The following is a 265,855-nucleotide window of genomic DNA, read 5'->3' as shown; positions in this document are numbered from 1 at the left end:
TGTCCACGTGGTATGTGGATGGCCCCTCAATTAAAATTGGAGATATTATTGACAAAACTACGTAAGGGACCGTTCAATAATTACGTAAGCAAATAGGGTAGGAGGGGGGTTGTGCAATTTTCTAACAAGGGAGGGAGGGGGGTGAATGATTATCTTATGCAAGAAAAACATTGTTAATGCAGCTGTTTAATTAACCATGTTTCATTGAAAGTGTGTACGGTAAAATTCATAAAAAGAAAATTACCTAAGGGACGATTAACTCGAATTAAAGACAGAAGAGGAAACGAAGTATTGTGCTTGCTTCAGGAAGATAAAACTAAAATAAAAATCTTTATATGCATTAAGATTTTACTAGGGGGGAGGGGGGTATCAAAAAATCTTACGATGTCTGGGGGGTTTGAAAAAGTGAAAAAATATGCTTACGTAATTATGAACGACCTAAAACACGCAAAAACATGAATATTCATGCCTAATTTGCCTGTAACCCAAAATCTAAAGCGATGACATATTGGTTTTCATACATTAAAATGTTCATAGATATTCAGTGAAGACTTTTGAGGGAAAAAACTTGTAGTCTGATGACTGAAAATAGAGATATTATCTACAAAACTACGAAGAATATGCAAAATCATAACCTGTTAGGCCGTTACAAATTTTATTTTCATTTTATGTCAACCCCCCCCCCCCCCCCCCCTTCAAAAATCTTGAATATTGGAAGGGGAAGAAAAAAAGCTCAAACCGTTTTGTTCATTTCGTTGGTTTTCCGACAGCATGAATGCTTAATTTAGCAACAAACAAGTCAGGTGACAGCGAGAGAGTGTCGTCGAAAGGCAAGCAAAATAAATAATAATAATAAAGTGTTTTTTTTCAACATTTATTTGAGTGCAAGTTACACACGTCATAACTTGCACACAAACTTTGATCAAAGATATTTCTTTTTCTCGTCTCGGTGTTATTTATTTTTTTTGCCACCCCCCTTTGCTAACTTTGATAACCTTGGACATAAAAAGAATTCGAAATTTGTATCAGCCTTATCATTAATTTGTAGCTAGATCAAAATGTAGAAACCAGAAATGATCCCCGTGAGCCATTTTTAATTGCAAGGTGGTGACTTCCGGTTTCTTGAAAATAGACTAGAATAGTATTTGACTGGTTTCTACAAAGGAGCCTAAACGTTCAAATACCACTCAATATGAGTATCAACAGATCTGGGATGATTTTCAGAATTGGAAACCTCAGGGGCCATTTCGAAATTCAATTTGCGACTTGCGGTTTCTAGACAACAACCAAAAAATGACCAACTATCGTCCAGGCCAGAAATCATGTTGTATTTTTAGACGGTAGTTTCAGATTTCTAAAAAAAACACCCTAAGATGGCCAATATACCAATCACTATGAGTGTATGTAACGTAATATTTCTTAAGTGGTGATAAAGAGGTAATTGAAATGTAAAAAACTCAACATCCCGAGCAACGCCGGTAACGTTGAACTAATTACATGTTATTTTTACAGCCATAACGGTTAGTTTGATCGGTTTAATGTTTTCGAAAAAGTCATAGATTACCGCAACTCTGAAATCTCAGTGAAAAACGTATTAAATGGGAAATGAAACCGAACATTAGCTGTACCGAATAAGCCTTTTGTGCTGAAAAAAAAACAGTTTTTGCGCTAAAGAGCCGTTTAATAAAGAATCGCGTCTCGGTTAAAAAAATTTCTCTGAATATTTTTCAGTTTTTCCTGATATTCCTGATCGGAAGATGAATTCCCCGATTTTCCAGGTTTTAAAATATCGGAAATATCTCTCATGGGAGATAATAACCTGGCGTGAGCTTTCTCACACGAAAGGACATTACGCACAATAACTACACAACGGATATCATTGGATTGTTTTTTTTTTACTGTGTGTCTCTCAAGCATATATCAAATGAGGGGAGCATCTAGGTAGGAAAGTAGATTACGTTGTTTGCTTTGCAACTCGAAAAGGAAAACGAAATAAATCCAGCCGCTCACCACGCGTGTTTGCTTTTCGAATGCTCAATATTATCTCAGCAGTGCGTACTGCGGTGTACTTCTGTGTATTCTGTGGTGTAAGCTATGGTGTAAGCAGCAAATTTATTATTTTTTTGCCAGCGACAGAAACACAGCACAAAGCAAAACAAAGAAGTTTGATGTAAACAATTGCTACACGCAGCGCTCATGCTAGACAAGAACTGAGAGGTAAATGTTCACTTCGCTCTTTCCTCATATTTAGGAGAATAACAAGCCTGCTTTCAATTTTACCGAAGACCGAATACCAATCAAAAAATTCCTGGTTCAATCTGGTTTGAATTTATTTTCGAAAAGTTTTACCTTTTCTTGTCGCACTTTTCTATGATAAGATAACCATCAATGTTAAGCTAAGCTTTTGTAGTATTTGTGAAAAAATAAATATAAGTTTTCGCCAGATCAAAAATGGTCAAATAAAATGGTTACCGGTTTTTTTGTGGAATGGCACTTTTTCCAACATAACGATTCTAAACATACAGCATTGAAAACTCGAAGATAGTCATGAAACGAAAATATAAAACTATTGGATTGGCCAGCACAGTCTCCAGATTCAAATCATAAAATAATCTATGATCATGAAAACTGGGGGCAAACATACCACACAGATTGAATATAGTTTTACGAAACAAAGGACAGGAAAATATTGAAAGTGAATTTTGCAACATCGAAGATCGCTTTTCTAATGAAACGGTAGAGAAATGAAGTTCGGTTGATATGTTTTGTTAACAGGATTATTGCTTCCTTGTTGGGAGTATTTCAGGGACTGATAGAGGACCACATTCGATGAAAAATACTCTCTTACGCATATGCTTTATCGTCAATCTACTCGGAACGTTGAATAACGATTAAATTTCCAAGATATTTTTCCAAAGAGGCTCCAACTTTAAGTGCATACCACCTAGAGAATTCTATTGGTTTCATTTGAAAACTGAGAAAAATTTCCACTAAAGACAGTCTTTTACATGTTTGAATAGAGGCAAAAAAGAACATTTTGGAAGCAAAAATGTTTAAAGATAGTACTGTTTTTTACGTATTGTGATGTTTTCTCACAAAAAGTCTTATGTTGATGCCGGCTCTCCACCAAACATTATAATTATAATTTTTCAAAAACTCAAACAGTTAGAGAGCCTATGTCAAAGAACGAACTGTTTGTAACGGTAAATTTGGGCTAATAAAATAACAATGTTAATCACGTTTTTTTGTGAGAAAACATCAAAAAACGCTGAAAATAGTACCGTGGAATTGGGTGAAATTGATCACCTGAAAATTCGTGATAAAAAATACTAATCAAAAGATACTGATCTTACAACACTAGGCAATATTTACATGTTCACATATTCACATACCTGTCAAAGTTAACCCTTGCATACACGGTACAATTTTACATATTCGAAAAATTCTTCTAACTCAGTCAAAACTCAATCAAATTTGATCAAACAAGTTTTCAAATAACAAAAATAAAGTACTGAATTTACTTAAAGTAATCTCAATTCAGGGTTATTTACGTTAAATTTAGAGAAGTGAGTGATGTTTGATAAAAATTAAAAAAATATAATTTTCAACAATGATTATTCCATACCATTAAAGTAGTACTGATGAATTCGCAGGAAACCACAAAAATTTTAATTTCAGAGCTAGAATGACTGAATTGAAATCGATATAACGATGATCAAATGAGAGCAAATTTAGCAAACTGCAGTTCGTGAACCAAAAAGAATAAATTTTAACAAGAAATATCGTTGTTTTCGTTTCCAAACTAGGGTAGGTGAGCCAGTTATGGCAAGTGCACCAGTTATGGTTATATCGCATAAGCGCAATGGTACCAGTCTTGGCAATACACCATTTAAACTCCATAGGCCATAACTGGTTCATGCCATAACTGGTACATTTTTTAGGTATTGCCATAACTGGTGCTTCTCCCCTAGCTGTGATCGATATTTTTAGTTCAAAAATCATCATTTATCATGAACATAAAAAAACACGTTTCCAATAAAATGTATGGATTTCATGGGTGATCAATTTCACCCCCATTTTTTGTTTTAAATATACCAGAACTTGTTATTTCGGGAAAAATGTACCTGAAGCTAGTTAATTGGAAATTATTATAAAAATTAATCAATCTAACCCCGTTCTATGGTACTACTTTTGAAAATTTTGCTCCCAGAATGATATTTTTTACATTCATTTCAGGGGCGACTCGTGGCTTCTGAACCTGCCTGTTCAACTACAAATTCTGAAAACCGCAGTTTGAGGAAGTAATCAAAATCATGTCCGTATGATCACGCAAGTCATTCTATTTGTTTTTATTTGAAGGCGAAACTGAAAACCAATAAAATACAAATATAAATCTGCATTTGAAATATATTTTTTCCTGGCATCCCCTTGTGCAATGCACAGGTTGCACCTATGGACGAGTCGCCCCTGTTCATTTAAACAATTTAAAGCTGTATCATTACTTTATGGATAAAACCAATATAATTTGTCTAGTTGGTATACAATTAAAGTTAGAGCCACTTGATTGCAGTATCCAACAATCTTAAAAGTTGAATAACTGCGAGTAGAATAACTTTAGGGCATATGCGTATAGTTTTCTTCATCAAATGTGGCTCTCGATCAGCCTCTGAAATACTCCCAACAAGAGACCAATTCCCCTGTATATTTTTTAGCAGTGATAAGGTCTTTTTTACGTCGTTTTTTCACGCGGGTTGCTTTTCTCCATCACTTAAAAACGGTACCTACAAGATATCGGCCTCATTTCAGTCACGTTTTCCGTTTCAGGCCAAGAGTAATCATATTCCGTTTTCGAAAAAAATCACAATTTTTTATGTGAATACTCAAAACTCAAAATAATGCATTTTGGCCACTAGATTGACCACTATATTAAAACGAGGTTAAAGCATTTTGAGACGATTTGTTTCGTTATATTTTCAACTCAAGTCTTTTTTTTCGCGGTCCGATACAAATTTGGAACGCATCTCTCGGGTAAAAAATCCCTTAGCATATTCATTTTGATCGGAACAGGAAAATTCCAGGTACACCCTCGTTCCCCTTTTTAAGGCTGTAGGGTGTAGAAGAACCCACCGACTACATATTTTTAATGGCACAAGACCCAGAAATAGGTAATGCGTTACTTATGAAAACACTATCTTGTGTTTTCATCACCATAACAAGCATGCGGATATATTTTCACAGGTGACGCATTACCTATTTCCGAGTGATATGCCTTTTAAAATTCGAAGTCGACCACGTGATGACTCGAAATCGGCCATATGGAGCTTCAGCACACTTCCACCTTAAATAGAGTGTCTGCAAATCGTTATGACGTCACATAACAGCATCGTTATTTGTTATTTTTCAAGGGACGCAATTCCCAATAGATTCCAACGGGTTTCATATGAAGAAAGATTCACAACCCGGCCGTCTAAGGAAATCTACACAATGCAGCTTTTCAATCCTGTCAATCCGAGTAGTTTGATATGGCACCCACACTATATCTGACGATTCCACAAAGGATCATACTAATGCAAAGTACAACAATGTACATCAGTGAAATCTTTTGATACTTTCATCAGAAATCCCAGTTAACGGCAATATTAGTTCGATGTAACCCAAAAGTAAATTTTTCGTCAAACAGTATACCAAGGTCATTAATTTCGTTGATACGAGCTAGAGGTGTACAGCCAAATGTCTAGATAATATTCATAGCATTGCTACCACGATGAACCGAAATAACGGCCCATTTATTCATGCTATATTTAGCAATTCAGGCAGACAGTCGGATAATTCTTCAGTAACCTTCCTTCAGTAAAATCTTCAAATCATCAGTATAGTACAGCTTACAACGGGCTGCGACTTTCTTAAGGTGTTATATACCTTTTTGTTAGAAAAAAAAAGAGCAAAGTTTGGAATTTTTTGAGCTTGTAGCACCTTATTTATTGTATCTAAGTAGTAACTGTCTCAAAATTTTGTTACTCAATAACAAAAAAACACATTTGTTCATAAGAAATACCAATTATTTGCGGAGTAATGGCAGCTTCCCCGAAAAGCTGTTTTTTTTTTTTTTGCAGAGGTTTGCGGTGTTTACGATTGGGACCCAGTAGATTAACTAAAATAAAAAAAAACTCATATATTTTCATTGATTTAGAAGTGTGCCGGGTATTTGAACGATCATTTTCATAAGTATTTTGTTTTCAGTTCAAACGGGAACGTGTTTCCCAAAAAACATGTATTGAGCGCTAAAAATTGCATTAATTTTTTTTTCGAAAAAGTTAAACCTGTGTATCAAAAAACGATCGTTCAACGGCCAGGGAATTCAATAACAAACATTTAAAAAAAAGGAGGAAGAATATCGGTTCAGTAGTTTAACCGCAATCCTAAACACGGCAGTCATTTTTTGGGAAACACCATTCCGAGATAAAAGCGTACAAAGTTACAAGTTAAGCTAATGCGGCCGTGTCGAGGCGCGCTTCAAATCGCGTTAACTTTCTCCCTATTGCTCAGATCTTTATGAAGATTTGTGAAAATGTTCTCAAGAAAATATACTTGAAGATAATGGAATAAAAATTTTTCGATTTTTTTAAACCTAAAAATAGATATAACCCCTAAAATATAATACAAAGAGAAGTGATCCAAGGTTACTCCCTTAGAGAGCACCGGGTGTGTTTGTAAGCCGTCGGGATGTGTAGGATCCAAGTTTTACGCTTGGACTTCTGTCACAAAGGTATCATTGCAGCCATTGAAGCAGGCTTTCGGAGCCACCCTTTCTCGGAAGTTCGCCGTGTTGCATGCATTGGTCAATTTTGTCGAACGCAACTTTCAAGACCGTATATACAGTTTCAACCTGTTTTCCATTTTCAATATGAGAGACACAATCTAAATGCTGCTTTTTGTATAAAACAGCAAGTAATTACTATTATCCCTGCATGGGCTTATCACTGTGATCAGGAACATTAATCTTTTGTGATATCACCCGGGTGTTTGCTGTATTCCGCACTTCTAATATTAGCATTAGCACTATTGAGAGTAAGTGACATGATTATTATTATTCGTGCTTGTGTATATACTTTTACACCCTTCCTTTTTACGCTTACTACTCCGCCTCGCTCGCGGCGCTCCCAGATGGTATCGAGGTACGATGCTGGCCTAACAAGCCAGTCGTCGTAGATTCGAGTCTCGGCTCGGGAGAGACTGTTGGTGTCAGTAGGATCGTAGCGCTAGTCCCGCAATAGTCCTGTACACTAAATAGTCGGCTGCGAAGTCTGTGTATAAATAAACAGAAGGTTAAGTTCCGAATCGGAATGTAGCACCAAGGCTTTGCTTTTTACTCCGCCTCGCTACCTCCGGCCAATGTTATCGCCAATTTCAACTCTCTGGTGAGTTTTAACTAAGTGTTCCTCTGACCAGTTTTATTGTAAAAGAAACTTATTTTTATCAAGAGGTATTTGTCGACGTTTTGTAGAATTCAACGTAAAAGGTTAGTGGGGAGCCTGACAAGTTCGTTGACATTGAATGACCTGGATTCTACTAAGATTCGAACCGACGACTACCCGCTCACCAGAGCGGACTCTGTAGCCATGCGGTCACGAAACCACCCAAGATGGTTAAAGATTTGAAGATTTCGATAGCTAGACGATCTCTTCTTCTACATACAAATTTACATTCTTGATTCGGACGCTAGAAGTTGCTAACCCAAGTTGTATTTCAGAGAGAAGGAAATCATTCACAAATAAGTTTCAATAAATCATTTATATGAAAGATTGTCATGATTGCTTCTAAACGGCATAAATATACTGTTTAAACGAAACAAGTGTGCATTGAGTTCATAAATCAATAATGAATATCATAAATTTATTTATTTCAGACTAATCGTTTTAGTGGAAAAAGCAACTGTATAATAAAAAGCGACTTCTTCCAGAAGACAAACTGCGAGCGTGACAACTATTATGAGTAGCAGGGAAGATGATTGCTGAGGCCGCGAAAACAGCCGTACATCACGCACAGCTGGTTAATTTTCCATCAGCAACAATAACAGCAACAGTAGCAGCGAACTGTGGGCCGTCCGGTGATGAGCGGGGCCACACCGTTCGAGTCGTAACGCCAACCGGCTTCACCGGTTTGCTCCACTACGCTCTGTATGGTCATTATTAATTATTACACTTTAATAGGTCCAGTCGCGTTAAAACTTAGAGCCAGTTAGTCAGCCAATCGCATACGTTATTTTTTACATACGCACACATACGCACAAGCCACCAAAGAAAACCGAGCCGTAGTTCATGTTTCATGGCTTACAATCGTTACCGTACAGGTGGTTCTAGGGCATGTGCCGTACCGTGTCGAAAGCTGTCAGTTCCGTTGAGGTTCGGGTATGCAGGGTGCCATGCCAACACGACTGGCGATGACGCGAATTGACGATGGCGACTTGCGAAAATAAATCGACAAAGCAAGTTTGCAGACAGCGAACCGTTGGGTCGCTTGGAATCCCTTTAAATTCTACTCCAGATGCAATAACATAGCATAACATTTCTCCTGGACTTCTTCTTTTATAACATTTTACTGAAAACTAGTATAAGCCTATTGCTGACCCTAAAATTCATGCTACTTAAGCTATTTAAACAAATAAAAACATTTGTTTTAGAGATAAAGTAAAGTATTCATTTTATATTAGAAAAAGAAATTTATTTTACATTTATTGTTGGACAGTTTTTGACAAATATGCAAGTTTATATGAGGAAGCACCTTCCGAATATAAAGATACGAGTGCGAGATTGTTAACAAGTCCTTTTTTCATGTCCAAACCTACATTTGTTCACCTCGAAATTAAATTGAGAAAATACACTAATGAGTAGACTCGTTTCAAACGCGTCTTTTGTAACGACTGACAGCATGAAATGAATAGTGAACAATTTTTACCAAAATCAGAAGTGATAAACTCATCATTTCGTATCGATTCAACTATAATTTTTGTCCAATCTGACACCTTTGCGCAATGTGTTCCAGTGTCGATGTGCGCAAATGTCATACACGTATGATAAACTTTGGTACCTAAATGAAGACTCATCGACAGTGTGCGGCAACGACTAAAAATGCGTACCCAGTGTGATATCTGCCGGTTACATAATTTACTTCCCCAAGCATTCGCCCCGTAATAACAATTGACCGATTCCATTCGTTTATCGGCTTACGGCTGTCACGTCGAAACGATTTATTTCATTCGGTCGTCGTAGGAATAGAAAGCATGGGGTATTGTTGGAAAAGCTGGTATAGTGTGACAGGTTCCGATTCGTTTTATTTCAAGACAACTTTTATTCTTTAAAAATTAATATCAAACCCGTTCGTTAACGAAACTGAATCCCTACTAAATTAAAAATTAATCATAAAACACTTTATTGGCTTTAGCTTAATGTTAACGAATGGCTAGAAATTATAATTGAAGAGAAAAATGATAGGCTGCTCCTCAAACCCAGCACAACGCCAAAGGGAAGTAAAAGAAAACTCTCAATCAGCTGTTTCTCCAACACGAGTTCGTTATGAATTCACGTTTCGCGCTGTGTTGCCGCATTCGACCGGCTGAGTGGAGCACACAGACGGAATCGGGCCAGCGTTGGGGCAGTCCTGAACCCAGCCGGCGGTTCCAAAACCACGCCGATGTCGGCGAACGTAACAATACGGAAAACAAGTATTGCGGAGTGCACGAATGAGGTTCAAGCAGGTCGGCCGTAAAAGGTGGTAAGATAGTAGTACATAACGCAAGTGACGAGGAGTTCAATGACGCTCGATGCAAGACTGGGCTGGCAAGTTGGTCGATACCACTATAGGTACCGGAGCACGCGCGTACACCTTTTCGTTCGTGCCTCTCGCCACGCTATCGAAAAGCTAGGCAGAGCTGTCTAAGTATGAAGAACCCAACAGCGGAAAGCCACCTCCGCCTGGGTCTGGACCGGTCCGAATGACTTTTCAACTTTTCCACTTTGCCTGTTTCCTCCAAACCTACTTTTATCTCGTTTTTTCTGTGCACAATTTTCTTATGCCGATTTTCCGATTACTTTTCGCTGGTAATTGCCGTATAGGAGAAAAAAAAACGCAGTCTGTAATGAAACTGTGTGGAGAAAAATCCCAGTCAAATTGTAGGTATATGTGTAAAGACATAGAAAGCGTCTGACGAGTAGCCAAATAGTAAAACATGAATTGTGCCGGAAGAGTTGTGTGGTAGCAGAGGAGGAGCCGGCAGAAGAAGCTATTAAAAAACTGGAATCGTACGATACAGATTTGCCACACTGAGCAGCAGACAACGCTGAAGCCAGAGGAAGTGGTACCGAAGAAGAGAGCTATCATCACTATAGACCTAAAAGTCAGAATTGGCATGACGAAGCGGAGCAAAATCATTTTTATACCAACTACGACGCTCGAATATAGTAGTGGGTGAGTGTGTGCTGTGTTGAGGATTTTAAAAGTTTTCGTTATTGAAATGCGCGTCCTCCAAGGTCTAATCCACTATCGGTAGCACAGAGAGAGAGAGAGAGAGAGAGAGAGAGAGAGAGAGATAGACACCCTCTAAGGTAGTATCGTTTGAATTTGATGAATCATAGCAGAAAGCTTCCGGTTTCGGTAATGCGGACGCCGAAAATGTTCCAGATGCGTACCCACCCCCCCCATTTTCATACCGAACATGTAAAGCGTACATTTGATATAACTGAAATATAATCGTAAATCCATCGTAAACTATGTTTATTATTACATTCAATATAATTGTCTATTGTATAACAACAAACTGTACCGGCGTATCTTCATTCATTGTTACAACAATCCCTTCGCAATGTGAATTCTAAAATGACAAATTAATTCAGTTTTACACAAAGAAAATCAAAATAGATCTGGTACAGTAAATGTATGAGACATTCAGACCCAGAAATTTACGTAATAAAGTTTCGAGAAAATCATAACGTTTGTATAAGACGAAAACTCTCTTTTCAGGACCAAGGCATGGTTAGGTCATTCGTTAGTGTCTGACCAACAGTCCAAATCTGTTAAAATAAATCTCAATTTTCATTACTATATGTGGGAACTGAAAGTTTGTTTGTAAATTAACAGTTTCCTTTCAGACAAAGATTGAGAGAATCAAACTAGTGAGAATTCACAAGCAAATTGTTTTTTAAAGTTTGGTAGTCAACAACATATGAGCAAAAAGTAACATGGAGCAGAAATGTGGTGGTCTAACAATTACATTATTTTAATACCAGATTTGTTTGTCAAATTTTCATTTGAACAATTCTGCTGGATAGATAGATCCTAGTTTTATTCCAATTATGGCTAATACAAACTGCTGTAACTGACAACATTCAACATTAATAGACAATGCTGTTGATGTACTTCAATCTTCAACTTCTTAAATTAACTGGTGTAATAATGAAAAGGTTATTTTTTCTTATGTCGAGTTATTTGGGAGTCAGTGCAGATTGAAAAAACATTTCATTACTTTTCACATGTTAAACTAAAATAAATAACTATATCCAAAAATTATATCAACAGTAACAGTAAGCTCTCGACTTTCTTTGAAATTTTCCTGAAAACACAAATCGATTCCCTCAACCAGCGACCATCGTTCGTCGGCTCTTCCTTCGACACCGGGGCTACCGCAGCCCCTCCTCTCGTTTCACTCTCATTCAGTATGGTTTTGCTGGAAGCATTTTGCCGTTTGCACGACAAACGGGTTTTCGCCACAGAGATTCGTGCATGGCTTCTCACTCTCATTCAATTTTTACCTCACAGCCCATGGTGCATGGACTACGCATGCTTCGGCAAATGTCTTTGTTTTCACCAGGAACAGGAAAATATCGAACCTTGCTAGTGAAAAAATGTTCACAATGAAAATTAAGTGGAAACTTTGCGATGTGCTGGAATTCTGCAATCATCGCCCGATTATATCACCGAGCCGATTTGATTTGACTGAACCGGCACAAATGACCAACTAAGAACTATTGAAAAAGGTTTGTCAGGATCGATGGAACGACTCACCGGTAAAAAGGAAAGTGCAGGTCATCCATACAAAGAGAGAGGACAGTAACACTTCCGCAAGGGAGAGCTTTCACTTTTCTTCCTTCAGGAACAGGATATATTACTTTAGTACCCACCATGATAGAGCTAAACTATATAGGACAGAAACAGGAAATTTCATCCTCCCCTCTGGTTTTCATTTGATACACGCTTAAGCCTATGCATAAAGCATATCTTTTTTTACGATGGAAGGTATAAAAAATCACAATCTTGAAAAGGGGCCTTGAAAATTTCACTCATATTCATGCTGCAGAAGTCCACATTATTGAAACTTAATTCTTGTCTTGTCACTTCGCCATATAAACGCTTCCGTTTTCCATCGTTTAATAAGACTAATCTGATAGAAAAATTGCACTACATCAAAATTTCCTTCTAGTAGAAAAAAATCTTCACATCTACTTTGTGTAGAACCAATCGCGAACCGTCCGCTATGGAGGAAAGACTCGAGACTATGCTAAACTCAACTGCGTTTTGTGACACGAGAAGGAACTGTCAAGTGAGTTGAAACGAATGTGTGGTGAAGTGTTGAATGAATGAATTAATAGTCATTATGTGTATGTGAGTTCACTATCGACTATCCCACAGTTGATTGGTGTATAGTCACTTAGACAAAGTCTGGCACATGCTAGAATATTTTGATAATCGTCTGCAACTGATAGAATGATGATACAACGAATATAAACCTGAAAATCATTATACACGCTGCTTTAAAAAGTAATATATCTGACAAAACAATTGTAACTGCATTCTAGTTGAAATCTGCACATGAACTTTATCAGAAAAACAAACTACATGGATATCCTGTCTTCAAAGAAAAATTGAAGTTATTTTAATTTGCATGTCGTATTGCTAAAATATTATAAGTTGTTATAGCTCAACGTTTTTTCTCAGATAAGAGCAAAGTAATTTCAAAAATGACCTAATAGTTTCACGGTTTTTCTATCCGCTAGACTATGTTCCATTAACTATTCCAGGCTGACTTCACAAATCATATTTGAGAAATGATGCCAAAAACAATTTTCTTCAACATTAAATCCTAACCAATCGTTATAATTCGAATTCACTAGCTAGTATTTATACTTCTGAAAGTCACTATGATTATTTTGATTGAATTATAAAAAAAAAACATTAATTCTATCGAGTTACTTATCTTGTATTATAATACAGTATGCAGAAACATATTCCAAGAGGACTCACCATAATGAATCGGAGTTCGATTGGCTACACTGTTCTCTCACATTTGCGTTTACTTTTGACATTTGCCAATCACGGATGATCTCAAGCTCACTTCATTCATGCGCATTGATAGTGTTAGTGCAAGGCTTCCGCGAAAACAAGAACGAAGTGCAAAAAAGAAAAACTTTCAGCTAAACACTGTCTGCTACGGCAAATGAATCGTATAAGCAAACGAACCACCATTCACTCGACCATTTTTGCCATACGAAATTTGCAGGAAGCTTGCTCTTTAAATCCGAAATAGTCCCGGCCTCCAAATTATAACTGTCACGAATTCCTCACAACTCATTCAAACGTTCAAAAACTGTCTAGAGATGACCATATCCTGTCTTAACCGTGAATAACCCGCAACTTCACAAGCAAACTTTTTCGAACTTAGGCGAAAGCCGCTACTCCTAGGGACGTTGCGATACCACCGATACTAATACAGAATCGATCCTTCTACTTCCGAAACTCGGATATTTGGTATCGATGTTTTACCAGCGATACTTCATCTATATCGATACACACCTCTCAGTATCGAAAAGACTCAAAACAACCCTGTAAAGAAGAACGAACGAAGCTGAAAACTTGCTGTTTGCGTGCCATTTTGATGCATCGTATGCATACATGCCATCTCATTGGCAATGCCAATTTAACAGAAATTTCTGTAGATTAACCTACGGGAACGATCCTTTTCTACGGTCATGCTGATCCGAAAGTATTCAGTAAATTTATAGACCATTTTACGAACTTGCTTTTACGTGCTTTTACGTTGCTTTTACGTGCGTTATATCAGCGGTTCCGAGCTTTCTGTCCAAATTTCATTCATAGATTGAGTTCAGAAACGTCTCTTAAAATGGTCTATATAAATGGTTTAATTGAATTAAAATTTTATCTTGAGGAACAAATAATAAAAAAGAATTATGACTTATATTTTGAATGAACTGGTATCGCACAACGATACATTTAGGTATCGATACGTTAGCCTCGATACTATCGGAATATCAGTACTTGCTCTCGATACAGGTATCGATCCTAAGTATCGATGTTTAATGGTATCGCAACGTCCCTAGCTACTCCTACCACAGCAGTGAACCGGATGACAAAAGAGAGAAACGCAATGTCGGATTAGGTTCATTATGATTTTATTTATGCTGATATCACTGGTTTCAGCTGAGCAAAACAAAGTATTGAAATGAGAGGTACCATATTCTTTTGAACACGGGCTTGGCAAACAGATAAAAATCATTTTTACCTCGAAAATCACATAAGGCGACATTTATAAATTACGTAACACAAAAAAAACAATTTTTAGACCCCCACCTCCCATATGTAACAAAACGAAACGTAAACACCTACCCCCCATAAAATTCACGTAACGCTGTAGAAGAATTTGGTTAATAAAAATGCTCGTTTTTGGAAAGTCTCTCCAGAGGTTTTTCGTTAAGTAACGCTGATCTTACCTCCCCCTCTCCCCTATGTAACAAACAGTAACGCACAAGGATACCCCCCCCCCCTTATGAGCGTTACGTAAATTATGCATGCCGCCCAAAAACATTTATTACTCATTTGCAACAAGCACAATAGTACAAACTGTGTTTCAGAAAAACATCAATTCTTTAGGTTTAAAATTTGAAACATTTTCAGCAAAATAACAGTTAAATAGTGCGTATTGTGAATTGTTTACGACGCTCTAAACATTCGAAACCCATATCCCCAATTTAAAAAAATATGTGGAAAAAAAAATGGTTGATATTCAATGATTGATTTGTCAATTTTTCGTTTCATCGCCGTCGGCATTCTTGAGGTTCTGCAATGGTCAATTAAATGTTTGGAAGAAATTTAGCTCTCGAATGTGTGCTGCACATTAGCACTACGCGACTAGTGATAGATAAGAAAATACTGCGAAAGAAATTTTAGCGTTTCATTACGATAACGACAGCAAGCGTCACGTTTCGCTTTACCAAATAAACCGTGAGTATCCTTTGGTTGGATTTTCAGAAGATTTTATTTCGTGACCGTCAACGATGCGTGTTAATTATTTCATCGGAGTATGACAGCTCGTTCCGAGAATGAAATTCTATAGTGTGTCTGAAAGGGTGCTACGTTCATTGGAAGTGAAAAATGAAAAAGATTGGCTGTAATTTTCACAGAATTCCAGTAGCGAAAATGATTTTTATCAACTCTGGCTTTGAGTCAAAATTTCACTTTTTTGGCTTATCTGATTTTCATGAAATTCCAAGTATTTTTTATTGGGATAACACTAGATCTCGACAATTCACCCAGGGCATTTGGCATCATAAACAATTTGATATCGAAAAATTCATGCTTTTCTTTTTTCGGTTGCTTAAAGATAACCTTTAATCCTAAAAATATAATCCTGTTTTGGCGTTAAATTGATGCATTGATCATTGGAAATGCAAGTTTTTGTTTAAAATTTAATAATGATAATGATTTAATAATAATGGTAAACACATCAATGCATAACAAATATCAGAATTCAGTTTTTTTTAAAACGAGAAGGGATTCGCACTATCTGAAAAAGAGGAGGGCAATGTCAGCAAAGGCGAGGAGTCAAATTGACGCAGACTATCATTCTAAGGTTAAACTTTGACCGGTTTGAGGCACAACTTCTGACAGTCCGATTGCAAACGTTAATTTAATTATTTAGAGCTTTACCCATTTACCCTAGCCTTTACCAGACACTTGCAATCAGTGCTGCAAATTTTCGTCTGCAAACGAAAGTGACAAAATGCATTTTCACTGTCTGAAGTTGAAAGGACCTTCAGCGTCAGCGGTGTCAATTTTCAGTGAAAGCTCGGTCATTGAAAGAAATGAGATGTCCGATTTGGTATCGAAATTATTTGATTTCAGCCATTGCATGAAGTCGATTAACTATATAAGCATCTACATTCTCAACCGCTTGAACATCGCTAAAGCAACACAGCGTGTGCGAAATCACAGAAATGCTGCTATCACTATCAACTGATTGGAACTGAAAGTTTTTTCATTCTCAGGCCGCTCGTTGAATTCAAAGATCGGAATTTCAACTGTAAATCATTTCATGACAGTGAAGTTTGCAGCACTGCTTGCAATACATAAGATTTCGTACGTGCACCCGGAATCCAATCTGTTGCTAGGTTCATTTTATAAAACAAATTACTACTTAAACATATCCTAATGGTATCCCAGAGAGAAACAATTCTGTCGTTGTTTTTCCTACGTAAAACAAGGTGCTCAGCATCAGCACTTTACTCCAACAAAAAGGATGCCGGGTAAATACACTGCAATGCAAACCGTGTTGAGAGTGAATGACTAGAGCACCAAATCACTGTTGTTCTAATCTTGTTTCGCTACATGATATCCATTGGTTTAGGTTACTGTTCCTCAATCTGCCTCTCTCTCGAAACCCTCAATAAAATGAAATCCTGCCTTCGCCACTGAAGTTTAATGTAGTAATAAAGTTATATTAAGCATAACTTACATTTGAAGATATACTGTGTATTTCATGAAGATTGATTGCAAATGAAATATGAAAAACTTGTATTATGAAAAAAAAACGACTTCGAATAGTTTCTACCTAACCATACAGTGTTGCGTAGGAAGTCCTGGGACACGTTCAACGTGGTTTGCCAAGAATGCCGGCAGATATTAGACGAGAAGAACATAGCGCAAGCCACAATGCTGCGTAAAACCTCTCGTCAGAATGTGGAGCGAAATACAGGGTGCGCCATAATCATTAAAGCAATAAACAGAGAACCGTTAACTACGTTTTTGGAAAGTAAAAGGAAACTTTTGAAATAAAAAAAATGAGTAAAAACATTAAAAAAACAACAACAAGTCATTCAATGTGTCCTCCTTTAGCTCAAGATGACAGCTCGGAGACGCTTATAGCGAATTTCTTTATTCCACCAGCTCACCTCGTTTTGACCTGGAAGCGCACTAACTGCTGTCAAAACCCTTCTTTATTCGCTCGATTTTGACCCAGTTTTGACCTGCCGTGCTGCCCGAAGCGCACTGTAAAATTTGTCAGCTTCAACCCACCACCGCACGTGCTAAGTTCTTAAACAATTATCTGGCATCTCTTTCTTACTTGCGTCTTGAATGGCGATGACGATTTATTATTCCTCGACAGTTTTGCCCGCACACAGTGGAATAAAGACATTCGCTATTAGACTCGACGGTGGACCGAACGTCATTTGGAGGAATTTCTTCCAAACTTTGTGCAAAGACTTCTTCAACGCGTCCAAACTTGTGTGTTTTCGTGAACAGGCCTTCGCTTCTAACATCCCCCAAATCGAGAAGTCCATCACGTTGAGATCTGGCGAGTTTGGAGGCCACTCATCCTTGGTAATGACAGAGAGAAAGATAGACCTTCACCAGTCTTAAACGAACTTCTTTGTGTGAGCCGGGGCACCGTCTGGCAATAATGTCCAGTTTTGATAGTTATTCGTTTTCTTGGCCTAACCCATCACATTCGTCTTCAAAATCTCATCCAGGTGGTAATTACCATCGATTTTTACACCTTTCACGACGAAAACCAACACAGGAGCTGGGTAAGACGAGCGAAAGATCGTATTTTCTACTGAATCAGCATCTCCTGATAATCGAGCGAGCACCCATTCATTTTGCGGGTTGTAGGCTTGCTTAACGACAAAGAGTTTCTCGTAGGTGAAGAGCGTCGTCAAGTGCAGGAAGATCCTTGCATCGCATGAACCTTGTTGTTGCTTGCGCGTCGGGAAGAGCCTGTTTTTTTCTGATATTGTATGGAAACAGTTGTTGGTAATTGTTTTTACTCACAAAAATATTTTTATTTCAAAAGTTTTCTCTTACTTGCCAAAAAAATGGTCCTCTGTTTCTTGTTGCAATAACTATGGCGCACCCTGTAGATTGAGGCAGCGAGTCAAACTCTTCAAGGAAAAAGTGTCGTCAGGAAGAGGATAAATGCGAAGACCTCGAGCAGTTGCACCGCATACACCAAACACGAAAATTCTACCAAAAACTCAACGCATGCCAAAGAGGCTTTGTCCCACGAGCCGAAATTTGTAGGGATAAGGAGGGAGGCATTTTGATGGATGAAAGCGAGGTGATCAGAAGATGGAAGCAGCTTTACGATGATCACCTGAATAGCGTACAAGCTGGAGACCAAAACAGGAACGGAAAAGACGTGGTCGGTGCAACGAACGACGAAGATGTGCTACCCCCAATCATAAACGAAGTTAAGGATCCGGCAGCTTAAGAGCAATAAAATCGGCCAGCTCGCTGCATCAGCTTGTCGGTGAGATTTAGGAGACATAACAGCTACCGGAGGAGTGGATAGAAGGGCGATAAACTAGATTTCGAGAACTATAAAGCGATCACAGTCCTGAATGGCGCCTGCAAAGTGTTTTCCCAGGTCATCTTCCAACGCCCGTCATCGAAAGCCAGCGGATTTGTAGAAAGTTACCAGGCCGGTTTCATGGAAGGACGGTCTACGACTGACCAAATCTTTACACTGCGGCAGATCCTCCATGAGTTCGAGGTAGTCGACGAATTTGTGTACTTCAGTTCTCTGGCAACTGAGAACAACGAACCAACCGGGAGATTAGAAGGCGTATTATCAGAGAAAGTCTTTTCTACTACGAGTTTCATAAAAAAACGACGAGCTTGAGCTTTGACGACCGCACATTTCGTAGTTGCTCCTCCGTGATGGATTTCAGCTAGTGAAGCTGCACAAAGAATCACATAGAGATGGCTATTCGGGATTAATTTTGCATCTTCGATGTACAACAATTCAGTAGCTTCCGTTTCGTAAAGGTCGACTACGGCGCCGGCCACAGCCTTACAACCTCGTTGGGGAAGGAAAGAAGGAAGCGTTACAACCGTTGTTGCCAGAAACCGAGTTTATTTCTGCATTTCTAACGACTATAACGGGAAAGGAAGGTATTTTTTATAACCGTGGCTATTGACGGATTTTTATACTTTAACCGTTCCCTCTACACGCCTATTTTTATAGACTGCTACTGCTCTTTTTCACCGCTTCGTTTAATTATTGGCAATTATAACTGCCTGGAGAGGTATTCATTCAGCTCTGTTCGATTTTTTTCTGGAATTTAGCGTGATAACGGTCAAGCAGGAGGATGGGATTAAGAGATCACAAATGGGCTCCATAAAAAACTACGGTTGCAAAACAGGAATCTCCACACCAAGTGTATTCTGTACGAAACGCTAATAAGACTGGTCGTTCTCTACGGGCATGAGACGTGGACAAAGCTCGTGTTTACGAGCGTTCGGAGTTTTTGAACGTCGGGTGCTAAGAACCATCTCTGGCGGTGTGCAGGAGTACGGAGTCTTGTGCACCTCTTCGGCGAACCCAGTATTCAGAAAGTGGCTAAAGCTGAAAGGATACGCTGATCAGCTACTCTGTAAAATTGGTGTTCGCTTCAAATCCGATAGGAACAATGAGACGAGGGCCGCAAAGAGCAGGATGGTTGGAACAGGTGGATGTGCAGAACACCGGATGCCCGCTGTATCTGAGGCAGGCAGCAATGGACCGAGTAAATTGGCGGAACTACGTTTTGCATGCCATGTCTCAGAGCCTACGACCATTCGTAAGTTAGTAAGTACCGAAAACTATTTGATCCCAACACTTTTCAAATTGCTCGTCAAATGACACATTCTCTGCGAAGCTACACCAACAAACCAATTTTTGAAATGAAGAAAGTGTAGAAAACTAATTGCAAAGTTCAAGTAAAATAAACAAAAAACAAGCATTTTTGGTTACATATTTTTGAAATGGTTACAAATGATCAGGAGTATGTATTTACAATACAGTTTTTATGTTATATGACTGTGAAATAAGTGCTTTATTCGATGCCTAAAGGGTTTTGAAGTGAAATTTCAAATATGTTGATCTTAGGCCAATATGACAACAGGGGTAATTTAGCGTTGTAACGTCACGAAAAAAGTGCAGTTTTTTACTTCATGGGAACTCCTTACATTTAATCAAAGTAATATTTTGTTTTTTTCTTTATACTCAAAAATACCTTTAATTTGATACCAAAAGATCGCATCTAGGTTGAATACAACTTGAGTTACAACCGGGTTTAGTTTGCGTTGTAACGTCACGAATTTTTTTTCTCTCCTTATATAATATTCGTCTATGTTTAAAAACATACTTGATGCGTATAAATTAATTCACGTTACATCTGTCATATAACAAAGAATAAATTTTGTAAAATGGATTAATGTTTTTAATTATTAAACTGTGGGTCATCCATGAGTAACGTTACATTCTAAAAAATTCTAATATTATTCTATTATATTATATTACAATACATTGCGTGAGGGGGAATTGAAAATTGTCAACTTTCGCGTTACGTAACATGCGAATGTTCCCTAAGAGAAAAACTATTGACGCAAGGTAACCGTATTAATTAAATGAATAGGTATTTCGTCCGCATCGCTCAAGCCAATCTTCCGAATGTGATGGTTATCGCAATTACGGGACGTGACATCACCACATTTAACGATGAGAAGAACATTTTTGAACGACCAACACTATATCGTGGAATAAGCCAGCTATTTATTTTTGGGGCAAGTCTAGATGAAAAAATCTTCAGCGGCAAAAATGCACTCGAGTTTTAAAAAATCAAGGAAATATTACGGGAGCGAAAAAAGATAACAAGCGGCATTTTTGTGTTATTATTATTATTTTTGAAAGGTTTCTTGTATTTATTGGAATTAAGGACACATTTGTAAACTTAAGGACACATTTGTAAACTTTAATATAAATACTGAATAAACTGCTAACGTACTCTAACATTGTGAAAAATCTACAATAAAAATAAATTTAATATGTTTTACACAAAATGTCATATAAGACACTTTTGAGAATATTTATGATGCATAGGTCACTTATGAAAAGAATTGATTTGACCATAACTCACTCCTTCACTAAAAATCTCCAAGTTTAAGTTTGGTTCTTCATTACCAAACATTAAACGACAAAGTAAATTTGTTACGTAATTTATGAATAACCCCACAAAACAAGTGCATAAAGTTGAAGTAGAAATATATAAAATCAGATATTGAACTATTTCTTATGAAAACGTCTAAGAAATATGTGATAAATAATGGATATCGACTGATTCATATTTTCGTGACGTTACAACGAAGTGAGAATACCCCTTGCTGAAAAATGAGCGTTGTAACGTCACGAAATATAAAAGCTTCTCAAATATAGATGTTACCAGTTAAAGGCACTCTAAACATGGCAAAATGTTCGATTATTATTTGTTATCAAATCGTGGAAGAAGAAATTGTTATAAAATTCCAAACAGAGCAGAATTTTTAACTTTTGTAAGAAAAGTCCCGACACCTCAATTTCTCGCGCGTTGTAACGTCACGCTACGTTTTTACTCCCCAAGGTAATATAAACAAAGTAAACAAATATCTCATGCATCATTCTTATAGGAAATTTTATCTACTTTCCGAATCTGAAATAATATCAAAAGGTTTCATAAAAAAATAGTTAGAATTTAAATGATGCCAACAGAATAGTCAAAACGTTGTAACGTCACGGTAGAATGCGTCAAATAAAGAACGGAATGAATTTTTTCATCTCTCCTCTGATCGGGCCTAAGGCAAAATTACTTAACAAACTGTTAAAAAGCTGTTTACAATATTTAAGCAGCATTTTTCGAGTACGAACGAGATACACACGTAACGCTACGCAGGTACACTGCATTCATAAAGTACTCAAACAGAAGTATTTTTAAGAGGATGGGACCGTTCGAATAGTTTGTATCCAACCAAAATTTTAACAAGATTTTTTCGTCAGTGTTACATAAATGTATGAGGTTATATACTAAAGACTGCAAATTCCAATGATGTGATAAATTATGGGGTGCGATAACTAATTGCTTTAACTGTATATTGAAATAATAATCACTAAATGAATTCATGTTTGCATATTTGTAAAAAAAATACTAACCGGGGTTCAAATACTGAAGGCAGTTTTAGGACGCCCAGCTCAATTTCAGCTAAATCTGTACAATAAATAAGTAAAATTACCTATTTTCTATGAGAGAGTTTATTTTATTAATCGTTTTTTAAACGCTTAAAGCTTTGTGAACATCGAAACAACTGAATAGGTGTCGCCTGGTTTGTATTACCACAATTATGTTTTTTAATCTATTCTACAACAAATAGCAGTGTAGCTTATCTGCTCAAAGCTGTACACTTTATTTCAGCCTAAACAAACATAACGGATTAGCTACAGACAATTTTGTAATTAACAGTAAACCTTTTTCTTCCATTCTGATCTATAACATTCATATAAGCTTATGTATACACTTTTTGTAGTTCTATCGCATGATTTTAGTGAGAAAATTTGGGATCATAACAACAACTGTATGAGTTATTTAAGGACAGCCGCAATTGGAACTGTCCGAAAAACTATCTATCAAAGTGTTCAAGAAGTAGGATAACAAAAAACAACAACGGATTTCAAATTTCGATTCTTAAATTTTACGGGTACAGTAAATGGTTGACTCTTGGTTCAAGTCCAGTCATTAAACTTTTTTTTTCTTATGCAAGAACAACATCATTACAAATTCTACTCTCTCGAAGGGATGTACCAAATATATACTACAACGGGAAACATGTATTATATATGATTCACACGAACATTTATAGCTCTATCACTGGAGTTTGTTGGTTCCGGAGCCTGCAGTAGAAAAGATATATTATCAACCGATTGGTTGAATTCAGTGTCTCAACTATCGTTAATGATATTATTTTACGTTTGATTTGCATCATCCTGCTGTTTGTGGGCCTTTGAAGGTTTGTTATAATTTCATGTTCTCATTTAGCTTATTTTCTATTACGATTCATCGACATCTTCATTCACACATCTTGGAAATATCATTTGCTTATAGAATAATGATTTGAAAATCAATTCAACAAGAGGTTGGTTTAATTAGTTTTCAAAGATTTTAGGAATAGATTTTCAGTTTGGATTTGTCTTGTATTGAATTTTCTAAAATAGGTGATTCGTTAAATTTAGTAGTAATTTATAATAAACGTTATATACAGTCAGTTTCATATTTTGGAAATTGTACACATTTTGTTTTGTGTCATAGCGTTGGCTTCATAAGTTGGAAGTTCAAGAGTTAGATATATTTGATTTCTTATAGGTTAAATGTGAGGAAAAAGCTTAACATTTTTAGGACATCAAGAAAAAAATTAGATCTTAGTAGTGTTATTGTTCCTACTGATTTCTATTTTTGTACCTAAAAAGCTGTGCAGCTGTAACCAATTTTAATTTATTTGTTCGGTATTTCTCTTTCTCAACATTTGCGAATACAAGAATAATGGAAAGACTCATAGCAATCTGATAGTCATTTTTATTCTATCTTTTCTACACATAACAATTATTCACGACACATTGTAACACCTTGTGCGAAAAGGAAGAGGAAAATTCTTGTTTTTTTTAACATCAATAACAATAATATCACTTTGGTATTTGCTGCGTAAAAATAACTAAACATATTGCTAGAAGCAGAAACTTTAATAGAAGATTTCCGTCAAAATAAATTTTGAATTCAGGAGTTGATTCTTTACCAAAGTTTTTTTTAAGGTAATAACTATTAATAATAAACAAGATGTATATTTTACCCCATAAAAGCAATCTCTTAGTGCATACTTCCCTTCTTGTGTATCATTTTGATATTTTACTTTACTATAGACCATTGTACGAACTGACCAGAGACATGGTATTTGCTGATGTTGATGTTGTTTTTACGTGCGTTATTTCAGCGGTTCCGTGCTTTCTGTCATACTTTCAATATTTTTTTTTACAATTTACGCATTGGGATGCTGTGGCAATTTCCTTTATAATATTCACTTATAAAACACGTTTCCACGTTAGCGAAAACAAGAGATAAATATAATAATGGCTGAAACTCAGCGCAGTAAAAAATGATAGAAATTGGAAAAAAAAAATGAGAAAAGAGCAGTTTGGTCTGACGGGAAACCTCTATTCGCTACTCATCTGCGGTATTATAGAATTTTTATATAGCGGCTTTCAGAAGTCCTTGCAAAAGCTGTATTGTGAAACTATCAAGTTCGAAGCAAAAAAATGTGCCAAAATTAGCGCAAGCAGTAATATCTAATATGCTTCACTGGCAAACAATATGGCTTATTATAGAGCCAGATTTTGAACATTCCACAAAAACTATAGGGGTTTCGCCTCTAATATCGTCATCGGGGTGGGTTAGGGAGCTCATAGAGAACTAATCTTTTGCAGGAAGATGCGCTGCAATATGAAGAACCATATTTCTTGCATGAATAAACGCTTTAGGACATCATTTACCCTTGCTGACGATAATAAAGCCGATACCCTATATAATTTTGTGACGCACTCGTAAACGCACAAATCTTTGCAAAGTAGACACAAACGAGAGTATCAATCCATATAGGTACATAAAATATAAACCATTATTTACTGTTTGTGCTCTCCTACCTATTCTATTACTTTCAAAGAGTAATTCATATGTAGTTTCAAATAACCAATTTTGGTGCGAATGAGAATCAATACTTTTCAATTTTAAACCTTCTGTAACAGGCGCATCAGGTCGAATAACAATTCTGTCGTAGCAGTATTACGCTCAGCAACTTGTCAAGAAGCATTTTGCGCTAGTTTCATGAAAATGACACTTGTCTATCACATTTTTTAATCGACAGTTGAAGAGCCAGCGTACAATGAGCTCTACGAGGGCTTGTCACTCTCTTACCCACACAGTCACTAAAAGTATGATGAAACGTTCTGATATCGTAGATTAGCAGATAAAGAGTCTCCTTCACCATATATCCTTGAGGCTGCACAGATCGCATAACAAACAAGGTGACAGTAGATATTCTTTTCTAGTAATTTGAAGCTGGAAATGCAAGAAGTTACTGATAGCTGATATAGCTTTCACTGAATATCACGCGTGCTCCAATTCGAATCCATTAAGTAACTTCCTAGAAGATGGTATCGAAAACTGCAATCGAGCGCCGGATGCTTTCGTCGTTGGTACAGCATTCGATGAACTCGTCTAGGGTTATTTTTCCGTCGCAGTTGCGGTCCATTTTCTACAAGTAGAAAAATCAGTAAACAATTAATTATTTATAATTACATTATACATAGTTTTTAGAGCAAAAAATCAATGTGAAGGGATATTTAAATTTCTAAAATATTTTTTTTGGCAATCAGGTTAATTCTTCACAATTAAAGAGCAGTGAATCAATGAATTTGCTTGTAGCGCTTTACACTACACTCTTCGTAGTTCAGAAACACCTCAATATGTTGGTTCCAGAAATAGTCACCAGTCTCATTAGTCATGTTCCCCTTCCTGTCGCTTTACATGACAGGTAGCGCTACCAACGGAAGAGCAGCTAGGCGCAGCTACTCTTGAAGACGGCTGGAGGAGCATTCGACCCGCCGTAGGTAGCACTGCTGTAGCGCTACTAGGTACAAAGGCTCCGAATCATAGAGATGACTGGTTTGACGGCGAATGCAAACAGTTAGTCGAGGAGGAGAATGCAGCACGGACGAGATTGCTGCAACATCATACGAAAGCGAACGTGTAACGATACCAATGTACACGGACAAGCCAAAACTCAGTCCTCCGAGAGAAAAAGCAGCAACAAGAAGATCTAGATTGCGTAGCGATGGAAGAGCTGTACCAAGCTAGCGACACTCTGAAGGTCTACGAGAAGCTTAGCTCCAATAAAGTCCATGTGCCGCAAGCCGATATGTTCAGGAGCTTGGACGGCAACCTCCTTACGGACGAGTGGGAGGTAATCAAAAGGTGTAAGCAGCACTTCGATGAGCATCTTAACGGCGGTGCAGTATAGCGCGAAGGCGGTATGGTAATTGATCGTGGTGCACGAACAGAAGATAACAGGATTCCAGTCTGCGATCTCCCGAAGAGGAGAAGGAGATTGGTCGTTTGAAAACAAAATATAACTGCTGGAGTGGACCAACTTCCCAGCGAGCTGTTGAAATACGGTAAAGAAAGACTGACTAGAACCGTGCACTGGGTCATTGCCAAGATGTGAAAGAAGAACGAGTACCGGAGAAGTGAATGGAAGGAATTGTGTGCCCCATCTACAAAAAGGGGGACAAGCTGGAGTGCTGCAATTACCGGGCAATCACTTTACTGAATGACGTTTAAAGATACTTCGGCAGGTTATGCAAAAAAAAATGCCGCGAATACAACGCGCCCACAGACCAGCTTTTCATCGATTTCAAATCGGCATACGACCTATGGCAAATTATGTACGACTACGGATTTCCGGACAAATCTATCACGGTTGATCAAAGCGACGATGGCTCGAGTGATGTATGTAGTTCGAGTAGCAATTGTTTCAATTGTTCATTGTATGAAAATCATCTTAATGATATAATGTAAATGCGAATACACTGACGGAAGGTTTTGGAAGAAACATTGAAATCGAACAAGTGGTACACGTCTTGGAATCGTCTGCTCAAACTTATCATCGGGTCGTTGTCGCCATATGCAGTGTTTCTAGAAGGTTGTCGTAACCATTGTCTAGACCTTAGAATGCGTTGAGGTGCGTAGATTTGTAGTTGACCAAGTAATGCGGGACTGTTAATCTCGGATTGAAAAATTTTGCTCCAAAAACTGCTTGGTTGACATTCCAACGATCGGTTAATGTTTCAACGATCGATTAATCAATGCGCAACGGTCTCTATAGGGAGGCAAGTCATGCGGGTGCGTCCAGATAAGATTACGTAACGCATGTCGAACAAAGTTATGCTGAACTGATTCAATGCTAGAAATCCACAACTCTTTATATGGCGACCATACACTCGACGCGAATTCGAAAATAAATCTGACTTCAGAACAGTACATAGCGCATAGGGACAATAGATAGGGGAAATCAGCTGCAACTTTCGAAACATAGCCCAGTTGGCGGTTGGGCTTCTCTACGATGGATTAGTAGTGTGTTGATCTGACAGAACACCTGGATCCCTAACTTGGTCAACAGGATTCAGAACAATTCCGTCGATGGAATAGCTGAACAAAATAGGATTCTTTAAACCCCGATATAAGATAACACAGCATTTTGTTATACTAATCACACGGTGGTTCAGTAGGCATCATTTGGTGAAGCTGTCGAGCGTATCTTGTAGGAGGTAACAGTCGTCTAGCTTTCGTATCACGAGGTAAACGCACAAATCATCCGCCTAGATCAGCACACACCCGGTTGGTATCCGTGTATATGACGTCAATTTGGGCCCCACTGTCCATATTACTGATACAAAAGGAAGTAAACTCACAAAGCTTAGACGCAACAGAACGCTTGAAAGAATCCATGTTGAGATGGCGTGATATAGCATTTGCAGGCCCCGAGAATTGCCTTATTAAGAATGATCTCAAACCATTTCAATCCCGCAGACAGCGAAGTTATTCCACGATAGTTATTGTTATCCGTTTTGTCTCCTTTTTTGTATACTGGCGTCATACACGAGCTTTTCCAGATTGTAGGGAATGCCCGACTTTGCAGTGAGAGATTGAAAGTTGCTCGCAAGAGCTCTACAAAAATATCAGCGCACTTTTTAGCACACATGATGGGTCCTCAGCTGGTCTGACTCGGGAAAGACTGTTAGTATCAGTAGGATCGTAGCGCTAGCCCCGCAATTGTCCTGTACACTTAATGGTTGGCTGCGAAGTCTGTGTATAGTAAACAGAAGGTCAAGTTCCGAATCGGAATGGAGCACCAAGGCTTTGCTTTGACGGGATACCGTCTGGCCCAGCAATAGATGAAAACTTCAACTTCGCGAGAGCCGTAACTAACATCTCCGCACTGATATAATATCTATGTCGAGGGCGTCTACGGGAACATAGCGAGTAGCGTAGCTAGTATCACGATCAAGGAGGGCTGTGGCTGAGTTAAATACATTTCTGAAATGGCACTTCTCATAAACTGTAGATGAGGTTAAACCGCCCATTTTCATACACGAAGTAAACCATAGTCCTCTCGCTTCGAGTTCACATACGTCCGTGACGTTTCAATCTCGCGTCAGACCAAGGTGGTTTTTGGAAGGTCTAAGCAAAGAGACCACCTCAGAAAAATAGCTATGCAATATGGTAGTAAAAGCACTAACAGCATCACCAATATTCACGCTTGTGTATAGGTCTGACCAATTCATTTGGCAAGTAATCTATTGATGGTATCAAAATCAGTTTTACGAAAATCCAATTTGGATGTGACGACGTCGTCGTATTGAGCAGCAGGGGGATGCTCAATGAATAACAAGAGAGCCGGACAATTGCAATCTAGTCTGGTTCGGGAGCCTCTTCCGCGACAGAATCGGAGGTGAAAATAAAGTCAAGAATTCGGTTCCTGGAGTTGCGAGCTGCATTACGTTGACATAAAGTGTACCTGGGCTCACTGGTAACTGCCAACAACAATACCAGCAGATAAATTTATCCGTGCAGTATGGCAGGAAATCGCGCATGCTATGGTCTCTGGAGGACGCACTGATCGAGTAGAATTCTTCACCGCAATAAGTTGTCCATCTACAAGACGCTGATCAGACCGGCAGTCCTGTACGGCCATGAGACATGGTAGGTGTTTCGTACCATCTTCCGTGGACTACAGATGGAGAACAGAACGTGGAGAAGGCGAATGAACCACGAACTGAAAGACCTGCTTGGGGAGTCATCAATCGTCCCCACCGCCAAGATTGACAGTTTGCGAAGGGCTGGGCTGTCGTAAGGATGTCAGACGATAGCCCGGTGGAGATGGTTCTTGAAATCAATCCGTCGGAGACGAGACGAAGGGGTGCACAGTGTGCAAAGTGGATCGATCAGGTGGTAGACGACCTTCGAACCCTACATAGACTGCAGAGCTGGCGAACTGCAGTCATGGACCGAGTGATATAGAGGCGAGACTTACGTATACCAAAGACCACACCACGATTTGGGACTGTTTGGTAAGGTAAGTTACCACATTGTTCTCTAAAATCTCCAACCGGTTAACCGACCTGGTCATTAACCTTTCAAGCCCGGCACGAATTGTTCCTTGATGTCCACGGTTCATCAAAAATGTTTAGAATTTATGTGGGCGATTGTCCACGGAGGGGGGAGAAGGTCAAAATCGTTTAAAATCTATCCACGTGGAATGCGGATGGCCCCTTACTCGTCAGATTTATCCCTGCCAAATTGATTGAAATTAAAGCCCTCAATGAATCTTGCAGGGGTGGGCAAAAAGGCTCATGGCTCACAATGATTTACGTGCGAAGTTGCCTGAACGGGATGTTTCTGAAAACTTCGGTGTTAGTCGATCAGTTCCGATACCCAAGAATCATGGTTAATTTTCGTCAACCGTTTGTTCATTTACTCTTTTCTATAAACCGGTTCGTATTCCTAGACACTTGTCAAAAATTTTATTTTAATTTTATTTTTACAGTTCAATCTCCTGCAATAATGAAACCTTCGTGTTCACGTAGAGATTATGTCCTAGATTACTTCAGTTGTCGCGTGATATTGTAGAGCAGAAGTCCCCCTTTTGCTCGGTGGAACGCTTTTTCTAACCAGAATATTTCGTGCAGCACCTGCATTTTTCAAACGATGAGTAAATTGATTCAAAGATGCAGGTTGGTTAGCAAATTTTGATAAGTGTAATTCGAGGCCCCGCTGCTACTTGTCAGCTCTAGCGAAAACGTCCCTATCTCACTTGCTCTGAGTACTGACTAGGATACGAGTAACCATACAAAAGAATTAACCCCGGATGGGAATCCTGGTCGTATATTAGCTAAGAAAGGTTTCCGTAATCGGCTGTTCTTCCATAATGGATTGCGAGGTTGAATGTCGAAAAAGTAAGAGTTATCGACTGAAACAGGAGAGAAATTGCGATAGGTGGACAAGCTGTGGATCCACCAGGATTACAAAGCCACAATACAGCTGAAAAGATCGGCAACCGAAACAAAGTTTTTAAAGTTGGTTTTTAATTTTATCAAAAACCTCGCGGAGCATCAAGTGATGATGAAGTGATGAATGATCTTTCCCGTAGAAGTCCCGAAGTGCCGGCTACATAACCAGGTTTGTAAATGGTCACGGCAGAACAACTGCGAAACATTGCGATAACGTCTTCATTTTCTTCTGACGCCACCAAGGCTCGCTGTCTAAATACATTCTTTAATAAACATGTCAAACCAGTATTCGCCACCACGACGTTTTTTTCCATAAACATATTTTGACATTTTTTCTAGCAATGAGAATAACGCACGTTGTGTGCAGAGATTTCGGAAATTGCTTATATCATTGGTCTCGTAATAATATTTCACAACATAAAAAGAAAGAGGTAGAGAGACATAGGCCAACATAACATCGCCAAGCGAATGACAATGTGCATCTCTTCGATGCGCCAGTGTCAATTGACCATCTGTTCTTTGTGTGAGAGGCGACGGTTGTTCTACATTTACGAGTGAAAGTCTACTGCGACGCACACTAAGAAAGCGAAATCAAATGAAAGTGTTGACCGTTTATAAACCTGTCCACTAGAGTGGCCATATTTTATATGGCCGTTTTTGAAACTATCGATCTTAATGAGCGCCGGGCTGAAAAAGTTTCCTTTTGACCTCTACAATAAGCCACAAAAAGCGCTTATATTCTAGAAATCGATTTACATGAAAATTGTACGAAGTTTTTTCTTTTTTCAACATATAGGGGAACTGCTCCATTATTCATCTTATTAAAGCCGATATTTACGAAGAATGCACGGATTAAACACCAAATGTTCACAAAATACGCCTCCGTGCTCTTATGGAATCGTTGAGCATTGTAAATTTAGTAAAATTTGCTAGATTTATCCTGAATTTTGTAAAACAAACCATTTTTCACAACGGTTCCATATCCATCTCAAAACTTAAATCACTGCTCAATTATTCATTCATATTCATTATTCAACGTAGCCGCAGCACGTCGTAGTAGGTTTCCTAGATATCTGCTGTAGTTGTTTACGTGCAAATATGGTAACCTAGGTAACCACTGCAGTGCTGTCCATTTATGTCAACATTTTCAGTGCTGTCCATTTATGTTAACATTTTCACTATAATTTTTTCGTATTAACAGATACTGATTTGGCAACTTTTGATTTTCTTCAAGTGAAAACAGATAAGAATACATACAGTTGAAATTTGGGAATTGTAGAAATTCATCTCATATATTTCTGCGAATTCAAGCTTGTTTTTGGAAATTCGTGGTGAACATTTCAAAGATTAAAAACTTTGGTTGGCTGCTGAACGAGTCCCGTTGCAGCCGTACAGAACAATGCGCGGATTTAGTTTTCTGAGGTAGGTGATTGAATTAAATGAGTTTTCGAGTGCAAATGCCCGACTATAATATAAAATTTAGTGCTTTTAAGTGAGTTTCTAAGGATTATACTTTATGAGGAATTTAAGGTGAACTTATAAGAATCCATTCCATGGATTAGCAGATTGGTTCAAGAAAAAAATATGCATTTTTCGTGTTTTCTAATGTGTTTTCATATTGTATGAGATGAATATATGGGCTGAGATGAATAATGGAGCAGTTCCCCTACCTCTCGATAAACATATTCGAATACACTTGTATGTTTTTTTAAAACCGGTGTATTATTATCCTAATTTAAGTTTAAAATAATCTAAAGCTTTTGGTGCTTGTTAAAAAGTTCGGATTTTGAATGAGGTGGATATTTCAACGGTATGAATCAACAACATGCAATATAAACTGAAGTTTGTCTTCATTATGTGTTGGAACACGGTTAGAATTTTTCATGAATTAAAAACCATATTCTGTGGCGTCGTTTATAGCGAATAATTTTTGACAGAAGTTTGCTATTCCTCATTATTTTTCTATTCGACTGGGTCACGGTCGAAAAAATCAATACTAAGTGCAAAACTCGAAAAGAAAGCATTGGTTTTGTATAAAAGATGGGATAAATTACATACTATTAACTGTTCAGGATTTTAATGTTTGCGATATTCGACATCAGCTATTAAAGGCCAAACGGTATTAAAACCAAAAATGGCCGACTTCGTGCCACCACTTTTAATTTTCAAAGGCACACGACTCGGTAACAGGTTATGCGTCATCTGTGAAAACGCTGTTTTATGTTTGCTGCGATGAAGTAAACATAAAATAGCGTTTTCACAGGGAATGCGTTATCTATTTCCAAGTCTTTTGCTTCTGAAAATTCGAAGTGGTGGCTCGAATTGGCTGTTTGTGACTTCAATGTCGTTTCACCTTAAGGACAATCCGGTTTTAATCGCCTGATCATTTTTTGTTTAATTTCAAGCGGGATACCAAGCCAATCCAACTTATTCTGCGCTTAAATACCATAAGCGATTTCTCATCTTTCCAGTTAGAGCGTCTGGAACAACTTTCAATTTCGATATATGCGAAAGAATCACGTAGATAATTCATAACTTGAATCATACATTGGATAGCATTCGTACACCCGAAAACACCATATTATTGTGCCGTGTCAAATAAACAATTTAAAACTAAAAGTTTGACTATAAAAAGGGCCATGTCTCGAATGCAATTTATTGTCAATGATCAGAGCCAATATTTTCTCAGGCAGTAAATGTTTTTATTTTTACCATGAATCTTGCGTGTGATAAGTGAAAAAGGGTCGCTTTCTAACCAAGAAATGTGAATGCTAACTCCAAGAGCACTTCATAATCGCCGCGAACTTGATTGCATAAAATTGCTTGATTTGATTGCAATCTTCATCGAACCATTTCGAGCGAACTTTTGAATCATTGAAGCTGTGAATGATTTCGTTTAATGCTCCTGTAAAATGGTTGAAGAAAGGTGTTTAAGGTCCGATGCTTTTGCCATGCATTATATATCTTATATATAAAATAAAGTTACATATATGTGCGACCGCCCATAACTTTACAACGGAGCGTCTGATTTGAGCTGGCTTTGTTTTTTTGTGTTCGTCTTTGTCCAAGGCAAAATGTTACGGCGAGAAAACTAGGAAAATTCAAAGGAAAATGGTGGAATTCACGAAAATAGAATTTACATACAAAGATGAAATGAGATCGCAGAAGGCGCAATGAACAACAATAGGTAATATGACAGCAATTTAAAACAGTTCACTCTCGACAGTTATTTTGACATCATCCTTTAGAAGCTACTACCGAAAATTAAATACAAATATAAGCACGCTCGACTGGTGGCTACCATCACGGTAATCGGTTGAACTATCTAAACATATAAAAATGCAGCTTTGTGTCTGTCTGTCTGTCTGATCCATATAGGCTTGGAAACCACAGAACCGATCAGCGTGAAATTTTGTGAATAGAGGTTTTGGGAACCGAGAATGGTGACTAAGATAGTTCGAGACCCCTCTCTTTACTGGAAGGGAGGGGTTCCATACAAATAAAACAAATTTCTGCACGTCTCGAGAACTAACCAAGTAAATGGAATCGAATTTAGCAGGTGAATATTTTTAGGGATAACAAGTATGCCCATAATGGTTTAATACCCCTCCTTCTTGTGTTTCCTACAAAAGAAACTCAAATTTTTTCACAGCTCCAGAACTAATCGGGTAAATAGAACCAAATTTATCATGTGGAGGTTTCTGTGGGCAAAAAATATTTTAATGGTGGTGCAACATCCCTCCCCTTCTGGATGGGAGGGCTCTAATACAAATCAAACATAAATTTCTTTGGTGGTTTGATACTCATCCGCACTCTGGAAAGGGAGGCAGGTCTCCCATACAAATTAAACAGATATTTAAACCAGGTTTTCCGGGAAACGGCCTGCAATGATCGGGTCAATGCACAGGAGCCAAAACTGGACTCCAGACGCCATTTTTAAATTTAAGATGGAAACTTCTGGTTTCTAATATGGGTATTTCCGGAATCGAAATGGTGCACTGAAGCCACAAGTCGACCTCAGGCAACATTTTGAATTGTAAGATGGTAACTTCCGGTTTTTAGAAAGCAGCCGAAAATGACCAAATACCACCCACTTTGAGTTTCTCCGGAATCAGAAGCTAAAAATTCACCACAGACACCATTATGGCGACTTTTGGTTCTCGGAAAACAGCCGAAAATGACTAAATAACACCCAACATGGGTGTTTCTCAAACCAAAATGACGCTCAGGGGCCAGAAATCGTCTCCAAATGCCATTTTGATATCCAAAATGGCGACTTCCGGTTTCGGAAAAACCACCGAAAAAGACCGAATATCACTTAATATGGATATTTCTGTGCTCGAGATGATGCATAAAAGCCAAGCATTGACCCTGGACACTATTCTGAATTCAAAGATGACCACTTTCAGTTTCTGGAAAACAAAAAAATTAATGAAAACCACCCAATATGGGTATTTCCGGAATCTGATTGATGCCAGAAAAACAGCTGAAAATGATAGAATACCACTCAATATGGATATTTTTAGAATAGAGGTGATGAACAGAAGCCAAAAGTCGAGGATGTTGTCATTCCGATAAAACCAATCATTTGAAACGATTTGCCTTTTCATATCCAATGGCCGATTCGACGTGCATTTGCAGACTATAAACAAATCGCAAGGAATCAAAGAATTTGAAATGTTTAAAATTAATAAATTAAACACAAAAATGGGCGAGACGAAGTTTGCCGGGTCAGCTAGTTTTGCATAAAAGTTCATAGAGGACAAGTAATATTGCTTAGTTTTCGAAACTTTTCCGAAATATTCCAATCCACAAGCGTATTATGAACTTCTTAGGCGCTATTTTTGCCGGAGCTTGAATCAATTTTAAGCGCGCCTAAGATTTTTGCTGTTTCATCGTAACTCATAAGAATTGCAATTCGATCAACATGAGACCTACCGACTATATTTGAAAAAAATCACCGTCCTAGTGAATTTAGATAACTAGTGCTGAACTGTTTCATAGAAGAAAAAAATAGCAATAATACATGTTAGTCATGAAGTCCATACAAAACGCACTTAATAACTTTAATAATTTTCTTTCACCAATCCGATTGTGACGGTTCACTAGGGATATAATCACTGAATGGCAGGTTCAAATCCTCTAACGAATACAAGAGGTCATTCATTTATTACGTAACGTACTCAGAAGAAGGAAATATTCAATAAAGAGTTCCATTGTGCTAGGTCCCCATGCAAAATTGTGTTATTCAGGGATGGAAGCTATTCGAAATTGCTAAAATTTAGCGTTACGTAACATGTGAATGTCCCTAATGGTATGGTTTTATGATTAAAGAGTATTTCGACGCAAAATACACAACTATTTTAAGAAACTAAGGCGGAAATCTTTAAGGGGAGACCCTACTCTAGAAAGTCGAAGAAATCGATTTTTTTTTTACTTTTTTGGAATGCTTACACATTCAGAAATGTTGTGCCAAAAGATTTTTTTGATATCTGATCGCGTTCAAAAGTTACAGCTAAAAGTATGGGGTCACCTAGAGAGAATTAGCGGAGACGTTTTATGTTGCTCTGTTCGAACAATGCACGCGCATTTTCTGACCAAATATATACAATAAGTAACGTTTAGTCGGACCTAAACTCACAAATATATTTACACCGACATATTGGAACTCACACATACATACATGTAAACACACACACATACATACACATAAAGTGCGTAATTGTACGAATTTTCTTGTAGTCTGTTGATTGGTCACACACACACACACACACACACACACACACACACACACACACACACACAAAGTGTGATAAATCGAAGAGGATTAATCAGTAGTTTTATCGAATGGTGAAAGACAGCAACCCATTGTTCCTCCTGTGCATAGGGGAAATAGGGGCATAATGAGCACCCTAACTTTTAAAATGTCTACAGTGCAAAACTTGCATTAACTATCTATAATTAAAGGTACACTATTCACAAAATGAAAAGTTTGTCGTATAATGGTGAAAAACACAAATTAGATTCATGCATCAAAAACAAGCAATCAGTCGATGTGTGGGGCACAATGAGCACCCCACTGGGGCATAATGAGCACCCACGGGGTATAATGAGCTGACCACTCTTGTAGAACATATCTTGAAACTGTGTAGAAGTACAACTAATGGGCCACCGTTTGTCGCGGGATGCCGTGATATTTGGCGGCTTGTTTCGTGAATGTCCCGTCTCGCCTTATGGCGCCAAATTCTGCCTGCAGTCCCTTTTTCCCACCATATTGCATCCGCCATTTTTTTTTAAAATATTGTACCGGATACATCTTCTGCGTCCAAGGAAATAGTAAGTAACACATTTCTAAACAATTTACTTCATTGATTACAGTATCATCGTTGTTTAAAACTTTAAACGCGTTTTTCTCAACTGGTTTTTTCAACTGGTGGTAAATTTTTCTCAGCATCTACTGAACCGATTTTGCTGAATTTTTTTTAACATGTAAAAATGGATTATCTAACTTGTTACGTAGCCGTTTTTTGATATCTGAGTTTTTCAATGTTTTATGATTTTTTAAATAGTGATTTTTCATGAAAAAAAAAACAATTTTTTTTCTAAAATGGCCACCATTTTTGCAATTTTTGGAATTTTCAAAAACGGCTACGTAACAAGATAGATAACATGTTTCTATATACTGAAAAAAATTTTCAGCCCGATCGGTCTACTAGAAGCTGAGAAAAATTTACCACCAGTTAGGTACTGATTTCATCCACGTTCCCAGCTGCCAACAGTGTAGTACTCACTATATTTACATTCACGACATGGAAAATACATCTTCAGATATACCTTAATCAATAGCCAAAATAGCCAAACACTTCACTTTACTCTAGACAGCCAAAAAAAAATATGAAAATTCATGATTTTTCGACCTTCTAGAGTAGGGTCCCCCCTTAAAAGAGATAAAAAACAGCAATTCAGAGTTTTGTGGATCCATTAAATGAACTCTGATCAACTTCAAATTTTCATGGCTTGTTTTTGGAGTAAAAAGGAAACTTTTTCCGCACGGCGTTCATCGACATCGTATGATGTTACAAAAATGGCCACTCTACTGTCCACAAACATCTCCAGAACAACGGCTTTTAAACACGCGGCTTTGATTTTTACGTTTTCTCGATAAACATCAGTGGGGTTTTTCTTTGCCTGGATACGGCCCAAACCGTTATCGACGCGGCGCCCTGGAACCGGGAATGCTGGCCAACGTCGGCACTCACAGCTGATCATTTTGGATATTGTGCGGCTGTTGCAAGACAAAAATTTTTCATCAGAAATCATGAACTCCAGACTTGCAAGGCGCAAACAAATTTGCTACGACTCATGAGGCTCTAGTTGACACCAATACCAACACACAAAATGCACATGGTGCGCACCTACACAACGATGAAAAGTTGTAACCGACCTTATTCAGCACTATAGAGGATGACAAGAGAGTCCCATATCATCTCTTCTATACTGCCGTGATATAACATTATGACGTACATCCATTTGATCAGTTTTTCAATACGGCCCAAAAACGAACGGGTTACTTGTCACTTTTGTATTGAAATGGTGCATACGTCATTTTGTTTTCTTGATTTTATGCAACGTACGAATAAGTAACAACTAAAAGAAAGATACCAAAACATGGGTCTTCGAATAACGAACAAATTTGCATAAGAACCCCATATAAGACAAAATGCGCTTACGTCAGTCTGCGAGATTACGGCAGTATAGATATAGACATATTGCATTCTAGAGACATACTCTCTAACGCCGAAAAGCCTTTGGTTCTCGCTACATCATGAATGTTCACTAACGCCATCTAGTAAGAAAGATCATAATTCATCGAGTAGCTAACATCTCGACCCTATAGATATAGAGAGAATCAAAATATTGCATTCTAGAGACATGCCCTCTAACGCCTAATATCCTAAGGTTCTCGGTTGATCTGTCTATCAACTAGCAGTTCTTGACCTTCCACCACTTCATCGTATACAACATTTTTTTTATAATTTGGATTTCGGTACAAAAACCTGAAATTGACGATCTAAGCGTTCACTTAAATTAACTTAAATTAAATTAAACAAATGACAAATCGTCAAAGCGAAATTCTAATCAAAATATTCGTGAATAGTTTTCACCATTACAACGCAGAAACGGTGCAGCCAAAATAAAAACTACAACACAAACAATACAACCGCTCTAATACTTTGAACCGATTTCTTCCATCCCATCCCAAATGCGGTCGGCCGTTTGCGGCAGCCCAAAGGAAAATTACCTCGAAAAGCCGCTCAACTTTATCCTTAATGGCCTGTTCCTCTTCGCAGCCCTCGGGTACCTTACCCATCAGCTCGTAGATGGCGGTTACAATCTCCTTCATTTCCTCCTTGGTAATACAGCCGTCACCGTTGATGTCGTACAGCGAGAAGGTCCACTGTAGCTTTTCGTCCACGGTCCCACGAAGCAGAATCGACAGATTTGCAACGAATTCCTAGCCAGCAGCAGAATGCGAGATATGAAAACAAAGAACAATAATCGAGAATGAATTAGCACTCCAGTTGACGGCATCATCACCCGATGTGAATTTTTGATTTGCTTTGTTTTCGCTTCTTGTTTTTTGCTTCTTTTTTTTTGACGACTGACTTACCTCGAAGCTTAATGAGCCATTACGGTCCAGATCGATAGAGTTGAATACGTAATGAGCGTACTGACCGCTGCTGGCTGTTGGCAAGAATTTTCCAGTGGAGAAAAATGTACAGCAAATCAAAAAGGCAACATTAGCGATTGTGAAGGGGCAATAAATGTTTGGTTATGGCGTATTGTTATTTAACATATTTTTTACATTAAGAAATGAAGCCCAGCGCATGTCTGTTGACTATACGAAAATTTACAGCTTTCATTTTATTCATTTATTTTCAATGTTTCTAAAACGCAATTACTCGAGAAATTTTTTCAACGCGAAAAAAAACCACTAGAATGTTGAAAGCTAATCGACTCAGATTGATCGACTGATACAACCTTTTTTTTTTTGTTTGACAGAAAAGCTAAAGTCGAATTCGTTTTTGCAGTGTAATGCGTTTCGGAAATCAACACAACGGCCAATGTTGTCAAATGGCATATAAAAAATGGCAGTAGTACGTGGGGTGTAGTTCTAGTGTAACCCAGCTGCAAAACGAATTCGACATAAATGAAACCTGTTTTGGAATAGGAAAAAAACAATCAAAAGTTTTTAAGTTATGCCATTAAAATGATCTCAGAACCTGTGAACAATGTATGTTTTCTTGAGTAGAAAACAAATGTGAAATTCAATTAAAATTTAAAAGACTCAAGCTATTGACCGATTTTAAAGGTACTTTTAAAGCAGTAAACAGTTAAGTTTTAAACCCAAGCCGTAAATTCCATGTTTATTCTATCTTCAATTTGTTATTCGCTGTCGGCATTTTCTCTCATACTCCGTTGTTTGAGGCTTTATGAAATAGCGCTCATAAATCTCGCAAGGTACTTCACCTACAGTGAAACGTTCCGTTATTCATTTGTGCGAAAATGTTCTACACCCAGGAATGTGTTCAATTTTTTAAAACTGAATTGATTAGTATACCTGACATTGTTCCACGCACCTGAACCGTGAAGCTCACTGCAGGAGCGAAAGTGTAGCTTTTTTTTCTCCGGTGATGAAGGTTGAAATCAGTATGCCTACCCGTACGTGACCACCCGCCTCCATCATAACTAAAAAACATGAATGACTCTACCGTCAATAAAACCCGCACGAGAAGTGTCTGGGATCGAATTTTCCCGCAGTGATCACCACTTTATTATGAATCTTTATTGTTACATTCTCACTTCTCGCCTTGGAATGCCATTTGAAGTCGATATAGCCCGTCTGTCGTAGTAGCAGGACTGGGGAATATGATTTGGTATTAAAGATTTATGAACCTGCAAATCACCCTCAATTCTATTATGGACAAAAAATCAAATAGCAGGGCTGCAGCGGATCTGATGCCTGCGGTCGTACCTCAACTGACAGTTACACCATTAGAGTTGACGCACTTATCGCAGCGAATAAATTGGTGGTTTTATTTCTCTTCCGAAACCGCAACCATGGAAGAGATGACAACGAACTGTTCTATTCCCACAGGTTTTGCCCGGGGATTGTGTGATTTATGGCTCGGCATTAGTGGGTGGATTAACCAGGTTTAGGTTGTTTTGCCGTCGGTCTTGTGCGTGTCACATACAGCGAATACAATAAGTGCAACTAATGTTAGCTTAGAGAGCGTCGGCTTTGAACTTGAATGACGTTTTAATTCGAGATAACGGCAGAACATGAAAAGGCGTGCTAATATTGCGATCCTACAAATCATTGTGCTTTCTGCTTCCTACACAGAGAAAGAGAGCGGTATTTGGGTGTTACGCCAAGAATTTTTTCTGCGTATACGCATTTGAACATAGCTAGATCCACTGAATGCCTGTTTGGGGAACGAAAGAACTTTATGGGGACGGAAAATCTCAGGATAAAATCAAAGCATGGTATTAGAAACATCATCACCTGGACAAAGCCACGTACAATATCCTTGAGGAATACATAATCATCGCCCTAATAAACCGTATCTATCAAGTCGAGACGTTTAACCTAGTGTTCTCGAAATTTATTGTCTTAGCACAAACCAGGACGTTCGATCAGAGCGTCCATCTAATGCTAATATCGTTCTTTTTACTACGAAGAATAGTAGAAAGATTATAATATTAACGCGTCCGCAAACCGTCTGATTTTTGATGATGGCAAGAAGGTGAAACGGAACATGTGTTTACATGTGTTCCTGGGTGGCACCAGAGTAGCTAGGATATTAACGTACATGTCGTTATTATGCAGGCTAATGTCACTGTTTACGTTCATTGTTGTTGACCAGCTTTTTAATACAAACAATTATACCGGGATGAATAAGGAAAGTGACTAGATATATAGACGTAGCAGATGATGTATTGTGCCACAGGTCAACCAGGTCAACCTTAACACAATCATTCAAAGGATTAATTTATAATAGTCACCATGAGTACACATAATCTGGTTTCTATAATATAATAAATATATTCAATTAACAGAAATTTTAAACTTTGTTTAAAGGAAAAACCTTTCATTTACAAACAAGTTATTAGCTCAATAATTTGTTTGTAAATTGATTTGTGCATGTTGAACTTTAAAAAATGTAAATATCCGTAAATAGTCTGATTTCCAATAACCAAAACTTGACTGTTTTTGCGATTTTCTAGATATTCCATTTGACATGTTTATAGTTTAGAACTGTGAAAAACATCGCCATTTTTCTGTTGGCATCCTACCAATATACATTTTAATCTTTTCCTTTTTATTAGTTTCGTTTCACTGCCATAAAATCTGACCTGCCAAAGTTCATGCAGCTAGCGTAAATTGGCATTTCGGCACGAACCAAGTAATCGGTAGAGGAAATGAAAACTTTTCCGGAATAGAAAAAAGTAAACTCAACGTGTTTGGTGATACCGATGTAGCGTTAAGCGTAGTTGCTTGTTGACGGTTCTTTTATTGGTGTTTTATGCCTTGCACTAAGAAGGATTAGGAAACATTTTATCGTTTCCTACATGTTTTCAATCCTTCCGGAAGACCCACCACCGGCCGGAAGCGGCTATACTACGTGAGAGCGTGATAGTGCAATTGTAATGGAGCAAACAGAAATAAACGTGCTAATCCGACTGGATGCTTTCGACTTTTCCCCTAGCAAAGTGCCGTAATTGATTCGCAAAGAAAAAGGTGCAAAGTTAAATGATTTTTCAAACTGATTTGATAAGCTAAAAATAAATAGTTTTAAACAATAGATGGATTAACATTAAGTTTATAATAACAAAACTTACTTTTAGTATAAAAATAATGGTTTCAGATAAAAACTTTCATGTCCTCAATTGTGTTAGGCCTTTAATTCTTAATCAACAGCGGTCTCATTCAGTTCGAGACCGAACGACCAAGTCGCTCTTCAACAGCGTATGTTTAATTTGTTGTGCAATGATGCGAATAATTTACCGGTTCACGCACCAGCTGCATACCATGGGAATAGCATAAACCCACATGGCGAATACTTTCTCCCTTGGCACTTGTCACTCTACTGCCACTGTCCTGCCATAGCGCTCGTTGACGCTCTTCGTTGGCGAAGCTTGGGCATTGCAATTTACGCATCATTTCGCCTGCACATCATGCAGCCATGAGGCAGAATAAAATTTTAATTGAGTTTTTTACCGGTCCATCTAGTATAATGTCAAACGAAGGCATCTATCATAGGGTCTATGACGATGAGAGTACAAAAAAAGGTAATTTCAACGATGAAACGATGCTTTTGGTATTCTCGGAAGAATGAACTGAAATATCGGGAAACTTTTAAATATGTTTTTGTCAACTCTAAGTACCACTAACCTTTCGAATATTATATTATAAACTCATGTTTGCTGGAGAGTTAATCGATATTCTGAACCGATTCGTCGTTTTATTATTCTAGTTAGATATATAATTCCATTTACAAAACAAAATAGATAAAGAAAGTGCTCCTACATACTTCTGTTTAGCAACTTCTACCCAACAAACTGATATTTTAAAAAAATTGAAGTAACTTCACCAGAGTTTAATACCTCACCAGTGAAATCACTTTTTTATAACGTATGAATCTCATAAGTGTCGTTCAAAGTTATTCAATGTATTGATATCGAAGTTATACTGGGCTTGATAGAATGCTAACAGTGAGGAGTTGGGCTTATATGGTTCAATAAAACTATGAGCTGGCATAGAAAAAAGAGTCAGAAATTTAAAATATTCATTAGGATGCTACTAAAAACTAAAAACCGAAAAGTCTGCTAAAGATGAAAACAATCGAAAATGAATTTTTTTGGTCGTTAAAAACGACTTACAGCAACGTTCTAGAATAGAGGTGCAAACTGAAATACCGAAAGCATCGAGAGCGTTACGAAAACTGTCCAATTTCGAATGCTAATAACTGACCCAAGATGCCACCTTTAAGTTCAAAATTGTGACTTCCGGTTTCGGTAAAGCGGTCAAAAATAACCGTATACGTAATATGAGTACTTTAAGAATCTGAATGATGCCCAGAGAGCAGAGACCTGAAACCGATCTCAGATGCCATTTTGAAATCCAAGATGGTGATTTCCAGGTTCTGAACAGCTAACAATGGCTGAACAGCTCAAAATGGCTGACTACCACTTAAAAATTGTTTCCAAGACCGGGATAATCCAGAGGTAGTATATCGATACCAGTTACCATCTCTTGTGGACCCCTCATTATTTTCAGAGAGTTATGTTAGAGAGTTGGAAGCGGATTATCATTAACCCATTCTAGGCGGGTTATGCCGTATGGCATCACCTGACATCTACCTGACATCTTGGATTACAACTCAACAATTATACATGCTATTTTTAACGATGAAACTATTCAATACGATTAGAGAACAGATGGATCTATAATACGCAACCCAGTTTGTGTCAATTACACATGTAGTTGCTGAGTAATAAGAGTTCGAAGGTCATTTTTCGAGGCAAAGTCTGATTTCTCTCCGCCGGGAATTGGTTAAGGTTCATCACTTCAGAATATTAAATTGATTATTTCTGATCGAGTGTACAGGGTGAGGAATAATTATCCGTGTTTTTTTGTTTCAGTGTATAACTAAGATTTGACAGATGTTTAAATGAGCTTACCTATGCAATTTTTAACCTTGCCCGAAAAAAAATAACATTAAAAAAACATTTAAAAAACCTTAAAAATTGCTGTAACTGTACATAGCTATACCATAATTTAACTATGTTTTTCATTGTAAATACATCAATTTAACATTAAATATCATTGTCCAGAACAATAAAAACATCGTTTTTGCCATTTTTACCATGAAAAAGGGGGATCGTTATGTATCTTAACAGCATTTTTTCAGATATTTTGACGCAGGACTACGTCTTTGTTTTATATACAAGATTACATTTTGTAAAATTGAAGATGAAATTGGCAAATGTTGCGTCAGATTTTAAACGATTATACCAAGCGAACGACTCAATGCATTCTAGTCATTTATATGTCGGTGGATAGATAAAATGTGTAACAATTGTTTGATATGATGTTTAACATTGTTGCTTTACTGCTTAATGGTGAAAAAGGGTTAAAATTTCCAAGGTCATGCTTTCCCATACATTTTCCTTGCTATTCCCTTGTTTTTCGAGCACGGATAACAGTAACATGGACGGAATAATTTCCACCGCCTACATATTCTGACTCAACAAAGTGTTTTGTTTCGTTTGTCTTTCTCTAAGCTGCGTGGCCACGCCCTAATGGCAAAAATCTACGCTGAACTCGATACAGAGAACTGCGTGTGGAAAATTCAGCTTCAGTCTAGTTTGTCACACAACAGCGAGTGGAGTATAGAGGTACGCGACATTGAGAAACGAGAGCTGCATACGAGTCAACTTCCAGGCACTGAGGAGCATGTTACCTTTATTTTGCATACGGCAGCAACAGTTACCATCGTACGCTGCAGGATATTTTGCTGGCACAGTAACTGGAGGGCACAGCGGAAAGCAAATGTTATGCGCGGCCAACAAAATATTCAATGCAGTGGTGGTGCGATCATCAGCGATCTGTAGCACACATTTCGAGCTAAAGATTATGGAATCAGTTCTTTTCAGAACTATTAATGTTTGGAGATAAGAGTTATGAGACTTATCACAACTACTACTAATGTGGAATGTTCATCTATTTCTCAATAATCATTTTTACAATAACGACCAGAGCGCACCAAAGATAAACGGTAGTGTTGCCTATGAACAGTTTATCACAGCAAGATATAACCATCATTTCAAGAATTTTTACTGCTAAATTGAGTGATTTTCCGGTTTAATTGTTTCTTTGTGCCCACTCGAACACCGTTATCAGTCAAATATTAGTAACGAAAATTAGTTAATCTAAGAACCAGAGTGATTTTCGTAAAAACTTTCTTTTGATGCGTATGAAAATCACTCAGTAGTATCGAAGGTGTTTTGTTTTGTTTGTCTTTCTCTAAGCTGCGTGGCCACGTCCTTATGGCAAAAATCTACGCTGAACTCGATACAAAAAAACTGCGTATAGAAACTTCAGCCTCAGTCTAGTTCAGTAGTGCAGCAACTGTTACCATCGTACGCTGTAGGATATTTTGCTGGCACAGCAACTGGAGGGCACAGCGAAAAGCAAATTTTATGCGCGGCCAACAAAATATTCAATGCTACCGGTGGTGGTGCAATCATCAGCGTTCTGTAGCGTTCATGAAATCAGTTCTTTTCAGAACTACAAATGCTTGAAAATAAGAGTTATGAGAATTTTGGCAACTACAACTAGTGTGAAATTTTCATGTATTCTGGCATCGTTATTTTTACAATAACGACCATCAAATATAAACGGTAGTGTTGCCTATGAACAGTTTATCGCAGCATATAATAAATATATTTAGTCCTACGTCACCATTTCATACAACCCCTAGGGCTGTATACCTTGTAGTATTTCCCATATATTTAGAAGTCACTGCAATGTTTTTCATGGTAAAATTATTGTCGGTGGTAGATTCAACAACAAAAAACGTTGTTAAAACATGGTAATGACAAAAATCGTTTACAAGCTTACAGTAAAAATACTGTGTTTTTTATGTTACAATAAAAACACGGTATTTTTACTGTAAGCTTGTAAACGATTGTTGTTATTTTATGTTACAATAAAAACACGGTATTTTTACTGTAAGCTTGTAAACGATTGTTGTCATTACCATGTTTTAACCAGGGATGTTATCTGCTCACTTCAAGTGCACAAAGTGTCAACTTTCCGTTTTTCACATTGAGAAGAACGCCTGCAGCCGTTGAGAAACTCACCAGCAAAAAGAGAAATGACGCGAACGAAAAAAGAGAAATGATAGTGCACAATTTCACTCTTTGTTTCTCTTTGTACTGAGAAATTGGTTACTTTGCTTGCCGCAGGCGCTAGAGCATGAACAAAAATACAAGCTACTCTAATCTCTATAATCTTTCATAGTAATGTGGTAATTACCACTGTCAAAGGCAATGTGTTTATGACCGGGAATTACTGTGTCTAAAATTCTCGTGTGTTTTGGGTTTGTCATTATTACATCAATATTATATTTTTGTTTTGTTACAATATTATTAAAAAACAGTATAGGTAACTTTCATTGCCTATTAAGAGATATTGTTTTTTTTAATTGAAATATTTGTTGGTTTTGTGATGAGAACGTATCAGAGCTTGGAAATATGATGATGTGCTATAGCTTGGCGCTTGCTTTTTACCCTTCCAGCGGGAGCATTTTCCAACCTCATCAATTGATTTACACGTTGTACTCAGTGATGCCATATTTGCATCTGTATTTTGAGGATCAAAAAATCTTGTCACTTTGATAAAATTTCGAAAAGCTTGTTTAACATATATCATGATTCGTTCATTCACACGCTCACGCGAAGCATATAAATATAATATACAGGTTTCGAAATGGTCAAGGTAGAAACACTTTTCACTGCGATAATCGTTTTTTTCCTCTGACGGTGGCTAAATACATTCATGAACAAACATGTCAAACTAGTACTCGCCATCACGATGTTTTTTTACCTCGAACGTATTTTGACATTCACGAGCAAAAGCCTACTGTGACGCACGCTAAGGAAGCGAAATAAAATGAAAGTGTTGACTGTTTACAAGCCTGATAATAAAACAAGCCTTGCAACATTTATGTTCATTTTTTTACTGTATCAAGAAGTTTAATTTGCGATCAGGAAAACCAAAAAAATCTGTATAAATCTGTATTATTTCCAGAAATCTGTAATCTGTATATGAAGATATCTGTATGGAAAATACGTAAAAAATCTGTATAAATACTAAAATACAGATAAAATTGCACATGTGACATGACTGGTTGGACTAAGTACACCAGCGCTAGTGGAAGAATGTGAGATTGATTTTACACTCGAAAAATACCAATACCAATAACCAGCAACATCACACAAACCAAAGCGAGCTTCACAAAGTTCCGCAAAGAGCAACTTTGTGTAGAGGAACAATTTACTTTCTCTTTGTGTAGGTTTCTCAATCTCCTGTGCACTCAGCGCAAGAAAGAAGTCAAAGCAACAAAGAGAAGAGCACACGACTTGAAAACAGAGCAGCGAGTTAGAATTTCACTTTCCTCTTTTTTCCTCTGAGGAGAAACCATCCCTGGTTTTAACAAAGTTTTTTGTTGTTGAATCTACCACCGACAATAATTTTACCTTGAAAAACATTGTCAGTGACTTCTAAATGTATGGGAAAAATGCCTGAAAAAATGCTGTTAAGATACATAACGACCCCCCCTTTTCATGGTAAAAATGGCAAAAACGATGTTTTTTATTGTTCTGGACAATGATATTTAATGTAAAATTGATGTATCTACAATGAAAAACATAGTTAAATTATGGTATAGCTATGTACAATTACAGCAATTTTTAAGGTTTTTTTTAATGTTTTTGTAATGTTATTTTTTTCGGGTGGCTATGTGTAAACAAAACCACGAGACAGTGTACATTAAGTGTCATAATGAGGTCAAGTCCATTACGCAAATTCTGCTGAAAGAATTTATCGATGGACGCCATCGCACAATTTTATTCACCGATGAGAAAATTTTCACTGTGGAGCAATTTCATAACCACCAAAATGACGGTCAGCTTTTGCTTAAAGGCTCTTCTAAGCGTATGAACGTAGCTCGATCACATCATCCAGTTTCGGTGATGGTTTGGACGGAAATTTCGGCTACCGGTAAACCCCCTTGAATATTTATAATCAATCAATTTGTTTACCAAAAGCTTTTAACCGACACAGTGGCACCTTAGGCACGTGTACATTTCGGTAAAACTAAATGGACATTACAATAAGATTGGGCTCCATCGCATGGAGCGAAAAAACACTGGAACTCTGCAGCAGACTTTTTCAAAGATATTTAACTAAAGATGAATGGCCTTCAAACTCTCCTGATTTAAATCCAATGGACTATTCCGTTTGGTCTATTCTTGAATCCAGAGCCTGTACTAAATCACACAAATAATTGGATCATTTGAAAGCTAGTCTAAGTCTGGGATGCCATATCTGTGGAAGAACTATCGTCCATCGGCGATAATTTCTCTGAACGATTAAAACCGTGCGTTGAAGCCAAGGGTGGACATTTCGAGTCCGCGATGTAAATATTACAAACTATGCTACATTTTGTATAAATATGTTGTTGTTTAATATTGAAAAAACAAAGTTATGACAAAAACAGTGAACACGGATAATTTTTCCTCACCATGTATACTCTAACCTATTGCAAGAAATATAGTGATATCCGAAAGGTGTCGTAATTCTACGTTAACCTCTTTAACTTTTTCTCTTAAGACCCATACAAATTTCATTCTCATTTTATGTCAACTCCCCTCCCCCCCCCCTTCAAAAAATGTTGAAAATTGGAAGGGGAAGAAAAAAAAAGTTATAATGTTGACTTTTCGACAGCGAACATGCTTAATTTAGCAACAAACCAGTCCAGTGACTGACAGTGAAAGTGTCATCAAAGGCAAGCCAAAGGATTAATAATGATAATAATGTGATATTTTTCAACACACTGTTGCCAGCAAGTTACAAACGTCGTAGCTTGCACACAATTTTTTATGAAAGGTATTCCTTTTTTTTTCTTCTCAGTGTTATTTATTTTTTGCCCTCCCCTTAGCTAACTCTGATAACCGTGGACATGAAAACTATTCAAAACTTGTATCAGCCTAATTTAAGTTACAATACATAAACAATAACAAAATTAGGCTAAAAATTAGTTAAAGACAGTTAAAATGCAAATTTTTTTTTCAACTTCTCCGCACATTAACAATAAGCAATCAAGGTATTTACATGGCATTTCCGATTTCACTGAAACTTTTCACAGTTTTTCCTTTTTGATAAAAACGTCATATTATGACATCAGTTGTTCATGTTGAAGTTTATTGTTTTTTCTTTTCAATGGAAATTCGTACAGACTAAATCTTAAATTATGTGTCTAATCCTACTTTCAAAAGACCCTTTCGACATACCATACTCGTGGAAACATTATTGTATGCTCTTAAACTGGAGCTAAATGAACTGAAATAGCCGTAATTAGTTCTATGGAAGATTGATGGCTGAATAGCTTCGAAGATTACGTCGAGGAATGTAAAAGTTGATTTGCTGCAACAGTTCCGGACAGTCGATGTTCCCTTCGATGATGTCGAACATGAACATCCGCTGGAGCTTGATTCCAAGCTGATAAGCATTCCACGTGATGAGTAATCAGGTAGAGCCATTGGATCTCTCATTCAAGTTCATTCCATTTTCACGACACCAAAATAAGAGCTCGTCTATATCGCTTTTCAAGGCTTAACAGCTGGAGCTCGGATGAAATTCTTAGGTATAGTTTGAGGTCGTCAGCAAAAATTTGTTTCGGAGACAAACATAATTTACGAACAGGTTGAAGATAAGTGGACAAAGCACGCTCCCTTGTGGCACTCCTAAAGTGATATCGAATTCCCTGGAGTACGCTGAGTTAACACAGACTAATGCTTTTCGATTTGTGAGGTAGGAGGGTAGCCATGCCTTGAATGCTTGCTTGAACTTTTGATGATGAGTACTGCCTAACTTAGGAATAGGCACAATTCTAGAAGATTTCCAGATACCTGGGAAAGTCTTATTTAAAAGCGATAGATTGAAGCGACAAGCAACAGGAAAAGCCAATGAGGATGCACAATTTTTGAGGAACAGTGGCGGTAATCCATCCCGGCTCCTTTAGTCGGATCAATGTGTTCGAGTTCGGTTTGAACTTCGTTGGTTGAAAAAGTATGGATTGATGTCATACGTCGGTACTCGCTGAAAGCAATCTGGATGCAAAGCGGGTGTCCTTGTGCTATAAACACTGACAAAGAAATTATCAAATAGGTTGCTGCTTCGTAATTGGAGTTAGAACTTGTTCCGTTATGTTCAACATTGAACGATATCCTAGGGCTCGCATTCAATGACTTGACATGTTTCCAAAAGGACTTCGGATTCTGCCATAAGTTCTGCTTTACCTTCTGTATATATATCCTATACGTTTCAGCAAGGTGATTTTTATATACAGCTTTCATAACACGAGAGAGTTTCGATTGACTGTGGTCTTGATTTAAAATAACGTTTTCTCATTTTACGAAGCATGTTTCTCATTTGGCGAAGCTTAGCTGTCCACCAAGGCTTACGCATTGAAACTCTGGAAGGACGTCTTCGTACACGCGGGACATTTTCACTCAGAACTTCCAATAGTTTTCCATAGAAGGTAGACACATCCACATCAATTGAATCGCCTGTTAGATAGTGCCTCTAGTCGATAGACATTATAACGTTATTTAAAGCATCGAAGTCACAGTTTTGGACGTTTAAATCCATAAAACCAGTTTGCTGCTCGCTTTCCTCGAATACGTCATTATTAGTGTCAAGCAAGATGACTAACGGTTCGTGCAGAGGATCAACTCGTAAGAGTGGCTCAGCGGGTTCAAATACTTCCACCTCATCAGGTACGTTAACAAAAGCTAAATCAATCAACCGTCCCATTGAATTTGTAAACTGGGTAACCTGTAGAAGTCCGTAAACAAGCAGTGATTCAGTGAGTTCTAATTTATGTTCGGAAGATGAAATAATGGGTGAATAATCATGAAGATCTCCATCGAATTGCCACACGAGGTAAGGAAAACTATAGTCTCCCAAAACCATTAGAACATAAGCACCTTTCAGACGAACAAAGATGTCAAGGATTGCCACACAGTGAACCCTGTATAGATCAATGGCAGAGTTTGGAGCCAAATAAACGGAGCACAGATATGAGAAGAAACAGAAACACATTTGAGATTGAGCTTTACTGCAACAAGTGTTTCACCGCCTATCGAAACATCGCTGATTAGTTCACTGCGATCACATCGCAACAGACAGTATTCAGTCGACTATTCTGAATCGCTTATGTCTGGTCGGAGCCAGGTTTTAAGTGAACACCGAAATATCGTAGTCACAACTAGAGAGCATCTTGGTTCGAATGCCTCGCACATTTTGGTAGTAAACTGTCAGGAGATGTATGTTAGCATACAGTGGCAGCCCTGACTACCACGACATCAGGCAGGACCAAGACGTTTTTGATTGCTGAAGCAGTTAAAGCTTGAAAACGGCGGTGATACTGGTAACATGACTGAGTCGGGAGCGTTGAAGACTTCCTGATTGCTGTATAACGTGCGTCTTGGTGCGGCTTCAGTACATATTGAGGATGTTTTTGCTGCCGGTTGATTTATCGGTGGATGACTGGAAGGTACGGAAATGTCAGGTGTTGAATTATTAAATTCAGTAAAATACTTGCCAGTACTAGCAAGCTGGAAGACCCCTTCTCTATATTCAAACACTGGACCGGGACGACTGATGAGCGCTGACTGCAGTGGTGCTACTGTGATGAGCGGATGGGGGGCTTCCGATTTGCATAATTCGGTGCGTCCCGAGTGTGACCCAGAAAAAAAACATATTGGTCGTCGATGGAATTCGTCAAGTCGATTGTGGATAAATCTGCATGCGATGATTCGATTGGAATAAGCGTTGTCTGGTCACAAACATTCATCGATGATCCCACGATTAATTGAGAGGTGTAGCGTGTGTGCTGTCTGAAGCTGACGGTTGCATTCCATGTACGGTTCGAGCAAATTTCGGTGCATTTGGACCCCAAAAATCCTTTGGACTATTACGTGCCTCAAACTGACAGAAATATTTACCTTTCGGCCAATTCTTAGCATCTAGCGCAACCTCTTTGAACTGCATATCAATACCCACTTTAAACGAGATGAACGCAAACGATCTTATGTAGGCATCTTTTTTTACAAGTTTGCGTACTACTGGTTGAGCCTCTGGCACACATTCTTTGAAAAGCGCAGTAATTTCATCCTCAGTGACATGAGGTGCAATTCGCGAGGGGTAAATCCAAAGTTTTTCTGTTGCTTTCGGAACAGTATTCATCAATTTGAAACAATTTTCAGCTTTCAGCACAATAGCCTATCAGAAATCGACCCTATGAATGTGTTAATTTGACCAAGTAACGGTTAACATCATTCAAACAACAAGTTATCGACTCAGCAACAGATGTAATAGCAGAAACGGCAGCGTCGGGAGAATTATTTGCCTTCAAATTCTCGACAAAAAGCGTACAATCGTTACACAGCCAAGGTAATTTCGATTGCACATTGACAAAATTACAAGAAACTGGTTAATAAACTATCAGCAAAACGGTATGTTTTATTGATATAATGTCTTCGACAAAGTAAGTAATTATTATCTACAACTTTGCCGAAAACACTATACGGAACAAACAAACTGTCGGATGCAAGAAAATTTTGAAACGCAAATAGACACTCGGCGCAGGAGACTATCCCAAAGTTTGATTCATGTCACACAAAAACCGGGATATCAAGTTATGGAATAATCTCCTGCCTATTAATGATAAAAAAATATTTTCAACGTCTTTGTTTGAAAAAAAAAATGGATTACTTATAGACAACTTATATCATAAAATCTTAAACATAAAATTCTTTATCAAAAAGAAACAACTGTGCAAAGTTTATAGAAAGTTTATAGAGAAATTGCTCGAAAATACGATTTAAGTGAAGCAGGAGCACGAAACTGGGAAGCGTACACTGTAAAAAAATTTCACGTCGAAGTGAAGTGATTTGCTGTTGAATTCGCACTACTTGCCGAACATTTCAAAGTGAAAAGAAAATCCTTCGAAACATGTTAATGCAAAGAACGGTGAAATCAACAGCAAATCACTTGATTTTCTGTTGTTATGTTCATCTTTTTTGATATTCTTATGTTTGAGATACAAAATGTTGGTCATTTGGATATTATCTGCTAATCACAATAAATTTAAAAGGTTTCTGTTTATTTTTGATTTTTCAATTTTATTTTATTCTAGGTTTTCAATTTGATTACAAAATGACCACTGTCGCTGTGTCGGTGTATTCGATTTCGGGATCTGTAAAAGAGTTGTTTTATTATTATTTTATTAATATCAAAGAAATATCAAAGATTCAATAGAACTTACTTCCAAACAAATTTTTAATCTCCGGGGAAAATGTGCTGCTTGCGCCTTGCGCCATCTCGACTATTTTTGTTTCGTTTTATGTTTTTGACGTTTGTCAATTGGAATCGCAGCTGTAATTCAATTGATTTGAACAGTGGTGCAAATTCAAGAGACATTCATTGTAATATGATGGTGATTTCCATTGAACAGTTTTCAACGCAAGATCATTTCATTAGAAAGTGTTAATCATTGTGAAATCAACACTAAATCACTTCAATTTGCAGTGTGACGTGACGAATCGAGTCAAGTGCAAAAACACTTGAAGTAATCGTGGCATTTAATTACAGTGTAGCCGATCGGACCGGTAGAGGAAGGAAGCGGAAAACTACAACTAGCGATGATCGCCGAATTTCTCGAGAAGTGGCAAAAAATCCTTTCGCTACCAGCCGAGTGATTCGTGAAAATGCTGATTTAAATATCTCTGAACGAACTGTGCTAACAGGAAATGGGTTATAAGAGTGGATTTGCTCAACGACGACCTTTGATTCGAAAGGTTCACAGATTTGTTTACTTCGTATTCAGCATACATTTTTGGCTGAGGTTTATTTCTGCAGGATCAAACGCCTCAAATTCGCTCAAAAATACATCGACAGAAAATTGATGGCATAATGACGGCAGACTATTACATCAGCATTTGAAAGAGAAATCTTACAGAGTCGGCGCGAAAGGTTGGCTTAGAGAAGAAGTTCACTTTTCAACAAGACAATGATCCTAAGCATACCGCCCACAAAACCACTGCGTATTTGCGTGCTTCACGTATCAAGCTATTGAAATGGCCATCACAAAGCCCGGACTTAAATCCGATAGAAAATTTGTGGTCGATTTTGGAACAAAATGTCGACAAGGGAGATGTCACCAACCGCGACAAACTGTTTGAAGCTTTGGAAAAAGCTTGGACAAATATCGACTCCCAACATATTAAAAACCTCGTTGAAAGTATGCCTCGACGCCTGCAATCCGTGATTGAAGCTAAAGGTGGCCAAAATAAATACTAAAATAAAGAAAAATTGAACGTTGAATCACTATAATGCGTACTTTATTTGTCCACAAGAAAAATGACAATTTCCAAATATAGTTGGACAACATAGTTATAAATAATAAATAAATAATAAAATAAAAAGAAAATTGAGGGTCTTGTACATAATTATTGATTGATCGACAATGATGATTCTACCTCCTAGCTGAAACGAGATTTTTATATTTTGACCGGTCCCCTCCTCAAAAATGGGGACCATGTGAAGACAAATTGTTATTGTATCTGAGTATCGCTCACACTATTAATATCACATTAAACAGATTTCGAAAAAGTTAATTTAGCGTCGGGAAAAACCTATTTTGATATTGTAGGGGAATTGGGGCAAAATCGACATGTTGCTGACATTTTACGTGGATCAGATACGTACCAATCGATCTCTGAGACTTTTTCACTCAATATAAAACATAATTTGACTACCACTTTTAGATATTAGCGGTTTACCATTCATGCTCCACATACTCGATATTATATTGCTTTGTGAAATAGGGTGAGGAACGGCTTAAGCAGGAGCGCCTATTTCAATCAGTTGAAATAAACGGGCCTCAATCTCCTGAATTTTGATTAATATCGACAATTTCAATGATGAAAACGAAAACCCTGATTAACTAGCTTTCTTACGAATACATAAAATACCGTTCAACACAGAAAAATCTTTGAAAAAACATCAAACGAAAAAAGTTGCAGCTATTCAGGCGGTATTTGGGTGCTGAAGAAAATCCCCTGCAAAACAGATGCAAACTGCTTAAAAGGTTCGGGGTGATGGGAATAGTGGCCCTCAATAGGGTACTTCAATTGATTATTGTTAAAGTTTGCTAAATCGGTTTTAGAATCTGAAAACAAGTGCTGACAGAGAAAAAGATAGAGGACAAAACGATACACTTATGTTTGTATTTCACCTTACAGATTCCGAGTATTTCAATTTAACACACGGGGGCCGAGCTGCTCGAAATATTCGTAGAATTACCGTTTGAGCTCAGGTTTTGTCCTATTTAAGATCTGTTTTTTTAAAGATTGGTAAGAAGGTGATAATATGTGGACAAACTCTTAGAATGTTGATATTTGGCTTCAAAACAAAGTGGCGTCGAAAAAACATCGAAAACTTCCGATTTTTCAAAAAACCAAAATGGCGTCATTGTTGTCCCTTAAGGCGAAATATATCCAAACTCGGGGAAATTTACTTTCACATCAAACTTCTTCATAAAATCATACATAGAATCCAAGGCAAAAAAAATGTTGCACCGTGTTATTGTTATTGTACTTCCTACAACTTTTCATCTGCCGTCAATCGTTTCTGAAACATAGTCTGGTGAAAAATTATATTCTTACGCTAATTTTTTCGTGGCTATTGACACAAGCTGTATTTCAAATGGAGAATTAATCTGTTCTTGAACTCTTCACTATATCTATTGTTGATGACCATACCCAAAGTTTCTTCTGGGGCGAAGGCAGCTGCATTCAACCATTTTACCATTTAGTTTAGATATATTCGCACACATTTGCGTAAACTATTGTTTTAGGATGAGGCAAATGAATTATTTATACCAAGAACATTTCCGCCATAAATTCAGTTCTTTTTGTGCTGTATGCTCGACTGCTATAGTTTGATTGATTGGAATCATATCTCGTCTATAACTAGCCATTCTGCCATACATTCTGCGAACTAACATATATTGATCTTTTTTTATATGTATTATTCATCCTTGTTTTTCTGCTGTGGATAATCTTCAACAAAGAATGAAGCTCTTACTTTTGAAATGGGCAATTCAACGCTAAATGACGGAGCTTTAAATGAACCCTTATACTTAATTTTTTTTTGGGTATAAAGATTACCTTCACTAGGTTTTTAGAAAGCTTTCGTGTGTTTTAGTATACGCTGTAATTAAAAGTTGTTGTTCGAATATTTGATACTAACACTTTGAACTACACCACAGAGTTGAAAAAATCTACATAGGAAAAATCAACTCGAATTTCGACGAACCAAAAAAGTAACAACTTTGAAACAACTATGAAATAAAAAGTCCACGTTCGACAAAGTGGAAACAATATCAGATGCTCACCGAGGGGGGGATATGTATAAAACATTTACCACAATATGACCAAACAGCCTATCCCATTTCAAGTCTGCATACCTCGTGACCTTCTCAGATTTGACTCAAACTTTGGGGAATTGTTCATACAACGTCACTATGCGAAAATTCTAACTTTGATGCCAAATGGACCACCGCTTATTCCGTGAGACGCTCCCCTTTTCGATAAAAGTGATATTTATCGTCAAAACCCCTTATTTTCTTTTGTCAATGGCTTTAAATACATAATGTCTAGAAATAAACTAGAAAAGCCGTTCAATTTTTCAAATGCATGAATAACATATCTGGCAATACTGCATTACGAAATTGACTTTTTTGGAATTTTGACTATTTATTTTTAAATGTAATTTTTAGAATGTCCGTTGATCAATATAACATATCCGGGAATACAAAAAACTTAGAAAAGAAGATTGCTTAATCCGGAAAACAAATGACTTTATTTCTTAAAAATACTGTAACTCGAGTTCTGCTCATAATACTTCGGGGTGATAGGTGTTTTTCGTGTAAAATTTTCTAAAGAACACGCAATCATCAAATTTTAAATCAAAATATATTAAACTCCCGAAAAATGCAATTCACTTTTTCGAAAGCGACAAGAGCATATCTGGCAACATTGTCGCTCAAAATTCCGGCACAAAACTTGGAATTTTGGCATAGTAACCTTATATGAACATTTTCCCAAAGCTTGTGCCAAATCTTAGAAAGTCGTTGAAACATTTGTACTTTTTGCACACTTGGGATGGAATGCATTTCTTTAGCACGTGTTTCTCTGACATCATTTCGAAATTGTTGCTAGTTAAATTCATTTTCACTTCTACGTTTGTAAATAAATGTCAACGTTTTGTATGTTATCCAACAGCCATGGTAAACAACTGGTTCGGTCTGCATAACCGCAAATTTTAATGAACCGGTAGCAGGTACATCGTATGAACTAAATCCAAATGCGTGTTTAGCAAACAAACAGACATTTCAACGGGATCGATCGAACAGACTGTGCTGGCGTGGCTCAGCTTTCCTCATTAATGTAAACAACATTTGAAAACTGAATTTCAAATAACGCTTGACAAAATAAATACAACAGTAGCTCTGTTTCAATCTGAATTTAATCAGCACAAACTCGGAATAATTGTTTCTAGATGTGCGGCTATAATACAGAAGAAAAAGTTCCATAGCTTTTCCAAACACTCATAACCTAAATCTGTAACATATCTTAAAGTTCAGAACCTAACCCTGAGCAATCGACAGCCGGTACCAATGCAATGTAAGCGTTCAAGGACATAATTGCCAATGGATGGACTGTTTATTAACTACACCAAATCGTCATTTAAGTGTTATGCTGTAAATATTATTCTAAGGTATAAAAATATGCGGTAGCGGAACGAAACAAATAAGAAAAGATGATGGCTTCGACAACTGATTAAAAATTTCATTTCATAATTTAAAAAAAATGTCAAAAAAAGTTTACCATATATAACATGTGGCCTCTTTTACAATGAGACACTTAATAAATTCAAGCTCTAAAATTTTATCAACAAAAATAGCCTAAACAATCTGAAGGCGTCATGTTCCCTACCGCAATAAAGGTATGAACAACTTCTAACAAGTCGTCTCTAGAGAATAGAGAGACGAGCTTTGTTTTGCCCTGTCCTTACCACCGAGCGGGAAAAACTGCGAGTAGATGCCCTTGAAGGTTTCCTCCTTGACGATGCCGGTAGGGCACTCCGCCTTGAAGCCACGGTATATTCGCTTGATTTCGTCCTCGGTGAAACGGGCGGTCCGTGTCAGTTCGCCAAGCGAGTCTGGGTAGTAGCGCTGTGGAACGGGCAGATCTTCGGCTTCCGGTTCTGTGTGGTGCAAACGAAAAAGAGAAATGAAACAGTTAGCATGAGAAGTTGGTAAATATTTCATCACCGGCATGATTACCACGCGGTTTTGGTTGTTTTTTCCGCACCGGCAACTGCCGAGTTGAACAATTTTTCAATTTTCAATTTTCAGCTGTCCAAGCCAAGCTTCGGGGAAATGGGGAAATTGTGAAAACTACTCAGCAGCAGTTTGCCCTGATGGTTATAAAGTGCTCTTTTATTTTGAGCCAGGTCAATTTGCTAAAGCTTTTTCATCGCCTCTATTTTCCTCAATCCACTTGAGAGCTTATGATTCATCGTTGAACGTAGTACGACTTTGTAGTAGAAATGAGAATGAATAGAAAATGTTGAGTCTCCTATTTAACTCCAAATTTTGTTTGATTGATTACGTAAGACAATCATAAGTGTCACTTCGAAGATTGACGATTAACGTTGCGTTATTACAATGTGGTGGAAAAACCACATTCATAAAATTATTCATTGAAAACTAAAAACAAACATAGGTGCCAAAACAAATTTATATTAATAGTAAAATGCTTTTTCCACTTTAAAATCCGATATTACGTTTGAATGATACTTTTTTTTCTGCTAGGTCCCAAACAAAAACGTGTAATTAGATCTGTTGTGGCATTTGTCCAAAAGAACTTTTGGACACCACCACACTCCATTCGTTATTTTCGTTGTCATTACTCGGCCAGCGACATGCTATGTGTTCTTAGCGCCTTGGGTAAAAAACAGAAATTCGCAATTTATATGCTAACGAATCGTGTTTAGCGGCTGATTCTGGGAAGAGAGCCTAATTGGAAATTGACCCCAACTGGCAGCTGGTCCGTTGAAAAACTATCCACTCTTGAATAGGTTTTCTACCTCTGTTTTCCAATGCCGGGTTTGACGTAACATACAATCGATTTGCTGTTTGTCAATTTTTTGAGAAAGGTAAGTGAAGATCTCTCTGAACCGCTCTTTTAAACATGACCGGAAAAATCATCATCAGTCGCAAATTTAAAATCTTTGAGGTTGCCGTAGCACCTGGCAACCCTTGATTTGCAACACTATAGATCAATGCATGGAGCGGCCTAACCTTACTTTTAGTTCCGGAAGGTTTCTTTACAAGGTGTTAGAATTGGAAGTGGAAGTGATTGCATTTTTCCCACCACAACCTCTTTCGGCTCCATCGAAAATAAATCTAAGTCTGCAAAATGTACCTTCTGGAACTGTCAAATAACTTCATCGTGCAATGATCTATTACGAAGCTTTATGGTTTTCCGATAGAATTTCATGACATGTTTTCAGCCCGATTTTAAGTTAGCTCTTGAATTGACGCTTTTTTTCTGTAATTTTTTTTTGTACGCCTTAAGGCCATTGGGAGTAAGAGAGCCACTGCGACCGTCTTGTTGAATATCTTTGTGACTGGCCCCGATTGCCTAACACCAATTGTATAGTTGGTCTCCCCGCAGAAAGTTCTCATGAAAAATTTCGGCTTAACCCTCTAGTGCCCAAGTTAGTTTTTTAGACGGACTTCAAAAAAATCACTATGAATCATCATAAGGGTCATTCCATACGAAGTGACCACGAAAAAGCACAAACTTGGACACGACCATCACAGATTTTGCTCAAAGTTGAGAGAATTATTCATCTACTGTCACTTTGGAAAAATCCCAAATCGAGGTAATATGAGCCAATCTCGAGATATAGCATTTTTACGAAAATAGTTCTGAATCTCGTAATTAATTTTTCGTAAAAATGTTATATCTCAAGATTGGCTCACATTACCTCGAGATGATAGTTGTTTCTCATGTGAAATTTTCCAAGGAACACGATGAAATTATCAAATTTAAAATAAAAATGGCTGCATTTGCCGAAAACTGTAAATTTAGTTTTCAAATACAGAAATAATTTATCTAACAATACTTCCGGTCAAAACTTATATTTTTCCTGGATTCCTTGGTTTATTTTCTTCAAAAATCATCTATTAGTATTTTTCGGTCATCTTACGTCTATGAATTGTAAGAAAAAGAAAAAAGAGAATTTTGACAAAAATTGCGTGACTTTGCAATAAAGAGGGGGGTCCTAGAGAGCGGGGGTATTCCAATCGATATCAAAATTGGGATTTTTTTAGAGAGACAGAAGACGAATAATTCCCCCAACTTTAAGCAAAATCGGTGATGGTCGTGTCCAAGTGGCATGTACACTTCGTATGGAATGACTCATAAACATGTTTTTAGTTGTGATTGAAGCATTTTAGAGGTTTAACTGAAGACCGTCTAAAGGCGGCACTGGGCACCAGAGGGTTGATGGGACTTCGGGATGTGTAGCCTTAAAGCAGTCAAAGTTTCACTTATATGAGCGATGAAAAAATGCACATAAATTGTCGATATGAAATTATCGACTCGAGCAGCTTTATTTTATACCAAATATAGCAATGCTTAAAACTTCGAGATGTGGTTTTTTCTTAAAATTTTTTTCACAGAAAAATCGACTTTCTTTCTTCAGTTCGAAAACCTACTGACTCGACGATATATCCGTTTCTAAAACATTTGGCATAAACAGTTTTATTTCGATATTAAAAAATTTATGTTTCTCTTTTATCGGCCAAAGAATTTAGGTTTTAACCGCTTCGAGCTACGACTTCCGGATGTCCGATTGAATTGATCGTTGACTGAACTACGCAACGGTTAATTTAAATAGTACGAGCGTTGCACAGTAAGTGGTATCGCTAATAATAACAGTGAAACACTTTATCTTCTAAGTAGTTCTCTCCTATTCTCTCTCTCTCTCTCTCTTCAATATTTTCTCGCACTCATTTCTCTATTGCAAATCAATCTAGATTGAGGATGAGTTGTAACATGACAGTAATTGATTTAGGTTATTCTCTGTATCTCAATCTAAAAAATTTTTGTAATAAAATACGAGTTAGAAGTAATCATTCTTCATATCCTTGGTTTCGAAACCCGAACATTAGGAGGAAATACATACGGATCGGTTGTTACGAATTGTCTCCGTTCTTAGATTATATTGTATTATATTGCGCTACACAGTAGGCCTGTCCGTTGACAAGAAAAATGTATGGAAACCATTTTTTAAAATGGTGGATATCATTTTCCAGGATCCTTTCAAGTACTGGTTGTGTTAGTATAGACTAGACTAGACTAGGTTACTCCCTGCCTCTCAATCTGTCTCTATCATCAATATTTATAAAATTCACATTTTTGCCTTTCTCCTAAAAAGGTACAGCAATCACTGGCAAAACCGAAGGTATCAAAGTGCTCCAAAGGGTCGAATGGCATATATCACTCGACTCAGTTCGACGAGCTGAACATTTTCTGTATGTGTGTGTATGTGCAACTTTTTAATCTCACTCGATTTTCTCAGAGATGGCCGGACTGATTTTCATGAAATTATTCTCAAATCAAAGGTCTAGTTGCCCCACAAAACCTCATTGAATTTTATTGTAATCGGATGTTTAGTTTGTATGTTATTTAACAAAATGTGAAAATCACGAAGGTTCATTATCTCAGAAACTACACAACCGATTTAAACAAAATTGATTTTAAATGAGCGAGCTACCTAAAAACCCTTAACTTTTGAATTTTATGAAGATGTGGTTCAAAAGTTATAAAAAGAAACGTGTTCTGGAGACTATTTGATCTCACTCATGTTTCTCAGAGATGGATGGACCAATTTTCATAAAATCAGTATCATATGGAAGGTCTAGTTGCCCCATAAGACCCTATTGATTTGTTTTGTGATCGGATTTTTACTTTGCCTGTTATGTTTAAAAATGTGAAATCCTGCTTTGAAAATAAACATATTCCGAAGACTACTTGAACTCACTCATTTTTCTCAAAGATGGTTGAATCGATTTTCACAAAACTAGTGACAAATGAAGGGTCTACCTGGCTCCTAACACCCTATTGAATTTTACTGTAATCGGACTGTAACTTCGTCTGTAATGTATCAAAATGTGAAAATTACGAGACTTCATTATCTCAGAAACTACACAACCGATTTGAACGATAGTGATATCAGATGAACGGGTTAGTCTAATCAAGTCTATATATAATTTTATCGAGTCTCTATGTAGTCAAGTCCAACCTCAATATGAGGAGATTACCACGATAAAAAAAAATTCGCGTCATATATTTGGAACATAATTACAGCCGAAATTCGTTGGTTGGAACATGACAGCCACCCAACTAGCGAATCGTGTTTGTTAGTTGGATGAACTGACAACTGGGCAAATTTTTAAAAGGGGAGCGCCGGTTGTTTGTTTTCTTTCTGCTTTGGAACGATTTCCTAATTTCATTGTGGTAAATCTTATCAAAGAAAATGAACTTTGCTCATCTGTCTTGCTGCTGTAGTGAGGTAACTAAAATGTTCCGGCTTCCTAGCCGGACCCGGGAGTGTCATCTCGCAGTAAAGACACGACGAACGTTGGTACTCGAATGAATCGCACTGAGCGATCAGTTTATTGTACACGTCGGTAGCAATACCCTTTTCTGCTGATGCAGCGGGTGATCGCACCGTCGTTTTATGGTTTATGATATATGATCGCACCGCTTGTTTTATATTTACTTATATTCTAAATGGTGCTTGGAATAAGTCTATTACACCACCCCTCTTAGGGAAAAATTTGAATTTTATAAATTCAAATTTGTTAAAAATTTGTATTCATATATTGGTCATGTAGAAAAATTGTAAAAGATGTATTACCTCATTTCCTTAGTATGTTAATGCACCTTTTTTTTGTTTTTGTTTTTTCAATTTGTTGTTCAAATATTCTTTAAAATATATACTTCCTTCTACATTTATTTTGAAATCTACATCAGGAAGATTTTGTCGTATCGTCCCAATCCATTGGTGCTTATTGGGTAAAGATCTCAGATATTTATTGAGATGTCTGTGATCTTTCTCCAACGCTCCAATCTATTGTGGATGATGAAGATTGTCTAGAAATTTGAAGTTATGTAACGTTGAATCGCTATGTGTTGAAAAAAGAATTTGTTTTTTTATTTTTGATTGAATATATGTGTTTGATCAAGCTGTAAGGATAAGATTTTGCTTTGAAGATAATAACTGTGCAATTGATGAAATGTATTTATGTAATTAATGTAGGGTTGGCTAAGGTTTTGAAATTGGTTTTGTATTTAGGGATGATTTGAATTCTAGGTGTTATAATTAATCTACATAATTAGTTCTACTTAATTAGTGGTAATTTGTTTTCCTTATAAGTTGAATAAGTTTTGTTATGGGTTATTATAATTAAGTCATTTGCGAAAGAAAAATAAACAAAAAAAATTTTTTTTTTCTTAAACGTTCAATATTCTTATATTTCATTTATTCTAATATCTATTTTATTGTTGTTATAGGAGGTCTTAAAGTTAAATTTTAAGATTTTTTTTTTAAGGAAAATATTTTTATAGATATTTATAACGTTTTTTTTGTTTTAAGATGTGAGATTCGTCTTGTGTTTTTTATTCTGTATTTTATTTGCAACTTTTCGTTGTTGTTGCTAGTATTGTGAAAGTTATCGGAATATAATTAAATGAAAATAATATTACATGATCTTTAAAAAAAAATGAATCTAAGAAAATATTACAGTGTTATTGATGAGTCTTTTGCTAATCTGTTCGGTTTATGACTGATTTAAGTAATTTGTTTTATAAATGTTTTTTAAAATTGAAAAATATTTATTAGATTTTGAGTTTTTAAAATTAGTGAGACAATGATTATGTAATTTGGTAGAATTTGCATTGATATAGTTGCTCTGTCAGACTATAATCTAAGTATAATCAGATGAGAACAAAAATTTATGAATGCAATATTTCTAACATATCAACATATCAACTAACATATCTAACATAACATCATATCAACCCATGGTTATGGCTCTAAAGAACTCTGGAACGGCTATAAGGGGGGATTCTATAACAACAATTCCGCTGCAGGAAGAAAGCTAAGCCTTGGTGCTACATTCCGTATCGGAACTCGACCTTCTGTTGTATTGTACACAGACTTCGCAGCCAACTGTTAAGTATACAGTACAATTGCGGAGCTAGCGCTACGATCCTACTGACACGAACCGAACAGTCTCTCCCGAGCCGGGACTCGAACATACGACGACTGGCTTGTTAGGCCAGCATCATACCTCGAGACCAGCTGGAAGAAAGAGCTGTTGCCAAGTGAAGGCCCACAGTGTAGAAAAAGCAGCAAGTTCGGTCACATCGCAAAGTTCTGTCAGGAGAATTCTGGAACCGGAAGTAAGAAGGCAGATGCATTTTGCATGGTGAACCAGTGGTACCTAGATTCGAGAACAACTGGACATATGACGTGGGATCAGGAACTGCTGGAAGACGTAGGAAGCGGAAATATAGTTGTAGTTGCTGCAAACGAGAAAACGAAGAAAAATGAAGCTTGTGGTAAGGCTCATTCAGCGTGCCAGAAAAATAAAACTGAGATTCCAGTACACGATATGCAATTCATACCTCGTCTGTCGACAAATCTGGTGGTACAGATTGTGAAAAAGGGATTCAAGGTTGTATTCAAATCCAGTGGCTGTGAGATCTACAATATGCAAGGTAAACTGGTAGCAATTGGAGTCGTCGAGAATGATTTATTCAAGCTGGCGCAGTTGCTCGTCATAGGGCTATTTAGGAAGTGTTGAGCTCTGATGGGACATCTCAACTACAACGGCGTGAAAAAGTTGGCGAGTGGCGTCGCCTGCGGAATGCAAACTTCAAACGAACAACGCAGCGATTGCACCGTGTGTCCAATAGGGAAGCAGACCCGCATTCCATTTAGCAAGAGGTGAACGAGAGCAGAGAAATTGCTTGAAGTGATTCACTCCGACATAGCAGGAGGTATCGTCACCACCAGGAAATCGTTATTATGTAACGTTAATCGACGATCGATCTCGGAAGATGTCCGTTGACTTTTTAAAGACAAAACCTGAAGAAGAGGTCCTTGGTCGTTTCAAGGTATTCCAAGCATAAGCAGAGCACTAGTGCGAGCAAAAGATAAAAATCTTGCAAACAGATAATGGAAAGGAATATATCAATAACGGATTTCAAAGTTTCTTGAAAAAGATTGGAATACGGCACCAAACAATCAACGATTATACGCCTGAGCAGAATGGACTGGCGGAGCGTGCCTACAAAACAATCACCGAACGGACACTTTGAATGGTATTGGAAGCGAACCTTCCAAAATCTCTCTGGGCAGAGAACGAAGCAGCAGCGGTTTATCTAGTGCACCGATTTCCCACTTGCGGAAATGACTTGACCCCTGATGAGGTTGGAGCGGACGGAATGTTTCTCATGTTAGAGTGTTTAAAACGAAGGCCAAGGTGCAAGTGCCAAAAAAAAACGACAGAAATGGGATACAAAGTCAAGACCATGCATACTGATTGGACTTGAGGTGGCGACAAAGGACTGCCGTTTGTAATTACATGAGCAGGGTTGAGAAGTAGGCATAAAAGCATTAAAATCCAAATAGTTTTTCTTGTAAAAAACCCAATAAAACAAAGATGCATAGCCAAAAGGCTGATCACTTAAAATGTAAAATACTGTTAGATCCAAAATGATACAAATATGCAAAATTTATTCAAAAAAATAAAAAAAAATAAAAAAACTGCCGTTTGTATGATTCTAGTCTAGTCTAGTCTAGTCTACACTAACACAGCCAGTACTTGAAAGGATCCTGGAAAATGATATCCATCATTTAAAAAATGATTTCCATACATTTTTCTTGTCAACGGCCAGGCCTACTGTGTAGCGCAATATAATACAATATTATCTAAAATCGGGGACAATCCGTACCAACCGATCCGTATGTAAGAAGTAATACACCTAATTCGTTGGGAGTGAAAAAGCTAAGAAAGTACACTCCATTGTTGACCAATCTCCTGGGATGGAACATAGGTATTTCCTCCTTATGTTCGGGTTTCAAAACCAAGGATATAGCGCCTTTACTCGCTTCAAATGTTACGGTTGGAACTTGAGTACTAACTCTAGTCCTAGCATTTTTAGCTTATGGTTATAGCGCCATTACTCGCTCTCTGAAAGGAATATGGATTAGTAAATAATAATTAAGGTAATGATTCTTGTTATCGAAAAAGGAAAAAGAATGATTATTACTAGCTCGTATTTTATTTCAGAAGGATCTCCAAAATCTAGTGTCCAAAAAAATTTAAAATGTAGATTGGAAATACAGAACCGATATCCTTCAACCACTCTAACGTTAAATTAGAAAGAAAAAGCCATTGTTAGCAAGATTAGACAATATTTCGGTCCGTGTTTTGGGTTCAGCCTGTGGACGTTGTAATGATTTTCGTCAGTAATACATTCCAATGCGCATCCTGCAGTCAGTTGTACTCTGAATTGTTAAAAAAAGCCTTCAACTGCTTACAGACTAGTATCTTTCCTTTCTCAATATGGCATGTTTAAAACGACCAATACCGAAATTCAACAGGTCCTCAACTGTGAGACCCGTTTCTGTGACCACACCGTCGATCTTCACGACGCGAGCAGGGACGTATACGCGATACTCTCGCGTGAAAAGCTCGCCACTAGTAATCTCATTTGCTTGTTTCAGAATTGTGGCAGTAACACGCAATTTGTTTGGGCGGTAGGCCCTGATTTAAGGAGGGGGGGGGCAAAGGGGGCCTTTCGACACGAGGGCCTCTCCCAGTCCTGGGTCAAACGTAAAGACAGAGTGAGAAGACCTATTTTTACTCGTCAGCTTCCCGCAAAGCGTAAAGTCATATCAAAATTCAAAATCTTGCCACCTCAATTTTTTCAAGAGAAAAGGGCCCCTCGAAAATGTCTTGAGCCCTCAGTACCCAAATCCGCCCTATTGGGTGGGTTTAAGCCCACGCACAGTGGTCTGGAACTGCATTTAGTAGGAAAAAAGTCATTCTTTCAATATGTATATGTATCGAGCAGGCATTCACTGGAAACCGTTTCTACAAGATTTAAGCCACTTGAAAACGCTTCAAAATGTTCGGGTTATTATTATATTATTATTGCTTCTTTTAGCAATTAGCGACAGCGCCGCCCTAGCCGTGAAATTTTGAACTACATAGCCATCACCAAACGATGGCCAATAGTTTCAGGATCAATGCTCGCGAAGATATCGTTAATCTAGGAAGCAACCCCTAGGAGTTATTTATTTGACCCTGATTTCAGTCTTTTCCGAACACTGTCCACCTCCATCGCGTGGATCGTCCACCGAAGTTAGAAAAAACTCACACCAGAATAGAAGAATAAATAAAAAGAAAAAAAAACTTAGCTGTTCCAAGCACCGAAGCAGACCGATGATTCTCCTTTACTTTCGGCCTCCCTATCCTCGTTGCAGCGAATATCCACCGGAGCTGGTCTTCTGTAATGCACAGCACTCCAATATCAAAACGATGCGTCAACTGCCAGCGATGAACAGCAACAAAAGACCTTGAGCACAGGTTGTTTGACTCCATGGCAGCAACAACGGGATCAGTTAACCAATTCCTATGAGTAACTCCAGTTCGTATTCGTATGAGTAATTCCAGTTGTATAAATATTTGTATATTTTCACAAAACACAATCGAAACTCTGAAAATGGTGACACGAAAACTTTTCGCGTCCGTTCGCTTTTCCAAACTGCCGTTTGTATGATTCCAAGACGAAGTGTTTTCTGAAGAGTAGAGAGGTGTGTTTCATCGACGAATGCATCGGAGAAAAAGGTCTTCCATCTAATGAACAACGAACTATAATTTTGGTAGTCTTCAGTAGTGTTCCTGCGACAATTTCAAACGTTCGAAACTGCAGAGGAGATCTCCGAAGATGAAAACACCAAAGACACATCTAGAGCAAAATCATTTCAAATCGTCTGGAAATACGCGAAAATTTAATCGACCATTTTTGATTTGAATGGAACTTTACACACGTATTTGGCTTAGTAAACTGAGCATTTTTCACAGGTGGAGAGATTTTTTACACCCATGAGTTACATTCTAAGAGGGCGTATGCCTTTTGGCATAGGTTTTATTCGAAGCATTGTAGCCCAGAAACCGTTGGTTGTATAGAAAAATTGTCTGAGAATGAGTTGTATGGAATTAAAAATGCACCATAAAAAAATATACACTGTACAAAAAAAATAACTCAAGCGCTAAGATTTAGCGCTTGAGTTATTTATTCAATCGTTTTGTTGTCAAAGAATGAATTGATTCAGGTTTCTAGGACAACTTAGGGGTAATGATTAAATAAATGCTTTACTACTCACCAATTACTTAGAGTCACTAATATGATTCGAATAGAATAAATCAAAAGGCTATTCCACTGGAGCAGTTCTTCTAGACATAGAAAAAGCATTCGCCAGTGTTAGGTTTAATGTTAGCACAATGGCCAATTTCCGTTTCCTTCTTACAACACAAAAATGATACTAAGTTACTTGACTAAACGTACTAAACGGATAGCTATTTAAGGGATGATTCTGATAAACTGCTTGTTAGAACTGGTGTACCTTATGAAAGTATCTGAGGCCCAATCTAATCTTAATTTTACTCTTAATTTTCATGATTTACCACCAGGGTGTGAGAAATTTCTGTTTTGGGATGATAAAAATATTTCCGTTAAAGGAAAAAGCCTATTCGTGCCATATGCACTTGGCTGCGAACAAGTCTAGATAAATTTTCTTCAACTTGCAAAAATGGAAAAAGGTTAAGGACCGGCTTAAGCAGTGGAGTCCATTTTAATCAGTCGAAACAAACGGGCCGCAAACTTCTGAATTTTGATTAATATCGACAATTACAATAACTAGCGAAACTGTCTTTTAGTAACACAAAAATCGATCAAAATTGTATTTTTTTTTTAATGGCGAGTATATCATAATTACACGCGCTTATTTACATACAGCAATTATTGTGTATTTTTGCGCTTTTTGATTAATCCATTATTTAAGTTTTAATAACTGTCAAGTTTTGATTACACTGGTAAAAACAGGTTTTGCCCTAGAGCTCAAACCCGAATAAAATGAAAGATCATAGCTTTTCAACCGTTCCTGTAAATATTGGTGCCCCTAGATAACTTTTTCAGAGACTTAAATAAGTTTTTCTGTAGGCAAACGTAGAAGCGATGAACTCGGCGAGCAAATATTATGCGGCTTTTTGACACACTTCTGCATTTACTAGAGACACATCAATTAATAATCACAAGAATGGTAAAATAGCAATATTTTTTCAATTTTCCCAATTAGAGCTTCAGGGCAACTTTTTTTGCTTTTGTCGATTAGTGTTATTCACCTTATATTATGTAAGCATAAAAACTCTTACTCTGGCTTTATTTGTAATAAATCCACATTTCAATAAGCACGTTTCTAACCAACCAAACAAAATTGAAATGAACCAATTTGTTAGGGATCTGAAAAGGTGCTTTTCATTTAAAACAAGATTCGTTCGAATCGATCTTTGAATCTCTAAGAATCTGGAGTTTCGTTATTTTTATGTATGAGCTTCAAAATTTTTATAAACGGATTTATTGAATAATGACCTACGGGGCATCGGAACTATTTCCAAGAAATACGTGGGAGGATTGTGAGCATTATTTTCACATATATACAATACAGAAAACTAATAGACTGGACAGCAAATGCTTTATCTATATTCGATGCAATGGGCCCAGCATCGAAACCTTTTTTTTATGGTGATTGCTATGTCTCCCTAGGAGAAAAAAAAAGAGAAAGCGCAAAAATGTTTATGGGTCTGGCCAGACCCGTGAGGTACGAATGTGACTAGCGGAACATGAAGAAATAAAGTGGAAAAACCTCACTATTCGTCGGTTTCACGTCTAACATAAAAGATATACAGTATTATATCTGTCGGACGAAGGGATAAACTATGTGATACAGGTTGTAGATAGGTAAAATAATTGTATTACTACTATTACTACTACTGACATCCAACACTATTAGAACAACAGCAAACAACAGCATTCTGTTTTTTTTTTTTTTTAACATAAATCACTTACCATAAATAATATGCCGAATGTTCATTCGAATGCCCATTTTTGATTTCAGCTTCGAACTTCCTAATCAACAGTAAAAGACAAAACAAGCCATCAGCTAGGAGATTTATCGTTTGTACACAGTCTATTGTCAACACTCTTATTTGATGAATTTGCCCGAACAAAAAACCCCACTTCGTGTACCTCCAACTAGTATCAACCGACTAAAGATAAAACAGAACGCGAATCAATCACTCAACTGCTATCGCAAACCACTGCTGCTAGGCTAGCTGCCACCTCTGTCGTCGGGAAGGCGTCAATAGTCTGCGCTGTTTGGAAATTCGATCCCCTCGAGGCTACAGCGGCAACGCAAAATGTCCTAATAATATTGAGATCGATGGATCGTCAAAGCACTGCAAACTCTCACCTCTCATTTATGCCTTGAATGCGCACAGACTGGATGATGACTGCTGCCACTAGAGCGCCGTCCGTCAAATTTCAACAAATTCAAGCTGCTCGAGAGTCTCAACAAGCACTTGACTTTCCACGCGGCCACGGCCAAACAGGAGATTGCCTTGGTCCCAAAGCGCGCTGTTCGATATCAAAATTTGACCTTTCTTCCACCAAGCGGCAGGCGATTTATAAAATAAGCATATAAACAGCTAATTTTCAACTCAAGATCGGTCTGAACAATGTTATTCACAAACACTGCACTGAACCGCACCAAAGGGAAGATTCAGAATTGATTGAAAACGCAAAAACTGTACCGCCGAAATACCGTACGTACTGAACCACGGGCTAGGTTGATCTCAAGATCGCTTTCGCTGCCGCACCACACTGACACTGGTGTGGACGGATATTTTGGCTGGCGCTTTTCCGATATCGGCAGTTTTAAACCCGTTGGTGCACATACACACGATACTAATGAAATAATCGAGAGTTGCCCCAACGAGAAACATTTGTGAAATTATCGATCCTTCTAACTGGGAAAGGCGAAGTTTCAGTACCTACCAGTCAACAGAAGTACTGAAGCAGATTTAATCGTAAATGAAGTACGTATCTAATTTTTTCTAGCAGCAATAAAACAGTTTAATAGTAAAGTCATCATGCTACTAATGCAATGTTTACCTCGCCAGATGAACGTACGCGCTTCGTAATACATGTCAGTATACAATCAACCATGCGTCTCCATTAAAAGCAATTTTGCATTTCTTTCGCATTTTCTTGTCTAACGTTTCAATTCGACTCTCAGTTTTGGTAATTCCGATGAAAATTGAAATTTTGTTTTAAAATCATGAGAAAATAAAACTACACGATTTTGTAATCGTCTAGTATTAAATATTAAATTTACTTTCGCTTAATATTTGATGAAATGACATTTTGATAGTGTAACTCAAAGTATTTTTTTTTTTAATACAATTATATATGTACGTAACTGTATTCACACTACTAAATTTAACGTAAGATAAGATTGCTCTTCCCGACAGCGCATACTGCGCGATTGAATGATGTTTTGAGAAGGGCGAACTGTGTAGAGCGAGTGGTGGGTGCGTTGCGTATGCAGTGCCAAACCCAGGCCGTGCGGAAATTGCCGGAAAATGGTTCAATTATCTCGGTTCTGCTTTAATACCCGTGTTTACATACGCGGATTGCGGTTTGATTCCACGGCACAGTTTGCTTGGCGGGGGCGGCGAGCAGCCAGAACAGAAAATATTTTCTTCACCAATTGAATGACTAACTACCGAATGTTTCTGTTTGGTGAAAACCGGTAGGGTGGTGCTTGGCTGTCTGTCGAAAGGGAATGCTTCCTTTTGCAAATGGTTTTACCAACAATTTATCAGTCTGAATAGCTTACTAAATTGAATATTTAAATATTAAAATTCCTTCTGTCGTTCAGCATTGTATATTCTTTATTGCCGATCAGCGCCAAAGCCAAATCAAGCCAAAAAAGTAGTTTTAGCGTGTTTACAAAAAGCTAGTGTCTCATCTATACGTTCACAGAACGTCTAATTGAAGTAATCTTAATCTTCATAATCTATAGCTAGAAATAAGAAAATATTTTTGCCAAATTTTGCGAATGTTTTGATACCTTAAGTCTTCGTCTTTAATTGTCTAAATACTGAGTGAATGCGGCCATGACAAATTGAGGCAAACGAGAGCATTAATAATTTAGAGTTCACATTCAAACTGAGCACGTGATGCGATTGTAGTTGGAAAAAACAAGACTTGGTTTGAGGCGACTAATGAAACATATCACAGCTCGGAAAAAGTTGGAAACGATATGATAAATTGCAAAACTCTGTAAGCAATAATTTATTGGCCTTGAAGAACACGTCTACGACAAAAACAGTGTTACACACACAAAATGTAAAATAAGCAACCGAGCAGAACAAATAAAGAAATATTATTTTTAAATATCTAAATCACTAACATATTTTTTGCAGCCCGAAATGCAACGATTATTTTCTGTAAACATTCAACCATTAATAACGGATATGACGATGGAAGAATAGTTATCGATCCTAAGACAAGAACAAGAATTTTTTCTTATCTGTTATAATCAAAGTTAATGGTTATCAACTTTGTAAATACACTAAGGTCGCTTTTTACGCGCTTTGTTTGCGCGGATTTTTCTTCATGCGGCTTTTTTCACGCGGCTCCCCAATCAGCTCTAGCAGTTCATGATTCATTCACCTTCTTCACGTCCCGTTCTCCATCTGCAGTCCACCGAAGATGGTACGCAACATCTTCCATGGCCGTAGAGGACTACCAATCTGATCAGTGTCCTGTAAATGGCCAACTTGGGGCAGCTGAGAATTTACTCGCTTGGAGAGTCCTCTGGAAACCAAAGTATGCGCAATTTCCTGTCATAATACGCCTATGAATTTCTCTGCTGGTATCGTTGTCGATGGTTATCAGTGAGCCCAGGTACATGAACTCGTCGATCACTCCGATTGCATCGCCAATTTGAACTCGAGGTGGGAAGTTAGCACTGTCTGCTCGTGAGCCCCTTCCTTCAATGTACTTCGTTTTCGATCGGTAAATAGATGACATTGTATTTTTGGCATTTCTGCATGATCTGCCGAACAGCGAATATCTGATCCGTGGTGGCGCTAGCACGCATGAATCCCATTTAGCAGTCCCCTACGAACAGCTTCGCAAATGGTGATAGTCGACGGCAGAGTATTTGGGAGAGTACATTGTAGACCCGGTTTGCCCGGTAGCGCCGCGCACCATTCGGTTCTGCAAGATCGATGCTAAAGAGTGCGATAAAAGCAAGCAAGAGGGCTTGCTTCGACAGGCTATGCCGGTGTCGCTGTACAAAATTCTGGGAAAATACCTCCAGAATCGAGTACTTAAAACTCAAGTTCCCTGTAGGAGTTGTGATCGTTGGCTTTGCAGACGATAGAACGCTAGAGGTATACGGCGAGTCGATCGAGGAGGTCGAGTTGACGGCCGTGCACTGTATACGCAAGGTCGAAGACTGGATGCACTGGAGTTAGCGCATCATGAGACGGAGGTCACGGGTGTGAATAACCGCAAATCAGAGCAACAAGCGGTGGTCAGAGTCGAAGACTGTGCCTCAAAACGATCTTTAAAGCTCTTTAGCCATTAGGGAGGACGTAGAATGCTTCGACCAACGTGACACAAGGGGCATACGAGGTACAAGAAGATCATTCTCGATCATTATATGGCAGCAGGAATGGTCCAATTCCGCGAACGGTAGATGGACGTACCGACTTATTCCGGTGGTACCCGGATGAACCGGGAGGTGCCATAGAGAAGTTAACTTCCACCTGACACAGATCCTATCAGGTCATGGCCGCTTCAGGCAGTATCTACACAGGTTCGGGTACGCGGGGTCCTCCATCCCAAGTAACACACAAAACATGTTAGAAAATAAGTAACAACGAAAGTAGTCATATTAGTGTTCTACAAGGGGCAATTGAAAACTTGTGTTATTATATTGTGTTTGAAGTTGTTTTTCATTAGTAATACAACCGCATTTCGAAAACAAGCTCGTTTTTCCTAGTTTTGGAGATGTTTTTAATAACATGTGTTCAAGAATGACAATCACTATCACTTGGTCTTTTCTTAAGACATTACACAATCTAATAACAACACTACGTAGCTGTAAAATGCTTTTCCTTATTACAATAGTCGTAGCATTCAACACCTAACCTAAAATTACTTGATCAAATTATTATTTAAATTATATGAACGATTTCTATATTAATTCGAAGCGGTTTTGACGCACCATCAAAAGATAAACAAAACGCTTGCAGTGTAACCAATATCACTTCAGATTTTTGTTATTGTATATCTAACAACGTTTTCTAATTTTGTTAGATTTTATATTCAGATAACGTTGGAACTATGCGAAAACAATTTCAATATTCAAGCGAAAGAAACCACTCTTTTTGAATGGTTGAATATTATGTTTTGTCATCATTTCATAATCAATTAAAACTGCCACTGATAAAAGAAATTGCCGATCTAGTTGCACTGCGCAGACACAACACATTTGCGCATGCGCTGGTTAACAGTTGTCATAGCAACAGATTTGCGCATTGCCGTATTAGTACTCGAGATGTATTTTGCCACTTAATTATATCAAGTTGGCTTGCTTTCATGCAGTTATTGGTGCTTGTTCTACTAGCCTTCATGTTTTGCGCTTTTCTTGTGATATTGATGTCATGAAATAGGTAACGTCAACTATTCTATACCAACGTGTGTTACTTGGGATGCGTGGATGTGGAGGAGACCGCTGAGCATGTTTTCTTCGTATGTCCTCGTTTTGCGTGTGCGCGGAGTGACATGACGGTAGTGAGCGAGCCAGACACTACTCCGGACAACCTAGTTCGGAGAATGTGTGAAGACCCGAACATTTGGAGGGTGGTTTGGGCAGCTGCCTCTCAAATAGTCCAAGAGTTGCAAAGCAGGCGACAGGTAGACCACCGACACTCCAATGTTATCTAACTGACAGTCTCCAGGTTTTAGTAAGCTAATTAGCTAGGAGACTTGATGGAACCAGGAAGTTGCACAAAGCAAAAAAGCAATACCTAGCGGTCGTCCCGGCGAATATTATGGACTGGAGACTAGAGGGTTCTTAGTGAGTCAAACCCCACACTACCTGAGATTGGTCTCTCAGGTCTTTGGTAGAAAATTTTTCCTCTACCTGAAATGAAAAAAAAAACATTCGTTCGTAAGGAGGTTGCCGTCCAAGCTCCTGCACATATCAGCTTGTGGCTTGCAGGAGCTGTTCACCTTCTCACAGAACTTTCGAGTTTCCAAGCTCTTCCATCGCTACGTTCTCTTCTTGACGCTTTTTTCTTCGGAGGACTGAGTTTTGGACGTTCCGTGCCTGTATCGTTCCACGTTCGTTCTTGTGCAGTGTTGCAGCATGTTACTGTTGACATTTTTAACTGTTTGCATTCGCCGTCAAACCAGTCATTTCTATGATTCGTGACCCCTGTACCTAGTAGCGCTACAGCAGTGGTACCTATGGCGGATCGAATGCTTCTATAGCTATCATCAAGATTAGCTGCACCAAGCTGCTCTTCCGTGGGTAGCGCTGCCTCTCGCTACTGCGCGTAATCCTGTCCCCCAGTTGCTCAATATTTGGTTGCGGCGTTCAACTTCGGCGAGTACATCGTCGAGAATACGTCCATATTCGCACTGTGGTAGGTTTTAACGTTTATGATGGCGAAGAGAACCTACCGTCGATTGAAGGTGGTCAATTTGAAGAAATTCGTTACCAGAAAAGCAACATCGCTTCAGGACATCGTAAAACAACTCGGAATCGTGCAGTCAACGGTGACTCGTGTGATTAAACGCTACTACGAAACTCTGAGCATCGAACGGAAGGAGAAATAAGGTCAGAATGGATGTTCTACTAGTGATCAACATCACAACCGTGTGGTCCAAGTCTTTTGTTCAGAGAGCCAAGGACCGGGAAGGACAGTATACGTGCAAAGTGCAGAAGGCTCCAAATCGTGTCGAACGGCAAAATACGGTGTACACCCAGTTGCTGACGAAGCCTCATCGGTTCATCATGGATGAAGAGACTTGAGTCAAGGCGGATAAGTTTCGGAGGAAGTAAGTAAGCAGAAACTGTCAAAGTTTACCAAGAAAGTGCTTGTGTGTAATGTGGTTTCACCCTTTCTTTTACACGCTTACTGTTCTACTATGTATAAGGAGCCTCGTTCCTCCTGCCAAATATCACCAATTACAATTTCCTGGAGAAGTTTCGTCGTGCGTGGTAAGGTAGCCTGAGAATAAACCCATGCTTAAGTCCTTTCTGACGTCGAATGGCCTAATTTTACTAAGAATAGAATCCACGACCATCCTGACAAAGCTTGACAAAGCGGAATCTGTAACCTTGCGGCTATGCAGCACCCGGATCTAGCTTGATGCCACTATTCAAATTATGTCCTAGAGTGGTACGAAGCCAACGAGGTCACTTTCGTACCCAAGGACATGCTTGTCATTCTCCTCAGTATGTGAAAGGAGAGGAGAAAAAATTCACCGCGCACTTCCCTTTTAGTATGTGCCTGCGTGCAGCAAATGCTTTCACCATACTGCTTCTTTCTCACTCCAAAGTGTCTAACCAGCTTACAGAGAGACAAACACACTTCCAGCTCACCCCACATCTGATAGAAACAAGAGGGGTGAATCACTCAATAGAGAAAACGCAGAAGTGCACAACAGTGTCCACTGGCGAGTAGTCCGGAAGGTGAAAAAAACCTACCGGGCAAAAATGTAGTCCTCGTGTAGCTACGAACGAATTCCACCAGAGTGAATTCTACCGGCACGAGCGGCACGAGCAACGCAGTCTATTTTTTTTCTCCCAATCTCTTTTCCTCTTCTGCCATGCTCAAGAAACCAACTGTGTAACGCACCGCAGATAGCTCTGCAGTGTAATTATTGTGCGTGATGTCCACACGTGTGAGAAAGTACACCATAGTTCATTGTCTCGCAAGAGAGAGATTTTAGATTTCACCGCAGTGCGTTCAGGTAGCTCAACAGATAAAAATCGTTTGTCGCTCTCTTCTAGCATGAGCGTATTGATGCGCTCTTTAGTGTGACGGCAGTTGTCTCTGCAGTGCAAGATGTTCTCCTGCACTCTCGAGGTTTACTGAGGAGAAAAGACAAGCATGCCCAAGGACATGAATCCCACCAACGCACCTGAGAATTGGGCTATTATAAAGCAGGCACTACGAAAGTATTCCAAGGAGGTCAAATTTGAGGAGGGCATGATGAAAAAGTGGGTTTCCGTACAGAAAAAGCTGCAGCCAGATGCTGTGCAAAACCAGTAGAGTTAAGGACACCTTACAGCGTACGGTTGTGGCATTGAAGGTGAATGAATAAATATGCCGAAAGTTTACTAATGGATTATATATTATTATCTGGAAGTTTTCAAAGGACCAGACAACTAAGTAGTTTTCTGCTGCGTTTTTCTCGTGATGCAATTTGGTATCTGTAGTGGGCCTGCTGTATTCCGCAGCTTTATTATTAGCAATATCACTATTGACATGCTTATATTGTGATCCGTGCTTATGTGTATTCCTTTTCGCCCTTTCTTCTTATGTTTACTGCTCCGCGCCTCATTGGTTCTTGGCTTGAGCTAGTTGGTTGTAAGCCTGTGCCCCAATTCGGAACTACATGGTTGATGAAACCAGTGACCGTTTTGGGATTGATGCTCCATACCTGGTATGGAGTTGAGAGGTAACTTCCGCAGAAATCATTGGTACTACCTTGGCAGATGATAACAAAGAAAACATGCCAATGTTTTCGGGCGCTGATAGTAAAACAATTAATTATTCGAAAATATTTACAGTCTTCAGATTATTATGGGTAAAATAGTTTTTAATATAATTAAAATAATATTCTATCGAAGCGTTGCAAAAGAGTCCACCTCCTCGCGGTACCTAAAATAACTATCTATCAAAAATGTGTTTAAATGTGTTAAAAATGTGACAAAAATGTGTTTAAAAGCTCGAGACATTAAATATACGGACGCACTGTTTATTTTACTGCTGTGCTTCTAGTGGTCGGACCTTGAGTGTTTTGACCGCAGTTTGTGTTGAAATGTTTCCTCTTTCAAAGCTGGAAAATTACTCATGATTTATTTTCTTTCATAAAGTTATACTAGATAGAAGCTGAGAACCAAATAATAATTTTAGACACATACAACGGAAGTCCGCGTTTGGTTCAAAAGCGCAAATTAGTAGCAATTCGCTAAATCGACCGTGAGTAGCGTTCGCAAACATTTCCGTCAGCGGGATAATATCGATCAGCAGGATAATACCAAGCGTCGCAGTAGAACTTAGAGCCGAAGGCTGCATTCGAAGATGTCTTGAGGGCAAATGCAGAGCTGTCGGTCGCCATAAAATTTAATACCAGCCAAAGCACCGTCAGAAGGATTCGTCTGCGAGAAGGATTTCGATTGTTTCGGTCTAGTAAGCAACAAAACAAGAAACTGAAATAGAATCCAATGGCCAAAAGACGTGTCCGGAAGTTGAACAATTGAGTTCCTTCATGGGCCACGAAACGTACGTGAAGTATGATTATGGGTAGCTCTGTTCTTTATCGCCAACATTCGGTGGAATAAGCATCACAGTATCAGTAATCGTCCCAGCCGTAACAAGTACGATCCCCATTTTTATTCGTACAGGTTGCTAATAATTCATCCTGGGACTACATAGACAATGTCAACTGAATAGAGTAATCTAGCTATCCTGGTGGCGAACATGGAGGCCATTAATTTGATTATCTTGGAACTATAGTGAAAACCAACCTCGTTTTATTTAAACCACAGCATCCAATTCATTTCGGTTTCCGCCCTGTACTGCAGAATGTTTTCATACGCGTTATCGTATAAAATGAGTTTACAGCGACCACCTCTAGCATGATGTAGAATAAAATTTAATACTCGCCTCCCCACCAATAGCAATAAAAAACAAGGTTCATGGGACCGAAATTGCACGAATGCACTGAATGCGCTAATTGGGTCATCAGGACCAGATTTAATTCATCTGCTTCACATTGACACTCTTTTGTGCGATTCATTTTGAGATTATTGCCACTAGGGAGAACCCCATCGCAGCTTCCAAGCCGTTCATTTATAGCTTGGCTGGACTTTGTTATTCTTCGCCGCAAACAACACCGCGCTAAATATATACACGAACACAGTACATCACTACGAAATGGCCACAACCGTTGAAAGACAACGGCAGAAGTTAAATATGTAGATTTTATTATTTCGAAATTGGATGTTGTGCGCGGGAATGGAATATAAACGAAACGTCAAACCCAGACAATTCTGCCGAATGAGCGAGAAAGTAACCAACCGGGCGTCTCCATTGTGCAATCCGAGATGCACCAAACTATGAGATTCGTTTTGCGAAACGTACCGTCGCAAGGCAAATCGCCAGGCTCAGACACAAAATTTCAATTGCATTTATCTTTCTCGCAGTGAAACAAACGATAGACAATCAACGCGATTGGTGTTGTTTTTTCATTTGTAATAAAAGTTGAATGACGCTGCGAGTGTTCTGGTGTCAAATGATACTAAGTTATCCGGGTGACTGAGTTGAATTCTTTTTCTGCTGCTTATAATGGATTTGGAGAAAAACTTTGAAATTCGAATAGATTCGGACTGAGAAATTTCATGCCAAATTTTAAGCTGCACCAAATGTTGTCCGTCCGAGCTCGTAGTCGGCAGCGAGGATAAAAAATTTGCTTTTAGTTATTAAGATACTTTAGAAAGTAAGCTACCAGATATAATTGGCGCCGTTAAACATTAAATTGTATTTGTGCCGTGTCAAATAAATTATAGATGAAGAAAAAAAAATGTTGTCCGTACTGCCATTGCCCTGATTTAAAATAAATGTAATAGAAACCTATTTAAAGTCTTTTGATTTCAAAACAATCTTCAAGAGTTATTCAGATTGTAATAGAAACATCAACAATCGAAATAAATTACAAAATTGTCGATACTGGGACGGACATCTTCGATAGTCCAATTAATCTCTAAAGCGTCTTTTGATTGAAAGGGCCATTTTTTGTTGCTTTATTAGAAGAAATCTTCTGTATTTTCTCTATTTAAATCATTGTTCTTTATGGTATGTTCTCGAATTTTTCGCTCAGGATATTTCCCCAATTTTCCTACTTCCACAAATAAAATCGTTAATTTAACGTTATAGAGCCGCCATTTTTATATAGCATGTGAAAAAATGATGAACTGATAATTTGATCCGTGTTTCCATTTCAACCGCATTTTCCCTACCTTTGAAAATATCCAGATACATGAATCGGTGGAATGGTGCAATCGATAAATGTCAAATTTCCGGCGTCGTCAGCACTGAACGCATAACAAATACATTACTTCCTCGTGATTGACTGCTGACCAAAGATTTTTCTGATATAATACAGTGTTTGGTTTGCGGCACACTAACACTAGACCATCAAATACAACGTTCTGTTAAAATTTTCCCGATTCAACACGCACTTTTGAACGTATTCCAGTATATTTTCCCTGTTTCGGTGTACTTTGTCACGGAGGACATTCTGAAATATTGACGGTTAACTGTAATGTTTGCGTGCCGTGTTAGAGTGTTAGAACAGTAAGTTTTGAAGCACGCAACATAGGAATTTGTTGAATTTTCCGTGAATTCATATGATAGTAAAAATAATTATTAGTGATGGTTAACGGCCAGGAGTAGTCTCCAAGTATTTCTTGTTTGTGTAGCTTTTACAATTTCTTTTCAGTTGAATGGTTTTGGACTTCATTAAGGATTTTGTTTTTATTTTTTGTTCTTTGTGTTAATATACAAATTGTAAAAAATCGAAAAAAAATCAATCAAAATGGTAATTTAACTGTGTGACATACCAACCCACTGCTCGTCAGTCATCCCATGAGGATCAGAAGATCAATTTTACTTGGTTAAATATTATTGGATATTTTACCAAGAAAGGTTAAATATTATTGGATATTTAACCAAGAACGATTGAACTTCTGTCTATCATGCGATGGCTGACAGGTCACGAGTTGGATGGCACAATACTTTAGTTTTCAACACTAGAAATTTGTTCTGTCTGACACAGTTTGTGTTTTTGATTTCCACAAACCGTTCGAATGTTCGATAATTTATCTGCACAACTTCTGGAAAGATAGTCTGCGTCAATTTGACTCCTTGCTATCAGCAATATTGCCCATGTTTTCTAACAGTGCACAATGGTCGAAAAATTGAAATTTCCGGCCAAAATTCATTTTTTGTGCTAAATTGTTGGTTTTCAACCACAGATGATTATGACATATAAGAAAAGTTTTGTACTGACAAGGGGCTGTCTATAAACCACGTAAACTGAGGTAAATGTCTTGTGCTTTCGAATAAACGTAAATAACTCGTTAGTGAAACGAGATAAACGATTACTGTTTTCAGCAAAGATGCACATATTAGTAAAACGCTTCTTATAGCTCTGAGAGTTAGTTTGCGATTTGTCCGCATAGATGGCGCACGAATCTAACTTTTGATAGGAACATCCAAGAGATATGGTTTCTTCAGCAAAGTTGTAAAGCTATTCAATTCAAACAAAACTACTGAAGACGAAATGATTTAGCATATCCCGATTTTAGAGCCACCAAATGTTGGTCCTGTTTGTAAAAACTGTTTTAAAACGGTGCTTGATCAATTCAATGCAATTATTTATAACATTTTCTGTTCTAGGTTGTATGAACAAACTCACTAAATCGATCTTATTAACTTCCTCGTAAGACATTGCTCGCTTCTTCGTAAAACACTTGAATTAAACTTCAGAACTGTAAAGCACACATAAAACTTTGTTTCCTCCACTTTCCACATACACAAGCAATCAGACCGACTCAAAGGTATGAAGTAGAATCAGTCAGCCATAAAAGACATATGAGCAGCATGATTCAAAAGCATAACAATATGTGTGAGATTGCGGGTTTACGCGTGGGAGTTGTGAGATTGACGGTTAACTCAATGGAATTTTGTGTATGAAAAACTTGACTGCAATGTTGGAAAGTTTGACCATGAGAACCTCCATTTGTTTATGCTGTATGCCGACATATCCGGTACACAGCTTCTACTTCGGCTGTAACTTACGAGTAAATGCCCAAATGCAAGCTCGAACCATTTGTTTAACTCTGGCAGTGATATTTGTGTTTGGTGAGAGAAGTTTGCGTGTGGTGTTTCATGGCCGTGTTTTCATAAAACAAACACTGGGAATCATTTTTGGGATAATAATTCATTTTTTATTCGGTTTAGTATGATTTTGCATGAATAATCGCTAAGTCTCTTAGCGATATTATAATGGGTTAACAAAATAAATTTCAGAAAAAAACTCTGGGTTGATAAAAAAAACATCGTTTGAAAATAACAAAGATACACGCGAAAATCAATTTATTGCTAATATTAACCATATTTTTTTTCAAACAAAATGAAAATATATTTTTCACTTAAGTGTGTACAATCGAATAATCATCAAGTCTCCATAAAACTCTAAAAAATTACATAAAAAATTGAAAATTTTAAATTATCTTTTTCTACAAAAACGAAAATTTTACACAAACTTTAAACATATGTTTTAAACAACGTATATTCTAATGAACCAATTAATCTAATAATTTCACGTTTTTTTAGTGCGTTTTGAGCCAAATTGCTATAATATACGAAAAACTTTGTTGTTAAATCACCCAAAAATTCAAAAATGGCAAAAAAATGGAAAATTTTTAATTATCTTTTTCTACCAAAACGCAAATTTTCCGCAAACTTTTAACACATATTCTTAAAGGGCACAAGTAGGGCTCTCAGACACACTATCAGGCTCTGTGCTTACACGTGCTTACATTTAATGTTTTTAATGGTCAAAATTAGGAAAATTACGCATATTTTCAATGTGGCCTGCGACTGACTCTGTAGGGTTGAAATCCATTACCCATCCTGTTTTAGGAAACTAATTTAATAAGCTTTCAATCATATGTGAACATACCATGATAGATTTAGTAGGTTTTTATATATTCCAAAATATTCAGAAAAACTATTTTTCTCCGTTTCTGAAATAGGTAACTTTGAAGGCATTTTTCAACATAAACCGTTTTTTGTATCAACATTCCATTTAAAAATTATGAAAATATAGATTAAATACTACAAAATCATGTGCTCAAAACATCCTGAATATGAAATTCGCATTTTGGTAATTTTGGCCACTCTTTTATATAGGGACCGTCTTATGTGCAGTGGTCCGTTTTTCTGCCCTTTTTTTCAAATCCATAAAGAAATATTAGAACCTAAATTCAGCCTTTTGGTATTTATCAATGTATTAACGCCGCAATGACTATTCAACATCTTTTACGCACATCAAGGGTTTAAATAAAACGAAGGGAGCTCCGTAGCCGCAAGGTTACAGAGTCTGCTTTGGTAAGCGGGTGGTAGTGGGTTCGAATCTTAGTAGAAACAGGCCATTTGGTTGTCAAAAGACTTTAGCATGGGTTCATTCTCAGGTTCCCAACCACGTACCCTTCCTTCAATCTGAACTCTACAGTACCTCTGTTGACAAAAATAAGTCCCTGTTATAATAAAACTGGTGTGAGTAACGTATGAAAGTTCTCTCCAGGGAATTGTAATAAGGCGATATTGTTAGGAGGCACAGAGACTCGGTATAGTAGAGCAGTAAGCTTGAAACGGAAAGGTACAACTTACACACAAGCACGGATATGAATGATGAGCGTATGACTTACTTCAATAGTGATATTGCCAATAATATGAAGTGCGGAATACAGAAAACACCTAGGCAATATCACAATAGATCTAATCTCTGGTCGCAGTGATGAGTCCACACAGAAAAAAAAATATATAAAACGAATTGAACTGCAACTTTTATCTCTAAAAAAACGAAAAATTTTCATATCAAACCGCTAAAAAAAGTTTCCAGATGCCAGTAGTGTAGTGTACAATGTACCGTTATCAGGATTCTAGCTGACTGCAAGCCACACGAAGCTTGCTTTTGAAGAGTTTAATTTGAGTAACTTTCGAAAACAATTAGCCTTCCTGTTCTCGGATGGAACTGCTGACTACAGTAACGCATGAGAAAGAAATTGCGGGAAAAACCCTCTTAAAAATTCTTACTTGAATTAAATGCATTTTGCATGCGTGCAATAAAATGCTACATAACCGCAAGTAAGATTCTTTAATTAGAAGCAGCATCGTGCTTGTTCCACGACAAGCATGAGCTGAATTGAGCTTGTTGAACAAATATAATTACATTCGCTGAAGACGCATACTAAGTGTGCTACTATAACTAGTAAGCGAACGGTACTTTTGCACTCATTCGACATCTTGTTCTTTCAATTATCATGTATAACACAAGCAGTTTTATGCAACATGACTAACAGCAGCAAATAAAGCAATACTCACTGCTCTTCGCCGTTGGATCGTTTCCATCCAGTATCGTCTTGATGCGCTTGAAGAACTTTCGGTAGACAGATTTTCCTTCACCTTTATCGTCCCGTCCACTGGACCTGCCACCCCCTGCGACGCTGCCTCCACGCCTATCCCCACTGGCGGACGATTTCTTCCGACTGATCAAATTTGCCCGCGTTGACTCGCGCAGCACAATGTCAACGCTGGGCGTCGAAAGTGACTGAGGCTGCTGGTACTGAGCAAGCAGAGCATGGGCCTGCAATTCCTGATGATGAATCTGGAGTTGCGCGGGAGGTGCAGGAGGCAGCACTGGTTCCGAAGCAATCTCAATTGCGATTTGCTGGCTCTGGCTGGCCACTTGTTGCGAACGGGTCGCTGTCGTCGTTGATGGTTGCACTATACTGGCCATGGCTGCCTACTAACTGGATTCAATGGTGTGATGCTCTCTACGGGATTCTTTCTTTGCCGTTCCCTTCACAGATTCACCGCTGCTCAGGTGAATAAAAAAACAGCTAACGAAACGAGCAGTGATTGCGGCTATTAAAAATGTATGCAACCGGACGATAAACTGTATGAATATGCATGCAATCACCGCCAGTCGAACGGCCTGCGAGGAGCAGTCGAGGTCCAACGATTGTTTCCACCGAAGATTTACTTCTATGCCGGGTGGTGCTGGAAAAAAGTTCTGAGGGAGAAACAAAGAAAAAAAGAGAAAGACACACTTTATTAAAGATTGAATAGATTTGCATCCTGTCAACTGTACACCCCCAACAGATGACGAGCGTAATGGTTGCTCTGGAATTATATGCTGGCAATGTTTGAACTAGAATCTGTTCCAGAGCAAGGTATAGCATGTAAAATTTTTTTGTTTGATGTATTTTCACAGGATTAATTTTAATGTTGAATATACTTAAATTAGAAACATTTTGTAACCGAAAAACAAATAAAGACTTGCAACTGGATTGTTCGCAACAATAGAATCATGCCCACACTCTGGTCACTTATGTTTTACGCTTACCCGTTCCACGAACATTTAAACTAGTTTTATTTTTTTAATTTACACAAAAAATAGTCGAAAATGAATATCTATAGCAGCTTCTGTATGACATTTATCTAAGCATGTCATACATGAGATTGAATGATTCGCAAAACAGTCATGAAATACGGTGGAAAAGTCACGGGCCCGGAAACTGTACACTCAGATGCTGACGAAGCTTCACTGTCTCATTATGGATGATGAGACTTACGTCAAGGCGGACTTCTGGCAGCTTCCGGGGCTACTGTTCTTCACTGCCCAGCACGAGTTCCGATGATGTTTCGGAGGAAGTAAGGAAGCAGAAACTGCTAAAGTTTGTTACGAAATACCTGAAGGGGCACAACACCAACGGGGTCACCTTCGCATCTAAGAATATGACCCCCTCAACGCACTTGACTAAGGTCTATCGAAAAATAGTGAGCTTTTATGAGACAGGTACTACGGAAGCAGCCCCAAGGAGGTCAAATCTGAGGAGAACATGAAGAAAAAGTGGGTTTCCGTGCACAAAAAAGCTGTAGCCAGATATTGCTATATTTTATTGTCTGAAAGATTAAAAGGCATCGGTCAATTTTCTAACAGCGTTTTAACCGTGATGCAATTTGATGTGGAACACCCTTTATAATTTTTTTTTGTGAAAATTAAAATGTTTTCTTACATTAGCATCGATTTTAGACTGTTCCAAAAATTGTATATTTAAAAAAAAGCATAGCCTTGGTGCTACATTCCGATTCTTAAGGGGTTATATACCCTCTTGGTCGAGAAAAATGAGGGAAGTTTGAATTTATTTTTAAGTGCATAACACCATTTTCATTGTATCAAAGTGGTATTTTTCTGAAAGTACAGTTTATCAACAACAACAAAATACGTTTGATTTTGAGATATACCAATTATTACTGGAGTGATGACCGTTTCTCCGAAACACTATTTTTTTGCAGAGGCTTGCGGTGATTCTGATAGAGACTCAGCGGGTCAACCGAAATTAAAAAACTTATATTATTTCATTAGTTTAGAAGTGTGCCGGGTCCTTGAACGATCGCTTTTATGAGTAATTTGTTTTCAGTGCAAACGGGAATGTTTTTCCCAAAAAATGCACTTTTTGAGCGCTAAAATTGCATTAAAAATTTTTTGCGGCAAAATGTAACTGTATGTTTCAAAAAGCGATCGTTCAAGGACCGACGAATTTAATAACGAAAATTTAAAAAAAATATGAAGGAAATCGGTTCAGTAGTTTTCCCACAATCAGGATCACGGCAAAGTCAATTTTCTAAAAACACTTCCGAGATAATCGCGTGTAAAGTTTAAAGTTTAGCTTTTGCGGCCGTGGCGAGGCGCGCTGCAAATCGCTCTAACTTTCTTCCTATTGCTCAGATCTTTATGAAAATTTGTGAAAATGTTCTCGAGATGTTGTATTTGAACATAATGCAATAAAAAAATTTCCGGTTTTAAGCAAACCAAAAAGGTATATAACCCCTTAACTTGACCTTCTATTCATTTATAGAACCGGTAGAACCACTTTTCACTGCGATAATCGTCTTCTTTTTCCTCTGACGCTACCAACGCTCGCTGTCTGAATACATTCTTGAACAAACATGTCAAATGAGTATCGCCATCACGACGTTATTTTCCTCAAACGTATTTTGACATTTTTTCTAGAAATGAAAATAACGCACGTTGAGTGCGTGTATCCTGGAAATTATTTATATCATTGATCTTGTAACAATATTTCTCAACATAAATGAACGAGGTAGACAGAAATAGGCCGAAATAACATCGCTAAACGATTGACAGTGTGCATCTCTTTGATATGCGAGTGTCGTTTGACTATCCTTTTCCTTCTTTGAGCTGAGCGGCGATGGTTTGATTATTTTACATTTACGAGCGAAAGCCGACTGTGACGCACGCTAAGGAAGCGAGATCAAATGAAAATGGTGACCGTTTACAAGCCTGCTCGAGACCATCTGGGAGACATGTATATTTATAATTTATATTTATAATGATTATTCGCCATTTCGAATAACGTGCGTCCTGTTGTTTACATTCAAATGAAACAGATATTGTTAGATTTTCTAACGTTTTCTGCGGAAGTTAAAAAATGCGTGGGCTTTCGCATCGAAATACCACTGACGGTGCACAAATGGGAGTATCAGAACAGCCTAAACTGCTTTACGGAAGTATGACAAAAAGTGTACGTTTGGACAGGCCTGAAACGTGGTAGAAAACCTTGGCCTGGACAGTAAGATGAAAGATTACTACAAGCGGCATCCTTCAGCATCAGCATGAGATGTGGTACCTTATCGACTAACGTTATGCGTGCCAAGGAAAGGATGAGCCTACAGACTCTTCAGAAGCAAAAGCAGCCGAAACGAAGCACTAAGCAGGCTAAATTTGAGAAACCGAAAGCTAGCAAACTTTATGATAACTTTCTGACCAAGAAATCGGGCTGTGTTGTTATGAATGACGAAACCTACATAAAAATAGACTGTAAGACTCTTCCACAATCGCAGTTTAATACCACAACGAAGGGTATAAATGTCCCCAATTCATTGAAAGCTATTTACAGTGAAAAATTCGGCAAGAAGGTTATGGTGTGGCAAGCCGTTTGTGAATGTGAAAAAATGTCTCGTCCATTCATTACGACTAACACAATGAATGACAAAATCTTCGTGAGAGAGTGTTTGCAAGAAAGGTTGTTAACCTTGATTAAAAAGCGTAAAAATTGTACAATCTTTTGGCCTTATATTTCTTCCTGTCACTATATTGAGGATGCGCTAGAGTGGTATGAATCCAGCAATGTCTCATATATACCAAATAAGATGAACCCATCAAACTGCATTGAAAGCTCGCCCCATCGAAGCTTTCTGGGCTTAGACAAAGGCGGAGCTGAGGAGACATATTGAATCAGCGGCCAGTGTTGCAAAATTCAAGATAGATTGGCCGAAAATGGTGAAAATAGTGGAGAAAGCACTGTGCAAACGCTTATGGATGATGTTAAGTAAAAGGTTCAAGAACTCGCGTACTCTACCAAAAATAATTCATATTGAATTAAAATTGAAAAGAAAACTTTGTTATCAAACATAGTCGCAAATACAATGATTAGAAAACTCCTATATATTTTGTTTTTTTTTAAGTATAAAAGTGTGTTTATAATTTTCGGAACAGTCTATATTCTATATTTCGTTAGGTGTTCTTTGAGCAAAAAAATATCCGAAAACCCAAATTAATCCAACTAGCAGTGAGACCCAGTCTTTCTCATTCAAACTTATTATTTGTTTAAATAGATTTACATGAACAATAAATAAATAGATTTACATGAAAATTGAATTTCAGAAAAAAAATTCACCTTGATAATACTTGCTGGGTTTATTCATCATTCTAAATAACAAATTTTTGGTAGACAATACCTGAACTATACCGAACATTTGAATTGAAACATAACATTCAAACACATATAAACATACATTAACACATGCAAATATCATGAAATAATTATATTTCAAATATATGACGCGAATTTTTTTTGATCGTGGTATAATCGAAACGTCACTGTACTCATATTGAGGTTTGACATGATTATATATAGACTTAATAAAATTATATATAGACTTGATTACATATCATTCGATAAAATATCATTTCAGATTCGATTATTTATAGCAGGATTTTTTTTCTATTTCAAAATATGACTTGATATTCTTTTCACAACTTTTGAACCACGTATTCAATCATAATAATCATCATAATTAAGATGAACGGGCTAGGGTTGACTAACCCTAGCCTGTTCATCACTATTGTTCCAATTGGTTAATATAGTTTCTGAGATAATGGAGTTTCGTGATTTTCATATTTTGATACATTACAGACGGACCTTTCATTTAACACTAATTTTGTGGAAATCGGGTCGGGGGAAACTTTTCTCTTGTAAGAGTTGGAAGGTATTAACGACTTCTACAATATTGTAAACAACTATACGAAGCGTAACAGCGTAACGTACAGTAGTGAAGGGCAAAAGTACACATTGGCCTTTTCCAAACATACGAGTAAAACAAACTGGCGACATTATATGAATCAGCAGCATTATAACGTCAGTTAATCACACATAAGGTTCCGTTTAAATGGTGCGAATTTGTGAGAAAAGTTGTGTTTTGAGCTGTTTTGATCTACTTTTTTAAATTTTGGGAATGTCGATCCACCTATTCAGAATCTACAGAAACTCGAAAACAACAGAACCTAAAAAACTCTCGTATAACTGTAGTTAGTATCAAACCAGTTGAAAAACTCATTGTGGGGCAAAAGTATGCACTACTAAAGAGTCTGTAACCGTAACGAAAAATGTGTTTAAGGGGTTATATACCTTTTTAGTTATCAAAAAACCGGAAAATTTTTTATTACATTATCTTCAAATACAACATCTTGAGAACATTTCCACAAATTTTCATAAAGATCTGAGCAATAGGAAGAAAGTTAGAGCGATTTGCAACGCGCCTCGCCACGGCCGCAAAAGCTAAACTTGAAACTTTACAGGCGATTATCTCGGAATAGTTTTTTCCGGAAAATGACTTTGCCGTGATCCTGATTGCGGGAAAACTACTGAACCGATTTCCTTCATCTTTTTTTTTAAATTTTCGTTATAAAATTCGCCGGTCCTTGAACGATCGCTTTTTGAAACATACAGATACATTTTGCCGCAAAAAATTTTTTAATGCACTTTTTTGCGCTCAAAACGTGCATTTTTTGGGAAAAACGTTCCCGTTTGCACTGAAAACAAAATACTCATAAAAGCGATCGTTCAAGGACCCGGCACACTTCTAAACTAATGAAATAATATGAGTTTTTTGATTTCGGTTGATCCGCTGAGTCTCTATCAGGATCACCGCAAGCCTCTGCAAAAAATAGCGTTTCGGGGAAACGACCATTACTCCAGTAATAATTGATATATCTCTAAATCAAACGTATTTTCTTGTTGTTGATAAACTGTACCTTTGGAAAAATACCACTTTGATGCAATGAAAATGGTGCTATGCACTTAAAAATAAATTCAAACTTCCCTCATTTTTCTCGACCAAAAAAGTATATAACCCCTTAAGGTTAAATACCATCCAATATAGATGTTTTTGCAACCGGGATGATACCCAGAGATAGGAAAATGGTTCAGACGCCATTTTGAAATCCAAGATGGCGACTTCCGGTTTCTAGAAAACAACCTAAAATGGTCGAATACCCCCTAATATGTGTATTTTTTTTTTGTATGTGTATGTTGCCAAATACCAGTCAATATGAGTATTTCCGGAATCAGGATGCTGCCCTGTGACCTTTTAAAGACCCCAGACTACATTTTGGATTCCATGGAGACGAATTCCAGTTTCTCGGAAACAACCTAAAATGGTCGAGTACCCCCCAATATGTGTATTTCTAGAACCAAAATGATGCCCTGAGACCGAATCAATTCAGATATCATTTTCGAGTCGTTTTCAGGTCTCTTGGCATCATTTTAATTCCAAAAGTACTTATATGAGGAAACCGGAGGTCACCATCTTGAATTTAAAAATCGCGTTTGGAGGTGATTTAAGGTTCCTACGCATCGTCCCTATCCCTGAAATACCCATATTGGATGTATTCGGCCATTTTATGTTGCTTTCCGAAAACCGTAAGTCACGACATGCCCAGCCCACCGTAGTCTCCCGATTTTCGCCGTTTGAACGATGAGTGGTTCTCCCAGCAGCTGATGCAACTCGTGGTTCATCCGCCTCCGCCATGATCCATCTTCCATCTGCACTCCACCACAGATGGTACGCAGCACCTTTCGTTCAAAAACCCCAAGGGCGCGTTGGTCCTCCACGAGCATAGTCCAGGTTTCGTGGTAGAGGACTACCGGTCTGATCAGTGTTTTGTAGATGGTTAACTTCGTGCGGCGGCGGATTTTATTCGAGCGGAGTGTCCTCCGGAGTCCAAAGTAGGCACGATTTCCTGCCATAAGGCGTCGACGAATTTCTCTGCTGGTGTCGTTGTCAGCAGTCACCAGTGATCCCAGGTACACGAACTCGTCTACCACCTCGATGTCATCACCGCTAATAAGAATTCGTGGCGAGAGGTTGACACCGTCTTCTCTGGAACCTCTTCCTCTCATGTACTTGGTCTTCGATGCGTTTATGGCCAGTCCACTGAAGGCTTCAGCCTTCAGTCTGATGTACGTCTCCGTCATCTTTTCAAGGGTTCGTGCTACAATATCAATGTCATCGGCGAAGCCAAAGAGCTGAACAGACCTTCTAAAAATCGTGCCACTCGTGTCGATTCGAAGGGACTCGAGAGTGTCCCCGAAACTCGAACTACGCACATCACCCGATCCATCGTCGACTTGACCAACCGTATCAGTTTATCCGGAAAGCCGTAATCGTGCATAATCTGCCATAGCTGGTCTCGAACGATTGTGTCGTATGCCGATTTAAAATCGATGAACAAGTGATGTGTGGGCACGTTATACTCACGGCACTTCTGTAGGACCTGCCGTACCGCGAATATTTGGTCCGTGGTGGCGCGGGCACCCATAAATCCCGCTTGGTATTGCCCCACGAATTCCCTTGCAAACGGTGATTGTCGACGGCACAGAATTTGATAGAGTACCTTGTAGGCGGCGTTCAGCAACGTGATTGCGCGGTAGTTGCAGCAATCCAACTTGTCGCCTTTTTTGTAGATGGGGCACTTGAATTTAAAAATCGCGTTTGGAGGTGATTTAAGGTTCCTACGCATCATCCCTATCCCTGAAATACCCATATTGGATGTATTCGGCCATTTTATGTTGCTTTCCGAAAACCGTAAGTCACCATCTTGAAATTCAAAATGGCATCTGGATCATTTTAATGTTTCTGGACATCATCCCGATTCTGGAAGTACTCATATGGGGTGGTATTTGGTCAATTTTTACTGTTTTCCACACACCGAAATTCACCATTTTGAATATAAAAATATTCTCTGGAGATGATTTTTGATCTTAGCATCATTTCGATTAAGAAAATACCCATATTTGGTGGTATTCGATCATTTATGATTGTTTTTCAGAAACCGGAAGTCGCCATTTTGGAATCCAAGATGGCGTCCAAGGCCGTTTTTGGGTCATTGGACATCATCCCCATTACGAAAATTCCCATATTGGATGGTATTTGATTATGTTTTATCAAATTGTTTCTTTGGCCTCTAAAAGCCCCAGTGGAATCTATTCCGAAAGGTCCATTTTTTGGGGAATACACCCAAAACCATATAAAACGGCCTGTGAAAGTAATTTTATGAACTTTAAACCAATAATTGTAAAATTCTGTTCAAATATTCAGTTTCGGAACACATTGTCGGAAAACCGGATCTCCAGGATTAAGAAAATTGTTGCGGCACAACGCTCTAACGCAGCCAAAAAGAATCGGTGCAAAATTAGCATAAAATTGTTAGCATTACTATCCTTAAAGAAATAAATACACTGTTCATACAGTGCGAACTTTTGCCTCGTAAACTGCGTACTTTTGTGCCGTATGCGGGTTAAAAGTTCGAATTTGAGTATGTTTTTCAAAAAATGAAATTCTCATGCTGGAAAAAAAAATCGAAAATCTCTGGTAATACAAAGACAAAAACAAAACCGAATTTTTCTGATAGTTTTTGACAATAGTTCTGTGGCAAAATCAATTAGGTGCGTACTTTCACCCTTCACTACTCTACTAGTTGGCATAAAATTGATGGCATAAAACAAAACCCCGACATTGTTGCGCTTCAAGATCTTTGCCGCAAAGAAGACAAGGTATGGAGAATTTGTGACCGCGGGGCACAGTACTACCAGATTGGTGGAACCAGATACGAGATAGGTACCATGGGACGGGGTGAAATTGATAAATTTTTTTAACATTTTCCAATTAACTAGCTTCATGTACATTTTTCCCGAAATAGTAAATATTAAAAACATGTTCTGGTATGTGCTCTAGAAAACCTCTATGGCTGAAATTTCTATCGTCTACTTCATGTTATAAATTCGAGAATTCTATAAGGTACTATGGGGTACATGGGGTGAAATTGATCACCCTCGAAATCCATGCATTCTTTTAAAAATGTGCCTTTTCTCGATATGTTCATGATAAATGATGATTTCTGAACTGAAAATTATCATTCACAGCTAGTTTGAAAACGAAATTAACGTTATTTTAGGTTGAAATATATTCATTTTGGTTCACGAAAGCTGCAGTTTGCTAAATTTGCTCCCATTTGATCATCGTTAGATCGATTTTTATTCGGTTTGTTGCAAAAGATCAAAAACTAGCTCTGAGATTAAAATCTTTGTGGTTTCATGGGAATTCATCAGTATTACTTTGATGGTATGGATTAATCATTGTTGAAAATTATATTTTTTTATCTTTTATCAAACTTTACTCACATCTCCAAATTTAACGTAATTAACCCTCAATTAAGATTACTTTAAGTAAATTCAATACTTTTTTGTTACTTAGAAACTTGTTTGATCAAATTTGATTGAGTTTTGACTGAGTTAGAAGAATTTTTCGAAAGTATGTAAAATTGCACCGGTATGTGAATCTTTCAAAAGTTGCATTGCACACGTAAGCATTGCCTGCCTAGTGATGGATCTTTTGTCACGTATTTTCAGGTGATCAATTTCACCCCACTGATCAATTTCACCCCATTCCATGGTACTGGTTTCATAGTTCTGGGCTGGATGCTGAGTCGTGCAATTAGAGAAAGAAGTTTCTACGCACAGCTAGAGAAACTCTACGACAGTTGCTCACATTGAGACACCAAAATCGTCTTCGAAGGCATGAACGCTAAAAGCGAGACACACGACAACGGCCAGCGATGCGTCAACTTCACAGCTTCCCGAGGACTGGCAGTCCGATGTACCTTTTTCCCCGACAGGACATCCACAAAAGCAACTGGAGATCACCTGACCAACGTACAGCAAACCAAATTGACCATGTTCCCATTAACGGCCGGTTCTTCTCAGACATTAGAAACGTACGCACTAATCGCGATTCGGATACTGACCCGGACCACTACCTTGTTGCGGTATCTTTGCGCTCAAAACTGTCGGCCGTACACCACGCGCGACATTGCCAAACCCCGCGGCTCAATATCAAGCAACTTCGGGACCCCCATACTGCGGAGGAATACGGGCAACAGCTCGAAGTGGTACTACACACAGAAGAGGGGCTAGGCTCATCGGCTATCGAGGATCTCTGGTGCAGCATTCGCAGAGCTATCGAGGAGACCACAACGGCGACACAAGGAATTGGAGCACCGAGCGGCAGAAACGACTGGTATGACGGGGAGTGTAAGGTGGCGGTGAATGAGAAGAGCCGGACCTGGGTGATACACCTGGGCAGGTCAACGAGAGAGAACAAGGCCAATTACAAACGGGCACGGAACGACATGACCACGATTCTCAGACGAAAACAGAAGAATGAGAAGCTGTCCCGTGCCAGCGATGCGCGGAAGCACTACAAGAAGGAGAATCAGTCTCTCAGAGACTATGGGCCGCAAGCCGACACTAAGTCAATTCCAGGTTTTTGGTGGAGAATGAGTTGTCTGCTGCATCTACAAAAAAAAGCTGGAGTACCATCTCGATTATAAATACCACCTACAAAATACTCCTGTTCCATCGTTTATCACCTCTAACCAGAAGGTACGTGGGTCAGTACCAAGCGGACTTTATGGGAGCCCGGGCCATCACGGATCAGATATTTTCAATCCTACAGTTCTTAGTCTATGAACAGCTACGAAAGATTATGTACAATAACGGCCTACCAGATAAACTGTCGCGATTGATAAAGGCTACCACATTTGTGCCGTGTCAAATAAATAATAAGTGAAAAAAGGCTACCATGGCTCTCGAATTACTTGCAATCGCGAGAAAGGTTAAGACAAGGTGATGGATTTTCTTGTTTGCTGTTCAACAGCTCACTTGAATGAATTCTCACAAGTTCGGTTCAGCTTCTGGGTTTCACGGATGATTTTGACGTTATAACGCATAGCTTTGTAAATAAACTGAATCGATTTTCCTGAAAATTGGCATGTTAGTTCTGCTCTTCAAAGGGAACAAGATGCGGGTTATTGAGAGTTGCTGCCGAGAATACATGATGAGAAATTTGCATTTTTTCTAAAAAAAATGGGTGATTTTCACAGCTGTTTGTCTCTTACCAACAGATCAAGAATTAAAAAGCAAATAATACGTTTTGTAGGGCATGCAAATTAGAAACAATTGAAACTGTGGGGGATATCTTATTTCAATAAAGTAATATGTTGCCATCGCTATACTGCCCATAAAAACATAAAAGTCCATTATGAACATTCTCGCAATTGAGAAAATTGCAAATGAATCTTGAATTTTAGGCAAATAATTATGATTTAACTAAAAATATGTTTTATTCAACTGTATGTTTATGAAACATTATATAGACCCATGAGTTCTATGATGCATGAATTGCATGAATTCAAGGCTTGAAAATAAATGATGGGACTCGTTTGCCTTTATTTTTCTACTATACACAAAAAATAAAAGCATATTAGTCTCCCCGCTTTCTTAGACGGACAAGGCATTTATTATTATTCCTTATCATGTCTGTCATGTGAACAGTTATCCAACATTTTTGGATCATACGAATTGCAATATAGCGATTTGGTTTCAACGAATTACGATGTATGTTATTTTCCAAAGAGCCACTCCAGCTGAGAGACGAAAGCTCGTTCGACATAGAGTCTACAATGAAATTCCTAAAGAGTCCACGAAGAATTGATACACTCCTGAAAACTTTAATTCCACTCATCCCAGATGCTAAGAAGGATTTCTGGAAACAGTTTCCAAAAAAAAAATTTTCGAAAAATTCGAAAATACACTTTACTTACCTTACCAGTCAGCTCCAGGCCGAAGTGTTCCTTGCTGTTCGAAGAAGTCGTCTCCATTCAACTCGGTCCATGGCTGCAGCTCGCCAGCCATGTCGTCTGCGGAGGCCCCGCAGGTCGTCTTCCACTTGATCGAGCCACCTTGCTCGCTGCGCGCCCCGTCGCCTTGTTCCAGTCGGGTTGTTATCAAGAACCATTTTCACCGGGTTGTCGTCCGACATCCTAACGACATGCCCAGCCCACCGTAGTCTCCCGATTTTCGCCGTTTGAACGATGAGTGGTTCTCCCAGCAGCTGATGCAACTCGTGGTTCATCCGCCTCCGCCATGATCCATCTTCCATCTGCACTCCACCACAGATGGTACGCAGCACCTTTCGTTCAAAAACCCCAAGGGCGCGTTGGTCCTCCACGAGCATAGTCCAGGTTTCGTGGTAGAGGACTACCGGTCTGATCAGTGTTTTGTAGATGGTTAACTTCGTGCGGCGGCGGATTTTATTCGAGCGGAGTGTCCTCCGGAGTCCAAAGTAGGCACGATTTACTGCCATAAGGCGTCGACGATTTTCTCTGCTGGTGTCGTTGTCAGCAGTCACCAGTGATCCCAGGTACACGAACTCGTCTACCACCTCGATGTCATCACCGCTAATAAGAATTCGTGGCGAGAGGTTGACACCGTCTTCTCTGGAACCTCTTCCTCTCATGTACTTGGTCTTCGATGCGTTTATGGCCAGTCCACTGAAGGCTTCAGCCTTCAGTCTGATGTACGTCTCCGTCATCTTTTCAAGGGTTCGTGCTACAATATCAATGTCATCGGCGAAGCCAAAGAGCTGAACAGACCTTCTAAAAATCGTGCCACTCGTGTCGATTCGAAGGGACTCGAGAGTGTCCCCGAAACTCGAGCTACGCACATCACCCGATCCATCGTCGACTTGACCAACCGTATCAGTTTATCCGGAAAGCCGTAATCGTGCATAATCTGCCATAGCTGGTCTCGAACGATTGTGTCGTATGCCGATTTAAAATCGATGAACAAGTGATGTGTGGGCACGTTATACTCACGGCACTTCTGTAGGACCTGCCGTACCGCGAATATTTGGTCCGTGGTGGCGCGGGCACCCATAAATCCCGCTTGGTATTGCCCCACGAATTCCCTTGCAAACGGTGATTGTCGACGGCACAGAATTTGATAGAGTACCTTGTAGGCGGCGTTCAGCAACGTGATTGCGCGGTAGTTGCAGCAATCCAACTTGTCGCCTTTTTTGTAGATGGGGCACACTGTACCCTCCATCCACTCCTCCGGTACTACCTCCTCCTACCAAATCTTGGCAATAACCCAGTGTAGCGCCTTAGCCAGTGATTCACCACCGTGTTTTAACAGCTCGCTGGGGAGTTGGTCAGCTCCAGCGGCTTTCTTGTTTTTCAGCCGGCCGATCTCCTCTCTAACCTCCTGGAGGTCAGGGACTGGGATTCTGTCGTCATCTGCGCGTACACCGAGATCTACTACCACTCCGTCGTCGTCCTCTGCTACATCGCCATTAAGGTGCTCATCGTAGTACTGCTTCCACCTGTCAATCACCTCACACTTGTTTGTGAGAAGGTTGCCGCCCAGGTCCCTGCACATGTCGGCTCGTGGCACATAGCCTTTGCGGGAACAGTTCAGCTTCTCGTAGAACTTTCGTGTGTCAATCGCACGGTACACAGTGCCTCCATCGCCTCGCGATCTCGATCTTCCTCCTGGCGCTTCTTCTTCCGTAAGATCGAGTTTTGCCTGTTCTGTGCACGTCGGTAGCGCTCCACGTTCGCCCTCGTTTGGTGTTGCAGCATTCTCGCTCGTGCTGCATTCTTCTCTTCCACTAACTGTTTGCACTCGCCGTCGAACCAGTCGTTTCTCCTGTTCGGAGCCATAGTACCAAGCGCCGCTACAGCAGTACTACCTATGGCTGATCGAATGTCCCTCCAGCCATCTTCAAGAGTAGCTGCGCCAAGCTGCTCTTCCGTTGGTAATGCTGCTTCCAGCTGCTGCGCGTACTCCCGTGCAACCTCGGCGTCCCGTAGTTGCCCGATGTTTGGTCGCGGTGGGCGACTTTGACGCGTGTTTCGCACCGTCGAAAGTTTTGAGCGCATGCATACTGCAACAAGGTAATGGTCCGAATCAATATTCGCACTGCGGTAGGTGCGAACGTTGATGACGTCAGAGAAGAATTTACCATCGATTAGAACGTGGTCGATTTGGTTCTCCACTTGTAAGTCAGGTGATCTCCAGGTGGCTTTGTGGATGTCTTTGCGGGGGAAGAAGGTACTTCTGACTACCAAACCGCGGGAGGCTGCAAAGTTCACACATCGTTGGCCGTTATCATTTGATGCGGCGTGCAGGCTATTCGGCCCTATCACCGGTCTGTACATTGCCTCCCGTCCTATCTGAGCGTTCATATCACCGATGACGATCTAAACGTCCCGTTGCGGACAGCTATCATACACCTGCTCCAGCTGCGCATAAAACGCTTCTTTTTCATCGTCGGCTCTTCCTTCGTGTGGGCAGTAGGGTGGGACAAAAAATAAATATTAGCTCCCATGCACTTTTCGTGTTCCTTATGGGTCCTGTTACAACTGTGTAACTTTTCAGATCGATCGGTGGAACCCCTGATTTGCGCCCGATTTTTGAAGTTTCCATACGATTTTATATGGGAAAATCCACTTTTTCAAAACTTATCCTCTAGAAATTTCCAGTTGGCTCCTAAAAATATACCAATATATGATATTTGTAGGAAATTTTCCTGGGAATAATTCTTCTGAAGACTGTAAGGCGCTACAAAATTTGTAGAAAAAGTTATTCACCTTAAACTGATCGAATGTCTGACGAACGGCTCAACATTGAATTTTTCCAGCAACACTGCTGCAGCATGCTGCTGTTTCAAACTCAACAACGTGATGAGAAACAGTTTCGCGTAGAATTAAGCTTGAAAGCGTGATTTTTTGCTCATAGTATCTTCGGAGAAAATGCTTAGAATATCAATCCCTATATTTTGATAGTATTCGTTGTGTGATTTATACCCCTAGAAGTGAGAAATCAGCTTTCTAAACACTCCTACGTAGTGAAAAACATTTTCGTATAGGATTAAGCTTGAAGGTATGATATTTTGCTTACGTTATCTTCATTATCGGAGAGCTTGCTTAGAACATTAACTATCAAGTTTTAATGTAGATTGATTACTCCCCCTGAAAGAGGGAAATAAGCTTTCTAAACACCCACGTCGTGTGACAACTTGCCAATTTAATAGATCATACCCAGGTGTCTTTTAGAAACGAGTTTGGTAGATACATAGCTACAATTTGCGCAGATACATGGCCAGCCGGTCACTACGAACCAATGAGATATACACAGGTAAGGAAGAAGAAGACATTCGTCTGTTCTAGTAGCGAAAAAAGGTAAACAGAAGCAGGTGTTTGGATTGTGACGTAGATCTCGGTCAACAAGCAAATGCCATTTGAAACCAGGCATGTCCAAACCCACCACACCACTGCGTGTGTGTTTTAAGCGATACCATGGAGGGTATTTTCATTGCCCTTCAGTGCTTATACAAAACGGAAACCCACAGTGTTCTAAATAAAACAGCCAGCTTCGGCTGACACAGGCCCGAGTGTTCCCGACTTCGTGAGCCCTAGCTTACTGACACGTGTTTTTTCAAACGCTTCATTTTTACAAAAGTAAATATGAAAAAAATATTGCAGGTGGTTGTATACGATGACTACCGTCAAGCTATCCATTATTATATCATTGTCGATCTCGTCGTGGTCACCAATGCTTGTGTGTTCCCCGAAACTGCAAGCCCTCGATTGCTTCATGTGCCGAAGTTAAAAAAGTTAAAAAACGAATGACTCTCCGGTGTTCTTTCTTTAGCTAGCGACGGAGGGTAATACGAATAGCCCTGCGTGGTGTGTTTGTTGGCAGAATTATCAGTAATAAAAAATTAAGTTTGAGCCAAAGATGATTATATTTTCAACAGACAGCGGTTTGCAATCAACACGGGGAGCTAAAGAAAAACTTCGAAAACCTACCCTTTTTCCAGTTGTTTCGGATCTTTCAGCGGCCCACCTCGATGCCCGCCAACCAACATCCCGTCCAAAGATCAATACTCTCTTTTTCTCTTTTTCAATAGACTTCATTTACGGTGGTTCGTAGTGACCTGCTGGCCATGTATCTGCACAAATTGTAGCTATGTAACTACCAAACTCCTTTCTGAAAGATACCAGGGTATGATCTATTAAATTGGCACCAGAACCAAAAATTGTCATCTGACGTGGGTGTTTAGACAGCTTATTTCCCTCTTTGAGGGGGAGTAATCAATCTAAATTAAAACTTGATAGTTAATATTTTAAGCAAGCTCTCCGATAATGAAGATAACGTGAGCAAAATATCATACCTTCAAGCTTAATCCTACACACGAAAATGTTTTTCACTACGTAGGGGTGTTTAGAAAGCTGATTTCGCACTTTTAGGGGTCTTAATCACACAACGAATACAATCAAAATATAGGGATTGATATTCTAAACATTTTCTCCGAAGATACTATGAGCAAAAAATCACGCTTTCAAGCTTAATTCTACGCGAAACTGTTTCTCATCACGTTGTTGAGTTTGAAACAGCAGCATGCTGCAGCAGTGTTGCTGGAAAAATTCAATGTTGAGCCGTTCGTCAGACATTCAATCAGTTTAAGATGAATAACTTTTTCTACAAATTTTGTAGCGACTGACAGTCTTCTGGAGAATTATTCCCAGGAAAATTTTCTATAAATATCATGTTTCAGTATATTTTTAGGAGCCAACTGGAAATTTCTAGAGGATAAGTTTTGAAAAAGTGGATTTTCCCATATAAAATCGTATGGAAACTTTAAAAATCGGGTGCAAATCAGGGGTTCCACCGATCGATCTGAAAAGTTACACAGTTGTTACAGGACCCATAAGGAACACGAAAAGTGCATAGGAGCGAAAAAATTACACCAACGCTTTTTTCCCATACAACTGTGTCCCAGTCTAGTGGGCAGTGCACTTTGATGATGCTGTAGTTGAAGAACCAGCCCTTAATTCTCAACTTACACATCCTCGCACTGATCGGCTGCCACCCGATCACGCGTTGACGCATCCTACCCAGCACTATAAAGCCCGTTCCAAGCTCGTTGGTAGTGCCACATCTCTGATAAAAGGTAGCCTCTCGATGTCCGCTTTTCCATACCTTCTGCCCCGACCATCAAAGTTTCTGCAGTGCTACGATTTCAAAGTTGCGTGGATTTAGTTCATCATATATGATCCTGTCGCAGCCGTGAAAGCCTAACGATCTGCAGTTCCATGTACCGAGTTTCCAATCGTAGTCCTTATTTCGTCGCCTAGGTATGTGTCGATTGTTCCGATCCGTATTAACTTCTTCGATATTTGCAACATTTGGTGTTTTTCGGGGCGGCTTGTTGGGCCTTCCCCAACCCCCTGTCTCAGCCGCTCCTAACATGGAGATCAGACGCTGTTTTGAGCCGCACCATCTTGGTGGACAGACGCTCGGGTTGGCGAAGCGTTTCCTCTACTGCCGAGATATGGTTACCGCGCCAACGATCGCGTCGCACCTTCTCACTTAGCTATTGTCGGATGACAACATTGCCCAGGCAACGCCAACCAGTTGTGTCCATGTTTTAACTGGTAGTCTATTGTATCATATGACTCGTGGAGGCGTGAGATAGGAACTTGTGAGGACCGGAGCTAGGTTTGACGCTCCTTCCAAGTTGTCGACTCACCATTTGAAGCCGAATAATACACATAAGTTTCAATCAGTTTTAATGACTCTAGTGTATTTTCAATTGAACCATGCAAACATGAACTGTATTTTAATTTATTCGAGCCAGTAATTTTTTTATGTGAACACTTTTCTTTTAACTGATGTGAACTGTTGTTTTTTAAAAGAAAATTGATAATATACTCAGGATGGGACTCGTATGCCTTTATTTTCAATATGGGGCAGGCAAGGTTTGATATTTTTCAGATCAAACCTTCAAATTTCATCGAGGCATATGAAAATTTGAACAAAATTAGATACATTGATAGCATAAACTTAAATTTGTCTAAAAGTCATATGGGACACTTATACTTTTATGGGCAGTATAGATATCAGCATAATAAGTTGAAAGAACAATGGCCATTATTTATCATAACTAAATTTCTTTGTAAGACTTCGTTGAACTCTCGAAGCTTATCGAACTGGTTTCCGGGTTTCACTTCTAGGCGACTCCTGAAGGAGCATTTAAAAATGTACTGTGTACTCATAATAAGGTAAACCCATGTAAACAAGTTTGAATCATCAAAGCAGAATCAATCGCTGGGCAATTTGCATCAGCGATGGCATCGCCAACCGTCCCAGCAGAGTGGATCGAGCATTGATGAGGTTTCCTCTGTTGAATAGAATCAATTTTCCATGTTGCTGAATCAATCAATTGAGCCGATACAGAAAAAAACTGCGCACGTCTGCCGCTAATGGTTATGCTTAAATATTATGGTAGACATGCAGACACACAACACTAACCGAGACCTATCCTGCTACGCTACTCTCAATGTTAACCAGCCGGTGATGAAAAAGAGGCCATAGATCAATCCATTACATTCCATTGTCGGAATTGCCTTTTCACCATCGGAAAAGTGTTTTGCTTTTTTTACCCCTCAGTACCATCATTCGCAGCCGGCTGCCGGCTGTAGCAAGAAAATGCGCGTTTTCTCGCGTAACACATTACACAGCATAGTGTTATATACACAGCGTGTTGCAGTCAATTTGCGAGAGAGTATTGGCGAAAAACCGATTTCTGTGATAAAAAAATCTTTATATGATGATTTTTCCCTGATCTTGTAGATTTTGGTTTAATATGAACAGTTAACACCTAGCTAGGAAACCTTATAACTTAATGGGGTGAAAACATCTTACCCATTGTAACCCCTTTAAATATAACAGCTGCACCATCGAAACAGGAAGCCAAGTGGTTCTGAACTGGCCACTAACCAGAAGAAATTGCAGTACAGTACCAGGCCATGATAACCGCCTGTCAGCAGGCAGAAGCTACCTCTGCAAGTAGTGGATTGCAGTAATTGGGGCAATGTTTCTTTTTGTTAAATTACCCACGCGATAAGTTCATCGCTAGGATTAAAACGTAATTATTCTAACGAGTGAAAGGGCTCAAAGAGGAAGCGATGGAGATATTATTTCGAAGCTATCGTTAAAATTGACACGCGTTATAACTCATGCGGCTTATGAAAATTATGTTTTAGAAGATAATGTTGCAACAAAAAACCTCTATGTTTGAAACATCATGTTAAGCATTTTTTCCGTTGCTGTTTGTGATACTTTTTTGTTTCGTTTACATGGTTCACAAACAAAAACATTACTCTAAATCTGGATTAATGTACATTGTAAAAATTTATTATTATTATTAGCAATAGTTTTTTGCAAGGATGGAGAAAATTTAAATCGCTTTATCAATAATAAAAAAATCTTGCATTAAACACAGATTATTTCTAAGCCACAAAAATCATCACTAGATGCAGTTTGCCATCGCGATGTGTGATGAAAATTAAAGGATCTCTAAAGCTCATTCACCAAGTCTCACAAGCTAGCCATCGTGCATTTTAATTCTGCGAAAGTTCCTTTAGTGTTTGAAGGATCTTAACATAGGCCCTGCAGTTATTCTATACAAAATGTATAGCCGAGTTAATGGTGTGCTAAGATCTACCCTTGCTTTCTCAGCTTATTAGCATACGCACTATAGTTCGTGCGGAGCTACTTCCTGAAAACTTTTGCTTGCTACTATATTCAAAGTTATAAGACACTCTCACCCATCTACGATTGCATAAACTTTAAGCAAATATACCCATGGGATGAAAAGGTAACAAATCATTTTTTTTCAATTCAGCACTAGTTTTCAGCAAAACTTTTCCCTCCATTGCTCCCAAATGTATTTCAGGGTGTTAGCGGCGATAGATGACACAACGTTAAAAGGATAGTGTCCGTTAGCAATTTCCATCACCACATAAACTTGCTGAGTAATGTACCGACATACCTATCTGACGTCGGTGGTGATCGAGGTAGTAAGAAAAGAACGGTAGCTAAAAACAGAGTAGCTCGATAGCGACACAAGCCATATCCGCCTATAGACCATTGGGATGGGCTACAGCCACTAGCTTGTACCCTATGATGTTAGCGCTTGTTCTTATCTCGAGAGGAATGCATCTTCATAAATCTTTCCCGGCTGGCACACCACTTCCGGTTCCATAGGATGGCTGTGAGATGAATTCATTCCACACATTTTTCATATCCATTTGTATTCAAATTAGAGTGACCTAGAGATCAATCAAATTAAATTCAATCTTAAAGTGAAAACATTGTGGTGAACTTTCAACTGCTTTTAAGTATACAACATAAACAGGTGAACAGCTCAAAGCAATTAGATAGAATAAATAAGAATAATAAAAATGAATGTGAATTATGTTAAGAATCATAAGAAGTTGATTTCTTGAAAACTTTTTGAGAAATTTAAAATTGTTTTCTAAAATCTGATTGACAGTTTGAGATTTTTTACTCCATGCTCTGTGATTCACCGCATTGTACATGGAACGAGCTTTTGACGTAGGACTACGTCTTTGTTTTCTATACTAGATTACACTTTGTGAAAATGAAAATGAAACTGGCAAATGTTGCGTCAGATTTCAAACGGTTATAGCAAGCGAACGACTTAATGCATCTTAGTCATTTATATGTCGGTGGATAGATAAAATGTGTAACAATTTTTTGATATTATGTTCAACATTGTTGCTTTACTGCTTAATGGTGGAAAAAGGTGAAAAGTTCCAAGGTCAAGCTTTCCCATACATTTCCCTCGTTATTGGCTTGCTTCCCAAGCACAGATAACAATAACATGGACGAAATAAATTTCACTGCCTACATATTTTGACTCAACAAAGTGTTTTGGTTTGTTTGTCTTTGTCTAAGCTGCGTGGCCACGCCTTAATGGTAAAAATCTACGCTGAACTCGATACAAAAGACTGCGTGAGGAAAATTCAGCTTCAGTTTAGTTTGTTCCACAATAGCGAGTGCGGTGCAGTTGTTAAAGCTTCGCGACATTGAGAAACGAGAGCTAAATACGAGTCAACTTCCAGGCACCGCGGATCATGTTACCTTTATTCTGCACACGGCAGCAACAGTTACCATCGTACGCTGCAGAATATTTTGCTGGCACAGCTGCTGGAGGGCACAGCGGAGAGCAAATTTTATACGCGGCCAACAAAATAATCGATGCTACCGGTGGTGGTGTGATCATCAGCATTCTGTAGCATACATTTCGAGCTGAAGATTATGAAATCGGTCCTTTTCAGAACTATTAAATGATGAAGATTAGAGTTATGAGAATTTTCACAACTACTACTAGTGTGAAATGTTCATCTATTTCTAAATAATCATTTTTACAATAACGACCAGGACGCACCAAAGATAAACGGTAGTGTTGCCTATGAATAGTTTATCACAACAAGACATAACCCTCATTTCAAGAATTTTCACTGCTAAATTGAGTGATTTTCCGGTTTAATTGTATGTTTGTGCCCACTCGAACACCGTTATCAGTCAAACATAAGAAACGAAAATTAGTTAATCTAAGAACCAGAGTGATTTTCGCATCGGGAAAGCGAAAACTTTCTTTTGATGCTTATGAAAATCACTCAGTAGTATCGAAGGTGTTTTGGTTTGTTCCTCTTTCTCGAAGCTACGTAGCCACGCCTTAATTGCAAAAATCTGCTCTGAACTCGATACAAAAGACTGCGTGTAGAAAATTCAGCTTCAGTTTAGTTTGTTACACATAAGCGAGAGCAGTGCAGCTGTTAAAGGTACGCGACATTGAGAAACGAGAGCTGCATACGAGTCAACTTCCAGGCACTGGAAAAAAAATAAACGGTAGTGTTACCTATGAACAGTTTAGCGCAGCATATAATAATATTTAGTTTAGCATATGTAATATATTTAGTCCTACGTCACCATTTCATACAACCCCTAGGGCTGTATACCTTGTAGTATTTAATTCACCTTTTATACGATTACGTAACCGACCGGTTTTCCATGTGGAGTCAGCCTGAAAATTCACAGTTATCAACTCCCGCGGGCATTTCTCTTCCGCTTCGAAAAATATTGACGCTTGGATTCTAGCGCTAGTGGCGATTCATCATTCATCGAAGTAAATGTGTAGACACGACTAGCCACCGAGCATCACATAGCAAAACAGGAAAGCCGTATCCTTGTGACGGGGTGCAGCTTTGAGGCACACATGTGCTATTTCTGTTTATAGTGATGAAAACAATTTCGTACAATATTTGCACGGCGCGCCACATAAACTCTTAGTAACATGCGATATTTTGTAGTAGTCTATGGCTTCTTATGTTTTTTATGCTTGCATTTTTATTGAATTTCATTCATGTAGGGTACTTTACTTTTCCAGCCAATGCAAGTTGCTTTTTACTGGTCCAAAGATTTGCACATAGTGTACGTTTTGTTTCGAACAAAGTATATAGTTCTTTACATTGGTTCCGTTACAACAAAAGCTTTCCATAGCAGAAGGAGTGTGAAGAGAATCCATTCTACCGCTGCTTTCGAACGGTTTATCAGTGTCTGTCATATATATATATACCTATAGACTGTTGGTTGCATTTGAATCAGCTAAAGGACAATCACAAAGCAGAAAATATCAAACAAATGTCCCCTCGTTGACCACACAAAGAAAAAACTATTTCAGCTTTACGATCAAATAATACCTAATAACTTATTCAGCTGTGCTAGAAGATTAATATTTTGTCAAGCAAAGTTGCCAATACCCAAAACTGATAGTAAAAAAAAGACTGATATGAACCGAAGGGTCTGCGCCAAACAACAAGAAAGGAAAAAACCTAAATTAATCCTCCTAGCGGTCAGACCCAGCCTTTCTCATTCAAACTTTTATTTGTTTCAATAGCTTAACATGAACGCTTCAATCCAATAAATGTATATTCACTCTTAAGGTTCTAAAATATTGATGTTGTAATCTATACATATAAAAATGCAGTCCGGTCTGTCTGCCTGTCTGTCTATCTGATCCATATAGGCTCGAAAACTACCGAACCGATCGACGTGAAAATTTGTATGTAGGGGTTTTTGGTGCCGATAAAGGTTTCTATGATAGTTTGAAACCCCTCCCTCTTCTGGAAGAGAGGGGTCCCATACAAATGAAACATAAATTTCTGCACAACTCAAGAACAAACCAAGCAAATGAAACCGAATTTAGCATGTGAATGTTTTGAGGGTAACAAATATGTCCATAATGGTTCGACACTCCTACCTTTTCTGGAAGGGAGGGGTTCCATACAAATGAAACACAAATTTCTGCACATCTCGAGAACTAACCAACTAAATGGAACCATATTTGGCAAGTGATTGTTTTTAGTGGTAACAAATTTGTTCCATAATCGACCTTAGGCAACATTTTGGATTGTAAGATGGCAACTTCCGGTTTCTGGAAAACAACCAAAATGGCCGATTTCCACTAAATATAATAATATCCAGATCTAGAATGATACTCAGGAGCTGAAATCGATCGAAATGTCATTATGAAATCCAAAATGGCGACTTCCGGTTTCGGAAAAACAGCGGCAAACGAGCAAATACCACCCAATATGGGTATTTCCGGAACCGTAATGATGCACTGGAGTCACAAATCGACTTCAGACAACATTTTGAATTGGAAGACGGCAACTTCCGGTTTCTGGAAAACGGTCTGAAATGGACGATTCCCATTAAATATGAGTATCTCCGGAACCAGAAAGATGGACAGAAGCTAAGAATTGATCATAGACACAATCTTGAATTTTAAGATGGTGACCTCTGGTGTCTGGCAAACAGCCGGAAATGAACAAATACCATTCAATATGAGTGTTTCCGGAACCAGAATTACGCCCAGATAACAGAAATTGATTTCGACGACTTTCGATTTCTAAAAAACAGCCCAAAGTGACCAAATACCACCCAATATGAGAATCTCCGGAGCCAGATTGTTGCAAGAATCTAAAAATTGACCTCAGATACTATTATCAATTGTAGGATGGCAACTTCTGGTTTCTGGAAAACAGCCAAAGATGGCCGATTCCCGTTTAACATGAGTATCTCCGGATCTAGAATGATACACAGCAGCTGAAATCGACCAAAGACCCCATTTTGGATTCTAGGCTAACGACTTCCGGTTCCTGGGAAACAGCCGGAAATGATAGAATAACACCCAATATGGGTGTTTCTTCAACCAGAATGACGCACAGAGGCCAGAAATTATCTTAAATACCATTTTGAAATCCAAGATGGCGACTACCGGTTTGTGAAAAACAACTTAAAATAAACAAATACTATCCAATATGAGTATCTCTGGAAGCAGAATGATGCAAGGAGTTAACAATTGACCTCAGGCACCATTTTGAATTGCTAAATGGCAACTTCTAGGAAACAGTCGCAAATGACCGAAAAATACTCAATATGAATATTTCCGTTATCGAGATGATGCATAGAAACCAAACATTGACCCTGGATACCATTTTGAATTTAAAGACGACCACTTTTAGTTTCTGGAAAACAACCAAAATAACTAAATACCTCCCAATATGGGTATTTCCGGTGTTAGATTGATGCCAGAAAATCTGCTGAAAATGACCGAATACCACCCAATATGAATATATTCAGAATTAAGGCGATGTACAGAAGCCAAAGTCGAGGATCTTGTCATTTTGATAAAACCAATCATTTTAAACGATTTGTTACTCGACTTTGATTATATTCTATGACCGATTCGTCGTGCATTTGCATATTTTAAATGCATCGCAAGGAATCAATGAATTTGGAAAGTTCAAATTGTACGATACCACATTTAAATTATGTTGAGGCCACATATATCGATCAAAGCAGGTATAGCTTTCAATAGTCTTTGAATTTCTTTTCTTTCCATAACTTTTGAGCCACATATCAAATTGTTATGAAGTTTGTTATTTGTAAGTTTGAGAGATGACTCGTTCGTATGGCACTAGTTATGTTCAAATAAGTCACGTAATCTTTGAGATAATAGACTTCCGCTGTTTTATTGACAGTTTAATACATAACGGTTGCTTAAGTTCGATTATAATAAAATGAAATGGGAACGTATAGGGCAGCCAAAATTTGAAACCACGTGTTCAATCATAATTCATCAGTTAACACTTAACTAACCCGCTCATCTGATAATAATATTGATCAAATCGGTTGTGTAGTTTCTGAGATAATGAAGTTTCGTGGTTTTCACATCTCGGTACATTACAGACGAAGTTACAGTTCGATTGAAGTAAAATTCAATATGGTGTTATGCGGCATCTAGTATCTTATTATTTGACACTAATTTTGTGGAAATCGGTTCAACCATCTCTGAGAAAAGTGAGTGAGTCCAAGTAGTCTTCGGAATATGTTCCTTTTCTCATAGCTGGATTTCACATTGTTTAACATAACAGGAAAAGTAACAGTCCGATTGCAAAACAAATCAATAGGGTCTTATGGGGCAACTAGACCTTCCATTTGACACTGATTTTATGAAAATCGGTTCAGCCATCTCTGAGAAACATGAGTGAGATTAAACAGTCTTCAAAACACGTTTCTTTAAATGACTTTTGAACACAAGTTCAATCTTTATGAAATTCAAAAGTTGAGGGTTTTTCAGGTAGCCCGTTCATTTGAAACCAATTTTGTTCAAATCGGTATTGTAGTTTTCGAGATAATGATGTTTCATGATTTTTACATTTTGATACATAACCTCTAAACTAAAAATCCGATCACAATGAAATTTAATAGGGTCTTATGAGACATCAAGACCTTTCATTTGCAATTAATTTCACGAAAATCGGTCCAGCCATCTCTGAGAAAAGTGAGTGAGAATAAAAATCTGCACATACACACACACATACACACACACATACACACACATACACACACATACATACAGAAAATGCTCAGCTCGTCGAGCTGAGCCGAGTGATATATGCCATTCGGCCCTTTGGAGCACTTTTATATTTTCGGTTTTGCAAGTGATTGCTATACCTTTCTAGGAGAAAGGCAAAAAAGAAGGGTTATTGGAAGTTGCTGCCGAGGATACATAATTTGCATTTTTATAAAATAATGGGTGATTTTCACAGCTGTTGTTCTCTTACCAACAGATCAAGAATTTAAAAGAAAATAATACGTTTTGTAGGGCATGCAGATTAGAAACAATTGAAACTGTTAATCAGCTGAGATATGCCATCATTTCAATGTAAAGTAAAATGGATATTTAGTGTAGTAGAATACCCAAGTAACAATCCAAAGACGATTTAGTTATATTTATATTTCATAGAAGTTTTATCAAAACATTACTAAATCTATCGAGTTTTATTATAAATTTATTTAAGTACCTGTGGTTTTTATTTATCAACAGTTCCGAAGAGTAATTAAAGAACACTTGAAGAGTCCTCCATAAAAATCCTTCATCAATAAGTGTAATAAGCCTGAGGAGCGGTTTTGAAACGCACTCAACATCCCTTTTAAAATACCTATGAGAAATTTCCATAAAACTTCATTAGAGTTTTACGATAGTTATATGGTACCTACTTATCTTTAAGATGAATCTATCTTGAAAATGTGCCCATAAAATTTTCGTAAACCCATTTTGTCTCATGAAAGAGCAAAAATAAATTGGTAAAAGAAAAGGATCTAGAATATACAAAATTTTTTAGCTCATTCAAGCAACTAACTCATACTAAATCAAGTCATTTAAGGGTATATTACTTTTGGTGTTAAAAACAGCTGTTACGGCAGATAAATAATTTGGGTTTTAGAACCACCACACGATCCACAGGATCACCTTAGAATACCCTGCTCATTTCACATCTGATAACTCTCACAGCGCAGTATCACTCTATCTCAGAGTATAGAGAATAAGCAATAGAACAATAGTTTGATCCACTTCCACTGCGCCCGATAGAATCAATTCAGAGCGGTCTCAATTATCCATCGACTGCGAACGGTCGCAATAAATAATAGCTACATTGTCCGAGTAATAAACGTTTTTTTTCTTCTACTCGTGCCGCGTGTGAATTATTGCCCGGAATATCACCACCGGACACTTAGGTGTAACCTTTAAGACATCCGTGGACACATTTTGAATCTGCATGAACAAAGTGGTCCTTCGAACCGGATGTGTCTCGGTGTCGGTGTTCGGATAGCTTTGTGCATAGAACTCGTGGTGATAGTTTCGAGAACAATAGCCGGTGAGCACGTGGAAGAGTGCATGATCAGAGGACTCCGTTTTGGACGCAGAATTTAACGGGCAGCGACGGTACTGGCCATCGGATATCAAAAATTGCTGACTGGGAATTTGGACAGAGTGCATGCGGGCATTTTCAGCGGAATCTAAGGGAAGTACTAAGTTGCATGATCGATTGGCTGGATTCTCATTGCATGTGGAGATACACGTGGTTGACATATAGCTTTAGTGGTGATACAATGGCGCTGTTTGATAATGAATAAAATTTATATTTGCATGCGAAATATTCTTTGACGATTGTGGATTGGTCCTTGTGGGTTTAAGTCGCTGGTCTTATTCTGCTGGTTTCTGGTTTGTCTGAATTGTCGATGGTCGATTCCCTCTTGCTGCTGTCAATCTGGGTGGTCTGTCAAGCTAATCTCGCGGCGCGTGGCACGTAATTGTAATTCCGTTATCGGCGATCAAGTGTTCAGTGAAAAGAAAGTGAAAGAACTCACTTTAAACTTTGCTACAAGTGACTTACTATTGCGATAATGGTGAACGATTTAAAAACCCTTCTGAAACGGGAGAAACGGCTACGAAATACTATAGCTGGTGTATGTGACTTTGTAGATAACTATTCAGACAGTGATAGAGATGAAGTTGAGGTTCGTTTGCAACTGTTGGAAAGTGCGTTTAGTGAATTTAAAGAAGTGCGATGTTTGGTCGAAGATAGATTCACTTATTTGCGATCGTCACCCTCCGGTGAAGCCAGTGAAACCGTCAATTCAATCGAGCTCACTGCAGCCAATTACAGTGTTGCTTGGGCGCTATTGGAACAACGCTATCAGAATACAAAAATCATCGTGAAGGCGCACTTAGATGCACTGTTTGGTATTGAGTCGATGAAGAGAGAGAATTTCGAGTCCTTGAGTAGCGTTTTAAGTGAATTCGACAGGAATCTCCAAATGTTGGAAAAGCTGGGGCAGGATACTACAGGGTGGAGTACAATACTTGTCCATATGCTTTGCGCTAGGCTTGACCCAGTGACACTCCGCCTATGGGAAACACATCACAACTCTAAAGAGGTTCCAGTCTATGCTGAGCTGCTAACTTTCTTGAGAAGCCACTGCGCGGTGCTACAGTCGGTCAGCCATCCCAAATCCGTGCAAGTTACTGAATTCCGAAAGCCAAGATTCGGAGTTAGTCATCCATCAACAACTGGGAGATGCAGGTTTTGTTCCGAGGAATTCCATTCTGCGTTCTTATGCAAGCGGTTTCAAAAACTTAATGTTTCAGAACGCTATGGTTTGGTACGCAAGCAAGGTTTGTGCGTGAACTGTCTGTCAGCTGGTCATCTAGCACGAAGCTGTACGAAGGGAGTTTGCCGAAATTGTGGTAGAAGACATCATACTTTATTGCATCCGTCGAGCGTGTCGACGAACAGTGCTGCACCAAAACATTCCACCCCGCAGATAGCTGAACGACCCCCAAAGGATAACGTCCAGCAAACACAGCAAGTGCAGAAACCACAAACCCAGAACACAAACACACATACGATTCCAATTGAACCATCCACTTCCACCACATTAACCGTCACGAATAACCTTTCGCATAGTACACAGTTAGCCAATAGTCAAACCACTCCCACTAAGCATGCAACCACACTGCACACCTCTGCAAGATCAAACACTTCCCAAGTTCTGTTATCAACTGCCGTAGTACGCATTAGCGACGATGCAGGAAACACTATGTTCGCCAGAGCATTACTAGACTCATGCTCTCAATATTGCTTCGTAAGTGCTAGATTCTGTCGACAACTTAAGCTGAAGGAATTTTCTGATTATTTGTCAATCCAAGGAATTGGCGGATCGGGTGGAATATCGAAACGAGCTGTTCAAGCGACGGTCAATCCAAGGCATTCCGCTGCCATGTGAAAACATCGCAGCAAGCAATTGGAAGGTTCCTGAAAATATAATCCTGGCAGATCCTGATTTTGGCAATCGAGCTGAGATTGACATGATTATTGGAGCTGAATACTACCTTGATCTGCTGCTTGATGGAAGGATAAAACTTTGTGACAGCGGACCAACACTTCAAAATACCGTTTTCGGTTGGATTGTGTCTGGTCGCATTGCGGACCCAATGTCAGCACGAACTACAATAGTGTCTTTGTGCTCGACCGCGGTGCTTCAGGATCAATTAACTCGATTTTGGGAGTTGGAAACGTGCCATACAAGGAGTACACGGTCTTTCGAAGAAAGTATGTCCGAAGAATTTTTCCAGCAAACTACAACACGCGATGAAACTGGTCGATTCTGCGTAACATTGCCAAAGAAGGAGCACGTCATTCAGAAACTAGGCGACTCCAAGTCAACAGCGATGCGTCGACTTCTCAGTCTTGAGCGGCGATTTTCAACTAATCCTGAATTAAAGGCCCTGTATTGCAGCTTCGTTAAGGAATACCAATATATGGGACATATGCGAGCAGTTGACGATGATACGCATGGTCCGACTTACTATTTACCCCACCACGCTGTGCTAAAACCGGACAGCACAACAACGAAATTACGGGTCGTGTTTGACGCGTCGTGTAGGTCGTCATCAGGAGTTTCCCTCAACGATGGTCTTCTCGTAGGACCCGTAGTACAAGATGACCTCATGTCCATAATAACACGTTTTCGAATGCATCGAGTGGCTTTAGTAGCGGACATAGCCAAAATGTATCGCATGATCAACGTTGCACCAGACGATCAGAAATTACAGCGCATCCTGTGGAGAGAGTCAGAACAAGACCCCATTAGAACGTTTGAGTTAACGACGGTTACGTACGGCACATCAGCTGCTCCTTACTTGGCCACAAGGTGTCTACAACAACTGGCAGAAGATGGCGAGAAAACCCATCCCAGTGCTGCGAAAATACTGAGGAAAGATTTTTACGTGGATGATCTAATAACTGGTGTAGCCAGTGTACAGGAAGGAAAACGGCTCGTGAAAGAAATGAACGAGTTACTAGATAGCGCAGGTTTCACTCTTCGAAAATGGAATTCGAATTCCGATCAGGTGTTGGCCAATATACCTAAGCATTTGCGAGATGATGGAGATGTATTTGAGCTCGATTCGTCCACGTCCACGGTCAAAACATTAGGGCTCGTTTGGGAACCACGTACAGACTGTTTCCGCTTCGGTACTCCGAAATGTAACACAGCAGACCCTATTACCAAACGAGTAATATTGTCCGATGCATCAAAGCTATTTGATCCACTTGGACTAGTAGGACCTGTTATAGTACAAGCCAAGGTTTTCATACAAACACTGTGGAAGTTGAAGTGCCAATGGGACGACCCACTCCCCGAGGAGTTTCAACTCTTCTGGCACGAATATCGTCAAAATTTGATTGCTTTGGACTCGTTAAGTGTACCACGTTGAGTTGGTCCTTCCAGTGACTGCATCTCCGTTAAACTCCATGGGTTCTGCGATGCATTTGGCAAAGATCACAGCTGTACGTTCAGATGCTTTGGAGGAAATGGAGTACCCTATATCTCTCTGATTTACATAACCGTACCAAATAGACTAGACAGAGGGACAACGTAGCCGTTGGGGCCATGGTTCTCCTAATGGATGAACGCTTACCGCCATTGAAGTGGCGCCTTGGCCGCGTCACAGAAATCTTTCGTGGACCTGACGACAACATTCGCGTCGTCAATGTTCGTACTCAAGACGGAACGTACCAGCGTGGAATCACGAAGATCTGCGTGCTCCCGATCAGGGATAACGACGGATCCAGAGATGAGGAAAATTAGTCATCCTTCAACGAAGATGCTTCGGCATCCGCGGAGGTCCAAGGAGGATCTCCGCTATCCAGTTAAGTCTCTTGTACATACAGAATTTGCAAAAAGTAGTTTTAGTTTTGTTCTCCATAGTCTGTCACCGGGGGGTTCAGCCCCTGAAAGAGTCTCTACACATCTACCAACTCCACCTTATTCACGAGGTACAAAATGCATGATGGTGATGGTTAGATGGAGCATGCGCATGGTACACTGTTACGTCATTGTTGTTGGTCCAGTTACCAAGTGTCTCCAGAGGCACGTCTCCGTCGTCAATATTTTCCCGTATGAATGAGCTAATTCATTTTTCGTCACGAGTTTGTAATCGGTTCCTGTCAGCCACCCGTCCAGTCGAGAGGATTGATCACCCGTCTCGAGAGAGCATAACTGCTCACCAGAAGTCCCAGGAATTACCATGTCAGCCCAAGGAACGGCATGAGCTCGCCGTTTGATATCCATATCGTCAAGTCACGTCGAAAATCATCATCGTATTATCCGAAATCCATCGTCGTCGCTAATGAAAGCGACCGCGGAGGCCCGAGGGCCTCCGCTCCAGGCAAGTTGCTGTAATGTTTATCATTTCTGTTTAAAAAGCGCCCGATATTTTTCAGCAACATGAGAAGCGCTACCCACCAGCACGAAACCGGACAACCACCACCTCGTCGAAGCAGACTGTCATCATATCTCGCATTGGTTGCGAATTTATCCGAAATGAACCAGAAGAAGGAATCACTACACTTTCCAGCACAAGAAGACACGAGCATCACACAGAATGCAGTTCCAGCATGCATCGACCAAGAGCCACGAACCCCGCAAGTGACATCACTACCAGCAATCCAGCAATTTTCTTCGCTTGTGTAGAGCGATGATTGATAACCCCATAAGTTCCAAGATGAACAAGAAACCTCATTTATTGTTATGTGTAACATATTCATAGCTAGATTATAGATAAGTAGTCAGTAGTTAATATTTTTGAAATCTTACATATTTCAAGGCGGCCGGCATGTTACGGCATGAACAACAGCAAAAACTCAATACTCACTAACGGACATGAAATATAAGATGGTAGAAATTCCAATACAGGTCGGACTCGATTACCAAAACATTTTTTATTCCGGATAATCGAATTTTCTGGATAATCAAATCACAGAAATATATTGAAATTTACGATTAACGAACATAAATAAATAGGTATTTCCTTTTTTTATTTCACTTGTATGATGCAGTGGCGTAACCAGTAATTATTTCTTGAGAAGCAAAAATGAATAAATTGGACATTGATTGTTTTCAGTTAAATCGAACATGTCCCAAACATGCCGGAAAGACATAAATGGTAACAAATATGCCAGAAGGGGTGGTAAAGGTGAAATTTCGGAATAAAAATTAAAACGATCACCGAAAAAATAAAATTCTGGATAATCGAATCTAAAATTCCGGATAATCGAGTCCGACTTGTACCTAAGAATGACAGAGAAATGGTATTCATTCCCCTGCTTCATGCGATATGTTGCATTTCTTCATTTTGCTCATGTTCAGGCCCTAATTATAAAATACATCGGATGTTTATTCTAAACCATTTATTGTTTCTTGTTCAAAAATCGCTACAAGCAACACTTTTCCAACAGCAATGATCACAAAAATGCTTGTCTGTAAACAAACAGTTGTCAAACGGGAAAGGGGATCTCAGATAAAATTTGTTTGTCTTGAACAGTTCAAGCAAGTTTTATTCAAGCGCAAGTATTCTTCTCCGTGAATGCAACAAGTAAAGCCAATTTGTCGAGATACTAAAAAAATCTTATTAGTCTTGCTCAAGAAGTTTTAGTTAGAAGCCGTCTCAAGAGGGATTAAAATAAAATCAACGACAAATATCATTGCTTATTCGGCAGCCGAGCAGATAAGTCGAGTTTCTTGCGTTCTGCAGTTTACCGAATTAATTCCCGCTTTTTTCTAGCGTTCGCGTGTGCAGTGCAGTTTTGTGGTAGTGGTACGCTGTGCGTGCAGACGAGAGCGGCACGATCAACCGTATATACTGCGTTGGTCTGGATTGCCCCGCAGCAGGGGCAATTTAACTGCAGATTTAACTTCGGATTGCCCGTCCCGCATCACAGAGAATTGCTGTGACTGGTGGGGGAACCCCGACTGGGGAGAAGCAAGTGGCGCCGCCGCTACGCAGTTACAGCGACAGCGTATCCAGTGTTGCGGATTTACATCGATATATGTATAAGATAAGTGATACTACGATTTAATTCTCTTTGGCATATTTTTATATACATATTTATTTATTTATTTTTTTCCTATCTTCCCTATTTCTACTTTATATTATATAAATCATCTTCATTACTTTTGTGTATATAAATAACTCGTTTTTATAAAATTTTCGGCGGTAGACAGTTCACGACCCAATGGCGGCGGGTGGACTGTCTATTCCCCCGGACCTTTCCTCCTGTTCAGAGGGAGAAGAGTCCGTAATGGATTTCTCTGACACCCCTAACAACAGTGTGGACGGTTTCTCTGAAGTGAAGAAAAAACGTAAGAGACCTCGTCACACTGCTTCGCCTATCCCATCCACCAATGACGCACCAATTCGAGTAAAGAAGTACCAGAAGAATCAACCTGGACTTCGCTGGGTTGTATATATTCGTCCCAAAAACAAACCCCTGAAAGTGGTGCAAATTTGTAAAACTTTGCGCTTGAGATATACCAGCCTAATCGAGGTATATAAGGTCAAAGCTGACAAATTGAAGGTGACATTTTCTGATCTCGAACACGCTAATGCGGTCGTTGAAGATCAAAATTTTACCATTGAGTACCGGGTATATATTCCGGCACGCGCTATTGAGATCGAGGGCGTGATAACAGAACCCGATCTTACAGAGAAAGAGATACTGGAAGGAACTGGACATTTTAAAAACCCAAACCTTCCAGAAATGCCGAAGAATGTATTCTAAAGACAACATGGGCAAATACTCCCCGAACGACTCGTTCAGAGTGACGTTCGAAGGAAAAGTGCTTCCGGATTATTTAGAGCTATTCAAACTCCGACTACCGGTTAGACTTTTCATTCCGAAAGTAATGACCTGTACTAATTGTCTGCAGTTAGGGCACACGAAAGCCTACTGCAGTAATAAGACTAAATGTTGCATGTGTGGTGAAATAATGGAGAATAACCACACTTGTAGCGAACAGGAAGCAAAATGCTCCTTATGTGGTGGCAACCCACACAAAATTGAAGAGTGCGCAAAGTATAAGATACGCTCTGACGCACTAAAAAAAATCGACCAGACAACGCAGTAAGCAGTCTTTCGCACAGATGCTGAAGACAGCGTTACAGCAGGAGGAAAATCGTTACTCCAGTTTGGAAAACGATGATTCAAATGATGACGAAAAGGATTATCAACCTCTGCTATCAACCGGAGCTGTACGAAAACGGCCAAGTGCTTCTTCTCCTAAACTCCCTAGAAAGGAGCAGAAGAAGGCGCTTAATGATACCCCTCGTGGTTCCACTTCCAAGCAAAATGCTAAAGCGTCACCACCAGGTTTCAAAGTTGATTGCGATAAAGAGTTCCCTAAGCTCCCATGGAAACGAGCTGTTCCCACAGCTAAATTGTCATCGGAATCTGAAAACCCGTCCTCTGATGGTTGTATTTCATTCAAAATGATCGTTGAATGGATATTTACCACTTTTGGTTTATCCGATTCTCTTAAAAGTATGATTTCAGCTTGGCTTCCAACAATTTGCATGTTGGGTAAGCAACTAAGCACCAAATGGCCCCTCCTCGCGTTCGTATCCTTCGATGTCTAAATCAGACAACAGAAGTGACGAATCGACAACAAGGATCATACAATGGAACTGTAGGAGCTTGACCCCCAAATTAGATAAATTTAAACTCCTGCTTCACGATAGCAAATGCGATATTTTCGCGCTATCAGAAACATGGTTATCAACGGATACAACACTAACCGTTCAAAACTTCAATATCATTCGGTTAGACCGCGGAAACTCTTATGGTGGAGTGCTCATTGGTATCAAAAAATGCTACCCATTCTTCCGAATCCCTCTTCCAGCAATTGATGGTATAGAAATTGTTGCTTGCCATATAACAATTGCTGGTGAGAGCCTCACTGTCGCACTGTCTACATTCCACCCAGAGCTACTATTAACCGGCTGCAGCTAACTCAAATAACGGAGCTGCTTCCGACACCACGTCTTCTCTTGGGAGACTTCAATTCTCACGGTATGGCGTGGGGAGCACCTAGAGATGATAGCCGGGCTATTCTTATTGAAAGCTTACTAGACGAGTTCGATATGACCCTATTGAATATACCTGGGTTAGCTACAAGAATAGCAAGGCCTCCAGTACGAGAGAGCACTTTAGACTTGTCTATGTGTTCCTCCTCAATAGCTTTGGATTGTAAATGGGAGATTATTCGAAATCCCCATGGTAGTGACCATTTGCCAATAAGTATTTCGATTATGAACAGGCTCCAGTCTGCTACCACAGTCGAAGTAGAGTATGATCTCACCCGGAATATTGATTGGGAAAAATTCGCGAACATAATATCCCAGGGTCTCGAAACAACCGATGAGCTTTCTCCATCCGACGAATACAACTTCCTTGCAACATTAATTTTAGATAGCGCGTTGCAATCTCAGACGAGGCCCGCCCCTGAGAACAAGTTGAAAATTCGTCCTAACAAACAATGGTGGGACAAAGAATGCACCGAGATGAAAAAAACTCTAAAAGCAGCATACCTAGCATTCAGGAAAGATCATTCCATTCAACTTTTTGATCAGTTTAGAGAGCTGGAACTGAAACAGACTAAACTGCACAAGCTGAAAAAAAGATCGTACTGGCAAAATTTCATAAGCACGTTACCCAGAGATGCTTCTATGAGCTATCTCTGGAATACGGCTCGGAAAATGCGCAATAGGTCCGACAACAATGAGGCTAATGAATACTCTGAACGTTGGATCTATGATTTCGCGAAAAAGGTATGCCCAGACGCTGTCCCATCACAGCAGGAATTCAGCGACACAACGGCCATTGAAGAACCAGAGTTTTCAATGCTGGAATTTTCAATCGCACTCGCTTCTTGCAAGAACAAGGCTCCAGTACCGGACAGGATCAAATTTAATTTGATGAAAAACCTACCGGATTCGGCTAAGATACGATTTCTTGTACTGTTTAATAAGCTTATCAGGAACAATATGATCCCGGAAGCTTGGAGACAGGTTAAGATTATCGCAATCAAAAAGCCAGAAAAACCTGCCACAGATCATCGCTCGTACAGGCCGATTGCAATGCTCTCATGCATACGAAAATTGCTTGAAAAAGTGATCCTGCGTAGACTGGGCAGAAACAACTAACCAGCTACCAGAGACCCAATTCGGCTTCCGTAGGGGCAAGGGCCCTAACGATTGCCTAGCATTGCTAGCCACAGAAGCGGAAATGGCTCTTGGTAGCAAACAACAAATGACCACAGGTTTCCTGGATATCACAGGTGCATTTGATTCAGTTTCAATCGAAATTCTTTCCAATAAACTGCATCAAAGAGGATTCTGCCCTATATTGACGAACTTCTTGATCAACCTGCTGTCTGAAAAGCATTTACTTTTCAACCACGGTTCTTCAACAATAACACGAACAAGCTACATGGGTCTCCCCCAAGGCTCTTGTCTGAGTCCGCTGTTGTACAACTTCTACATCAGTGACATCGACACATGCTTGGCGGACGGCTGCACCATGCGCCAGTTAGCTGACGACTGCGTAGTATCAGTCACGGCGTCTCTGGCTGTAGACATGAAAAACAGCCTGCAAAATACGCTGGATAATCTGAGCGGTTGGGCCAGTTGGTGGAATTGAGTTCTCGCTTGAAAAAACGGAGATGGTAGTCTTTTCAAAAAAGCGACCACCACCCCGTTTAGAGCTAATTTTGTCCGGAAGACCCATCACTCAGACACCTAGCTTCAAGTATCTAGGAGTATGGTATGACTCTAAGTGCACATGGGAAAAACACGTGAATTACGTGAAGCAACGATGCCAACCGAGAATTAATTTTCTTCGGATGGTAACAGGAACCACATGGGGAGCTCATCCAGAGGATTTGATACGACTCTACCAAATTCTGCCCGTAATAGAATACGGCAGCATATGTTTAAGAGGTATCGCAGCCTCACACATACTGAAGCTAGAGAGGATACAATACCGATGTTTGCGTATCGCTCTAGGCTGCATGCAATCAACGCATACCATGACTCTAGAGGTCATAGCTGGAGTGCTACCTATTAAAGAGAGACTTTTTGAGCTGGCCCTACGTTTCCTCATCAGATCGGAAATAGCAAACCCAATGCTTATTGCGAACTATGAGAAATGTCTGTAAGTTGTTCAGAAACCCTGTATGTCAGTATACCAGCGGTTCATGTCTATGGAGATAAATCCTTCGGTTGTTGATCCATACCGTGAGATTTCAACATCGCTCAAAAATCCTTCTGTTGTATTTGATTTGACGATGAAACAAGAAATCCATGAAATTCCTGAACACCTTCAACCAACAGTTGTGCCATCAATATTTTCGGCAAAATTTGGCCACCTCCCAGAACAGAATTCCTTTTTCACGGACGGATCTGTAATGGATGGACATTCCGGATATGGCATTTTCAACATGGATCATCGCATATCCCGCAAACTGGCACAACCTTGCTCCATATACGTAGCGGAACTAGCTGCCATACACAAATCGCTGCGAATTATCGAGCTCAAGACACCAGGCAATTATTACATCTTTTCGGACAGCCTCAGTTCTATCGAAGCTCTCCGATCGATCAAACCGGTCAAGCACCCGTCCTATTTCCTCCCGGAAATTAGACGGATATTAGAAGTGCTGGTTGATCGGTCTTTCATTATCTGCTTTGTGTGGGTCCCCTCCCATTGCTCAATCCCAGGCAATGAAGAAGCTGATTTACTAGCGAAAAGGGGTGCCATAGAAGGAGATATATTTGATAGACCGATCACCTACACCGAGTATTCTCACCTACCCCGACAACTGGCTCTGGCAAACTGGCAGGAAAAGTGGGATTCTGGCGATTTGGGGCGATGGATGCACTCCATGTCACCCAAGGTGTCTACGAAATCATGGTTTAAAGGGCACGATTTAACTCGGGATTTTATATGAGTTATTTCACGCCTAATGTCAAACCATTACATTGCAAATACCCACCTCTATCGAATAGGGATAGTCGATAGCAACCTTTGCGAATGTGGAGGGTGCGAGGATATAGAACACGTAGTCTTCGTATGCCCTAAATACCACAGAGCAAGGAATAAACTTTTCGATTCCCTCCGGAAACGGAATGCACCATCTGCAATGCAAGTTCGGGATGCACTTGCCAGTCATGATATCAGTTTGCTCACCCATATTTACCAATTTATTAAAGATATAAATTATCGTATCTGAATCCTCTTCCCTTCTTCGCTTCTCTCTGTCCCCCCTCTCTATGCAGATCTTTAAGGATAATACTAATCTTTATCTTTCTTTCTCCATCTTTCATCTTAGGTTGTGATTTCCAAGAGACAAGGACTCATCATCCCTCAATTTTATTACTTATTCATATAGATAGATCGTTTTACATATAGATAGATATAGATAGATGTACCTATTAGTTTTAGGTTGAAATAATTATGTATTTTTAAATTGTATTTTAAAGAGAAAAGATGAGAGGGTTTTTATGCCTGTTTGAGGAGGAACAGTCGGGATACAAGCTCTACTCAAGCTGGCTTTTCCCTACTCCAAAAAGACATTCGGCCCCATTATGCTTCGCGGTTGGGCCTAAATAAATATTAGAGTTACAAAAAAACGACAAAAATGGCGAACAGACTGTGATTAACTACGTCATCAGACTGGTCTTTGACTGCCTATAGCTTCAAAGTTTGTGTTTTGTCAGTGTGTCTTTTAAAGACTACCTGAAAGTTATTTCCCATCAGTCTTTCTCAAGACTACCTACTTTTAAATTTAAGATTTGTTTTAACTTTTTTCGTATCACCTGAAATGGCTGGACGGAAAAAGGAACCTAGATCGCTGCGGGGAGGAAAAGAGAGGCATCTCTTTCTGACACATCGAGTGTCTGTAGTGACAATCCTTTTGATATTTTGCCTGAGCAAGAAGCTGGTGAAATGGAAGTTACCAATAATGAAACTATACAAAATATAAAATCTTTAAAAAAGGAGAAAGTTCCACCTATTGTGGTAACTATTTCTTCTGAATTTAATATATTCAAAAAGGAACTTTCAACGTTTGTTTCTGACGTTAAAGTTACCTATCAAATTGGCCGTAGAGGTGAATGCCGCTTATTAGCCGACTCAGTAAAGGGTCGTGATCGTCTTGTTCAGTATTTAACTGACAAGATGTACAATTTTTTTACATATGACACCAAGAACACCAAGCCGTTCAAGGTTGTCTTGAAAGGTCTCACCAACGATCAAACCGTTGATGAGATCAAACTTACTTTAACAGAATTACTTGGCATAGCCCCTACCCAAGTAATTCTAATGAAACAAAAATCACGAGGCGAAAACAGTCAGAGAACTGGAATTTCCCTTGTTAATTATTTAATTCATTTTAACCGCAATGAGGTTTCAACTTAAAATTTTTCGAAAAAGCACATGCTTTGTATAATGTGCGTGTAAAGTGGGAAATTTATAGGAAGTATGGCGGAGGTGAAAAGCATATCACCCAATGCCGTACTTGCCAACGTTATGGCCATGGTTCCAAATTCTGTAACATGGACCAAAAATGTCTTAATTGTGGAGACTCTTCTCACGAAAAGGACACATGTCCTGTGAAAGAGAGTAAAAATTTTCGCTGTGCGAATTGTAACGGCAACCATATGTCAAATTTTTATCAATGCCCAGTCCGTTTAGCAATTGTTAAGGCAAGGCAAGGTAAACAAAATTCAATTTCTCAATTGAAACCAACTTCAAAACAAAATTCTCCAAGCGTACCAGTGACGCATAGTTTACCAACCATTTGCATACCCGTTTAACTTATGCACAGGTTACAGGTAGTTCGAACATTATACCGCCTAGTGTTGGTAGTTCGAAAATGACCGTTAATATGGGTAAGCAAAACACGCTAGAAAATAATTGTACACCTATTACTCCAGCTAATATTGCTGCCGAAAATATTTTTTCTAATGTCAACTGCCTGGGGCCTATTACGGCAGGTAAACTTTCTTTTCTGCAACAGGCAATGTTCGATCTTATGAACGCCATGTTGCAGGCAAAATCAATGTTTGAAGCCATTCAAATAGGCACAAATTTTACTATTAAAATTGTTTCTAATTTAAAATTTAGCAATGATTTTAAATAAAACAATTAAAATATTAAATTGGAATGCTCGCTCATTGAAGGCCAATGAGAATGAGCTTTTTAATTTTTTAACAGTAAATAATGTGCATATTGCAATTATTACTGAAACAGTTTTGAAACCTAACATTAAATTAAAATATGATCCCAATTACGTGGTTCATAGATATGATAGGATTCAGGGTTCCGGCGGTGGAGTTGCAATTGTTATTCATCGCCGAATTAAACATCGTGCACTTCCCCATCTTGAGACGAAAGTTATTGAAACTTTGGGAATTGAAGTTCAAACTGAACTTGGGATTTTATTTATTGCCGCAGCATATTTACCATTTCAATGCACACGCGAGCACAAAAATTATTTTAAAGGTGATTTACAAAAACTCACCAGAAATCGTTCGAAATTTTTCATAATCGGCGATTTTAACGCTAAACATCGTTCATGGAATAATTCTCAAAGTAATTCCAATGGCAAAATTTTATTCAATGATTGTTCTTCAGGATACTATTCTATTTTGTCTCCGAATAGTCCTACATGCTTTTCTTCTGTAAGAAACCCTTCAACAATTGATTTGGTGCTAACAGATCAAAGTCATGTATGTAGTGATTTGATCACACATGCTGACTTTGATTCTGACCATCTTCCAATAACTTTTTCTTTATCACATGAATCAGTTTTAAACCCTATGAGCTCTGTTTTTAATTATAACAAGGCTAATTGGGAAAGATACAAAACTCATATTGAGAGAAATTTCAATAATGAGCTTGATTTGCAAAACGAAGTGAATATTGATTCCGCTTTGGAAGCATTAAAATGTGCAATTGTTGATGCCAGGAATTATTTTGTTCCAAAGGCTCAAGTGAAATTTGATTCATCAATAATTGACGAAAATCTTCAACTTCTAATTCGTTTGAAAAATGTCCGCAGACGTCAATATCAACGTTCTCGTGACCCTGTTTTTAAAACTATTTATAAAGATTTACAGAAAGAGATTAAACATAGATTTACTGTTCTGAGAAATCAAAATTTTGAGACTAAAGTTGAAAAATTGAAACCATATTCAAAACCATTTTGGAAGCTGTCGAAGATTCTTAAGAAACCTTCAAAGCCTATTCCAGTTTTAAAAGATGGTGAACGTTTTCTTGTATCCAATGAACAAAAGGCTCAAAGACTTGCTCAGCAGTTTGAGAGTGTTCATAACTCAAATTTGAATTTTGTGAGTCCAATTGAAAATGAAGTCACACGTCAATTTGATTCAATTTCTTCCCAGAATTTTTTACCTGCAGAAATAATTGAAACTAACTTGAATGAGATTAAATCAATTATTAAAAATTTCAAAAATATGAAAGCACCTGGTGACGATGGAATCTTTAATATACTAATCAAACATCTCCCTGAGAGCACAATGGAATTTTTAGTGAAAATTTTCAATTGCTGCTTCAAAATTGCATATTTTCCCAAATTATGGAAAAATGCAAAAATTACTCCCATTTTAAAACCGGATAAGAACCCAACTGAAGTTTCAAGTTATCGACCAATCAGTTTGCTTTCTTCAATAAGTAAACTGTTTAAGAGAATTATTCTTAACAGAATGATGTCCCACATCAACGAAAATTCAATTTTTGCAAATGAACAGTTTGGATTTCGCCATGGGCATTCCACAACTCATCAATTGCTCAGAGTTACTAATATGATACGAGCTAACAAATCTGAAGGTTATTCCACTGGAGCTGCTCTTTTAGACATAGAAAAAGCATTCGACAGTGTTTGGCATAAAGGTTTGATTGCGAAATTGCAAACTTTTAATTTTCCAATTTTCCTAATCAAAATTTTAAAAAATTATCTTACTGATCGAACTCTGCAGGTTGTCTATCAGAATTCAAAATCTGATAGATTTCCTGTCAGAGCAGGTGTACCTCAAGGTTCAGTCTTGGGTCCAGTCCTGTACAACATATTCACTTCAGATCTTCCTGATTTGCCTCCAGGATGCACAAAGTCATTGTTCTGCGATGACACAAGCATTTCCGTAAAAGGAAAAAGCCTTCGTGTCATATGCAGTCGATTGCAGAAAAGTTTAGATATTTTTTCTTCCTACTTGCAAAAGTGGAAAATCTCTCCCAATGCTTCTAAAACTCAAATGATAATTTTTCCTCATAAGCCTAGGGCTTCTTTCCTCAAGCCAAACAATAATCACGTTGTCAAGATGAATGGGGTTATTTTAAGTTGGTCCGACAAGGTTAAGTACTTAGGACTAATTTATGATAAAAAACTTATTTTCAAAGAGCACATTGAGAGTATACAAGCCAAGTGCATCAAATATACGAGATGTTTATATCCTCTTATTAACAGGAATTCTAAACTTTGTTTAAAGAACAAACTTTTGATTTACACACAAATTTTTAGACCAGCAATGCTTTATGCTGTACCGATCTGGTCAAGTAGCTGTTCAACAAGGAAGAAAACGCTCCAAAGGATTCAGAATAAAATTCTGAAAATGATTTTGAAGCGTCCTCCTTGGTTTGGTACACTCGAATTACATAGACTTACTGGTGTTGAACCATTAGAAGCTATGTCAAATAAAATTATTAACAATTTTCGACAAAAATCGTTGCAATCCTCAATTGCTACGATAAGCTCTCTTTATAGCCAATAAGTTAGCAATTAAGTTAGTTGTAAGTTTACTTCCCCTTTTCTGACAAGTAGGTTTAAATCCCTACGAATGATAAGTCCTAATTGCGAAAGCAAACAAATCCTAACAATTAAAATTACAAATTTCTAACAGTGTTGAGAAGTCACCATTTGTGATTGGACACACATACTCATTATTTACTAATATTTATCATAAATACTTAAGCTACTAACAAATCCCCCCTTAAAAAAAAAAAAAAAAAATAGACGACCCATTGGCCCATTGGCTCTCTCTAACTACGTCAAAATAATAGCCATTTGTAATTAAACGGTAATAAAAGGCCGATGTTCTTAATGCTACTAATAATTCTGGCAGTTCAGTAGTGAATGTTGACCATGCTGAACACAAAGTTTAGTAAATTGTTCCGTAGTCCAGCAAACCCGAACTTAACGAAAATTCAGATATATTTTTTATTTTCTAAATAAATTACTAATTTGCAAGTAATATCATTGCGCGTTGAAAATTACAAACTTTTTTCGAACTACCAGAGGTATCGATACTTCGGCCAAAAGCATCGAGTATTTTGGAATCGATACTTTCTATACCGATACCACGATACTTGGTATCGTTTTGTGCAAAAGTATTCGAGTACTCAGGTATCGATACTTCAGACAGTATCGCCCATCCCTACCATCGCTATAGATATCAGCATAATAAGTTGAAAGAACAATTGCCATTATTTAGCATAACTAAATTTCTTTGTAAGACTTCGTTGAACTCTCGAAGCTTATCGAACTGGTTTCCCGATTTCACTTCTAGGCAACTCCTGAAGGAGTATTCAAAAATGTACTGTGTACTCATAACTAGGTAAACCCATGTAAACAAGTTTGAATCATCAAAGCAGAATCAATTGCTGGGCAATTTGCATCAGCGATGGCATCGCCAACCGTCCCAGCAGAGTAGATCGAGCATTGATAAGGTTTCCTCTGTTGAATAGAATCAATTTTCCATGTTGCTGAATCAATCAATTGAGCCGATACAGAAAAAAAAACTGCGCACGTCTGCCGCTAATGGTTATGCTTAAACATTATGGTAGACATGCAGACACACAAACACTAACCGAGACCCATCCTACTACGCTACTTTCAATGTTAACCAGCCGGTGATGAAAAAGAGGCCATAGATCAATCCATTACATTCCATTGTCGGGATTGCCTTTTCACCATCGGAAAAGTGTTTTGCTTTTTTTACCCCTCAGTACCATCATTCGCAGCCGGCTGCCGGCTATAGCAAGAAAATGCGCGATTTCTCGCGTAACACATTACACAGCATAGTGTTATATACACAGCTTGTTGCAGTGAATTTGCGAGGGAGTATTGGAGAAAAACCGATTTCTGTAATAAAAAAAAATCCTTATCTGTTGATTTTTTTCTGATCTTGTAGATTTTGGTTTAATATGAACAGATAACACCTAGCTAGGAAACCTTATAACTTAATGGGGTGAAAACATCTTACCCATTGTAACCCCTATAATATAACAGCTGCACCATCGAAACAGGAAGCCAAGTGGTTCTGAACTGGCCACTAACCAGAAGAAATTGCAGTACAGTACCGGGCCACGATAACCGCCTGTCAGCAGGCAGAAGCTACCTCTGCAAGGAGTGGATTGCAGTAATTGGGGCAATGTTTCTTTTTGATAAATTACCCACGCGATAAGTTCATCGCTAGGATTGAAACGTAATTATTCTAACACGTTAAAATTGACACGCGTTTTAACTCATGCGGCTTATGAAAATTATGTTTTAGAAGATAATGTTACTACAAAAATCTCTGTTTAAAACATTATGTTGAGCATTTTTTCCGTTGCTGTTTGTGGTTTTTTATTTGTTTCGTTTACATGGTTCACAAAAATAATATTACTTTATATCTATTAGTGTACATTGTACAGGTTTATTGCGGTCATTGAATCAGCAATAGTTTTTTTGAAAGGATGGAGAAAATTTAATTCGCTTTATCAAGAATAAAAAAATCTTGCATTTCCCACGGTTTATTTCTAAGCCACAAAAACCATCACTAGATGCAGTTTGCCATCGCGATGTGTGATGAAAATAAAAGGATCTCTAAAGCTCATTCACCAAGTCTCACAAGCTAGCCATTTTAATTCTTCGAAAGTTCCTTTAGTGTTTGAAGGATCTTAACATTGGCCCTGCGGTTTTGCTATACCAAATGTATAGTCGAGTGAATGTTGCGCTAAGATCTACCCGTGCTTTCTCTACTTATTAGCATACGCACTATAGTTCGTGCGGAGCTACTTCCTGAAAACTTTTGCTTGTTACTTTACTCAAAGTTATAAGACTCTCGTCCATCTACGATTGCATAAACTTTAAGCAAATATACCCATGGGATGAAAAGGTAACAAATCATTTTTTTTTTCAATTCAGCACTAGTTTTCAACAAAACTTTTCCTTCCATTGCTCCCAAATGTATTTTAGGGTGTTAGCGGCGTTAGATGACACAACGTTAAAAGGATAGTGTCCGTTAGCAATTTCCGTCACCACATAAACTTGCTGAGTAATGTACCGACATACCTATCTGACGTCGGTGGTGATGGAGGTAGGTAGGAACGAACGGTAGCTAAAAACAGAGTAACTCGATAGCGACACAAGCCATATCCGCCTATAGACCATTGGGATGGGCTACAGCCACTAGCTTGTACCCTATGATGTCAGCGCTTGTTCTTATCTCGAGAGGAATGCATCTTCATAAATCTTTCCCGTCTAGCACACCACTTCCAGTTCCATAGGATGGCTGTGTGATGAATTCATTCCAAACATATTTCATATCCATTTGTATTCAAATTAGAGTGACCCAGAAATCAATCAAATTAAATTCAATCTTGAAGTGAAAACAATGTGGTGAACTTTCAACTGCTTTTAAGTATACAACATAAACAGGTGAACAGCTCGAAGCAATTAGATAAAATAATTAAGAATAATAAAAATGAATGTGAATCATGTTAAGAATCATGAGGAGTTGATTTCTTGAAAACTTTTTGAGAAATTTAAGATTGTTTTATATAATCTGATTGACAGTTTGAAATTTTTTACTTCATGCTCTGTGATTCACCGCATTGTACATGGAACGAGCTTTTAAATTCACCTTTTATACGTTTACGTAACCGACCGGTTTTCCATGAGGAGTCAGCCTAAAAATTCACAGTTATCAACTCCCGCGGGCATTTCTCTTCCGCTTCGAAAAATATTGACGCTTGGATTCTAGCGCTAGTGGCGATTCATCATTCATCGAAGTAAATGTGTAGACACGACTAGCCACTGAGCATCACATAGCAAAACAGGAAAGCCGTATCCTTGTGACGGGGTGCAGCTTTGAGGCACACATGTGCTATTTCTGTTTATAGTGATGAAAACAATTTCGTACAATATTTGCATGGCGCGCCACATAAACTCTTAGTAACATGCGATATTTTATAGTAGTCTATGGCTTCTTATGTTGTTTATGCTAGCATTTTCATTGAATTTCATTCATGTAGGGTACTTTACTTTTCCAACCAATGCAAGTTGCTTTTTGCTGGTTCAAAGATTTGCACATAGTGTACGTTTTGTTTCGAACAAAGTATATGGTTCTTTACATTGGTTCGGTTACAACAAACACTTTCCATAGCAGAAGGAGTGTGAAGAAAATCCATTCTATCGCTGCTTTCGAACGGTTTATCAGTGTCTATCATATACCTATAGACTGTTGGTTGCATTTGAATCAGCTAAAGGACAATCACAAAGCAGAAAATATCAAACAAATGTCCCCTCGTTGACCACACAAAGAAAAAACTATTTCAGCTTTACGATCAAATAATACCTAATAACTTATTCAGCTGTGCTAGAAGATTAATATTTTGTCAAGCAAAGTTGCCAATACTCAAAACTGATGCGCCAAACAACAAAAAAGGGAAAAAATAGTTCAAGAGAGAAAGTTACGAAAGTTACTACGAGACACCTCTAAGCATTTTAGAGCATTTGAAGGAACAGGGTGATGTTGACATGAGACTGGGAAGTGACTAGATTTGGCCATGAACGAATTTAAAAGTAACATTGATTATAAGAAAAGAGTGGTCAAGGTTTTTTGCTTCAAACGTAATCTGCAGAATTTGAGTTTAACTTGCCGTGTTGCGAAAGAGCTAGTGTTTTATGCAATCAAGTGAATTAAAGCAAGAAATAATTAAAAAGTAGAACATTGTTGACGCCATTTTTGCCTTTCTCCTAGAAAGGTATAGCAATCACCGAAAAAACCAAAGGTATAGTTCGAAAGTTATAAAAAGAAACGTGTTCAGAAAACTTTTTTAAATTCACTCGTTATTCCAAAGATGGCATGACTGATTTCAACAATTTATTTTTAAATTAAAGGTTTAGTTGCTTTATTAGTACCCATTACATTTGATTTTAACACTGGTTGACAAAATCGAAAAAAAATGCTGCTCTTAAGCTGACAATAGTTGCCCTAGATAGAAAAAAAATTACAGGAAAAGCTATAATTTTTCATTTTTTTCTTAATTCGACCTTTGGGGCCCAACTTGTGTTGACCAGTGTAATCGGACTTTCATTTTGATCATTATGTGATAAATTGTAAAAATATCAAAAGTCTATTCTCTCAAAAATTACACGACTTGTTTTAAGAAAACAGGTGTCAATCGAACAGGTTGTTCCTCAAACTTACAAAGAATCGAAACCCAAAGGCTGTTAAAAACTAGCTGCTTTGATCAAATTTCGAAATTAGGAGTCATTATGATAGAAAAACTATTTATTTAGTACAAATATTACGTCAAATTTCAAATACTATGCTCTATTCATTCCTTCAAATACAACATCAAAATCCTAAAATCCAAAGAGTGGATATACCTTTGTTGGATTATATTTGGCAATTGAAGAATGTTTTCCAGAAACCGGAAGTCGCAAACGCGGATTACAAAATGAAGTATGAAGTTGATTCCTGGCCTCTGAGCATCATCCCGGGTACTGAGAGGTCGAAGCAAGCCATGACCGAAATCGGACGCAAAAATTTTTCGCTCGCATGTTATATCGGAAGAAAAATTGTTTAAATTAGTTGTTGCATGTTCGTTATAGATGTTATCGCGGAGTGAGTTTATTTTCTAAATTTAAAATTGTTTTTTCTTGGAAAAGTTCGCGGATGGTTGTGCGAGGCCGTGATCAAGATTGGCCAGCTGGTTCCTGCTTTGAAATCATCACATTGTTTGGTGATTTTCGGTTATTTTACACCTAAAGAATTGTTAAACATATATACAGGTGTTCTATTGAAATGTGCTGAGTGCGAAAAGTGTGAAGTTCCACAGAAAAAGTGAATTTAATTGTGAAAATTGAATATTATTGCGTTGCTTTTTAGATTCACCAAAGTGTTTATTTTTTCTTGTTTTTTTTTTCTATCGCTGTCTTGGCGACGACGGTTTGAAAGTGTGGAGTGTGTGGTGTTATTACATACAATAAGGAGAGTGTTTTTCGAGCAGCTGCTCCACATAGTTTTATAGTGATTGAATGCTCATTAGGGATTTATTCATTGGCATAGTGCAAATTATATTTGGTTTGTATCTAATTAAACTTGAAGTGAAAATTTGCCAACAAGATCAAAACCATGCATCGCCGTTTACAGTGTTTATGTGCTATCTCTTTTCAACGAATGAAATGTTGTATGGATTAAACGAGTGTGTGAAGGCATACATGCATGTTGCCACTGTACTTCCATTTAAAGAAAAGTCCAAAAACGATGAAAACAACCAAAAAATGAAGCGATGAAAGCTAAGTATACGTTTTGTCTTGTCTGTATTGTAAAGTGATATTTTGATGCTTGTTTCTAGTTTTACTATATGTGAGAAAACAGATACAGAGAGATTTTGATTTCATCGTTGAAATTGTGTGCGCGGTATTTTTTTCCGCAGGGTTTCAGTAACAAGTTTTATTTTTGTCCACAAAGTGTTAGTGTGGTTTGTGGAGTTTGGAGTATGTGTTTCTCAGGAATCATATGCTTTGATTTTTTGATTGTTCTAGCTTTTGACCAGTTGTTTTACATAATTTGTTATATTTTTGACTAGTTCGGCACTTTGTCAATAAATTTAAAAATATATTCAGGCTTATATGTATATTTGCTTCTATTAAATTGTTGAGGCTTTGGATGCATGGAACATTGCCAGTTTTCATATTTATTAGGCGTATTAGGCGTACATTGTTAAGAGATAATCGACGTAAACGCCGAGTTCCTGCGCGTATGTGTCGGCCGGGGGGATTAAAGCGGTTGTTCGCAACGCTTCGGTGTAAGCGCGTATTCAGCCCGGGCGAGTTTTGCTGATATATGGACTTCCGGCGTGTGGTGATTTCGCGAAGTGAACCCAGATATTTCATCATATCTTTCTCATCTTCATCAACGTTAAGTCGGAGACTGCATCTAAATTATTACATCGGAAATCGAAGTAGATTTCGTTCAGTCGATAAATATCATTTCAACCCCCGCGTCGGTACCTTCCATGAGGTCGTATTATCTACAGATGGATCAACAACGCGCAATAGTTTTAGGTATAAAGAGCATCACCTTACGAGGAGATATACGGTAATTTTAAGTTGTCTCGGTTTAGTCAAAAATCCTGTATCCTCGCGTACGGTTTATTGTTGCGGTGTTACATTGTCAAACTAAATAAGTTCGAATCACATTATGAATATCGTGGCGGATGTAATAAACTTGTAGACGCGGCACTTGTTCTGAAGAACCCGACATTAGCGCATCGTTTACCAAAACGAACCCTGCTGTATACCTTCCCCTTTATCCAACATCCCAGTGATTTCTCGTGGAAGTGCAGAGGTGTTCTCGGCTTCCAATGAAGCGAGTATCACGTCAACATATTCCTATACAAGCTCCTTCTTTGACCTGCATTCGGATGCGGCCGGCGCTGGTATTGCCTAATATAAAGATTTTGGTCACTTGTTTTTACACATTGAGGATGCATGTTGGTCCCAAACATCATCTGTTGGTGTTTTGTGTAATTACAGCTGATCTTGCAATAACGGAGTAGCAACCGCGGGCGGTCAATCATGCTCATGCTCATGCTCATGCTCTGAGCATCACCCCGGGTACTGGAAAACTCACATTGCGTAATGTTTGTCCCTTTTAGACTGGTTTCTAGAAACCGGAAGCTACTGTCTAGTAATTTAAAATGGCGTCTGAAGATGATTTCATACCGCTACCCCAAATCGTATTGGATGATATTTGTCACTTTAAACTGTTGACCGGAAACTGTCGCAATCTTCGCCATCGAAATACCCAGGTTAGGCAGTTCGGCAATTTTATGATGGATTTTATGATTCTATGATTCAACCAGAAGTGGTCATCCGAATTAAAAATGGAGTTTGAGGTCGGATTCTGGCCACTGGGTATAATCCAGGTTTCAAGAACCCATATTGATTGGTGTTTGCCCATTCATTGGATGCCCATCAGAAACGATCAGTAATATCAACTGCGTAAAAGAATTTCATTTTCACTGATAAGATCATTAAAATTAATGTATAAGGAACAATATTTTATTGTAAATTATTTGAAATCTACTGACTAAAGTTGACATAAACAATCTAAATATTTATACGCAGTATATGAGTACAAATTGATTATACCACAATCAAAAACAAAATCGCATCATATATTTAAAGGAATTTAATGTTATTTGCATGTATATGAGTTAATGCATGTTCATATGTGTGTGAATGTTATATTTTAAATGTTCGGTATAGTTGTGCTGTTGGCTACCACAAATTTGTTGTTTAGAATTAATAACAAATCCAGCAGAAATTATCAAGGTGTATTTTTAAAGTGTTGGTGTAAATTTATTTTAACAAATAATAAGTTCGAATCAGAAAGGCTGGGTCTCACCGCTAGGTGGATTAATTTTTCACACAAACATGCAATAACCTTTTGATTTTTGAACAGGAATTGGTTTTTCTATCGAATGTTTTTCATTGCGTTACTTATAATGTAAATTTTATTCCATTATCGTCTGAAGAAGAGAGGAAAACAAGAAAAATGAAGTATGACAATAAAAGTGATAATATAGCAATGAAACCCTTGCTCGACTTTCTGCTATATTTTCCCAAATACCTCTTATGTTATTATGTTGAACAAAACAATATTTCAAAATATTAAATTATTCTGGCTGCACTGGATTTTGCGTAAGGTAATTTTTAATCAGGGACAGATTTAATAGCAAAAAAGAAAAGAAGAAGCCACTTGGTCAATCTTCTCTTAGATTTGAATCATTTGGGAGATTGAATAGTTTAATGATGGAACTGCTTATGATGGGGACATCGCCTCTATACAAATTTTTCGACATTTGACGATGCTTACTTACTTACTTTCCTGGTGAAACATCCCTTACCCAAGCAGCACATGCAACATGTTTTCAAATGGGACTACTCAATATTTGTCGTTTTGAAACCTTTTCAACGGTGCAAGAAACTTTTCCGGTTACTCTAAAGAAATTTAAAAGAATTGAGCAACATTTTGTTATTTACGTGTATCATTCTCGTAACTGAACACTTGAAATTGCTCAATAGTTTTCTGCAATCTATTCCCGACTGAATGTTTCATGATGCTTTTAAATAACGATAATGTCACATGATGTTGCATATTGTTGTTTCACAAATGTTTCCTTCTGGGGAAAGCAAACTAGTAATGAAAATGTATAGCAACATCTTGTTAAACCATATATTTGCTAAAATTGCCACACAGTAAACAGCCATCTTTAATATAAATGAATGATAAATGATTATTGTTGGAAACGTGGTTTTGTTATTCCATATTTCGCATGACTAACGCTGCATATCCACTGAGCAAGGTTTTTTGAACTATCGTTTCCCTAAACTTTGTTTATAATTTGGCGAGTTTGAATCATAAAATTTCTTTTACAACACTTTATGAAAGGCGCGTGAATAACTACGAAGTAAAAACACTTTTTGCACAGTAAATTTTGAATCGCAGGTAGAATTGCATACCCATCAGAAGCGTAAGTAGAGAAAAAAATCGATATATTTGAGATTTTTTATAATGTATGTAGTTACATGAAACTTCGCGACACCATCAGTGAATGAGAGTAAAGGTAAACAAACTAAATTTTATTTCTCCTCTTATTTCTTCCTATAATGCAGCGGCTATCGATGCAGATGATTATTTCACATAGCACTGTTAGTTGCATATAGACTCCACCTCTTGCGCTTTTTCGGTTATTTACAAGTTGAATAGTAGTAACGGATGCGAATTATTACAATCTTTGAATGCTGCATTGAGAGTTGCATTTGCTTCATTGCAACAATGTGTGCTGCTTGGGTAGGGTTTCACCTGCGTTACAATGTTACGCCAACGCACTTGGTCCATGGCAGCTTGTCTCCAGTTTCTTAAGCGTCCTACATTTCCGATTTGGTCCTACCATTTAGCTCGCTGTGCGCCTCTCCGTCTTGTAGCGACCAGGTTCGATACGAACACCATTTTTGCGGGACTGTTATTCGGCATTCTTACAACATATCCCGGTTATCGTACCTTTCCAGCTCTAGCGTTCTTATGGATACTGGGCTTGCCATAGGGTTGCGCCAGCTCGTGGTTCATTCTTCGCCTCCATGGTCCTAAGCACACGTCGTTCGAAAACGGCTAGTGCTTGCAAGTCCCCCTCGAGCGTTGTCCATGTCACGTGGCCATAGGGGACTACCGGTCATATGAGCACTTGGTTGATACGGGGGCGCAGTTTGCCAGACCTCAATGTCTTATGGAGTACGTAGTAAGTGCGACTTACAGCTACAATACGTCTGTAGATTTCCCTTCTGCAGTTGTTGTCTGACGTTACAATGATCCGAGGTACACAAATTCGTCAACCACCTCGAACTCAGCTCCGTCGATTACTACGATACTGTCTATGCGAGCCCTATCGCGCTCGGTTCCCCCTGATATGTAGTATATACTTGGTCTTCGACGTATTCAGCTTCAATCCAACCATTTCTGCTTCACGTTTCAACTTGATGTACTGTTCAGCAACCGCCTGGAACGTTCTTCGAACAAGGTCGTCAGCGAAGCTGATGCCCCGCATGTTAAAGGCCGCACGTTTCATAACACCTTCAAGTGCAATAATGCACAGGAGGCAAGAAATCTTTGGTGTCTCAAATGGACTTGATACCGCACCCGAAATCCTCACACAGTATTGTACACCATCCATCGTGGACTTGAACAGTCTTGTTAGTTTGGCAGGGAAGCCATTTTCGTTCATAACTTTCCATAGATTTACACGGTCGAAAGTTTAGTAAGCCGCCATAAAATCGATGAATAGGTGGTTCGACACTTTTGGAAGACCTGCCGCGTAAAGGTTAAGGTTAATATTTGGTCCGTTTTCGATCACCCATCCACAAAACCGTGATGACTTCTCATAAACCTTCGTGCTAGCAGCGAGAGACGGCAAAAGATGATCTGGGAGAGCACTTTGCAGGCTGCGTTGAGAATCGTGACCGCTCGGTAGTTCTCACATTCCATTTTGTCGCCATTCTTCTACATTGGGCATATTAATTCCTCCTTCACCTCCTTTGGTAGCTGTTTTTTATCCCAAGTCCTGACTATCAGCTGATGCAGACAGGAAGCTTGATAAACTCCGCTGCGATGCCATCCTTTCCAGCTGATTTCCTGTTCTTGAGCTGCTGGATAGCATCCTTAACTTCACTTATCGGGAGCGGTATGTCTCCCTCATCCACTGTACTGACGAAGTCGTTCTTCCTGCCGTCTTGGGCCTCTGCCTCTGCATCATTCAGATGTTCGTTGTAGTGCAGCTTCCACCTGTCGATCACCTCATGTTCATCCTTCAAGATTTTTCTATCTTTATCCCGACACATTTGAACTCGCGGCACGAAGCTTGCGCGGGATGCGTTTAGTTCCTTATGGAATCTACGCATTTCTCGAGAACGATGCCAGCTGCTCCATTTCCTCACACTCCAGCTATTCCATGCGGCGCTTTTTGGCCCGGTTTGTATCAAGTCACGATATGACAGACCCTGCTGCAACATTAATGCCCGCGCTGCATTCTTCTCGTTTAGAATCGTTTGACAGTCGAACCAGCCGTTACGTCGATTCCTCTCGACTAATTCAACAGCACCTTCCGCTGCGTTGTTAACTGCTGCTTTCACGGTACTCCAGCAGTCCTCCAGAGGGGCTTTGGTAAGCTCTCCTCCATCCCCGGCAACGCTGCCTCAAGGCATTGCACGTACTCAGTAGCGACTTCGGGAAGTTTAAGTCGCTACAGATCATAGATTTTGCGTAAGGCACACGAAAATAATTTTCAATCAGGGACAGATTTCAAAAAAAGCAAAAAAAGAAAGAAATGAACCGCTTGACCACTCTTCTTTTTGAATTGTTTGGTTTCGTTTCGTTTAATGATGAAACGGTTAATGATAAGAACATAATTTTTTTGGCATTTGACGATGCAACTATATTGTAATGTTTTAAGGTATTTCTTGCACATATGTATAGTATAAAATTATTTAAGAAACATTTTCTTCAGTACCCAAATGGCGCCTGAATGACCAATTTTCGTTAGTTTTTTCGATTGATGATTATTGAGAGACCAATCCGAATCCTATCAAAATCCAATCCAAATTCAAACCAAATCCAATCCAAATTCAACCAAAATTCAAATCCAAATCCAAATCCAATTCAAATCCACTCCGAAACCAGATACAATCCAAATATTATCCAAATTCAATCCAAATCAAATCCAAATAAAATTCAAATTCAATTCAAACCTCATACAAATCCATTCCAAGTCCAATCTAAATTCAATTTAAATACAATCCAAATACAATCCAAATCCAATCAAAAACCAATCCATATCGTATAAATCCAATTCAATCCAATTCAAATTCAATTCATATCCAATCCAAATCCAGATCCAAATTCAATCCAAACCAAAACTAATTCAAATCCAATCCAAATCCACTCCGAAACCAAATCCAATCGAAATACAATCCAAACATTATCCAAATTCGATCCAAATCCAATCCAAATAAAATTCAAATTCAATTCAAATCCAATCCAAAGCAATCCAACCAAAACTCAAATCCAGATCCAAATTCAATCCAAACCAAAACTAATTCAAATCCAATCCAAATCTACTCTGAAATTAAATTCAATCGAAAATACAATAAACATTATCAAAACTCGATTCAAATCCTATACAAATTCAATCTAAGTTCAATCCAAATTCAATCTAAAAACTACCTTAAACTTAATCCAAATCCAAATCCAATCTATTCTAATTCTAGATCGAATCCAAATTTTATCCAAATCCATTCCAAATTCAATCCAAATCCAATCATATTTAAATTTCAACTTTGAACCAATTTGGAGCTTGTCTATAATACAATGCTTTGATTTGACAAGTCACTTTCAAAATATGCAATTCAAAATGTTTTAGTTTAACCGTACAACGCGACAATGGCACAGCTGACGGTAAAGATGTCGAAAAAATATGCAATGCATTACCTTGCGCTGTTCTCCGCAGGGGCCTATAAACGTCAACATTTTGCCTACCTACCATAAATTCATCACAGCGTCAATATTTCGTTTCAAATGCTTATAAAACTTATTTTATTCATTGAAAGTGCATATTGTACTGAAAACAAATGTTGAGTTCTTGTTTTTATTTTTTCATCTCAAACGACATTTATTCGAGTATAAGTCTACCGACAAAATGGGATGTTTACTCTATTTCACTTGTTTTAGGGCAAACCAACCGAAAAGTGGGTACCAGAAATGCTGGTACCAGAATCAATGAGTGGTAGATGGAAAATGTATGGAGTTTGACAGCCACAAGATCCGCTTGGTTCTCCGTTACAATTTTACGCAACCCCTAGGTTGTTGTTAACCCCACTCTTTAGTTGAGTATGCATCGTGTAGAAAAACAAGGCGAGTTCGCAGGAAAAATGTTAAGCCAAATCGCTCCGGTTCTTTCTACGAATTCAGTCAGATTGCCTTGACACGCATCACGGCATGTTATGAACCATAAAGCCAGTTGTCACTTTTTTAATCTCATGCCTCCCCCATCATTTTGATACCAAAAAAAATTGGCGTGCTTTTCCTTTTTACATTTAAGAGTTTAAGACATTTGCATGATTAAAAACTTATATGAAGGTAATTATTACTTAAGCTTCAATTTTTACATCAAATTCATTTTATAATTGAACTAAATAATAACATTTTACTAGAAAAGCACATAACTGGAAGTGTACATGTTGAGTTTGCAAACCACCAACTATTTGCATAAATTAGCATATTCGGGCTCAACATGCATACCATACCTCGGCAGACAGCTTTTGCAATCTATCATGGATTGAGTTTTGAAACCGACACAATTTCAATTTGGCCAATTCGAATTGCGGCTGTTTGCAGGATGCTCGACCGACGTTATACCATCCCGCCAGCTGGGCTTTGCTAGAACAAAAATCAAACCATTCGTTAAAAGCATTTTATCCTGGCACGTAGCATAAAATGACTCGATCAACAAAAGCGGATTGGGACCGGAAAAGTGCACAACTATATATAAAGACAGGGCGAGTGTGGTTGTCAAATGCATCGTTACGAGTTGCTTCAGTAGCTTTGTGCAATTTGCGGAACTACACGAGAAATATTCGTTGTGCCAACATGATGATATTGGATGTGACCACAATTCTCTACTCCGCGTGGGTTTGCCGAGCACGGATTCGAAAGTATTATTTTGCCAACTCGCTGAAAGTGGCACCATTCTACAGTGCAGCAAACGATTTGGATAGCATAACTAGCATAGCAGTGATGGGGTGAACCAGCAAAACGAATATCCAAATAAATGTATGTGTCGAGTGTGTTCTACCTTTCCTGTGACCACTTACTGGTTACTACGACAGGGGTTAGATACTCGATAAACTTTGCAAGACAAACTGCTGGTTCGTACTGCAGTATATAAACTGTGTCGTTATGCAATATTCGTTTAGAAACAATTGATTGGCATTATGTAATAATTTAATTGCGGTACGGACAAATTATGCTAGCGTAATAAATCTACAGTTATAACAGATCTGTTGTAAAGTTTCCTGTCTTAGAGGGGAAAAAAAATTTTTTTTTGGTAAATTCAACTTGAGTATTCAGGGTAGTATTGTCTTGAAGATAGGATATGTTTTTGTTTGTTATCAAAATAGCCAGAAAAAAGGGTAGAATCTCTTCACACCGAGTAATTTAAATATCAATTCAAGCAATACTTTTTCTTTGGTTTAGCCGTTTTTGTTATTTTATCCTCCAATCGCTTCAACAACACTCGTAGCAATTGCTGCTGATTGGTTTTTCTTTCTCGAGATAATCGATGAAGATTACTCCATGCACATTCCAAAATACAAACGTTACCTTTCCAGCCGGCTGTAGAGTTTTTCCATACAGCGAAGTGAATTTTCCGGGTCCTAGTCAGAAAGCTGATTGAACTTCGAAGGCTCCAAGCCATGTTTTATCGGCTGCCTCATATCAATGCGAAAATTTCATTTCTATTTCGGTTGAATAGCTCTAGAGATTGCTTCGAATTATTGAAACGTTCTTAATGTTAATCGATTGAGAAGCTTTCACGGGCGCAAATATTCGTGTAGGGTATGTTTACCACATTCTTCATAAGGTGGGCCATCTCGTTACATCGCGATAATTCAAAATTCGGTTTCTGTTATAGAAGCCTCTTTTAGACGTCCATTGCGTGCTTGTAGTACCTGTATGGAATTCAGCAAATCGCTCACAAATCGTTTCTGGTTCAAAATTCGGATAATATTTACGAAGCCATTCTTTGATTGGTGTTTTTTTTTTCAAATGCAATCAACACACGGAATTCACTTTTTTATTGTCGAATTTTACAGCTGGTTTTTTCCTTTCGAGTCAAGATTTTAAGCTCGTGGTGTTTATTTGACACAGACTTCGCAATACACTACTATTGTTAACAACAATTGTGGCAGTCGTTCTACCAAACCAAAATTCGAACAGTGAGCAGCACTGAGAATATTGACGATTACAACACTGGAGCGTCACGACCAGGGATTTTTCTGCAAAACGCAGATTGCTAGCGTCCGTGTGCAGATTTTTATTGATTTGCAGATATTTGCAGATTTTCCATAGTTTCTGCAGATTTTCGTCAAAGTCTCCTTATATTTGCCCAGATTTTCTCAAAACGTGTGCAGATTCTCGCAGACTTTTGCCTGCGCGAACGAAATTTTTTGGAATCACGGATAGTTTTTTTTTTTTTTCAAATTTCAAGTTGATTTTTGCGGTTTTTTAGCAGTACACTGCCGCTCATGGCAAGTCCGTCCCAATTGCATTTTTGTCAATTATGAGTTTATTTATGGAATCAATTCCTTTTTATATCTACTTTCGATAAAACAAATATTTTTGAATACTTCGTTCTGAGGAACTATTAAAAAAATAGCAAGTCGGTTTGTCCCATAGCAAAAGTGATCGCAAGTCGGTCCCATTGAAAAAATCTTCGCAATTTAACCCCACAGCCAATAATGATTATGAAAAATGTGATATTTACCACATCTTATGGTATTCAGGTTTAGAATTGGATATACCAAGGGATATTCGATAGGAGGTTTGCTTGAATTTTACGCGTTCTACATCGTGTGGCTCTAGCTGATAGTACAATGTTTTCTTCAAGACAAAGTTTCCACCAGTAGCTTCTTTCAGCTGTTGTTTGTTGACAGTGAACGCTTTAGGTGTGTCACTGTATTGTTAGTTGAAGCATTCTTCAGTAAATACTACTTTTCGTATTTTATCCGTATTTTATGTAAAGACGTGGGCAAGAATTGTTCAATTATTGTCGTGAATTTCGTTTTGAAGAATTTGTCAGTCATATCAAATACTTCAGTACGCTACTTATCTTTTTTTTTAACGGAGCAAACGGTTTTCCTAAGCTATAGGCTTTCTTTCAGATTTGCTTCCACTGCTACGTGGAAGCTGTCCACCGTCACGAACGTGTGACCGCTCTCAGGAAAATTTAGAACAAGTTCCTACACCTAAACTGATTTCGAATTTATGAGTAGTATCAAATGTAAAAACAAAATCTAATTTAATTTTGAGCGGCGCAGTTGGTACATTGTATTATGCTTCTCATAAAAAACTTGTTTAATGAAGCACGAGAGAAGGTCATTTATGAATTGACCAGCGATGGATTCATTCCAAACGCAAGCTATAGCACCGCCATCGATTTGCAGTAGTTTGTTTTTCATCACCGGTCGTAGCTTGCTATGGGACTGACTTGCTATCATTCTGGCTACGTACCCTAAAAGTAATCGCATGTGAGTCCTAGCTTATGATTTTCAACAAATTTTAATCAAATTTCGGTGTGTATGCAAGTTTTATGATGCAAAAGTGTTAGATTGTTATTGCAGTACTAAATTCTGTTGATGGTCGTGATTGAAAAAGCATTTGAGTGCAAAATTTCACCTAGAGTGTTACGATTTTTAATTGCTGTTTTCTTATCAGCACCAAAACGCAAATGGGACAGACTTGCTATGAGCAGCAGTACATACCAGACATTTTTTAAAAACATCTGGCATCTCTGGTTACGATTATTAAGCTGCTTGTCATGTCTTTTTTTGGCAACGCTGCTTTAGTTTGTTTACATCACCTTGATTTAGCTCTGTTTTGTTTTTTATTGTTTTACCATAACACCGGTTGTTATTTTTCTTCTTATGTCGTGCTAAAGCGTAGTATCTGAGTGCCTGCTCTTAGAAGATAGTGGAATTTACTATTTCTAACTAGTCTACAGTGATATTTTGCGTTGTAAAATAAGTTGCACCAGCATAATTTATTGTTCGACTCTCGTTACAACTCTTTATTGCTGCGACCGTAATCGTCATAACAGGTGCAAGTCGCGTGGAGGTGGTGTCCTGATAGCTGTTTCCAAACGTCTAAATATCTGTGTTGAACCGACCTCAATAAGAGACACCATTGAACAGCTTTGGAATAGAATCTCCATGCCAACTCGCAGCATTAGTTTGGGAGTAGTCTATCTTCCTCCCGATCGTAGGTCCGATGTGACCGCTGTTGAAAACCACATCAACTCCATCAGCTCCGCTTAGACCAAAATGATCTAAAGTTTGTTTTTGGAGGCTACAATCAGCCGGGCGTAATTTGGAAACGTGGGAGCGCACAGTGGTCTGGAACTGCATATATTCGGAAAAAAGTCCATTTTTCAACTTAATGCATCGAGCAATCCCTCTTTGAGAAACATTTTGCAGGGTTTAAAGCTACTGAAGAATCATCAGATTGTTCGGATTATGAATGTTGTCATACATTTAACTTAGCTGAGGAAGTAGGCTTCTTATGCACTCACGACTTCTCTATTTTCACGTTGTTTACCCAGGTGATTTATTACAGAATGCAGAGGTAGTAACGAATGTTACAATACTCAAGTAACAATTCTATAGCTACTTGGTTTCCTAACGGTTTTATCACAGCAATGAATATTACCAACGGTTTTATGGCGGGAAAACCCGCTGCCAAAAATAGCAAGTCGTAATGAACACTGATAGCTGCTAATAAAACTCTAATAAAACTTACAATAAAACCGCCATAAAACCGCTCCAGCTTGCTGTCATATAATATAGAAACCAGTTTTATTGCGGTCATTCAAAATCTAAAAAACTTCTAGTTGGCTATGAAAAATATCTCATAAAATTGTAATAAGTGCCCAGTTTTAACCTGTCAAACTTGTAAACAAATATATGTAGGCAATAAATGTTCCCTCGTGTTCATAGAGACAGAAACAAACAAGTTTGCTGGCAACTTTCCCCAGACGTTCACAATATACAGCGTGCGACGTGCCAGCGGCTATTTTTTAAAAAGTAATGTTAGCTTAGACCACTCATTAAATTAAAATTCGAACTGCCTAAATATTAATAGCCGTTACGCATACCTTAACTTTGTTTGATATATCTGGATCGTGAAATTCGAGATTATTCGGGGTTTTCTTCTTCGACATACTATAAGTAGCCGTAAATCATGTTTTTAAAGATTAATTGTTAAATTTCTCAAAAATTACATCAGGTACTAACTTCGTATCCAAGGAGAAGTTTCTCAAAATTCTATTCTCTACAAACTTCCTTCAGACATTATCCTTCTATTTAACTTCCTTGAGAAATTAGCGACAGCAACGCCCTAGCGGTGAAATTTGAACTACATAGCCATTACCAAAAATTGGCCAATAGTTTCAGGATCAACATTCGAGAAGAAATCGTTCATCTATGAGGCAACCCTTAGTAGTTATTAATTTCGCCCTGATTTCAGTCCCTTCCGACCACTGTGGAGCGATGGCACACCTTCAATTGATCTGATTCATCCACGGATATCTGCTGCCTGTTCCGCTTTTCTAGACGGGTTTAGTTTGCACAACCTGACTCAAGTGAACCACGCTACTAACTACACGCAAAACTTTTCCTTATTACTTTAGAAGCAATAGCGCGAAATTGCCTTTAAGGTAACAAACCTATTATTTAAAAGGCAATAAAATTCTTCCCCAGTCAAGTAACAACACATACTGTCATATATTTAGCACGTGTTACGGGAGTACGACTATCTAATAATGGTCGTTTCAACCACATGCAGGATTTTTTCTGTCGAAAACTGCTCCCTTTCCATCTCAAGTCAAAAAAAAAAATCACACACCGTCGCATATGTTGCACATGTTACAATTTTCTTCAATCTCCAATTCATCCGGTGTGCGTGTATTAGTTCGCTCGTTGTATGCATACGGAGTAGAGAAAAAATATAACAAGAGCTGCCAAGCAGGATTTTCCCCGTCATAGAGTATGCAAACGTTGATGATTTCAAAGATTTGAAATGCGTCTTTAAATGACATCACGATCTGTATACTGCGTTAGAGAAAAACATAAACATTCGCTTTACTGCAAGATATCTAAAACACATACTCATTGGTTCATGGAAACTCATTTGCACCTGTTTGAAAATACAAAACTCGTGCCCATCCAGAACAATATTCGCAACTTCGGCAACTCTGGTCAGACAGTATTACATGTTTCCATTTCAAGTCAACACTGGACGAAACGAAAGTGTTTCTAATTAGACATTTGAGGTTGACGGTTGAGATTCTGATTATGTGTGGATGGAGGGGACAGAAATGAACCTTATCGTTGCATCAATACAAATGCAGCGAGTGAAGTCTTGCCAACACATGCATTGCGGTGCCTGGCTGTATGTTCTCCCGCAGAAACACATACAAGCGTGTGGCGTCATAATTTTTATTACTTTTTATTTATTACTCTTTGTGTATAATGCGCAGTCATAAGACACAATAAGTAATAAAAAATTGCCCTAAAGTGATAAAATGTTCCCCGTTTGTGTTGGGTGTAGAGATGGTCGGGTACGGATATTTTTACCCGAAACCCGTACCCGACCCGTGCCCGACGGGTTCGGGTCGGGTACGGGTAATTTAAAAACCAAGACTTCGGGTTCGGGTCGGGTACGGGTTTGAAAATTCTCAAATGGTCGGGTACGGGTAATTCGATTTTCGTGCATTATGAGAATTTAATTTTAACATTTCAAACCTAGGTGTTTTCTTAGTGTCGATAATCGGAAAGATCGGAGAAGAAATTACCCATTCTCACTCAACGAGAGATCGGCCAATACCTATTCTGACAGTTGTCGGCAGTCTTTGCACCAAGGGAATTACATCGTGTTATCTTTTTCTAATGTGAAAGTGAATAGTTCTTCCTGCAGCCGTTTTGAGTTAATTGGAATTTTTGCCGGGCTTTTTTCATATCTGTCAGGGAAACCGCGGAGCATTGTACAGTAAGGCAAATTAATACAAAGGCTGGTTAAGCAAAAAAAGTGTGGATAAATGCGACAAAAATATGGTATTTACTTAATTTTGGGGTGCTGAACACCAGTCCCCATTCCATTTTTTATTTGAGGCCGTCCATGAAGCACGTGACCTAAGCTTTATTGATTTTGGCACTTTTCCCCCTTACTTTTTTATTAAATAGAATTTAATCTTCAACCACAAGCAACGCCACAGGGCGTCCTCCTCACAGAAAAAAATTACATAGCTTTGGCACAACCCCTCGAATCAACCAAAGCGAAAAAAAAGTTTTTTTTTAATTAAAACAAAATAGGTAATACACACTAACTACAAATCAACTTTTTCTTTGACGCCAAAAAAATCCAAGCTATCATTGAAGCTGCGGAGCGTTTTAAAGTAATGATTTTTTTTTTAAAAACATATGTCAAAAAACGTCAGTATGCCAAACTTCGAAAAGTCATAAAAAAAATCAGATCTCATGATATTGCACCCAAATTTTGGATTAAAGCCCTTGAATGTTATAGCAACAATGGAAAAATATTATAAAACAGCTGACGTAAAAAAATTTTTCAGGCGGTTGGCCACCGATTCCCCACTGTGCATTGAGATGTTTGGTACGAAGCAAATATGTATATGAGATATGACAGCGATAGCATAGTCTTGGTTTGCACTGTGAACAGGGATGCCGCATGTACAGAAATATTTGTGTTATACCGATTTTTAGATTGAATCGATGACATCGAATCTGTACTCAAAAATTAAAGGTTTTCGGCAAATGCAAATTTCTTAAGTTATAAACAATATTAACTTTGACCTTATTATAATGTTTAGATTTCAGTTTGCTGCGATGTTCACATAAAACTCGTCGTTTTTTTAAACTCTATCAGACATGCACTTTTAATAGTGGACCCCTTCCGTATAGTGGACCATCCGCCTGGAAATCTGGGTTCATTAACATTCGTTCACATTCATACTCGGTTCTTGTCTAACTTCGGCCATCATCTCGAGAAACCACATATGACAATCAGTGCGTATAACGTGCGAGGTACCCAGGTATTTTTCCAGGACGGGTCGGGTACGGGTCGGGTTCAAGCAATTTCGGCGTTTTTTTCATTCGGGTACGGGTTGTTGGAATAGATATTTTTCGGGTTCGGGTCGGGTACGGGTGTTTTAAACAAACCAGACATCGGGTTCGGGTCGGGTACGGGTTTGAAAATTTTCGATTAGACGGGTACGGGTCGGGTACGGGTAACAAATTTCCCATACCCGACCATCTCTACTACTAACGACCACGATCGTCTACTGTCTACTGTCTACGTCTACTGAAACGAGTGAGTCCTTACTACCGCTTGACACGAACCACGCTGCATTAGATATAACGATCAATGTAACTCCACCCGTTCAGTTTGAGAACATATGTGAGGTCCCAAATCTTAAAGAGCTGATTTTGAGTCGTTAAGCATTGCTTTCTCTCGCATCGATTAGCAATTCTTAGAATCCTCTCCACCTATAAATGATGCCATTTAGTATTTCAACTGTGCCAATAATTCAGCAATCTACCGCATTGTTCCTCCGCGAACGCTTGCTCTAATTCTCGCCCTTTGCATCTCAAGGAACAGCGTTCCACGGCATTGCAACATTATTGTAAAGCGCGTTGCCCAATTCCAAAGCAACGATTCAACGAAATCAGTAATTTATACAGGAAATATAGCCGCTTCCTCTACAAACGGTACACCTACAGGATGCAGGGTAACCTCAGGTGAAATCCACGATTATTTATTATTATTATTCGTGAATTCTAAGCGCAAAGAAGAAGGTTACAAGTAAATATGTTTCTTGGTGATTGTCACGGCAGATGCTCAGGTTGATACTGCTCTACGTGACCTTCCTAGAGATGTTATCGATTTCAATCCGCTTGAAATAACAAGTCTTCATGTTACTGCTGCCATTGACAAACTGAAATCATCCCTCGCTGCTGGCCCTGATGGAATTCCGCCATGCGTTTGGAAACGATGTGTTTCTGTTCTTATTCATTCACCATGCCTGCTGTTCAATTTATCTCTTCGAGAACACGGGTTTCCCTCCAGTTGGAAATTCTCCATCATGTTTCCCGTGTATAAGAAAGGCGATAGACGTGACGTGAAAAACTACAGAGGCATCACATCTCTCTGGTGATGGAAATAATTGTAAACAACAGCCTATTCGCCAGCTACAAACATTACATCACGTTGGATTAACATGGTTTTTACCCGAAACGTTCAATTACGACTAATTTAGTCGAATTCTCGTCTTCTTGCTTGCGAAACATGAGTAACGGTGCTCAAGTAGATGCAGTATACACCGATCTGAAAGCGGCGTTCGATCTAGTAGACCACAGAATACTTTTAACCAAACTTGGAAAACTTGGAGTTTCATCTGCTCTCGTGCAATGGCTTGGTTCCTACTTGATAAATCGAACACTCTGTACTCTGCATTTCCTATTATTAACAGTATCACTACTGAAGTAAAAGATATGCTTTTCATTTATATCCGTGCTTGCGTGTGAGAATTTACCCTTTCGTTCCAAGCTTACTGTTCTACTATACCGAGCCTCTTTCTATTCTACCAGTATCGCCAAATGACAATTCCCTGGAGTGAGACTACACCTAACGTTCTTCTCTGGCCAGGTTAATTCTAAGAGGAACATATTATATCAAGAGGAAGGAGTCTTATCGAAACCTCGTTCTCCGTGCCAATGCCGCCAATTATAATTCCCTGGAGAGGATAAATATTCCTGAGATCAGTTTTATTATGAGAAGGGCTTATTTTATCAAGAGGAAGGAGTCGTTCCTCCTACCAACACCGCGTCACAATCACAATTCCCTGACAAGTCACTCAAGGCTTCACCTCTGGTCAGTTTTAATATAAGTAGAACCTATATTTTGCCAGGAGTCTTATCGAAACTTTGTTCCTCCAGCCAAGACCGCGCCATAATTACAATTCCCTGAAGAGAACTATTTTACGTTACTCAGACCAGTTTTATTATAAGTGGGACTTATTTTTGTTGGGATAAAAGCAAAGACGAGATAACAATATACACAATTGTCAGATCATCTCATATACCTTTTAAACTTCCGAACGACTACCAAAACATTATTGGTGAATATGTGTGTGTAATGTGCATAAATTATCAAATATGAGCTCAACAATAACATCTACAGAAATGTCTTGTCAAACGTGTCAAACCGCAAACACGCACACAGACACAGTTGATGTTTCTTGGACCCGTTGAGGGCATTTCGTCCTTGTTTCCAGTCACATGCAGGGAGCTGTGTGTCTTGTTATTGCTCGTCTTGGATAAAAGTCAGCAGGGTACTATAGTTTTCAGCTTGAAGGAAGGGTATGTAGTGAAGGAATGGAACCTGAGGATAAACCCATGTTAAAAGTCCTTTGACAACCAACTGGCTTGATTCAACCAAGATTCGAACCCACGACCACCCGCTTATCAAAGCGGGCTCTGACTCAAATCTGCCAGGCTGAACGCTGTCGGCTTTCAGGAACGCAAACTCTTGAGCAGAGACTTTTCGAGGCGCAAGCTGCATTCATTGATAAGGTTCTTCTAAATGAAATCGATGCTCCGGAAATCTTCTACTACCTGCATATATATGCCTCCGAACGATCGTTAAAACCAAGATCCCCGTTGAACCACCCTCAACGCAACGCACAATATGGTCAATTTGACCCAATAAGCTTCATGTCGGCCAGTTTCAACACAGTAGAAGATGCGTTCAATTTTAATATAATTGGTACAGCTTTTAAAAATAGAATTCGCGTTAGGTAACTTTATTGTGATTCATTATTGACATTGTTCTAGTATTGAGTTTTTGATTAAGACACAAACACTTTCAAATTAATTCTAATAAATTATAACAAATCATAAATTATTATTTTACTGACAATATGAACATTATTGAAGACATAACATAGCAAGCTAGAATAGTTTACAGATCAAAAGCGCGCTTAACTTAGTTTTGTACCGCTGCTTGAAAGAAATGACAATGGGACAATAGCACATCTATTCTAACGAAACTATATATAGTTAGCTACCATTAAGACTTAGAAACTCAAGTTGGATAACAATGCAAATGGGACGGACTTGCCAGGCGATTCAGTATAATCATTTCGAAAAAATAAATGATTATTCAATAAAATTCGAACGAGGGAAACATTAAAAAGTATTTATGTGAACCAAGTGCAATCGAATATTCATTTCTATAGTTATTTTATTGATATTATATTAGAAGAAAATATTAATACTTTAAAAAAGGAATAGTGGAATTAAAATGCATGTGTAATATCTGAATAAGTAAGTCATCGTATCAACTTCTGGTGTACTAAGTGGTAATGGACAATGTGATTCCGAAAAAAGCTTCGTTGTTTGATCGAATTATTTGCTTTATCCATATTCGTTAAAACTTTACTTCGCCACAACTAATTTATGTCACAAAATTCATAACTCACGTCAGCAGTTTGCTTTCAGTTATTAATTGAGAAATTGTTACCCCTGACATTTTTTTCTCAATGTGACATGAACCCTGATCCTATATGAAACAGATCCATGTAGGCACAAGTTCCTGCTATAAACACTAAGACAAGACCGGGCCCCTTGCTTGCTATATTTCGTTTTTCGTGATGATGAAGTAAAACGGATACGATATCTGATCTTTTTACTAATGCTTGGTATCAAAATTAGGCAGGAAATTCCTATTTTATTATATTATACCCTTATTTTTCTAGTTTGTTATGAGATAAAAAAAGAACTCAAAATATGGCGTTACATGGTGTCTTCATAAAAAACATGCGATCAATATTTACTGTGGTTGTCAAGAAGATTGAAATCCTAAAAATTCATCAATTAAAATAAAACCACGCATGATATTTCGTCATCCATATTTTCCACTCCAAACGAAATTGTAGCCTGAATTATAGCACAGCTTCTAAATGACGCTGCCGCTTCACACAGCATAATCCCTTATCGATTTTCTATGCGGAACGGTCTTTCGCGTGCCATTGCGAAAGCATTTCGTGAGAGGCATCGGAATTGATTTCCCTCCTTCCTACTAACGATTCTTCGATTATGAAAGCGTCGAATCTCTAAAGCTTTATTTTTTTCGGTTCATCAACTTGGGCTTCCCATAATCCTACCGGAATGGTTTAGTAGTCCGAATTTGCGTCTCCTCCAAACGGCAGCACCCATACTGCAAGAGTGAATGATTGCCCGTCCTTTTTGCCGTCATTTATCGGGAACGAATCGAAAGTAATATAAGCAGCAACATAAAGTTTTACTGTCCTTATTTGAATTCCTAATGAAGAAAAAGTTGTTCGAATTATACGCGTCTCTATTTTTCTGCGGCAACATTTTTTTCCTCTGTTCGTGAGGTCATTTTGCTATGTTCGAAAGGCACTGCAGTGGAACATGTTTCCGTCCATTTTCAGCTGATGGCTTGGAATTTTACTGTTTCTTGTAGGTTGTTTTGTTATTTGATGGAGAGCTGCTCTTATGTGACTAAGAAGAAATGAAATAGCTATGTATGGGACATTCGGAAAAATCATTAAATGATGTATGAACACAGCGGTGCAAGAGATGCACGAAGATAGTACATCACATTTATAAGTATACAGAGTGAATGACACAGGATTTCCGTTACATACCTTTATTTCATCGACACATAAACAAACAATCATTTCGTAGTTGACGGTGTCTATTTGTTGACCTGCACAAATATATAACCGATCAAACGAAAAAAGGCTCCCGACAGCGTCAGATTGGAGTTGACAAAAAAGATTATCCATGATTATGTAAATGGTATGTCACAAAAAACGATTTGTGGCGAATATGAAATAAAAAAGTCGACCGTATCAAGCATTTGCTTCAAATATCGGACAACCGGAACGATTGCAGTTTAACACAAAGGAGAAATACCTCGTTTTATAACCTCTAGAGAGGACATCAAAATTTATCCTACAAAATCATGCTTTAAGGTACAAAAACATTGCAGCTCTTGGTATCGTGCCGTTGAAACCGCATTATTCTCTCGTTGGCCTGCGAAAAATATCTCTGATTTCATTGAAAAACCCAGAAAAAAGACTCCACAGAAATGTCGTACGGTTCTATTCAGTCTAAATTCAATATATTTGGAAGCAACGAAATTTGTCGCGTATGCCAACCGGCCGGAAAGTGCTTAAATCCACGTGACTGTCAAATGACTGTGAAACATTGCCGAGGTAATGGTCTGGATGGATTGGATTGTTTTATGTACAACATAATGAGAAACGTTATGGTACCTTACTCCGAATGAAATATGCCGATAAAGTGGATATTCCAGCAAGATAATGACTCTAAGCACGCCGCCAAATAGCGATGGATTGGCCACCACCACAATCTCCGGATTTCAAATTGATTCACACTCAAAAAAGGTGCATTCCAAAAGCTCAAACCAAAAAAAAATGAAAGATAATAGCTATTCAACCATTCCTATGAATTTTGGTGCCAACATTGATGGCAGTCCTAAAACTGCGACATTTTTGTGGAACTGCTCAGAAATTATTCACCAAGCCATTTGCAAGCGATTGCATGCTTTGGGAATGTTTCAAAAACAAGCAGCTTGAGTTCTCTATGAATGGAAACATAGGAACGTTGAGCTATGTTTTTTTTTCACAAGTGGAGCAACTGCTTCAGCAACGAAAACAAAAGGATTTTATTTATCAAAGAGCACATTGAGAGTATACAAGCCAAGTGCATAAAATGTACGAGATGTTTATATCCTCTCATTAACAGGATTTCTAAACTTTGTTTAAAGAACAAACTTTTGATTTACAAACAAGACCAGCAATGCTTTATGCTGTACCGATCTGGTCAAGTTGCTGTTCAACAAGGAAGAAAACGCTCCAAAGGATTCAGAATAAAATTCTGAAAATGATTTTGAAGCGTCCTCCTTGGTTTGGTACACTCGAATTACATAGACTTACTGGTGTTGAACCATTAGAAGCTATGTCAAATAAAATTATTAACAATTTTCGACAAAAATCGTTGCAATCCTCTATTGCTACGATAAGCTCTCTTTATAGCCAATAAGTTAGCAATTAAGTTAGTTATAAGTTTACTCCCCCCTTTCTGACAAGTAGGTTTAAACCCCTCGAACGATAAGTCCTAATTGCGAAAGCAAACAAATCCTAACAATTGAAATTACAAATTTTTAACAGTGTTGAGAAGTCACCATTTGTGATTGGACACACATACTCATTACTTACTAATATTTATCATAAATACTTAAGCTACTAACAAATCCACCCCTTAAAAAAAGGAATTTCTTTATCACATAGTGACGGGTGATAAAAAATAAATTCATTATAGCAAACAAAACAAAAGAAAGTCATGGAAATTGTCCGGTCATGTTTTTTCATCATCGGCTCGACCGAATATACCGTTTTGAGATCGACGAGAAAGTTAATTTTTCGTTGATTTGCTAGTGCAAGAAGTTGTATCATAGCTTAAGTGTTCGAAATTTAATACAGTACGTTACACGCTACGAAGGTTATGTACTTGGTGGAACCAAGATGGTGTTATTTATTATGTGCTCTTGAAACCGAACAAAACCAGCACTGGTACCGAATGCAATTTATATGATTAAGTTGAGTACTGAGTGAAAACTGGTCACAATATGAGCAGAGGTTCGAGAAAGTGATTCTACTACACGACAACGCTCGGTCTCATACTGCTAAAGTCGTTGAAACTTGCATAGAAACGCTCAAATGAGAAGTCCTACCTCACCCGCCAGATTCTCCAGATATTGTTTCCGAATATCTTACCTGTTCCGGTCGATAACTGACCAGCAAATCTACTCATTAAAGAAGTCGATAAATGGCCTAATTCGTGGTTAGGTAACGGTAGTGCTGCACAGTGTTTTATTTTGCTGATTTCGTGCGAAAAATTAATAGCGTCTTCAAATTTGATTTTAGTGATATACTTTATTCGGAAAAGTTTTTATGTTTTTTATTGTGCTTATTTTAAAATGTACGATTTAGTGATTAATTCACTTAGAAGTGATATGGAAAATTTAATTTTTTAGGACAGTGAGATAGACAGCTAGTGTCTACAGAAAAGTTATGGCAAATGGTTTCACTAGCAACTTTGTCGAAGGTGTCGGATATCTATCTCTTATGTTAAAAAAGATATAAAAAGTTTTATATGCAAAGTTCACCCAAATCATAATTTTAAATATAACTTTTTTCCTGGATTTTCTACATATTTTATACCTTCTGAAAATTATTAACCAAACAGAAATACACCTTTTTGCTGAACATTTGATCTAGCTATGGTTCAATATAAAAAAGTTACTCAACCTAACCGTTTTTCAAGGGTTAGTTTAACTTCAAATTACTCAGCCGTACGCAAAAATACGCAGATAACTTTATGATTTTCTGAAAGTATGTCTATTTTACTTCCAAAAGAATATAAAATCATTTGTCTAATAGAGTCTTTTCGATTGTTTCAATGAAAACAATCTTTTGCATGAAAATTCTGACTTTATCAAATAACTTTTTTATTTCTAAATATAGCGTTTTACAATATTCAGCAAAAATATAAATCCAATAAAATCGCGTAATTTTCTAGAAGGTCATAAAAATATAGAAAATCATGGGAAAGAGTTATAACAAAAAATATGAATTTTTGGTCAAAGTTCAACGCATGACATCATCTAAAGTGAATCAAAAATCGTAGTGAAGCTCGGCTTGCACGTAAACAAACCACGTGCAGGCGGAAGCGGTACATCCAACACAGGCAACGTAGCACGCAGGTTCTTTGAGAAAGCTGAAGAAGAAGTAGCCAACATAACCAGTTTGAACTTAGTTACCATCCAACGCTGCAGTGCTATATTGCAGGTTATGGCATCAGGTCGCGAAATTAATATTGAAGCTTTCGGCTGCTACTGTGTAGCCGTTTATTACTGCCCGTTTATTAACACAATTGTATCCTTGGTACTGTCTACCGTCGAGCGTGCATAAAGTACTTATGCACGGATCGGCGGTTATCGAACACTTTTTGGTCCCTATTGGACAGCTGTCGGAGGAAGCACAAGAGGCAAAAAATAAAGAGTGGAAACGGTAAACATTCACTCAAGTTCTTAATCCATTCGGTGATTTATTTTTTAATTAACAGATATCGAGAATACCACACCCGAAAAATATCTATAAAGAGTGCGAATGAGGATCTCATGCACTCGTTGCTGGTTTTTTCGGATCCAATGGTGACGGAAGCTCGAGGTTGGCCAAAACTTAATACGAAAGAGTTGTCAGAAGATGCTTAAACTCTTTTAGTTCAATTCGAACAAGACAGTGGAGAAGAAAACGAAGAATAAACTGAAAAATACGATTTTTGATTCACTTTAGATGATGTCATGCGTTGAACTTTGACAAAAAATTCATATTTTTTGTTATAACTCTTTCCCATGATTTTCTATATTTTTATGACCTTCTAGAAAATTACGCGATTTTATTGGATTAATTTTTTTGCTGAATATTGTAAAACGCTATATTTAGAAATTAAAAAGTTATTTGATAAAGTCGGAATTTTCATGCAAAAGATTTTTTCATTGAAACAATCGAAAAGACTCTATTAGACAAATTTTTTAATATTCTTTTGAAAGTAAAATAGACATGCTTTCAGAAAATCATAAAGTTATCTGCGTATTTTTGCGTACGGCTGAGTAATTTGAAGCTAAACTAACCCTTGAAAAACCGTTAAAAGTTGAGTAACTTTTTTATTTTGAACGATAGCTAGATCAAATCGAAGCTAGAGCAAAAAGGTGTATTTCTGTTTGGTTAATAATTTTGCAGAAGGTATAAAATATGTAGAAAGTCCAGGAAAAAAGTTATATTTAAAATTATGATTTGGGTGAACTTTGCATATAAAACTTTTTATATCTTTTTTAACATAAGAGATAGAAATCCGACACCTTCGACAAAGTTGCTAGTGAAACCATTTGCCACAACTTTTCTAGTCTATCTCACTAGCTTTTCTAGTCTATCTCACTAACTTTTCTAGTCTATCTCACATCGCCACAACTAGCTGTCTATCTCACTGTCCTGAAAAAATAAATTTTCCATATCACTTCTAGGTGAATTAATCACTAAATCGTACATTTTAAAAGAAGCACAATAAAAAACATAAAAACTTTTCCGAATAAAGTATATCACCAAAATCAAGTTTGAAGACGCTATTATTTTTCGCACGAAATCAGCAAAATAATACACTGTGTGCTGGGACTATCCGGACTAAAATATCCGGATATCCGACCTCGGATATTCGACAAATATCCAAAATCCGGGTCAACCGGATATCCGGATATTATCCGACAGGATATCCGGATTTTCGGATGGTCGGATATCCGGATATCCGGATATTGTATCCGAACATAGTTTAATGAGAAATTATGTAAATAAATACTTACGAGGGGATGGGGGATTGTGGAAAAAGCCTTTTTTCGCGTTACATTTTCTTCAAACGGGCTTAAAAGAAAGAAAAAAAAAATCCGGATATCCGGATAGTATATCCGGATATCCGACTATTCGATTATCCGTATCCGGATATTCGGACATCCGAATAGTATTCGTTTAGACATCCGTGATCCGAGCTTCGGATAACCGGATCACGAATATATCCGGGTAAAAGTCCCAGCACTAGGTAACGGCATCCGAGCTCTGCCAGAAAATGAGATAAAGTGGAGCGATGGAGAACACAACGATACATTAATAACTATTTTTTGACATAATGTTGAATTTTTATTTGGTTGTTAAACGGCTGGACCTGCAGTATAACCCGTACTAGGTGGCATAAAATAGACCCCATTGTCCATAGCATCCTGCCCAGCAACTCCTATCCCTACCTCCCCGTGGTACCAGCCGGGATACTAGTAACCGAGCGAAGATCATCGTAATCAACCCGTGGTGGGACCTCGGTCGTATGCTGAAAGGGAAGCGGGAGGTGGGTTGACCTCCTCGGAGGAAAGCCCAGCCTTCCTGAGCGTCTGTTAGGGGCGGATCATAACAGCGTCTGACTCGGAGCGGGCGGCTGAATAAAAAAAAAATATGCTGTCCCGAACGCTACACCCAAGATGGCAGCCCCATCACAAGACTCGGTAGCGTGGCCCTAGTAAGGCAACCTACCTAAACAATGACACTACGAAAATATAACTCGGAACACTCTACATGGACCTAGGCAACGAAAAACGGACCACGAGTGGAAACTCAGTACTTGGAACTGCAAGTCGATAAATTTTGTAGGCGGAGACAGGGTGCTGCTTGAGCAGCTAGAGCCCCGCAAGTTCGGTATCGTGGCTCTGAGGGAAATCTGTCGCAAAGGTGAGAAAGTGTGGAAAGTCCGTGGAGGCAAGGCCCAGTTCTACCAGAGCTGTGGAGAAACCAACGAGCTGAGAACGGGTTTTTGTGTTATGGGCAGAAAAAGGGGGAATAAAAGTCATTTCTTCAACTACAGCATCATCAACGTGCACTGCCCGCACGAAGGTAGACGCCCAGGTCGGTAGGAAAGCGATGTATAGACCGGTGATAGGACCCCACTGCCTACACACCGACACAAACGAAGACGGCCAACGATGAATCAACTTCGCAGCTTCTCGAGACCAAGTGATTAGAAGCACTTTTTTCCCACGCAAAGATTTCCACAAAGCCACCTGGAGCTCACCTAACCATCGAACAACAAATCAAATTCACCACGTTCTCATTGATGGCCGATTTTTCTCAAACATTACAAATATACGCTACCTACCTAGTAGCAGTACATGTGCGCTCAAAATTTTTCACGGTATTTTACACACGTCAGAACCGTCCTTCTCGGCCAAACATCTGGCAGTTGACCAACCCGCAGGCTGCCGCAGGCTACCGACGAGCTCGAAATGAGTTGACCACGATTCTTAGGAGGAAGAAGCGCCAGCAGGAGGACATAGATTGTGACCAACTGTTTCGGGCTAACCATACGCGCAAGTTTATAGAGAAGGTGAATCAGTCCCGTGAAGGCTACACACCGAGTCCAGACACGTGTAGGGACGTGAAAGGAACCCTGATCACAAGCGAGCGCGAGGTGATTGACAGATGGCAGCAGTTCTTCGATGAGCATCTCAAAAGCGGAGCAACGGAAGGAGGCGGAAGGGAAGTTATTCTCGGAATGCTTACAAACGACAGTAGTGTCCTAGTTCACGATATCCTGGAAATCAAACAGGAAATTGGGTCACTCAAGAACAACAGTGCTGCCGGCAAAAACAGACTACCGACTGAGCTCTATAAACATGGAAAAAAGGCACTAGCAACGCCACTCCACTGGGTAATCTCTAGGATTAGGGAGGAAGAGAGACTACCGGAGGAATGGATGGAAGGAGTTGTATGCCCCATCTATAAAAAGGGCGATCGGCTACAACGCAGCAACTACCGCGGCATAACGCTGCCTACAAAGTTTTCTTCAAGATTCAACTCCGCCATCTATCTCCTTTAGCGAAAGAATTTGTAGGGCAGTATCAAGTGGGCAAATTTTCACTCTCTGGAAGATCCGGAGCTATGGCAAATAATGCACGACTACGGTTTACCGGATAAACTGACACGACTTATCAAAGCTACATTAGGCCGAGTGCTGTGTTACGTGGGCATGTCGGAGACACTCTCGAATCCCTCCGAAGCCAGAAGATGTAGGACTAGAAATAAATACATCGAAAACCAAGTATATGAAAGGAAAAGGCTCGAAAGAAACCAACACTCGCCTCCCACGGACAATAACACAAGTAATGAAGTCAACGACGTATTCAAGCTGGAAATCGAGCCTTCGCAGGACACTTTGATCCAGGAGCACACGCAGCAGCACGAAACTGACGATGTACAAAACCCTAATTAGACCCGTAGTTCTCTATGGACTCGAAACCGCGACACTGATGGAGGACATACGCGCACTGGCCCCATTTAAGCGGAATTTGTTGCGGACAATATATGGTGTAGTACCAACCGAAAGCGGAGAGTGGCGTAGGCGTATGAACCACTAGCTGCAGGCACTAGTTGGAGAGATTCCCATTTTGCACCTGACGAAAGTCGGGAGGCTACGATGGGCCGGGCATGTCGCGAGGATGCCAAACGACAGTGCGGTAAAATCGGTTCTCTTCAAGGACCCCACCGGCATCAGGAATCAGGAAACGTGCTAGATGGCTTGACAAGGTTCAAGCGGAGCTGCGAGTATCGAGACGTTTAGAAAATTGGCGACGAGTAGCCCAGGACCGAGTAGATTGGAAGAAAATTCTTGATACGGCACGAGTCGCTCCGGCTCTAGGCTGCTGAAATAACTAAGTAAGTTGCATATATATATATATATATATATATATATATATATATATATATATATATATATATATATATATATATATATATATATATATATATATATATATATATATATATATATATATATATATATATATATATATATATATATATATATATATATATATATATAAGTATAACACAAAAAAGAAAGTAAAAACGCAAATTACGAGCGATGTCAACTTTAGAGAAAACAACTTTTATTTTAATGTAAAAATAAAAAAAATTGTTCATAGTTGAACAGTGTTAAATTTCACGAATAATTTATTCATAAACGCCTACTAAAACTAAAACCCTTAACCATTGTAGAACTAAGTACGCGGTATTACATTTTCAAACGACTGTATCTTAATGCGAATTAGGGTTGAAGAATAACCGAATGTACCAAGACATCTTATAGACAAAACCTACTGGAAATAGCATCATGTTCTGTTGATTGCTGAGACTTCTGCAGTTTTGAAGATGAGACAAGAATCGATAAACGATAGAGTAAACGTAAGTCGTAAGACAACGGCCGTTAATTAGTACCTTCGGTAGTCACCGCCCCAGCATCTGTTTATGTCAGCAGCTAAACTGTTCAAAAATAAGCAGATTTCCGTTTCCGGCAAAGCTGCAAAACTCTTAAAAATGTAGGTTATGAACCTAACACCACACTGAATTACATAACGCCATAACTTGTTGCCTTTCGGCTCAGTTCGAAACGGACTGGTAAACTCAAAACCACTTGTTGGGTCGCCTTGGTCACGCCACGCCAAAATTCAGCCGGATGAAGTGCGAGGTTGGTCAGTAATACGGTTAGCCTGCCAGGCAATATAATGGCGCACAAGCATAATATATGGGATGTGTGTTTGCTCAACTAACGTGTAATGGCGCAACATCCCCGCTGGGCAAGTAGAATTGGAAAGCGAAACCTGCATCCCGGTTTACTGACTCTGGCAATTTTGCTATTAGCTACACAGTGAAGTGAAAATATTTGAGGATTATAAAACATTGTTTAGTTTCGTCATAAACAATAAAGTACACCCATAAATTGATCGCCCAAGTGGCCTAATAAATTATTGAAAACAAGCAAACCCCAACATCCCCTGCCAATAACGGCTTGACTAACTGGACAGCGATATAGCCGACCAACGGGAAGCGTAACGAGAGCACATCAGTGTAAGTAAAACATAAGTTTCCTTTCATGTCTGGCGGGCTCGAAACGAGATTGTACAATTTCCAGGAGACTTAAACATTTAATCACATCAATTTTTCCGGCTCTTCTTCGGTTGAGCATGCCACAGGGTTGCGTGTTGAGTTGATGGCACATTAGCACGGCATTATTTTATGGTCAATTTCAGTGCACAAAGTCATTTTCTAATAGGCTCTTCTGGGCAGGAAGGGTTGTAGCTTTTCGCTAATTGGAGGAAATTTCACGCATCGAAAACCTACAGGATGATGTAGCGAATGCTGTTTTATTTTGATGTGTATTTCAACAATGAATTCTTATCACACAACATGAAAAGTTGTTGTGAAAAAAGAACAGCCACAAAATGCTTATCCTTTTCTAAAATACAAAAGAAACAAGAACGGTAAAAATTTCTTTGTTTTGTTCAAGACTCATCACGTAGGTAGCATTTAGTATGCACATCGACAATTATATGAAAAGTGTCACTGTAATAATAGCAACTAATCGTACATGCTTTGTATTAATGCAATTCCAGCGGATCTTATTTTGTTGCGAAGTTCTATCGGTGGGACACGATTTTCCAAATCATACAGAAATGTACTTTAAATACAAGCGAAACTATGTGTGTGCTCGATTCCACAATATACGTTGTCATTTGATGTACTCTGAAGTGTATTGAGATTAAACAGTATGTTACTAGTTTGACGGTTCCAGGTCTGTGAACTATCATTTTTATGAATATTTCGTTTCTATTTTTGTTATTTTTTCGGCAAAGTAAAACTACAGACAGACGGCAAAGCAAGAACACTTTTACACTGGCGCCGCATGGTGACCTTATTGCTGAAACATTTTTTTTCACTGGTGTACTAATCTGGCGTCGCTGGTGGCGCTATCTGATTGCGTATTGCTAGTACCGTCAGCCGAGGTAAGATTGTGCCAGTGGGGGTAAGATTGTGCCAAAACAAACCCATTGTTTATCTGCCATCTCATTGCGATCACGAGACAAATCTTTCTTGGAAAAGTTTCCTCGAATACTTAACCAAGAAAGACTTTTCTTTTGATCAGAAAGAGATGGCTGACAAGTCACGGATTCGATGGCACAATCTCTCCCCCACTGGCACAATCCCACCCCGGTCTACGGTACCATAAAACTTCACACATGTTGGGAACCCAGCTCGGACGTCTGTCTGTGAGTAAACTTGTGATCGTCCATAAACCGACGACGGTAACACCTTACCAAACAATCTCAAGCCGTGGTATGGTCTTTGCGATACGCAAGAGTCCCCTCCACTTCACTTGGTCCATGGCTGCAGTTCGCCAGCTCTGCATTCTGCGTGGGGTTCGAAGGTCATCTTCCACCTAATCGATCTACCCTGCCCGCTGTGCACCTCTCCGTCTCGTCCCTGATTGATTGGTTTCAAAAACCATTTATACCAGGCCGTCGTCCGACATCCTAACAACATTCTCAGCCCACCGCAACCTACCAATCTTAGCGGTGTGGACGATAAATGGTTATCCAAGTATTTCCTACAGTTCATTCACCTTCTCCATGTACTGTCCTCCATCTGCAGTCCACCGAAGATGGTACGCAATACCTTCCGCTCGAAGGCAGCAAGGGCGTTGGTCCCCCAAAAGCGTCCTCCGGAGACCAAAATATGCGCGATTTTCTCTCAAAATGTGCCTTTGTATTTCTCTGCTGGTATCGTTGTCGGCGGTTACCATTGATCCCAGCTACACGAACTCGACGACTACCTCGATTTCACCACCAATAACTTGAACTCGAGGTGGGACCTTAGCGCTTCCTTTTGAAGTTCTTACTTCATAGACTTCGTCTTCGACGCAATGATGTCCAGTCTAATCCATCCACATCTGAGAAGCTCAGGGAATGGGACTGCACGAACCGCACTCCTGATACCCGAGTCTTCGCACATCTTCCAAACTGAGTTGTCCGGAGTAAACCCGCTCACTACCATCAAGTCACTCCTTGCAGGCGCAAAACGAGGACATGCGAAGAAGACAGTATTTTCCTTCACACCCACGCACTCGGGACACATGGGGACCCCGCGTACCCGAACCTGTGTAGATACTGCCAGAAGCAGCCATGGCCTGACAGGATATATGTCAAGTGGAAGTTTACTTCTCCATGGCACCTACCGACCCATCCGGATACTTTCGAGATAAGTCGGTGCGTCAATCTACCCTTCGCGGAATTGTATGCTGCCATCTGATCATCGGGATTGACCTTCTGGTAGTTCATATGCCCCTTGTGTCACGTTGATCGAAGTATCATGCCGGATAAGACACAGATTGCGTTGTACGACACTGTGCGATATGCTCTCGCAACCCTTAGATAATCCAATTAGCTTAAGCACTCATTCCAACGTACGTATACCCACCTTTACTGAGCCACTATGTCGATATCGTTGGTAAAACCAAATAGCTTTACTGACTCGATTAATCTCCGCTCTTCTAATTACACCCTCCTGAGCAATATCAAACAGTAGGTAAGAGAAACCATCACCTTACCTTGCACCTCCTGGAGGATCGAAGGGACTCGAGAGTGCTCCCGATAATCAAGCCGCACACGACAGTCGATCTATCGTCGCTTTGACTAATTGCGTTAGTCTGTCCGGAATCCGTAGTCGTGCATAATCTTGATCGATTGTGTCGTATGCTGATTTTAAATCGATAAATAGGTGCACCGCGGATATCTTGTCCCGTGAACCCCACCTGATAGTGCCCTCTGAACTGTTTCGCAAATGGAGATTATTGATGGGAACGTACTTGGAATAAAACCTTGTACGTGGCGTTCAGCAAAGTGATTACCCGGTATTTGCTGCACTCTAACTTGCCGTCTTTTTAACAGATGGGACACCCTTTCAGCTTTCATCCACTCTTCCGGTACACGTTTTTTTTTCTCAAATCTTGGCAATGACCCAGTGCACGGCTCTAGCCAGTGGTTCTTTACCGTATTTCAACAGCTCGCTAGAAAGATAGTTCACTCCAGCAGCTCAGTTGATTTTCAGCCGACCAACCTGGCTACGATCCTACTGACACTAACAGTCTCTCCCGAGCCGAGACTCGAACCTACGATGACTGGCTTGTTAGGCCAGCATCGTACCTCGAGACCAGCTGGGAGACATAACTTCTACTCTTGCACCAAGGTCAATTCCCATAACGACTTCGCCCTCCGTAAGCAGGTTGCCGTCCAAGCTCCTGCTCATATCGGTTTGCGTCTTTGCGAGAGCTGTTTAGCTTCTCGTAGAACTTTCGAATGTCGTTAGTTCGGTACAGCTATTCCATCGCTACACCATCTCGGTCTTCTTGTTGGCTCTTCTTCCCTCGGAGAACTGAGGTTTGACTGTTTCGTCCTCAACGGTATCGTTCCAGGTTCGTTTTCGTACGGTGTCGTCGTGGTACGTTTCGTACGGTGTCGTACAGTGTCTCGACTAACTGAGTGTATAGAGTTATTCCACGTTACGAAAATTTTCTGAATAGATTCGATTCTGTTCACCTGCGTACGATATGTGCTCCAGCGTATGAGTGCCTCAATATCCTCCTGTAGAGCACAACAGTCAAAACTTGGTTTAATAACACGAAATATTTTCAAGTCATCCGCAACCATGAGTTTCGGGAACCGCAGACGGGTACATGGATCGCTTGCGGTCAGAAGCAAAAATAAATGTCCCAAATGGCTGCCTTGAGGTACACCTGAAAGTTGTTTGAAGCTGAAAGACTTTGTACCACTGATTGAGACAAAGGCTGAGCGATCGGTTAAGTAGCACAGTATCCACTTAGTAACCCGATTAGGGAGTCCCATATACCTCAACTTATCGGCTGCTAGTGCGTGTGGTACATTATCAAATGCTTTACTGAAATCTACATAAATTGCATCAACTTATTGTCGTTCTTTAATACCACTTGAGTATTACCGAGTCAACAAATACCATCAAATTCTTTGTTGTAGAACGCTTTCTCATGAAACAATGTTGATGCTCAGGTATAAACGAATGAATTAATACGTAGCGCCGTGATCATTTTCTTTTCGAATCGTTTTGGAAGGCAGCGGTTTTATTTATTGGAGTTATAGACGCAACTTTCCACACTGTAGGAAACACACCACTACCTAGCGAACGATCAATCAAAATCGTCAGGACTAAGGCAAGGCTTGTAGTTAATAACTTAATAAAAGTTGGTGGTAAATTATCCGGTCCAGGACCGTAAGGAGCCTCTATGGTCAATAGCATTTTTTGAACCTCATCAACAGAAACGTCAAATTGTGATAAATTCACGTTGTAGTGGGCTATGCTATCCAACCATTCGCAACGTTCGTCCGGTAAATGGGTCGGTGGGGTTTTCGAAAGTACGTTTTTGAAGAATTTAGCAGAAAGTTCGACAGCCGCATCAGTGGAGTCGATGCTGACGTTCCTGTGGGATACGTCCTGCGGTGTAGTGTTCGTCGCTTAAACGGTATGTTTACGAGAAAACTCATTTGAATCTCTGAAAAATGTTGGTGGCCGTGGTTAAAAAGCTACAATCTTTATTTTTCTCAGTTTGAGCTTTAGGGCCACACTTATGTTGACCAGTGTAGTCAAATTTCAATGACTCAATTTTTTGCATATTTTCAGATCATTTGGCAAGGATTTACTCTTTCAGAACATCCAAAATCAATTCCTTTCAGCAACATTGTAAAAACGAGATTTTAAATATCTTATTTGAGTTATTCAACTGAAATTAAAATGAAGACAGAACTATAAATGCGCTTCGAATTATCACTGCTGTTTGTTGGTTTTCCAGTTCGTGTCACAACTTGCTTCAGTTTCTGATCAAAAAAATATATTCGAAAATTTTTAAAATTCTTTCTACATGAGATAAAAATAACATATTTTAAGAGCCAGTTATACTGAAGCTGAAAGCCTCCTAAAAGAAGTTATCCACCCATCCAGCATATTTTGATACGATTTTGTATTTTCCTATTTACTTAATAACAAAAAGGTATTTGAATGAAATATGGTAATACATACTCAAAAATGGAGTTGATCTGAAAAATATTAAACAAATAAAAGCACGTGGTTTCTAACAATGGTTAATATTAACCTGTTTCTAATACTATCATATTCTGTTAGAAAGATCAACCGTTAGTAACAAAGTTTGATATGGGTTCGATACCAGGAGATTTTGATTTTTGTTATAATTTCTGTTATTTTAACAGCTAACGGAATGTATGCCCCAAATAGCCCTGATGAGGTTTGATAATTCAAAGACTATTATCTGTCGGAATTTTAGTACTCATAACAAAATGAAGTAGCCGCAGTTCCAAACCATCAAGCATACTAAATGCTTTATGTATTAGCATAATTAGCATATTATTTATGTACCTCGCATTAGAAGAAGACAACTGAACGGTGAACATCGATTCTGAACAAAAAATGTGTCATTCATGTTTCACAATCCTATTTCAAATTCCATTAAAATTGCAGCATCATTTGAAACGTTATAACCTGTAACCGAGGCACGAAAAACTAGTTATTGTTCTCACGTGTCTGTACGTGACAACTGTGCACTCATAGCGCACATATTTCATCTATTCATGGTAGGATGCCAGAATACTTCAGCAACGATTTTCTTCGGCAGGTTTTGCAAAAAGCTGGTGTGGAAAACCGGCCGAAAAACTACTGCCGATGTAGACTGCTTGTGGCACATGCTTGTCAGTTATGCAATTTTCGAAAACGTCCTGCTCAAGTTGGTAACAGTGCCAAAATATATCACACCCTAAACACGCTTGTGTCTCATCTGTGCACGAAGCAAGCATCTCTAATGACTGACAGACAGGACTGCAAAAAAGCTGCTCGGCTGTTTGGCTTCGAATTCCATTATTGATTGTCACACCCAGAACTTCCTCTTCCGTGGAGTGAGATTCAATTTTCACCGTTAATTGCATGCAACACTAACGACGTCATATGCAATCCTGCATAAAACTCACAATTCTCTGAAAATGAATAATTGTTGGTAATTTCAGAGCTGCTTTCTACCTAGGCTAAATCCACAAATTTCGAGCGAAATGATTTTCTTTTCGCTGCTGCATTGAAGCATTGAGTGCTCGCCTATGGAGTGGCAATAAATATGCTCGCATATATGACCACACTTCGACGTTCCGGAGAGACTGGCATGCTGGGCGTAGTCGGATGTGGACATTCCCATCCCAGCACGGCCGTCGACCATGCACCGCACATAAATTACGATCTATATGAATGCCATAACTTTCCAACAGCATTCGTCATTATCCCGTTATGGCTGTACGTGCGACTTATAATGACACATTCAGTGGGAGCACGGTTTTTGCACAAAAAACAGTTTTCGATATATTTAATTTGTGTTGAATCAAGGAAGGTATATCTTTTTTGTGTACCTGAAGGGCATTGGCCACTGGGTAGTGCCACTGCGACAGAAATGGTTTTCTTTTATAGCTGGCCCCAAAGCTGAATCACGGCCAACAGCAAGAACTAGTATTTATAATCAAACAACAATTACCTATACAGAACAAATTACAATATTTCAGCGCAGCATGTTTTCAACCATACATTATATCACAGATTTCTATTGTGTGCGTTGCTAAGGACATGCGAACAAATCCTTCCATTGAAGAGAAGAAGTCATCCAAAGCCATCGGGACAACAAACAAATTGGCATAAGAGCTCTCCACCGTGAAGTGGAAGGGCTTGATCTGTAAATGGAAACAATATGCTAGACGCACAGCAATCCATCCGGTATGAAAAACCCGTAAAAGGAATCAGGCCACCATCATCGTGGAATAGCGCAAGCAAAACCCAACGACTGGCACCGGAAGTGGGAGAAAATGCGAGCTGGTAACATAAAAGCCATTCTACGCTGGATGTGCTGCCACTATGAACGTTAAGAGTAGCGTCAGGTGGATGCAAATTATCGTAACAATGAACATGTAGAGGAAACCGGATCGTAAAAGTAATAGAAAGAGTGAGCTCATATTTAGCACCTATTGCCGGTTTATTGTAACTCACATTGCTTTCAACTACTGCACCGACAATAAATGAATGTGAATTCAAATGTGTTGGTGGATAAAACAACCATAATATAAATTCATGTATTAAAAAAAAATATAATAACATCTTTAGTATTTTAGGCACAAATCATCTAAAATAATTGAAGCCTTGAGACTGCTTCAACACTTTAGAAAAATTGCGTCATCTTTAGAAAACTTTTCTGCTACAGAAACTTGTGAAACTGAAACATAATGTTTAATTATAATTAAAATTTACAAAACCTTCAAACGACTCAAACTAGCAGCACGACGATTTATCAAAACAGCTTTGTTCGCTATGTAGCCAACACTTCGAACTTTCGTTTAAGTTTCATGGTCACGGAATATAAATTGTGATAGTGAGGTCGAGTGAAGAAGGATGCTTGGGACGATAGACGAGTACACTTTTCGTTTGCGTCATCATTGTGCTGGTGAGAAGTTCAACATTCTGATTTGTTGGCAGCCAAAAGAATGGTAGTTAGAAAATAAATGACTTGCTGCTCAGCAAATTATTTCTTGACGTTGATACATCTTTCAGAGTGTATCGTCGTTTCGAACAGTTGTGGTTAGCGCAGCTCCTAGGAAATATATCCGTTATGCTGAAGTGTTACAGAGTATTTACCATTATCAATATTACTAAATTCAGTCTTGAAAGACTCAGCAAAAAGATTGGTTGAATTATCCAGATCAATCTGCTCACATTCACGAAGATACAATAATTCTTAAAAAAGTAAAATGGTAGAAATGCTTTGAAACTAATCCCTCAAGAGAAAAAAATGTCGTACATTTCTCCACCCTAGATTTTTGTACCAAAAATTTTGTTATAATTCCGAGTTTTGACAAAAAAAAAAACAAAAAAATCTAGTCAATTTAAAATTCAGTGTTTATTTAATTTTTACTGCAATACGATGATAAAAGTGTAGGCTCAAATACATACACCCTTTACAAAAATAACTCCTGTTTCTACAAAATTATTCCACCCGTGGAAAACACTCAGTTTACTGAGTCAAACGCGTATACAAAATTTCCTTTAAATTAGAGCCCGAATTTGGATGATTTGACACGAACACTATCTCCAGATAAATATCTCGACTCAACTGAACCTAAAATTTTACCTTTATTTTTTTGCGTATTATCGTGCAAAATGAGCTAAGCTAAGGAATTTTAAATTATTTTTTTCTCTTTTTTCGGTTGCTAAACGGCTGGGCAGAGCGTACCAGCAGTACACCCGTACTAATTGGCATAAATTAGACCTCAGTGGTCCACACTCTCCCAGCTGGTCTCGAGGTACGATACTGGCTTAACAAGCCAGTCGTCGTATGTTCGAGTTTTGGCTCGGGAGTGACTGTTAGTGTCAGTAGGATCGTAGCGCTAGCCCCGCAATTGTCCTGTACACTCAACAGTTGGCTGCGAAGTCTGTGTATAATAAACAGAAGGTCGAGTTCCGATACGGAATGTAGCACCAAGGCTTTGCTTTGCTTTGGACCACACTGCAGAATACTTACGTAGTACCGAATGGGATACGAGCAACCAAGAAAAGATCGGTGAACCCGTGTGAACTTGGTCGTATTTTTTTTTCTCTCTGTATGCCTGAAGGGCACTGGGTACTGAAATGCCACTACGACATTCTTGCTGATTGTCTTTTGTGGCGGGCCCCGATTGCTGTGCACAGGTTACGGATTGCTCGTACTCATTGATGGAGTAGAGTTGTTTTGATGTAAACCTGTACCCCAATTAGGTACAACATAGTTGATGAAACTAATTACCTGCTTGGGATTGGAGCTCCATACTTGGTATGGAGTTAAAAGGTAACTTCCTAAGAAGTTGTACCTAGAGGAAGCAAGAGCTTTGCAAGAGCAAAGCAAATGCTCTGAACTCTCTGGTTCAGATTTGCAGAATCGGCAGGTGTCGTTCAACACTACGCCGATTTTCATTAAATGATAGAAAAGCGGGACAGTGTCCGGTGAGGAGTCCCGTGATTATCCGTAGGTCACTACGATTTAGACTAAGTAGCTTTCTGGCGGTTCCAGGGTTCGGATAGATAAACTGTTTAGCTTGTCTACAACCCTGTGCCTGTTGCCATTGGGATACTATTTCTAGCCCTTCCCAAGTTAGTAGTTCGCTTTTGATAGCGGAAATGGACGTACCCAGAAACGGCTCGGGGCCAATAAACCGCTGAGCTGATCCCTGTCTTGCTAGGTAGTCAGCGTGTTCATTACCCTCGACTCCGCAGTGTCCGGGCACCCAAAACAGAAAAACTGAATTCTGTCGGGAAAGTTCCCGTAGAGTTTCAATGCATTCCCAAACAAGTTTGGAAGCGCTTGGTCGTATGCTGACAGGGAAGGGTTTCTTATTCTCCTTGGAGAGCAGCTTGCCTGAGCGTCTGTTCACCAGGCTGGCTCAAACAGCGACTGATCCGGAGCGGACGGCTGAACTATGAAACGCGGTGTCTCGCCAGCTACACCCAAGAAGGCAGCCCCGTCACGAGACTAGGAACCCACAGCATACTGAAATAAACATAGAATGATACGAATCAGAACAATCGGTATAGACCTAGGTGAACGAGAGAGGACAACGATTGGAAACTTAGCACTTGGAATGTTAGGACTCTGCTCGAACCGGCACGCGCGGGCATCTTGGCCAGAGGGCTACAGAAGGCAAAAGTGGAGGTAGTGGCAGCCATACGAGAGGTGCGTTGGCCTAAATCCGGAGAACTTGAATTTCGTGCGTTTAATCCGACTGCGAGCACTTCTTTCAAGCACCACATCTACTACAGTTGCGGCGACAGAAGGAAGCGCGTCATTAGGTGGAGGCCTATTGATGACCGTCTATGCGTATTGAGGATCAAGGGCAGATTCTTCAATTACAGCCTTATCAACGTGTACGCACCGACGAACGATAAAACCGACGACGTGAAGAAAGAGTTCTATGAGCTCCTTGAGAAAACGTATGGAGAGTGCCCACAACACGACATAAAGATCGTCATCGGGGATATGAACGCACAAGTTGGATGAGAGGAGTTCTTTCGTCCCGTTATTGGCAGGGAAAGCCGTCACTATACCAACAACAACAACGGCTTGAGGCTAGTGAACTTCACCGCGGCCAGCGGAATGGCCATCTGTAGCACCCATTTTTCTCTTCTGAACATTCTGAAGCACACCTGGAAGCATCCTAATGGAGAGGCCTCGACTCAGAACACTGTCTCGTGGTAGGCAAGATTCACGTCCATCGTATTTGAATCGATATGGGCGAGGAAAATATGTCTGGACATTGCTGCAGAGCATACTCGGAAAGTTGCTAGACGGATTGGTGAACCAGCTGGAGCGGGACTGAACGGGCAGTGGAATCCCATCCATGATGCGATCAGCGAAACAGCGCGAGAAGTGATAGGTATGACAGCGAAAACTACGCGCAGTAGGTGGTTCGATGCTGAGTGTCTACGTCTACGTGAGTGTCTACGATGCTGAGGTAACGAAAGAGAAGAACCGGACCGGACCTACGACAACACTTTAGTAGCAGCCAAACGTGTGACGCGTCAGATGCGGGAGAAATACCGGGAGGTAAGAGCCGCCTACGGACCTACGGACTGATTGGAAGGACTCATATGCCCTATCTACAAGGAGGGACATAGACTCGACTGTAGTAATTATCAAGGCTTAACCGTCCTAAATTCCGCTTATAGAATTCTCTCCAGTATCCTGTTATAGCGACTGAGGCCGTTTCAGGAAGCCTTTGTTGGAGAATACCAATGCGGTTTTCGAGTGTGACGATCTGCTTTTACCTATGCTGAGCAGCCTTAAGCTGGACAGCCAAAGCCCTTGGTCTTCCCGGGACCGCCGTTAGGCAACACTATTCAGGCCAGTTAGTTGGCTACTAACTGGGGCATGTCGATGATTTCCCGTTGATTGGTGCTTTGCAAAACATTTACGATCATCACAGCCTTGATGACCGCTTTGCAGATTTCCCTATTCTCGCACATCCTTCGCACAATATTCTCTGGCGTGGTGTCCGTCCCACTTAGTGCCAGCATTTCCTGCCCTATCCGCTCGAAATGACATGTGAAGAATACATGCTCCGCGTTGTCTTCCGCTCCTGTACATGCGGGGCAAGTAGGGGACTCGACATACCCGAACCTATGCAGGTTCTGCACAGTAAAAAAAATTTACATTTCTTTAAATGCACATAAATGGAGCATTGGAAACCATGTAATATTCCGTGTGGCATTATATTCACATGCAATGTAAATGAATATATTGTGAATTTGCATGCATATTTATATTCGAAGCTTTAAGTTTATATCAATTAACGCACAAATTTACATGGCTTAAAACGATTCTGTATTGTGCATTATTAACAGTGTGAAATTGTATATGTTTTTCACTTTATGTGCTAGAATCCGTTATGTGCTTTTATTTGCATTAGTTGTGAATTTCATTTTTTGGTACTGTGTGCCTAAAGCAGCCATGGCCTGACAGGATCTGTGTCAGATGGAAGGTTACTTCCCCATGGCGCCTATTAATCCAGCATGCTAACTCTGGAATGAGTCGGTGTGTCCATCTACCCCTTGTGGTGTCTACCCCCTCCTGCTGCCATCTAGCCGTTAAAGATGACCTATGATGTTGCGTATACCCCTTGTGCCGCGTTGGTCGAAGTACTCTACATCCTCTCTGACGATGATGCTGATGGGCATCATGCCAGCCAAGACACAAACTCTCGAGCTTGTCACGATGGCACGAGGTACCCAAAACCTTGGACCACACTGGCCCTCCATACCTGAGTATGGACGTAGTCACGCTAGCAAAGACTTTGCGCCTGCTGCTGCGGAACGCTGAGCTGTTTGCCATCATGCGGGATAATGCCGCTACAGCGGAAGCTTTCTTGCAGGTATAATCGACGTGGCTCCCGAACGTGAGCTTGTCATCGATCATAACCCCCAGAAGCTTTAAGGAACTGCTTCTCCGATTTCTTATTATTCACAACGATGACCTCGGTCTTATGGTGCGCTAGCTCCAGTTTTCTGGAGTGCATCCAATCTTCCACTACGCGTATGGATAGTGCGGCCTTTAACTCCACCTCTCTAATTGACTCGCCGTAGACCTGAAGAATATATCATTGGCGAAGCCCACAATCACCATTCCTGGAGGGAGTGTTAGTTTTAACACGTCGTCATACATGGCATTCCACAATACCGGGCTCAGGATGGAACCTTGCGGTACACCTGCGGTAACTGGGACGTATTTCTGACCCTCCTTTGTGTTGTACACTAGCACTCGATTCTGAAAGTAGTTGCCCAGAATCTTGCATGACGACGCCGGCACTCTGAGGCTCTGTAGCGCTAAGGCTATGGAGTCCCAGCTGGCTGTGACAAATTATGCTTGAACATGGTTTTTCAACAAAACTAATTAAACTGTTACGTGGAGGGAGATCGCAGTAAGCTACGAAAACGAACGGACGCGAAAAATTTTCGTGTCACAATTTTTAAAGTTTCGATTGTGCTTTTTGTGAGGATATACAGATATTTGGACGACTGGAACTAGTTTATTGGTTAACTTAATCCTGTTTTTGCTGGCTTGGGTCCAATCGACCTGCGCTCAAGGTCTTTTGTTGCTGTTCATCGCTGACAGTTGCCGCACCGATTCGACGCTGGAGTGCTGTGCGTTACAGAGGACCGGCTCCGGTGGATACTCACTACAACGGGGTTGAGGAGGTCGAAAGTGTAGAAGAATCATCGGTCGGCGTGCACTGCTTGCTGGAAGGTGTTGTGTTGTGCATAGGCCTGCAATTAATATTATATTTTGAATTGTTGCCTATCTTTACTGTCCGGAAAGCGGAGCGCACTATGCGTAGCTCACTAACCACTTCCAAAGTCAAGGTCTTGGTGAAACCGACAGTTAGGTCGTGAAACAGGATCATCGCTCTGGATGTGCTGCTTCCCCGGTGAAATATTGTTGGGCGATGTGAGTCTAGGGGCTATCTACAGATAAGTACACAGTTTTTTTTTTTTTTTGTTTCTCTATAAAGGTGCTAGTATTAGTAATGAACTAAGCGTGTAACATTATTCAATTCACCCGATTACCACGGTTATGCGCGGCCTAGTTCGCAGGCTTTCATTGACAAGCATTGTTCTCGTCTAGAAAATGTTAGTGTAGTTTGTGGGAGTTTGGAATATGCGTTTTACCATAATCATATGCTTTGATTTTTTGATTTTACTAGCTTTTGAGCAGTTGTTTTATGTAATTTTTCATATATTCTATTCATGGCTTTGTCAACAAATTTAAGACTATGTTCTGTATAATATGTATATCTGCTTTTTTTAAATTTTTGAGGCTTTGGATGCATGGAACATTGCCAATTTTCATATTTAATAGGCGATTCGTACGTCGAGTAGAGAAAATCGACATAAACGCCGGGTTCCTGCACGTCTGTGTCGGCCAGAAAGACTGAAGCGGTCGTTCGTTACGTTTCGTTGAAAACGCGTATTCAACCCGGGTGAGTTTTGCTGATATATGGATTTTTGGAGTGTAACGATTTCGCAAAATGAACCCAGATATTTGATAATATCTGTCTCATCATCACCGTTTAGCCGGAATCTGCTCGCGCAAACTATATTAATACATCGCAAATCGAAGTAGATTTCGTTCAGTCGATAAATATCGTGTTCAATCGAATGACTACGCGATATATGCCTTTCAAAGAACCGCGTTTGCTTTCTCGAGGATATTCTGGATTAGTAATAGACAAATATTTGAATTCTTGGTCGGCCTAGCACATTTTGTGACTCGGTGCCCGCATTTTGTACGCCGTATATCAACAAAAACGTTGACAATAAAAAAAAAACTAGTAGGGCTTCAGGATTTGAGTGGAAGGAATGGAGAAAATAGCTCGTATGCTACGCAAGATAAGTAACCTTTTTTTATGGAAAAATAACTGCGCGTGGATTCATCGTTTTAATTCTACATTATACCGCTCCGTATGGGTTCTTATATATACAATTCAAATAGTATTTTTGCTTCGTTTCCTTAAAATCACCTATGAAAATAGTATGTTGGTGAAGCAGTTGATAATTTTATATGATGATTTTCAGGTGCGGGAGGTGGTTCACATGCTTTGTGCCACCTGCGACATATCAATGGTTGTCGTTGACACTAGGACTTTAGCGGTGTTATCGATGGGAGGCGGTTGTCGATGTTAAAGATGGGTACCAATAACTTTTCTATAATGTAATGGAAAATATGGGAAAGATCACGAAAGATCTTTATTCTTGTACGAAAATAGACCTGGAACTGAAATTTAAAAAGCAGGGTTTTCTATAAACTGCACACTATTTACCAATGTCATTGTCGGACTATGGTGCAGTAATGATAGCCAAAATCTTATGCTTCACTTTTTCGATTTTTATAGCTTTCGGGCAGATGTTTTATATAATACGTTCCAATTATGACTGGTTCGGCATTTTGTTAATAAACTTGAGACTATATATTGGTCAATATGGATAACTTCGTTTTTAAATTATTAAGGCTTTGTATGCATGAAACTTTGCCAATTTTTCTATTAAATAGGTAACATTCACATCGAAATGTCGTATCCCCGAGCGTCTGCGTCGGTAGAAGGAAAAATAGCGGTCGTGCGTAATGCTTCGGTGTAAACCGCGTTTCCGGTTCGGGAGAGTTTTGCTCATATGAACGTTTTCGAAATTAAGTGATTTCGCGGAGTTTACCCAGATGCTTGTTCATGTCTCACCGAAGATTTCGTTCGGTCGATAAATATCGTGACTAACGAAAACGCGATGCATACCTTCCAAAGAATCGCGGCCAACGTGTACTCGAGATTGACAAATAGCTGGTTGCTACAAGTGGTAAAGGCTACTTCACGCGCGTCGTACGCAGAGGATCGCGGTGTTTGGCAAGAAAGATACTCATGGTTCGTTTCCGTAATAAGCGCGCATCATTTTTATATTCCGTTTTTCAGGTGTGTTTTTCGCGGGATCGTTTTTTTAGAGCAGACGAAGTGAATACGAGAGACGTCGTAAGTCGATCTGTTATAAAGAAAATATCCGGTTGACCGAACCTAGAGAGACTCCGCGTTTATACATTTCAAGAGGCCTATCTTCAGATAGATCAACAACGCGCAATAGCTTTCGGTATAAAGAGGATCACCTTACGAGGAGATATCCGATCATTTGAAGTTGTCTCGATTCGGTCAAAGATCCAGTATCCTTGCGTACGATTTATTGTTGCTGTGTTACATTTTCAAACTGAATAAGTTCGAATCGCATTATGAATATCGTGGTGAATGTAATGAACTCAATGGCGCGACACTTGTTGTAAAGAACCCGACGCTCGAAATCAGCGCATCGTTCACCAAAACGAACCCTGCTGTATACCTTGCCCTTTCTCCAACATCCCAGTGATTTCTCGTGGAAGTGCAGAGGTGTTCTCGGCTTCCATAAAGCGAGTATCACGTCAACATTTTCCTATACAAACTCCTTCTTTGACCTGCATTCGGATGCGGCCGGCGCTGGTTTTGCCTGATAAACATATTAAGGTCACCAGTTTTTACACATTGAGGATGCATGTTGGTCCCAAGCATCATCTATTGGTTCTCTGTGTAATTACTGCTGATCTGGCAATAACGGAGTAGCAACCGCGGGCGGTCAATCATGCTCATGCTCATGCTCAAAACTAATTAAACTGTTACGTGCGACGCTTGACGGTTTCAAGCGTCAGGACAGCGGGCGAATTTTTGGACGCGTTTGTGACGTCAGATTATCTGAGGCAAGGTGACGGGCTCTCGAACTTGCTGTTCAACATATCTTTAGAAGGTGCAATATGAAGGGAAAGTGGCACCATCATCACTAAGTCTCATATGCTACTGGGCTACGCGGACGACATTGACATAATTGGTGTTAACCGTAGAGCTGTTGAGGAGGCCTTTACGGCTCTCAGAAGGGAAGCTGCGAGTATTGGACTCTCCATAATCACTGCCAAAACGAAATACATGGTGGGTGGCAGAGAGCATGGTAGCTCTGTGAGTGTTGGTGCTGCGGTGGAGATGAATGAGGATACTTTCGAAGTGGTCGACGAATTTGTTTGTTTCGGTACTCTCGTGACATGTGACAAAGAGGTTAGCCGCGAGGTGAAGAGATGAATTACGGCAGCGAATAGGGCTTATTACGGATTGTGTAGACAGCTTAGGTCCCGTAGCCTACAAACCCGTACGAGATTTGCGCTCTATAGGACTCTGATCCTCCCGATTTCCGCACTCTACGGACATGAATCGTGGACGTGGAAGTAGGCCGATCGACGAGCGCTTGGAGTCTTTGAGCATAGAATCCTGCGATCAATATTCGGAGGCAAACTAGAAAATGGGGTGTGGCGCAGAGGCATGAATCACGAGCTGTACGAGGTATACTGAAGCTGATAAAACAAGCTGAAGCTGATAAAACATGGCCGGTTACAATGGGCTGGCCACGTAGCACGGATGGCGGATGAGCGACCGGCAAAGATAATATTCAGTAAAGAACCGGTTAGAGGCCGATGACTCCGAGGCAGACCTCGCACGCGCTCGATGTGTGCTGTCGACGAGGATGCCAGAGCAGCGGGTGTAAGGGGAGACTGGAGAGGATCTCAACGATCTAACGCCATAAAATTGAAAGTAAACTAAATTAATTTTTTTCCCTGAAAATTTTACGTACTAGCCTTGTCAAAAGTTCATTGCAAATTTTAATTTTAATATGAAATTGCTAGCGCAAGTTCTTCGTATAACGAAAAAATTATCTTTAAAATTCTTTTACTAAATTAAAATTGCAAAAAAATATGGAATGTTGTCCTAAGCCCTAAACGAAAATTGTAATTTTTTTGATGAGTCCTCATTCAAAAAATATTTGTTTCGCGATATCTTGAAATCTAGACTATAACGAACTAAGATGATTTTTGGAATCGAAATTATCTTAAAATGCATAATAAAAAATTTGCCCCAAAATGGATTTAAATCATCACCCAAAAATAAGCATAATGATTCAAAAACTCGCTTCAATCCAACTTCAGCATGTTCGCTTTTCTAGAACCACTGGCACAAAACGAGTTCTCATTCAAACATTAATAATCGATACAGCTTTTCAAGTCTCTCTTATCTTTCTCCAATTCGGTCTGCCACTGTTTACCCGAGCTGGGAAAGGATTGTGTAACGTAACGAGAAAGGTCATCGCTTCCATCGAGAAGACTAAGAATACTAGCAGCTGAGGTGGCCCACCAAAATAGGCAACCACGAACAGGTTAAGGACTTTCGGGTAAAGTGTGTCTCGTAAATATGCCTCAATTGTGCTATTCAGACACAAAGCACGGAAAAGGTGTACAAAATAGGCAATAAATTATATTGAATGTGGCAACCAGATGTACCGCACTTTGCCGAGTTGATTCGGCAAGAAGCTATAACTTTCCCTCGGAAAGTGAAAAATAAGTTGAATTCTAACGCGAAAGTTGATTATGGTCGCAAATTTCAATATTCATTTTTGGAAAGACAACTGTCTGCCGATGTTTACCGTGTGTTTGCTTTTCAATTTATCCTTAAAGCAAACACAGACTCGACACCCAACTTTTTCCATTACTGAATATTTTTTATTTATTATTAGGTCCGCAAAAACTGGATACTCCAGTCCGTAATTTTCATCTGTTGAATGTATAATAATTAATGGTTGCCGGAAAGCCTCTGTTTCCTTGCACAAAACAACCTAAACTGAATTATTATTTAACCTCGGCATCCAACAAGCACTCAACACTTGCACTGGACTGAAGTTGAAGCTGGGACTTATCACGCTACTGCACTGCCTATGCAATTAAATTTTCTTTTGCCGGTTTTTTTTTTCTGGCGTTTACCGAGAGAGTATTCAGAAAAAGGAAAGCATTTACGGTTGCACCATGGCGCCTCGGATAATTTTTAACTTTCTCCTTCAACAGCACACAATGGGCCGTTTACAGCGACAAAATTGGTTTCAAATGAACGAGCTACCTAAAAAATCCTTAACTTTTGAATTTTATAAAGATTGAACTTGTGGTTAAAAAGTTATGAAAAAAAACGTGTTCTGGAGACAGTTTAAACTCACTCATGTTTCTCAGAGATGGCTGGACCGATTTTTATAAAATCAGTGTCAAATGGAAGGTCTAGTTGTCCCATAAGACTCTATTGATTTGTTTTGCAATCGGACTATTACTTTGCCTGTTATGTTTAAAAATGTGAAATCCAGCTATGAAAAGGAACATATTCCAAAGACTACTTGAACTCACTCACTTTTCTTAGAGATGACTGAACCGATTTCCACAAAATTAGTGTAAAATGAGAGGTCTAGCTGCCTCATAACACCCTATTGAATTTTACTGTAATCGGACTGTAACTTCGTCTGTAATGTACCGAAATGTGAAAATCACGAAGCTTCATTATCTCAGGAACTACACAATCAATTTGATCAATCGTATTATCAGATGAGCAGGTTAGTTAAGGGTTAACTGATGAATTATGATTGAACACGTGGTTTCAAAGTTTGGCTGCCCTATACATTTCATTTGTTTATAATCGAACTTAAGCAACCGTTATGTATTAAATTGTTAATAAAACAACGAAAGTCTATTATTTCAAAGATTACATGACTTATTTGAACATAACTAGTGTCATACGAACGAGTCATCTCTCGAACTAACGAATAACAAACTTAATAACAATTTGATATGTGGCTCAAAAGTTATGGAGAGAAAAGAAATTTAAAGACTATTTAAAACTATACCTGCTTTGATCGATATATGTGTTCTCAACATAATTTGAATGTGATGTCGTACTATTTGAACGTTCCAATTTCATTGATTCCTTGCGATGTGTTTAAAGTCGTTTGAAATGATTGGTTTTATCGAAATGACAACATCCTCGACTTTTGGCTTCTGTACATCGCCTTAATTCTAAATATATTCATGTTGGGTGGTATTCGGTCATTTTCAGCAGATTTTCTGGCATCAATCTGACACCGGAAATACCCATATTGGGAGGTATTTAGTTATTTTGGTTGTTTTCCAGAAACTAAATGTGGTCGTCTTTAAATTCAAAATGGTGTCCAGGGTCAATGTTTGGTTTCTATGCATCATCTCGATAACGGAAATATCCATATTGAGTATTATTCGGTCATTTTCGGCTGTTTCCTAGAAGTTGCCATTTAGCAATTCAAAATGGTGCCTGGCGTCAATTGTTAGCTCATTGCATAATTCTGGTTCCAGAGATACTCATATTGGATGGTATTTGGTTATTTTAGGCTGTTTTTCACAAACCGGAAGTCGCCATCTTGGATTTCGAAATGGTATTTAAGATAATTTTGGTTGAAGACCCATATTGGGTGTTATTCGATCATTTTCGGCTGTTTCCCGAGAACCGGAAGTCGCCAACCTAGAATCCAAAATGGGATCTGTGAGCGATTTCAGCTGCTGTGTATCATTCTTGATCCGAATATTACTATACTGGGTGAAAATCGGCCATTTTTGGCTGTTTTCCAGAAACCGGATGTTGACATCTTACAATCCAAAATGTTGCCTGAGGTCGATTATGAAACATATTTGTTACCTCTAAAAACATTCACCTGCCAATTTTGGTTCCATTTAGTTGATTAGTTCTCGAGATGTGCAGAAATTTGTGTTTCATTTGTATGGGATCCCTCCCTTACAGAAGAGGGAGGGGTCTCAAACTATCATAGGAACCTTTATATGCATCAAAAACCCCTACATACAAATTTTCACGTCGATCGGTTCGGTAGTTTTCGAGCCTATATGGATTAGACAGACAGACAGACAGACCGGAATGCATTTTTATATGTATAGATTACAACATCACTTTTTAGAACCTAAAGAGTGAATACACATTTATTAAATTGAAGCGTTCATGTAAATCTAATTTTACAAATAATAAGTTGGAATGAGAAAGGCTGGGTCTGACCGCTAGGTAGATTAATTTAGGTTTTTATCCTGTCTTTGCTGGCAGCGTTGATGGATGCGTTCATGTTCCGGCTCCGAAGTTGCCACTTATAATCATTGTCATGAAAATTTAATTTCCAAGATAGTGTGTCTTTGCCGGCTGCGGCATCCGATTATACCTGGAAAAGGTACTGCATAAGACAGAAGACTTTCATCGGTAAGATTGTGAAAGTTCACAACGGATGGAAATATAACAACACTAATCGATCGTTTGTTGCGTATTCAATAAACGACGTGTAGAATTTGTGAACATCAAAATGAATTTCAATTTTAGTAGATTTAATGGTTGGTACAGGTTACTAATGATATAGCTATTTCTTTGAGAAAAATTTGATGGAGACGCTTTGTATTTATTTATCTCGTGAGGCATTTTAAGCGTAGCCTGTTCAAAGCAAATTTCAAACGTTTTCGCGGTGTGGCTACACTCGGACTACACTTTTGACATCGTAAATGTTTTATTCCACTTTTCGGACTACACTTTTTCTGTCCTGGACTACACCCGAAAAAAGCAGAGTGTACTGTAGGGAGTTACCAACACATTTACATGTATGTGTCAAAACTGGTTTGTTTTGGTTCTCGTTCCACGTGGTAAAGTGTCAGGTAAATTTTTTTTCAGCACAATTGCAAGATGGACATATGAACGGAAACAAGACAAAATGACGAAGGCGACAATGATCAAAACAAAACAAATTGACAGCTATCTCTATTATTACGCATACCAATGCAACTACACTGAAAATGTTTTATTTCAAGCTGCAAATTTTAGTCCGGAAAAGTGTAGCTACACCACGAAAACGAATTCGACATTAGATTATGGACGTAGTAGTTCAACTGTAAACAATGCAGATTGTACGCGTTAAGAAATAATGTGGCATTGCGTTTCCGTTACATTCCTCAAGTATCTGTGAATCAACGAAAACATTGAAAAATGTAGACATTTATCATCCATGATTCATTTTATATCAACGCACGGAAATGATTTTTGAAAGCACATTTAGTTGACATTGATAGACAAGATTTGAATTTTTATTTCACCGCATTGAGCAACTTCAGTAAGTATACGATGTGTTTTAAATCTTTGAAATCTTTACATTTAAACTCAGACCAATTTGCTTACGATGAGTTTAAACTAGCAATATCACCACCATCTTGCTATTATTTTATTTATTCATTTCATCCAACAGGTAACCTAAATGATGTTTTCAACCGACATTAATCGTCGGTCTTAACTGAATGGAGGAAATTTTTAAATTAAAAATTTCTACATGACTAGCATTCGTTCCCTAAGAAATCTATTTTTAACAACTGAAAAAACTTCTTTTTACATGTCTGCTAAACCTTATTTCTACCAATGAAGTAATACAGTGCAAAAAAAGATATAACAGATATAAGCTGAAATAAAGAGGGAATAAAAAGTACTGCTGAATGAAACCCCAGCGGATCTGCCCTGTTTCTAGTATCCGCAGATAAGTTTTGCAGTTTGCATCTGTGCTGGATGCTGAAGCAGTATAAAGTCTCATGCTGCTCGGACGGCTACGTAGCAGTGAACGTGAACGGTGGTACATTAAATGCAATTATGGACCTCCTTCTGTGAAATAACTGAGCTGTACGGAAACAATGGGAGAGGAATGCATACAAGTAAATTATCTCTACTAATGGAAACTAAAGACACAAATAGAACGTATATGAAAGGCAGTGTTTAAGACTGGAAGGTGACCTGCTTTTTATGATTGTCACTCACTGGTATACTAAACAGATTAAAACATCAGCAAATGACCACGTTTCGAATGTTATCTGCATTGCACTGTTTATGAAACATAAATCCGAAAAATAATTCTTCTACGTGCCGTTTTCAAGGTTCAAACTGTTTGCCACTGAATTTTTGTAAAGCGCGCATTCATTACTAGCATTCTAAATTTAAAAACAAACATTGCATTTCCACTTCAAAAACTGAAAAAAAAATTCTTTTTTTGTAATTCAGAAGTCAGTAATTATCAAACACTTCTTCCTGTTTTTTTTCGTAAGCATTGGATGATGCATCCGATAAACAGTTATCCACCCAATTTCAGCGATTCTTCCACAACAAACTTTTTGTTAATAAGGGTGATTTTCGTCGGAGGAACTGTATCTGTTGACAGCGGATCTAATTTATTACCCGCGATAATCAAATAAAAGAGCGTACTTTCCTGAATCAGTCAGAACAGTCCAAAAACTGGTGCTTCATGTAAGATCCTGCAACAAGTTAATGCACAGTTACGTACCATTTCTTCATCTAGGTAGAAAACTTAGTGATAACAAACTTTATACTAAGTGTAACAAATCTTCAAGACAATGGAGTAGTTAGACATGACTTTTGTGCCCATTAATCTTCGTAGTCTATTATTTATAACACACTCAGACATCTCAGGGTCGAGCTTTCGTTGAGAAATAATAAGAGACTGGATTGAGGTTTATTCACACTGACTCACCTGATTTTGTTATGTTTGGCTAATCGGGTAAGCATGGCACCAGTTTTGCCATCAGTTTGTTTGCTTCCTACTCAAGTAAGATGCCCCAATATAAGCATACCTTAGAAACTCTATAAAGTTGACAGTATCATTCATCATTGTCACTTTAAAAGACGAAATCCCTTGGAGAATTTCGACGACTTTTCCCCATTGCTCATAGTAATCCACAAGCGTCATCATATAAACGCAAGTGTCATTTGGAGAATAACTAAATATAATGTTTGCATTATGTTTAAGAGCCATTTCGCGAGAGGCGCAACCGCCTTTCTGAGGGACGTTGTTTCGGTGTTCTTCGATTGAGCTGAAATTTTCAGCGTTTGTTTCTCTATTACTCTAAAAAAATATCTAAAACCCACGAACAAACTTAAATGAACAGACTACAAAACATCTCCACAATGTGCAAAGTGACGGACCCGCATGGTTAATAGAGAATGATTTGAGGTGAACTTAAAAACTTTAAAACTAAAACCCGTCCAGAATCAATTCCTTTCTATTTCTTTGATTCTCAATTCTTACCGTCGAACCAAAAAGAGAGAACAATCTTATTATTTTCAATTCTGATTGAATTTATTCACTGTATGAATAAGATAATGGAGCTAGAGTGAAACAATTCAAGAAAACAGTTGAGATAAAAACTTCAGCATCCCTGATGATAAATTCTGTCTCCATTGTTCAAAAGATTTCTTCACTCTGGCCAATTATTAAAATTCGAATCAAGCAGGTGGCAAATGAAAGATTGCCATTCCTACCTTGCTACTTAGTGCGTAAAACAAATGATCGCTATTTAAAAGAACACATTCCCCAGATGGCAACCGTTCACAAACCTACCTTTACACCATCTCCGCTCCGCTTAGGTGCTGCAATATAATATTCACTACGCCGTTTATTCTTTTCACCGAACAATTCGTCGTGACCTTCGGCTTTGTTGCGTATGGCACGTTGTCCTGTTTCTTTGTTGGTGGAACTTTTTTTTGCGTTACCACCCCTTGGGTGCTTTTTATTTTCTCGGATTCTGTATGGGGTTAATTTGCTCTCTATAGTGTTGACTGTGGCTGATTTGTTTGTGGTTTACGTTTTTCTGACTGTGTTCTATTGACACTGTGACAAGCTCTAAATGTGCGACGCAATTCTCGCCGGGTTGCAATGACACTTGCTGTTTATTCATCACTCACAACAAACACCCAATACGATAATCACAACTTTCGATTGGGAAGAGCTACGTTCCATGTTATATGCTGCGTAAACTTTTTACAACGAAATGATATGATATTATAGATTTACGAGTTTCAACGTAGATAACTATGTGATAGTGTATCCAAAACTAATAACGAAAGATTGTTGTGTATATGAAGTATATTGTTGCACATTTGTTCACGTATAACATGGTCTATATGTTTATACGTTAGAAAATAAATAAGAATAACCTTCACGCCATTTGCGATTTGGTTTGACAACGTGGTCTGCTTGGTTTCGGAAACTTTTTTCCATATCATGAAGCTCAATTTTCACGGTCACGGTTATTGAGATTATTAAACAAAATTTTGTCAAGTATTAACGAGCGGCTATAAAACAGTTTGTTACAAAGCTTACGGTTTAGAATTTCAAAAATCTAATAATTGATTCAATAACCGACACAGCAAAAATGTAAAAAACGAGCATAACTGTCTTCGACTTTGGCAAACGAGAAGTCTCGCCAGCTCTACGTATTCCATTCACTGGCAAACAGGAGCAAAACAAGGTGAAAGTAGACATAAGTATTATGGAACAGGCTCGAATTGGGACACTTTTACTTGAAACACAAGGCGTCGACAATTGGAATGCAAAACACGAAAAATAATAGAAGCGACTCCTGTGTGCTGAATGAAGAAAACATATTCAGCTATCTCGAAAACTTGTACACAAAATACAACATTTGTTATTGAAATATTTCAAACAATGCATAAAATTACTGTCTATGTAAAAATAGCATGAAGTTATACTTAAGAGCAAAAAAACCATTGGAAAACTTTGAGAACTGCGAACGAGTCTTCCTTCCCGTCCTCTTAGCTTACTATTAGCCACTGTTGTTTAGTTTTAAACGTATAAAATGAGATTGTAAGGTTTTACGCGCTGCCCGTTTTATTTTTCATCCAGTCGGGCGCTCGGGCAATGTGTTGAAAAGAGAAAAACACGAAAAGCTTAGCCTGCAAATCGTGTGTACGGAACGATATAGCTTTTAACAATTCATTGCAAACACGACGAGTGCCTGACTGTCAAGTTGTCACTGGCAACAAGCACACGCTTACAAACACATTTTCTAAAACAAAAATTCAGCAACACCATCACCAGCGCCTTCCGCACCACAACTTGTCAACCAACGATGAAGCTCAGGCTGCAAGCAGCGTTGCCAGGTATCCAGATTTAGCTGGATTATCCAGATTTTTGAACATGTATCCAGGTAAACAGCTTTGATGTCCAATTATCCAGATTTTTCATGGTTGATCCAGATTTTATTTTCTCTGTTCCGCAAAAAGGTCATCACTTCAATTTTGGCGCGAAATTTTGCAATTTTGTCACCTCAAATTTTGCGTACCCCAAGACTTTTATCCGAAAAACTAACCTTTCACCCCACGAAATGACTGCCAGATTTTTTCCAGATTTTTATTTTGCCTTTTCCAGATTTTTAAAAAAATGACCTGGCAACGCTGGCTGCAAGGATCGCATATTCGCATCACATTTTCTTCCAATTTATTTTCACCCACAGTCAACCACCCACCAGCCTCGACACAGCAGGCACAACTCTTGGCCAACGAGATTGTAAACAGAATTCCGTAAATTGAAATTTTGTTAAAAAGGCGCAAATGGCACGCTGGATCTGAAGCGATATACACACAACACTAACACAATCACCGCTGCATCAGGGTACACATACGCCAAGAGAGCACTAGACCAAGCTAAAAGCTTTCAAGCTTACCACCGTGTAGTGCGCGGACACGGGCTAAAAGTTTCCGTTCGGCGGCGCGTTCCAAAGCGATCTGTTCGGTCTCCTGATGTGGTTCGTGGCTTTTTATCCTTGCACGAAACGAAATGACTGCTCCGCAATTCGTAAATCATCCTGCGATTCGGGCTCCCGTCGGTTAGCACGAAGAGGAATCGCAGTCGGGACATACAACGAAGCCCTATTTTGACCCTAGCAGTACCACTCAAACACATTTGTATAAAGGAGGCGAAAGTACTTCACTCATTCTTTGCGCTGATAGGAGCGTACGTACTGCTGCATCGAAAAAAAAAACACTTTAATGCTGATGTGGGTAGGTGCCTACCTGCAACTGGACATTATTATTAATTAGCCGTTAGGGTAATCCGCAAATCGTTAATTGAAGAAAATCATAATTATCTTTTATATCGTGTGAAATGAGCTAAAATGATAAACTTCTAAGCAATATTCTTCAGAATGTTCTTAAATGAAGAGAAAAATCTCAGATGAAATAAAAACAAAAAATAAAAATTAAGAAAACTACCGTTTGCAATAAAGTTTTGATCAGCTATTTCCAACGGTAGCTATTTTGTCCTCATTTCGTTTGCTTAAATAAATCGCTCACCATTTGAATGACAATACTACGAAAAATGTTTATAAATAAATGTCGTAACAACAGAACGAAAAAATGGTGAGTGCAGTTCATTAAGGCAGCCAATGTGTGCAGCTAAATAGAATTTTTCTCTACAATTTTATCTAACAGTGAATCTCTAATTGCAAAAACGTTAGAACACTACAAAAATAACCTAATAAGATTATTAACCCTCTAGTGCCCAGTGCCGTCTTTAGACGGTCTTCAGTTGAATCTCTAAAAAGCTTCAATAAGAACTTGAAAAATGTTTATAAAGCTCGATAGTTATTTTTTCGAAGTCCGTCTAAAAACTAATTTGGACACTAGAGGGTTAAGTATGACTCATTTATTGTTCTTAATAATAAAAGCTTTTGTACGAAGCTAAAACTGACAAGATACGTAAGGCTCCTTCAACTCAATCCAAAGTTTTTCTCGAATGCTGCATTAGAAAATGGCGCCAATCATATATGAAATGTATGGAAATATACCTCCTTGCAACTTTTCTTCAGTTTTCTCAACATGGTTAGATGTGGTTGTAACAAAATTCTGTATATTTTAGCTATCAAACTACACATTGATTTTACATTCCGTGCAGTTGTATGTTGCGTTGCGAAAATATCGGCATCACTATGGGCAGAAATCAAATCAAAAAACGACTAACTACTGGAAATAATGTATAGAATATAAGAAAACATTGTATTATTATAACTGTAGTCTACATTTGCTTGATGAAAATAAAAATAAAAGAAAAATAAAAAGAAAAGAAGGTTATTAGCAGTTCTTTGAACAGAGAACAGAGGCTTGAGACTTCGTTGCTCATGGGCCGGATGGAATTCCGGCAGTAGTGTTCTTTCGGTGCTCAGCTGCCTATGGAAAGAATCATTTATGTTCCCTGTCTTCAAGACTGGGGACGAGCGGGACACTAGAAACTATCGTGGTAGTCTCTTGGCGGTGTCCGAATTATTCGAGATTATCCTGAGTGAAGTTATCTTGACTCGCTCTAAAAACTACATCTCAACTGACCAATATGGATTTATTCCCGGACGATCGGTAACCTTCTAGATTTTACTAGCACATGCATCAACGCGCTTGAGATGAGAGCACAAGTAGACGTTATATATACGGATCTGAAAGCAGCATTTGATAGGATCGATAAGATCAAATTCCACTAAGCCTGCTTTCTCGACTTGGAGCATTCGAGCAGCTTATAACATGGTTGTACTCGTTTTCGACTGGAAGAACCCTTCAGGCGAGTCTTGGCTCATGTGTCTCTTCAGCTTTCATCAGTGCTTCCGGAGTACCACAAGGAAGCTACCAAGGCCCACTTCTGTTCACATTATCCTTCAACGATGTGGCAGCTCTGTGTATGTGTGTGTGGAAACTTTTCTAGATCCCACTGTCTGGTGGTGATATAATGAAAAAAGACAGCTGCAATTATCTTTCATTTCTGCAACTATCTTAGTTTCGGGATCTAGAAGGTGTTATCGACCGACCTTCCAAAAACCTTTTACAGAAAGACTGAGTACTTGCAGTACATTCCGGAGTAATTTTCCATTCGGTAAGCGCCGCCACAAAATAATATCAAAAACTTAGAAATTTTATTATTATTTTCGGACTTTCAATTCATTTGATATATTTATTCCAAAAAAAAATTGACCCGTATTCATAATATTGACTAGAGGAGTGCCAAATAGTAAAATGAATAAATCTTACCATATATTCGTACCTGTTACGTTGTCGGATGAGGGTGAAAAGTAACTACATTAGACTACTTTTATACATTTATTAAAACTAGTAACTACGTTAACACTTATTCTACTTGTTCTACATTTGCGACCCGAGAGTAGGCGACAGCTGTCATGAGTGACGACCGTCACTGGCAGGGCTGAGCACAGTGGTTAAATCGAGGGGCTCCAACATCTCCCCCTTTTATCTGCAGCGGTACGGGTCATACCTCACAGGCGTACGGCGGATCGACGAAGTGGACGACTTTCTGACGGTATACGTGGCACAGAAGGAGCTGGTTGGGTCGTTGGTGTTGGTGAGCTTTCGGAAAGCTGGAAATCCTGGAGCAAGGCGTGCAACGGCAGCTGATGATCCGATGAAGCTTCCGGATAGACCTCGACTTTAGAGTTCCCCCGAGCACGGAGTTGATTGGTGTGTGATCTGATGAGTCTGCTTCCATCTAGCAACACATTAAAGTTGACGTTGCCAACGCGTTCGATGACGGTTCCGGGAAGCCACACAAGTTTTCCATGCTTGAAAGTGCTTGCGTACACTTGATCGCCTTTTTCGAAATTTCGTTTCTTTGCCGCATGGTGCCTGTTGAACTGGTTTTCCATATGTTGGTTTTTCTGGAGGACAAAATCCGCAGGAGGTTTCAGCAAATCTAAAACAGTTCGATGTTTCCTCCCCATCAAAATTTCAGCCGGAGACAGTCCATCTGGAGCTGATTTGTTTGATGTTGATCGATAGGCGGACAAGAAGATTTGCAGTGAGCGGGAAATTGAGTTTTGCGTTTCTGGCATGATTTTTCTCAGACTCCGCTTAAGCGTATCAACGAAACGTTCCGCTTGTCCATTGGACTGCGGATGGTACGGAGCTGTACGGATGTGGACAATGCCCAGAGACTCGCAAAATTCCTTGAATTGGTTGCAGGAAAACTGCGTACCATTATCGCTGACGATGGTTTCTGGTAGTCCGTACCGAGCGAACGTTTCGAAAAGCAGCTCGATTGTCACGCTGCTGGTGATGGTTGATGTACGGATGATCTCTGGCCACTTACTGTAGGAGTCGACAATAACCAGAAAATAAAATCCTTCGAAAGGACCAGCGTAATCCACGTGAAGCCGTTGCCAGGGGTAACTTGCTTGAGGCCAAGAAGAGAGTAATGTTTTTGGCGGGGCTTTGGCTACTGATGCGCAAGCACGACATGCTGAAACAAAGTTTTCCACATCCTGGTCCACGCCTGGCCAGTAGACATGGCTTCTCATCACTGACATCATTCGCTCTTGGCCAGGATGTCCTTTATGAAGAGCCTTGAGTACCGGTTGTTGAAATTCTGTCGGCACAACGATTCGACCGGCTAACATGAGGCACCCACGCACGAGAGAAATACTTTCCTTACGAGCGTAGAACGGGCGGAGTTCGTTGCTCACTTGCTTGATAGATTTCGGCCATCCAGTTTGCACGTGCCCAATAACTTTTTTAAGCAGCTTGTCCTTATCAGTAGCAGCTTGAAGGTGTTTAAAAGTTACCGGCAGGGCAGTAAGTGCGGCATCAACGGTGACTGAGACGTCGTTCTCAAGCTGGACCGAAGCAATCACAAAATCATCGTCAGGTTTTGCTCGGGGATCGATGAGCCTCGAAAGGATGTCTGCATAACCAAAGTCCTGCGTAGCGACGTGTATGTTGTCGAAATCGTACGACAGCAGTACAAGGGCCCACCGTTGCAGGCGGTTAGTTGTGTGAATGGGAATGCCTTTTTTAGACCCGAATACTGCGACCAACGGTTTGTGATCGGTGTGTAGGCTGAATTTTCTTCCATATATGAACCGATGGAATTTGGTCACACCGAAAACGAGTGCCAGTGCCTCTTTTTCCACCTGGCCATAACGCTGTTCCGCTGGAGTTAGCGTCCGGGAGGCGTGACACACGACCTTCATCGCACCGTCTGGGTATCGATGCATAAGACACGCGCCGACCCCATGATTTGATGCATCTGCTGCGACAATCGTTTCGAGTTGCGCGTCATAATGAGTGAGCAGCAGATCCGAACGAAGCAGGTTTTTGAACTGCTCGAATGAACGTTGACAGCTTTCGTTCCAATCCCACTTGGAATCCTTCTGAAGAAGAGCGTCGAGTGGATATCGGAGGTCATGCATGTTGCGAACAAACTTGCCATAAAAATTTATTGCGCCTAGGTACGACCGCAGGGTACTGACGTCGTGTGGGGGCGGCATGTTACATATTGCTGCTGTTTTCTTTGGGTCGGGCCGAATCCCTTGATGGTTAACGATAAAACCGAGATAGTGGATTTCCGGCATGAAAAACGAGCACTTTTCTATGCGCAGTGTGAAGCCCCACTCCTGGATGCGCTCCAGAAGCTTCAGTAAACGGTCTCGATGTTCTTTGTCGTTCTTACCATGAACTAATACGTCGTCGAGGTACGTTTCGACTCCTTCCAGATCAGCTACCATGGCATCGACGATCTTTTGAAAAGTGCCAGGGGCAGACTTAACACCTGGGGGTAGGCGATTAAACTCGAACAGCCCGCGATGAGTGTTCATCGTGAGGTACTGCCTGGAATCTTTTTCAACCGGAACTTGCAAATAGGCATCCGACAAGTCGATGTGTGAGAAAATTTTGCTACCGGAAAGCTTTGCAAAAATTTCCTCGGGAAGCGGGAGAGGATGCTGGTTTGGCTGAATGGCACTGTTTAAGCCAGTAGAATAGTCGGCACACACTCTCACCTTTTGAGGCTGGCCGTCGACAGCTTTTTGAAGTAGAATACTTCTCTCAGGAAGTTCGGCTACATAGGGATGTGAAATGAAAATCTAAAACCGAAAAAAGTGAAAAATATGTCCAATTTCAAATGCTAATAAATCGGTTAGTATTCGATGAATTTCCTTCGTTCTTGCAGCAATAGATTGAAAAATCTTCTAAGATTCTTCCCAAAATAAGATAATTGTAATTTTATTATTCACACTATTGTACTATTGAAAATAGTCAAGCCTTGTCAAAACGAAAAATTCGACCTCTGATTGGTCGTTATATGCTTGCTTCCCAAGCACGGTCGACAGGATCATATACCTTGCAATTGAAAACATGCTATTTGGCCTATATAAGAGCCTGCTTCAGCCGGAGCCGCTCACAATAGTTCTAGACAGCAACTAGCACTAGCCCTGTGGTTGGTCACCACGTCTCAGGAGCAGCGCGGTTTTTCTCAGCGTGTGTTGCCAGACAGCCATTATTCCCCCCGTGTTGGGGCAGCATGATGATTGCCATCAGGAAATCCAATTTCGGAAATCAAAATGCCTTTTTTAAGGCAAATAAACAAGTCATTGAAAGTTAATAATAAACCCCCCACTGTAGGGGCAGCGCAAAGGCTGCGATCAGCATAACCGACATTGAATAATTAACTGCCCTGTTAGTACGCATTCACAAAAGCAGTTAGTTCGACTATGCAGAGCTAATATGTAGTCGATTCAATCAATCAGCATAAACAGAATTTCGTCGTCTCCCAGCTGCCAAGTTGCAACATGATGCAACACGCAACAGCGAGCAAACGAAATCGCTTGATGTTACAAACCGCAATAAGATACGGGATAAAACCGTTGCGTGTGTGAGAGCACCATCGGTGTTTATTCGCTGGATACACTATCTACTGTCTACTGAACGCAATAATCTGCTTACATGCGACACGGGGACGGGAACATTTTCTTCAACCAAGCTGCACAACACGACACAAAACATGTTATTTTGTTGCTTCAATGAGAGTGCTATCGGTCCGGCTCGACAAGAAATCATTTTTGTGCATCCGTGCTACGAAACTGAGGAAAAACTTTAGAAACTGAAAAAAGAGGTGGAGTTTATCAAATGATCGCTCTGAGCCGGAATGAAGTCACACATATTTTTCAAGTTATATCATTCCTCCACGTACGTAAAATAATTCATTCCTATTTTCATCCCTATATAAGAGCCTTTTTTAGTCGATGCCGCTCAAAATAGTTCTGAACAGCGACGACAGCAGTCCTCCCTTAGCAGCAGCGGGAGCGAGCAGTGGGTACCATCGATAGCGGATAGCGGCCACAACTGTGGCATGGCTATGCATAGCGTAGCTGTTGCAGCGGGTATATCAGCATCGATAGTAGCAGGGTCAGCTGATGCAACGACACTCCCTTCACTAAAATGCTGTTCAGTGTGGTAGCGGGAAGCATCAGCAGCAGGCTTGCATGAAGTGAATACATCAGCCAGCAACTTTCTCTAAGGCCTCTGCCATAGTAGACGCGAAAAGCGGCGCGAACCGATTCGCTTGGCCGTAGGTTAATGCACAGCTCTACTGATGGCTGTACATTAACCTACAGCTGAGCGAATCGGTTCGCGTCGCATTTCGCGTCTATTATGGCAGAGGCCTAATGGGAAAGTTGTATCATTTTGTTCAGAAGAATATTATTGTCGGTAATATTACAGAGATGCGATTGCGTAAATCCAATTTTGAATTAAACAATTGTTCTTTTGAGAACAAATAAAACACTTATTTGAAGAGTTAATAGCTTTTGTTACCAATAGCAGTATAGTGACAGCCTCAGCGGTAGATGCAGATGCAGCCGGTACTTCCCTGAGGCCGATGTAAAGGTAAATGGGAGCAGCACGGCGAAACAGTTCGGGTTATGCTTAGACGCGCGTCATTTTTCGTAGTTGATATTCCCCACATGAAACGACGCGCTTTCGTATGATAGCGGTGGTATTAGCGGTAGATGCATTTGCCAACACTTCCTCCAGTAAAGCCGTGTCTAGTTTTCAATGTGAAAACACCTTTCTCACTGTGTTGACCGTGCGCCTTAGTCCTCACTATCAAGGTAACACAGAGATGTAAGATAAACACTACATCCTATGATAAATTGAACAATTGTCCTTATAAGGACAACAAATGAATTAATGAAGATTTAATTTTGAATTAGAATACTTTTCTTAGGAAGTTCGGCTACATAGGGATGTGAAATGAAAATCTAAAACTGAAAAAAGTGAGAAAAATTTCAAATGCTCATAAATCGGTTAGTTTTCGATGGATTTCCTTCGTTTTTGCAGCAATAGATTAGAAAATCTTCTGAGATTTCTACCAAATGCATGAAATTGCAATTTTATCATTCGAACTATTGTACTATTGAAAACTCTTAAGCCTTGTCAAAACACAAAATTCGACCTCTGATTGGTTGTTATACCGCGCTTTCCCAAGCACGGTCGGCAGAGTTATGGACCTAGTAAATTGGGAATGCATCATTTGGCCTATATAAGAGCTTCATCAGATAATAAACAAACATTTTATCGGATAATAAATTGAACAACTGAAATTTGAAGAACACAAATGATTATTTAAAGAGTTAATATTTTCTCGTTTTGCGCTATTATCCAAAGTTAATTATCTTCATCTACATGCATACTCTGACTATTATTACGTGTTTGCGTCGCTTAGTGTTTGGCTACGGTCATGCAGAACGCAAATAACGGCGCGATGCGATTCGGCAAGACGAAATCTGTTGAAATGTATAGCTCTACTTCGCCTTAAAAAGAGCTGTACATTTCACCACGGTAAGGCGAATCGCATCGCGCCGGCATTCGCGTTCTGCATAACCGTAGCCTTTGTTCCGTTCCCGTTTAATGATGTCGTATTAAATGTGCATATTACAATTCGGCAGCACTTCAACGTCTCATTTGCACAAAATTTAAAATTATTCAATGAACTCCATTCAAAATATCAGACAAAAAGAAATTACAATACTGCCAACTGACACGCAAGCAGCCGGGTTATTTTCTTGTAAAAGTATTCTACTTCAACCTTGCGGTCGTGGCTTTGCATACAACCTTCTTGTGATTTTTTTCCGAACGGCAACGATGGGTGCCGCCCAATCAGAAAACTCTACCGGCGATATGATTTTCAACTCTTCCAATCGCTTTAGCTCGGTCTCGATTAGCTCTAGTGCGGCAAATGGAACAGGTCTTCTTCCCCGGAAAACAGGTTGAACATCAGGCTTTAGATAGAGCTTCGCTTCTGTTTTATTGCAGCAACCAAAAGTATCAGAGAACAGCTGTGGATATGATGCTTTAAGCCACGATACATCGTTAGTTAGCGTAATGTTGTTGCAGACCGTGCTCAGGGGAACATTCCACGGATTGAAAAGTTCGATGGAGTCGAGGCCTAAAAGATTTAGATTGGAAACGTTAGTGACAAACAGTTTACCTGAACGATGAACGCCTTTCAGCATAACGTCGCAATCGATCTCTGCGATGAGCGGCAGTGGTTGACCAGAAGCAGTGCGGGCTTGTTGTGACGGGGGCTTGGTTGGTGGACGTCCGATTCGTTCCCAGTTGGCTTTAGTAATGATGCTGATGTCTGAAGCGCAATCCAACTGAAGATCAACTTCATTGTTGTTGATAAACACGGTGACGTATTTTCTCTTATCACGAGCAGCTACTTGTCGAACGGAATAAATACCCTTTGTTTGTGGTGCTTGTTGTTTCCATCTCCGTTTCTTGCCTGGGTACGACGACACACACTGGCAATAGCCCTCTTTGTGCCCAATACTATTACATTCGCGGCACCGATGGTCGTGGAAAGGGCAATCGCGAACGTAGTGTAGCTGGCCGCATTTCCAACACGGCGTCCTCGGTTTGTTGTTGCTCTCACTATTGTTTTGGTGATTGTTGTTGTTGTGTGTCGGTGGAATTTTCGATGCAGGTTTGGAAACGATTGGCTTCTCCGTGTACTTCGTCGGATTGATAGCGTTGACCGACGCCTTCTCGCTGTGACATCCTACAATTGAAGCGTCTTTCCGAAGATTGATGATACGATGACACTCTGTAGTGAGATTGTCGAGCGTCATTGATTTATTACCCTCCAGCTTAGCAAGCAGAGCGGTTCGAATTTCAGCGTCCTGAGGTGCGTGTAGACCGCAAACGAAGATCAGACACTTGAACTCGTCCACATTGCACGTAGATACGCCGAAATCTTCACAGAGTCGGTTTACAAAACCGGCATATGTTTGAAAATCATCGGAGGTCTTCTTGTTAAGCGTGAGACAGCGGTATCGCTTACAAAAAAGAGATGCATGTGCATTGAAGAGCTGCTTCAACTTTGCCACAGTATCGTCGAACAAAAAATCTCGTGTTGTTTTTGGTAGAATGTGGTTCATGTACTCCGCATGAGTGGCGTCGCTAAGCTTGCGGAGCAGTAGACGTGTTTCAGCAGCATCATCCAGGTTAGCTGCATCGACTCGGAAAGTATCCTCATGACGACTATACCAGTTGTCGAATGTGAGGTTAGACACGGGATCGTAGTGGAATTCTGTCATGGAATTGGCAAGAGATTCCATACGAGCATCAGTCGACGATGGTCCTGCAGTAGCCGTTGATATTGTCCGAGACATGACTAGCTCATTTAAAATTTTCTGCTGATTACCCATTATTTCGACGAACATTTTCTTGAAATCCTCATCCATTGTGAGCACGATAGTATCGCTTACAAAAAAGAGATGCATGTGCACTGAAGAGCTGCTTCAACTTTGCCACAGTATCGTCGAACAAAAAATCTCGTGTTTTTTTTTGGTAGAATGTGGTTCATGTACTCCGCATGAGTGGCGTCGCTAAGCTTGCGGAGCAGTAGACGTGTTTTAGCAGCATCATCCAGGTTAGCTGCATCGACTCGGAAAGTATCCTCATGACGACTATACCAGTTGTCGAATGTGAGGTTAGACACGGGATCGTAGTGGAATTCTGTCATGGAATTGGCAAGAGATTTCATACGAGCATCAGTCGACGATGGTCCTGCAGTAGCCGTTGATATTGTCCGAGACATGACTAGCTCATTTAAAATTTTCTGCTGATTGCCCATCATTTCGACGAACATTTTCTTGAAATCCTCATCCATTGTGAGCACGATGGTGTGTTGTAGAGCGAACGGCAGAAAAATATCGCTTGATCACCTTTTTCGCGGGGTTATTTAATAATCCTCGTCGCCAGAATGTTACGTTGTCGGATGAGGGTGAAAAGTAACTACATTAGACTACTTTTATACATTTATTAAAACTAGTAACTTCGTTAACACTTATTCTACTTGTTCTACATTTGCGACCCGAGAGTAGAATGGCAGCGTGATCATTTCCGCCCCAGGCGACAGCTGTCATGAGTGACGACCGTCACTGGCAGGGCTGAGCACAGTGGTTAAATCGAGGGGCTCCAACAGTACCAAAATATAACCTATGTATATACCAAAATATTACCTAAAATTTGATGACAAATAGCTACATTCGTAATAAATAATGTGTCAAGCGATCGCCTCAACACTAAGAAAATAAACTAAAAATATTAATGATAAATTTAAAAATATAAACGAAAAAAAGACATTTATTTGTAATGCATTTGCTCCATTTACGGTGCAAACAGCAGCACTGTCTGTTCACTAGGACCTGCACACAAGCTATAATGCAAGCCTTCTATTGGGAAGCAAATGACGCTCCTTTTTTTGATTGTCACTTTCTATTAGCGAATTTCTTTATTCCACCAGCTGACCTCGTCTTGACCTGAAAGCGCACTAACTGCTATCAAAACCCTTCTTTATTTGCTCGATTTTGACCCAGTTTTGACCTGGCATGCTGCCCGATGCGCACTGTAAAATTTGTCAGCTTCAACCCAATACCGCACGTGCTTAGTTCGTAAACAATTATCTGGCATCTCGTTCTTACTTGCGTCGTAAATCGCGATGCCGTTTTTTTATTGCTCGGCAGATTTGCCCGGACGCAGTGAAATAAAATAATTCGATATATGTATGAACTACAATTTTAGAAGTGACAAAAAGATCACTTTTAAACTACCTCCCGCATGTGCACTATTCGCGACTACGAAGTTAAAGAGATTTTGAAGGCTGTTCGCACTTACGCGAACTGTCATATACGATTGTCAAAATGTGTGTGATGACAAAAGCAAAAATATTTCCTACCTTCTTTTTCTCATGCAGAAATCAAACAAATATCAGTACCTTCGTAGTACCGAATACTTATCTTTAGCAGCATCGTTTTAGTGTTCACTTCCACTACCACACGTGATTCCGCAGTCCCAATTACACCACTACAATTAGTTTTTTTACGAGCCGATGCAGGATTAACTCTGCACTTTTAAAAGCAGTGTTGCCCTTTTTCTGCAAGCCTATTGATGCTGATGACCATAAACTGTATGTTATAGTTTACTCGATCGAGGATTGCTGTCGTTTTTAGGCTTTGCTGAATATCTTTAAACACAACTCTATACAATTACTCTATTGAAAATGTTACGCTTCGCAGACTAGATCGTGTGACTGATCCTGGTGTTCTACTTGACTCAAAACTGGACTTCATTCTTCCCTACTGCTCGATAATATCTAAAGCAAGCCGACAACTGAGATTTATCTCCAAGATAGTTCGCAATTTCAACGACCTGCAATATCTGAAAGCATTATATTGCTCACTAGTGAGACCTATTCTAGAACATGCTTTTATCGTCTGGTCCCTATATAATCCAATTTGGAAACAATGGATAAAGAGTGTCCAAAAAAAATTTGTTAGAATAGCTTTGCGTAACCTATACCGTAGCGTGAATCAATAAACTTGCTGTCCTATCCACTAGAGATGGTCGGGTATGGGAAATTTGTTACCCGTACCCGACCCGTACCCGACTAATCGAAAATTTTCAAACCCGTACCCGACCCGAACCCGTAGTCTGGTTTGTTTAAAATACCCGTACCCGACCCGATCCCGAAAAATATCTATTCCAACTACCCGTACCCGAAAGAAAAAAATCCCGAAATTGCTTGAACCCGACCCGTACCCGACCCGTCCTGGATTTTTTTTTTCAAAATACCTGGGTACCTCGCACGTTATATGCACTAATTGTCATATGTGGTTTCTCGAGATGATGGCCGGAGTTAGACAAAAACCGAGTGTGAATGTGAACGAATGTTAATGAACCCAGATTTCCAGGCGGATGGTCTACTATAAGGAAGAGGTCCACTATGAAAAGTGCATGTCTGGTATAGTCAAAAAAACAACGAGTTTTATGTGAACATCGCAGCAACCTGAAATCTTAATATTATTATAAAGTCAAAGTTAATATTGTTTAATAATTCATTTGCATTTGCCAAAAACCTGTAATTTTTTAGTACAGATTCGGTGTCATCGATTCAATCTAAAAATCGGTATAAAACAGATATTTCTGTACATCCCAAGTCACAGTGCAAACCAAGACTATGCTATCGCTGTCATATCTCATATACATATTTGCTTCGTACCAAACATCTCAATGCACAGTGGGGAATCAGTGGCCATCCGCCTGAAATTTTTTTACGTCAGCTGTTTTATAATATTTTTCCTTCATTTCTATAACATTAAAGTGCTTAAATCAAAAATGTGGGTGCAATATCATGAGATCTGTTTTTTTATGACTTTTCGAAGTTTGGTATATATTACTTTGAAACAGCTTCAATGACAGCTTGGATTTTTTTGGTGTCAAAGAAATAGTTGATTCGTAGTTAGTTTGTATTACCTATTTTGTTTTAATTAAAAAAAAAATCGCAAAATTTGGTTGATTTGAGGGGTTGTGCAAAAGCTACGTAATTTGTTTCTGTGAGGAGAATGCCCTGTGGCGTTGCTTGTGGTTGAAGATAAAATTCTGTTTAATAAAAAAGTAAGGGGAAAGTGCCAAAATCATTAATAATTAGGTCACGTGCTTTATGGACGGCCCAAAAAAATGGAATGGAGATTGGTGTTCAGCACCCCAAAATTGAGTATATACCATATTTTTGTCGCATTTATCCACACTTTTTTTTACTTAACCAGCCTTTGTATTAAGTTGCCTTATTGTGCAATGCTCTGCGGTTTTCCTCACAGATACGAAAAAAGCCTGGCAAAAATTCTATTTAACTCAAAACGGTTGCAGGAAGAACTATTGACTTTCATTCCGAGTCGAACAACCAAGCGCATCGGTTGTGTTTATCGGTCGTCTCGATATATTCGCAAAAAGTAATCGAACAAAAGGCATCGCTTGCCCGGTCCCGGTCTAACGAGTGCTGTGCAGTGCAAAATAATTCCGCTTTGAAGGTCATCCGCTATTGTTTGCTTTGTTGCTGCGTAGCTGAACCGCCGCTGCTGAACCGATCGTTTCGGTGTTTAGCTGTGTTGACGACAACCAGAGCTACAAACAAAGAAGAAAGTGTAAATCCGCACAGCTGCCGGCTGCCGGCTGCTGCACCCAACCACCACACACCACATTGTCGAAGACAACTGAAGCATCGCTCGAAATCAAGAAAAGGTACGTGTTTCTTGTCGGTGTTAGGGCGCTAGCCTTAGCACAATGGAAGTCGATCCTCCGACACCGAACCCTACTGACCCTGTCCCTCCTGCTCCTTCCCCCGCTGTTCACTCTTCAGTTCCCCCTCGTGCCAGGCTCTACCTTGACGAAACAGCAGGTTCACGTTTCGTTGTATATTTCCGGCCAAAAGCAGGACCTAAGTCGAAATCCCTGAACATATTACAAATTTCGAAAGACCTGACGTCACGCTTCAAAGCCGTGACTGAAATAATCAAGGTCAGACCAAACAAGCTCCGTGTTGTGGTCAATGACCTGAAACAGGCGACGATATAGCTTGTTTCGAGCTCTTTACTCAGGAGTTTCGCGTATACATACCGGCCCGAGACGTGGAAATCGACGGCGTCGTGACCGATCCGAGTTTGTCCGTCGAGTGCCTCTTGAAGGATGCTGTAGGCTGTATTAAAAACAGCAGCCTTCCTGAGGTTAAGGTATTAGAGGTTAAACAACTGCGATCTGTGTCGCTCGTTGGCGACAAAAAAGTATACACTCCGTCAGACTCGTTTCGTGTCACGTTCGCCGGGTCTGCATTGCCGAGCCACGTTTTGATCCACCGGGTTCGTCTTCCTGTGCGCTTATTTGTACCCCGTTTAATGAACTGCACCAATTGCAAGCAGTTAGGTCACACAGCCGCCTACTGTTGCAATAAGGCACGGTGCGGTAAGTGTGGAGAGAACCATGCCGACGATTCCTGTAGTGCGAATGCTGAAAAATGTATCCACTGCAAGGGGAATCAGCATGAGCTCTCCACATGCGCGGTGTACATGCAGCGCAAGGATAAATTGAAACGGTCTATTAAAAAGCGTTCAAAGCGTTCTCACGCTGATATGCTCAAGAAGACCACGACCACTTCTACCATAACAGCGAACCCCTTTGATCTGTTGTCTTCAGATGAAACCGACTCTGACGAACCACTAGAGGGAACATCTTTTGCCAATCTTGGGGAGTCTAGAAAGAGGAAAAATTTTTCCTCCCCTAAGCTTCCCAGAAAAGGTCCTAAGATTTCCCAAAGTGGAAAGAACAGTACACCCAAAACTAAAGGTGCTACGGAAAAACCGAGGCAAACCCCTCCTGGGCTTGGCAATTTAAAGTCTCAGAAGGAGTTCCCAGCACTTCCAGGAACATCTAAAACCCCAGTTGCTCCTTTTGCACATCCAGTTGACAAAACAAATGCTGGATTGGTGAATTTTTCTAATATTGTGGACTGGATTTTCGAAAATTTCAATATACCTGATCCAATTAAAAACTTTCTTACAGCGCTCCTACCAACAGTTAGATCATTTTTGAAGCAGTTGACTGCCCAATGGCCCCTCCTTGCAGCGATCGTATCCTTCGATGGCTAATTCAACTGCTAATTTGAAGGATTCTATCTCTGTTTTACAGTGGAATTGCAGAAGTATTTTACCAAAAATCGATTCATTCAAAGTTTTGATAAATAAAAACAAATGCGATGCATTTTCCCTTTGCGAAACTTGGCTTACTTCGAATACTGATCTTAACTTCCATGATTTTAATATTATTCGCCTTGATCGAGACACCCCATATGGAGGAGTAGTTTTAGGGATTAAAAAGTGCTATTCTTTCTATCGTATTAACCTCCCCTCGATTCCGGGCATCGAAGTTGTCGCATGTCAAATGTCAATACAAGGTAAAGAGCATTGTATTGCCTCAATATATATTCATCCCAGAGCACAGGTTGGGCAACGGCTGCTCTTTGATTTAATAGAACTTCTTCCCTCGCCACGTTTGATTTTGGGAGACTTCAACTCTCATGGTGTGGCTTGGGGTTCCCCTTACAATGATAACCGCTCCTCTTTAATCTATAACCTTTGCGATGACTTCGACATGACTATTTTAAACAACGGTGAAATGACACGTATCCCGAAACCTCCAGCGCGCCCAAGCGCTTTGGATCTATCCTTATGTTCGACGTCGCTACGGTTGGATTGCACATGGAAGGTAATCCTCGATCCTCACGGTAGCGACCATTTGCCTATTCTTATATCAATTACTAACGGGTCAACTCGCATGCGACCAATTGACATTCCGTATGACCTCACACGGAATATCGATTGGAAGTTATACGAGGAAATGATTTCAAAAGCGGTCGAGTCGATTCAACATCATCCACCACTTGAAGAATACAACCTCCTCGCGGGCTTGGTTCTCGACGCCGCGATGCAAGCCTAAACGAAGAAATATCTCGGCATAACGATCAAAGAACGGCCTCCCACTCCGTGGTGGGACCAAGAGTGCTCCGATGTCTACACGCAAAGATCCGACGCGTTTATGGCCTTCCAGAAGGGAGGTATACCTGGCGACTATATACGGTATTCGGAGCTTAATACCGAGCTTAAAAGCTTGGCTAAAGCAAAGAAACGCGGATATTGGCGTCGGTTCGTGAACGAGACGTCGAGGGAGACATCGATGAGCACTCTTTGGAACACAGCCCGAAGAATGCGGAATCGCGTAACGGTCAACGAAAGCGAGGAGTCTTAAAGTCGGTGGATATTTGATTTTGCCAGGAAAGTATGTCCGAACTATGTTCCTGAGCAAAATATTGTTCGCGATGCGTCTCCGGGCCACGACGCGATAGAATCACCTTCTACGATGGCAGAATTTTCAGTTGTCCTCCTGTCCTGTAACAATAACACGCCTGGGTTAGATAGAATCAAATTCAACTTGTTGAAGAATCTACCCGGCAATGCCAAGAGGCGCTTGTTGAACTTGTTCAATAAGTTGCTGGAGCAAAACATTGTACCGCAGGATTGGAGGCAAGTGAAGGTGATCGCCATCCAAAAACCAGGGAAACCAGCTTCTGATCACAACTCTTATAGGCCGATTGCAATGCTATCCTGTATCCGGAAATTGATGGAAAAAATGATACTCCGTCGTTTAGACCATTGGGTCGAATCAAATGGTCTACTATCAGATACTCAATTTGGCTTCCGCCGTGCCAAAGGGACGAATGATTGTCTTGCGTTGCTTTCAACAGATATTCAGTTGGCGTATGCTCGCAAAGAACAAATGGCGTCTGCGTTCTTGGACATTAAGGGGGCTTCTGATTCCGTTTCTATAGACATTCTTTCGGGTAAACTTCACCGACAAGGATTTTCTCCAATTTTGAACAATTTTTTGCACAATTTGTTGTCCGAAAAGCACATGCATTTTACGCATGGCGATTTGGCAACTTTTCGCATTAGCTACATGGGTCTTCCCCAGGGCTCATGTTTAAGCCCCCTTCTTTACAACTTTTATGTAAATGACATCGACGAATGTCTGGCAAATTTATGCACGATAAGACAACTTGCAGACGACAGTGTAATCTCTGTTACAGGAGCCAAAGCTGCCGATTTGCAAGGACCATTGCAAGATACCTTGGACAATTTGTCTGCTTGGGCTTTACAGCTAGGTATCGAATTCTCTCCAGAGAAGACTGAGATAGTAGTTTTTTCTAGGAAGCATGAACCTGCTCAGCTTCAAACACAGTTAATGGGTAAAACAATTTCTCAGGTTTTAGTACACAAATATCTTGGTGTCTGGTTCGACTTTAAAGGCACCTGGGGTTGTCACGTGAAGTATCTGATGAAAAAATGTCAACAAAGAGTGAATTTTCTTCGTACAACAACCGGACAATGGTGGGGAGCCCACCCAGGAGACCTTATAAGGCTTTACCAAACAACGATATTGTCTGTAATTGAATACGGGTGTTTCTGCTTCCGCTTCGCAGCAAACACACATTTGATCAAACTGGAGCGAATACAATATCGTTGTTTGCGTATCGCTTTAGGATGCATGCAGTCGACCCAAACGATGAGTCTGGAGGTCTTAGCTGGAGTTCTACCATTGAAAAACCGCTTTTGGAGCCTCTCTTCTCGTATTCTTATTAAATGTGAGGTCTTGAACCGTCCTGTGATTGAAAATTTCTCAAACCCGTTTTATGACATTGTACTTCATTCACATGTCTCAGAATATTAACCCTTCTCCGAATATTCCAAATCGTGTCAACTTATTAAATACTTCTGATTCTACTGTGTTCTTCGATACATTCATGATAGAAGAAATTCGTGGAATCCCGGATCATTTACGCGTGCAGCAGATCCCTAAAAAATTTTCCAATAAATATCGAAACATCAACTGCGACAATATGTTCTACACTGACGGATCACTTCTGGATGGGTCCACTGGCTTCGGTATCTTCAATAATCATTTAGCCGTCACCTATAAGCTCGATAATCCTGCTTCTGTTTACGTCGCAGAATTAGCTGCAATTCAGTACATCCTAGGGATAATCGAAAAAATGCCCACGGACCATTATTTCATCTTTACGGACAGTCTCAGTTCTATTGAGGCTCTCCGATCGATGAAAGATGTTAAGCACTCTCCGTATTTCCTGGGGAAAATACGGGAACATTTGAGTGCTTTATCCGAAAAATCGTTTCAGATTACCTTAGCGTGGGTCCCTTCTCACTGCTCGATACCGGGCAATGAGAAAGCGGACTCTTTGGCTAAGGTGGGTGCAATAAACGGCGATATTTATGAAAGACCAATTGCTTACAATGAATTTTTCGCATTTGTACGTCAGAATACGATCATCAGTTGGCAAAATTCATGGACTAAAGGGGAACTGGGAAGGTGGTTACATTCCATAATTCCCAAGGTATCGACGAACCCGTGGTTCAAGGGGTTGGATGTAGGTCGAGATTTCATTTGCGTGATGTCTCGGCTTATGTCCAACCACTATAGATTTGACGCGCATCTCCGTCGTATTGGGCTCGAAGAAAGCGGTATCTGTGCCTGTGGTGAAGGTTATCACGACATAGAGCACGTTGTTTGGTCATGCCCTGTTCACCGTGACCAGGTCTAAACTTGTAGCTTCCCTTCAGGCCGGAGGTAGACGGCCAGCTGTTCCTGTTCGTGATGTCTTGGCGAGCCGTGACCTACCCTACATGACCCTTATATACGTTTTCCTTAAATCCATCCATGCCCCAGTCTAGTCCCGTTCCCCTCCGTCTACACCCAACAAAACGACAAGAACACGTTTGAACCTTAAGCACAAAACCAGCAACCAGACCCCGCACAATAGAACCAGGACCCAAGGACTACGAGCCTTTGTCCCAACTCACGACATCGTGGCTCAGCAGTACGAATCCATACATGCCATTCGACGATTATCAGACGACCATTGAACAACAAAACACAGATTGGAAATTCCATGCTACTTTTAAGTTAGACTTAATTTCAGCTCGTAGTCGGCAGCGAGGATAAAAAATTTGCTTTAGTTTTTAAGTCATCAGATATAATTGGCGCCGTTGAACATTAAATTGTATTTGTGCCGTGTCAAATAAATGTTATGTGAAGAAACTATTGACTTTCACATTAGAAAGAGATAGCATGATGTCATTTCCTTGGTGCAAACACTGCTGACAACTGTCAGAATAGGTATTGTCCGATCTCTCGTTGAGTGAGAATGGGCAATTTCTTGTTCGATCTTTCCGATTATCGACACTAAGAAAACACCTAGGTTTGAAATGATAAAAATTAAATTCTCATAATGCACGAAAATCAAATTACCCGTACCCGACCCGTACCCGACCAATTGAGAATTTTTCAAACCCGTACCCGACCCGAACCCGAGGCCTTGGTTATCAAATTACCCGTACCCGACCCTAACCCGTAAAATATTTTTTTACGTTACCCGAAACCCGACCCGAACCCGTCGGGTACGGGTCGGGTACGGGTTTCTGGTAAAAATACCCGTACGCGACCATCTCTACTATCCACAGCGATGCAGGACCTTGAACACATTGGAAGACAAAAGGAAACTACATCGGCAGGTAACCGTAGCGAAGCTTCTAACCGGTGAAGTGGAGTGTCCTCAGTTAAGGCTCAAACACAATGGATACGTTGCGGCTGCGTTTGCGGCAACTCGACAGTTAGCCCATACATTTTGTGACAAATTAACGTCAACGCAACGCAAACGTATCCATTGTGTTTGGGCTTTTACTCCTTCAACTTAACTTGCGGCGGTCATCCCTGTTACAGCCTAGGGGTACCAAGAACCGATGACAGCGAAGATTCGTGAATTTTCTGCGGCGAAGCCTTTGTTCGAGTTCGGAGAGCCGTCAAACCAATTTAGAAATCGATTAAGGCGAGTATAAATGGTTCAGAATGTGTTTTTATGACATGTTTTATATACACTAGTCTAAGTTTTAATCATTAGGACAAACACTATGTCGGGTGAATTATATACAATACAATTATAAAAATTGGGTCCTGAAGCTATACAAGTTTTTATACATCATTTGAAAAAAAAAATCGTTTTCTGAGCAAAATGTAATTTTAAAAAAATGTTTATCGTTGTTCTTCGATTTTTATATAAAGTATTAAAACCTAAATTAATCCACCTAGCGGTCAGACCCAGCCTTTCTCATTCAAACTTATTATTTGTAAAAAAAAGATTTACATGAACGCTTCAATCCAATAAATGTATATTCACTCTTTAGGTTCTAAAAAATTGATGTTGTAATCTATACATATAAAAATGCAGTCCGGTCTGCCTGGCTGTCTGATTCATATAGGCTCGAAAACTACCGAACCGATCGACGTGAAAATTTGTATGTAGGGGTTTTTGATGCCGATAAAGGTTCCTATGATAGTTTGAGACCCCTCCTTCTTCTGGAAGGGAGGGGTCCCATACAAATGAAACACAAATTTCTGCACATCTCGAGAACTAATCGACTAAATGGAGCCAAATTTGGCAGGTAAATGTTTTTAGTGGTAAAAAATATGTCCATAATGTTTTGACACCCCTCCTTTTTTGGAAGGGAGGGGTGCCATACAAATGAAACACAGATTTCTGCACACCCTGAGAACATACCAACTGAATGGAACCAAATTTGGCAGGTGAATATTTTTAGAGGTAACAAATATGTGCATAATGGTTTGACACCCCTCCCTTTTCTATGAGGGAGGGGTTCCATGCAAATGAAACACAATTTTCGCACAGCTCAAGAACCAATCAAGAAAATACAACCAAATTTGGTATGAGAATGTTTTTAGAGGTAACAGATATGTCCATAATGGTTCGCCGCCCCTCTCTCTTCTGGAAGCACATGTTTCTGTACAAATTTCTGCACATCTCGCGAAATACCTCCCATAATGGGTATTTCCGGTGTCATATTGATGCCAAATCTGCTGAAAATGACCGAATACCACCCAATATGAATATATTCAGAATTAGGGCGATGTACAGAAGCCAAAAGCCGAGGATGTTGTCATTCCGATAAAACCAATCATTTCAAACGATTTGTTATTTGACTTTGATCATATCCTATGGCCGATTCGTCGTGCATTTGCAGACTTTTAACACATCGCAAGGAATCAATGAATTTGGAACGTTCAAATAGTACAACACTACACATAAATTATGTTGAGGCCACATATATCGATCAAAGCGAGTATAGTTTCAAATAGTCTTTGAATTTCTTCTCTTTCCATAACATTTGAGCCACATATCAAATTGTTATGAAGTTCGTTATTTGTAAGTTTGAGAGATGACTCCTTCGTATGACACTAGTTATGTTCAAATAAGTCATGTAATCTTTGAGATAATAAACTCACGTTGTTTTATTAACAATTTAATACAAAACGGTTGCCTAAGTTCGATTATAATCAAATAAAATGGGAACGTATGAGGCAGCCAAATTTTGAAACCACATGTTCAATCATAATTCATCAGTTAACGCTTAACTAGTCCGCTCATCTGATAATAATATTGATCAAATCGGTTATGTAGTTTCTGAGATAATGAAGTTCCGTGATTTTCACATTTCGGTACATTACAGACGAAGTTACAGTTCGATTACAGTAAAATTCAATAGAGTGTTATGAGGCAGCTAGACTTTTCATTTGACACTATTTTTTTGGAAATCGGGTCAGCCATCTCTGAGAAAATTGAGTGAGTCCAAATAGTCTTCGGAATATGCTCCTATTCATACCTGGATTTCACATTTTTAAACATAACAGGCAAAGTAATAGTCCGATTGCAAAACAAATCAATAGGGTCTTATGGGACAACTAGACCTACCAACATTCCTTCCACTAGACCAGACCATCTCTGAGAAACATGAGTGAGATTAAATAGTCTTCAGAACACGTTTCTTTTAATAACTTTTGAACCAGAAGTTGAATCTTTATAAAACTCAAAAGTTAAGGGTATTTCAGGTAGCCCGTTCATTTGAAATCAATTTTGTTTAAATCGGTTGTGTAGTTTTCGAGATAATGATGTTTCATGATTTTTACATTTTTTTTCATGATCACTCGAGCTGAGCCGATTGATATATGCCATCTGGCCCTTTGGAGCACTTTTATACTTTCGGTTTTGCAAGTGATTGCTATACCTTTCTGGGAGAAAGGCAAAAACTGCTCGAAGTATCTTAAATGACAGTTCGTCCATGTACAGTATATATATATATATATATATATATATATATATATATATATATATATATATATATATATATATATATATATATATATATATATATATATATATATATATATATATATATATATATATATATATATATATATATATATATATATATATATATATATATATATATATATATATATATGGGCGAACTGTTATTTAAGACCTTTCGAGCTATTTTTAAATCATAAAAATCAGAGAACCGAGTGAAACTTTATAACCCAATCCAAAATTTGCGCATAGCGTACCCCAGTATAGTACTAACGTTCTTGGAAGATGCATAAACCAGCATAAAAGACACTATCCCAAGTAACACACAAAACATGTTAGAAAATAGATTACAACGAAAGTAGTCATATAAGTGTACTACAAGCGCAATTAAAAACTTGTGTTATTATATTGTGTTTGAAGTTGTTTTTCATCAGTAATACAACCGCATTTCGAAAACAAGCTCATTTTTTCTGGTTTTGGAGATGATTTTTAATAACATGAGTTTAAGAATAACAATCACTATCACTTGGTCTTTTCGAAAAGACATTACACCATCTAATAACAACATTACGTACCTGTAAAATGCTTTTCCTTAGTACAACAGTCGTAGCATTCAACACTCAACTTAAAAATACTTGATCAAATTATTATTTAAATTATATGAACGATTTCTATATTTATTCGAAGCGGGTCAAAACGTGCCATCAAAAGATAAACAAAACGCTTGCAGTGTCACCAATATCAATTCAGTTTTTTGTTATTGTTTATCTAACAATAACTACTAGTTTTGTTAGATTTTATATCCAGATAACGTTGAAACTATGCGAAAACAATTTTAATATTCAAGCAAAAGAAACAACTCTTTTTGAAAGGTTGAAAATTATTTTTTGTCATCAATTTATAATCAATTAAAACTGCCACTGATAAAAGCTACTGTCGATCTAGTTGCACTGCGCCGACACAACACATTTGCGCATGCGCTAGTTAACAGTTGTCATAGCAACAGATTTGCGCATTGCCGTATTGGTACTCGAGATGTATTTTGCCACTTAATTTTATCAATACTTGTTCTATTAGCCTTCATGTTTTGCGCTTTTCTGGTGATAGAGATGGCATGTAATAGGTAACGTCAACTATTCTATACCAACGTGTGTTACTTGGGATAACAGTCAACCATTTCATCGCGTGAACATCCATGCTGGGCATAATTTACAAAATCATTCCATATTATGTCCAACAAGGAACCTAAGTACAATTAAACCAACTTTCAATAGGACATTCATTGTCGCACTGATGTTATAATTGAATTGAATTGAATTGAAACACGTTGATTAGCATTACTTACAATAAAAATATCTTCCCTGAAATCCCTAGGTTATAAGCAAAAATCATAAATACTTATTCCAATTAAATTTTTGATTGAACATGAATTCTCCGTTTCAACGAAATCAAACTAGAAATATTCCTGCACTCGATTAAACATATTAATGCATGAGGCAATGGGTACATTGTGATCGTGCGATGACAAGGATTTGTCAGTAGTGATGAAGGTCGCAAGGCTCTATGTGGTGCACAAAAAATTAACAACGACAAAAGTTTTGGAGAATCTACCTCACCATTTAGCAGCTTTGCTACAAACTACACCTGTTGTATGTTGCGGCGACGTTCCAAGGTATCTAGATTGAGCAAACAGTACCCCTCATTAAAGATGGAGACAATTGATCTTGGTGCACGAGCTGAAGACAACAGGATTCCAACCCTTAATCTCCTGGAGATGGGGGAGAAGATTTGCCGGTTGAAAAACAATAAATCCGCTGGAGTAGACCAACTTTTTAGCGAGCTGTTGTAATATGGTGGAAAAACAATGACTAGAGACGTGCACTGGGTCATTGTCAAGTTTTGGGAGGAAGAACACGTGTAATTCTGTAATTACCGGGCAATCATTCTGTTGAACGCCGCCTTAAAGATACTCTCCCAAACACCCTGCCGTCGACTTTCACCATTTGTAAAGCTATTCGTGGGACGCTACCAGGCGGGATATATGGGCATCATATATTCGCGGTTCGGCAGGCTATGCAGAAATATCGCGACTACAACGTATCCACATATGATCTATTCATCGATTTCAAATTGGCATACGACACAATCGAACGAGACCAGATGTAGCAAACCTGCTAAGTCGGTTCAACTGTTTGGATTTGCCGACGATATCGACATTGTGGCTCTGACCTTCGTGAAGATGGCGAATACGTACGCCGAACAAAAGGTCGAAGCCAAATGGGTTGAGAAGAGAAGAGAGAACAGTACTAACCTCCCACCTCAAGTTCATGTTGTCGGTGATAAAATCGGGGTGCTCGACGAGGTCGTGTACCTGGGCTGGCTGGTAACTGCCAGGAACGATACATGCAGAGGAATACATCGGCATATTATGGCCAGAAATCGCACATACTTTGGTCTCCGGAAGACGCTTCGGTCGAATAAAATTCGCCGCCACACCAAGTTTACAGTCTACAGTACACTGATCAGACCGATAGTCCTCTTCGGCCATGAGACATGGATTATGCTTGTGGAGGATGGTACTTACTGTCTTCGGTAGACAATCAGGATCTGTTGGGGAAGCCATCTATTTCCACACCGCTAAGAATGGAAGGTTGCGGTGGACTGGGCTTGTCGTAAGGATGTCGATCGATAAGCCATAGTGTGGCATGATCGAACCACATCAAGTGAAAGTGGACCTGCTGACCCTACTTTGACAGAGCTGGCGAACTACAGCTATGAACCGAGTGGAGTGGAGACGGCTCTTACGTAAGCAAAGGTCACACCATGGCTTGGGACTGTTTAGTGAGGTAAGATAAACCACTTCGAAAATATTCCCATCCATTACCCCCGCAGCAACAACGTCTGTACACAGAGAACGTTCGACGTTCATCTTATTTTCAAAAAATGGGTAAAAACTTGCAACCGTCATTTAACCGTAAGTGGTAATACCCCCGCTATGTGGCGCTCGCGTTACTGACAAACCAAGCACTAATATCGATACGGCAATATTTATGCAGTGCAACTGGAGCACCACAAGCCAGATGTCGTTAGTGTATGAATGTATTTGGATTCAAATTTTCACACACGATTTTCAAATTTTTTTATATGAACATGAAGGTTTTTTCTCTGTGGCCTTCGTTTTGGCAGTGTGTATGGTGAGCCCAATTCTCGAAGCTTCCCCTCAAAGAGCCGTAAAGGTCTCTTTCACAGCTCTACGATTAACACCGATGATATCGCTATCGTCCGCAAAGACTAGAAAATTTCGTGATCATGATACCGCTCATCTCCACACCTGCCCTTCATATAGCACCTTCCAGGACTATTTTGAACAGCAAGTCTGAGAGCCCGTCCCCTTGCTTCAGATCATCCAACATCACAAACGCATCTGAAACCTTACCCACTGCCTTGATGCTTGATGTGAAACCTTTAAGAATCGCATTCGCGTTGGAAAACTATGTTCAAGCATAATCTGCCACAGCTCGTTGCGTTTCACTGAATCATAGTCTTAGAATCATAGTCTTAGAATCTGTAAACAGACGATCTGCCTTCAAGCTGTATTCTCGAAACTTGACGTGGATCAATCTCGAGGTTAACATCTGGTCCGTTGTAGATCGTGGTTCAGCTCTCTGCGATCTCTTTTGCAGGTTTCACAACTTGTCCATCCTCCCCAGTTGCTCTTCTGTTTCCCTTAACGGCTCGCCATTCAATGCTACTTCGAAGTGTTGTTTCCAACGCCTGGTCATCTGCGATTTGTCGGTAATCAGGTTACACTCCCTGACATTACACATGCCAGGAACTGGCACGGTCCGGTCCCTGTTTCCGTTAATCGCCCAATAGAAGCTCGTTATATCGTGCCTGGTGAAGCAAGTCTTCGCTTCTTCGAGAACGCGATCGTATTGTTAACGTTTCTAACAGTGGTGAAACCGTTTTTTTCGGCAGCTCTAGCTTTCCGCTTCCATATCTGACGCATCACACGGTGTACTATCGTAGGAGGGTTCTTTTAATCCGTCACATCTAGACACTCAGCCAATCAAACCACCCCTTACGCGTGCCATCCCTATCACCTTTCGCGCAGTTTCACTGACTGCGTAATGGATTTGCCTCCACTGCTCTTTCAGACCCATTTCAACAGGTTCATCGATCCGTCCATAGGCGTAGCCAGAGGGGGGCAGGGGGCCGTTGTTTTCAATAACTCTAATAACACAAAACGACATCTTTATCCCATAGAAACATCTGTGTAAAGTATCAATCAGATCAAAAATAATTGATTGAAATGCTTGCGCTATGTTGCGTGTAATTGCACTGGTTTTCAGTTGATCCACCAAGGATATTGCAGCGGCAAAAGTACCGGGCAAATCCACCTGCATCAACTGGCTTGGAGTATTGGAACCGAGCTGTGACAATTCCTTACCTTGATTCTATTGTAACCTCACTGGAAACACGGTTCGATGAAGATAGTGCACCTGCCTACGCGTTGCCCTTGCTGCATCCCGCCAACGTAATACGCATGTAGTTGGAAGAGTTCAAGCGCAAAACCGAAAATTTCGTAATTTTTTATGAAGTTGACAATTTTGTTGGAGAGGTGGAAGCTTTGTATTAACATTGCAGCAGTATGAGAGCAGACCGTCAGAACTTGGAAGAGTTGGATCTTATAGATCTGCTAGCTAAAACCCGTTCTTTCTTCCCTGCGACTGAGAAAGCAGTTAAAATTGCACTTGCTCTACAATGGAAACAATTGAACGCTCGTTCAGCACATTACGTCGGGTGAAAACCTGGCTGAGGTCAAAAATATTTGAACAGCGGTTGAGTGCCTCTCTGCTTGCTGAGTGTTCATCGGCAGATGGGCAACAACAATCTTGAAAAGACACATGAACCGCTTCCGGGACGTTAGACGTTTGATGCCCGAAGATTTTATTGAGAGTCTTGACTGTGTCTTCAATCTTCACGTCCTTGGGAAACTTTGACAGGATCTAGTTGAGATAGCGGCTGTGCGAGTGGGTGTCCAGCTTCCGAAGAAGTAAACGTACCTTCGCCGCATTATTCAGCTGGCCTGCATCGTTCTCGAAGAGGTCCTGGTAGCGGTTAAACAACAACGTCCGAACGTAACTCCGTTTTCTTCGTCGAAGACAAACTCGATGATGTTCGAAAAGAGGGACTCCAAAATCTGCTTCGGGGTTTGATAGTGACGCTGCTGCTGGACCGCTATCCGCTGTAAAATTTGGGTCATCTTGTGAATCATATCTTGAATTCCCGGTTGCAGCTGCTGATCAACTCTATTTTCTGCCATGTTCGTGGATTCTTGAGATCCTCGTCGCCAAAATAATATGTCCGAAGGTCTGAATAAACTTAAGAGTTTTTAGTAAAGAACATCTATTTATATTCACGGTTGGACAAAAAATAATCAAATTTTCCACTCTGATGTCAAGGACAACTGGTTGCCTTGATGTAACAATCACTAAAGACTAGTATTTATTTCTATTTTTCAAAACACACTACAGTCGGTTTTACGCGGGGGATACGTGCCGCGTAGAAAAACGCGTAAATTCCAGAATCCGCGTAGAAAAAACGCGTAAACTTTGAAATCCGCGTAAAAACCGCGTAAATTCCAGAATCCACGTAAAAAAAGCAACGTAAAAAGCGACCTTAGTGTACCATTTTTTTACTTCTGAAATTTTGAAGAGCTTGCCCCCCCCCCCCTATTTGAAATTCTGGCTACGCCCATGGATCCGTCCATCAACTTTCCGAGTGTACTCTGCAGTAACTTTTTCTGCTGATAGCCTCTAGATGTTCAGACGTATCTTCGTTCTCGATCTCTATTTCAATGCGTTAGACAGTCGGGCGTGAATTTTTTCCTACCACGAGACAGTGATAGACAAACGGCTAAAAAGCTTGAAAACAGGTAAACTTTAAAAATATTAAAACATACTATTTTGGCAGATTCAGTTTAAAAATTGTATTCACTATTGAATAAAGTGTGTATATTTTTTCAGTATTTTAATGTGTCCATAAACAGCATTTGACAGATTAAATTTTTTAAAGTTTATTTTTTAAGATTCCACTTGCTCAAATTGATACGCCTGTTCGGAACAAGAAACCAGCCGTGAATCCACTTTTAGTTCTAAGTAGATCAAAGCTACAATTTTATTAATAATTTTAGTAACTTAACCAAAAAAAATATTTTACAAACTCACATTTAGTTTCTTCCTTCCTCCTGCGGATTTCTTCGCCTTATCTTTCCCTAGCCGACTCTCTTTCTCAAATCGACTCCAGATTTTCTATATTTTAAATTTTAAGATTTCAATGTTTTATTTTACTTTAGGTTAACGTTTTAGCTATCGACTTATTTTTACTCGTCAATCCTACAAATTCTCCCCCGCAAGGTTTTTAACTCGGTTTGTCCTGTCGTGGTGATTAAGTACCACTTAATTTTCGCAACTACCACCGATCCGAAATCCAAGAACTTGTAGAAAAACTTTTTTTTTTTAACTTTAACCTCTAACTATCACCTTCCTTCGTGATTAAGCAATTTTATCTAATTGACGTTTTTGATTGCCATCTCACTTGTTATCTGTCTGGTCCCGTGACGCTTTGCTACCGTTTCCCTGATCCCGTGACGCTTCGCTACCAACCCGTGACGCTATCATCCCTGTGGTAAACCCTACGGGTGGTCCAACGGTGTTGTCCCGAACATCCCCTGGCCCGTAACTCTGGTCCGGTCTATATCCGGCCCAGTGTTGCTGTCACTAATTTCCAACACCGCCAATGTTGTGGTTCCTCTTTTTATCAATCCCGTCTTGGTGCGAACCCACGCTTGTCGAATCCTTCCATCACTCGAGACAATTGGCTCCTCTACAATCCCCCTAACCCATGATTTCCTTGCGTTTCCGTCGGTAACATATACCAAATCTCCTGCCTTGAGAGGTCGTGATTCTTCGAACCATTTCGTTCTCTGGTTTACTGATGGGATATATTCTTTTATCCAACGTGTCCACATTTCGTCCGCTATTTGTTGCGTTCGTTTATATGAGTCGCGCAGAGCTTCTGCTGGACGCGGGGAAGGGGGAACGCTACATGGTTCGTTGGGTGAAACCCCTCGCAAAAAATGATTCGGTGTCAACGCATACGTTTCTCCAGATTGTTGAGACACATACGTGAGCGGGCGGGAGTTTATTATATCCTCTGCCTCAACGATACTGGTCTGCAAAATTTCGTCCGTGAGCCGCTTCCCTTCGTTAAGCACCGTCAACGCCTCCTTGACCGAACGCACCAGCCGCTCCCAAACACCACCCATATGTGGGGTCGCGGGTGGATTGAACGACCATCTGGTTTGTGCGTTCGTTAGCTCCTCTGCGCAATCTTTTGCGACATCATGAATGGTCTTTACCACTTCCTTACTAGCTCCTCGCAGATTTGTCCCGTTGTCCGAAAAGAACTCGGTTAGTGGACCTCGTCTACCCATAAACCGCCTAATCGCCATCAAGCAAGACTGGGTCGTCAGCCCATACGTGACTTCCACGTGTACAGCCCGCATCACTAGGCAAGTGAACAACGCGATCCATCTTTTTTCCACATGGCGATTCACTGTCACCTCGAATGGACCCAGATAGTCGACGCCGACGTGGCTAAACGGCCGAAGATACGGCGCAAGTCTCTGCACCGGTAGCGGTGCCATTCTGGGACATTGTGGTTTGTTTCGCTGAACTTTACACCACATGCATGACGAAGACACTCTTCGGACCAATGCATCAACCTTCGGTATTAAATATTTTTGCTTCAACTCATTTTTTACCGTTTCACGGTATCCATGGCCAAATTTTGAGTGATAATGATGGGCCAGCAATTTCGTTACGGCATTTTCAGCCGGCAAAATGATTGGGAACCGCAAATCAAATGGTAGATATTCCGCTCGTTCGGCGATAACTTATATAGACAGCTCGATTTTTCCAGGGAAAGCCACTCGGTGACTGGGCGGTCTTTGTTATGCATTAGCACCTTTAATTCAGGTCCGTATGAGTCCGCCTGTGCCATTCTAAGCAAGTGCGATTCAGCTCTCTTGTACTCTTCTTGCTGGAAAGGAACACGTACACTCAAAACGCTTGCCATCCGTTCCAATATTTTCTTCTGACGGTCTGTGGCTCTTAAAGTTTCGATCGGCTGCTTTCTCACCTTTCGTCTACAATTAGACGCAAATCTAATCACTGAAGTAACGGTTCGTACCAGCACGGTCCATTTCGAGAATCGTAAAGGATCTATGATCTGGCCTGGCAAACATATGTCATGTAACAAAAGATGAACGCGTAGTTCCTCCGTAGTATTCGCTGGTGGCATGCATTTTCGTGGCCACTTTTCTTCCGATTGATACAAAAATGCGGGCCCTCGAACCCACGAGCTGTTTGAGCTTAAATCCAACTCATTTCCCTACTTTGTCAATTGATCCGCTATATTAAGCTTTGTCGGTACCCAATACCAATCGGTCAGCTTGGTTAAGCTGAGAATTTCTCCAATCCGAAATCCGACATATTGCTTATAGTTCCGCTGATCGGATCGAATCCAGGACAAAACTGTTTGCGCATCTGTCCAAATACATTGCTTGCCGATTGTGAGACTGCGATTTTCGCGTACTGTGCGTGTTAAACGTGCTCCCAGAACTGCTGCCTGGAGTTCCAATCGAGGAATAGACACCAGCTTCAAAGGTGCAACTTTAGCTCTACTCATTATTAGTGTGCACATAATTTCGCCTCGAATTACCGCACGTAAAAACGCCACGCATCCATAAGCCGTTTCGCTTGCATCCGTGAACACGTGGAGCTGGATATCATGTACCTCATCAGACCGCGCGTTTCCAAAGTAACTTCGGGAGATACGAAACGTCTCAATTTCTGGCAGCAGCTTTGCCCATTCAATCCATTTTCTGAAAGATTCCCTATCTATCTTCTCATCCCAATCACAGCCCATCCGCCATATATCTTGGAGTAACATCCGCCCAAGAACTGTAAACGGTAACAAGAGACCCAGTGGATCAAACAACGACATGACAAAGCTAAGAACCATTCTTTTTGTCGGGCATAATTCATCTTGAAGGATCTTGCGAAACTCTGCTCTCGACGAGGTGGAAAATGAAAATTGATCCCGAAGAGGTTCCCAAACTATTCCCAAAACACGCTCAAACTCTGTGTTTTTATTTTTGTTGAAATGCACTGCTGCATTCTCACTTCGCTCTCCCATTTCCTCCAAAACGGTGTTAGAGTTCGACACCCAGTTTCTAATGTTGAATCCTCCCTTAGAATGAATAAATTTCACCGCCTTAGCCCGATCGATCGCTTCAGCTACGGTGTCCGCACTATCATAATAGTCATCAACATAATGTCGATCGACAATAGCTGCTGCTACTTCCGGAAATTGTTCTGCGAACCGCCCTGCGTTCACATTTTTGACGTATTGCGCTGAGCACGGGGAGCACGTTGCGCCGAACGTGAGTACGTCCATCACGTACACTTGCAGCTCGTCATCGCTTGTCGAACGAAAAAGAAAACGTTGTGCAGATTTATCTTCATTTCTAACGCGAACCTGGTGATACATCTCCTCGATGTCTCCTCCGAACGCAACCGGCTTCTCTCTAAAGCGGCAAATTACTTTCGAGAGGGATACAAGCATGTCTGGCCCTTTGAGTAGCTGTGTATTCAATGACACTCCCCGTACGCACGCTGCAGCATCCCAAACTAGGCGTACCTTTCCCGGTTTTCGCGGATTAACTACCACATTTAGTGGCAAATACCAAACTGCTGACGATGGCGTTCCGGACAGTTCTTCCTTTGTGACTTTGTGGGCATACCCTTTCGCCTGATAATCGTCTATCTGCTTGCATACGATGTTTCTTAACACCTCATCTCGCTCCAACCTTCTTTCAAGAGCCTTTGCCCTTCGCACAGCCATTGGATAGCTGTCTGGAAACCGTCGTTCGTCCTTTCGCCAAAATAACCCCGTTACGAAACGATCTCCCACTTGTTTTGTAGTTTTTAGTTGTATCGCTTTTGCTCTTTGGTCTTCCAGTGATTCTAGAACAGCGAAGGTTGCAACTCCCGCCTCATCAAGGACATATTGCGCTCGCATCATATCGTGCAGTTCCTGATTGCTAACCGATTCTGTGACATGTAAATTGAGGAAAGTGGACGCATTTTCCTTTTGCCTTTTTTCTGGCCCGTAGACCGTCCATCCCAGTCTAGACCGTACTGCTCACCAGGTTGACCAATCCTTGACTTCTGCGGCGCGAACAAATGCAGATTATCCAGCCCTATTAAGTAGTTTTTCTACCAATTCCTGCACTAACATGGGGTTGTTTAAATGATCCATTAATTGAGCAGCTTCTAAATGATCGCAAAGTTGCTTAACATTGATTCCAAAATGGATAAATGTTTTCAAATTGTCCGAGTCAGGGGCTTGTGTTTTCCGTACTTTCAATAACAATGCCCTCAGCAACTTTTCCGGCCTTCCGAAAAGTTTACGAAGGTCTTCTACGACATCTGGGACCGAGTCCGGGAGCACTAATCTACTTCTAACCGCTTCTAACGCATCCCCTTGCAGGCTGTCCTGAAACCTTTTAAGGTTATCTAAATTTGTAAACCCGCACGCTCTTGTTGTATGTTCAAAACTACTAATGAACAAGGGCCAAACTTCAGGCTCACCCCTAAATATTGGTAAATGTTTCGACACCACCTGCCGTGCCGCTAACTGATCTTTCGTTACTCTCGACTGCCCCGGCCGGTCTTGCCTTCTGCTCTGGGATCTCGGATCACTCAGCTCAAAACCACTCTCAAGTGAATCATGTTCCAATTTATCATCTGGCCTATCCTTGTAACTCACCGTCGATCGCCTTTCTTCATCTTGGCGAATCGAATTTAAATCTTCATATTTATTTATTTCTTGTCTATCTACCCAACTTCTTATTCTATCTCTTTTAGCTTTATCGGATCCCGCTTTCGATCCACCAGCTGCGCCTTCATTCATCAGCTGTTGTAGATGTGCAGCGCTTGCATTCATACGCTCCCGTAATAGATCCCTCTTTCTCAGAAACTCTTCTTCGGCTGCTAGCTGGCGGTCCATGAATTCCCGCTCCTGCATCAGCTGAAGATCTTGCAACTCTCTTTCTTGCTGTAGTTCCTGCTCACGCATTTCTCTTTCGCGTTGTATCTGTTTTCTCTTCCAGGCTCTCTCTAACTCCAATCGTTTCGCCCGAAGTATCATCTCTTTCTCCCATGCTCGCTCTTTATCTCTCTGCTCTTCTTCGAGTTGCAATAGTTCAGTGTCTAGAATAGAACTGGCACTGCGAGCAGATTCCGCATCGCTACGAGCACTACCAGTCTTCTTACCGGGTTTCTTGTTTCCTTTCGGAACCTTCAGCTGGCTGTCGGACTTTTTACACTTGGGGCAGAACCAATCTACATCACGTATATCTTCACCGACACCAGCGCAGGAAAAATGCGCCCATAAGTTGCAATGATTACAGCTTACCATATGGTAGTCGTCCTCTTCCGGACCATTGCACATCAAACAATAGGCAGGAGCCTCGTCCATACCTTTTAGAGAACCGGTTGCCATCCTTTGAGGTTATTCCTGATAAATCTTTGATTTTGTTCGGAACAAGAAACCAGCCGTGAATCCACTTTTAGTTCTAAGTAGATCAAAGCTACAATTTTATTAATAATTTTAGTAACTTAACCAAAAAAAATATTTTACAAACTCACATTTAGTTTCTTTCTTCCTCCTGCGGATTTCTTCGCCTTATCTTTCCCTAGCCGACTCTCTTTCTCAAATCGACTCCAGATTTTCTATATTTTAAATTTTAAGATTTCAATGTTTTATTTTACTTTAGGTTAACGTTTTAGCTATCGACTTACTTTTACTCGTCAATCCTACAAATTCTCCCCCGCAAGGTTTTTAACTCGGTTTGTCCTGTCGTGCTGATTAAGTACCACTTAATTTTCGCAACTACCACCGATCCGAAATCCAAGAACTTGTAGAAAAACTTTTTTTTTTAACTTTAACCTCTAACTATCACCTTCCTTCGTGATTAAGCAATTTTATCTAATTGACGTTTTTGATTGCCATCTCACTTGCTATCTGTCTGGTCCCGTGACGCTTTGCTACCGTTTCCCTGATCCCGTGACGCTTCGCTACCAACCCGTGACGCTATCATCCCTGTGGTAAACCCTACGGGTGGTCCAACGGTGTTGTCCCGAACAACGCCCATTCGAAAAACAACACTTGAGCTAAAGTTTTCTCTACTTACCTTACCAGTCAGCTCCAGGCCGAAGTGTCCCTTGCTGTTCGAAGAAGTCGTCTCCATTCAACTCGGTCCATGGCTGCAGCTCGCCAGCCATGTCGTCTGCGGAGGCCCCGCAGGTCGCCTTCCACTTGATCGAGCCACCTTGCTCGCTGCGCGCCCCGTCGCCTTGTTCCAGTCGGGTTGTTATCAAGAACCATTTTCACCGAGTTGTCGTCCGACATCCTAACGACATGCCCAGCCCACCGTAGTCTCCCGATTTTCGCCGTTTGAACGATGAGTGGTTCTCTCAGCAGTTAATGCAACTCGTGGTTCATCCGCCTCCGCCATGATCCATCTTCTATCTGCACTCCACCACAGATGGTACGCAACACCTTTCGTTAGAAAACCCTAAGGGCGCGTTGGTCCTCCACGAGCATAGTCCAGGTTTCGCGGCCGTAGAGGACTACCGGTCTGATCAGTGTTTTGTAGATGGTTAACTTCGTGCGGCGGCGGATTTTATTCGAGCGGAGCGTCCTCCGGAGTCCATAGTAGGCACGATTTCCTGCCATAAGGCGTCGACATATATCTCTGCTGGTGTCGTTGTCAGCAGTCACCAGTGAGCCCAGGTACACGAACTCGTCTACCACCTCGATTTCATCAACGCTAATATGAATTCGTGGCGGGAGGTTAACACTGTCTTCTCTGGAACCTCTTCCTCTCATGTACTTGGTCTTCGAAGCGTTTATGGCCAGTCCAATTCGTCCGGCTTCAGCCTTCAGTCTGATGTACGTCTCCGTCATCTTTTCAAGGGTTCGTGCTACAATATCAATGTCATCGGCGAAGCCAAAGGGCTGAACAGACCTTCTAAAAATCGTGCCACTCGTGTCGATACCAGCCCTACGTATCACACCTTCCAAGGCGATGTTGAAGAATGCGTTCAATAGCGCCAGTTGGGACTTCATAGCGCTCGCGCTCAGGAGCATCCAAGTACCGGTGTCGCTGTACAAGATTCTGGAAAATTACTTCCAGAATCGAGTACTGGTTTACAACACAGAGGAGGGTGAGAAGTGCGTTCCAATCACCGCAGGGGTTCCATCCTGGGTCCGGTGTTGTGGAACGTCATGTATGACGGGGTGTTGAAACTAAAGTTTCCTGTAGGGGTTGTGATCGTCGGCTTTTCAGACGACATAACGCTAGAGGTTTACGGCGAGTCGATCGAAGAGGTCGAGTTGACGGCTGCGCATTGCATAAGGAAGGTCGAGGACTGGATGCGCTCCAGGAAACTGGAGCTCGCGCACCATAAGACGGAGGTCACGGTTGTGAACAATCGTAAATCGGAGCAACAGGCGGTGGTCAGAGACGGAGACTGCACCATCACCTCAAAGCGATCGTTGAAGCTCTTGGGGGTTATGGTCGACGACAAGCTCACGTTCGGGAGCCACGTCGACTATGCCTGCAAGAGGGCCTCATCGGCTATTGCAGCACTATCTCGTATGATGTCCAATAGCTCAGCGGTCTATGGCAGCAAGCGAAGACTTCTTGCCAGCGTGGTTTCGTCCATACTTAGGTATGGTGGGCCAGTATGGTCCAGAGCGCTAGGTACTAACAGTTACCGCGGTAAACTGGAAAGTACCTACAGGCTCATGTGCCTACGAGTTGTGAGTGCGTATCGTACGGTGTCATACGATGCAATCTGTGTCTTGTCCGTCATGATGCCTATCAGCATCGCCATCAAGGAGGACAGAGAGTGTTTCGACCAACGTGACACAAGGGGCATACGAGGCACCAGAAGGTCATTCTCGATGCTCCGTTGGCAGAGGGAATGGTCTAATTCCTCAAAGGGCAGATGGACGCACCGACTTATACCGGAGATATCCGGCTGGGTCGGGAGGCGACATGGCGAGGTGAACTTCCACCTGACACAGATCCTGTCAGGCCATTGTTGCTTCAGGCAATATCTGCACAGGTTCGGGCACGCTGGGTCCCCCATGTGTCCCGAGTACGTGGAAGAGGAGGAGACTGCAGAGCATGTCTTCTTCGTATGCCCCCGTTTCGTAAGAGCGCGGAGCAACATGATGGCTGTGAGCAGGCCTGGAACTACTCCGGCCAATCTTGTCCGGAGGATGTGCGACGACCCGGACATCTGGAACGCGGCCTGTGCGGCCGCTTCCCAGATTGTCCTGGAGCTACAACGTGTGTGGCGGGTCAATCACCAACACGCCAGTGGTAGCTAACTACCAGTCTCCAGGTAGTTAGCTAGGAGGTTATAAGAGTAAAAAGGGTGCATCACGCACAAAAGCCACTTCCCGACGTAATACTTAACCGTCGTTCCGGGAAGAACAGGGCTGGAGACTGGAGGGGTTTTAGTGGGTCGGGACAGGGATCAGTAGGTGTCTGGAGGAGTGTAACTACCCCTGCATCTCTCCCCTAGTCTCATCCCCACACCCTGAGTTCTCTTCTCAGGTGTCTGTTTGCAGATTTCCCCGCCACCTTTGAAAAAAAAAGGCGATGTTGAATAGCAAGCACGATAATCCATCACCTTGCCGTAACCCTCTTCGAGATTCGAAGGGACTCGAGAGTGTCCCCGAAACTCGAACTACGCACATCACCCGATCCATCGTTGACTTGACCAACCGTGTCAGTTTATCCGGAAAGCCGTAATCGTGCATAATCTACCATAGCTGGTCCCGAAAGATTGTGTCGTATGCCGTTTTAAAGTCGATGAACAAGTGATGTGTGGGCACGTTATACTCACGGCACTTCTGTAGGACCTGCCGTACCGCGAATATTTGGTCCGTGGTGGCGCGGGCACCCATAAATCCTGCTTGGTATTGCCCCACGCATTCCCTTGCAAACGGTGATAGTCGACTGCACAGAATTTGATAGAGTACCTTGTAGGCGGCGTTCAGCAACGTGATTGCACGGTAGTTGCAGCAATCCAACTTGTAGATGGGGCACACTGGCACACGCCTTTTTTGTAGATGGGGCACACTGTACCCTCCATCCACTCCTCCGGTACTACCTCCTCCTCCCAAATCTTGGCAATAACCCAGTGTAGCGCCTTAGCCAGTGATTCACCACCGTGTTTCAACAGTTCGCTGGGGAGTTGGTCAGCTCCAGCGGTTTTATTGTTTTTCAGCCGGCTGATCTCCTCTCTAACCTCCTGGAGGTCAGGGGCTGGGATTCTGTCGTCATCTGCGCGTACACCGAGATCTACTACCACTCCGTCGTCGTCCTCTGCTACATGCAGTTTCCTCTAGCCGAAAGCAAATACGAATTTCATTTAAATGAACAATAGTCATGTTTTGTCATTTACCGATTCCGCGTGCAAATACACATGTAGAATAAAACAAACATACGGTAAACGAAGCTAGGTTATTCGATCTTTATTATGCATAAGTTCCTACATAAATTGATTACGCCCTTATATATCAACTCACACTTTAATAAAGTGCCCAATCCCATATAGTTTCTTGAATCATTTTCCATTGGAATATTATTCCTCATCTACAATTAAATATCTACACACTACTTGACTGACTGTCGAAGAATAATCAAACTTCATACACTCTACCGACTCTAATGTCTTAAAATCTAATGACAGCTACTTTTATATGCTTATCTTTCGTTTTATTCATTCAACTTGCAATGTAATTTTTATCTGGTACCTAAACATAGTTTTACTTCTGTAACTAGCAAATAACTTGTGCCAAATAACAAAAGTGTTGGAGCAAATCCGGGGCACTTTAGTTTCCCGGTCTTCCATTAGTTAGGAGAAAAAGGTTAATCAAAACCGCACAGCGCTGGAACATAAATATATTTAAAAATTTGAACATTCCTAAATAAGCGTTCTGATCCGTTTGACTAAAAGTTAGCTGTAAAGCGCACCTTAGTCTAGATCTATGCGAGCATCGTTAATGTGACCCGAGTTGTATTTTGAATGTCTCATGTTTCTTAACGATTCAACTAGGTCTTCCATGGTGATTGCAGGTGGTTCCTCTAAAATAGGAGATCCAATCGGAGAACTTCGGCTGCAATTTCCATTCGCAATTCCACCATTAGCTGCTGCTGCCGCTGCCATCTCCTTACTTCTCTCCCTCATAATTTTTCTGATTCTGTAGACCGACGCGTTCCGGCACATTTCTCGCAAATCTGAACCGGAATAACCGTTAGTCATTCGAGCCATTTGTATAAAATCAACATCTAGCGCAAGACGTTCTTGACGGAGGATCAGTTGCAGAATTTTCAGCCTTTGTTCCTCGTTAGGTAAACCAATATGAAACTGAGCTGGCATCCGACGAAGAATGGCCTTATCCAAATCCTGTGGTCGGTTCGTAGCTCCCATAACTATCACTGTAGAATCAGATTCAGTATTCAAGCCATCCCATAGCATCATGAACTGCGTCTTCATCATCGCAGTCGCTTCATGATCAGAAGAATTACGCGCTCGTAAAAACGAATCAATTTCGTCAATGAATATAATACAGGGTTGAATCTTCACTGCCAATGAGAATACAGCGGATGCAAGCTTTTGAGACTCACCGTACCACTTGTCAGTCAACATGGCCACGTCAAGATTGATAAAACGCATGCCAGCCTCTTTGGCGGTAGCTTTGGCGATCAAAGTTTTTCCGCAACCTGAAATAAAAATTACAAATACAATCACAATATGCCGCACGAGCGAAAAGTGCATTATTTCTAACCTGGTGGTCCATACAGGAGAACTCCCTTCGGTGCCTGATACAATGATGATGCGGAAAACATATCCCGATGACAGACGGGAAACACGAGACTCTCCTTGATTTCCTGGCAAACATGATCCAACCCGGCAATGCTATCCCAACTGACACTAATATTCTCCGGCACGACCAAATGAGACGCGATTACCAGCTCGTAATCGTTTAGATTGGTAAGTGCAGATTTTTTTATGTTAGGGCTTAGTCTGTAAATAGTTCGATGATTTTAGATAACAGAATGATAAACTTTTGACGAAAAAGGTTTTTATTTAGTGAAATATTCTTAGTTAAAACTTTTTATGTAAACAACTTTGTCCCACCTGATGAAATAAATGCTTGTTATGTATGACTCAATCAAATTCTGAGTCTTACATAAAAAAATTTGATTGTTTGGTAGTACTGAAAAATTGTGAATCTTAAAAAATTAAAATCAAATTAATAATGCTGTTATTGAGCTTTTCAGTTTCTTAAAAAATAGTATATCCAGTTAGCATCGTGACATCGCTTATTATATCTAAATTTCCCGGTCGGGTTTATATTTTGTATCGAGTATACCTATTTGCAAAACGATAGGTATTCTAATTCTTTGTGCACATTATGTCACGTGTTTGAAAAAACGTTAAAAAGCATTATTATTTCGAATGTTAAGAATTTTTTCAAACTGTACCTGAAAATAGCTACTCTATCAAATAAAAAACTCTTCATGCGAGAGCTATATAGGGCATTATATAACACTCTAATGCATTCTGCTTAAAAAGGGCAAATGTTCCCCGCTGCAGCAAGTTTCGGGGAATCGAAGTCAAAGTCTGAATTAAAACTTACTTTCTAAGAATGTCCTCTGCTTTTTCAATTGCTTTTTTCTTGCTTTTATTTGTCGGATCCAAGTTCTTCATAAGCCATTTGGCCGAGTAGTAGGTTACGATTGATACTAGCGAAATTCGCAATACAAACTGCACGACCTCGTTGCGTGTAATATTCGCTCCGGACATTTCTCGTTAATTCGTACTAACGTACGACAAAACTCACTCGTCAAAACCCAGTTTGCAGCGAACTAGTTTTCAAACACAATTATGCACTTATTTTCAAAAACTATTTGCGGAAATTTCACGAAAATGTAACGAAATTGCGAAAGACGCACTACTGCCAATCAGAAAAATGACTTTTTGTCTTTTTTGTTCTGAACTGAAGTTTTGACAGAACAAACGACAAAGACGTAATTCCTAAGACAAGACGCGACAGCTGGCTTCTTATTTTTCTTTTCGTAACGGCCGTCATCCCCGTCGAAATTTTTTTGAACGTTCCATACCGTTGATGCCAGAGTGATTATTTTAAACAACATCTGAGGGTCAATGAAAATAAAACAAATTAAAATTGCAATGTATAGGCGAATAACACTCAATTCTTATTTATTATTTTATGTTCAATAAAGCATACTTCTACTATCAAATTTTTTCTTCCTAATTTTCTTGGTACCCAAATTTTGTCTTTTTAAGTTTCTTGGACTTCAACCGAAATAGTAATAAACGATTAATTAATGCATTTTTAAAGTTATAACAGTGAAATACATGACTCGGTAATATCAAGTACCTTGCATACTTTTGCATCATTATTTATGAACAATTATAATAGCTAAATTATGAATCTCCAGCATTACTGCTTTACAGTGAAAAGTAACCTCGTTGTATTTTCTACGTGACGATTGCGTTATCGAATTCAGCCAATCAGCAGCCGGTTCAAATTGGTTGAATGTAACGGTGACCAGCTGTCACGTCTTGTCTTAGCGTAATTCGACTACTGTGCAGAGATGCCAGATACTTTTGAGAAATCTCGCCAAACATGTGAAAAGGGCCCATGTGCCATATGTAAACAAACCAAATTTTCTCGTTTTTTGATCAATACAAGCGAAATCTGCTCTTACCAAAAAGATTTATTGATAAAAGAATTCACTCTTTATCAAAAAATCTTATTTGTACGAGAAGAATAAGCTTGTATTCATTGAAAAACGTGAAATTGTGGCTTGTTTACATATGGCACATGGGCCCTTTTCACATGTTTAGCGAGAAATGTTGAACTGCGTGATCAAAAATCGATTCGAAATTGCAAATCGTTTTCGAAATTCGAAAAAATGTGCTCGCTAGAGTAACACAATAAACTTTTTGAAAAATCTGCACAAATATTAGGAGACTCTGACAAAAATTCACACACAATCTGAAATAAACTGTTTTACCACATACATAAGACATACGTAACACTCAGGACGAAATCTTCCAGAAAAGTTGGTACAAAATGAACTATTCGAATCCTTCAAAATCATCAATAAAATCACTGTTGAGTAGTTTATGAAGGCGGTGTATCTGCGCAGGCCTGCACTTGTCTTGTTCCCACTCGCAAAATGCTGCATCAACGTTGCCAGTATGCCAGATAAATCTGTATTTTGCCAGATTTCTGTTTGCGCGCCAGACAAACAGACAAACCTCAGAATCTGCCAGATATTTGAAAATGAGCCAGATATTTGCCAGATTTCATCCGCGCCGTCTCGCAAAAAGGTCATTACTGCGAGATGGGACCTACACCATGCGATAGCAAAAAAAAAGGTCATCACTTTCAATTCTGACAGGAATTTAATCCAAAAATGAGTGCCAGATTTATGCCAGACTTTTTATTTTAGTTTTGCCAGATTTTGTTCAAAACTTAGTGGCAACGCTGTGCTGCATAAAGCTTTCTACGCCAGATCTCACCAATGCAGGCTTAGTCATGTATCCTTATAAAATCGATTAGTTTTCAACCAAAAAATCAACTGATATTCTATTTCGAAAAATATTTCACTTATGAATCCTAGTTCATTAGTGTTACCTGTTTTAACAAACTTTGTTTTAGTGGAAAAATAGATGAAATAAAACTTAAAATCGGCTTGCAACTTAAATAAAAGTTCGGAGCAGGAGGAAATTTTTTGTTACCACCAGCGTGTTGATTATTTGCAACCAAAAATTAAAACTTGTATTAGTGAAATCGGCCACTTATACTAGCGCAGATAGGAAGGTCTATTGATTTTGTAAACAGCTTTTTGACAGTTTCTTAAGGAATTTCATTAAAGGCTCAAGTAGAGTCAAGATGAAGAGCATTAATTTTATTTATTTTTGTCGAGCAGTTTAAAAGGAGTTTGTACCGGGTGGTGTAGGGCACAGAGTACCAAAAAAAAAATCGCTAGTGTTAGAATGTCTAAGTATGTGTTATTACTGTATTTATGCTATACATTTAAGCTATAAAACCCCCAGCTGTTGTCGAGGTACGATGCTGATCGAATAAACTAGTCGCGGTAGGTTCGAGTTCCGGCTTGGGAGAAGACTATTATAGCGAAATTTTTTCTACCACCAGCTCACTCAGTTTTTACCTGGAGCCAGTAAACTGTTGTCAAAACCCTTCTTACTCGCTCGATTTTGACCCAGTATTGGCCTGGCGTGCTGCCCGAAACGCACCGCATTTTTTCCCAGTTTTAGCCTACCTGGTGCTCAGTTCGTAAACACGTGCTTAATTCGTAAACAATTATATGTAGTTTCTTTATTCCTGTGTCAATTTGCACTGATTCAGTGAACTAAAGAAAATCTCAAAATGTCATCTGTGTCAATGTGAGCAAAGGTTATATAATCGATTATCCGATAACCGGAAAATTTATCGGAAATTTATCGATTTTTTGCGGAAGATGAAGGAGAACGATTATTTCGAATAATGTAATCGAACATCCATAAATCGAATCTTCAGTAGAGGTGGTCTAATGGAGAGAATTATTGGATAATTCCAATTCGCGTTTTTGTTGCTGTAGTATATCATTTATGCTACATGACGTCTTATAATTTTTTATTTCATCTGTCTTCTGTGTAAAAATCTGTATTTAAGGTATTATTTTGAATCATTTGCGGATAAATATGGTAAATACGGTGTGTACAATTTTAGGAATCTCCATTGCTACTCTATTATTACTACAAAGGAAAGTAATTCCAATTCAGTTTCGTTCACTTATTTTAATCAAGCCAAGTAATTTGATGGTGCTCACCCAAACCAATGTCGGATCAAGAGAAAAAATGACAATATATTGAGTAATACTACTGCGAAGCAACATTTTCTTCACGAATTCATATATTTTCAAAAGTTACCCAGTTGTTGGTGCTGAATCTTGTTCAGAATTCTCAAAAGCCGGAAGCTCTCCGCGAACTGAGAGTACAGCTAGGCAAAGTGAATAGGATGCTTTCAGATAATCCCAATTATTTCGACGAAGAAGTTGCAGCTAATAGCGGTGCTTCATGTGAAAGAAGTTTCTTCTTGTTTAGAAAACGCAATTCGTTAGGCAAACTTCCATCTACAAAGCAGCCAGATGTAGAACATAAACAGCATGTAACTCAAAGAAACAGTACCAATTCTAGAGGATTTCCACGTTATCGTAGCAACAGCACTACTGCATCACAATCGAATTCATGTGCATATAGTGCACCAGAATACTGTAACGTTAATAGTAATGAGGAATACTATCTTTCCGAAGGTGGTTCCACTCAGGAGGAAACCAATATAAATGTAAATGCAAATCAAAGAAATGTGCATCCCACTGGCCAACAGGAGTTAAATTGTGTGGATCCATTTAATGCAGAAACTAGAAGACACTCAATCGGAACATTCAATAGAAGAGAACAGCCACAAAAAGAAGAAATTTTAGATGAGGTTCCAGAAATGATGGCCCCAAAGGCTCCTTTTGATTTGTATGGTGAAGAAGCTCATTCACTAACAACGATGGATGATATAGTTTTTATCACAGCCCGACATAATGAGCAAGCGTTTATGTGGGCGAATCATTTAAAAACATGCTTTGACAAAATCACGAAACAAAGAGGAAAGCTTCCTTTTAAATTTTTGCATGTCAAAATTGATGAAAACCAAATCGATCAAAAATTAGTGCTAAGATGTCGCTCTACGAAGCTTCAAATAATTATTGTATGTCCCGCAATTCTTACATTATCAGCACAGTATTTACATTCGACCTTAGCATTATTATTAAAGCCAGAGCAGGTTTTGGGTATATTGCTAAATGTAACTGAAACGCATGTATTCGATATCCATAGGGATACCTTCCCAAGTTATAATAAATGGCGAATCTGTGTTGCAGGAGACCATGAGCAATCATTTTTGAGCGAACTACTTGGTATTGCAACAGATATATTAGGATGTGCACTACGTCAACAGCCACAATGCTCTGATCAGAATTTTACGTCGCTTAATAAACCTTCTTCTCCCACTGGACTTCATGATACATTTACGCTTTTTCCTAGGAAAGTTAAAATTGGACAGAACAAGGTTCTAGCCATCCTAACAGAACCCTTGGTGAAAAATGACTGGATTAAAATTAAAATTGAGAAAACCAACGACATAATAGAAATCACCAATATAAAACGAAGAAATCCTTACACGATTCAATTTAGTATTCCTGATTCCTGTATGGAAATTTCAATGATGATCGGTGTAAGATTAGAAAAAAATAATGTCGACATAGGCAGCCGACCCCTAAAATGTGAAAGCCAGTTTCGTGAGCTAGAACAAATTTTAAAAACACAGGATGCACCATTGGAGTTTTTGTGTCAAGCTGTCGGAATTTCTGTTCCTGATCGCGACAAACTGGACTCACATCTTCTGCAAGCATTCCAAATCAATGTACCCACACATTTTCATTTACTCAATCATTTGGATAGTGAAAAAAAGCTGAAATCTCACAGAGAATTAAGTCCGGAGGAGTATCCATCACTGCTACATTTTGCGGCATATTGGGGATTAGAACGTTTATGTCTTCAACTGTTAGAGTGCCCAGGAGGAGACATTGCATGTGAGATGAGAAACATATCCGGTCGTACACCAGGTGACTTGGCCGAATTTGGAGGACACTATAAGCTAGCAGATAGCATTAAAAATTTCTCAAAAATGCACGAATTCTCCACCATGTATCATTACTTCAAAGGTATTAGTGACCTTTCTCCCAACAAAGTGGTTATAGAACCCATGTCCCCATCAAATGGTCTTAGCGCTAAATCCTTCAAAACATCATCTTCCATTGCAATGCCCTCTGAACAATCAAAGCAGCAATTGCAAAATGAAGGTTACATGGAAATGAATGCAAGCGGCAGCGATGCGGAATCCATAAACAGTGAAACGTTGAATTCAGTTGCAAATTTAAATTATCTGATGGTGGATACAGCTCGCGATGTCGAAAATGAAATCAGTCATATGATAGATAATAAGGAAGTCGAAAAAGACAAAGAAATAGTAAATAATTTGAATAATGATATGTTCAGTCAGGAATGTTCGAATTTGCTAGAGAATTGTAATGATTCTGTAAACAATGATATAAATTACTTGTTGCAACCATCCAACGTACCAGTTGAAGATATCGACGCAGATAGAAACTATTTACTTCAACCTTCCAATATACCCATTCATGAGTATGATAATACTAATTACAAGAATAAATATCAACAGATACCAAATAAGCAATCAAATGTCCCCGATACTGGAAAAGAACCTTCGCATCTTCGATTGAGCTTCAAGAAAAAAGAACAAAGTATAGAAACTAAACCAAAGATAGCGTCTTTTCAAAGGCAAGAAAGTAACAGTTCCAAAAAATCCGTTGACGATGAGTTATTAGAAATAATTACAGATTTTAAAAATAATGTGTTTACTATCCAAGAAGTTGAGCAACTAGTTCAGGCCTGGAAATCTCGTAATGATGTCCAGCAAAGTTTCAAAGATAAGCAGGAACAACTTCAAATGATGCGACAAGAGTACGAAAGAATACAACAGCAAATAAAAGAAAAGTCAAAAAGACCAAATCCGTTTGAAACTATGAAAAAAATTTTCTCTCGGAATAAAAATCCTAGTTCTAAAAAAGAGGATTCTAATAGTTTTCAAAATGTTTGCGAGAATGGTAAATTGCTAATTGATACTCCGTTGCATCAATCGATGAGGCCTGTAAGTTCTTCAAGCAATCACAGTATTTCTAGTAATTCGTCTGGTCGAATAGGCGCTCCGAGTAGTGCCAATGTTGGTGACAATGCTACTCATTCTGATTCCGAGGAACAATTAGGTGCCATTGCAACTACCAGTGGTGGTAATAGAATTTATAAGCAGAACAGTTTATTGGAAAATTACATGATTCCCCCTGTACCGCGGCCTGTTGTTACAACGCCAACGACACCTCAGAACGAATACATTAATCAATTCACAAGTATTATCGCTGATGAACATTACACTATTTTTCCTTCTAATATCCCAGTGGTCAATGATAATTCAATTCAATTTGCAAACAATTGTTCAGTATTAGGACCCATAGATGAGAATTAAGAAACGGACAAAGGAGTGCAATTAAAAATACAAAAATATGATTTCATTTACCAAATGAATATAAATCGGACTGAAGTTACGTTGTTCTTATCACGAGCGATGAAGAACTGCGTAATCTCTAAGAATTATACGACCAAAGCCTGAAATGCTCAGAAATCAAAATATTTTATTCAAAGTAAGATTATAAACAAATTTTTAACAACGTGAGCAGAATAACTAACTGTAAAAGCCACAGAGTCAGTTGCAACTACAATTCTACAACAAACTAACAACGAATACTAATATCATCAGGTAAGTCAATAATGATACATTAGCGTTAAAGATGAGTTTGATTATGTTTCTATGTTACAGTATCAACGTGCCTTACATCAATGGAAATCAAAAATTCAGCATTATCAACAGATTTCTGAACGCTTACGAGAGAAGCGGTACTAGTCCAGACACGTACCAAAAACCGAATTTATACTTACGCTAGCATCTTCAGTACGTGCAGCCGCCATACCGATTTACAACTAATCTCATTAAAAATTTACGATAACGGTATAGTATTCAAAAGATTAAAAATCATCAGTTTAGCTACATCAAATATCGATTTCATATTCTTATGATCAAAATCACTACCGGTCTTACCTTTTACTTATACATAATCACACAAACATGACAACATGACAATATTTTTATATAGGATAGACAATAATATTTGTATTACTATTCATTATAAAGCACAAAATTATTTTATTTCAAATGATATATTCAAAGTCCATGATGTCCAGATGCAGTCTCTATTAGAGACAATTTTATATTAACAGAGGTAAATAATAAATATATTTTTAAATATAATAACATTGTTTTTGTTTGGCTTAGTGTTTTGTTCTATATTTAACAAACTTGCAAACAGATAGAAACTTTAGTACCCGTCGTTCGAAAACTTCGAGCACTCACAGATCCTTTTCGAGCGTTGTCCACGATTCATGCTCGTGCGTTCATGAGTGTTTTGTACAGGTTACACTTCGTACGGAGCTTACCCTGTTCGACCGCAATTGTTTGTGGAGCCCATAGTAGGCATGACTTCCGCTAATAATACGCCTCCAGATCACACGGCTGGTATCATCGTCCTCAGTTACCAGTGAGCCAAGATTGACAAACTCGTCGATTACTTCGAACTCATCGCCGTTGATCGTAATGCTACTGCCTAGTCGTTATCGGTCGGCTTCGGTTCTGCCGGCTAGCATATAGTTAGTTTTAGACGTATTTATCTGCAACCCAATTCAATGCACTGTTCTGTCATCGCCGCAGTTGTTCTGCCGACAAAATCCATGTCATCAGCAAAGCAAACGATTTGATTGGATTTGTTGCAAATCGTACACCGCGTGTTGATGTTGAATAACAGGCGAGAGAGCCCATTACCCTGTTGAAGCCTCCTGTGGGATTCAAATAGGTCCAACAATCAACTCGAAATCCGCACACCATTGCGTCCATCCACCGGACCCTCTATCAGTCTACTCAGATTCCCCGGAAAGCAGTTTTCATCTGTGACCTTCCGAAGCTCTTCTCAGTCATAGTGTCATACGCGGCTTTGTAGCCGATGAATAGGTGGTGCGTGGGGGTTCTGTGCTTACCGTATTTCTGGACGATCTACTGTATGGTAAAGCTTCGGTCCGTCGTAGTCCCACAAATCTGTTGGCAAGCGGTGAGAGTCGGCAGAAAATGATTTGGGAAAGCACTTTGTACATGGCATTCAGTGTGGTGATCGCACGGTAGTCCAAACTGTCGCTTTTCTCATAGATAGGATCGATAACTTCATCTTACTACTTCTCCGTTGCAAACTGATGGCCAGCTTTTCCGGACCCATCTGCATAAGTTCCGCACCGAGGCCATCCTTCCCAGTTGATTTATTGTTTTTCAGTTGCTCGATGGCATCCTTAACTTAGTTCATTGATGGGCCTCCGCTACGCTGTTGATGGCTGTTTTGATGTTGTGTTGGAACACCCCTCGAGAATAGCTTCCTCCAACTGGTCCTCTTCCGGCAATGCAGGTTCGAGTGAATGAGCGTAGTTTTCGGCGACGTAAGGCTGCTTCAGTCGCGCGAGATCTAACCAAGGCGGACGTCGGTACCGAATGTTGTTAGAAACGCAGAGTTTTGGGAGCATCTCAACCATCACCAGGCAGTTGTCCGAGTCGACATTAGCGTTCCTATAGGATCTGACGTCGATGATGTCTGAGAAGTCAACAACAGGCATGGAGAAAACACAGCACACTAAAGCGCGTGTGGCCCATCTGCTAACAAACACACCACGCAGGGCTATTCGTATTACCCTCCGTCGCTAGCTAAAGACAAAACACTGGAGAGCCATTCGTTAACACACGAGCCGAGGGTTTTTGACTTCGACACATGAGGCAACCGAGGGCTTGCAGTTTCGAGGAACACACAAGCATTGATCGCCACGACGAGATCGACAATGGTATAATAATGACGGTAGTCATCGCACCTGCAATATTTTTTTCCTATGTAGTTTTGTAAAATGAAGCGATTGAGAAAACACGTGTTGGCAAGCGGGCTCCCGGGGTCTCACGAAGTCGGAAACACTCGGGCCTGTGTTTGCCGTCGCTTCTGAAGGGCTGTTTTATTTAGAACACCGGGGGTTTTCGTTTTGTATAAGAACTGAAGGGCAATGAAAATACCTTTCGTGGTATCGCCTAAAACACACACGCGTGTGGTGTGGTGGGTTTGGACATGCGTGGTCAACAATAGATCAGAACGTGGACGATCTGTGTTTCTGTCTGATTTAGTGACCTACAGGTGTACTTGTGTAAAAGGTTGTGCAGGAAGTAGGTACTACGCTCGGCCATTTTCTTGGAGACGGTAAAGTAGATAAGTCTTAGGCCCGTTTCATTGATATGCTGGTGCGCGCTAAACCTTCCAATCACCGGTTTGAGTTCTTCCTTCTGGCCGACCCGAGCGTTGCAACCTCCGATGATGATCTTGATATCATGTTTTTGGTGGTGGTCTTACTCACGCACTAACTGCACGTAGAATTCATCCGTGTCGTCTTCGGTACTTCCGTGCACGTTTATGATGCTGATGTTAAAGAACCGGCCCTTAATTCTCAACTCGCACATTCAAGTGTTAGTTGGCCACTATCCAATCCATCCGGTTTCCGCATCTCGCCCATCACTATAAAAGCTGTCCACAGCTCATATGTGTCGCCGCAGCTCTAGTAGATGGCATGACCATCCCGCAACGAACGTGCCATTGATCTCTTCCAGCAAACTTCCTGCATCGCTACGACGTCGAACCCGCGGGTTTTCTATACTTCGAGAGATCGGCATTTTCACGTCCCGAGTTTCCAATCGTTAGTTCGTTTTCGTCGCGTGGGTCTATGCCAATTGTTCCAATCCGAATTTCCTTGTTTCATTGCTTGTGCGGGTTTTACGGTGGCGGCTTGTAAGGCCTGCGAACTGTCTCGCCGGAGGGTCATCGTGCACAACACTGTTTAGAGTCCCGGGTTGGCACGAGGATCGGTCGCCCCTAACCTGGAGTACAGACGCCGTTTTGAGCCGCCCTAATATGAAGGACAGACACTCGGAAACTCAAATAGCCCACCACCGTTGCTCGTATCCCAGCTGACGCCGCGTTGATATCGGAACTGGAGTGGCTGGATAAGAGGATCACGTATGGGGTCTATTTTATTCCTGTTGGCACCGATAGTACGCATTATCCAGCTGTTTACCAGCCAGAGTGCTGTAATAAACCTGCCGAACAAAACTACTGCTGAAGTAGAATGATACCCTAGTTAAATCAGAAATTGTTTCAAAGGAAAAGATTACTTTATAAATCAGATGTGTGTAATGCTACCTGTACGTAAGTTTTTCTTTTCTTTTTTTAAGAAGTGCGTTTTGTGTTTTTGCGTCTTGTTACTACATTTTTTTCAAGTCAATGTTTATAATTTTAATCGAGAAGGTGTTAAGATATTACTTGAAGTATCTCTCATTTTCTCAAAACATTGAGTTGTATTTCGGATTATACTAAATAGTTGTCGTATATGGACATCGTTTAAAGCAGGGTTGTGCGGATGTTATCCGCATGAAAATTGACATATGAGTGTTTCCATGCCAAATGACCTATTGTCGGATATCGATCATTTTTTGTTTGAATAGAATTTTGTACACGTATTTAACTTAAGCTTGTAGTACACTCTTTGACCAATGGTCAAATATTTGACCTTCTGACATAATGGTCAAATTTTTTTGAGATCATGATTGTTGCTTGCCCGTGTTTGCCACATGTACAAATTGAAGAGTGACAAACAACTATCTTTGACCAAATTTTTATCTGTCAAAAAGTGACAAATAATTGACGCTTGGTCAAAAAGTGTAATCCAGCCTTTAGCAAACTAAATATTTTTCGCGGATGGACAAGGTTTTCAGCCTCAAGAAAAATGTTCTCAAAGGGCTTACACACTTAGATAATATCACCGAGTACGGTAAAATGAATTACCGAGATTTCAACAGCTGAGATCTCGGTAAAAATCTCGGTAATACATCAAAATACCGAGATTCTGTAAAATCAACAATTGACAACTTGTCAAACTTTAACGAGATTCTCGGTAATATTTTACCGGGACTCGGAAATTTCAACTGTCGAATTATTACGAAAATTTCGGTAAAATTTACTGAAGTACGCATTTTGTGATTTCTCAGATAAATCCAGGAAATGATGAAAACGATTAATTATCCGTATAATTTTATTAATTATTTTGTCAAATGATTCAACTTATTACAGCATTGGTAGAAACAGGAGAGTTGTGTTGCTTCCTGGAAATAAAACAACATCCATCACTGCAACTTCCATCCTGCGAAGCGAGCCGTTAACCTTAAATTGAGTAAGGAAAGAATTAATTGTTTTCTTTTAGTATTATATTTGTACACAAACAAGATCTGAGAAATAATATTGTATACTTACTCAACATTGTAGGTTAATATGAATATTACAGATTTCTTCGGAACGATAATTAACCGCGAAACCTGTTCCTTTCACATCTAAACCGAAACACGAACAAAACTGATAGTGAAGCTTTCGTTATTTTGACAGTTCTATTTTTCGGAATCTCGGTAAGAGCTTTTTTGGTTCAACGAGATCTCGGTAAAATGATGCCAGGCTTCCGAGATTCGGTATTTTAGTTTACTGAATTTGGAAATTTGCTGTTTTACGGATTTTTTTTGGCAAACAAATTTACGGTATTCCGGTAAACTCATTCGGTTTCCGATTTCTCAGTAATTTTGTTACGGAACAACGGTAAACGAAAAAGTTTTCAAGTAGTTCGGTATTTTACTTTACCGAGAAAACATTATGCAGTTAAGTGTGTAAGCCTTTTGACATAGTATTTATTCAAAGCATTGTAGATCAGAAACCTTTGGTTGTACAGTAAAATTGTCTAAGAATGAATTGTAGGAAACTAATGATGCTCTACAAACACGAATATACATCGCGAAAAAATGTTTTTTTACTAAAACTGATTGTAAATAAACATTAAATTTAATTTAAAAAAACTAGGTAAATTATTATTGAAGGGTAAATTCTGAAAATATCGATTTTTTTTAAATATTTGTATTCTAATGAATGAAGCTAATAACGTTTTTGGTTAAACATGTCAGATGAAAAAGCTTTTGATAACTATTCACTTAAAGTTATCACGAATTGCAATTGAAAAAGGTAGAAAACTGATACAGTTTTTTTATTACCACAGAAAAAGAGTTGTTTTTTTGCAATTTGTTGAAACTTCGTCATTTTAGTAGCTCTGTTTGCGTCAATTTTGAGTCCGAAGCAGAAAAAAAAGTTACCACTATCTGTCAAAAAGTTAAGGTAAAAAGAATCGCTGCCATGGTCTTTACCTGCGCTATAGGGCTGGATCGTGCCATCTTTTAAAGGCAAACCTCTTAACGTATGTGTAGATAAGATAACGTATCAGCACCACTTTTCATACACCTCTATCTGACAACTGACAGTTATTTCCTTTTCATATTCCTTTTGGAGAGCGAGTAATGGCGCTATAACCAAGCTAAAAATTCTAGGACTAGAGTTAGTACTCAAGTTCCAACCGTAACAGTTGGTTTCGAAACCCGATCATAAGGAGGAACCTATGTTCAATCCCAGAAGATTGGTCAACAAAGGAGTGTACTTTCTTAGCTTTGTCACTCCCAACGAATTATGTTACAGCTTACATACGGATCGGTTAGTACGGATTGTCCACGTTTTTAGATAATATTTTATTATATTGCGCTACACAGTAAGCCTGTTCGTTGACAAGAAAAAAGGAATGGAAATCATTTTTTTCAAAATGGTGGATATCATTTTTTTTTTTAAATGATGGATATCATTTTCCAGGATCTTTTCAAGTACTGGCTGTGTTAGTGAAGACTAGACTAGACTAGACTAGACTAGACCTCTATCTGACAACTGACAGCGGGCACACATTGATTTGAGCCGAGGACATGAGTTCATTGTCATTCACTGTTGCTCGGTACAGGGGCGTCAATCCAAACAAACAATTTTCTTGTAAAATGACTTATTAAGCCGTAATTCAGTTGAAATCCGCTTAACAATAGCTTAAAAAAGCATAGTTTACAACTCCAAGCGAAGTGAAAAATTTGACAAGTGAAAAAGCGTAAATTTTTGGCGAGCGAAATCTGTCGTGAAAACCCAGTTGTGAAACACACAGCTATTTCACTAGCCTGCAGTTTACAGTTCAAGCGAAGCGAAATTCACGAGTTTACACTTCAGGATTTACACAAAAGTAAGCCTAAGTAAAAACGATACGATCCTCATCGCTCGATTTCGCTGGATCAAATTTGTTCACGGTACCAAGTGAAGTGAAATTTTTGCAGGTTGCATTTTTCACGTGCGTGGAAAAATGAACAATTAACTGCGCTTGGAACTCTGAACGGGGCTTGGGTCGTAAATTAACAAAATTGTTTCTTAAGAATGGTCACAGATTAAAAAACATACCACTTCGAATAAATTTTCAATAAAATCATCGTTCGAGTAATATTAGTACTTTACGACAGTAACACTAGCATCATCTGCTGGCCTGTTCGCGCTGCGTCTTGTATTTCGACATCAGTACTAGCGTACGTGCATGTGTCACATTGAGGATCACAAAATATGTATGATATTGCATTACTGCGCCCCAGACGGTGTTATCGCGCGATGACTGTTATGTGACTGGAAATTTGAAAAGATCGTTTATTGTGACGATGGAGCTAGGTTCCAGTGTTACGTCTGTTAGTCTGTGGCTCAGTATTTTCTCATAAATCATTGCAAAGAACGGCCTAATCTCACTTTTTGTGACAGCTTCGGAAGGTTTGTTTACAAAGTGTAGGAAGTGTAAACAGTCGCTCCTATTTAACTTTTTTTTGTTCTTACGATCATTTTGACCTATTCCATTGAAAAAAGCATTAGAAACTTTTTAACTTTTTTACGCACCATAATGGCAGTCGCTATAATATGCAGGGTGGCCACCCAACCGGGAAAAAACCTGGAATTGTTTGGAACCGGGAAAAACCGGGAAAAAACCGGGAATTTCACTGAATATTACAAGCCGGGGTGAGATTGTCACCTATCTCATGGCGATCACAAAACCGGAATTTCCTGAATAAGTTTTCTCGAAAACTTAACCAAGAAAGACTGGTCTTCTGACCCGGAAGAGATGGCTGACAGGTCACGGGCTGGATGGCACAATCTCACCCCGGCTGACAGTATGTTCAACTCATTTCCTACAGTGCATGTATCAGTTTTGTTTTTATTCATCTTTCTCTTGGAAGCTAACTTGACTATGGTAAGCTCCCCGGAAGTAGCAGTCAAATGGCTTAAATTTTGCCTAGAGCAAATGGTTCACAAAGATAATCTCGCGGGAACTGTAGTTGACAGATTGCATTCGACGAAAACATTGCTGACTTCCTACCGCCGTAGCGAGAAGCGCCTTGATACTTTCTCTAGAGATCTGATAGCTGGTTTAGGCAAGAAATTTCCTTACTGGATCGTGTTTTTAAGAAGATTTTGATCCAGCGGTTGGTGTACGATGCAGTACAGGATGCCGGTGGTGGAGACGAAATTGATATCACCAAGTCGTTAATCCATTACGCTCGCATTTCACATAGCCGATATGTTGAATTGTTGAAGGCAAAGAAGAAGAAACATTCAAATCAAGATTAAGAAGCCCGGAAGAAGGCCCGTGCTCTTGAAGCTAATGTGTTTAAGTATAATGTAAAGTATTATTATTAATATTTGTTTATTAGGGAGTGATTTTAACCCTTTGGTCATTCATCACTCAAAATGTGAAGTAATGTGTTTTAAGTGTTGTGAGAATCTGATTGGTCTGATCAATATAAATTTTGTTTTGCAAGAAACGTGTAACATAATTCTTTTATATATTGAATCTTAGGTGGTTGAGGTAAAAACGGTTCCTACAAACTTAATTTGGCCAAGGAGTCCCTGGTAATGAGTATTATATGCGTTGTTTATAAGTTATTTGTAGACAACATAACGTTTGCGGTAAAAAATGGACTTTTTTCAGATGGTGATGAAAAAAAACTATGACGGATAATTGAGTTGGATAAATTCTCCATTAGTGGTAATTATATTATGTTATTTGCAAAAAAATTATACGCCCTTGCGAGCGGCCTTCCGGCAGTTAACCGGAACATTCGGCATGGTGGACGAAAACATGCGTGTAGGCATGTTTTTAAACTCTTTCTTCGTTTTTTTTTTCATTAATTCCTCCTCCGTTTTCGCGACAAAATTGTTGGAAAAGATCTTGCGCTTCAAGTTTGCCCCCCCCCCCCATTCCCGATGGGACGCAGCTGGGGGACGTTGGGCGGATTCGCCGACTTCGGTACCACATCGATATTCAGCCGCTCCATCTCCTCCAACGATCGCTTCGGGTAGTGGGCCGACGCCAAATCTGACCAGAACACCGTGTCTTCGCCCTCATGGTATTTCTTGATGAACGACGCAACTTCTGGCAGGCACTTCGTACTATAAATTTCCCCGCTCACGGCCAGCCCGGAGCGAAAGAAAAGCGACTTTGACATCCCTTTCTCACTGATTGTCAGCCACAGCCGTACCTTCTTGGAAATCTTGGTCTGTGAAATAAACTTCACCTCGGTGTTCACTTCCTTCGTGGGGAAGTAAAATACGAAGTGCCCAGCTAATCTTTGCCATCCAGGGTGGGATAGGTCTCGTCGTCCATCACCACTGCCACGTCGCGATTCGCCGGGAAAATCGACTTGATCATCTTATTCAACCGCTGTCGCTGCGTCGCGTCATTGCCTGTAGCTCCGAGACCAGTGAACGGGACTGTCGCTTCCTGACATGTATGTGCATTTGCTCCAGATACTTTTTCATTGTTTTACCGCATGCACCAACCTTCCGGCCAAGTGCACGCAGTGATTTATCCACTTTTCCCTCGGTCTTCCTCTTCAGCATCCATTGAAGCTTCTTGTCGCTCAGGGTCGTTGGCCGTCCGGAACCGGGCTTTCTTTCGATGCTCTGATCGTTGTCCAATAGTGTCAAGATGTTGTAGATGCCGGAACGGGCATACCCGGTGTCCACAAAGTGCCGCACGATGTCCCTTTTTGACGCGGCGGGATACCTTTCTTTGAACGCACACTTCTGTACGGAGTTGCTTTACTTTTTTCGCCATCACAGTTATAGTTTGACTGATGGAGCTGTCAAATTTTTTTTGCTAAATCATGGGTTACTATGATTGATGATGCATAAGTAGTGTTTCCAGGACGATTAAAGGTAAACCCATGAAAAATCGACAATTTTTGTCCATATTTTTTTACCGCAAACGTTATCCTCTTGGAAAAGATGACGTCCGTCACATTTTTAGAATTTCTGCAACAATATCTCTAGATTTCAATAAGCCTGAACACGTTTAAAAAGTGACTCTGAGCATATTATGATGTAAATCAAAAGCCATGCTTTTTTAATCCTTAACTGTATGGAAAACTGCAGAATTCAGAAGTACAAATAACCGGGAAAAATATTTGAACGAACCGGGAAAAACCGGGAAAAAACCGGGAATTTACATTCGAGTTTTGAGTGGCCACCCTGAATATGTGTTCGTAGTTTATGAACCTCTCTGCTTACGTCAGTTTACGGATTCTGCTGAATTGGCAACAAAAATGTTACCAGATATATTTCTTTTTTGATAAACTACATGAAGACTTCAAACTGACGTGAGCAGAGTTGTCAAAGGGGTGGGTAATTCATTACGAACTTTGAATTATAGCGTCCGCCATTATGGCTAAAAGCTGGATAGTAATAATGAACACATTTCGATTTGTGTGAATCAATCCCGAAAAGCATTAGTACAAAAACCTTTTTCGGCTCCATCGGAAATAAATTTAAGTCCGCAAAATGTATCTTCCAGAACTGTCAAATGACGTCATCGTGTAATGATCTATCCAGCTTTTTACGCACCGTAATGGCGGACGCTATAATGCAAAGTTCGTAATAAATTACCCACCCTCAGTTTGAAATTTTCATATATTTTATTAAAGAAAAATATTAGGCAACATTTGTGTTGCCAATTTTTCAGAAATTAACATGATCAAAAATGGTGTAAAATTTTCTCCATTCACTACGCAATATTGAATTTTTTAATATCGCACGCTAGCCTGGGGGCTAATGCGGTCTCGATCAACTAGATTAGTTGAGAGAATTCGTTATCGATATTGTTTTCGGCCCATTTTGCACGTTGTAGGATAAGTACAACGATACACCGTGCCCTAGTGCTGAAGTCGAGAGAATTTCCAGCTCGAAAAGATCCTCGACCTGATCGGGAATCAAACCCGTGGGGAGAGCTAGCCGACCGACATCGCTAACCATGAAACCACGGGGACCACGATATTAAAACCCTTCTTTATTCGCTCAATTTTGACCCACCTTTTTGATTTTGAGCCCATTTTTTTATCAACCTGGCGCGCGCCAAGGGCCAATTTTCACCCAAGCACCGGACGTGCTTAGTTTGGAAACAATTGAGTTGTTTAGATGGATCTGTTCAGCGAAGCGTTACACTGCGAGAGGCAAATCTGTGAAATTGGGGGTTGGTGGGTATTGAAAAATGGCAAATTCCGCGTTATATAATATCTGGTTCCTAACAACCCACCCAACAAACAATTTTGTTGATTTACAGCTTATTAAGCTATTATTAAGTGTATTTCGGCTGAACTCTAGCTTAATAAGTCATTATTCAACAAAATTGTTTGCTGGGCAATTATGTAGTATCTCTTTCTTACCTGCACCGTGAATCCCTTTTTCGTTTCTTTATTCCTCGGCAGATTAGCCCTGACGCAGTGGAATAAATAAATTCGCTGTTCGGGACCAGGTGCTGATATTTGAGAAAAAGAATGTAGGAAAAAATTTTTGCTTTTGTAATCACACACAATTTGACAATCGCATATGAGGGTTCGCGTGAGTGCGAACAGCCTTCAAAATCTCTTTTAACTTCGTAGTCGCGAATAAGAAGACAATGAAACCTACTCTCTGAGAAAATATGAGCAAGCGAAAATGTAAAACCAACCTAAACTTACGTAAACCTGAGTATTTTCACTGGTTTAGGTAAATCATACCTATAAAAATGGGTAAAAACAACGCAACAGCAAAATGCGAATACCGCGAATACTTAATTCTGGGTGAAAATTTGTATGGAGTTTTTGATATTGATATTGATGAATCAAGGCACCCTTTTTTACCTAAAAGTTTTTTCCCACACCGAAGGGCTGGATTAGATTCAATCCTATTCGCGTTGACGGTGTTGCTGATATTTGTTTGGTTTTTGCATGCGAATAAGAAGGAAGGAAATATTTTTGCTTTTGTCATCACGCACATTTTGACAATTGCATATGAGAGTTCACGTACACAGAAAATAATATCGTTTTAGGATTGACAGCGCTCTGGTAGTTAAATTTATAATATACAGTTCTTGTCAAAATAACAATACTTTTATTTGAGACAACTGCAGTGTAGTTAAATTAACCGTGCGATTTTAACAACAGTCTGTGGTTAATTTTACGACAATTGTTAGACTTTGTTGTAGTTTTATGAATTAGTAAAAATGACAACAATTCCCTGTAGTTATAGCGCGACTAACTACACCTTACCCACAAAATAGGTCTGACAGCGTATTGTAGTAAAACTTACAACTTAATTATAGTAATTTCTTTTCGTGTTCGGTCCGGTCAAAAACAGACGCCATTTCATTGTTCAGTTGTGAAGTATTTTCAGTGCTGTTGTGAATGCTTGTTTTGTTTTACTTTGTTTGACCAATCTTACGAAAATGAATCCGAAACCTGCCGAAAAAGGTGAAATCATCGTCGACGACATTCTCAGTGACCCCGAATACATTGCCGGTAAGTATAAAAACTATGTAAAATATCATATTTTTAGAAACTTGTTTTTTTTTGCCAGAAGCTGATGAGAATCCTGAACTTCGTCAGCTCATAGTCGATTCTTGGGGATTAAATCGTAACATTTACGCTATACTGATTGGTATGAAATATATTTGATTTATGTACGATTACACGATTCTTCCAGCTCGTCTCGAAGTACGATGCTGGCCTAATAAGCCAGTCGTCGTCGGTTCGGCTCGGAAGAGACTGTTAGAGTCAGTAGGATCGTAGCGCTAGCCCCGCAATTGTCCTGTACACTTAATAGTTGGCCGGGAAGTCTGTGTTTAATAAACAAAAGGTCATGTTCCGAATCGGAATGTAGCACCAGGGCTTTGTTTTTACGATTGCACATGTTTCAAAAAAGCTTGATTTCAGCTCACGGATTCAACGTGGAATATCTTATGATAATGGAAGACATGGCGCTGAATGATGTGTTTTCAGTTGCCAAATGGACTGGACATAAATACGCTCTTCGTCGGAAGTTGATGCTGTGGGAAGACGGAATACTTTTCCAGAACAATGCTTCAGCATCCGAACCAGTAGCTGGGACCTCGCCTGAAACAAGTGCTGATCTACCCACGGCCCATACATCGACACAAATGGATAAAACAAAGTTAATTTCAAAAACGGTAACAAGTGCAGTATTGGACTCAATATTGGAGCGCAACGAGAAGGGAAAAATTGTGTGCAATTACTATCGGGATCATCATTTTCTAGATAAAGTTCACCGAAACTTTCTCGCACACACAATAGTGGATTATTACATCGCTAATCAAACGTATTTCAAACCAGCCGATATGGCTCAATTTTCAGAATTGATAGCCGAACGTTTTAAACCAGAAATCGCCGTACGAGACATTACCTTTGTGACAGTTTTGCTTTACTGCAAAGTTTTTTTTTTTCAATATTTTTCAGATAACATATTATAATCCACGTGACATTTCTGCTGGCAAAGATCATACATCCGGCGCGCTCTATGATCGATTTCATAACCGAAGACACCTTAACCGACCTCTTGTTCCATGCACCAAACGAAAGCAATCCAAAGTCAAAATCGCATCTTTTCTCTCGGAGCAACAAACAGCTGCATCACAACTGCAAGAAGAAGGTATTTGCCAAATTCATTTGACAAACTCAGGGAGCGATAAATTGAGCAAATAATAATCAATCATTTGATCGTAGTTCACGGAACTTTTTTACATAATTCACAGATATCACTAAATTGGACGCCATCAAAGCTTGGTTGCGAAATAATTTTGATAAAAGTGATAACTTCTCGAAGCAGTGGAAGGACTCGATCCTGCTGAGGCTGAGAAGCATCCTTCAAGATACAAACATTAATAAATCGACAGTTCTTTTGGAGTGGCCTCGTTACCTTGATGAGAACGGATATTTGTTGGTAAATATTTAGTGGATTAGATTATGGTTGTAAGCTGATTCAAAACCTACGTTGTATTTCAGATTGATTCGGACTTTAATTTCCTATACCAAAAATCAGACGACCAGTGTAATCTTTTCAACAAGTGGGAATGGTTTTGTACAAATTTCTATGAATACATTTTGTCCAGTGCCCTCAAAGACCAATATTCAATTCATTTGTTGAGCGTGCTGGAAAATGGAAACTGTTCGCAGGGTAAATAAGTTAAAACCCGTTCAAACTTCAATCGATATCTTGTGATATAGTGTATCTAGATTTTAGAATCTAAGTATCTAGCTCAAACTGCAATTAAGGTGTACCAACCTGGTGGGGGTAACACCCAGGAGGAAAGGGGTGATACCCAAATTTTCCACCCCAGGTGTCACCCGGTCACGCCACGCCACTGCTCTGCCGGTAGTGACTGCATCACTACCTTGATCTATAGCATTTTATGTTGTAAATATATTTCTTATACCAGTTTTTTAAATTGATTTGTTTCAGATTCTCGTGATTTTATTCTATGTGCCGTTTTCCATGCCATAATTAAACCAGTAAGAACATCCGCTACAAAGTTACCGACAATACTACAAGCTCAACTGGACACCTGTTTGGTTTGCAACACACAAGAGGTCTTGTCGAACTCGTTGCAGGTCCAACGAGAGGAGTTTGAAAAAGCTGATATTCAATTCGCACCGAGAATTTATGCAGTAGGATCAACCGAACGCCTTGAATGTTTCTATGTTGTTACACACAACTTGCAGTATAAGCTTCCATCCTTCGTGCGTTGCCTAGACGTGGTCGTAAAACTGAAATACACATTGGATTTGAACTTTTCGGAAAGCGCTGAGCTCTTCTGGGCCTTCCTAAGCCGATATTTCTACGGTGTTGAATACAACAACAAATCGAAGAATACCCAAGTGCTACAGTTGCTGGATTATTTGCAAAAGCGAGAAGTATGAACTGTTTCTTGTGCGGACACACATTTGCGTCGCAACGAAGTCTTTTTGATCATCTTACTATTCTACATGGAACGCCACCCACATTCAACTACAAATGCACAGCGTGTGCACCAATTGTTTCCTTTCCTGAGTTGAAAAGGTACAAAAAGCTTGTTTGTACAACGCATGCCAAACTTTGCACATCAGATGTCAATTCGGAAAATCTACCCATCACTATTACTTCAGTGCTCGATCAAAATTCGCAAGGTGAGTCAAGTGGACACCAATCATCAGATCAGAACATCGGAGAATCAAGCGATCATCATCATCGATCATCAGTTCGGAGTAACGACTTCGAAGAGGAAGAACCTGAGAAAATAAAAACTTTTACTGAAGAAGATATTTTAGATTTAAGATGCTCTTTAAAAGAATTATTTTTAAGTTTTTCGCAAAACCTGTACGGTAAAAAGCATTTCACAAGAAAAGATGTAGTCGAGCTTCAGCAGAGTATTACAGAAAAAATAGTTAAACCGATTTGCGATACTTTCTTAAAAATAGCTTCTTTTCCAGAAGGCAGAGTATATGAGCAGTTGCTCAATGATATTTGTGATCCATGGCAATTTATTTCTTCGGAACAAAAATTTGTTTCACAAATGAAAAATATAGGTTTTTATAATAAGTTACAGATGATCGAGTATAAAAATGAATCGAATAAGATCATATCGAAAGGTTGCCTTATGCCAATGAAAGATCAAATCAAACAATATTTCGAATCGAGATCTATTTTTTCAGAAACAGTTCAGAATGTGCGAAAATTAGAAGAAACTGAAGCTATCACAAACGTAGTCCATGGTACGTTTTGGCAGTCAGTCAAAAATGATTTCAAAAACATGCATATTATACCTTACTTTCTATTTAGTGACGAATTTGAAGTTAATGATGCAATAGGTGCTCATTCAGGAACTCATAAGGTTTGCGGTATATATTACAATTTTCCCACCATTCCACCACATTACCTAGGGCGGTTGGAAAATATGTTTGTAGCTGGGTTTATAAAGGCAAGCGATATGACGGAACGTGGGCCTTCAGAGGCATTGAAAGACCTTATAGAAGTTCTTATGGATATAGAAAAAAATGGCATCACCTTGAAAACCGAGGACAAACCCTTGAAAGTCCACTTCATTCTATCAGGTATTCTTGGAGATAACTTGGGAATAAATACATTGATGGGTTACAGTACATCGTTCAGCTCAATTATGTATTGTCGGTTTTGCAAAATGAACAAATACAACGCTCAGGAAATGGTTCGTTTAAATCCAAATAACCGTAGAAATAAAGCAAATTATACTGAAGATCTACTAAAAGATTTCAAAGAGACAGGAATTAAGGAGGAATCGGCCTTCAATAAACTACTAAGCTATCATGTTGCTGATCTTGCAGTTGTAGATCCTATGCATGATTTGTATTCGCATGGAATCTGTAGCTATGATTTGTCCCTTGTTCTCAATTATATGATACAACATTTGAAAATCTCACTTCAGACCATAAACTATAGAGTTCGAACGTTCAAGTATGGTGAAACAGAAAAAAGGAATTTAGTTAAGAAAATCACACGTGACAATATAAAAACCGGAGCCTTCAAAATGACAGCAAGAGAAATGCAGCTTTTCACTCATTATTTCCCGTTATTTTTTGGTGACCTGTTTCCAGATAGTAATGAAGTTTGGAACTTTGTACTATCATTAGTTGAGCTGACTGATTTAATACTACTTCCGGCATTTAACGACAAGTTATTGAAAACATTAGAAGAGCAAACAATACTCCATCATACACTTTACAAGGACTTATTTAATGTAAAGTTGAAGCCAAAATACCACATATTACTCCATTATAGTGAAACTATCAATACTGTTGGCCCACCTAGATACACTTGGAGTTTTCGTGTTGAGGCATTCCACCAAGTTTTCAAGCAGTATTCTAGAAATATAACATCGCGAAAGAATATATGTTTGACTCTCTGTAAAAAAGCAATGCTTATATTCCACAACAATTTGAACGACTGCACTTTTTTCGAAAATAAGCTTGAATTTAAGAATCCAGTAAACATTAAACTCATTGATATGCCTTATTTTTCGTTATTAGATTTAAATAGTAAACAACTAACTTTCAGTTTCAAGGCAGTAAGTAAAGTTCAATTTAGACGCACTGATAACAAAAAAGGTTACTTTGTAACACGCTCCAGCATTGATATTCAAAAATTGGAGTTATATGAAATTTAAGATTTGTTAATATCGAACGATGGTTGCTTTATAGTTGGTCAAGAATGGGAAGTTTTGAAATACTCAAATCATTTCGCTTCGTTCCTCGTTGAAAATTCTCTCCAAAAATATGTTTTAGTGAACGTCGAACAAGTTGATGGACCACCAATTCATCTTTATACGGTTGATAATAAAAAGTACATAAGGCTGAAAAAGTATTTTGTATAATATTTTGAATTTAAGTTAGGTATTTAAGTATTTTAAGTAAAGTAAATAAATAAATGTTATTGCTTGTTGTTTTTTTACATAACTTTGTTTCATTCTGGGCTGGTTTTTCACTTTCGCTTTTGCATTAAACAAAGGTTTAATGCTTGAGCGGAGGTGGAAAGATCAGCCTTTGCATAATCACTTCTTTTTTCTGAATGCTAAACGTAGTAGATTTTACCACAACGCGGTATTTGTTTCAACAAACTCATTGTTGAAATAACAGAACGAACGCTGTTAAAAAAACAATAAATAGGGCTTTGAATTCTAGTTATATTGACAGTGAAACAGTCAAATCAACTGCGTAGCCCTCGGTTACTATTTTCGTAAGAAATACTACAGTCATAGTTATAATGAATGTACTACGCGTTCGGTTCAAAATCGTCGGTGCTATGTAGTTAATTTGAACCCCATTTATAGTTAAACTTGCTACAACCTTTGTTTCAGTGTAGGTGCGAACAGGCTTCAAAATCTCTTTCAACGCGAATAACCCGAATAGGATAACACCGGGAGATTTTCTAGAGTTACTCCCAACGACGTTGGCGCCAAACCGTTTGTCAATGGGTCGTTAGTTAGTGTACACCCAGTAGTGTTACCTCCACGGGCGCCAATGATTGGCACAGCACTGGCGAAATTAGACCGACACAAAACGAAAGAAAATGAAAAAAAAAACACATTCCGAAAGCAATCACTACACAGGTTTCAATTTACGAGTGTAACAGTGTTTAACTAGAGAATGGCAATTTTTTCAGTGTGTTTCCCAACAGCTACTTCGCCAGTCTAGTAATTCAGTGACTATAATTTCTGATATATGCATACCGCACTTCAAAAGCAAAAATAATTTTTGTATCGCACGTTTGGTAATTGTTAACTATTAAAAAAGGTTTTGAAGCGCCAGGTAAGTTGTTTTGCAGTAAATTTTCGTGTTACTTCGGGGTGTAGTGAAAAAAATAAGGTGTCAGACAAAGGTAATGCATTTATTTAAAAAAATAGCGCGCATCCATGTGTATTATGATGTAGGTAGACACCGTAGACACAGAATGAGCGTTCCATGCGGTTTGTTGTTTTGTTTCTTTTCGCAAATAAGTTGGTGAAGTGCCATTTCCGCATTTGAAACATTGCAGCTTATCTAGCTTGACAATCTATATCGATGATCAATGTCGTGCTTGAGAAAAGGATTTATTATAAGACGACGAAGAGAAGCCACATGGCTTTATTCTCTGCTCATTAGAATCAAACTTATACGCTCGAAGGGATTTCTTATGGCTTATTCTGCTTGGTCAAAGTAATAACTTGACATCTGACCTTGACACTGTATTTTGTTTCTCAAGGTTGGCCTTCTGGATATACTTGCAAAGTTCTGTTTGAACGGTTTGAACATTACCTACTACGGCTATCGATACCGGGAATCCTCTTCTAATGTTATCTAACGTACCAACCTAAAAATAAAAGATATTGACTGTCGTCGCAGAACAGCTGATAGCATTATTACATCTCAAGTTTAGGTTAGTCTATTAAATGTACCTAATAATTGCAACAGCGCAAACCCATTTTTTGCGATCACGTTGCTTATAGCAAAAAATATTCTATTTTTAAATAACGATCTGCATATTGCTAAAAATGCTGTATCTCACAAGTTGAATATTCTTATTCAGAAAAAAATGATATTGAAACTTTAAACATGTAGATACGTTATATATTAAAAAGGTAAATTATGAATATCCAATTACCCAATAATCAGCCAGCTGCAGAGTTTTATTCGTTTTGTTGAATTGCAGGAAAACAAAACGTTTTAATGCATTCTTTCACTTCTCTACAAAAGATCCACTGGTCTAGCTATCAACACTTTAACTGTCTGTAATTAAACAATCGTTTGTTGTTTTTGACTGGCGTTCATTTGGTATTAGATTCACTGGTTCGTACTTTATTCTGCGTTTAAATCCAATAACTGATCACCCTTGCAATTGTTTAAATAACAAATTAAACATCATTATCAATTTTCTTTCAGTAAACAACATCTGGTCAAACTACGTGGCTAATGTGGTAACCGTTATTTATGTATAGTGGTAGTAATTTGACAAGGTTGTTTTTTCGATCCAACACGTTCAAGTCAGCATTACAGCTGGTAACGAAAATAGAAACGCCAATTACTCAAACGGACGCTAGTAGAATAGCCTCAGTTGCATTGTCGCGGTTCTCAACACCACCACCACCACCGCTCTCGAGATCGGCAACGATGAAGTACATCATAGTTACAGGAGGCGTCATCAGTGGCGTCGGCAAGGGAGTCATAGCCAGTTCTTTCGGAACACTGCTTCATTCGTGCGGAATTGGAGTTACCTCTATTAAGATTGATCCTTATATAAACGTCGACGCAGGAACATTTTCGCCTTATGAACATGGTAAGTTTAAAAGTTATCTCATTTTTTGTTTTTGTTTATTTTTTTATTTACGTGGAAAATTGCTTTAGTGGATTTTCACGTCCAAATTGTTGGGAATTTGTTAAGCAACTTAAAAACCGTTCAGGAATCAACCTTGCACTGCCGCAGATTTAGTATAAATTTCGTTTTAAATTAAGTGTGCTTTTAGCTTTCAAGTTTTAATATTACTTTAAAATTTAATGTGACTGTTTTGCAGACTGAGTTTTTTCAACAACAAATAATGTTGAAGCTATATTAGGTTTAGTTTTTAAAGTTGTCTATTTATCCTAAGTTAATTTACTCACTGTACAAGGCTCTTTTATTATCGCTTTTGTTTATCGCATGGAACATATTTTTTTCCTTGTTCATTTCTACCACAGCTAACAGGAACAAATCACTGCTAGTTCGGAAGGAATTCCGCGGTCGCTATTGTTTTAGTTGTCTAGTTTCTTCACGCCACTTAGTTCGCTGGGTCATGGAAGAAATATACTTTTCTTTACAGTTTAAACCAGCATTCTTGAGAATAATAAGATCATCTGCAGATCTCACCGATGTGTGCAGCATTACGTGTGCATTTCGCTTTCGCCGTTTAATGTGTCTAATATCTTTAACACTTTGACTAAACGCTCTCAAACCTAACGTGTATAGGGAACAGCTGGCAATTTCCGCAATAAACACGAATCGGTTTATTCATTTGCGTATCCTTATTTGCTCCTCCAAAGTATGTGATCCATGAAGCGATGAGTAGCTAGCAAACAATATTTATTAGGTTGGCTTTTATTATTGATTATTTATTATTAAATTTTAACGAATAGCGTGTGTAACAAATCAGGTCCAAATTGTTGATAACAATAGAAGAGTGTTTGAAATAGACCAATTTCAATCATTAATCGAAACACTGCTGAACTTTGTTTCAATATTGCAGGCGAAGTGTATGTTCTTGACGACGGAGGAGAAGTCGATCTTGATTTGGGGAATTACGAACGTTTTTTGGACATCACATTGCACCGTGACAACAATATTACAACGGGCAAAATTTATCAGACGGTTATTCACCGAGAGCGAGTAGGAGATTATCTGGGAAAAACCGTCCAAGGTAAAAGCAATGCTTGTTACTGTATTTGTATATAAACTTGCGATTTTCAATTCAGTGGTTCCCCATATTACGGACGAAATCCAGGATTGGATCGAAAGGGTGGCGAAGATCCCAGTAAGGGATAATATTGCACCGGAAGTTTGTGTAGTGGAACTTGGTGGAACTATCGGAGACATCGAGGGTATGCCTTTTGTCGAAGCTTTGCGACAATTCCAGTTTCGGGTAAAACGTGAAAACTTTTGTGTGGCCCACGTTTCACTGGTTCCGTCACCGAGAGCTACAGGTGAACCGAAAACAAAACCAACGCAGGCCAGTGTACGGGAACTTCGTGGACTAGGACTAAGTCCTGATTTGATAGTGTGTCGTTCCGAATATCCGATTGGGAATGAGGTTAAGGAAAAAGTTAGTAATTTTTGTCATGTAGCGCCAGAGCAGGTGGTATGCATACACGATTTATCCTCTATCTATCACGTCCCGTTGCTAATGGAAGAGGCGGGAGTGATTGAATTTTTGAATGACCGACTGAATTTGCAACTAACTTTCCCACGGCCAATCCAATTCATGCAAAGCTGGCGAGATCTAGCGGAGCGTGTAGACAATGTCTACAAAAAGGTCACTATTGCAGTAGTAGGAAAATACACTAAGCTCGAGGATTCGTATGCATCTCTGTCAAAATCATTATTGCACGCCTCACTCTCCGTTGGCTATAAAGTGATCATTAAATATATTGATGCCAGTGATCTGGAACGAGAGACCAAACAGAATCAACCGCAGGTGTACTACGATGCCTGGCAAGCTCTCACCAACAGCCAGTATGAATTGTGTTGCTTCTATAGTTGTTATAGTATTTTAAATGTTTTCTTACTTTCAACAGTGGCGTCATTGTTCCCGGAGGATTTGGTATGCGTGGTGTTGAAGGAAAAATTCGTGCTTGTCAGTGGAGCCGAGAGAAAAAGAAACCTTTCCTCGGAATATGTCTTGGTTTGCAGGTGGCAGTAATAGAGTTTGCTAGGAACGTGCTTCACTTGGAGGTAAGTAAAACGAAAAAGTTCACGAGAAAAGCTGTTCCTCGTATTATCGATGCTAATTAATTTTTTCTGAACATAGGATGCTAATACTACAGAGATTGAAGAAGAATGCGAGCATCCGTTGATTATAAAAATGCCCGAACACCACCCAGGAAACATGGGTGGTACAATGCGCTTAGGAAAACGAACGACTATCTTCAAGAAAGATAAGAGTATTATCAGTAAGTACAGGCAATTACTGATAACTAGTTGTTTGAAATTATATCAATCCAAAAACTACTTCGCAGAACAATTGTACGGCAACGTGGATGAAATCGAGGAACGGCATCGCCATCGTTACGAAGTAAATCCAGAATACGTCGCTCAATTGGAATCGAAGGGTATGAAATTCGTTGGATATGATTCCGAACAGATTAGAATGGAAATCATTGAGCTAGAAGATCATCCCTATTTCGTCGGAACACAATTCCACCCAGAATATCTCTCAAGGCCTCTCAAGCCTTCGCCTCCTTTCTTGGGTTTGATCTTGGCTTCTGTTGGCAAGCTAGACACTTACCTTCAGCAGGGAAATAAAATTGTGACGCCATCGTACGTTGGAAGCGAAAGCTCGAGCGATGAGGATGTTTTATTGAAAAACAAACAAACACCTATGTCGCTCGTAAATGGCATCGATAAGCTTAATGTATCGAAATGCAATGGAAGCATCTAGACTAGTAACTAGGAAAACGTTTTTGTGATACGAGCTAAATTAGCATAAGTTAATGCGACTGCGTTGGTCCAATCAGATAAATTCAACGTTAGACAATTGAATGTTCTAGGTTAGGAATCAAAGGCCAATGCTCTTGACATGTTTAGTAGAGGCCATCTAAAAAATATGAATATATCGGCTAAGATAACACAATTTGCCGCAAGGGATGATTCGTGAAGAAAGTTTGCTATCAAATGCATTTTCCAAATCCATTCAAGCAAATTGGAGCAAGGATTACTATATAATTTATTTTAAATTTTGAGAGCATAACCACTGTCGCCATTTATTTTACATGGTTCATTTGCGATGTGGACCAGAAATTGAATTCTGCATAGCATGCAGTGATATCGTGCTCGCAGGTGCGGATTTCATGTTTTCACGTCATAGACGATATCTGAAAATCGAATAAATAGTAGTTATATAGATAGAATAACAAATAATATACTTTACTGCTAATTTCTTAAATAAAATGAGAACTAACAGCAGTTACGACGCGTTCTATTCGCCTAATAATTCCGATCAAATGAATCGTCTATGTATTTAGGTTTGCCGGCGTATTCAACAATATCTCATAATCAAAAAAAAACTTATTTTTTCATAACTATCAATTTTGTGAAATTCACAAACCGTAGACACAAATTGTAAAACACGGGTACCTTTCATTTGCTATAACACCGATACAATATAACGAATGACTTGGTTATGGCTAGTACAGAGAATTTTTAACGGTAAGCACTTTAACCGTTTTGGTTCACGACAGCTTAATACCTTTACCTTTGCTCATCATCGATCCTCCAAACTTCCGAAAAACAAGTTGATCTGTTGCTGAACTTCTATGCATAGCTTTCAAATAAAGCGAAGGTTCGGCGTATAATTAAAACACGATCAACAAAAATTCAAACAGGGCGAATAATTAGTTAGGATGGTTATAAAATTAACGGAAAAACAATAACACAAGATTTGAATCGTGGTAAAAATCTGGCTTTCAGCTTACCAGTGTTTCCCAGTCTGATACCAAGATACATCATAGGCATACATTTTAATATCGTATGAAGCGTGTTCTCAACATGAGGAATAAGGTGAACTGAATATATTTGTGACTCCCTTTATGAGTTAGGCATTGTAAATAAGATTTGGTTTTTGCAGGCGGCGTATCTGGCTACACAACAAATGAAGAAAAATGTGCGCCAAAAATGACGTTGCAATGTAATTTCATGAATAAAAAAAAACTCGTTATAAGCTATATCACAATCGCTCACGGACGGGCCTTTCTATTTACCACGATTACAGTTGGTCGGCGTGCGACCAGACCGAACCAAGCGCCGTTTTTGAAAAAAAGTGGATGTTAAAATTGATAATCTATTTTTCATGAAAAAAGTAATCATTAGAACTGTATATAATGGTATTACAACAAAATTTCCCTGCAGCAGCTTGCAGAAACGTACGGAGTGGTAAAATTTTGATCACCGATTACTCGAATGTTTTTGGCGCTTGGTTCGGTCTGGTTGCACGCCGACCAGTTTATGGTAAAGGTAGAACACGTTACTTTTTGAGCCGTAACACAGACACAAAAGTGAAGTTTAAAGATTTCCGATGCTCAGAATAGATCGCCTAAGAACTGTTAGATAGTTCATACTCCCCCTATTTTGAAATTGTTCTGAGCGCATTACCGAAAAACCTAATGCTGATGTTGAGATAGGATCGTGAGCTGACTGTGATACAGAAATCAGTAATATTTAGCACCTGTACATTTACCTGGTCGGTTTGAGATATCCCTGATGATAATGCTGTATGAAAGATTTCGATTCCTTGATGCAGATTAGCCGAGGGATTCCGCACAATTTTCAATATCCAGCACATGAAATTTTCAGTTTAGGAATGAAAGAGGATGGGTAAGTTTTTTATGAACCTAACAAAGTTAATTTAAATTGGTTGAAGAAAAAAAAGTAAAAAGAATTTATTTCTACAAGCTTGAAGAAAAATCCTCCGAATAACCTTTAGATGCTGGAATTTTACATTATGATACCCATAAATAAATGAATGGTCGAAACAGCGGATTCTAACTTGCTGTTTTAACCTTCCCTCTACCACGGTTACTTTATAGAGCACCACAGGTTTGGCTGCATAAAGCCTTTCAAAATATTTGCCAATGCTACTCAAAATGGATAAATAGATCCTTGAACAATATACTGATTGCTCATGCATATATTAATACATTTTTAGAAGGATTGATTACTATTTCGAAAGGCTTTTTGCATCCAAACCTGTGGTGCTTTAGAGTAACCATGGTATAAAGAGGGTTAATATATCGAAGTACAAAGTTTATTTATTGCAAACAAATAGACACGCGTCACGAACATGTGCTCAATTATTACCGACTTTTCAAGCTTAGGTTATGGAAAAGCAACCCAATTTCCTGATTCCCATTGAACAGAAATCATGTTCATGTTTAAATTTTTCAAATGATCGTAATGATTATGTATAAATCAAATAGATACTAATTGCAATTCATTATATTCTTGTGACATAAGTAAAAATCAAATTCATTAGAGTATAAGGATGGACTGAGCTTCAGAAGCTGAATTATATGAGAAAATAGTGCTACGGGACTTGTGATCAACCGAATAACATCTAAAAATATCATCATATTATTCTATAATAATTATAAAGAAATATAATTGTGAATTAACTGGGAAACTTGAACAGTTTGAAGATCTCAAATCTGAGTGACATTGATGAGGCCCATCAACGAAATTGTATAATATCAGCTCTAAATATGTAGATATCCAAGATAATATAATGAACTTAGTGTTAAAGAAGAGTGACTGTATTAAATATTATGTCAAATTGAGAACAGATAGGCTGTTGATGGCCATAGTTAGAACTGTAAACCTTTCTTGTCGCGGATTCGCCTTTGCCAAATCGCTCTGTTTGTGAAATATGGTTGCAATAGGTGAATGAATTGATAAAATAAATCTTTTTATTGTATGTATTCACGAGCGTTTCGTGAATATATATACTTTACTTTACCTTCTTTTTAAGAAATGTGACAGCAATGCATGTTACGGAGTAAAACCAGTTACATAATTAAAAGAGCTATTGGTAACTCAAAGTAATAGATAATGGCAGATAAAAAAAAAATATTGGGCTTCATTTTAATTCTAAGTTTTTATAAAAGTTTTTAGAACAATCTTATTCTATTTTTACTGATTCTGGTGGAATAAAATTTTCGGAGCCTATGTAAAATATGTGTTTACATCTTTTTGTATGTATTTGAAGTTATTCGAAATGAATGTAGATAATTGCAAAAAAAATTTTGACACCCTATTCGACAGATATTAGATTCTAGTTGCAACTCGGTCCATTGCTGCAGTTCGCCAGCTCTACAGTCTGCGTAGGGTCCGTAGGTCGTCTTCCACCTGATCAATCCACTTAGCCCGCTGTGCACCTCTCCGTCTCGTGCCTGACGGATTGGTCCTCAAGAACCATTTTTACCGGGCTGTCGTCCGATATCCTTACGGCATGCCCAGCCTACCGCAACCTGCCAATCTTAGCGGTGTGGACGAGAGATCCCCAAGCAGCTCCCGCAGTTCGTAGTTTATTCGTCTTCTCCACGTTCCGTTCTCCATCTGCAGTTCATCGAAGATGGTACGCAACACCTTCCGCTCGAAGACCGCAAGGGCGCGTTGGTTCTTCACAAGCGTAGTCAATGTCTCATGCCCGTAGAGGACTACCGGTCTGATCAGCGTCTTGTAAATGGTTAACTTGGTGCGGCGACGAACTCTACTCGATCGGAGCGTTCTCCGGAGACCAAAGTATGCACGATTTCTCGCCATAATGCACCGCATGAATTTTTCTGCTGATATTGTTGTCGGTAGTTACCAGTGGGCTCAGGTACACGAACCACCAACTTGAACTCGAGGTGGGATGTTAGCACTGTCTTCTCGTGAACCCCTTCCCTCCATGTACTTCGTCTTCGATGCATTGATAACCAGTCCAATCCGTCGGGCTTCGGCCTTTAGCTAGATGTACGTATCCCCCATCTTAACATAGGTCCGATCCACAATGTCGATACCGTCGGCGAAACCAAGCAGTTGAACCGACTTTTGGAATATCGTGTCACTCGTGTTATTCCCGGTCTCTTAATGACGCCTTCCAGGGCAATTTCAATTAGTAGGCACGAGAGACCAGCACCTTGCCTTAAACCTCTTTGGGTTTCGGAGAGGCTCGAGAGTATCCCCAATACTCGAACTACACACATCACTCGATCCATCGTTGCTTTGACCAACCGCGTTAGTCCGGGAATCCGTAGTCGTGCTTAATTTGCCATTGCTGATCTCGAACGATTATGTTGTACGTCGATTTAAAATCGATAAAGAAGTGGTGTGTGGGCACGTTTTGTTCGCGGCATTTCTGCATAACCTGCCGAACCGCGAATATCTTATCTGTGGTGTCGCGGACACCCATGAGTTCCAGCTGGTAGTGCCCCACGAACTGTTTCGCAGAAGGTGATAGTCGACGGCAGAGTATTTGGAAGAGTTCTCGTGGTTCTCGTAGGCGGCGTTCAGCAGAGTGATTGCCCGGTAATTGCAGCACTTTAGCTTGTCGCTTTTTTTGTAGATGGGATACTAATACCTTCCATCCACTCCTCCGGTACTCGTTCTTTCTCCCAAATCTTGACAATGACCCAGTGCACGGCTCTAACCAGTGTTTCTCCACCGTATTTCAACAACTCGCTGGGAAGTTGGTCAACTCCAGCAGCTTTTTTGTTTTTCAGCTGGCCAATCTCTTCCTCTACCTCCAGGAAATAGGGGGCCGTCCTTGCGCTCTACTGCATCGCCGTTCAGATGCTCATCGAAGTGCTGCTTCCACCTTCCGATCACCTCACACTCGTCCGTAAGCAAGTTGCTGTTCAAGCTCCTGCACAAATCGGCCTTTACGGGACCTGTTCAGCTTCTCGTAGAACTTCCGAGTGTCGTTATCTTGGTACTTCAATCGCTACGCGATCTCGGTCCTCTTGGTGGCGCTTCTTCCTTCGGAGGACTGAATTTTGGCTGTTCCGTGCCTGTCGCTATCGTTCCACATTCGCAGCATTCTCACTCGTGCTGCGTTCTTCTCCTCGACTAAATGTTTGCATTCGCCATTTAACCAGTCATTCCTATGATTCGGAGTCCTTGTACCAGTAGCGCTACCTATGGCGGATCGGATGCTCCTGCAACCATCTTCAAGAGTAGTTGCGCCAAGCTGCTCTTCCGTGGGTAACGCTGCCTCCAGCTGCTGCGCGTTTTCCAGTTCCAGAGCAGCTACTAGGTATTGGTCCGAATATTCGCACTGCGGTAAGTGCGTACGTTGACGATATCGAAGAAGAACCTACCGTAGAATAAAACGTGGTCGAATTGATTCTCTGTCTGTTGGTCGAGTGATCTCCAGGTGGATTTCTGGATATCTTTACGGGGGAAGAAGGTTCTTCGGACTACCATACCACGGGGAGCCTCAAAGTTTACGCACCGATGGCCGTTATCTGTTATCTGGCCCTATTACTGGTCTGTACATTTCCACCCGTCCTACCTTAACTTTCATGTTCCCAATGACGACTCACGCCCCGTCGCGGGCAGCTATCGTAGACCTGCTCAAGCTGTGCGTAAAACGCTGTCTTCTCGCCATTGGGTTTTTCTTCATGTGGGCAGTGCACGTTGATGATACTGTAGCTAAATAGCCGGCCCTTTATCCTTAACTTGCACATCCTTGATCGGCTGCCAACCCATCACGCGTTAGCGCATCTTGCCCAGTTCCCAGCTCGCCGGTGGTGCCACAACTCTAGTAGAAAGTAGCCACCTATACTCTCTGTTTGGTCTAACAAGGTCCTGCAGCGCTACGACTTCGAAGTTGCGTGGATGCAGCTCGTCGTAGATAATTCTGTCGCATACTGGAAAGCAGAGCGATTTGCAGTTCTATGTCCCAAGCTTCCAACCCTAGTCCTCATTTCGCTGCCTAGGTCTATGCCGATTGTGCCGGTCCGTATTATCTCTTACGTTGTTTGTAACATATTGTTTGCCGGGGTGGCATGTTCGGCCTTCCCCAACCCCCTGTATCGCCGGGGGACCACCGTATCAGCTCTGTTTAGAGTCCCACGATGACACCAAGACGTTGATTAGCCGCTCCTATCTTGAAGATCAGACGCTGTTTTGAGCCGGATCATCTTGGTGAACAGACGCTCGAGTTGGCGAAGCATTTCCTCTACCGCCGGAGTATGGTTTACGCGTCAATGATCGCGTCATACCTTCTCACTAAGCTTTTGTCGGATGACAATATTATGTCCAGTATAGTGTAATCATATGACTTGTGGAGGTGCGAGATAGGAACTTGAGAGGGCCGGAATTATTTTCGACGCTCCATCCAGGTTGTCAGCTCACCATTTAAAACCATATTCTGTTTTATCAACATGAAATAGGGCCGGACCACGAAAGCATCCAGTCCATTAGGTTCAGAAAGAACCACGATCTAGTCTGTACGGAAATAAAATAGAACTTTTCAGGTGGAATCGGACATTACGGACTCTACCAACTCTACCGATGTCGTTTACTTCAACTTTTAATGAACATAAATACATTACCCGCAGTAATCTCTCAGTAATTTTATCTGACTCGCCGAATTGCAGGTATGAATATTGGTTGTAAACAGGGATATCAGATGCAGATTTTTACGGTTCGTGTGCAGATTTCTATTGATTCGCAGTAGTTTGCAATTTTTTATCGTTTCTACACAAGTTTATCTGAGCCTCCTCGTTTCTGTGCAGTTTTTCTCCAAATCTGTGCAGAATTTCGCCTTTGAGAGTGCAATTTTTTCGAACTACAGATAGATTTTTATAAGATTTTTTCCGGCTTTCCAGCAGTTGTAGACATTTTTCAAAAAACGGGCATCTCTGATTGTAAAGAATAAGGTATAATAAGGCATTTCAATTATTTGAAAAAAGGTATTTTTTTCGCTCTTACATGCTTCCATTTCTGTGCGTCCTACCTGTTTTCAATACTAATTTATTCAAAAACACATAACTCGAAAACTTTTCAACTGCTATTCTACTTTTGGTATAGAGTGAAAAGATTCCAACATGCAACGCATCAAGCTGTGATATTATTTACTGGCTAAAACACATTCTGACTGTTATTGACTCGACTAGTAACAATCTAGGTTCTTTATTCCTTTCCATAATGCATCATTTTCAAAATGAAATACCTGACTATTGCTACGATATTGTTTGCCGTGTCCCTGCTGCTCAATGCCCACGATCGAGTTTACGCTGAGCGATGTTATGCTTCGTGGGCGCAGCCGGGGTCAGCAATGCGCGCTAATATATAGTAGCTCCTTTGTCTGTCTCTCTCTAACCTTAAGCGATCATATTTTGGGGTATGAATTTCTTGACAATACACAACAAGTATTACTAATTTTCAGCATTTTTCGGCAATTAAAAGTTATAATTATTATCATTAATCTTATCAACTAAACAGATGTGTGTAATTGTTTTGTTGGGTGCGTTTAATCATTGGTTTACTCCTTTTTGTTCCGTTAGTACAGGAGGATCACACTTTGACGTAGTTGAGGTGTTGGGTTTCTGTTCTTGTTTTGTAAGTGTATGATACGCAGTGTCTATGTGTAACAACAGATCAGTGGCATCAAGCCCTGAGAGAAGTGTTTTTGTTAATGTAGCTGGACAGGGGTAGTAGGCTATTTAGTCCTTGGTCTGCATAAACTTGATCAGATCGACGACACGGTTAGAGTAACCATATTCGTTGTCGTACCACGAAATAAGTTTGACGAAAGTGTCACTTAGTTGAATTCCAGCCTTAGCGTCGAAAATCGAAGAATGGGTATCACCAACGAAGTCGGTGGAAACGACTTCCTCTTCGGTGTAGTCCAAGATTCCCTTTAGAGGTCCTTGTGCGGCTTCCTTAACCTTTTGCTTAATCTGATCGTACGAAGCAGGCTTCTGCAGGCGACAAGTCAAATCGACGACCGACACATTCGGGGTTGGGACACGGAAAGCCATACCAGTCAGCTTACCGTTCAAGGCTGGGATGACCTTACCGACGGCCTTGGCAGCACCAGTGGCTGCTGGAATAATGTTCTGGGCAGCACCACGACCATCACGCCACAGCTTGCCAGATGGACCATCGACGGTCTTTTGGGTGGCGGTGGTAGCGTGAACAGTAGTCATCAGACCCTCCAGAATACCGAAGTTATCGTTGATGACCTTGGCAAGTGGAGCCAAGCAGTTGGTGGTACAGGAAGCGTTCGATACGACCTTCATCGATGTTTCGTAAGCTTCTAGGTTAACACCAACAACGAACATCGGTGCATCGGCTGATGGAGCCGAGATGATAACCTTCTTGGCACCACCCTCCAAGTGAGCCGATGCCTTGTCAATTGTGGTAAATACACCAGTTGACTCAACGATGTACTCAGCACCAGCCTTGCCCCATGGGATAGCTTTCGGGTCACGTTCCTGGAAGACCTGGATCTTCTGGCCATTCACAACCAACATACCGTCCTGGGCGGATACGTCTCCCTTGAAACGACCGTGAGTCGAATCGTACTTGAACAGGTACACCATGTAGTCAACTCCGATGAAAGGATCGTTGACGGCCAC

General features: G+C 39.6%; 7 protein-coding genes across 16 annotated transcripts in view; 3 read left to right on the top strand and 4 right to left on the bottom strand.

Moving 5' to 3' along the window:
• Positions 1-22,371: 22,371 nt before the first annotated feature.
• Positions 22,372-188,037, bottom strand: LOC129732658 (Kv channel-interacting protein 4-like). 8 transcript variants are annotated; one of them, XM_055693716.1, is made up of 7 exons: positions 187,944-188,037; positions 185,819-186,234; positions 84,871-85,561; positions 58,242-58,433; positions 38,916-38,989; positions 38,547-38,759; positions 22,372-25,431 (listed from the first exon to the last, which is right to left on the bottom strand). In XM_055693716.1, the coding sequence occupies exons 3-7, from the start codon at positions 85,283-85,285 to the stop codon at positions 25,321-25,323; spliced, it is 1,005 nt and encodes a 334-aa protein (XP_055549691.1). In that variant the 5' UTR covers positions 85,286-85,561; positions 185,819-186,234; positions 187,944-188,037; the 3' UTR covers positions 22,372-25,320. The 8 variants fall into 8 exon arrangements, with proteins under 8 accessions (XP_055549691.1, XP_055549695.1, XP_055549696.1 ...); XM_055693720.1 differs by having other exon boundaries at positions 185,819-186,002; positions 187,944-188,024; XM_055693721.1 differs by having other exon boundaries at positions 185,819-186,002; positions 187,872-188,002.
• A 2,495-nt stretch (positions 188,038-190,532) lies between these two features.
• LOC129728517 (uncharacterized protein K02A2.6-like) lies at positions 190,533-197,795 on the bottom strand. The gene is made up of 3 exons (XM_055686962.1): positions 196,538-197,795; positions 196,162-196,495; positions 190,533-193,011 (listed from the first exon to the last, which is right to left on the bottom strand). Exons 1-3 carry the CDS (start codon positions 197,793-197,795, stop codon positions 190,533-190,535), a joined length of 4,071 nt encoding a protein of 1,356 aa, XP_055542937.1.
• Positions 197,796-225,876: 28,081 nt separating this feature from the next.
• On the bottom strand, positions 225,877-228,406 carry LOC129732657 (outer mitochondrial transmembrane helix translocase). The gene is made up of 3 exons (XM_055693715.1): positions 228,035-228,406; positions 227,180-227,418; positions 225,877-227,114 (listed from the first exon to the last, which is right to left on the bottom strand). The coding sequence occupies exons 1-3, from the start codon at positions 228,199-228,201 to the stop codon at positions 226,366-226,368; spliced, it is 1,155 nt and encodes a 384-aa protein (XP_055549690.1). The 5' UTR covers positions 228,202-228,406; the 3' UTR covers positions 225,877-226,365.
• A 1,573-nt stretch (positions 228,407-229,979) lies between these two features.
• On the top strand, positions 229,980-235,429 carry LOC129732656 (uncharacterized). Its single transcript, XM_055693713.1, has 3 exons — positions 229,980-231,106; positions 231,164-234,877; positions 234,938-235,429. Exon 2 carries the CDS (start codon positions 231,452-231,454, stop codon positions 234,584-234,586), a length of 3,135 nt encoding a protein of 1,044 aa, XP_055549688.1. The 5' UTR covers positions 229,980-231,106; positions 231,164-231,451; the 3' UTR covers positions 234,587-234,877; positions 234,938-235,429.
• An 11,501-nt stretch (positions 235,430-246,930) lies between these two features.
• LOC129728516 (uncharacterized) lies at positions 246,931-249,970 on the top strand. Its single transcript, XM_055686961.1, has 6 exons — positions 246,931-247,003; positions 247,418-247,890; positions 247,958-248,150; positions 248,254-248,441; positions 248,504-248,675; positions 248,961-249,970. The coding sequence occupies exons 1-6, from the start codon at positions 246,931-246,933 to the stop codon at positions 249,416-249,418; spliced, it is 1,557 nt and encodes a 518-aa protein (XP_055542936.1). The 3' UTR covers positions 249,419-249,970.
• A 2,731-nt stretch (positions 249,971-252,701) lies between these two features.
• Positions 252,702-260,457, top strand: LOC129732655 (CTP synthase). 2 transcript variants are annotated; one of them, XM_055693712.1, is made up of 7 exons: positions 252,702-252,817; positions 253,928-254,321; positions 255,265-255,435; positions 255,491-256,247; positions 256,310-256,466; positions 256,543-256,684; positions 256,751-260,457. In XM_055693712.1, the coding sequence occupies exons 2-7, from the start codon at positions 253,976-253,978 to the stop codon at positions 257,170-257,172; spliced, it is 1,995 nt and encodes a 664-aa protein (XP_055549687.1). In that variant the 5' UTR covers positions 252,702-252,817; positions 253,928-253,975; the 3' UTR covers positions 257,173-260,457. The 2 variants fall into 2 exon arrangements, with proteins under 2 accessions (XP_055549687.1, XP_055549686.1); XM_055693711.1 differs by lacking the exon at positions 252,702-252,817 and adding an exon at positions 253,253-253,424.
• Positions 260,458-264,363: 3,906 nt separating this feature from the next.
• The window catches only part of LOC129732653 (glyceraldehyde-3-phosphate dehydrogenase 2), a 2,566-nt gene continuing 1,074 nt past the window's right edge, over positions 264,364-265,855 (bottom strand). For both annotated transcript variants that reach the window (XM_055693709.1, XM_055693710.1), the window contains exon 2: positions 264,364-265,855. This exon is cut by the window's right edge and continues 100 nt beyond it. In XM_055693709.1, the coding sequence (XP_055549684.1) occupies positions 264,938-265,855 (918 nt within the window). In that variant the 3' untranslated portion in view covers positions 264,364-264,937.

The sequence above is a fragment of the Wyeomyia smithii genome, chromosome 3, assembly GCF_029784165.1.
Source record: "Wyeomyia smithii strain HCP4-BCI-WySm-NY-G18 chromosome 3, ASM2978416v1, whole genome shotgun sequence".
NCBI lineage: Eukaryota > Metazoa > Arthropoda > Insecta > Diptera > Culicidae > Wyeomyia > Wyeomyia smithii.
The sequence above is the reverse complement of the archived record's forward strand: the minus strand, read 5'-3'. Positions and strand labels throughout refer to the sequence as shown.

Excerpts from the sequence above, each read along its gene's own strand:
- LOC129728516 (XM_055686961.1), top strand. The coding sequence starts at position 246,931 with ATGAATCCGAAACCTGCCGAAAAAGGTGAAATCATCGTCGACGACATT. Across the intron at positions 247,891-247,957 it reads GTTTTAAACCAGAAATCGCC|ATAACATATTATAATCCACG; the intron begins GTACGAGACATT and ends AATATTTTTCAG. Across the intron at positions 248,442-248,503 it reads ATGAGAACGGATATTTGTTG|ATTGATTCGGACTTTAATTT; the intron begins GTAAATATTTAG and ends GTTGTATTTCAG.
- LOC129728517 (XM_055686962.1), bottom strand. The coding sequence starts at position 197,795 with ATGGATGAGGATTTCAAGAAAATGTTCGTCGAAATAATGGGTAATCAG. Across the intron at positions 196,496-196,537 it reads GAAAGGCGTTCATCGTTCAG|GCCTCGACTCCATCGAACTT; the intron begins GTAAACTGTTTG and ends TAAATCTTTTAG. Across the intron at positions 193,012-196,161 it reads CGGAAAAAAATCACAAGAAG|TGCCATTCAGCCAAACCAGC; the intron begins GTTGTATGCAAA and ends TGGCTTAAACAG.
- LOC129732657 (XM_055693715.1), bottom strand. The coding sequence starts at position 228,201 with ATGTCCGGAGCGAATATTACACGCAACGAGGTCGTGCAGTTTGTATTG. Across the intron at positions 227,419-228,034 it reads GCAGAGGACATTCTTAGAAA|ACTAAGCCCTAACATAAAAA; the intron begins GTAAGTTTTAAT and ends AACTATTTACAG. Across the intron at positions 227,115-227,179 it reads TCTCCTGTATGGACCACCAG|GTTGCGGAAAAACTTTGATC; the intron begins GTTAGAAATAAT and ends TTTTTATTTCAG.
- LOC129732656 (XM_055693713.1), top strand. The coding sequence starts at position 231,452 with ATGCTTTCAGATAATCCCAATTATTTCGACGAAGAAGTTGCAGCTAAT.
- LOC129732658 (XM_055693716.1), bottom strand. The coding sequence starts at position 85,285 with ATGGCCAGTATAGTGCAACCATCAACGACGACAGCGACCCGTTCGCAA. Across the intron at positions 38,990-58,241 it reads GCAGTTTTTCCCGCTCGGTG|CCAGCAGCGGTCAGTACGCT; the intron begins GTAAGGACAGGG and ends TCTTGCCAACAG. Across the intron at positions 25,432-38,546 it reads AAGTTGAGCGGCTTTTCGAG|AAAATGGACCGCAACTGCGA; the intron begins GTAATTTTCCTT and ends TTCTACTTGTAG.
- LOC129732655 (XM_055693712.1), top strand. The coding sequence starts at position 253,976 with ATGTATAGTGGTAGTAATTTGACAAGGTTGTTTTTTCGATCCAACACG. Across the intron at positions 256,248-256,309 it reads CAAGCTCTCACCAACAGCCA|TGGCGTCATTGTTCCCGGAG; the intron begins GTATGAATTGTG and ends TACTTTCAACAG. Across the intron at positions 256,685-256,750 it reads GAAAGATAAGAGTATTATCA|AACAATTGTACGGCAACGTG; the intron begins GTAAGTACAGGC and ends ACTACTTCGCAG.